The 288,358-nt window shown below is 37.6% G+C and overlaps 1 protein-coding gene and 1 non-coding gene across 5 annotated transcripts; one reads left to right on the top strand and one right to left on the bottom strand.

The window, feature by feature from the left end:
• Positions 1-56,390: 56,390 nt before the first annotated feature.
• CSRNP3 (cysteine and serine rich nuclear protein 3) lies at positions 56,391-275,544 on the top strand. Of its 4 annotated transcripts, XM_016195315.2 has the most exons (6): positions 56,391-56,418; positions 98,236-98,321; positions 174,283-174,453; positions 250,710-250,969; positions 259,874-260,170; positions 265,170-275,544. In XM_016195315.2, the coding sequence occupies exons 2-6, from the start codon at positions 98,276-98,278 to the stop codon at positions 266,220-266,222; spliced, it is 1,827 nt and encodes a 608-aa protein (XP_016050801.1). In that variant the 5' UTR covers positions 56,391-56,418; positions 98,236-98,275; the 3' UTR covers positions 266,223-275,544. The 4 variants fall into 4 exon arrangements, with proteins under 4 accessions (XP_016050801.1, XP_060033765.1, XP_007539388.1 ...); XM_060177782.1 differs by lacking the exons at positions 56,391-56,418; positions 98,236-98,321 and adding an exon at positions 143,877-143,945; XM_007539326.2 differs by lacking the exons at positions 56,391-56,418; positions 98,236-98,321 and adding an exon at positions 152,651-152,885.
• LOC132534503 (U6 spliceosomal RNA) lies at positions 143,006-143,110 on the bottom strand. Its single transcript, XR_009546211.1, has one exon. It is a non-coding gene; the product is annotated as a U6 spliceosomal RNA (small nuclear RNA).
• Positions 275,545-288,358: the final 12,814 nt, after the last annotated feature.

Below are 288,358 nucleotides of genomic sequence, written 5' to 3'. Positions count from 1 at the left end.
AGAGAAAGAGAGAGAGAGAGAGAGACCTTCAGCACAGCTTCACTGCTTGTGAAGCTTTCCCCCTGCAGATAATGAGCAAACTCAGTGCTCTTTCTTTCTCTCTTTTTAAAATTTATTTGTTATAGGATAGATACAGAAAGAAATTTAGACAGAGAGGGAGAAAGACAGAGACGTCTACAGACCTGCTTCATCGCTCATGAAGCTTTCCCTCTGAAGGTGGGGACCAGGGGCTTGAACCTATGCTCTTGCACACTGGAATGTGTGTGCTTAACCAAATGTACCACCACCTGACCCCCAGTGCCATTTCTTTATGCAAACACAAAGTCAGAAGTAGAATTAATAATTAATTAATAAGGACTTATTGATGTATTCTTTGGATTTACTATATGTACTATTATATCATCTGCAAATAATGACAGTTTTACTCCTTTTCTTCTAAAACTGTATCCCTTTATTTCCTTTCTCTTACCTAATTGCTATGGCTAGGACTTCCAACGCTATGTTAAATAGTAGTGACAATAGTGGGCAGCCCTGTTTTATACCTCATCAAAGTAGAAATGTTTTTAGTGTCTTACCATTGAGTATGGTGTTGGCTGTAGGTTTGCTGTGTTTAATTGCATTAGTAGAAGGAATATGGATGAGCTTATAATTATTGTTATCAAATTCTCTTCTTATGCTAGCATAAATTCTCTTGCAAAATGTGTATTTCAGGAAATCATATTCTGATATATCCTGGTTAGGTTTTAAAATTTGTGACCTTTCAAAAAGATGAACACTGGATTACTGTATGGTCTAGTGATTCCTTTTCTCTGTATGTAACAAAGAAAAATGAAAATGTGCACACAAAACTAGTACATAAATATTTTTTTATATTTTTATGATCTTTATTTATTTATTGGATAGAGCGAGCCAGAAATCAAGAGGGAAGGGGGTGGATAGAGAGGAGGAGAGACAGAGAAACACTTGCAGCACTGCTTCACCACTCGTGAAGCTTTCCCCTTGCAGGTGGGGACCAGGAACTTGAACCTCGGTCCTTGCATATTGTAACATGTGCGCTCAACCAGGTGTGCCACCACCCAGCCCCTACATAAATGTTTATATGGGGACTTTTCACAGAAGTAGAAATTTATTTTATTATGTTTTAAATATTTTATTTATTTATTAATGAGAAAGATAAGAGGAGAGAGAGAACCAGATATCACTCTGGTACATGCGTTGCTGGGGATTGAACTCAAGACCTTCTACTTGAGAGTCCAATGCTTTATCTACTGCACCACCTCCCGGACCACAGAAGCAGAAATTTAGAAATGATCCAAATGTCCATAGATGGAAAAAGAGACTTAAAAATGACTAACTACATACAATCAAATATTATTTAACAGTAAAATGTAATGAAACACAGATTTGGACCACTACAACTTAGATTAGCTTCAAAAACATTGTGCTAAATGAAAACACAAAAATTCATGATTCCCTATATAGTTAGTATGTACTCACAGTAAGCTGTTCATAGAGAAAGAATTAGAACTGCCAGGAAGTAAGGAAGTACAGGACAGGGAGTGACTGAACAGTGCTTTTGTCAAGTTTCTTATAAACTAATTAAAAAGTTACGAAACTAGAGAGCATTGAGGTGTATATAACACTGTGCTCTTTACCGTAATAGTTGTTTTAATTTTAGCTTAAGATACACAAAATAGTTCATTTTATTTCAACCCTTTCCACTAGGAGGAGCTACTTCCATTAGTATTATACAGGAGAGTTAGCCTTGCACATACATCTTTCTGCTTATTTTGCTTCCATTTAGATTTAGAAAATAAATAGAAATAAATGACCTTTTGGAAATATTCCTAAAAAGAAAACTTTATATTTGAATTAAATTCTTACAAAAAATTTCTATAGTACCCTTATTAAGATTTTTTTCCTTTGAGCATAGGAAACCTAATAGTTCATAAATTAAACAAATGTGAGTAAATTCTGAAGGTAAGAAATGGATGATATGAAGCATTTTTACAGTCTCTCATAAAGTGGAATGAGTAAAATACCCAAGCATTCATATCTATCGCATTACTACTATTAGAACAAGAAATTAAAAGATTTTTATCTGTGTTGACATGAGCACAGTAAAATTTGGCTGACGACCTTAGTTCATGCCTTACACTTTTTTCTTTGATTTATAAAATAATTTATCCTTTATTAATTGTAAAGCTACATTTGCTCAAATTGTATAAAGAATAAAATTGAGTAATAGTCCTGAACCACAATCAAGAATCTTAACAAACTTATATATATACAAAGTTTGTGGGATACTTAATTTTCAGTTTTAAAACCATGTAATAAGTTAGTCTGCTCATAAAGAAAATGTCTTCTAATTATAAAAAAAAACAGTAACAGAGAAATAATAATGGAAACATAGTTCCTTAAATAAAGTCTTTTGATTTTCTTATTTAAACAGTAAGAGAAGCAACTTACAGCATCCATGTGTAAATTTATAAAAATCATCAGTTAGATTGTGTTTTTTTTCTCCTCCCATGAAATACAAATAGAAAGCAACACTTTCCTAAGGAATCAGTTAACAAAGACCTTATTCTAAGCAAAATGAGAAAAATACTACTATGTAGCTATCTATGAAACAAGATGCAGGCTTTTTAGTGTAGAGAGTTTTGTGCAAGTCTCTCTCTGGAATCTGGGTAAAGAACTTAAAATCCAGAAACATGAGCTCACTTGAGCTTAATTATAGGCCTTTTCTCTCAGGTAAATGTGGAAATATACCAGAATGTACTGCCTAGACAATGTAAAAATAAATATAGTTTTTTTTTTCCAAGACATTTCAAGTCAGTCCTTCTAAAACCCAACAAACAAAACACCCTTTAGACATCTCTATAAAATGACTTTCAGATATTGGTTTGCATAATGCTTTCCACTTGCTAAGTGACACAAATGAAGTAGTAGGTCAAGCAAACATACTATCTCATAGTGTCTTTCTTCCTTCCTGCCTGCCTGCCTGCCTGCCTTTCTTATTGATTTACAAAATTTACATGTATTTTCTCTTTTCAAGTTCATGTGTTTCAATTCTCTGTATTCCACTTATGGGTGGAATTATCCCATAGTTATCCTTCACTTCCTTACTTAGTTCACTAAGCATAATCACTGCCAGTTCTATTTATTTTATTTATTGATTATTCCATTGAGTATATGTCCCTTGACTACTCTTTCTTTCTTTGTGTATTTATAAGATACAAATTAGTAATTTTTATTCCATTGTTAAAGGCCTTTTTGTCCCCCACCACTACCACCACCAATTTACCTATGTATTCTTCTTAGGGTTCCCACCCACCAACCTATATTTTAAACTTTGAATAAAGAAAATGAAAAGACCCTGGTTCGAGCCCCCAGCTCCCTACCTACAAGGGAGTTGCTTCACCAGCGGTGAAACAAGTCTGCAGGTGTCAATCTTTTTCTCCTCTTCTCTGTCTTCCCATCCTCTCTCCATTTCTCTCTGTCCTAATCCAATAGCGACGACATCAATAATAAAACAAGAGTAACAAAAGGGAATGAGTAAATAAATAAATAAATAAATATTTTTTAATTTTTATTTATTTATTTTTATATATTTCTTATTTTTTACTTAAGAAAGGATTAATTAACAAAACCATAGGGTAGGAGGGGTACAATTCCATACAATTCCCACCACCCAATCTCCATTTCCCATCCCCTCCCCTGATAGCTTTCCCATTCTCTATCCCTCTGGGAGCATGGACCCAGGGTCATTGTGGGTTGCAGAAGGTAGAAGGTCTGGCTTCTGTAATTGCTTCCCCGCTGAACATGGGCGTTGACTGGTCAGTCCATATTCCCAGTCTGCCTCTCTCTTTCCCTAGTAGGATGGGTCTCTGGGGAAGCGGAGCTCCAGGACACATTGGTGGGGTCTTCAGTATAGGGAAGCCTGGCCAGCATCCTGATGACATCTGAAACCTGGTGACTAAAAAGACAGTTAACATACGAAGCCAAACAAATTGTTGAGTAATCATGGACCCAAAGCTTGGAATAGTGGAGAGGAAATGTTAGGGGGGTACTCACTGCAAACTCTAGTGCACTTTTGCTTCCAGGTATATATTTTGCACTAGTTTATCGATACGTGTGAACATACGCTCTCTCGCACAGAACCTGGTCTATATCTAGGTTTTGGGACTTTGTTAGAAAGTGAACCACCTGGGATGGAATTAGAGAATACTATGAAAGGAAAGGTCTCACCCGAGTAATGAAGCTGAAGGGTTGTCATTCCACACCTTCTTCTTCTTCTAGCGATTGCCACACCTTCTTCTTCTTCTAGCGATTGCCCTTCCTCAGTAGCCAGTCAACAGGTCAGGTTGAAAGCTGTCAGGAGCTGCTTGTTGCTGGCTTTGAAAGTGACTGGGATCCATGTGGATTCAGTCGGCTAGGAAGGATCGTCAGTTTCCCCAATGAATGGGTACTCACGGGATGCACCACGAGAAGGTCGATCCAATGCATCCCATTCCACACCTGAAGTCTCTGGACACAGTCTGAGCTGAAGCATGTTGAGGTGGCAATCGTTGTGTTGGTTAGGTTGTGATGGGCAGATGCAATATTATTTGATATGGATTGGGAGAGGCATACTGGAAAGTGGGCCCTATCCAAGGGTTCCAGGACTGGGGGAAGTAGAGGCTCTATAGTGGAGATGTGAGGTTCCTGATGTCTTAGGGTTCAAAAAGACAATCGATAGTTAATGTTATCATCACATTGTTTGGTAATTGGGTTAACTTTGAAAAGTCCTTTTGTTAGGGTTTGCTGTACAGTACCCAGTATCTTGTATATAGCTGTGCTATTGGTTGCTTCTGATCTACTTGGTCTAGGCTTTTGAGAGAGTCTGCATATCAATTACACAGCCTATATATTGAAAAGATTCAGTTTGTGTTTTGAAAAACTTCGAGACATACAATTAATTTTCCCCCTCTCGTATTAATTAACTAGTGATTTTTATGACTACATTTTGCTAGGAGTGTACATAAACACCATTCCCACCACCAAAAGACTGTGACCCATCCCTCCCACCCACTCCCACCCCCCACTGGCCCAGGAAGCTGCATGTCTACCCCTCGACACAGGGTTTTTACTTTGGTGCCCTACTTACAATTTGGTCAGGTCCTGCTTTTAGTTTCCCTTTCAGATCTTCTTAGTCAACTTCTGTTGATGAGTGGGATCATCCCATACTCATCTTTATCTTTCTGACTTAGCTCACTTAACATAATTCCTTCTAGCTCTGTCCAAGATGGGTCAGCGAAGGTGGGTTCATTGTTCTTGATAGCTGCATAATATAAATAAATAAATATTTTTTTAAAAAAAGAAAATGAAAATGAAAAGACATGCATCAGAGAAGCATGTGGGCCATTTAGACAAAGATGGCTGGCATCATGTGGAAACTGACTCCCATTTTTATCTACTTCTAAGGCCCAGTCTTCACAGCCTTTCTATGCCACACCTATACCAATTACAACATGTGGGTGTCCTTTTTACTCTTTCTTCTCAGATAAGGGAGACAGGGCCTGGCTTCCTCAGGTGGTCTTCAAATTGTCTTCCATCTAGGCAAAGGGGAAAAAACAATGGCCCCTGGTTAGAAACATTCCAAGTCCTGGCAGGTCTGAGATTCAGAGCCCTTTGGACTAAAATTATTTTGGTGAGTGCAGATGGAGAGTTCCAGCTTTTGTAATTGATTCTTTGCTGAGCATGGACATTGGCCCTTCAACCCATGCCCTCAGCCTGTTTCTATCTTTTCTTAGAAGTTAAAATTATGGAGTGGTCTCTCCAGAGGACTACCCCAGTAGGGAAAGGTAGAGACAGGGTAGGGGTATGAATAGAACTGTCAACACACAGGCCTTGCAGAGTAGCAATTACTGGAGTCAGACCTACCTTCTGTGCCCTGTAGAGATCTTTGGTCTATATTCCCAGAAGGAATGGATAGGATGGGTTATGCCACTCTGGTGCTGGGAATTATATGGATTGAACCCCTTTTTTAATATTTATTTATTTCCTTTTTGTTGCTCTTGTTTTTATAGTTGTTGTAGTTATTATTGTTGTTATTGATGTCGTAGTTGTTGGATAAGACAGAGAAATGGAGAGAGAAGGGGAAGACAGATAAAGGAGAGAAAGACACCTGCAGACCTGCTTCACCACTTGTGAAGCGACTCTCCTGCAGGTGGGGAGCTGGGGGCTCCCTTACGTCTGTCCTTGTGCTTTGGGCCACTTGTGCTTAACCCGCAGTGCTACTGCCCAACTCCCGGATTGTACCCCTCTTAATCCACAATCTTGTAGATCATTATCAAATCACTAGTAATACTTAAAAAAAAATTTGAAAAATAAGAAAACCCAAAGCAGATCATGGACTGGGTTTGGTGTATTGCACCAAAGTAAAAGACTCCGGGGTGGGTGGAAGGTTTCAGATCCTGGAACATGATGGCAGAGAAGGACTTAGAGGGGCTTGAATTGTTATGTGGAAAACTGAAAAAATGTTGCATAGGTACAAACTACTATATTTTATTGTTGATTATAAACTATCAACCCCCCCCCCATAAAGGAAAAAAAAACTGGAGTGGTGAAGTCCAGGGACACACTGTCAAGATCATCTGCTCAGGTTGGTCAGGATAGGAACATGGTAGCTGAAAGGCAGTACAGTATAAAATAGGACAAAATGTAGAGACCAAAAAGTAGGATTAGAGCCAATAAGAATAGGACCTAGGGAGCCAGGGCAGTAGAGCAGCGGGTTAAGCACACGTGGTGCAAAATGCAACCACCAGCATAAGGATCCCAGTTTGAGCCCCTGGCTCCCCACCTGCGGGGGAGTTGCTTCACAAGCCTGAAGCAGGTCTGTGGGTGTCTTATCTTTCTCTCCCCCTCTCTGTCTGCCCCCTCCTCTCTCCATTTCTCTCTGTCCTATCCAACAATGATGACATCAATAATACAACAATAAAATAACAAGGGCAACAAAAGAGAATAAATAATTATTAAAAAAAAAAGAAAGAAAGAATTGGACCTCTAGGATAGAGAGAAGCTAGATGTCCATCTAGGTATGTTCCTAGGAACCCAGGGCCTTAGTAATCTTTCCTGGAGCTTAATAGCTAACATTAAAGTGGACTAGAAATATTATTTGAAAGAATGATGCCATAGTGGAGAATAATGAAAAGCAGTTTAATTGTTTAGTATTTTTTAGAATCTTCAAGGAAGGAGTACCTTTATAAAGTGAACAAACTACTTGCCAAACAAGCAACTTGTGGTTATTCCCAGAAGACAGAGAGGGGGAGAGAAAGATAGACACTTGCAGACCTGCTTCACCGCCTGTGAAGCGACTTCCCCTGCAGGTGGGGAGCCGGGGTTCGAACCGGGATTCTTATGCCGGTCCTTGCACTTTGCGCCACCTGCGCTTAACCCATTATGCTACAACCTGACTCCCACCCACAAGATTTCCATGCTCATTAATAATTGAAAAGGTGAACTTTTTAGAAGACACCTTCATCCATTTCTCTCAGTTTTAATGTCTTCGGAGCAGCTACCTTTATATGTCTGATCTCTGAGAACCTTGTGATTCTAAATTTATGTGGATGGGTAATAAAGGCAAACTCCCTTCTCCCCCCCCCCCACCCGCCCCACTCCACACACGTACACTCTACGAAGGAAGGAAACAAAATGAAGATAGGAAGTAAAGAAGGAAAAAGGAATTACAAAACAGCTGGGGGTGGGGAAAAGGCTGAGTGAGGCACACTGGATTACACATATCACCATGCTCAATGACCTGGTTTCAAGTGTTGGTCCTCAACTGCTAGTGAAGCAGTGCTGCAGGTGTCTCTCTTCCTCTCTCCCTCTCTATCTCCCCCTCCTTTCCAAATTTTCTTTGCCCCATCAAATGAAAAGAAAGAGCAGAAGGAAGGAAGGAAGGAAGGAAGGAAGGAAGGAAGGAAGGAAGGAAGGAAGGAAGGAAGGAAAGAAGGAAGAAGGAAGGAAAGACGGAAGGAAGGAAGGAAGGAAGGAAGGAATTTCTTTTAAAAAGCAATTGGGGGAAAATATTTCTAGAAAGTGTTAGACATTTGTTCTACAACCTCTATGGTCTATTGTATACTTAGGGGGAAATAGAACAAACTTCAATTTAATTTTTTAAAGGTGTAAATTTTTAAGAAAAAATACCTAGCCTACTTAGAATTCAGATTTTTCTGCTCATATTTAGCCTTTTTTTGGGGGGGAGTCAACATTAATTAAAACTAACATACTGACTCACTACTCATGAGAAAGTCATGTGAGTTCAAAAACCATTTTAATGTCTGATCTTCAAGGAATAGAGAGACAAACCACTGGTTCACTATAATGGGTTTGTTTCAGTTCACCTGTCTATGACTTAGCATTCAGAGTACTTTTTAAAAATGCATTTTTCTCTACAGATATTAAATTGCATACTTACAGTTCTTTCTCATTACATTTAACAGATATACAAATTTCAGTCAGAGTTTGGTACAAATGATCTAAGTATCAGATACTTACAATGGAATAATTTTTTTATATTAAAATTGTTTCATATTAAAGGGTTCCAGAATAATTCACTATGGCTCAGATTGTTTTGAGCTCATAGCATCTGAGTTTCCTGGAAGAAAGTGCTTATCTTCCTTAAAACAGAGCTTCCCAGAGGGTCAGGCTATAGTGCAGTGGGTTAAGCACAGGTGGTGCAAAATACAAGAACCAGTCTAAGGATCCCAGTTTGAGCCACTGGCTCCCCACCTGCAGAAGGGCTGCTTCCCAAGCCGTGAAGCAAGTCTGCAGGTGTCTTATCTTTCTCTCCTCTCTCTGTCTTCCCTTCCTCTCTTGATTTCTCTCAGTTCTATTCAACAACAACAATAATAACTACAACAGTAAAAAAAAAAAAAAAAGCACAAAAGGGAATATTTTTTAAAATCTTAATAAAAAAAAGTACTTCCCAAAAGACCTTTATAGTGACAAATCACCTCCCAAAGAGCAATTTTAATCTCTTCTTGGAAAACGGAAGTCAACATCACACCTAAGTGGACACTGAAATAAGCTATCATATCTCCCATCTGCTCTCTTAAAATCCTGCTTATCTTTCAAGGAAAAAACATTTGCTGTTTCATATGTGTGCTTTTCACCTTTCTTCTAAGAAGTCCTTTGTTCTTCCAAAAATGCCCCTCTGTCCATCTACTCATTAAAAAAATCAGGGGCGAGGGTGGGAAAAAAAATCAATTATATTTTTATTTCTATATTATTAGATAAAGACAGAGAGAACTTGAGAGGTGAGGGGGGAGGAAGAGAAACAAAGAGACAACTGCAGCTCTACTTCACCACTCATGAAGCTTTCCCCCTGCACATAGGGACCAGGGGCTTGAACCCAGGTCTTGCACACTGTAGTGTGTGCACTTACCCAGGTACACCACTGCCTGACCCAATTAGCAGTATTTAATGTTATCAAATTTGAGGTAATTGAAATGGGCACTACTGAAATTAAATAAGCAACATGAATGGCAAACGCTAGAAGAAGAAGCAACATGAATTATGTTATGGAGGATTGGTTAATTTTTTTAGTATGTGTCATTGTTTATAAAAACATTTTGACCTGTTATTTTATAATGTTTAAGTTCAGTTTACTTAAGTGCAGGGGTTTCTCTTAGTATCTTAGTAGACAGAAAAAGATGCAAGTCATTGTCTGTGTGGGGGCGCAGTAGATAAAGCATTGGACTCTCAAGCATGAGGTCTTGAGTTCAGCATATGTACCAGAGTGATGTCTGGTACATTCTCTCTCTCTTCCTATCTTTCTCATTAATAAATAAATAAAAGGTTTTTTTTTTTTTAAAGAGAGAAAGAAAAAAGAAAAAGATGCAAGTCCAAATAGGAAAAAATATGCCTGCTGTTTAGCTTTGCTCATTAAGTCATTCTATACATTCTACACTCTCTGATCTCCACCTTAAGAATTTTGTCAAAATTCAGGCAAGTTTTAGTCTTCCCTGATGTCCCTGATGTTGATACATTTTCTTATATTCTAATCAAGTGTTAATTATATTTTAAACAATGTTCCAAGACTTGCTGAAATCCTTTTGAAGATTTTAAGTCAAGGAAGAAAATGTATCTTCTAACTTTCTGCAGATTTTTTAACAAAAGTATGTAATTATAGAAATATGCTTTTGTAAATGCTCTTTGTATTTGTAATCCACATTTATTTCAAAAAATATTTTTCTTTTATTGATCAACATTTTGGGTTTGATGGCTCATTTCTCTTAATTAGGTTGGAAAAAAGCTTACACTAATAATTGGAAGTACATTATCTTGACCATTTTCAAGTGGTCAGTTGTAGTTACATTTTTTTCAGTTTCTGCAATTGCTGTTCTTTCTTACTAAGCCACTAGTCCATTTCTTAAGGCTTAGGTCAGTATAGGCTAGAACAAAAATCCACAGGTCTACCTAAATGAGTCCCAGTGGACTGAGATCTGTTGTAAGAAAACTTACATGGAAATATTGCCATTGCTGTCAGTTCCTTCTCCATGTTCCAGGCCTTCTATATCTCCCCCAGCAGGTGATTCATGAATTCCCTTGACTGTCAACTAATTTTGAGAGGAAAGTAAAGTTTAATATAAAAAAATTTAATAGGTAAAGTTTAATGTCTTTATTAGTTTTCAGACATTTACAAAATATTTTTATTGAGGAAATTTTGTATTACAGATCTGTTTTCTCCCAGTTACGGTTTCATATATCCCAGGATATGCACTAGTATACTTTCTCCAAGGCTGAGGAGATAGCATAATGGTTATGCAAAAAGACTTTTGTGCCTGAGACAGCAGACGTCCCAGGTTCAATTCCTAATACCAGCATAAGGCAGAGATGGACAATGCTATGGTAAAATAAATAAATAAATAAATGTTTAAAAAGAACACCTCTTCCACCACAAAGTGAACACTCTGCCCTTTATCTCCTACCTTTTCAGAGACCTCACATCTGCCAACAAAGACCAATGGTTGATATATGTTTCACCTGCCTATTCTTCCATGGCCTAAATTCCACATATGAATGAGACCATCTAGTATTTTCTCCTCTTCTCCCTTCTACCTGTTCATATCCATTTCCATCATATTGTAGCAAACAGCAAAATTTCCTCTTTTCTGAAAACCAAGTAGCATCCCACATAGGAAATATAACATAACTTCCTTATATACTCATATGTTGTTGGGCTCTTGGTTTGTTAACAGATTTTCCTATTGTATATGAGGCTGTACTGAACATATGGGCTGCATGTTATCTTTTGTGTTTCTTAGATATCCAGTAAAAGAAATACTAGACTTATGGCAAATCTATTTTTCTTTTTTTAAAAAAAATCTCTATACTATTTTTTCCATAAAGTTTGGATCCATTTACCTTCCAGGTACAACTTCCTCAGCATTTGCTGTCTCTGGTGTTTTTAATGTTGGCTGTTCTCACAGGAGAAAGAATTTCAGTATTGTATCAATTTGCTTTTCTCTGACGATTTAAAAGTGATCATGAGCATTTTTTCATGAGTCTTTTTTCATTTATCTGGTGGCCATCTTTAAATCTTCTTTGGTGAAATGGCTTTTCACCCTCTTCTCCCCAGTTTTTGATGGGGCCATTTGTTCTTGAATTTAATTTTGGTTAGTAAGGCTTTATCAAATGTCTGTTCTGTGGCTATTTTGTCTCACTCGGTAGGATGTCTTTTTGTTTCGATGATAGTTCTCTTTGCTGTACAGAAACATTTTAAATTAATGCAATATTATTTGTCTAGTTTTTGTATTTGTGTCCTTGCTGTAGGACTTGAATCTCTGAAGCCAGTATCATGGAATGTGTCTGCCTGTTTTTGTTCATTTGTTTGCTTTCTTGTGTTTGCTTTTCTTCTTCGATTTATTTTAAGGTTTTGAGTTTTACCTTCAATTCTTTGATTAATTTTGAGTTAACTTCTGTGTGTGATGTAAGATCAGTGGTGATCTAGTTTCATTCTTCCGCATGTGGCTGTCCAGTTTTTCTACTGTGGCATTATTTTTGCCATTTCGTTGCCTTAACTCATTTTTCATTGTTTAACTGTCCATATACATGAGGCTTTATGTCTGGGCTGTCAACTCTATTCCATTGATTTGTGCTTCTTTATTTATCCTAATACCATGTTGCCTTGATTCTTGGGGGAAGGGGTGTCCCTGTTATTTTCTTTCCCATCTTTAGTAGATTTCTTGAATAACTCACCTTGCAGAATGGCGTCTGTGGTCCTGTTTATGCTTAATAAATTTCAATTCTTGATTTCCATCCACGTCTACTGAATCTGAGTATCTGGGGGCTGGAAGGGGGTAATAATCAGTTTTTAAATGTACTTTGGGACAGGATGGTGGCACAGATTCCCATGCCTGAGGTACCAGGTTCAAGTCCTGGCTCCACACCTACAGGGGGGAACTTCATAAGCAGTAGAGCAGGGCTGTGGCTCCCCTTTTTTTCCCTTTCTATTTTATTTGATAGGAAGAGAGAAATTGATAGAAGAGGGAGAGATAGAAAGATAAACATCTGCAGGTCACAGACCTACTTCACCGGTCACTACTGACATGTCCCATTTGCGGATGGGGAGCCTCTGTGGGGAGCAAGGGCTCTAAACCAGGTCCTTGTAAATGGTAACCTATGCACTCAACCAGACACACCAACTGCCCAGACCCCTGCTGTTGCCTACCTTCTAGTCTCTCCCTCTCTATTTCTCTGTCTCTATCAGAAAATAGGTGGTCACTAGAAAGGATGATGTTAAAACTATACAGGCACAGAGACCCATCAATCTGGTTAATAAAAACAAACAAATAAACAGATAAAACAATCTTGCAGGAAGTGACAACTTGCCTTGAATTAGTGATTTCAGTAGAAAGGAATGTATTTGCATCAAAATAATCTTGGGGTGGTTGTTGCAAATAGATTAGGATACTATATTCCACTCAAAACAACTAACCCCAAATCTCATGGGGGTATAAACTAAACTTGGCTTTTTAAGTGATTTTTCATGCAGAGCCAAGTACAGAAATCACTGCAATTTATATCATTGAACTGAGTTTGTACCTTTCTTTTATCTCTCTCAAAATTCTGTTGCTGACAAGCTTTTCAAGTTCTCTGTGTTTCTTGATTTTGATCTGTTCTCAAATTGCAGATCTCTGGCCAGCCGCAAAGGAATCACCCAAGAAATACTGAAATACAAATTCTCAGATTAAGCAACATACTGACTCAGGACCTTTGGGGATAGAGCTGAAAAATTTGTGCTCTCACAAAGGCTGCCTGTAATTCTAATTCACATTTAGGTTTGAGACGGTTGGGTGAAGTCAAATAATGAAAATCACTTGTCCTGATCTTTTTATCTGGGGTGGGATGGAAGACTTTATAATACATGTTTTCATATTTTAAATCATGCTTAATCAATCAAAGGTTGTATCAATGACACTGAAGGCAAGCTCCCGCTTTCTTTTTTGTGTTTCCCACTAAGCTGTGTGCTGCAGATGTTGGCAAGCATGTCATCACTTAAAATATTTGCATTAGGGGAGTCTGAGATTAGAATTGAGGAAATCTTTTAAGGTTCAATTCTCACAAATACTTCCTCCCTTCCAAAGGCCTTGTGCCAGTCCATAATTTCCCAGCAGATGTTTTCCATTATACTGCTACTGGGTCATGACAGACTCTCCACGATTTTCAGTTGCCATGACAACCACATTTTTTGGTCTGCAGAGAATAGTATACAGCGCAGAGGTGCACATTTTCTGTTAGTAATGGAAATGTTGAGCCATCAAAGGAATTGAATAGGTAGACAACTGTACATTTGACACCTCAGCAGTAAATTCAAAGGATCATATTTACTATACATGTGTTGATCCAGTGGACATTGTATTGTTTCCATTAAATTTTCTAGACAGATAAAGATCCTCCAGTAAACATACAAGTTTTTTAAATTATAAAAGGCTGGGAGAAATGTTTTATTACTATTGCCCTATTTTTTCATTTAGGAGGAAACAGTTTCAGGAAAAAAGCAGGCATACATACTAGTTTTTTTCTATTCAATGGTTTAACATTCATATTAAGTGTACATTTCTCTTGGTCACTTACTACAAAAAAAATGAAAGCTGGTAGTAATTTGCAAAACATTGGCGATTTAAAAATGTAAATTGCAAACAATATATGTATCATCTAATCGTTCATGATTTCATCTAAGATCATATTATCTAGGGTGTTGTTAGTTTTCACATACACAAAAGTGTTATGGCAGAATGTTCTTAGACATGTTCTTTGGATAAATCAGCCAATTATGATTTTTATGTCATTAGAAAGCTTTACTTTCTTTTATTTACTAATACATGCCTAGACACGAAAGTGTTGTCTGAAGTATTATTAAAATGTATTGAAATCATGTTCTTTATAGTTGATTTATAAGCAATATGAAAATAAAGGAATGTCCAGCAATGGCATTTCACTAAGTTATGGTAACAGCTTTCAGTACTAGGTTCCAGGAAGTGTGAGTATGCATGTATCTAGTAAACTGTGAAATCGATTATAACACTATTAGGATTAAGCTCCACTTTTTTGCTCGTTTTCCAATACTTTCATAGTCTTTTTAAAATTATTTTTATTTATTTATTGAATAGAGACAGCCAGAAATCAAGAGTGATCAGGGTGCTAGAGAGGGAGAGAGACTGATAGACACCCGCAGCACTGCTTCACCACTCGCAAAACTTTCCCCCTATAGGTGGGGATGCGAGGCTTGAACCTGGGTCCTTGCACATTGTAATATGTGTGCTCAACCAGGTGGGCCACCCCTCAGCCCCTACTTTAGTAGTCTTTGAAATAATTTTACGTAAGTAATATCACCTATATGCATCACACTATGAACAAGATAGATAGCATAATTGTTATGCAAGAAGACTTTAATGTCAGGGGCCAGGTGGTGGCGCACCTGGTTGCGCCTACATGTCACAGTGCTCATGGACCGGGGGTTAAGCCCCCAGTCCCCACCTGCAAGTGGAAAGCTTTGCAAGTGGTGAATCAGGGCTGCAGGTGTCTATCTGTCTCTCTCCCTTCCTAGTACCCCCTTCCCTCTCAATTTCTGGCTGTCTTTATCCAGTAAATAAATAAAGATTAAAAAATAAAAATAATAAAAAAGAAGACTTTAATGTCTAAACCTCTCAGTTCACAGATTCAATCTCCAGTGCCAAATATAGTCAAAACTGAGCAGTGTCCTAGCTTAAAAAAAATAATATTAACAGTAATATGTTCCTTTAGTGGCCTTCTTTTCTCAATAACAGACTTCAAAAGTATTTTACTTGGTATTTTCCTTTTTCTTTTTTTTTCTTTTTTTGTGCCTCCAGGGTTATTGCTGGGGTTCAGTGTCTGCACTATGAATCCACTTCTCCTGGAGGCTATTTTTCCCCTTTTGTTGCCCTTGTTGTTTATCATTATTGTTATTATTATTACTGCTCTCGTTGTTGCTGGATAGGACAGAGAGAAATCGAGGAGGGGAAGACAGGGAGGGGGTGAGAAAGACGCCTGCAGACCTGCTTCATGGCTTGAGAAGCGACCCCCTCCCCCCCCCCCCCCCCCCGCAGGTAGGGAGCCAGGGGCTCGAACTGGATCTTTACGTCTGTTACTGGCACTTTGCGTAGGTTCTTGTACTTTCCACTATGTGCTGCTTAACCCTCTGCACTACCCCCCGGCTCCCCTTGGTATTTTAATTTCATTAGTATGTTCCTTTCATTAGTATTTTTCATCCATTAGTATACCTTGTATGAGAGATACATTTGTATTAATTTCTTCTTTTAGATTCTTTGCTTCCAAAAGTTCATTATTACTGCTTTGATTAGTCTTTGTGTTCTTCATAGAACCTAACATATGGGGGCAGGGTGGTGGCGCACCTGGTTGAGTGCACATATTACAGTGCCCAAGTACCCGGGTTCGAGCCCCGTCCCCACCTGCAGGGGGAAAGCTTTGGGAGTGGTGAAGCAGTGCTGCAGGGGTCTGTCTGTGTCTCTCTCTATATATATATCATCCCCTTCCCTCTTGATTTCTGGCTGTCTCTATCTAATAAATAAAGATATTTTTAAAAAGAACCTAACATATACATAGGTACTAAAAAAAAATATTTGCTGTAGGGAGTTGGGCAGTAGTGCAGCGGGCTAAGTACACGTGGCACAAAGTGCAGGGACCTGCGCAAGGACCCGTAAGGATCCGGGTTCAAGCCCCTGTCTCCCTGCAGAAGAGTCTCTTCAGAGGCAGTGAAGCAGGTCTGCAGGTGTCTTTCTCTCCCTCTCTCTGTCTTCCCCTCCTCTCTCCATTTCTCTCTGTCCTATCCAACAACGAGGACATCATCAACAACAACAATAATAACTACAACAACAATAAAAAGGGAGAAATAAATAAATAAATATAAAAAATATTTGCTATCATCAACTAATATGAAATAATGTTTTCCCTTGCTGATTTGAACTGATCACATGTCAAGGGAATATTACTTTACACATTTCTAAATTTTTCAAACAATTTAGATTTGGCATAGGTGACTCTTAGAATCTGAAATAAAGGTCATTTGTTTTAAAATAACAGCAAAAATGAAATTCAGCAACTACCTTTAGAAATGCTTTGTCTTTTCCCTCATATCATGTGGTAAATATGGTAATAGCACTGTAGAACCTCTCACTGTGTCTCTCCATGTCTATCTGAGTGAAAAAGCAATCTGAAATAGAGAAATTGGGCATGCGCAAGACACTCCTACAATTAAAAAAAAAATCCACCTTGGCCTCTGGGATTTCTTTCCTATTGCCAAGTACTTGTGCACTAATTATTTCTCTTTCTTCTTTTCTTTTGTTTCTTTCTTTCTTTGTTTCCTTCTTCTCTTTTTTCTTTCTATCATTCTCTCTTCCTAGGACACAGCTGTCCTTTATTAATTTAGACTTTCCACAGATTTTTAAATGTCTGTCTCCAAAACCAAGTCAACATCTCTCTTAAACTATCCTTATTTAGCTCAAACAGAGATTATAGAAGTTTAATTAAAAATTAAGGATGTGTATGTATTTGTATACACACACACACACACACACACACACCAAACTAGAGTAATGTATCTGAATACAGATCTGATCACATCAAACTTGTCTTAAAATCTTCTCACTTACTCCTCTTAGCATCATGACTAAACGTCTTTCAATGCCGTATAAATTTTGTGTGATTAAGCTTCCCACCTGTTCTAACTCCATTCTTCTCTTTTTTTAAATTAATGTTTAGTGCAAATCAACTGTCAGGCTCCATTCACCAATCTATATCTTAGCATTAAGTCACAGGTCCTACTAGTCCAGTATTATTTTTTTCCTTTAATTTTATTATCTTTATTTATTGGGTAGAGACAGGCAAAAATTGAGAAGGAAAGGGGAGAGAGCTACAGAGAGATACCTTATAGCCCTGCTTTACCACTTGTGAAACTTTCCCCCTGCAGATGGGGACCAATGTTAGTTTTAAATGATAGTTTTGATAGCTAACCTATCTTGTACTCAAGAACTTGAGTACTTTCTTGGTTTTGCACCTGTTGGAAAATTCCATGAGTTTCCTTCTTCTTCTAGCGTTTGCCCTTCTCCGTAGCCAGTCAACAGCGTCAGGTTGAGCCTGATGTAAAGTTTTGAGACCTCCTTTGAATCTGGAGAAGTGGCAGTCATTGACTATGTGGGTCATAGTCTGTCTGTAGCCGCAGGGGCAGTTCGGGTCGTCTCTGGCTCCCCAGCGATGGAATATAGCAGCGCACCGGCCATGGCCTGTTTGATAGTGATTGAGGAGGGCCCAATCATAACGTGCTAGGTCAAAGCCGGGTTGACGCTTGCAGGGGTCTGTGATGAGGTGTTTGTACTTTACCTCAGCTGACTGCCAACTCTGTTTCCAAGAGTCTGGAACAGAGAAGTTCAGTGTAGGCGTAGGGGACCAGATTGGGTGACGAGACGTCAAGCGTTGGACAGGGTGGGCGAAGATATCCGCGTATATTGGCAGGTCCGGTCGAGCGTAGACGTGGGAAATGAACTTAGATGATGCCGCATCCCGACGAATATCTGGCGGGGCGATGTTGCTAAGAACTGGCAGCCATGGAACCAGGTTGGAACGGATGGTTCCAGAAATTATCCTCATGGAGGAATATAATTTGGAATCGACCAAGTGGACATGGGGGCTACGGAACCATACTGGGGCACAGTATTCTGCAGTGGAATAGCATAATGCCAGAGAGGATGATCGTAGTGTGGAAGCGCTCGCTCCCCATGAGGAGCTGGCCAGTCTTGCAATGATGTTATTCCTTGCGCCCACCTTTGCTGCAGTTTTTATGAGATGATTGTGAAATGACAGAGTGCGATCAAGAGTAACGCCAAGATAGACTGGCTGGGCTTCATGCCGGATTCTCGTATTGCCAAGCTGCACATTAAACTCACACTTGGTGGTAGTGAGAAGCATTGGCCTATTGACTGACTTTATACTCTGATTTTTCAATTCATCTTAAGCCTTAGAAAATATGGAATCATCTTAAACTACTAAAACATGAAAACTTAGGTGAATCATAATAAAAAAAATCTGAAGGTCTGTCATTGTTCCCCAGAGAAAAGAGTATGTTATTTATATGGCAAAGTGAACAACTGTCTCTTCCCCAAGTACTTAGAATGAGAAATATCTTAATTGTTTGTGCATGACTTGCATATTACTTTCTGTATATTAGGAAAACATACATGCTTTAGATAAGAGCAGATACTGAGAATTGTATACTCAAAGAGGCAGGAGAGGGAGCTATAGAGAGGATAATTCAGCTGTCTTCTGTGGAAACAGTTCACTAGATGTCACCCCATACTTGAGTCAAGCTTAATGTTTTTCTGATGGAACACACTAGCAAGAAGATACTCTCCACCTTCCTCCATCCCCCCCACCCCCACAAATCTTAGTGGGTGGAATGTCTCTGTGTTAAAAGTGATTCCAAGTCATAATAGAACTTTTGGCCCTTAATTAAAAGGTTTTAGTTTTCCCCTATTTCTTGTGCTTTGTACTATGTGCACTTAACTTAGTGTGCCATGGCCCGGTCTCCTGTTTTTTTCCTATTTTAAGGCCTGTATTCATACTGAAAAGCAAGATCAAGCAAGCTTTTGCCCTATTGCACTATTCAATGCATTTTTAATATTCATGAAGTTTTGACTTTTAAGTAATGATGTACTATGTCAATCAATTATGTAACTTCATATAATGTACATTATAATAGAAATTTGAAATTTCTGGGAGTCGGGCTGTAGCACAGTGGGTTAAGCGCAGGTGGCGCAAAGCACAAGGACCGGCATAAGGATCCCGGTTCGAGCCCCGGCTCCCCACCTGCAGGGGAGTCGCTTCACAGGTGGTGAAGCAGGTCTGCAGGTGTCTATCTTTCTCTCCTCCTCTCTGTCTTCCCCTCCTCTCTCCATTTCTCTCTGTCCTATCCAACAACGACAACAACAATAATAACTACAACAATAAAACAACAAGGGCAACAAAAGGGGATAAATAAATAAAATAAATATAAAAAAAAGAAATTTGGAATTTCTAATAGTCAAAATAAGAGATAAAGTGACTTATCAGAATTCAGATGATAAACACTTGACATATTCTTTCATAATTGTTTCTGTGCATACACATTGAAAACTTGATTCAGTCTGGGAGCAGGGGATAAGGCACTGGACTCTCAAGCATAAGGTCCCGAATTCAGTTCCCAGCAGCACTGTACCAGACTGATTTCTGGTTCTTTCCTTCTCTCCTCCCTCATTAATCAATAAAATCTTCCAAAAAAAAGAAAAAAAAGAAAAAAGAAAATCTGATTCAAACTGCACATGCATATTTTAATCTGTGTATATATATATATATATTATGTGTCTGTGATGTGTATATATATATATATATATATGTGTGTGTGTGTGTGTGTCAGTACTATGTTGCAGTGAATTACAGTATGATTTAAGTAGCATAGTTGTATTTTATTTTTGACACACATGCACAATTTCACATACCTGAGACAACACTTTTATTCATATACAGATAGAGAGGCAGACACAGAGATGAGACATACTACAGAGATGAGAGATACTACAGCACTAAGCTTTCCCAAGTGCCCCCATACCACACCTCCTGTGGTACTAGGACTCAAACCTGAGCTACATACATGTCAAGATAGGCACCCTACCTGGTGAACTATTTCTATAACCTTCATTCTGTTGTTTCTCAATTACAAACAGTTATTAATACCATTTATTTGAGGTCTTAGTACTTTAAGTATGTAAACATTGAACCATTTTTTCTCATGTGCTTTATATGAGGAAGTATGACAGCAAAAATACTTAGATAATTTTAAGATATCTTTTGAAGTAATTGTTCAGACATAAAAAAAAAATATCTGGAAACTGTTCCCAGGTGAGTCTACAGAGTAGCAGCAGCTGTGTTTCTCTCCTCTCCTTTCCTGGGCCAACTAGGAATACCAAAGGAGGCTACCTAGGACCACAAAAAAGACTAGAACAATTTCAGGAACCCACCAAATCACCGATGAGTACAAACACCTCTGGCTCATGGACAGAGAATAGCCTAGGGAGAGAGTAAGTGGATGGTAACAGTCCAGCACTTTACCAGTGGAGACACCTCCACCAGTCTGTTTCACCAACAAAAAGACAGCTGAAGGGATGGGAGGACTCCCCTAGGACTCACGAAATGCAACTGTGAGTCTACATTGCTACTGCCTTCAGAATCTGGAGCAATGGCAGGGAGGACCTGTGCTAACACCAGGGGACAGAGAACTAACCAGGAAACTCAGGAGAAGATCTATAAGTCGGTGGCATAGAAGTGGGGCTGTATGAACAAGCTTAAACAGTATCAGAACAGGGTAACAATATATATAACTCCAGAAAACAGTAGAGGGGAGAGATAATAGTGTACATGAGGCTGAAGAAAGAATTATCAAGATCGAGGACGAATTAGAGACAACTAAAAAAGAAGAGATTTCAAAAAGATATTAAGAGATACTGAAAACAACAACAGAGACCTATGGGATGACATCAAAAGAAATAATATACGCATTATTGTCTTAACAGAGGAAGAAAGAGATGTAGGTAAAGAAAGCATTCTTCAGGACATAATAGCTAAGAACTTCTCTAGTCTAGACAACATAAAAGACATAAAGGTTCAAGAATCCCAGAGAGTCCCAAACAGAACTAACCCAGACTTAAAGACACCAAGACACATAATATCTAGAATGGAAAAGAATGAGGATAAAGAAAGGATCCCGAAGGCTGCAAGAGAAAAACAGAGTCACCTACAGAGGAATACCCATTAGACTAACATCAGACTTCTCCACACAAACACTACAGGCCAGATAATGGCAAGATATCTATCGAGTGCTCAATGAGAAAGGCTTTCAACCAAGGCTACTGTATCCTGCTAGACTGGCATTCAGACTAGATGGAGGCATAAAATCATCTCAGACAAGCAATAGTTGAAATAATCAACTATCACCAAGCCTGCCCTGAAAGAAGTTCTTAAAGGTCTCCTATAAACAGTCAGACCACCATAAATATGCCATCTATTAAAAACACTCTAAAAACCGACAAGAATGGCATTAAAATATCTTCAAAGTTAACCCAATTACCAAATAATGTGATGATAACATTAACTATCCATTATCTTTTTGAACCCTAAGACAGCAGGAACCTCACATCTCCACTATAGAGCCTATATTTCTCCCAGTCCTGGAACCTTAGGATAGGACCCACTAGTATACAGCCATACCACCCTGAACACGCCTGATCTCGTCTGATCTCAGAAGGATAGGACCCATTTTCCCACATGCCTCTCCCAATCCATATCAAATAATATTGCATCAGCCGATCGTAACCTAATCAATGCAACAATTGCCACCTCAACATGCTTCAGCTCAGACTGTGTCCAGAGACTTCACGTGTGGAATGACAACCCTTCAGCTTCATTATTCAGGTGAGACCTTTCCTTTCATAGCATTCTCCAATTCCATCACATGTTCACATGTATTCCAAATGTGAACATCACATGTATAACACATACAAAAGATCAATGAAAGTAAATGTTGATTCCTTGAAAGAGTGAACAAAATAGACAAACCTTTAGCCAGACTCACAAAACAAAAAAGGGAGACGACCCAAATAAATCGGATAGTAAATGAAAGAGGAGGTATCACAACAGATACCACAGAAATTCAACATATCATGCGAGGCTTCTATGAACAACTATATGCCACCAAGCTAGAAAACCTGGAAGAAATGGACGATTTCCTAGATACCTACAAACTTCCAAAATTAAGTAAAGAGGAACTAGATAACATGAACAGGCCCATTGCAGCTAATGAAATTGAAACAGTTATCAAAAATCTTCCCAAGAATAAAAGTCCTGGACCAGATGGTTTTACATATGAATTCTACAAAACCTTCAAAGCAGAACTAATACCTCTACTTTTTAAAAGTCTTCCAGAAGATTGAGAACACTGGAATACTCCCTTCCAGCTTCTATGAAGGGAACATCACTTTGATACCAAAAGCTGACAGGGACACAGCCAAGAAAGAAAACTACAGACCAATATCTCTGATGAACATGGATGCTAAAATATTGAACAAAATTCTAGCCAACCAGATACAGCAGTATATTAAAAAGATTGTTCTACATGACCAAGTGGGGTTTATCCCAGAGATGCAAGGTTGGTTTAACATATGTAAATCAATCAACATGATCTACCACATCGATAAAAGCAAGACCAAAAACTACATGGTTATATCAACAGATGCAGAGAAAGTCTTTGACAAAATATAATGTCCCTTTATGATCAAAAAACTACAAAAAATGGGAATAGATGGAAAATTCTTGAAGATAGTGGAGTCTATATATAGCAAACCTACAACCAACATCATACTCAATGGTAAAAAACTGGAAGCATTTCCCCTCAGATCAGGTACTAGACAGGGCTTCCCACTATCACATTTATCACATTATTATTCAACATAATGTTGGAAGTTTTTGCTATAGCAATCAGGCAGAAGCAGAAAATTAAAGGGATACAGATTGGAAGAGGAGAAGTCAAACTTTCCCTGTTTAAGATGACATGATAGTATACATAGAAAAACCTAAGGAATCCAGCAAGAAGCTTTTGGAAATCATCAGGCATACAGTAAGGTGTCAGGCTACGAAATTAACATTCAAAAGTCAGTAGCATTCCTCTATGCAAACACTAAGTTAGAAGAAGTTGAACTCCAGAAATCAATTCCTTTTACTATAGCAACAAAAACAATAAAATACCTAGGAATAATCCTAACCAAAGAAGTGAAAGACTTGTATACTGAAAATTATGAGTCACTACACAAGGAAATAGAAAAAGATGTCAGACTCTTTGGTGGGGAGGCCTCTTCCTGGGCAAAACCTTCAGGGTTTACTCACACTGTACCGTACCAGATGAGGGCGGCCCAGAAGGAATGTTCCAGAGCAGCAGGGGTGAGCTACTGGATCTTTCCCTATATAGCAAGAGGTGCCACCAGAGATCACCAGGGGAATGTATCCTGCACAAAAATCTGTTTATTGAACAGCAAAGCAGGGGGTTATGAGGGGTCACAGGAGGAAGTGATATGTGTATACCATATATGGTAAGGAGGCAAAGGGTCTGGGGAAGGGTCAGGACTTTTCCAGTAATTGTTGAGCAAGAGGTTTAATGTTTAATGGTTAAAGGAACAAGAAAGCAAGGTTATCAGTAACCAGCAGCCAGAATGGAATATGAGGGCAGAGAGAAGATAGATCAGATATGATCAAAGGAATGGAATGGGTGGGGAAGTAGGGAGGGGCCTTTCAGGCCAAACAGTGATTATGTAGATAATAAGGGAGTGGGCTATTGTGAGGCAGGGAGGCTGATAGGAGGGGCAGATCCTGGAGGTTGTGTCCTTCCTCGCTCAACCTCTTTGTAGAGAGAGACTGATAGGATTGGTCCTGCCCCTCAGGCCCTCACTTTTCAATGGGGGGCCCACCAAACTCTATCGTATCCTTACAATTCCCTACAAAAGACAGTGGAAAGATATCCTTACAATTCCCTACAAAGCAGTGGAAAGATATTCCATATTCATGGGTTGGAAGAATTAACATCATCAAAATGAATATACTACCCAGAGCCATCTACAAATTTAATGCTATCCCCATCAAGATCCCAAGCACATTTTTTAGGAGAATAGAACAAATGCTACAAATGTTTATCTGGAACCAGAAAAGACCTAGGATTGCCAAAACAATCTTGAGAAAAAAGAATACTTTTTTCACACTTCCAGATCTCAAATTGTATTATAGAGCCATTGTCATCAAAACTGCTTGGTACTGGAACATGAACAGACACACTGACCAGTGCAATAGAATTGAGAGCCCAGAAGTAAGCCCCCACATGTATGGACATCTAATCTTTGACAAAAGGTGCCCAGACTATTAAATGGGGAAAGCAGTCTCTTCAACAAATGGTGTTGGAAAAAAATGGGCTGAAACATACAGAAGAATGAAACTGAACCACAATATTTCACCAAACACAAAAGTAAATTCCAAGTGGATCAAGGACTTGGATGTTAGACCAGAAACTATCAGATACTTAGAGGAAAATATTGGCAGAACTTTTTTCTGCATGAATTTTAAAGACATCGTCAATGAAATGATTATGGATATATCATTTCAGTTTCTGTTCATACTTCCCATGTTAGGGATACAATGTTTGAAATTCGAAAGAAAAAACAAAAGGTGTATTATTCTCGTGTTGTAATTGATGTCAGCCATATGCTAATTACATCCACAATCCTATTCATGTGTGCAGTGCCACAATACCCTTGCATTTTCTTCTCTGTGTTATCTCCTAATAGTTTCAGTAACAATGATAGTCCTCTCCTAGTGACCAGGTTCTGTTCCCAAAACCTGGTTCATAAACAGATGTGGCAATGAATAAGGAGCTGTCTCTTACCAACACTTCAGGCATTCTGTAGTAGATAGACTATTAGTGGGTTTGCCAACCACCTTTAGAGAGCGTGATGTCAACTTTACATCATTTATAAAATTTTAGTATAAATGTCAACTCAGTGGCATACTTCATATTGCATTGTAATAAAAATTGAGTAAATTGTATTACAGGGTTCATAATAAAGAACAAATACATACACCAAATTAATTAATTAAATTGCTAGTATAGTCTAAACTGATGTGAGACTGAAACTGAGAGAGCTAATATGAGATAAGATTCTTAAATCTGAGTTCCAGCTCGGTTTTTCTTCAAGACCAAAGTTCTCATACATCAGCACAATACCATGATATTCTTTAAGCCATTGATAACAAGTAGATCATTAAGGAAAGACTAACTGCAAAGGAAAAAAATTTGCTTTTCTTTGGTGAGACTTTTATATAGTTTAGGTTGGTCAAGCCTCACCATTGTGTCTGTCCCTTCCCAGAAAACAGTGGAATAAAGTAAAAAAAGTAAAGTTACCAGAAGGAAAAAGGGAAAGAGAATGGATAGGTAACAAAAGGAACAACTATGCTGAGAAATCCAGAATTTTTTTTTTTTTTTTAGTGGTAAACATAATGTCATATATATGGATACTGATTTTCACTGATATACATCTTAAATCTATGTAATATTATATTGCCATTTTATTTCAATAGAATACATACATATAAACAAAATACACAAATACTAAATAAGTAAGTTAAACTTATATTCTAATTCCCAGCCCCCATCATCTCTCAACTGAGGAGGTGAGGAGGAAGGAATCATTTATAATAGGATGCTGAAAGAATGCTATAAATTATGCTGTACCCAGTGAAATGGGGCTCAGGGGTGGGGGAGGGCCAGGGATTTCCAAGAGGAAGGCTATATTGGTCCTTTGTCTCACCTTTATCAGAAATGGTTTTGGGGCTGGGTGATTGGGCACTCCATGAATGCTCACATTACTGTGCTCAAGGACTTGCATTCAAGTATATAGTCCCCACCAGCTGGGGTGGAAGCCTCATAAGAGACAGAGCAGTGCTTCAAATGTTTCTTCTTTATCTTCCTGTTTCTTGTTGTCTTGCCTTCTATCAAAAAAGAAAAATGAAGGAAAACAAAAGTTTCTAGTTCAGACATATTCCCATAAAGAAAGCACTACAGATATTTTCCTGGGCATAGAAAAAATGTGAATACTTGGCATATACATGATTTTTTGTGTCACCCATATACATGAGTTTATATCCACAAAATTAGAGTCCTTATATTACAAAAAATTCTTTGCTCTCTAAAAATGATTATTAAAAAAATCAGGTGTGAATTGTCTAATTTTTATTCTTTTAATACGAGGCATTTTTTCTTTCTTTCTTTCTTTCCTCCAGGTGGGTTCTTTTGAACAGTCCCAGGAAAAAAAGTTATTAGGTGGTGACTTTCATCTATACTTTCTGTGCTAAACATGTCTGCTTTTACCTTGGATACTGTGCAAATTGTGGTGTTCAAGCTGTTTTACTATTTAAGACTATATTTGCTCAAGATGTTTTACTGTTCACTACTGCTATAACAATGAGACCTAAACATTTGAAAACAAGGTCAAAATAAACACATTCTATTCCTTTCCTCAATGGGTATTTATTGTTTGCTTAACATGAACCAGCTATCACTTGTGTTGGTAAATGTTTGTTATTGTTATTAACTTCTTCCTGTTAGGTGTATTTTATTTTTCACTAATGGAAAAAAGAATATATTTACTCAGCTATGATATCGTGCTCAATAGAGACCTTCCATTCAGGTTTCTTCTCATTGTGTCTTCCAGCTAATTTCTAATTTGTTGTGAGTATTGATAGGAAATAATTAAGCTTTATCCCATCATTTGAATTTTAAGGAGAATCTATTATGAACTTATTAAAATAATCAAAACAATTGCCCCTTTCACTCACCCCTAGTCACTGAACAAATTATATATTTCCTACAAGCTGAAGAAAATCCATAGAAATAGCATTATGTATTTGGTCATGAACCCAAGTAAAAGATGATATAGAGTAGTACATTCAATTATATTGACATACATTTTTCACACATCTGGCATAATGTTAAACAATGAAGACTATATGATGAATACGAGTGCTCACTTTCATAGAGTTTCCAGGTTTAAAGGACAGGTTGTATGGATTTCTTCTATTCTGATGAGAGAATGATAGATTTCCATAAGCTTTCCCCTTTATCTTTATCTAGGGTTATCTTGCAAACTCAAAACCGAGTGACTAAGAAATCCTAGAATTAAGGGTTCATAAACTTAACTCAGCACATAGTCGCATGTTGGCACTTGGCTTCTGACACTTATCACACTTGGTAGTTAATAACTTTTCATAAGGAAAAATACTTTAGCACTCAGTGCTTGCTCTGTTCAAGAATCACACAATCCTTGTCTCCCATTTTGGGCTGACAACTGAGGCAGTGGGCACAGTATCTGAATAGCCAGGTGGAGCTGGGCAAGGTTCTGAGATATATGAGCTAGTGAAGGAGCACTTCTTGCTCATCTATATTCACTGTTTGCAAAACAATACCCAGAAAGTCACAGCCTCCCAAGGAGGTGGGCATCTCACTGGCAAGTCTGAGACACACAGCCTGATTCAGGTATCCACTAGCTCACTGAGGTAGCCAGCAAGACTAGAAATTGGTCCTACTCCTACCTATCAGAGCCATTTTTATGAAGAACATTTTGTATTAAGTGTAACTTAATATGTCTGGGGTTGTTTGTTTTTTGTTTTGTTTTTGTTTTTGTTTTTGTTTTACCAGAGCACTATTCAGCTTTGGCTTATAATGAACCTGGAACTTCAGAGCCTCAGGTATGAGCATCTATTTGCATAACCATTATGTTATCTACCTCCACCATATCTGAATTTTTTTAAAGATTTATTTATTTATTTATTTATTTATGAGACAGGAGGAGAGATCTTACCAACAAATCTATTCCTGCAATTCCAATTAACTCTATCCCCTATGAAGATTCCTACAGGTGCTTCTGCCAAGCCATCTTCAAAGCAGCTTCCCAAGCCATTCCTCGTGGGAGATGTGCTAACTATACGCCTTGTCTTGATGCTGAATGCGAGCAACTACTAAAGCAGTATGATGAGTCGGGCGACCCAGATGTGGCTGACCATCTCATTGCCTCCCTGGATGCAGCATGCCAAGCCCGCTGGCAACAACTCACGGAAAGTCTGAACTTCACCCACTCAAGTAGGAAGGCCTGGAAGCTTCTTCACAGACTGGGTGCCGGTAGCCAACCCCCTCCCGTCTCCCATCCTCCCGTATCTCCAAACTCAGTGGCCGGTCACCTAACTCAAGTTGGACGTGCTAAGATCGACCCAGTCTGGAAAAGAGAAATTTCCCATGAGTGGTCATCCCACTTCTGGTTATCTTGTCCATCTCCAAAACTCTCTCCCTTTACACTGTCTGAACTGGAAGACGCTTTGAAGAGGGTTAAACCAGGAACAGCTGCTGGCTATGATAACATCACCCCAGAACTCATTCTTAACCTGGGTCCCGCGGCAAAGAAATGGCTCGCTTCATTCCTGTCCCACATCTTGGAATCTGAGTCTATGCCCAAAGTTTGGCGTCGTGCGAAGATAATAGCGGTTTTGAAACCAAAGAAAGACCCAACACTGGCCGCCAGCTATAGACCAATTTCTCTCCTCTCCGTGTGTTACAAACTCCTTGAAAGGCTGCTTCTGTCACGTATTTCTCCTCTTACAGAGAAATTCCTATCACCCGCCCAAGCTGGTTTCCGCCCAGGAAGATCTACCTGCGAACAAGCCCTGGCCCTCTCAACTTACATTGAAAATGGATTCCAGAAGAATTTAAAGACGGGTGCTGTCTTTGTTGATCTCACAGCAGCCTATGACATGGTCTGGCACTGTGGTCTCCTAGTCAAGATCTCAAGATGCCTGCCTCCAAGGGTGGCCAACACTATATCGTTTCTTCTCCAAAACAGAAGATTCCGGGTGGATCTGGGTGACAAGTCTAGCAGATGGAGACTTGTCTCAAGTGGCCTCCCCCAGGGCTCTGTTCTGGCTCCTACGCTATTTAATATTTACATCAATGACCTCCCAGAAACTTCTTCAAGGAAGTTCATTTACGCTGATGACATCTGCTGTGCAACTCAGGCATCAAAGTTCGACATCCCTGAGGAATCATTCACGAAAGACATGTCTCTGATATATGATTACTGTAAAAAATGGCGACTAATCCCTAGCACTGCAAAAATGGTATCATCTGTTTTCCATCTACACCATGCCTCGGCCTCGCGTGAGCTTAATGTGAGGCTTGGCGATACGAGAATCCGGCATGAAGCCCAGCCAGTCTATCTTGGCGTTACTCTCGATCGCACTCTGTCATTTCACAATCATCTCATAAAAACTGCAGCAAAGGTGGGCGCGAGGAATAACATCATTGCAAGACTGGCCAGCTCCTCATGGGGCGCGAGCACTTCCACACTGCGATCATCATCTCTGGCATTATGCTATTCCACTGCAGAATACTGTGCCCCAGTATGGTTCCGTAGCCCCCATGTCCACTTGGTCGATTCCAAATTATATTCCTCCATGAGGATAATTTCTGGAACCATCCGTTCCACCCCGGTTCCATGGCTGCCAGTTCTTAGCAACATCGCCCCGCCAGATATTCGTCGGCATGCGGCATCATCTAAGTTCATTTCTCACGTCTACGCTCGACCGGACCTGCCAATATACGCGGATTATCTTCGCCCACCCTGTCCAACGCTTGACGTCTCGTCACCCAATCTGGTCCCCTACGCCTACACTGAACTTCTCTGTTCCAGACTCTTGGAAACAGAGTTGGCAGTCAGCTGAGGTAAAGAACAAACACCTCATCACAGACCCCTGCAGGCGTCAACCCAGCTTTGACCTAGCACGTTATGATTGGGCCCTCCTCAATCACTATCGAACAGGCCATGGCCGGTGCGCTGCTATATTCCATCGCTGGGGAGCCAGAGACGATCCGAACTGCCCCTGCGGCTACAGACAGACTATGACCCACATAGTCAATGACTGCCACTTCTCCAGATTCAAAGGAGGTCTCAAAACTTTACATCATGCTCAACCTGACGCTGTTGACTGGCTACGGAGAAGGGCAAAAGCTAGAAGAAGAAGGAGGAGAGAAAGAACCAGACATCACTCTGGTAAATATGCTGCCAGGGATTGAATTCAGGGCCTTATACTTGAGAGTACAATGTTTTATCTACTGCGCCATCTCCCAGACCACATATCTGAATTCTTCTTTTTTATTTTTATCTTATTTATTATCATTATTTTCTTTTTACCAGAGCACTGTTCAGCTTATGGTGATACAAGGGCTTGAATCCAGGACTTTGGAACCTCAGGCAGGAAAGTCTGTTTACATAACCATTATTTTATCTACCCTCTGAATTCCTTTTTTTTTTTTTTCAATTTTTTATTTATAAAAAGGAAACATTGACAAAACTGTAGGATAAGAGGGGTACAGCTCCGCATAATTCCTACCATCAGAACTCTGTATACCATCCGCTCCCCTGATAGTTTTCCTATTCTTTAACCCTTTAGCCCTCTGGGAGTATGGACCCAAGATCATTGTGGGATGCAGAAGGTGGAAGGTCTGGCTTCTGTAATTGCTTCCCAGCTGAACATGGGTGTTGACAGGTCTATCCATACTCCCAGCTTGTCTCTCTCTTTCCCTAATGGGGAAGAGCTCTGGTGGGGTTGTCTGTCCAGGGAAGTCTGGTCGGCATCATGCTAGCATCTGGAACCCAGTGGTTGATGAAAGAGTTAACATACAAAGCCAAACAAATTGTTGACCAACCCTCTGAATTCTTTATGTAAAGTTGCTATTAGATTTTAATTACTGTTAGCTCATCTATTTTGCCTACTTAGTTTGAGAGTTTTTGTTAAATCCCATCCATCTGGTATATGCAGTACTGGATCAATAGTTTCAGTCTGTAGTTTTTTATATATATAACAGCTAGCTAAATATAGTATATGTTAGGGGCTGGGCTGTGGTGCATTCAGTTGAGTGCATACCTTACCATGCACAAGGTCTCCTGTTTGAGTCCCCACTTCCTACCTGCAGAGAGGAAACTGCTCAAAGCATGAAGCAGGCCTATGTCTTTCTTTCGCTCTCTCTCTCTCTCTCTCTCTCTCTATCCCCATCCCCTCTCAATGCTTCAAAGTTTTACATAGTAAAGAGAAAAGAGAAGAGGAGAAAAGAAAAGAAGGGAAAAAAGAGAAAAGAAAAGAAAGGAAAGGGAAGAGAAAAGGGAAGAATGGCTGTTAGGAGTGGTGAACTCTTAGTTCTAGCACTGATCCCCAACAATAACCCTGATGGGAATTTAAAAATAATAATATACTTATGTAGCTATATAAATATTTCTTGGTTCATTCACAGCTGCTATAATAGAATACAGAATATAACAGAATGGGAAGATTATTAGCAAAAGAAATCTCTCAATCTTTTTTTTTTTAATTTTTTAAATCTTTTTACCAGAGGACTGCTCAGCTGTGGCTGATAGTGATATAGGGAATTGAACCTGAGACTTCAGAGCCTCAGGCATGAAAGTGTCTTTGCATAACTATTACGCTACTTACTCAATCTATCAATCTTTTTTTTTCTTTAATTTATAAAAAGCAAACATTGACAAAACCATAGGATAAGAGGGGTACAACTTCACACAATTCCCACTACCAGGACTCTGTATCACATCCCATCCCCTGATGGCTTTCCTATTCTGTAACCCTCTGGGAGTATGGACCCAAGGTCATTGTGGGATGCAGAAGGTGGAAGGTCTGGCTTCTGTAATTGCTTCCCCGCTGAACATGGGTGTTGACAGGTCGTTCCATACTCCCAGCTTGTCTCTCTCTTTCCCTAGTGGGGAAGGGCTCTGGGAAAGTGGAGCTCGAGGACACATTGGTGGGGTTGTCTGTCCAGGGAAGTCTGGTCGGCATCATGCTAGCATCTGGAACCTGGTGGTTGACAAGAGAGTTAACATATAAAGCCAAAACAAACTGTTGACCAATCATGAACCTAAGGGCTGGAACAGTGCAGATAAAAAGTTGGGGGGGGCCTCCATTTTGTAGATAGCTAGTAGGCATATTTTAGTTATATTCCAAAGGGCCTGTGGCAATACTAGTTTTTTTTTTTTTTTTTCCTTTTTCTTTTTGCTCCTGAGCCTGAAATCTAATATGCCAGTAGATCCAAGTTATTGTCTGGGGAGATGATGTCATGGCTGGAAAAAGGACCAGAAAACTGGATCAGGGAAGAAAGTAGCTCCCAAATATGGGAAAGGTGTATAAATATTGTTGACTGTAACCCCCATCAATTTGATGTGATCTGGGGCCCATATTCAGCTTAGGAGCCTGTGTGACCTATGCATCCCTCTAGATCTGAACTCGCATTCTGTATTCATGAGTAGAAACATCCCATGCTGCCCCAATATCAACCCATCTTCCTCAGGTGTAGCACAGAGTGTGATGTCCATCCTCCCTTTGGAGGATGGAACATTCTCTACCATTGTTGATCCAAGTTGAGGGCAAGGTCCTATGGGGGCCCACAAAGGGATCTATTTTGTTGTTCCTGATAAAAATGACCAGTAACAATGGAGAGAGGGATTTACTCAAGTTCTAGGCCAATCAAGTCTGTTTGGGAATCTCAGGACTCCTCGATTAGGGTCCTAGCTGATGGAATGGTCTGATAGTGACTAAAGAGTCATCATTAAAGTACACCAGTGTCTAGCCCTTATTCAGCTTTTGCAGTCCTTGCTTTGATAAGGTTAGCTTTGGAGTGAGTGAGGAAACTGTAATAGGAAGTAGGTGAGGAGGGTATCTAAGTCTAAGTAGACACTATTTCATTATGAACTTGATACTGACTTACTACAGACTATTGTGTATTTTTGCTTTCAGGTATATATTTTGCCCTAATTTATGGATACATGTGAACATATGCTCTATATTACGGGACCTGGTTCATTTATATCTAGGTTTTGGGACTTTGTTAGGAAGTGAACCTCCTGGAATGAAATTAGAGAATACCAGGAAAGGAAAGGTCTCACCTGAGTAATGAGGCTGAAGGGTTGGCATTTCCATGCATGATGTCTCTGGACACAGTCTGAAGTGAAGCATGCTGAGATGGTACTCGTTGCGTTAATTAGATTGGGATCAGCAAATGCAACAGCATTTGGTATGACTTGAAAGAAGCATGCAGGAAAGTGAGCCCTACTCCAGAGGTTCTAGGACTGGGGGAAATATAAGCTCTATAGAGGAAGCGGGAGGTTCCTGCTGTCTTAGGTTTCAAGAAGACAATAGCTAGTTATTGCTATAATCACATTGTTTGGCAATTGGGTTAACTTTGAAAATCCCTTTGTTAGGATTTGCTGTATCATACACACCATCACCATATTTTATGTCCTTTGACACTATTTGTATATAACTATGCCACCGGTTGCTTCTGTTCTCCCTGGACTAAGCTTTTAAGAGAGTCAACATATCAAAGACTCAGTCTATGTATTAAAAAGACTTAGTCTGTGCTTTAAAAAGTTTGAAACATTCAATCAGTTTTTCCCCTCTCATATTACTTAAATAGCGATGTATAAGACTACAAATTAATTGGAGTGTACATAAATACCATTCCCACCACCAAAAGACTGTGTCCCATCCCATCTCCCCTTCCTCTCCCCCAACCCCCTCCCCTCCCACCCCCCAGCCCCCCATGAAGCTGAACATCCACTCTCACCCTCAACCCAGGGTTTTTACTTCAGTGCCCTACTACAAATTTAGTCAGATCCTGCTTTGAGTTTCCCTTTCTAGTAGTTTTTTCTCAACTTCTGTTTTTTTTTTTTTTAAGATTTTATTTATTTATTTATTAATGAGAAACATAGGAGGAGAGAGAAAGAGCCAGACATCACTCTGGTACATGTGCTGCCGGGGACTGAACTGAGGACCTCATGCTTGAGAGTCCGATGCTTTATTCAGTGTACCTCCCAGACCACTCAACTTCTGTTTTCAGTCTTTTGACCCTCAGGTTAGTTCAGTGTCTGAGTAAAAAAAAAAAAAAAAAAAAGTCTGACTTTGTTAGGAAGTGCACCACCTGAAATGGAATTAAGGAGTCCTCTGAGCTAGGAAAGGTCTCAACAGAGTAATGGAGCTTAAGAGTTGACAATGAACACCTGGCGTCTCTGGGCACCATCTGAAGTGAAACATGTGGGGATGGTACTGGGTGCATTGATTTGGCTGAGATCAGCAGTTGCAGTATATTGGTATGGGCTGAGAGAAGCATGAAGGAAAATAAGCTCCACATCAGAGGTTCCAGGGCTGGGAGAAATATGGATTTTACAGAGAATGGGGAAGGTTCCTGCTGTCATAGAATTTAAGAAGGCAGTAGATAATTATTGTTATAACGAAGTTATTTGGGAATTTGGTTTACTTTGAAAACTGCACGGTAAGGATTTACTGTACCATACAAGACCTTACTATGATTCATGTCATTTAATGCTATTTATAAATAACTATCTTACATACTGACAAGACCAGTTGCTCCTGGTCTCCCTGGGCTAAGATTATAAGTGATTTAGTATTTCCCCCCCAAAAGTCATAATTATAAATGTATTAACAATGTAAACCCACAGTTAAAATTCAATCAAGTTACCAATTTGAAACCTTAAGTGATTGAAGGAATATATACTCAGAACTGGGGTCTATGCATCAAAAAGCTCCAGACAGTCAGTCTATTTTTCCCTTCTCATATTGATTAAATAGCAATTTATAAGACTATATGTTAATAGGAGTGTATATTAACACCATTCCTGCCACTAAAGGTCTGTAATCCTACACCCCCGCCCTATAGTGGAGTTAAAAATCTATTCCTCCCCCACCCCAGAGTTTTTTACTTTAGTGTACTACTTCAAACTCAGTCAAGTTATGCTTCACATTTCTCTTTCTGTTCTTCTTTCTCAACTTCTGCTTATGAGTGGAAACATCCATACTCGTCTTTCTCTTCTTGACTTATCTCATTTGACATAATTCCTTTTAGTTTCATAGAACAGAGCTCATAAAATAGAGCACATGTGCGCATATAGCCACAAGTTAGGGGAAAACACGTACATTAAAGCAAAAGTGCACAATAGCTTGCAGTGGCTCAATAAGTGCAGCAAACAAGTAGAAAGACTTAAAAAAAATAAAGTGGGAGTCGGGCGGCAGTGCAGCAGGTAAAGCGCAGGTGGCACAAAGCGCAAGGACCGGGAGTAAAGATCCCAGTTCGAGCCCCTTGTTCCCCACCTGCAGGGGAGTTGCTTCACAAGTGGTGAAGCAGGTCTGCAGGTGTCTATCTTTCTCTCCCCCTCTCTTTCTTCCCCTCCTCTTTCCATTTCTCTTTGTCCTACCCAACAACCATGATATCAATAACTACAACAATAAAACAACAAGGGCAACAAAAGGGAGTAAATAAATATTTAAAAAAATAAACCACTAAATCAAATAATTTCTACTTAGATGTAGATACTCTCCTCACCTACTTCCTATTTCACTACTCTTGATCACTCTAAGAGCAATTATGTCAGATAAAGTAAGGAGTATAAGAACTGGATAAAGGCAAGAGGCTGCATAATTTTTTAAAATTTTTACTTATAAACAGGAAACACTGACAAAAACCATAGGATGAGTGGGGGTCTGGGAGGTGGCGCAGTGGATAAGACTTTGGACTCTCAAACCTGAGGTCCTGAGTTCAATCCCCAGCAGCACATGTACCAGGATGAGTGGGGTACAACTCCACACAATCCAGTCACCAGAACTCCATATCCCATCCCTTCCCCTGATAGCATTCCTATTCTTTATACCTGTGGAAGTACGGACCCAGGGTCATTATGGGATGCAGAAGTTGGAAGGTCTGGCTTCTGTAATTGCTTCCCCGCTGAACATGGGCATTGGCAGGTCGATCCATACTCCTGGCCTGTCTCTTTCCCTAGTGGGGTGAGGTTCTGGGGAAGTGGTTCTTCAAGACACATTCATGGGGTTGTCTGCCCAGGGAAGTCCGGTTGGCAACATGTTAGTATCTGGAACCTGGTGGCTGAAAAAAGAGTTAACATATAAAGCCAAACAAATTGTTGACTAATCATGAACCTAAAGGCTGGAATGGTTCATATAAAGAGTTGGGGAGGGGAGTCCTCCATTTTGTAGATAGTTAGTAGGCCTCTTTTAGGTATATTCTAAAGAGCCCATGACTACAGTAGTTTTTGTTTGGTGTTTTTTTTTTGTTTTGTTTTGTTTTCCTAGGCTGAAATCTGATATGCAGGTGGATCCAAGTTATTGTCTGGAGAGATGATGTCATGGCTGGAAAAAGGACCAGAAAGCTGGATCACGGAAGAGAGTAGCTCCCAAATATGGGAAAGATGTATAAATATTGTTGACTGTAAACCCCATCTACCTGATCTGATCTGGGGCCCATATTCAGCTTAGGAGCCTATGTGACCTCTGCATCCCTGTAGATCTGCGCTCACATTCTGTGGTCATGAGTAGGAACATTCCTTGCTGCCCCAATTTTAAGACCCATCTTCCTCAGATGGAATATAGAGTATGTTGTCCAGCCTCCCTTCAGAGGATAGAACATTCTCTACCATTGTGATCCAAGTTGAGGGTAAGGTCCTGTGGGGGACCGCAAAGGGGTCTGTTGTGTTGTTCCTGATAGAGATGAACAGTAACAATAGAGAAAGTGATCTATTCGAGATCTAGGCCATCATGTTTGTTTGGGAATCTCAGGAGTCCCTGAGAGGGCCCCAGCTGATGGGGTGGCCTGATAGTGACTAAGGAGTCATTGTTAAAGTATGCCAGTCTCTTGCCCTTATTCAGCTTTTGCAGTTCTTACTTTGATAAGTTTAGCTTTGGAGTGAGTGAGGGAAGTAGGTGAGGAGGGTCTCTAAGTCTAAGTAGACACTATTTCATTGGGAGCTTTATGGTGTCTTTTTAGGTCTTTCTACTTGCTTGCTGCATATAATGACTCACTGCAGACTATTGTGCACTTCTGCTTTCAGGTATATATTTTGCCCTAGTTTATGGATATGTGTGAACATATGCTCTATCTCATAGGACCTGGTCTATATCTAGGTTTTGGGACTTTGTTAGGAAGTGAACCACCTGAAATGGAATTAGAGAATACTAGGAAAGGAAAGGTCTCACCTGAGTAATGAAGCTGAAGGGTTGGCATTCCATGCCTGACGTCTCTGGGCACAGTCTGAAGTGAAGCATGCTGAGATGGTACTCGTTTCACTGATTTGGTTGAGATCAGCAGATGCAAGATCATTTGGTATGAATTGAGAGAAGCATGCAGGAACGTGAGCCCCACCCTAAAGGTTCCAGGACTAGGGGAAATATAGGCTCTATAAAGGAGGCAGTAGTTTCCTGCTGTCTTAGGGTTTAAGAAGGCAATCGATAGTTATTGCTGTAATCAAATTATTTGGCAATTGGGTTAACTTTGAAAAATCCCTTTGTTAGGGTTTGCTGTATCATACACACCATCACCATAATTTATGTCCTTTGATATTATTTGTGTATAGCTGTGTCTTATAGAGTAATGCCACCGGTTGCTTCTGTTCTCCCTGAGACCGCATAATTTAATGATGGCTCTTTTGGTCACTACCAGGCCACACTTTCATCTGGTGCCCTAGTCAGGGAATCCTCAGATTCCCATTCAGATATGATGGTCTTAGACCTCTAACAGATCCCTCTTTCTACCATTGCTGGTAATCTCCATCAGGAACAGCACCATGGACCCTCTCGTGGGCCTCTCCAGGAGCTTGCCCTCAATATGCAACAAAAATGATAGAAGCTGCCTTACTCTTTGAAGGGAGGCTGGGTCAACAATTCTGCCACTTGAGGAAGATGGGTCCTGAAATGACTGCAGTCTAGAATGTTTCTAGCTATGACTATGGAATGTGAACTCGACCTACAGGGATACAAACAAAGGTTACACAGACTCCTGTGCTGAATTTGGGCCCCAGATCAAACCAATGGGGTTTATAGTTAATGGTATTTATATACTTTTCCCATATTTGGAAGCTACTCTCTTCCCTGATCCAGTTCTCTAGTCCTATTTCCAACTTGACACCATCTCCTCAGACAATACCTTTAGCCCACCTGCACATTAGCTGTTGGGCTCAATCAAGAATTAATAAAGTCATGAGTCTTTTAGACTTTACCTAAAATAGACTTCCTTCCCCATTCTCTATAAAACCCATATTCCTCCTAGTCCTGGAACCTCTGGGGCATGGTTCATTTTCCTTCATGTTTCTCTCAGTCCATACCATTTGATACTGCTCCTGCTGATCTTAACCAAATCAATGCAACCAGTACCATCCCAACATGGTTCACTTAGAATGGTGGCCAGAGGTACCAGGCAGGTTGAATGAACCTGCCAATGTCCATGTCCAACAGAGGAGAAGCAATTACAGAAACGAGATCTTCCACCTTCTGCACCCCATAGAGACCTTTGGTCCATACCCCCAGAGGCATAAATAATGGAAAAGTTTCCAATGGGAGGGGTGGGATATAGAACTCTGGTGGTGGAACTCTGGTGTCTTATCCTATGATCTTGTTGAATTTTATTAGATTAAAAAAAAAAGTCAGCTTGTTTCTTCATAGAAAGTTGTTTTCATGTCCCTGGAGATTTAGCACAGTGGAAAAAACAAAACACAAAACAAAAACACTGGATTTTTAAGCATGAGATCTAGTTCAAACATAAGCTTCAAGAGTTTGATTACTAGGATATATCTGAGTGATTGGTTCTCTCTCTTCTTCTCTCATAAGTAAAAAATTAAAATTAAAAATAAAAAAAGGTTTTTATCTCACTGTGTCCTCACTTGGTAGAAAGAACAGAGTTCCTTGGGGTCTTTTTATAGGGAAACCAATCTTTTTAATGAAGATTTGACCTAATCACTATCAAATCACGAAGTCACCTCCACACCCCAAGCTCTTCCCCAGCCTCTAATACTAATCATCTTGAAGTAAGGGTAGAGGTGAAAGAACACAGACTTTTAGTCCTCAATAAATGTAATGATGCCCATCTGTCTTTCTACAAAAAATGTATATATAATACCATTCATAGAATTTTCTTATAAGGAAGCACTGTGTGGTTATGATTTAGTACTTTCCTCCCTACATAGAAATACAAACATACATAAATTATATGTTTTGCCAAATATTTTATTGCGCAGTGAAACAAATTAAATATATATTTAGATATATATATTTAAATGTACATATACATTTAAATGTGTATATATATTTGAGATACATATGCTCACATTACCTGATTCAAGCATATAACAAATCTTGGTTGCACAGTAATACTATTTCTAAATAAACAGTGGCTCAAATGGGTGGGTGGAGGGAAAGATATCCACCATTATTGCTTTCTGGAAAAACAAAAACAGGAAAGGAAGTAAATTTGCAACTCCATTAGCAAGTTGAATTTCAGCAAACATTTTAATAGAGGAAGGCAAGGAAATAAAGTGTATGAATACCTAGAAATGACACTATTACATAACATAAAGTTATAATGACTATATAATTTGAGAAAACACAGACATGGGAGATGATAGCGCAGAATAGGCATCCAGCCTGTGATATATCCAAGTAGGAGTGTCTAGCTTGCCAATTTCTTAACAGAAATTGCTTTCACAGAGGTAGATAGTATGACCTATAACAACAGAGGAGCTATAACCAACAGAGAGACCAGAGTCTAAATGAAATGTTACACCATTTCTAGAGAATGATAAATTCTTTGACTTTCATCTGAGAGTTTGTGTAAAAGAGGATTATGATGAGTATAATTTAAAGGGGATATACATTTTTGAGACACCTCAGACTTGCTATGATCATGAAAATTAGCAGCTGGGGTGGGGGAAAGAATGGAGATAATCAATATGTATGTACAGAGATTTGGCTTCTGATAAACACCCATATGATAACATCAGGTCTACTCAGCACATTAATGAAATTTGGCAAGATTTATGAATTATTTTAGCAACCTCCCCAGGAAATGAAATTTAGCTGATGCAATCCCATCTCAGGAAAGGCCAGATCTGCATATCATTAACATTTGTTTTGGTGGATTCCCAAAAATGGGTGCAGTCTGACCCAAAATGAGTGCTATAAAAAAATAATAAATAAAATAAAATAAAACCTCAAGACGGAAATGTGAAACCATGTGACATTCTTTAAGGACAAGTGGCTTGTGCCAAACCTAGCCACAAAAGTGCTATGTTCAGCAGCTACACCTGTGTGGTCACTAGGAAGTTATCTGGCTGTGATTGTTTCACACATCAGACTTGAAAGGAAGAAGAAAAAGAATTTAAAGGAAGGATGGAATACACTGGCCCACATCTCACAAAAAGGGGGTGAGGGCTTTCTTTCTCCTTCCATTTCAGCCTTCCAACTGGAGTAAACAATGATACAAGGGTGTTTTATCTGTAGAAAAAGAAAAATGTAGTTTTTATGCTACAGATGACATTTAAGAGGGGATCTTGCCTATTTGACTACTGACCATTTCCACATTGTAGTTAATTTGAAATTTCCTTTTTAAGCAATCTTTCCTAGAGACCAAGTATTGGCTTGAGGCCAATTTATTCTGTGCCAGAAAGCTATTTCTCAGACCCAATTATCTAGAAAGCTCATGAAATGTGTTCCTTGGCAGGCTCAAGAAAAATGATTTTTTTTTTAAGTCGGGTCTTTTAGAGGAACTCTCAGAATTTTAAATCCAATATCTTGTTTTGGCTGAAAGCACATAGACAGAAAGAAACATTAGTGAATAAAAATGAGGGCTGGTTTTTTAAAATATTTATTTATTTATTTATTCCCTTTTTTGACTTTGTTGTTTTATTGTTGTAGTTGTTACTGATGTCGCCATTGTTGGATAAGACAGAGAGAAATGAAGAGAGGAGGGGAAGACCCAGAGGGGGAGAGAAAGACAGACACCTGCAGACTTGCTTCACTGCCTGTGAAGCGACTTCCCTGCAGGTGGGAATTCTTACCCAGTCCTTGTACTTTGAGCCACATGCGCTTAACCTGCTGCCTATCTCAAATCCTGGGCTGTTGTTTTTTGTATAGGCCCAGGAGATAAGTTGCATCAAGTGGGGAGAGAAGACAATTAAACAAAAAGGCATAAAGCCAATGATCTTCCAAGATTCCCATCTTCAACATAAATATTCATTCAGGTACAACTAAGGAAAGATCTGGACGTTGTGAATCTTTTTTTTTTCTTCAGCTTTTTGAGCCAGATGTTTTATCAAAAGCAAAGAAAACCATAAAGTTAAAACTCATATCTGTTTTAGGCTGGGCTCCAGTGAACTGACAATGACTTAGAAATTAACATATTTGTAATCTCAACTGCCCAGAGAGAAGCAGGAATGAAGAGGACAGTGGTAGTGCACCTGGTTGAGCGCACATGTTACAGTGCTGAAGGACCTAGGTTCAAGCCCCCAGTCCCCATCTTCAGAGGGAAAGCTTTCTGAGTTGTGAAGAGGATCTGCAGGTGTCTCTCTTTCTCTTTCCCTATCTTACCCTCTCGGTTTCCAGCTATCTCCATCCAACAAATAAAGATGATAAAAAATTTAGAAAAACAAACAAATAAAATAAAAACTTAAAAAAAAAAAAAGAAACAGGAGTACAAACCTGCTTGTGAAACCCTATCCACTAACCTCATTATAGAGAACTTTCAATTCATAGTTGTTTTCAAGTGTTCTGGTCTTAAATTAGAATTTGTGAAAATATTATGTAAAATTCACTGTTTGGAAGTTTGGGAGTATCTGTATGATAAACTTGTTAAAATTAACATGCAATATTATCTGAACATTGATATATAGCTAAGACTTTTTTACTACCCTCAGTCTTAAGATAGTATAAAAAGCTTAAAATGCTAGTTTCTTGAAAGTAAATGAAGAAAGACAAACATGAGTAACTATTATTCAATACTACTATTATATATGTTTCATTAGTGTGGGATAAAACATATGTCTTATTTATTAATATATATATTAATATATCAAATATGATCCAAGTTTCCAGTCCCAAATATGGTCAAATATTTTATTTTATTTGATTTACAGTTTTGTGGGTTTTTTTTTTAACCTTTTCTATTCTTTTTTTTTTAAACTTGATGGGATAGAGAAAAATTAAGAGGGAAGGGGAAATTAGAAGAGAGAGACACCTGCAATACTGCTCCATTGCTTATGAAGGTTCCCTCTGCAGAAATGGGAGTGAGAACCTGGGTCCTTGTGCATAGTAACGTGGGTGTGCCACCTCCCAGTCCCAGTATTTTCTTTTTTAAAAAGGGATTGTTTAGACTTACTTATTCAATGATTGTAAGCAAGAAAGACCAAAGCATGACTTTGCCATATGTACATACATGAAGATATTGGAGACTTATTAATGTCATTGGAACTTCCAGAACCAGTCTGAAGAGATCGAACAGCATTACTAATTAAAATTAAGTTGAACATAACAGCATTTTTCCCCCTCTAGGACATGTACTGAATTTTGAAACAAAGCAAATATTTGAGAAACAGGACAGGAGAAATTCATTAACTCTTTTTTTAAATATTGATTTATTCCCTTTTTTTGTCCTTGTTGTTTATTGTTGTAGTTATTATTGATGTTATTGTTGTTGGATAGTACAGAGAGAAATGGAGAGAGGAGGGGAAGACAGAGAGGAGGAGAGAAAGATAGACACCTGCAGACCTGCTTCATCACTTGTGAAGCGACTCCCCTGCAAGTGGGAAGTCAGGGGCTCAAATTGGGGGATCCTTACCCTGGTCCTTATGCTTTGCACCACGTGCGCTTAACCTGCTGTGCTACCGCCCGGCTCCCCATTAACTCTTTTTTTAAAAAAATAAGATTTTATTTATTAGTATTAATGAGAAAGATGGGAGAAGAAAAAGAAATCTCACTCTGGCACCTATGCTGCCAGGGACTGAACTCAGGAGCTCATGCTTTAGAGTCCAATCTATTATCTACTGTGCCACTTCCTGAACCACAAATCATAAACTCTTTTTTTTTCTTTCCAGAGTTATTGCTGCTATTTGGTCTGCATTATGAATCCACTGCTCCTGGAGGCCATTTTCTATTTGTTGTTGTTATTGGATAGGGCAGAGAGAAATTGAGAGGGGAGTGGATGGTAGACAGAGGGAGAGAGAGAGAGAGAGACACCTGCAGACCTTTTTCATTGTTTGTGAAGCTACCCCCTTGCAGATGGGGAGCCAGGCCTCAAACCGGGATCCTCGCACTGGTCCTTCTGCTTTGTACTATGTGACCTTATCCGGTGCACTACCGCCCAACCCCCTCACTAACTCTTAGTGTTTCCAGGTAAAAAAGATAAATTGAGGGGGTCAGGTGGTAGTGCCCCTGATTGAGCGCACATGTTACAATGCACAAGGAGCCAGGTTCAAGTCCCCGGTCCCCACCTGCTGGGGAACAGCTTCACAAGTGGTGAAGCAGGGCTGTAGGTGTCCCTCTGTCTCTCTCCCTCTCTATAACCCCCTTCCCTCTCAATTTCTGGCTGTGTCTATCCAATAAATAAATAAAGACTAAAAAAATTTTTTAAGTTTTCTTTTTTAAAAAAAGACTAATTTTGTCAGATAAATGAAATCTATAAAAGAAATGCAAATGGAAATTTGAGGATTGAAAAACGCTAAATTTACAGGGCCAGATGACAATTCATCTGGTATAGCACATGACCAGTTACTATGCATGAAGCCTTGGGTATGAACTCCAGCAAACATGCAAAAGTAATGGGTAGCAATATGGGAACTCAGTGGATGACAGAGCAGAGTTGTGTATCTCTCTCCTCTTCATTTCTCTTTCATTTTTTAAATATATGTATTTTATTAATTATTTAATAGATTATAAGATATAATTTCACACCACTCTCACCATCAAAGTTCTGTGTCCTCACACTCCTCCAACAGTAAACACCATAGTTCTCCCCAGGCCATAGATAGACGTTGAATATATATGTATATTTCAAGTTCATGTGTTTCAATGTTCTATATTCAACATATGAATGAAATCATCCCGTAGTTTTTCTTTAATTCCTTATATCACTAAGCATAATCACTGCCAGTTCCTTTCATCCAGTCCCAAGGGTCATATGAATATATGTCTAGTGACTACTCCTATTACCTTTCCCTCTTCTCCTCCTTCACCTTCTTTTTCCTCTTCTTGTTCAACTCCTTCTCCATCTCCTTCTTCTTTTCTTTGTATTGAAAAACTCAAATTAGTGATTTTTATTCCATTCTTAAAGGCCCCCCTACCCCCCATTTAAGTATCCAGCATAGTTTTTTTTTTTTTCTGACATTTTTTAATCAGGAAAATGAAAAGGCACACACCAGAGAAACACATGAGCCATTTGACAAATATAGCTGTCCCCATGTGGAAGTTGATACCCATTTTTATTTACATCTAAAGCCCTGCATTCACTTCCTTTTTAAGTCAGACCTACACCATTACAACATTCCTTTCAGATAAGGGAAACAGGGAGAGACGTCCTCAGGTGTTCTTCAGATTCTCTTCCCTCTCAGTCATGGGCAAAAATAAAATATTCCTGGTTACAAAAGTTCTGGGTCCCCATAGAACTGGAGTTTAGAGCCCTCTGGTCATCTTTTATAACATTTGTCCATACTCAGGAGTATGGACAAAATTCTTTGGGGGGGGGACAGAAAGAAGAAATTCTGGTTTCTGTAATTGTTACTTTGCTGGACATGGACGTGGACTGGTTGATCCATACTCCTGGCATGTCTCTATCTTTTCCTAAGAGGATAGGAGAAGCAAGGGTGATATTGGTAAGATCATCTTCCCAGGGAGGTCAGGGTGGGATTGTAGCTACATCTGTTAACTTGGCTACTGAAAGGCAGTAAGACATAAAGCAGTAAATGTTGGTTTTTCCAAAGAGTGAACAAAATTGACAAAATTTAGCCAGACTCACAAAACAAAGAAGGGAAATGCCCCAAATAAATTGGATAGTAAATGAAAGAGGAGATATCACAACAGACACCACAGAAATTCAACATTTCCTGAAAGACTTCTATAAACAACTATATGCTGCCATGCTAGAGAACCTGGAAGAAATGGATGATTTCCTAGATACCTATGAACTTCCAGAATTAAATAAAGGGGAACTAGATAACATGAACAGGCTCATCACAGCTAATGAAATTGAAACAGCTATCAAAAACCTTCCCAAAAATAAAAGTCCTAGACCAGATGGTTTTATATATGAATTCTACAAAAAGAAGTTCAAAGAAGAACTAATACCTCTACTTTTAAAATTCTTCCAGAAGATTGAAAACACTGGAATACTTCTTTCCAGCTTTTATGAAGCCAACATCACTTTGATACCAAAAGCTGACAGGGACACAACCAAAAAAGAAAACTATAGACCAATATCTCTGATCAACATAGATGCTAAAATATTGAACAAAATTCTAGCCAACCAGATACAGCAGCCTATTAAAAAGATTGTTCATCATGACCAAGTGAGGTTTATCTCAGAGATGCAAGGTTGGTTTAACATACGTAAATCAATCAACGTGATCCACCACGTCAATAAAAGCAAGACCAAAAACCACATGGTCATATCAATAGATGCAGAGAAAGCCTCTGACAAAATACAAGATCCCTTTATGATCAAGACACTATGAAAAATGGGAATAGATGGAAAATTCCTGAGGATAGTGGAGTCTATATATAGCAAACCTACAGCCAACATCATACTCAATGGTGAAAAACTGGAAGCATTTCCCCTCAGATCAGGTACTAGACAGGGCTGCCCACTATCACCATTATTATTCAATGTTGTGTGGGAAGTTTTTGCCATAGCAATCAGGCAGGAGCAAGGAATTAAAGGGATACAGATTGGAAGAGAAGAAGTCTAACTCTCCCTATCTGCAGATGGCATGATAGTATACATAGAAAAACCTAAGGAATCCAGCAAGAAGCTTTTGGAAATCATCAGGCAATACAGTAATGTGTCAGGCTACAAAATTAACATTCAAAAGTCAGTGGCATTCCTCTATGCAAACACTAAGTTAGAAGAAGTGAAACCCAGAAATAAATTCCTTTTACTATAGCAACAAAAACCATAAAATACCTAGGAATAATCCTAACCAAAGAAGTGAAAGACTTGTATACTGAAAATTATGAGTCACCACTCAAGGAAATAGAAAAAGACTCTGGGGTGGGTGGGTGGGTGGGGGGAGAATACAGGTCCAAAAAGGATGACAGAGGACCTAGTGGAGGTTGTGTTGTTATATGGAAAACCGGGAAATGTTATGCATGTAGAAACTATTGTATTTACTGTCAATATAAAACATTAATTCCCCGTAAAGAAATTAAAAAAAAAAAAAGAAAGAAACATACCTACGAGGGAGTCGGGCAGTAGCGCAAAGCGCAAGGCCCAGTGTAAGGATCCTGGTTCGACCCCTGGGCTCCCCACCTGCAGGGGAGTCGTTTCACAGGTGGTGAAGCAGGTCTGCAGGTGTCTTTCTCTCCCCCTCTCTGTCTTCTCCTCCTCTCTCCATTTCTGTCTGTCTTATCCAACAATGTTGACATCAACAACAACAATAAGTACAACAACAATAAAAAGTAATAAGGGCAACAAAAGGGAAAATAAATAAATAAATAAATATTAAAAATTAAATATAAAATAAAGAAATACACATATGAAACACAATATACATAGGAAATACAATGACTACCATTGCCTGGTAGTAATCAAGCCTCTAGAGAAACTGAGTAACACTGTAAGAGAGCAAAAAAAATCTGTCAAACTTTAAAAAATGCCTTTGCTGAAAGGTTTAATTTCAAAGGAGATTTCCTTGGGGCAGAATGAAGATTAACTTTGAAAGACTCTTTTTAGAAAATGTATGGTCTCTAGAGAAGGTAGAATTTGCATCCCCTTTAAAAGACCCTTTCTTTTCTTTCTTTTTTTCTTTTTCTCTCCCTTCAGCTAAGATAGCAGAAGAATTTATTTATTGTACACGAGTTACATTCAGCCACAGGAGAACAGAACTGGTCCAGAATGTCAAGTCCAAAGAAAAGGAGCAAAAGGGACTGTGTTTTGGTCTGAGCAATGAAGGTCATTCAAGATGGTTGCATAGTAGATGGCGATGTTGTTCTAGATCTGCTGATACAAGTTCTAGGCTGCAGCACACAAGTCCAGTTTGTACTGGTGCCTCTGGCCTCTAGCATTCCTTATTTCTGCTCCTGTGGCTTCCATGGGTGCACAGGTCTGCTTGGACCTCTGCCTCATCTTTCTTCTTTTGCGCTTCAGCCTGCTCATTCACTTCTTCTTTCACTTGGCTTTCATCTTGCAAAGCATTCTAGGAAAATGGCTGTAAGGCCCAGAGACTAAAAGACCCTTTCATCTCCCACCTCTATCTCAGAAAGTTTTTTTTTTTTAATATAGTATCTCAGACCACACAGCTATTACTCAGAATCCCTGGGTCTCATCCATTTGTACAGTAGGTTTATATGCTGTTAAAAAATTTGATTTACATTTTCTCATATTAATCTGATTCAGATTTTTTGGCCTTGAAAACAAAGGGGTACAGAATTATTTCTTGTCACCTCTGTATCGCCATGAGATACATTCAATAAAATGAGACATTCATCTTGATCATTCGTATCCTCATGGCAATATAATGCTTTTTGTAAATCCAATATGAAGTTTTTCTTACAATAGGGTATACTTGAAAACATTGCTTATTTTACAAAGGTTTTGATTGAAGTGTCATATCTGAGAGGTATATCCATAGATTTATATATGAGATAATAGTTTTTTAAAAATAATTTTTAAAATTATTTATTTATTAGGCCAGAAAGAAATTAAAAGGGGGAAGAGGAGAGAGAGAGAAGGAGAGAGAAAGAAACATATCTGCTGCATATTCCCTTGCAGGTGGGAACTGAGTACTTGAGCCTGGGTCCTTCTGCATGGTAACATATACGATTAACCAAATGTGCTGCAGTTTTAAGGAACTGATTGTTGAGCCAATAGATCTCTATCCTGAAAAATCATTCATTCTTGAGACCTGGCTAAGTGTACATATTAGCAAGTCCAGGTTCAAGCCCCCCTCCCCCTACACCTGCAAGGGGAGAGTTTCATGAGCAGTGAAACAAGTACTATGGTGTTTCTCTTTCCTCCTTCTCTCTCTATCGCTGTCTCTCTCTCTCTACCTCTCTCTCTCTCTCTTTCTCTTAATTTCTTTCTGTCCTATCAGATTGAAAAAAATAAAAATAGGTGAGAGGGTGAATGACGGGGCCTGGAGTGGCTGCCAGGAGTGGTGGGTTTGTCATGTAGAAACTTAGGCCCAGTGATAACCCTGGTGTGTTGTGTGGGAGTAGAGAGGTGGGGCGGTGGGAACCATTTGTTCTCTAACTATCTCCTGAAAATTCTTTTATTCTTCAAGTCTTCAAGGATACCCTCCACAATTTTAAAGATATGAATACCATAGAAGACTTTGGCCATACCTCACATTATTTCAAAGCCAAGCATGGATTTCCTTGTTCTTGTCATTTTGCAAATAGAACTTCTGTTTGCAATGTGCAAATATAGTTAACATTCATTCCTCCTTCTACAGGTACTTCAGCACGTTCGGCTAAATATTGCATTTGTGAAATATTATTAATTAAATTGCTACCGGTTTTCTTCTGCTTCCTGAAAATTCATATATAGGTAGCACTTTTAAGAAAGCCTTAGGAACAATGAGTGCGTTTACTCTTATTTTTGTCTTTAATATAAATAGCTCTGAATTGCCATGATTTCGTGCCATAAGCATCCTAGATTAATACTGAAGATCTATTTATTGATTTAAGAATAAAAGAGTGCCTACCCACAAATACTATCTGGGCAAAATGCCTCCTGGAGGTTTATGGCTAAGATCAACTTGGAGGTAATAAAATGACAAAGCATCTTTCACTGCTATCATTCTCTGTGAGGTTACTACAGAATAATAGGATGTACAGCCCTATAGTACCCATCATAAAGATTTACACAAATTGTTCCTTTCTTTCAGATTGCTGATACTTTCCTCAGTGTTACATACTGTCATTAAATTCTCCACCCTCACTATTACAGCTTCCATTACCACCCACATGGCACTATGGTTTTATCCATGGGTGGCAGATGTTATCACCATATGTCATCCGATCAATTTTCCATTCAAGGGTAATGTAATGTTTGGGGGGAAGCCAACTCACACTTTAGTAAAGGCTTTCTCTGTAGTCTCCACCAGCCATAAACGCAAGCATCCTTTTAACTTCTTGGCTCTGATACCTAACCAAAAAATCAGCAGGGTTCTCAGAGATGCTTTGCATGTTTTCCTGTTAGTTGGGCGCTCTCTCAGTATTACCTGCCAACATTTTTTCCTGCTTTAGAGTTCGACATTATTTTGTGCTCTTCTAAATAATCTGGACATTTCAAATTATTCTGGGCAGAGGGTTGTTAGGTAGTTGAATCCCCAGGGTTAATAGCAGTTTCAGGACTAGAGCTCATGATCTGCTTTCTTATTTTTAGGTTCTGAAGCTCACTTCCTTGCTTCAAAACTTGGCATTACTCACAGCCTATGATATTTGATTCAGAAGGGTACCCAAAGTTAGGACGAGCTTTCATTTAATTTACTTGTGCATCTCTGATTAGTACATGCACTCTTTCTCTTAAATTTTTTTTATTATTATTTTTACCTATTTACTGAATAGAGACAGAAATCAAGAGGCAAGGGGGTCTAGAGAGGGAGAGAGACAGAGAGATACCTTCAACACTGCTTCGCCACCCACAAAGCTTTCCCCCTGCAGGTGCGGAGGAGCTAATGGGGGGAGAGGGGGGCTTGACCCCCCCCACCCCAACATGTGCACTCAACCAGGTATACCACCACGAAGCCCTCTCTCTTTTGCACTCTATTTTGCTCAGTTCTCTTCAGTTTCTACTGTTTTCTCTTCACATTTTCCCCAAACTTCACTCACACTATAGATGCATATTTTTTCATAATTATTGAACTTCTTATTATTTGCAAGTAACTGTACTTTTCTTAGGAAATTTAAATATTAGCAATATACACTCTCCCAAGATTTATACATTTTAGAGATAAATCTTAAGTTATATTGAAATCAGTGCAATCGAATCGTTCCATTCCACATCTACATTGGGTTATTAAGATTTGGAATGTTTGGGAAAAAGACAAAGTGAAAGCAATTATTGGTTTTTATTAATCATAAAATTATTTTCCTGGCAAATACCCAATCTACCTGCAATTTGGTAAAGAAATTTCTGTTTACAATCAGCACATTCATTAGTATCTTAAGCACTTGGACTATGTCCTTTTTCCATTTGCTTGTAAGTGTCAAGTTATCCAAATCTTATGGTCAAACTCATTTAAAATTCCTTCATCAGTATGATTACATGATTTGCCTTTCTTCTGGTATTTTCTAGCTATTTTATTTCTTTCTCGATATGAAACAACCTATAATTACCGTGGCATTTCAGATATAGACAATCTGTACTTTCATATAAAATAAAGGTTCATTTAAAATTGTTCACATTCAGTATGCTCTCAAGTGTCAGGTCACCCTTTGGGGCACTTTCTGTCAATATGAAATGTCTTTCAAAACCAATCTAAAGTGATATCTAAAGTGATTATCTAAAGTGATAACCAATCTAAAGTGATATTTAACTGATGTTAAAACATCATCATACTTTAAAGGTTAAATTACTTGTTTTTTGTTTTGTTTTTTTGCCTCCAGGGTTATCGCTGGGGCTGGGTGCCTACACTACGAATCCACTGCTCCTGGAGGCCATTTTTTTCCCTTTTGTTGCCCTTGTTGTTTATTGTTGTTATTGTTATTGCTGTCATTGCTGGATAGGGCCGAGAGACATCGAGGAAGGAGGAGAAGACAGAGAAGGAAAGACAGACACCTACAGAACTGCTTGACAGCCTGTGAAGCGACCCTCGTGACACAACACCCCAACCCCGTAGCCCCTGCTGGTGAGGGCTGAGTGTTTTGAACTTGGGTCCTTGAGCACTGTAATGTGTGTTCAGCCATGTGTACTACTACCTAGCTCCCATAAAAGTTTTTGACAGTTTGGTCCCTTTAAGGGTGTGTTTTCTTTTGAATTCATCTGCACTGCCACTCCTGCCTTAAATCTGTCACTTTAGTGCTTCTTCAATTTCAAAAATACGAAGTTTATTTGTTTATTTATTAATTATTATTATTATTATTATTTATTATTATTTTAACCAGAGCACTGTTCAGCTCTGGCTTATAGTGGTGCGGGGGATTGAACCTGGGACTTTGGAGCTTCTGGCATGAGAGTATGTTTACATAACAATTATACTATCTACCCTCTGCCCTTGAAGTTTATTAAGACAGTCTTCTCTAGCTGGTTATGCATGGATACTTTTTTTTAAAAATCATTTGGTATGTTGTAATCTTCATCTATTTCTTTACTGGTTGATTGTGTAATCCCAAAATCTTACTGCTAGAATCCAACTGAAGGAATTCTCACCCAGTTAATACACAAAATATTGAAACTCCTTTCTACTAAAATTTACTCTCATTTTTATACTCTATTTTATTTTTATAGTATTTTTAAAAATATTTATTTATTTCCTTATTTCATTGTTGCCCCTGTTTCATTGTGGTAGTTATTATTGTTGTTGTTATTGATGTCATCGTCATTGGATAGGACAGAGAGAAATGGAGAGAGGAGGGGAAGACAGAGAGGGGGTGAGAAATATAGACACCTACAGACCTGCTTCACCACTTGTGAACTGACTCCCTTGCAGGTGGGGAGCTGGGGGCTTGAACCAGGATCCTTACACCCGTCCGTGTGCTCTGCTCCACATATGCTTAACCCACTGTGCTACCGCCCAGCCCCCCCCAGACTTAATTTTTTAAATATACTTTTATTTAGTTAGTTTTTACTGCTTCCAAGGTTATAGCAGGGGCACTACTCCTGGTGGTGGCTACTTTTTCCTCTATTTATTTATTTATTTATTATTTGAAGGTGCAGAGAGGGATGAGAAAGAGGTTTAAATTTGGTCTATTGTGATTGGCTGGACATGCAAGCTACTTAGTAAATTATTTATCTGACCCCCTGAATCATAATTTTAAAAATGTGTCCTAAATGTATTCATCCATTCTCATTACTTTACTGAACCTCAGATGATGATTTCCAGACTACACCTACATCCCAGACTAGCCCATGATTTCAAGTGGCTACTTGAAATTTCAAGTTGTGTTTTTTTCAAACTTAATTTTAAATTTATTTTTTGTTCTGTTGATATAATTAAGTTGATTTACCATTTAAGAAAAGATCAAACTGCTTCTCCAGAAATACATTTAAAAGTTGAAGGTGGGGGCCCGGCAGTAGCGCAGCGGGTTAAGCGCACGGCACGTGGAGCAAAGAGCAAGGACAGGTGTTAAGGATCCTGGTTGGAGCCCCCCCCCCCCCCCCAACTGCAGGGGATTCGCTTCACAAGTGGTGAAGCAGATCTGCAGATGTTTATCTTTCTCTTCCCCTCTCTGTCTTTCCGTTCTCTCTCAATTTTTCTGTCTTATCCAACAACGACGACATCAACAACAACAATAACAATAACAATAAACAGCGAGGGCAACAAAAGGGAAAAAATGGCCTCCAGGGGCAGTGGATTCTTTTTGCAGGCACCAAGCCCCAGCAATAACCCTGGAGGCAAAAAAAAAAAAAGTTGAAAGTGAGGCATATTCCTCCCCAGCGCTTGAAGATTATAGGAACATTCTTGTAAGAATGGACAAGCCTGGTTCCTTCATTTTCATGTCCTGATCAGATTTTAAAATAGGGTGGGGGTAGATAGAATAATTGACTCTCATGCCTGAGGCTCCAAGGCTCCAGATCAGCACTACCATAAACCAGAGCTGAGCAGTGCTCTGGCAAAGACAAAAAAAAAAAAAAAAGTAAAAATGCTGGTTGGGCAGTAGTGCACCCTGGTTGAGGATAAAAGTTATAATGTTTTTTTGTTTTTTTTTTTTTGCGTCCAGGGTTATTGCCCGCACTATGAATCCCTTGCTCCTGAAGCCATTTTTCCCCATTTGTTGCTGCCCTTATTGTTTATCGTTGTTATCATTATTGTTGTCATTGTTGTCGTTGTTGTTGAATAGGACAGAGAGAAATCGAGAGACGACGGGAAGACAGAAAGGGGGAGAGAAAGACCCCTGCAGACTTGGGGAGGCGGAGGCTGGAACTGGGATCCTTAATGCTGGTACTTGGGCTTTGTGCCATGTGCGCTTAACCTGCTGCGCTACCACCCAGCCCCCAAGGTTATAATGTTCTATGGCCTTGGTTCAAGTCCTTAGTCCCCAACTTCATGAATGGTGAAGGAAAGCTAAAGGTCTATCTATCTATCTATCTATCTATCTATCTATCTATCTATCTATCTATCTATCTACCTACCTACCTACCTACCTACTTATCTACCTATCTATCTGGCATCTCTTCCCCTCTCAATTTCTTTCTGTCTTAATAAATACTTAAAAATAAAATTAAAATGCTATCTATTCAGGTTTGGCAGGTTAAATCTACTTTTCTTGCACCAACCCTTTTAAAAAAATATTTATTTATTCCTTCTTTTTGCCCTTGTTGTTTTATTGTTGTCGTTGTTGGATAGGACAGAGAGAAATGGAGAGGGGAGGGGAAGACAGAGAGGGAGAGAGAAAGATAGACACCTGCAGACCTGCTTCACCGCTTGTGAAGCGACTCCCCTGCAGGTGGGGAGCCGGGGACAAACGGGATCCTTAGCTGGTCCTTGTGCTTTACGCCACCTGCCACCTGAGGTTCAACCTGCTGCGCTACCACTGACTCCCTCTTGCACCAACTCTTATATCTATTAGTTGGCCTTTTGAGTGGGGAGGAATTAGAAATCAAACAATTTGAATTTTTAATCCAGTAACACTTATATGCTTAGGCCCCTGGCTCATCCCAGATACTAAAGTGGAGAGGTGCTGCCGTGTTAGTTGTTTCTCTTTCTCTGTCATAATATAAATAGATGCATACATTTTAAAAGTCAAAACATCCTAGAGCAGTGGGTTAAGCGCAGGTGGCACAAAAGTCAAGGACAGGATGTAAGGATCTCAGTTCTAACCCCTGGCTCCCCACCTGCAGGGGAGTCTTCACAGGCTTCGAAGCAGGTCTGCAGGTGTCTGTCTTTCTCTCCCCCTCTGTCTTCCCCTCCTCTATTTCTCTCTGTCCTATGCAACAAAACAACGGCATCAATAACAACAACAATAATAACTACAACAATAAAACAATAAGGGCAACAAAAGGGAATAAATAAATATAAAAAAATGAAAGTCAAAACATCCAAACTACATTTTTTAATGTTTCCTTCCAGATCTTTTTAAATCTGTAATAATGGTGCTACAATTGATTCAGAAAAAATCTAGTTAAATTTTGTGTTTGAGGTATGCTCCCATTGTTACATAGTTGGCAACAAAAGGGAAAATAAATAATAATAATAATATAAATTTTAAATGACCTGAGATAGCTTGTTAAAAGTGCTGAGTCATAATTTCCTCACCCTCTAGGGGTACTAATACTACTTCCCATCCCCTCAAAATATTTACTAGCCCACTCAGCCCACCTCCATAGTGCCCTTTTTCTTTAGTTCAATGCACTGGTCTCTCTCCCCATCTGGGTTCTTTCCTCCTTTCTTTAGGAATCCCATCAAATCTGCATTTTTAACAAGCCTCCAGGCAATGATTGTGATGCAGATGACCCTCAAACTCCTCTTAAAAAAATGTTGTCCTAGGAATTCCTCCAGCGATTTCTAACAGTAAATTCTTGAACCTTTGAAAGCACTTCTACACTGGAGGCCTGGAAATGGGCATATGGTATGGTTGAGACTTCCCCCATCTCTAACAGAGTCTAAAAACTACCTAGACAATCTTGTATACCAAATAAAATTAGTACACTTCTATACTAAATTAGTTTAGGTGAAGTAGCCAGCTAATCACTTGTTAACGTGATTGACACCTCAAACCCCTTTTTTATAGTTCTTTCTGAACTACCAGCAGTTTGTCTTTTGCCAGTTACTCTTAGAATAATTTGACATTACCCCATCCTTTTGTTCATTTAGTCCTACTTATATAAGAACTAATGATTGATTTAAGAAATTGGATAAAAAGAAAGCTCATAAATATCTCAGGTAGACAAACCATACCTTCAAGGTGATGATCCATTGTTTAATTGATATCTCGCCAAGGACATTTAGTGGCGGCTCAACTAATAACACTATCAGAAAGAGTCATAGCCTATAGTATGTTTAAACTAATACAATCTGCATATAGTTTGAACTCTTTGTTAATCTCAGTCTAATCTCCTTTACCAAATGGATGGATTTGTTTGGTTGCCTTGAGGAATTAGATCTACCTTGATATTTTCTTCAGCTGTCCTGTAATTCATGTTAAGCCACTGAGTTCAACAATGAAATTATTTTTTTTCCAGGGTTATTAGAATAAAATTGGAATTAAATTGATTACCTTGAAACATGGCAAGTGACCAATTCCTTTTTTAATCCTTAACAAATTTCATTATTCAGACTGGTAGACTGATGTTGGCAGCTAAAAGACCAAGTATTGCAAACTACATAACTCTGAAATATTGACATATTTCTTCATAATGATTAAACTATGAAGCTGGTTTTAAAGGGAAACTGTTTCAAGCAGAGGTTGAAATGCAAACAACATGAAACATTGATGTAAAGCATCTAGATTAATTAGAAAATGAATATGCAGAATGTTATCTTGATGTTCAGTCTCAGCCTTCTCTACGCATTGAAATGTACAATGAGATAATTTTCTTTCATTACTCGACTGGGAAAAATCAGTGAGAGCAAAAAATAAAATAAAGGCAATTCAGCTAGGTTTTACCATGAATGCTTTGCTTTGACTTCAGGGGAAAGGGAGTGATACTAATTAATACAATTTTCATAAATACAAAGAAAAACACTGTACTTCATCTGAGTTCACTTGCAATCTCTGTAGTGTGGAGCTTTTCACGGAGGTATCTTTTATCTCTTTATTTCTTTCCTTTCCAATTCCTTTTCTCTACTCCCTTTCTCTCTCTTAGCAGCAAGGATTTGTCCTCTAAAATAGTGGGGGTGAGAGGAAGCAAAGGATGGAAGCAGATCAGGGAGCATGAGCCAGAGAATGCCAGGATCTGGCTTTTGTTATTGGTTGGCTGCTGCCTGATGGATAGATGAGGGAGGAGTGAATTCCCCAGTCTGTTCTGACGGAGCCGAAGTACAGAAACATCCATTTTTACAGGTAAGAGCAAAAATATACTTTTCTATTCAAAAGAGAATGCTTCTCAAGTCTTACTAAGACAATTTTTGGATATGGTATTATTCTGAAGACGTTTTTCAAAAATTTAGCCATGCATTTATTAGCTAAGGAACCTTGGCAATGAACTGTTCTTTTTCTCTGCAAAATCCTTAGCTGATAAAAAAAAAAAAAAAAACAGCAGAGGCATGTCAAATCATGGATAACTTTCTAAGCACGTACTAGTGAAGCAAAATTAAAAATGAGCCACTGTGTATTTTTTGTTTGTCTTTAATGTCAGTTCCTGTTATTGTGTTCAAAGCAAGGTGAGGAAAGCTCTGTAAATTCCACAGGTCTTGAAAAAAAAAATGGAGCTTCCTTTGACTATACATTATGGAATTTCTGGAGTGTTTTTAAATATTTACAGCATAATAAGTGGTTTAGGAAAATAATTTTTGCAGATTATAGATTCTTATAGTGCTAATTTAAAAAGAATGTTTTATATATAGTCCAGCCCTTTCATTATTCTGACAAATCTCATGAGATTGACTGGTTGTATTGTCTTATCTAGTACATTGTAAGCTTATATGATTAAACAGTTTTTTATCAACAAGGGCGACACATACTCATTTATTGCTCAAAAATTGGTTTTGAAGTACTAAATCATTTGCTGTAAGCATAGTATCTTAATAGCAAGGTTTAAGTGTAGTTTCACTTCTCAATCAAATATATCTAGGTGAAAATTCCACTGCAACATTTATATTATTGGTGCTTTCCTTGGGGTGATATTTTAACAGATCAAAACTTAAGATTTTACTCTATATCTTATGTCTTGCTTATATTTCTTAAGGTTGCCCTTTATTTTTCCCTTACAGGAAAATAGAGAAGTCGATATGTGTGGATTAACTGATAGTTACAGTAAAAATATGGAAAATAATTTTAAGTCATTTGATTTATATCTATTTTAGTTCACAAATGTAGCTCAATTAAAGGTGTGGTGACCTCACCTCCTTAAAACTGAATTTTAAAAAGTAGGATTATTATTTAAGTGTACTAAATCACAATTAACATTTGTTAATCATGACATTAACAGTTAATAATGTAAATAAGTTTTTCCATATATTTAAACATATTTCTTTACTGAAGCAATCTAGTAGAATGAATACATATAGTTTCCAGGTTTTGTTGTTGTTTTTATTGTTCTTGCTATTGCTGAAGAAACTGATTTTTGTCTGAGTAGTAGAAAAACATACCAATTCTTTTAAGATTTAACAAGGAGGGAGAGGTAAAACTGGAATATTGGGTACAGGTATAAGTGAAGTGGATGAAGGCATTATAAATTTTATAACTGTGTTAAATATAGTTAATAATACATTTACATACTTACATATTGACCCAAGCAAATATTCTTGCAAGGCTTATCGTTACCTGTTTCTAGATTTCAAAATCACTACATGATACTGAAATTATATCATATTTCTAATTTGATGGATTTTTCTGATCTTGATTTTTATTAAAAAAAAAATGGGTGAAAATTAATCCACCTTCTAGGCTGAAGTTTAGGGTCATATATAAGACCAGACATCCACCTCCTGAAATGTGTTAGAGAAATAAGTCAAGGCAATTATATATTTTTTGGCAATTATAAGTTCCTAGTAAAGATACCTCCAGGAATGAAGAGGACTTGATGAAAATTAGAGAGCAGAGATCCACATGGTTTTAAATTATTCTGTTTCCTTGGAAACCAGCTGCTGCAGATGCATTTTGCTTTCTTTGGCTAAAAATATCATCATTTTAATAATCGCTGAGGGAAAGGTTCTGAATAAAACCAGAGTATATTGTTGCAGTTTTTTTTTTTTTATAATTTCCTTAATGGTTCACATATTTTGGATGAAAAGTAGATAAGTCCTTTCTCAATCAGCATTTCCTGTCATCCCCTGGCAGATGTCTGCATGAACTCTCTCTGTGAGATAACTGTGGTCAGCTTTTACCGCAGAGACTACAGGGGAAAGTGTGTGTGTGTGTGTGTGTGTGTGTGTGTGTGTGTGTGTGTGTTTTGGGTTGAAAGCAAGGGAAATAAAAAAGCATGAAAGAAAACACTTCAGAGGTTCCTGTCCAAGAAAAGGATGAAATAAGGCAAATGAAAACCTTGTAAACCTCCTATCTGAAAGATAGCAAAGCATGTTTTACCATTGCTATAAACATTTTAAAGATTCAAATGTCGGTTATTAAGAGACTGCTATAAAAAGCCTTGTCTCCTTTTTCTCTTTATGCTTCTAGTAACTGGTAACATTCTGAATAAAACATAAGTGAAGAAAGAATATCAATTTCTCACTTATTTTAACCAAACAAAAACTTGAGTTGTGACATGTAGGTTGAAGCTATTAACTATATACAGAGGTTCAAGTTATTAATTATATACAGAAGATTAATTATATAATTTATCATACTAGATTAGAGGTTTTAAGAAAATTTCTTGTCCAGACAATATTTTATTTATGTCTTAATTAATTAATTAGATAAAAAGAGAGAGAAATTTAGAGGGGGAAAGATAGTGAGAGACAAAAAGACACCTGCAGCCCTGTTTTCCCCCTGCAGGTGGGGACCAGGAGCTTGAACCTGTGTCCTTGCACACTGTAATGTGTGCACATAACCCGGGCACTACCACCTGGCCCCTTAGCGTTAGATCATACTTTATTAATTTAATCCTTTCACTGTCTTTGTAATCCATCTAACATAAGAACGTATGCATCTGATAACCTAAAAGCTCCCTTAAAAATGTTAAGGTAGTATATTTAAAATCCAATGGATATTGTTTTGAATACACATAATAGTTTTTTGTTTTATCCGAAAGCTTTTATTTGGAAAAAAAAATCATGTTTTATGTTTTTTCTCCTTTAAAGAAGTAAAAATCACAGACATTCTATTTTAACATAGGCGATTACATTGCTAAAATATTTATTCATTGGGCAGGTGAAATAGCTCATTTGGAAAATGTGCTGCTTTGCCATATGTGAGATCCAGATTTGAGTCTGGTCCCCACCTCATTTAATCAAGCTTTGATGCTATGGTCTCTTTCACTCTCTCTCTCTGCCTCTAAAATTTATTTATTAGAAGAGAGGTTGGGACATCATACTTGAGGATGAGGATCCAACTCTTAATCCACTGCACCACTTCCTGGCCTGTCATCATGTTTATCTATTCTTTAAAAACTGTTGATTAAACATTTTTGCCCATTTTTTTTATAAATTGTTTGTTTGTTTTTGAGCTGTATGAGTTCTTTATAGATGCTTCATATAAATTACTTGTGAGATGTGTGATATGCAAATATTTTCTCCCATTTACTGGATTTCCTGTTTGTTTTTGTGTAGTTGGCATTCTGTGTGTAGAATTCCAAATAATTTCACTTGCCCATGTTGCTGAGTCTCCAAATACATCTTTGATATTGAAGTCCTGATGTGTTTCATTGGTATCTTCTGTGTGTTTTGTAGTTTCAGGATTAGTATCCAGGAGTTGATGATTTAACTTTGATTTAACTTTGGTGCATGGTGTGAAGTGGTGGTCTAAAATTTCATTTTTCTACCAGTTTCTGTCAGTCTTTTCAGCATCATTTGTTGAAGAGGCCTTCTTCCTCCATTGAACAACTTCGACCCCTTCATCATATATTAGGTGTCCTTTCTGTGTGGTTTTATTTTTGTGCTCTCTTTCTTATTCCACTGGCCCAAGAGTAGTACATCCTTTAGACTGAAATTAATTTGGTGTATCTGTACATTATTTTCCAGAGAGAATTAATATAATGGGAAGTGCTTAGTTTTTATCAGGTAACATGAGCAAAGCACTTTAGTACTCCCACAAGTGGCAGCCTTATCAATAAATATAAAGTTGACATTAAAGAGTAAATTACAACATATCAATCAGACTAATAAAATGGATTATGCAACATGTGCAAGTTACCCTTATTTCAGGCAAATAAAATATTTCAAGTAGAAAGTCGGGCGCTAGCGTAGTGGGTTAACCGCACGAAGCACAAGGACAGCATAAGGCCAAAGGATCCTGGTTCATGCCCCTGGCTCCCCACTGGCAGGGGTGTCACTTCACAAGCAATGAACTAGGTCTGCTGGTGTCTATCTTTCTCTCTCCCTCTCTGTCTTCCCCTCATCTCTCCATTTCTCTCTGTCCTAGCCAACGACGACATTAATAACAACAACAAAAAGAACTACAACAGTAGAACAATAAGGACCACAAAAGGGAATAAAGAAATTAAAAAAAATAGCTTAAAAATATTTCGAGTGTATCTCAAGTTCCTGATAACCATGCGTTTCCAAACAAAGGCTTACACTCAGCTATAGATAATTTTAAAATACAGTTTGTTACAGTGCCTACTTGTTGTTCCATTCTTCTTTATTGCTAGTTTGCCAGATTAATAGGTGAGTTTACATGACTCTCGTAAAGTCTCACACAATATATTCAGGAAAATTAAATATTAATGGCTTCTCCTGTAATGTCAACAATCTTATATTTATAATGAAAACATGCTAGTTTGGCAGATTATTTCACATTGCTAGAAGTGGAAGTCTGGAATTCATAAGAAATGGGAATAATGGGGGTAGGTAGTATAATGATTATGCAAAGAGACTCTCAAGCTTGAGGTTCCAAAGTCCCATGTTCAATCCCCTGAACTACCATAAACCAGAGTTGCTCAGCTCTCCGATAAAAAAAAAAAAAAAGAAGAAGAAAGAAAAGAAAAGAAATAATATCAGGGTATAAATGCTTGAATTATATTTTAAAATGTTCAAACAATGTTATATAATCCAAGCAAGTGAAAAATAGGATAGACATTTGTACAAGGTTGGGCTGTAACTCAAAATTTTATTGATTAGTGACCTGGACAAGGATCAGTGATTAAAGTGTTGAACTCTCAAGGGTAAAGTCCAGATTTTGATCACTGGCATTGCATGTACGAGAGTGATGCTATGATTTTCACTCCTTCCCCCTTTTATATTCTATTTAATTGATTTTTTAAAGAGAAATTGAGAGGGGAGGGGAGACAGGTAGATAGCTAGCTAGCTAGATGGATAGAGAAAGACTAACAGCTCTGCTTCATCATTAGTGAAGCTTCCCCCAACCCTGCCATGCAGATTGAGGCCAGGGGCTTGAACCCAGATCTTTGCATACTGTAATGTGTGCTCTACCAGATGCACTACTGGTCACCCCCTTACATGTTAATAAATAATTAAATCTTTAAGAATATTATTGATCTTAAGTCATTTCTTAAGTTTTTGTACCCAAATTAGTGTATTTATTTATTCCCAAGAATTAATTTTTAAAAAATATTTATTCCTTTTTATTGCCCTTGTTTTATTGTTGTAGTTCTTTTTGTTGTTGTTATTGATGTCATCGTTGTTGGATAGGACAGAGAGAAATGGAGAGAGGAGGGGAAAACAGAGAGGGGGAGAGAAAGATAGACACCTGCAGACCTGCTTCACCGCTTATGAAGTGACTCCCCGGCAGGTGGGGAGCAGGGGGCTCGAACTGGGATCCATATGTTGGTCCTTATGCTTCGCACCACGTGCGCTAAACTGCTATGCTACCGCCCGACTCCCATATTTATTTATTAATGAGAAAGAGAAAGAAAGAGAGAGAGAGCCAGACAGCTACTCTGGAGTATATGGTGTTTGGGATTGAACCTGGAATCTTAGCCATGTAAATTGTGTTCTCCATCATTAGTGGTAGAATTAGTGGCGAAATAGTCTCCAACTTCCCTGGTGACTATTTTTTATTTTTTTATTTATTTGATAATGATTGACAAGACTGTAGGATAAGAGGGGTACAATTCCACACAGTTCCCACCACCAGAGTTCCATATCCCATCCCCTCCATTGGAAGCTTTCCTATTATTTATCCCTCTGGGAGCATGGACCCAGGATCACTATGGGGTGCAGAAGGTTGAAGGCCTGGCTTCTGTAATTGCTTCTCCACTAAACATGGGCACTGGCAGGTGTATCCATACTCCCAGCCTGTTTCTATGTTTGCCTAGTGGGGCAGGGCCTGGAATCCCACCTCTCCTGGTAACTATTTTTGACTCGTGCTGCAGGTGTCTCTCTGTTTCTCTTCCTCTCTAATATTTCCCTTCTCTTGAATCCTTTATCTATCCAAAAATAAATAAAATACAAAGTATTCTAATTTTCCAAAATTAAACCAATTGTTAATAGGCCATCACAAATAGTTCTCATGAAGGTCACTATCTTTAATTTAAAAAAAATAGACTAAACTTTATTTTTTGTACAGAACTTCCTTTTGATATAATTCTTTTTTAAAATTATGTTTATTTATTGGATAGAGTCAGAATTTGAGAAGGAAGGGGGAGATAGGGAGAGAGAAAGAGAGATACCTGCAGTTGTGCTTCACCACTCACAAAGCTTTCCCTCTGCAGGTAGGTAATGGGGGCTCGAATCTTGGGTCTTTGTGCATTGTAACATGTGTGATCAACCAGGTATGCCACCACCCAATCCCCTTGATCTAAGTCTTTATGTAAGGAACTGCAGTAAGAAAAATAAACATATCTGTCAAATTAAAAAAAAAATCTATTTCAGGTTATGATGACTGATAAATGTCAATTTATTATTTAAAAATTTATTTATAAAATAAAACATATTGACACAGTCATAGGATAAGAGGAGTACAGTGTGCCAAAATAGCTCAGTTGGAAGAGCGTTAGACTGAAGAGGGGTACAATTCCATGTAATTCCCACTACCAGTGTTCCATATCCCACCCCCTCCCTTGAAAGCTTTCCTATTCTTTATCCCTCTGGGTGCATGGGTCCAGGGTCAGTATGGAGTGCAGAAGGTGGAAGGTCTGGCTTTTGTAACTGCTTCCTCGCTGGACATGATAGGTCAATCCATACTCCCAGCCTGTCCCTGTCTTTCCCTTGTGGGGAAAAGCTCTGGAGTGGTGGGGTTCCAGGATACATTGGTGAGGTCGTCTGCCCAAGGAAGGCAGTCTGGCATCATAGTAACGTATACAATTTTGTGGCTGAAAGCGGTAAGATATAAAGCAGAACAAACTGATAATCAGGAAGCTAAAGGCAGCAATATAACAGCTGAGATTTGGGGTCTCCATTTTGGAAACACTTAGTAGGTCTATTTTAGGTATACTTAAAGGGGCCCATAATTTTACTAATTTTTGCTTGAGCCTGACAGCTAACATGCCCGATAATAACATGTATTATCTGGGGAGATGGTGTCAGAGTTGGAAATAGGACTAGAAAACTGGATCAGGGAAGAGAGTAACATCCAAATATGAGGAAAGTATATAAATACCATTAACTGAAAACCCCATCATTTTCGTCTGGGGTCCATATTCAGCACAGGAGCCTATGTAACCTCTGCATCCCTGTAGGTCTGAGCTTGCATCCTGTGGTCATAGCTAGGAACATTCTAGGCTGCACTAATTTCTCTTCCTCAAGTGGTAGAGTATTTTGGCCTAGACTTCCTTCAGAGAAGGGGTGGTAGTCCCTACCATTGTTGATCCACATTGAGGGCAAGGTCCTATAGGGGCCCACAAAGGGGTCTATTATGTTGTTCCTGATGGAGATGACTAGTATCAATGTTAATTCTAAGGACCATAATTTAGCAAGAAGCCACTTGACATGAGATCAGTTTTTAAATTTGATTTTTATTTTTATATCCATTTATTTATTTATTTATTTATTTATTTTTTACTAGAGCTCTGCTCAGCTCTGGCTTTATGGTGGTAGTAAGGATTAAGCCTGGAATCTTGGAGCTTCAAGTAGGAAAATCATTAGCATAACCATTATGATATCTGCCCAGGCAGAATTTGAAAAACAAGATCAGAAGAGAAAACACAAGTAGAACCTGAACTGGAATTGGCCTATAGCACTAAAGTAAAAGACTCTGGGGTGGGGGAGGGAGTTCAGGTCCTGGAAAAGGATGACAGAGGACCTAGTGGGGGTTGTATTATTCTGTGGAAAACTGAGAAATGTTATGCATGTACAAATTATTGTATTTACTGTTGACTGTAAAACATTAATCCCCCAATAAAGAAATGAAAAAAAAAAAAAAGAAAAGAAAGAAAGCATGCTCTCTACCTACTGAGTGACCAATTTAGCCCCCATCTTGAAATACTAAAATACTCTAAGCCCTTTGGCATATATTGATTAATGTTCATGTATTTCTGTTGAACATGAGTCTTTCATTACATGAATAGCATAGGACTGGCCTGTAGAAATAATTCCTTCCTGAGTTTTTCATTTTATCTATCAAGACGGTAGGCCATAGAGAAGAATTCTCAGTATTAATTTTTAAGTAAGAAACAGAGCATTTGCTTGTGTAGAATAACATACAGGAGCTATGATTTTGCGTTAAGTATTAGATATAGTCAATGAAATTCCAGATGAAAGAAGAGCAGAGCTTAAGGAGACATTAGAAGAAAGTGAAAAAAGCAAGGAAATAAGTGAGTTGTTCAGGACTCTCCACTCTAGATCTGTCCTTGATTGTCCATGAGCTTGGCTTTGTTTTACTATCATGGTCTCCTTGAATTTCTGTGAGTTTTCTGTCAGGGTCAAAAGTGTATTTTAGTGGTTGAGGGTGATGCACCTGGTAAAACACATACATCATTATGTGTTTGAACCTGGGTTCAAGTTACTGGTTCACACCTACAGGGTGGAGTAGTGCATAGGTGTCTCTGTCTCTCTGTCTCTTTTCTCTGTCTCTCTACCTCAAAAACAGAAAGAACAAGCCAAGCCCCAGCAATGACCCTAATGACAAAAACAAAGAGAACCCACAAAAATGCATTTTAGCTTATTTGCTAGTAAGCGTTGATGCAATTAGTTGCTGTCATATTGTAGCTATATTACAATATACTCAATAAAGAAAACTAACAGTTTCCTAAACAGGATTGGTGACTGTATTGACAAAGGTTTTCATTTTCCTTTTCAATCCCAGGTTAAACTAGCCAAAGGAAATCAATATTTGTCATCAGTCACTACTTAGGCCATACTAGTTGTTATTCTGTGAGCATATATGGCAGAAAGATTCTAGAAAGGTTTACAAAAGTCATAGAAATAGTTGCTTTATTTTTCAGATTCCTTTCTTATAGATCACAAGATTTATACTTAACCATTAAATTGTGCACACTGGGAGATGGCACAATGAAGAAAGTGTTAGACCCCCAAAATGTGAGGTTCCAAGTTTGATCCTGGGCAATACATATGCCTGCGTGATGCTTTGTCTCTGTCTTTCTCTTGTGAGTTAGTGAGTGAGTGAATCGTTGAAAAAACTGGTTTGCCCAATATGAGATCTGAATCAGGAAGAGCCCTAAGTGAACTCTCCCATGCTGCCCAGTGAAGTCCCCCAAGACTAAGTGAAATGGGAGACCCTAGGTTTTCCATTATAAATTTCTGTATTCAGAAACCTTTACACAGTTTATGGAGAGAAACAAGTAGAGCACCAGTCCTCAGGCCTCATCTATGCTCCCTGTCATGGCTTCTGGTGTGAGCATTGTGATCACTTTTATCTCTTTATAATTTATTAATTTTTTTTACTATCTTTATTTATTTATTGGATAGAGATAGCCAGATATTGAGAGGAAGTGGGGCATAGAGAGAAAAAGAGACAGAAACCCGCAGCCCTGCTTCACTGTTCATGAAGCTCCCCCCCTGCAGGTGGGCACAGGGGGCTTGAACCTGAGTCCTTAAGCACTGTAACATGTGTGCTCAACCAGGTGCATCACCACCTGGCCCCTCTATAATCTATTGCTTAATATGATAACTGTAAGCCTTTTTTTTTTTTTTTGGTTATAGACAAGAGAGAGAGAAGGAGAGAAAGACCATTCACTGAAGCTTGATAATTGTAGTTCTTAATGACTCGTGGTTTTCTCTCTGTATCAACAACAGTTGGCATAGTGCTTGATACTTATTTGATCCTTGAATTTTTTTTTCACTGACTGGATAAGTAAATAAATAATTTTTTAAAAAGTTTTTATTATCTTTATTTACTTATTGGGCAGATAGCCAAAAACTGAAAGGGAAGGGCTAGAGAGGAAGAGAGACAGAGAGACACTTGCAGACCTGCTTCACCACTTGTAAACCGACTCCGCTGCAGGTGGGAAGCCTGGGGCTCAAACCGGGATCCTTAAGCATGTTCTTGCGCTTTGTGCCATGTGCACTTAACCCGCTGCGTTACCGCATAACTCCCAAGAATTTTTATCTGTACACATTCTTCATGTTTTGACTCCCTGTGTTGCTTTACTTTACTGTTATTCTGTTTTTGACCTGCACACATTGATCCATTAGTTAACTTTAAATTATATATGTACTTAGTTCATATTTATATTAATATATAATATAAATGTTAAAGAATGTGTAATAAAATGCTGTAGTCTCAGAGGTGAGCAGTACTCATGCCTCTCAAACTCTCCCATGAAAACAAATAAGAAAGTAAAATATTTAAAACAAGAAAATACAGCAATATACCTTTCATCAATCGTACCAATGCTATATACATAAAGCATATTCAATGAGTCTTCATCCTCCTGATAATGTTTTTCAGGAGCAACTGATTAAAAATAAACATTAAAGTTTGAGAACTGCTGTTGTATTTGTAAATATTTATTAATCTACTCATTTATGAGAGAGAATCAGATCATCTCTCTGGGGGATTAGGCTCAGTCTTGCTGTGGAACACAAACATAGTGACTTAAAAAAAAATGCCTGTTTTGGAACCCAGATGAGATGAAATTGATGGGTTTTACAGTCAACAATATTTATACACCTCTCCCATATTTGAAAGCTACCCTCTTCCCTGATGCAGCTTTCTTGCCCTTTTTTCAGCCATGACATCATCTCCCCAGACAATAACTTGATATATACTTGTTACTGGAGTGTGAGGTGACTCTCTGGCAAAGTATTGCCACTTGACAAGGGTGAGAAGATGCTCTGATAAGACTTGTATACTACTGTTCACACAACCAGACTTCTAGAGACTTCCTAGAGAGCCCCAACATACTTTCTGGAATTTGAGTTGAACTTTGACAAATCAAGGTCATATGACAATGGAGAGAGCATATCCTAGTACTGCCTGTTTTGTGGTGCCAATCATCAAAATAAGGGCATCCTCAAAAGACAGAATTTGTGTCATGCCCCTAGTTTTCTGTACTACTGCTAATTCATTCAATGCCTTAAAATGTTATAAAATGCTTTGGTCCCTGGCTGCTAGTATATAGCAAATTTGTTTAATTACACTCTCAGTTACGATTTAGAATATGCTTTTTGTTTTGCTTTGGCTATAATGCACTTAATACATACTAACTGAAGAGGGAGGATGTGGAAACTAACAGTTATTAAGAAAGCGCCTTAAGTGTCCATGCTAACAGACTGTTGGTCTTCTACAGTGAGAAAACTTTGGTTTAGAATAATTAGGGAATTCAGTGAAGACATATTTGCAAAATGGTAAAACCATATTTTCAAGTAACTGACTTCATTGTATCAATGATTCTTAGCGAATCCTGGAGTTCTACTTAAAATTTAAATAATATCTCCAGGGATTCTTAATCATTAGCTTAAATAAACCAGTCCTGCTGTAGTATCTGGAAGCCAGTTTCAGTGGTAATAGTGCAGATTGTTATTTTTCTCCTAAATTGTTTCTAAGTTCTCAGATCTTAAAATTCATATTAATAGATGTGTTTTTATTTGGGTGACCTAGATTTTACAAATTCTAGTGAGAGTAATTCTACCTCCTTCACAATCCAAACAGCAATGTATTGAACTCCATAATCTTTGGAATAAATGTTTCATCATCTATTCTACAACATAAGCTACTTTCTTCTTCTTCTCCTCCTCCCCCTCCTCCTCCCCCTTCTCCTCCTCCCCCTTCTCCTCCCCCTCCTCCTCCCCCTCCTCCCCCTTCTCCTCCTCCCCCTCCTCCTCCCCCTCTTCCCCCTTCTCCTCCTCCCCCTCCTCCTCCCCCCCTCCTCCCCCTCCTCCTCCTCCTCCTCCTTCTTCTTTTTGCCTCCATAGTTATAGCTGGGGCTTGGTGCCTGCACTACAAATCCACTGCTCCTGGCAGCCATTTTTTTTTTCTTTCCATTTTTGTTGCTGGATAGGACAGAGAGAAATTAAACGGTGATGGGCGGGGAGATATAGAGGAGGAGAGAAAAATAGATACCTGAAAACCTGCTTCACAGCTTGTGAAGTGACCCCTTGCAGGTGGGGAGCCAGAGGATCAAACCGGGATCCTTGCTCAGGTTGCTTTGTACCATGTGCGCTTAACCCGTGCACTACCGCCTGACCCTTTAGACTACTTTCTTTAACTGCAAGACCTTCTGTGACTACATTCTTGATAAAAATCAATGTCCAGATCTCTCAAGTCACAAATTGTCCTTCTTTGGGTATTTTCTTTGATTCTTTGTTCCCATGTCTTACTTTCCTTTCATGAGCCTAAGAGCATTTCATCTATTGTCACTTTTAGTTTCATCTATCTCTAACTTCAACAGTCGGTCTCTACTATTACCTCAGTAATCAGACTTCATTATTACTCTAGGTTTTTGTCAGCTAATATCTTGTAATAAGTCTAAGCCCATAATTACATTTCAGCTTCACAGGATGTGTCCTTGCAGTAAGGAAGCAGGGGGGAAGGAAAATAAACGTACATGTGGATGGTTGTTATTTAGTTCACTGGTACTGTGGTGTCCGTGATTCTGTGGGAGGTTACAACGTAGTGTGTTTGGACACTAGTGTCAAAGTAATAGTATCATAGAGTCAATCACTGAATATTTTATTTAGCAAAATTTGTTTAATAATAACAAATGTTTAAGTTCTTGATAGAGTCATATAAATTCAAAACTCTTACTTTTAAAAAGATGATTTCCATTTACAGAAAGTACCCAATGTTCTTAGTAGTTTAGACTTTAAAATAGTAAATTATATTTTCACCTTTACATTCTTTATGTCATTTACCAACTTACATCACAAGTCAACATAAAAATGCCCATGTTCAGCAGGGAAGCAATGACAGAAGCCAGACCTTCCACTTTCTGCATCCCACAGTGACCCTGGGTGCATACTCCCAGAGGGTTAAAGAAAAGGAAAGCTATCAGGGGAGGAGATGGGATACGGAGTTCTGGTGTTGGGAACTGTGTGGAGTTGTATGTCTCTTGTCCTATGGTTTTTGTCAGTGTTCCCTTTTTAAAAATAAAAAAAATAAAAATTTGTACTTAATTTTATTTTCTCAGGGCCAGGAAGTGGCATACCTCCTTAAGTGCACACATTAGAGTGAGCAAGGGCCTGGGTTCAAGCTCCTGGTCCCCACCTACAGGGGAAAAGCTTCAGAAATGGTGAAGCAGGGCTGCAGATGTCTCTCTGTCTCTTTCCCTCTCTACCTCTCCCTTCCTTCTCAATTTCTCTCTGTCTCTGTCCAATAAGATTTTTTTTTCTCTTATATTTAAAGATGAAGTCTTTTTTGTCTTTGGAGTCACTAGGTTTAAATGAAAGTATTAAATTGTCATTTTGAGTAATTTAATTCAAAATTTCTCTTGTCTTTGACAGACATGTTGGTTGTAACTATTTTCAAATTAAGGAGAATATTAAGAAAATGATACTGTTTTATAAGCTTGTCAGAAGGAATTACTGTACATAGACCAAGTAATAGTATACTTTTCCTTTTTTTTTTTTTTGTGACTAAAAAAACATACCTTTCTTATGGACCATGAGGTAGAATTCTAAAATTTCTAATAAATATGCAACACACATAGTAATCTCTTATGTAAATGAAATTATATAAAATTCTCACTGCTAGCAGTGTTGTCTAGCCATGTGCTCTCAAAGAAGCATTGCTTTCACTTGGACTAGCTGGGTAGGACAAATTTAATCATGAACATTCTTAATAGCTGTTTTTTTTCCTCAGTCATTTTCCCCTCCTACCTATCATTGCAGACGTCTGAATGGGAGTAGCTTCTTAATCTGTCTCACAATTTAGTTTCTCCTGCATGATCCTATTGTCTGTTGCCATGGAAGTAATTGTAACATCAAAATTTTAGTACTATACCCAGAATACACTACTGTGAAATTAGACTGGTGATGAATCTTTTTCTTTTCTCTTTTTTTCTTTCAATTTCTTATCTCTATCTCTTTGGAAAGTGTTTATTGTGCTTTGGCACGTACTTCCCACCCTTTCTCTGTGTCTATACAGCTATCTGTCCAATCAGACAATTTAATCTGTTTTAGGTGACTTTGTGCAAGATTCTTAAAGTGAACAAATCTACACAACATTTTGCCTTAACTTCCTATTAGTTAAGGAAATATTTCCAGTGGTTTCCTATAAGTAATAAACATATGGCAGATAATATTTTTTAATTATCATTATTTATTCATTGGATAGAGACAGCCAGAAATAGAGGGTGAAGAGGGTTGTAGAGAGAAATAGAAACAGAAAGATACCTGTAACACTGCTTCATCACTTGTAAAGCTTTCCCCCTGAAGGTGGGGGACTGGGGGCTTGAACCCAGGTCCTTGCACATTGTATATATGTACTCAACCAGGTGTGCCACCATCTGGTCCCCATGGCATATAATAATTGAAAAAAAATTATTAATGGCTCTCTGCTTTAGAAGCTTATCTGCAATTCTTTTACGATCTACAGAAGTCCCTTGAAGATTAGAGTGTATTCAACAAGCTAATAGATAGACTAGGCAACCCAGTGGTGTTATAGGCTAGAGACTGCCTAGCTTTCAAAGGTAACCCTGCAAACAAATCATGACTTTGTATTTTGTCAGTAACTTTAGGGAGCATGGTGAATTAAGTAGTTAGTAATCCACTATCTCCCCACTTCCCACCAATAAGTAAATTCTTGATAATGGTTATTCATACATATACTCTTTTGTCAAACTAAAATGAATATCCTTTAGAGCAGAGATGGAAAACTTACTTTTTTTTGTTGTTGTTAAATGTATTTGCTAAAGCAACACCACAAGGGGCATAAGTGTATCTGGATGACTCCTAGCTGCAACCTTGCAGGCCTTCACCATCAGCAAATGATTGGTATATCTGGAGACAGAAGAGGTTTTTACATAAAATTGACTAACCACATAGCTCTGGAAGTGACTTTTTTAAAAAAACATATTTATTTATTTATTTATTTATTCCCTTTTGTTGCCCTTGTTGTAGTTGTAGTTGTCGTTGGATAGGACAGAGAGAACTGGAGAGAGGAATGGAGATAGAAAGATAGACACCTGCAGACCTGCTTCACCGCCTGTGAAGTGACTCCTCTGCAGGTGGGGAGCTGGGGGCACGAACCGGGATCCTTAGGCTGGTCCTTGGGCTTGCACCACCTGCGTTTAACTCGCTGCGCTACAGCCCAACTCCCAGAAGTCACTTTTCCCCCCCTTTTGTTGCCTTTGTTGTTTTATTGTTGTAGTTATTATTGTTGTTGTTGTTGGATAGGACAGAGAGAAGTGGAGAGAGGATGGGAAGACAGAAAGGGGGAGAGAAGATAGACACCTGCAGACCTGCTTCACTGCCTGTGAAGCAACTCCCCTGCAGGTGGGGAGCCAGGGGCTCAAATCGGGATCCTTAGGCAGGTCCTTGAGCTTCGTGCCACGTGGCCAAGTGGCTGACTCTCTGGAATTGACTTTAACCCTCCTTTCCCTTCTGTTCAATAGATTCTCTAAATTCCTTCTCCTCTAAATAAATATTTTTTTTAGCCCTGTGACTATACAGGTTTTTGTTTTGTTTTGTTTTTAACCACAGTACTGCTCTGGCTTATGGCGATGCCGGGGATTGAACCTGGAATTTAGGAGCCTCAGGCATGAGAGTCACTATGTATAACCATTATGCTATCTACCCCTGCCCACTATACACATTTTCTAACTTCAGCTACTCATCTGAGCCACTACTTCTTCTCAATATTTTCTGTACTTAATGTAAGATTTCTCTTATCTCCCATCAAATATTTTCTCTTCTACCTTATTTTTTAAAAATACTTAGCTTGTTTTATTTTAAAGAGAGAAAGAAACACAGTGAGAAAGATGCAGAAAGAGAGTAGAGCACTGCTCAACTCTGGTTTATGGTGGTTCCGGGGACTGAATCTGGGACTTTGTATTCTCAAGCATGAAACTCGTTTTGCATAACAAGTATGCTGTTTCCTTATGTTTCTTTATGGAAAAATCAGCTGAGAGATTCTGTTGAAATTTAAATCTTTCATGCTACTACATAGAACCTGAAGAGACCATCTTGTCATGGACAGCAATAGCCTAATTCTTCTGAAAGTTCTACATAATCTATTATGCAGAATCCTGATCCTAACCCCTGATATTTACCTAACCTTCTCGTGTACTGCAACCCACCCAAGACCATGACACACATCATTTCTTTTGAACTGCCTTACTCTTTCTCCAGATGTCAAAAACCACTTGCTTTCACACTCCCCTCCTTATCTCTATGCCATTTTCTTAATGTGGCATTAACTTAGCACTCAGTTAAAAAGGTTATGTCTCTATCCATCAGCCTAGCCTTGTGGACACTATGCCATGTAACTGCTCACTTTTCTCTATAACATTTATCACCATATAGGGTATATTTAATCTACTTCTCTGTTTACTTTTTGCCACCTTCCCCTATTCCAACATCCAGTAAAGGAGTACCATAGATGGATTGTGTTTCTGTGTAGTGACTTTCTCATTCCCCAGCATCTAATATAGTTACTAATATATACTAGTTTAATAGATGCTTACTGAATAAATAACAAATGCACCCTAAGCAAGAGAAAGACAAATATTTTTTTTCATACAATGGTATAAATTACTGATAAAAAAATCCTATGGTTTTATCAATGTTTCCCTTTTATAAATAATTTTTTTTTTTAAAATAGCAATCGGTTTTCAGGGTCAAGGCTTTAATGACACAGTATGGTAGGGATAGGTATGCCAAAATTATATGCCAGTTGAAGATACTGGAAAGCAAAAAATTTCAAAAACAAAGGAAGCTAATTATCAGGAGACCTGGAATAATTCTGCCATAAACATAAATACCAAAATTTAGAGAGACCATGAGGTCAGTCAGAGGCACCAAGATAGTGACTAGTCCCAAGGACTTACTGTACCCTGAGAGGTGATGCAGAGAGTACAGTGACTTGAGAAGATGCAGTCCAGAGTTTAATCCCTGGCATTGCTTGTGTCTTAGTCGTGCTCTCACTGTCTGTCTCTCTTTCTCCTTTCTTCTGTTCATTAATAAATAGATAAATAAATGAGTTATTTCTGAGAAAGAAAAAAAGATTATAAAATTATTGCTTTTTTTTTTTTTTAAACAAAGCCACTCTAGTGAAATTTGTTTTTCACTGCCTTCCGGGAAGGCATGATCTGCTATGCTGAGGTTTGATAGCTTTAAATGTCACCTTTTTCCTGCTTGCACATATTGAACCTTTATCTTATAAAAAATGCTTGTTTCCTCCAACTGATAAATCTCTAGCCAAGGTATTTTCAAGTATTATGTGTGCCTAGGTGGGAAAATGCATTATTTCCCTACTCTACTAACCTCTGTAATTCACAGATCTGAACAATTCTTTGTTCAGTCCCATGTGGATTTTAACTTGCAGTGTATTCTACAGATTGCTATTTAACTTCAGAAATGAAGTTCGTAAAGAAAGGATAGGCTGGGAAGTATGAAACATACATGAAAAGGATCACTTCTGATTGGAAATATTTTAAAGTAGATTATATTGGAAAGGGACGGTGGTCAAATAATCTGAGCCTGAGTTGTAGCTTCCCACTTTGGCTTGAACGTGCATCTTTCTTGATACCATTGTTTCTGTAACAGTAGACAAAATAGAATCAGGCAAATAACAGTAATAAAAACGAAGAGAAAGACAACCACATGATTTTATTGTGTGTGATTCTCCTTACTTGCTGAGGTGAACTGCCACTGTAGGAATTTAAGTTTGCAACTGCTGGTCATTGAACAGTTTCTCTTTAGCTGTTAATAGATTTTTATTCTCAGAGCTCAATTACTTATTTAAATTAGCATTAGTAAAATTAAAAAAACAAAACAAAACAACATCAGGCTACCCCTGATCTGTTTTCACTATCTACAATGATGTAGAGAATGAAGAAAATCAAATCAATATTCTCACCAGTACAAGATTTAGAGATTGTGGTTTACCATGTATAAAGATCTATTCAGCTAGCCTCCTTGTCACAAGACTCAAGTATTCCCTGTAGCTCTGTTGAATTGGCTGGAAACATGATAAGGCATCTAAATTCTGCAGGTATAGCCATTCCTAGCAACCAATTTCATTTTTGATGGACAAAGAGCCCTAGGAAAGTAGAAGCCTTTGTACCTGAGAATAAAGAAATCCCAAGCAAGATAGACATGCCCTAATCAGTATGCTCTGGGTATGACAGCATGCAAGTGAGTGATCTATTTTGTTCTGAACTCTGGCTCTGTCAATGACAGTACAAGACTTACTAGAACAAATCAAATAAATGTATTTGACTTCTGTTTCAGTGTTTCAGAAACACTGCTCTGTGTTTCCTTATGAAGTATTCTCACTCTCTGTTCTTAATTCTAATTCCAATTTTATTTTATTTTATTTTTCTACCAGGATTATTGCTGGGATCGAGTAGCCAGCACAGTGACTTCACCATTTCTGGTGACTGTTTTTTGTTTTATTTTTCCCTCAACTCCCACTTTTCTTCTTCTTTTTTAATGATTAAAAACAGGCAGAAGTAGAGAGGAACACAGAGAGAGACACCCACAGCACTGTTCCACTCCTCTTGCATGTGGGGACATGGGCTAGAACCCAGTACTTTGCTTATGATAATGTGTGTTCTCTACTGAGTATGTCACCACCCAAGCCCTTTTTTTTTTAAAAGTTTTTTTTATTATCTTTACTTATTGGATGGAAGTAGCAAGAAATCAAGAAGGGAGGGGTGATAGAGAGGGAAAGTGACAGACGCCTGCAACCCTGCTTCACCACTCACAAAGCTTTCTCCCTGCAGGTGGGGACCAGGGGCTCGAACCTGGGTTCTCGCTCATGTGCTCTCAACCAGAGTGCCACCACCCGGCCCCTTGATACTTTCTTATAAGGTCATATTATCAGAATAATCATACTGAACCAGTGTAGAATTATTTTCAGTGTTTTCCAACACTGGAAAGAATAATTTCTGTGTGGGCATGATTAATGTTGTAGAAAAAGTTGCAACATGCTACAAATGATTTGGAGACCTTGACTATGCAGTCTCTGGTCAAATGTTTTAATGCCTTATTATCCTCCTTCCTGGTATAGGTCCATTTGACAGTGTGCAGCTATGAGTGGAATTTTAAAGGGGAACTTTAAAGAAATTGATAGCTCCTCACCCTATTCCTCTGTGCAGGAATCAGATGATGAAATTTTTAGCTGTGACAGTGCTGACAGTGTTGATAGTGTCAATTCATGCACTTCTAATCACTTCACTGGTGAGTATCTGAAGCTCTCTTTCAAACTGTACTCTAATTGTGTTGCATGGTTGATTTTTGCTATTTATTCCTATCTTTCCTACTGGCTCATATATGCTGCCAAGGTTTTCATCTTACTAGGCTTAATTGAAAAGCATGATGTCATTTGGGTTCATTAATTCTCAGTCATCAACTCCTCTGTTCACTCTTTTTACTGTTGCTAGAACTTCACTGTTCCCGGATGACTTCCTCAGATATATAGAGAGGTAGAGAGATTGAGAGACAATGAAAGAGACCACAGCATCAGAAGCTTCCTTCAGGCGGTGGGGGCTGAGCTCAAACCTGGGTCACACACATGGCAGAGCAGCTCACTAACCAACTGAGCTATTTTCTCAGCCTTCCTGTTCATTTGATGGAATAAGTGTGAGAGTCAGATATGAGTTCAGTCAAAAATAAGTAGATAGCAATTGAAAATTGTTTCACACAAAGCAGAACTTGGTGTGGGTTTGGTGTATTGCACCAAAGTAAAGGACTCTGGGGCGTGGGGAAGGGAGCTTTTCGGTCTTTGGTGCATGATGGTCCCTGAGGAGGACCTAGACTGGGGTGAGGGTGTTTCTATAAAACTGAGAAATTTTACACATGTACCAACAACTGTATTTATTATAAACTGTTAGTCCCCCTAATAAAAATTTTTAAAAAATTAAAAAAGAAAAGAAAAATATTTCCGGCTAGCTCTTATTGTGTGTGTGATCCAGGTTCAAGCCCTGCCCCAACCACATTGGAGAAAGCTTTAGTGTTTTTTTTTTTTTCCACTCTCTATGCCTTTGTCTCTCTGTCTGAAAAGATATCTCAGAGAGCAGTGAAGCCTTGGATATGCCACACACAGAAAATAAAATTCATAAAAGCAATCTTTTAAAAATAACCTTGAAAGGCTAGAGCAGTAGTGGCTTACTGGGTAGGACACATGCTTTACTATTTGAACAGTCCATGTTTGAGTTCTAGGACCACACAGGAATTTCTGTGGCACAGAAGGAAGTTCCACCGTTCTTCTTTCTTTCACCTATCTTCCTATATGAATGCAAAAAGGAATACACGGTGGTGAAATCATGTATACACAAGGCCCTGGTTCTGCTAAAATTAAAAAAAAATTGATAAAATAAAATTCATGGCAAACTTCATATGCAGTGGCTCTGTATCTCGGTAAAAAAAAAGAAAAGAAACACTTAAGGAAAGGAAGGAAATACCAGCTGTTTTGAAAAGAAGATCCTCTGGTTACACATAAAGGTTATGGACAGCCATTGTATTTGGGAAGCATAGTCTGGTGTGAGATATTTTCATTAGAATTCCTTACTTGAGTGAATGGCTTGATTTTAAACAACTCTTTTTTATACATCTTTTGATAAAGAAAGTTGTATATGTTTAACATATACAACATGACAGATATCACTGCTAATATATATAATACATAGCATTACATGTAGTGAAATATCTTTAAGTTATACCTCATGATTTATGTGTAATCTCAAATTAATATCGCCTCATGTTCACCTTACTTTTTGTTAGGGAGGGTTCTGGTGAGAACACTTGAGATCTATTGTCTTGGAAAATTTTGAGTAATAGCATTTCTTTCCCCTCTTCCTCCCTTCCATCTTTCCCAGTGCCCTGTTCAGCTCTGGCTTAGGGTGGTGCTGAGAACTGAACCTGGGACTTCAGAGTTTTAGGCATAGATGTTGTTTGCATAATGACCATTATGCTATCTCCTCAGCCCTACATTCTTTTCTGAATCTCAGACAATTCTTGAAAACTGGAAATAATGAGTCTACTGGATCTCCCTGTCCTTAGAAAATCAAGAATACACACTCAAACTCAAGATCCTTCACTAATCACCTTTACTATTATCCCTGGAGGGCTATTTTCCAATCCCTGGGTCAAAGAAGGGGTTCTCTAGTGATTTTCAACATTTCTCCTTTAACCATTGCAAAAAAATCATTAATTTCAACTTTCTTTGAAATATCAATTCATGTATCGCATGATAGTATCTTTTACACCTCTGTATTTTTGAGTAAGGCCAGGGTACCGCTCTATCATATGCATTGCCAAGAATCAAACCCAGCCACCTAAACCAAACCTCCAGTGTATTTGCAACCTTCCTGGTGTCTACCAAAGTTACAAATTGATTCTTTGCTGGAAAAATCAATTTAGGACTTATCTAGCCAAGACACTTATTGATTTCTATAACTTGTGACTTCACAAAGTATTCATTTAGAGATCATCATGTCTTAGAATTGTGGCACACATTCTTTTCAGATGAAAGTAACATACTGGTGGTCTAGAGAGTTTGTGAAATTATAGATCAGACAGTTACTATTTTTATGAAAAAAGTGATTTTATTTTGTTTGTATCTTAAAAACGACCAGAGCAAGTCTCCAATGATGCTGCTTTATTTCACTGTTGACTTTTATTTGGTGCCTCTGATCAAACCATACATGCTCATCCATGCCAGCCATGTGCTGCTCTACTATTGAGTTACCTCACTAGCTCAAGGTAGCGGTTTTAGTTCGATAAAATGATTTACTTGGGTGGGGGTGGTTAGCATAATGGCTATGCAAAGAGACTCTCATCCCTGAGGCTCTGAAGTCCTAGGTTCAATCCCCCCCAACACCACAATAAGCCAGAGTTGTGCAATGCTCTGGTGTTTCTCTTTGTCTTTCTTCCTCTGCATCTCCCTCAAAAATAAAATAAATAGGGGGCTGGGTGGTGTCGCACCTGGTTAGTGCACATGTTATATGCTTAAGGACCCAGGTTCGAGTCCCTGGTCCCCACCTGTAGGGGGAAAGCTTCAGGAGTGATAAAGCAGGGCTGCAGGTGTCTCTCTGTCTCTGTTCTTCTCTATCCCTCTTCCCTCTCAATTTCTAGCTGTCTCTATCTAATAAATAAAGTAATAAATATTTAAAATAAACTTAAATAAATAAATAAATGATTTACTTGACAACTGCCTGACTATAACTTCTCTTTCCTGAGAGAGTGTGTAGAGAAGATTGTTACTGTGGCCAGAGATGCCAGAGTCTGGTAAAGAGAACACTGGCTCAGTCTTTTTTAAAATAGTACTACTATTCATATACTATTATTTATGTTTTTTATTGTTTTTATTGGTAATTTAGTAATGATTAACAAGACTGTAGGATAAGAGAGGTACAATTTCATATAATTCCCACCACCATTGTTCCATATGCCATCCTCTCCACTGGAAGCTTCCCTATTCTTTATCCCTCTGGGAGCATGGACCAAAATTCTTTTTTTAAAAACTTTTTAATATATTATATTATATTATATTATATTATATTATATTATATTATATTATATTATATTATATTATATTATATTATATTATATTATATTATATTTTCATTGGATAGAAACAGCCAGAAGCCAAGAGAGAATGGGGAGAGAGAGAGAGAAACACCTGCAACATCACCACTCACAAAGCTTTCTCCCTGCAGGTGGGTACCAGGGGTTCGAACCCAAGCCCTTGCACATTGTAATGTGTGCAAGGGCTTGGCCCCTGGACCAAAATTCTTTATGGGGTGCAGAAGGTGGAAGGTCTGGCTTCTGTAATTGCTTCTATGCTGAACATGGGTGTTGACTGGTGAATCCATACCCCTGTTTCCATCTTTTTCTAGTGGGATTCTGGGGAGGTGAGTTTCCAGCACACATTGGTGAGGGAGATCAGGATAGTGTCATGGTAGCGTCTGCAACTCTGTGACGGAACAACACAGTAAGATATAAAAAAGGACAAACTATTTAATAATCAGGAACCAAAAGGTAAGAGTAGAACAGATTGAACTAAGGGTCTTCATGTGGAAAGAAGCTAGGAAGTCTATTTTAGGTATATTGCAAGGGGCCCATGACTACTAATTTTTGCCTGAGCCTGATAACTAACATGCAGGTGGTCTAAATGTATTATCTGGGAAGATAGTGTCAGAGTTGGGAATAGGAAAAGAAAGCTAGATGAGGAAAAATATATCAATACTAAATATGAGGAAATTATATATATAAATACCATTACCTGTAAACCCATTGATCTGGCCTAGGGCTCATTTCTACTCATATTTAACACAGAAACCTCTGCATCCCTGTCAGTCTGAGTTCACAGTCCATGGCCACAGCTAGAAACATTGTAGGCTGCACTTAATTCAGACCACTTTTCCGTAAGACTTCCTAAGGAAACATATATTGATTCTCCTTTGTAGGAAAATGATGGTCTGAATCATCGAACAACTTACAGTTAAATGTGTGACCAGAAACATGATGTAAGATAGACAGTGACGAGGAGGTGTAATGAACAAAAGTAGAAAACGTAATAGGTTTCCTGTCACTATTTGTTAGCCTGATAACAAATTTAAAATATGATTCATATTTTATAAAATGGGACACATTTAGACAGAAAACCCATTAAGTTAAAAAAAAAAAACCACCACCAATGTTCTCTATGTCTCAGTAAGACAAAAACGATTGTATAGAGTCAACCCTCATATTGAATTCAAAGACTGTCAGAACTTTTAGGGCCTCTGAGAATATCTAGGCTGACTCTGTTATTTCACAGATGTGAAGACCAGGATCCAGGGAGAGTTAACTTGACAAGAATCAAAATGTGAGCTAGTGACAGAAGTCTTTAAAGTAGATCTCTAGAGTCTACCATCTACTGTGCTTCTCTCTGATGGGTCAACTACATCTCTGACTACTAAGTAGAGGGACCCAAGCCACCAAATGAAAAACGTGACTGTGTCTTTTTGATATAGTTCCTTTTAGAAATTGAATCTCACCTCCTGTTACTTTTTTTTCTTTGTTTGTTTCAGCTCTTTTCTGTGAAAAAAAAAATGGTACTATCTCCTCACTATAATATAAACCAGTGACAAGTTTATAAATAAATTCAATAAAATAAAAAAAGATAGTAAGCAAGGAATTTGATTTGAGTACGAATGTTCAATTTCTTTTCCCCGTTCTATAAATAAGTGACAGGGCAGGCTATTGAGACTTGCATTTTGTATGTTTCTGACATTGATGGAAATATCTTACAGCAAACATGTTGTTTTACATTTAGATGTAGGAAATTGGTTTGTTTTGGTAACATAATGCTACTTGTGAAAATGTGAAAGTGTTAAAATGAAAAGTGGGTGATATGAATGAAGTGTTCAGTGGGCATCTTTCCTGGTAGCTAACAAATAGGAGGTTCTTTTACTTTAAAAGTAAAACCTTTGTACATTCCATTTTTGCCAGAGGGGTGAATAAGTATTTTGCACTTCCTGAAAAAAGGGATAATGATATCTTTCCATTCCTTGAACTTCAGGACACAGTATTATTTGTTCAATAATTCAAGGCTTCTGCAACCCACTTACTTTGCATTTTGATTAGACTCTCTTAGTCAAGGCTCCTGACTGAATGGGGTAATTATATATAATTTTGCTGGGTAGGTACAGTGTTGGCTTTCATATTTTCTTGTTTGTCTTAAGCCCTAACATCTTACTTTAAATTTAGCTCTAAATAACAAAAGTACAATTTCAAATAAAATTTTATGTGTATAGTGAATTTAGAAAAGGAATACTATTGTTTGTGATTTTAATTTACAGCTACTATGAAAATCCACATAGATAGGTAGTTTTGGATATATTAATGACAGTTTTTCACTTTGTTCATTGGGATAGTTTTTATTATTATGAAATCCAATAAACATGAAAATATTCCATCTTCTATATTATTTACTCAGAATGCCTACAGTAGGATTGATATTAGAGGTATAATTCACGCAGAGAACAAAAATTAAAGTTGGTATTAAATATTAAAGATACTACCTCACACATGGGATCAGCATATTTTCACCTGCCAATATAATTTCTTTACAAATATTTCTAAGAATGTTTGCATTTAAAAATATTTTATTAGTTTTATTTTTAATGAGAGAGGTACAGAGAGAAATTCTTTAGCTCTGGCTTATGGTGGTGCTAGGGACTGAAACAGAGACCTTGGAGCCTAAGGCATGAAAATCTTTTGCATAATCATTATGCTATCTTCCCAATCCAAAATGTTTGCATTTTCGAAGCTTGTTAACAGTTATTACAACTTTATTTGGGAGGGACACCTGAGAATAGCCATGGCAGTAAATAAATGTAACCATTTATTTAGCCAATAAGTATATGCAATTATTTATTCAAGTACAAAATACTGTAACTGACAAAATAGGCCCAAATGAATTTACTGGTTAAACTTCTATTAATCATCTCCAAAATATTTTAATCTTTAAAGTTTGGCAGAAACACTGGAGCTCTATTTATTCTTGTTGTTCATGATGGTAAAGATAAAATCATAGTGCCTGAAGCAAATATTTCATGTTTCTCAAAAGATTTTATAATTTATCATGCAAATAAAGCAGTCTGATGCTTTCTGTCAGTGTGAGGGAAGTAATCAGTGAATGCAGAAAATAACTGAACCTGCTTCTGCTTCAAAAACAAAAATCAGTTGGTCCTAATATTTCTAAATTAGCTGCAATATTTAATCAATTCACTCTGGAAATTATATGCTTGTCCCCTGAAAATTTTATTTATTGTCTGAGGGATTTGGGAATAAACCAGGAATGTTTTAGGATCAGAGAACTCTACCATATGTTTTATTGTGTTTAGTTGCATGATCTAACATGAATTAGAATGGTTAAGTGAATCTGTTGAATTCCACTGAGAGTTGGATTAAGTTTAACTTTAAATGTAATGAAGAAAAAGTAATCATAATACATATAACAAACAGTAAATGTTTGCTTTTATCTTTTTAAATATTTCATTTATTAGTAATAGAATGGGAAGAGAGAGAGTCAGATCTTCAGTGAGATCCCAGCACTTGTGTTGCTGGGGTTCAAACTGTGAACCTCATGCTTATAAATCTAGCATTTTATCCACTGTGCCTCCTCCTGAGTATTTGCTTTTCTACCAAAGGTCAGCACATACAGTCCAGAGGGCATTTTCTTTTAGTGATAGTTAATTTCAGGTAGGAAAGTATTTGCATTATGTTAAAATAGATATGAATGCTCATTTGTTTACTCTGCTTTTAGCTTACAAATATAGAATGGAGTAGCTATAAAGACTGAGTTACTTAATAATTCTAGGAAAGTGAATGAACTCCTATAAAATAGTATTTTATAAGAATTCCTAAAGCTTTAATTTATATCTGCAGTTTTTTTAATTAGCATGGCTGCCCCCACCAAAAAGAACCCGTAAATGATACCCCCTTATGCTCAACTGTATTAATTTCCAGAGCACTCTTAAAGTTGGAGAAGATTGTTACACAGAGTGCTAAAAACACTAGATCTTTCTGACCAAAATTTAATCACATGTCCCATTAATGGGAGGACCTGAAGTGCTTTTTAAAAATATTTATTTATTTATTTATTCCCTCTTGTTGGCCTTGTTGTTTTATTGTTGTAGTTATTGGATAGGACAGAGAGAAATGGAGAAAGGAGGGGAAGACAGAGATGGGGAGAGAAAGACACCTGCAGACCTGCTTCACTGCCTGTGAAGCGACTGCCCTGCAGGTGGGGAGCGAGGGTCTGGAACCGGGATCCTTATACTGGTCCTTCTGCTTAGCCCACCTGCGCTTAACTGCTACTCCCCTGAAATGCTTTTTATGACATGATTGCATGATAATGTTAGTGGAGCTATTGTAAGACGGAAAAGGTTCATATTTTGGCTTTAAGCCACATTATTTTAAACATTCACAAAGAGTGCTTACCCAGGGGCTGGGTGGTGGAGCACCTGGTTGAGCGCACATATTACAGTGCGCAAGGACCCAGGTTCGAGCCCCTGGTCCCCACCTGCAGGGAGAAAGCTTCACAAGTGGTGAAGCAGGGCTGCAGGTATCTCTCTGTCTCTTTCCCTCTCTATCTCCCCCTTCCCTCTCAATTTCTGACTGTCTATCCAACAAATAAATAAAGATTAAAAAAATTTTTTAAAGAGTGCTTACCATATTTCATCTTAAAATTTTCTCTAACATGTATAACTACCAGATTTAAAAAAGTGAATATTTCAAATCTTAACAATGTGAGAGTTTGAGGTATTTAATTCTATCTTTTAGCAACTAATTTGAGAGAAAGATCAGTTAGCAATCTTTTCTAAAAAAAATAATAATAATTCATTGGAGTCGGGTGGTAGCGCAGTGGGTTAAGTGCAGATGGCGCAAAGCGCAAGGACCGGTGTAAGTTTCCTGGTTTGAGCCCCCGAAGCGGGTCTGCAGGTGTCTGTCTTTCTCTCCCCCTCTCTGTCTTCCCCTCCTCTCTCCATTTCTCTCTGTCCTATCCAACAACGATGACATCAATAACAACAACAATGAAAAACAACAAGGGCAACAAAAGGGATAATGAATAAATATGAAAAATTATTCATTAATGATAGAGAGTAGAGAAAGAAAGGACCCTCACCCTTTTGCATGCAATGCTTGGAGTAGAATCTGAAATCCCATGTTTGAGAGTTCAGCTTTCCAGCAATTGCACCATCACCCAGGCCATTGATTATTGATCTTAAACTTAAGAGGACTGTCAAGTTAGCTTGCTTTGTTATACTCATGACCCAGGTTCAAGTCCAGCCCCCACCACACTTAGGAGGCATCAATGCTGTTGTACCTTCCCCTTTCTTCCTCTAACTCTTTATGATCTGTCCTTTTCTTTGACCCAAAAAATTTGATTTGGTGCAATGAAGTCCCAGAGATGAGACAAATAAACAAACGAAAGTAGTTTTTCCTTTTATATTTCATGAGTTCCCCTAAATGTTGTCCATTATTTTCCTGCTATGTCATACCTAACTTTTTACCAATTGCTGCTTTTTTAAAAAGACATTTTATTTAGAACACAGTGATTTTTTTTTTCTTTTTTATTTAAGAAAGGATTAATTAACAAAACCATAGGGTAGGAGGGGTACAACCCCACACAATTCCCACCGCCCAATCTCCATATCCCACCCCCTCCCCCGATAGCTTTCCCATTCTCTATCCCTCTGGGAGCATGGACCCAGGGTCATTGTGGGTTGCAGAAGGTAGAAGGTCTGGCTTCTGTAATTGCTTCCCCGCTGAACATGGGCGTTGACTGGTCGGTCCATACTCCCAGTCTGCCTCTCTCTTTCCCTAGTAGGGTGGGTCTCTGGGGAAGCTGAGCTCCAGGACACATTGGTGGGGTCTTCAATCCAGGGAAGTCTGGCCGGCATCCTGATGACACCTGGAACCTGGTGATGCAAACTGTAGTGTACTTCTGCTTTCTTACTTTGGTGCCATACTCCAAACTCAGTCAATTTCTGCTTTGCGTTTCTACTTCTTTTTTTTTTTTTTTTACATGCATAACATTCCCCAGATTCCCATTTAACAATACAACCCCCACTATTTCATTCATCATTTTTCATGGACCTGTATTCTCCCCACCCACCCACCCACCCCAGAGTCTTTTACTTTGGTGTAATACTCCAATTCCATTTCAGGTTCGACTTGTGTTTTCTTTTCTAATCTTGTTTTTCAACTTCGGCCTGAGAGTGAGATCATCCCGTATTCATCCTTCTGTTTCTGACTTATTTCACTCAACATGATTTTTTCAAAGTCCATCCAAGATCGGCTGAAAACGGTGAAGTCACCATTTTTTACAGCTGAGTAGTAATCCATTGTGTATATATACCACAACTTGCTCAGCCACTCATCTGTTGTTGGACACCTGGGTTGCTTCCAGGTTTTGGCTATTACAAATTGTGCTGCCAAGAACATATGTGTACACAGATCTTTTTGGATGGCTGTTTTGGGTTCCTTAGGATATATCCCCAGGAGGGGAATTGCAGGGTCATAGGGTAGGTCCATTTCTAGCCTTCTGAGAGTTCTCCAAACTGTTCTCCACAGAGGTTGGACCAATTGACATTCCCACTAGCAGTGCAGGAGGGTTCCTTTGACCCCACACCCTCTCCAGCATTTGCTGCTGTTACCTTTTCTGATGTGTGACATTCTCACAGGAGTGAAGTGATATCTCATTGTTGTCTTGATTTGCATTTCTCTGACAATCAGAGACTTGGAGCATTTTTTCATGTGTTTCTCGGCCTTTTGGATCTCTTCTGTGGTGAATATTCTGTCCAAGTCCTCCCCCCATTTTTGGATGGGGTTATTTGTTGTCTTGTTGTTGAGTCTGGCAAGCTCTTTATATATGTTGGTTATTAAACTCTTATCTGATGTATGGCATGTAAGATCTTCTCCCATTCTGTGAGGGGTTTCTTGATTTGGGTAGTGGTTTCTTTTGCTGTGAAGCTTTTTAATTTGATGTAGTCCCATAGGTTTATACTTGCCTTAGTCTTCCTTGTAATTGGATTCGTTTCATTGAAAATGTCTTTAAAATTTATGCGGAAAAAAGTTCTGCCAATATTTTCCTCTAAGTATCTGATAGTTTCTGGTCTAACATCCAAGTCCTTGATCCACTTGGAATTTACTTTTGTATTTGGTGAAATACAGTGATTCAGTTTCATTCTTCTGCATGTTTCAACCCACTGTTTCCAACACCATTTGTTGAAGAGACTCTGCTTCCCCCATATAATAGTCTGGGCCCCTTTGTCAAAGATTAGATGTCCATACGTGTGGGGCCTCATTTCTGGGCTCTCAATTCTATTCCACTGGTCAGTGTGTCTGTTCATGTTCCAGTACCAAGCAGTTTTGATGACAATGGCCCTATAATACAGTTTGAGATCTGGCAGTGTGATGCCTCCGGTTCTGTTCTTTTTTTCTCAAGATCGTTTTGGCAATTCTAGGTCTTTTCTGGTTCCAGATAAACATTTGTAGCATTTGTTCTATTCTCCTAAAAAATGTGCTTGGGATCTTGATGGGGATAGCATTAAATTTGTAGATGGCTCTGGGTAATATATTCATTTTGATGATGTTAATTCTTCCAACCCATGAACATGGAATATCTTTCCACTTCTTTGTATCTTTTTCAATTTCTTTGAGTAGTGACTCATAATTTTCAGTATACAAGTCTTTCACTTCTTTGGTTAGGTTTATTCCTAGATATTTTATAGTTTTTGTTGCTATAGAAAAAGGAACTGATTTCTGGATTTCAATTTCTTCTAACTTAGTGTTTGCATAGAGGAATGCCACTGACTTTTGAATGTTAATTTTATAGCCTGACACATTACTGTATTGCCTGATGATTTCCAAAAGCTTCTTGCTGGATTCCTTAGGTTTTTCCATGTATACTATCATGTCATCTGCAAATAAGGAGAGTTTGACTTCTTCTCTTCCAATCTGTATGCCTTTAATTCCTTGCTCCTGCCTGATTGCTATGGCAAGAACTTCCAACACTATGTTGAATAGTAATGGTGATAGTGGGCAGCCCTGTCTAGTACCTGATCTGAGGGGAAATGCTTCCAGTTTTTCACCATTGAGTATGATGTTGGCTGTAGGTTTGCTATATATAGACTCCACTATCTTCAGGAATTTTCCATCTGTTCCTATTTTTTGTAGTGTTTTGATCATAAAGGGATGTTGTATTTTGTCAAAGGCTTTCTCTGCATCTATTGATATGACCATGTGGTTTTTGGTCTTGCTTTTGTTGATGTGGTGGATCACATTGATTGACTTACGTATATTAAACCAACCTTGCATGCCTGGGATAAACCCCACTTGGTCATGATGAACAATTTTTTTGATATACTGCTGTATCCGGTTGGCTAGAATTTTGTTCAATTTTTTCGCATCTATGTTCATCAGAGATATTGGTCTGTAGTTTTCTTTTCTGGTTGTGTCCCTGTCTGCTTTTGGTATCAGGGTGATGTTGGCTTCATAGAAGCTGGCAGGGAGTATTCCAGTGTCTTCAATCTTCTGGAAGACTTTTAAAAGTAGAGGTATTAGTTCTTCTTTGAAAGTTTTGTAGAATTCATTTGTAAAACCATCTGGTCCAGGACTTTTATTTTTGGGAAGATTTTTGATAACTGTTTCAATTTCATTAGCTGTGATGGGCCTGTTCATGTTATCCACTTCCTCTTTACTTAGTTGTGGAAGTTGGTAGGTATCTAGGAAATCATTCATTTCTTCCAGGTTCTCTAGCTTGGTGGCATATAGTTGTTCATAGAAGCCTCGCATGATATGTTGAATTTCTGCAGTGTCTGTTGTGATTTCTCCTCTTTCATTTACTATCCGATTTATTTGGGTCTTCTCCCTTTTTTGTTTTGTGAGTCTGGCTAAAGGTTTGTCGATTTTGTTTACTCTTTCGAAGAACCAATATTTACTTTCATTGATCTTTTGTATGGTTTTCCTATTCTCAATGTTATTTATTTCTGCCCTAACTTTAGTAATTTCTGTCCTTCTGGTTGCTTTAGGATTCCTTTGTTGTTCTTCTTCTAGGTCTTTGAGATGTGCAATCAGGCTGTTTATTTGTGCCTTTTCTTGTTTCCTAATGTGTGCTTGTATAGCTATGAACTTCCCTCTTAGGACTGCTTTAGCTGAGAACACAGTGATTTTTAAATCATGTTTTTATATTCTCGGGAAACATTACTTTACAGTTTTCTTTATAGATAGAGACAGAGGCAAAGAAGAGAGAAGGGGGTATATGGAGACACTACTGTGGCATCAATGCTTCCAACAGTATGGCGAGAGCCAGGCAGGGGGCCTGGGTCACTCACATGGCAAGCAACACATTAATCTAAGTGAATTATTTCACCTGGCTCTCTACTTGCTGTTTCTAAGACAATCAAACCTTTGGTTGGGAGCCCAATGGATAGGATATGTATATAAGATGTGTGTAAGTATATAAAATATACATATATATTTTTATATACTTACACACATCTTAAAAACTTTTTAACTTAGTAATGTAATTGATTAATCAATTAATTATTAATATAAATGATTAAGGTGCTCATTAACCAATTCTAAAATTAAATGTTATACTAAGCTAAAGGTTACATGAGACGTATCATACAATTGGCTTAGATTTTTTAAAATATGCAAAAAAAACCCAGAAGATGCAAGAGAAATATCAAGAAGCAAACTTGACTAAGTAGTTTATAGATTTTAATAAAGTAATATACATTTAAAATTTTCTTTGATATGTGATAGATGTTTTGATGAACAAATAATGAATGGAATAAAAATGGATAAACAGTCTAAGCAGTATCTTATGCAATTTAGCTTTTGCTTTTTAATATTCAGTTTTGCAACTAGAATTTGCAAATGATTAAAATTTATAGTTTACTCATTTTATGTTACCTGATGGCAAAAACTGTAACCTATATTTCTCTTTAATGCTTAATGGTAATCACAGTAGCAAGCTTTACAAACTTTTTTTTATCATTGGTTACAATGTTTAGTGTTATAAAAAATCTATTTAATTCTCTTAATAAGTTTACATTTAATTAGCATGCTAATTATTTTTTAATTGATTAGTAGATCAAATGATTATTGTCACTTAAAACATGACATGTGACTTTAAATAGACTAATAGGTTTTTTTTTTTTTTTTTTTTTTTTTTTTAAAGATTTTATTTATTTATGAGAAAGATAGGAGAGAGAGAAAGAACCAGACATCACTCTGGCACATGTGCTGCCGGGGATTGAACTTGGGACCTCACGCTTGAGAGTCCAGTGCTTCACCTCTGCGCCACCTCCCGGACCACTAAATAGACTAATAGGTTTTAAGATGTTAATTTTATTGGATACAATCAGGGTCTCTCTTAATTGGTACAGATCCATAGGGAAAAATAATTTTGTATTAGAGAGTTATGAAATGTACAGCTTAGTCCTATAATTTTGTCAGCATAAGTAAAATTACTTTTTTATTTTTTATTTTTCTCCATCAGAGTTATTGCTGAGGTTTGGTGCTGGCACTGAATCCATCACTCCCGGTGCCTTTTTTTTTTTTCAAACTGAGAATGGGGGAGATGGAGAGAGAGATAGAGAGAGACAGAGAGATCTGCTGGACGGTTTCACAGTCCATAAAACCCCTCTCTCCACCATTGCAGGTAGGCAGCGAGTGCCTGAGCCTGGGTCCCCTGTGCATGATAATGAGTGTGATCATGGGGCCTGGGAAAATCACTCTTAAAACTCGGTACATAGTTTAATGACTTTTGAATCTATTAGTAACTCAGAATTCAATATATATAATTAAAAATTACGATATTTAGAACAAATGGCAGGTTTTCATGTGGTTTTTTTTGGTTATAAGTTTATTATATATATAATTTTTGGTTATAAGTTTAATATGTATAATTGGCATGTAAGATCTAACCCACAAGTTCTAGATAGGCAAAGCAAACAAAAAGCACTAGCCAACATACAGATGCCAAGAATTCCTCATTTATAAAGCAAAACCCACAGCTTCCCTACGCTCCCATTTGGTTTGATAAGTTGTAAAAAAAAAAAAAAGAAAAAGAAAAGAAAAAAGAAGGAAAGAAAGAAAAAAGAAAGTAAAAGAAAAAGCAAGTGACAGATTGTACTTGAAAAAAAAAGTGGGGCTGAATGGTAGGTGATGGGGCATGGGGTTAAATGCATAGTACCAAACAGAAGGACCTGCTCAAGGATCCCAGTTCAAGCTCCTGGCTCCCTACTTGCAGGGAGTCACTTCACAAGCAGTGAAGCTGGTCTGCAGGTATTTCTCTGTCTCTTTCCCTCTCCACCTCCCCCTGCCTCAATTTCTCTCTGTCCTATCCAATAAAGAATTTACATCAGGAGCAGAGGATTCAAAATGCAGGCACCAAGTCCCCGTGATAACCCTGGAGGAAAAAAAAAAAGTAATGTTCAGTACAAATAAATAGAATCAGGTTATGTTTATGTACAACTCCATCCCAAATGTCACCCGTCACTGCTAAGCCCACTCCTAAGACTGGGATCTTCTTAAGCAGTATTAAAACAGACTACAGTCTGGGCTGGGAGTATTCAAATTAGGGCTTGATTATCTCATATCAGTTTAATTACAAATGGGGGCCCAGGAGATAGCAGTATGTTAATTACAAATAATTTTTACAATCTCTACTCAAGCAACATATTATAGAGAGCTATTCGTATATTTGCTTATTGGCATTTAGTTATTTACCAGAGCACTACTCAGCTCTGGCTTATGGAAGTGTGGGGAATTGAACCTGAAACTTGGAAGTCTCAGGCATCAGTCTCTTTGCATCACCATCATGTTATTTCCCTATTGCTTGGCTTACACTGAGGATATATTTATATACCGTTAGGGGAGAAGACAGAAAGTCATACTTTGCAATACTTCTCAAAATGAGTGCTACACGTTCTTTCTTCAGTGATCTTTATGTAATGTTTTCTTTTTTTTTTATTTTATTTTTTTTTATTTATTTATTTTTTATTTAAGAAAGGATTAATTAACAAAACCATAGGGTAGGAGGGGTACAACTCCACACAATTCCCACCACCCAATCTCCATATCCCACCCCCTCCCCCGATAGCTTTCCCATTCTCTATCCCTCTGGGAGCATGGACCCAGGGTCATTGAGGGTTGCAGAAGGTAGAAGGTCTGGCTTCTGTAATTGCTTCCTCGCTGAACATGGGCGTTGACTGGTCGGTCCATACTCCCAGTCTGCCTCTCTCTTTCCCTAGTAGGATGGGTCTCTGGGGAAGCTGAGCTCCAGGACACATTGGTGGTGTCTTCAATCCAGGGAAGTCTGGCCGGCATCCTGATGACACCTGGAACCTGGTGACTAAAAAGAGAGTTAACATACAAAGCCAAACAAATTGTTGAGCAATCATGGACCCAAAGCTTGGAAAAGTGTAGAGGAAGTATTAGGGAGGTACTCACTGCAAACTCTAGTATATTTCTGCTTTCTTACTTTGGTGCCATACTCCAAACTCAGTCAATTTCTGCTTTGCGTTTCTACTTCTTTTTTTTTTACATGCATAACATTCCCCAGATTCCCATTTAGCAATACAACCCCCACTATTTCATTCATCATTTTTCATGGACCTGTATTCTCCCCACCCACCCACCCACCCCAGAGTCTTTTACTTTGGTGTAATACTCCAATTCCATTTCAGGTTCGACTTGTGTTTTCTTTTCTAATCTTGTTTTTCAACTTCGGCCTGAGAGTGAGATCATCCCATATTCATCCTTCTGTTTCTGACTTATTTCACTCAACATGATTTTTTCAAGGTCCATCCAAGATCGGCTGAAAACGGTGAAGTCACCATTTTTTACAGCTGAGTAGTATTCCATTGTGTATATATACCACAGCTTGCTCAGCCACTCATCTGTTGTTGGACACCTGGGTTGCTTCCAGGTTTTGGCTATTACAAATTGTGCTGCCAAGAACATATATGTACACAGATCTTTTTGGATGGATGTGTTGGGTTCCTTAGGATATATCCCCAGGAGGGGAATTGCAGGGTCATAGGGTAGGTCCATTTCTAGCCTTCTGAGAGTTCTCCAGACTGTTCTCCACAGAGGTTGGACCAATTGACATTCCCACCAGCAGTGCAGGAGGGTTCCTTTGACCCCACACCCTCTCCAGCATTTGCTGCTGTTACCTTTTCTGATGTGTGACATTCTCACAGGAGTGAAGTGATATCTCATTGTTGTCTTGATTTGCATTTCTCTGACAATCAGAGACTTGGAGCATTTTTTCATGTGTTTCTCGGCCTTTTGGATCTCTTCTGTGGTGAATATTCTGTCCAAGTCCTCCCCCCATTTTTGGATAGGGTTATTTGTTGTCTTGTTGTTGAGTATGTAATGTTTTCAACACAATTTTAAGAAATATAAAAACTTCACTTAAAGGAGAATTGTTTAATATAAGATTTCAAGTGTTTTCAAGTGGATTTATTCAGACCCATATAGATTCAATTCTAGCACAACTTGATATTAATGTGCTACTTCGGTGAGTATCTTTGATAATTGAGTTTGATATAACTCCATATCCCAGGATATACTGAAAGCTTACAGGGAGACAGAGCTCCTGGGTACGCAATCTTTTTGACACAACTTTTTTTTTTTTTAAGTTATTTTTATGTTTAAGCTTGTTGAATAACATCACTGTAAGTTGCTTGGTCATATTATTTCTTCATTCATACAATTCATCTGTACTATTTCTACACTGCCAGTATGTGTGTATATATGTATGTATGTATGTATGTATGTATGTATTTGCTAGTTGAGTTATCACTAGGACTCACACACTGCCTGCAGGATAAATCCACCACTCCTAGCATTGTTAACTTTTGTCTTTCCTTCCTTCCTTCCTTCTTTTTTATTTCTTTTTTCTTTCTTCTTTTCCTTCTTTTTTCTTTTCTTTTTCTTCTTCTCTTCCCTTTTTTTATAGGACAGAGAGAAATTAAGAGGGAAAGGGAAAGACTGAAAAACACCCATGGCACTGCATTACTGCTTGTGAAGCTTGTCCCTTGCAGATGGAGCCCAGGGGCTTGAACCTCAGTTACTAAACATAATAATGTATGTCTTGAGTTGGGTGTGCCACTGCTCAGCCCCTAAATTACCTATTACTATTGGCTATGATCAATAATAATTAATGTCTGCTATTGTGAAAACAATCAAAATGAATCATGCTTCACTAGTTTCTTTTTAAAAAAATTTTTACAATTTATTATTTTATTTATTCTTTAAATTTTTATTTATAAAAAGGAAACACTGACAAAAGCCATAGGATAAGAGGGGTACAACTTTACACAATTCCCACCACCAGAACTCCGAATCCCATCCCCTCCCCTGATAGCTTCCCTATTCTTTATCCCTCTGGGAATATGGACCCAGGGTCATTATAGGATGCAGAAGGTGGAAGGTCTGGCTTCTGTAATTGCTTCCCCACTGACTATGGGCGTTGGCAGGTCAATTCATGCTCCCAGGCTCTCTCTCTTTCCCTAGTGGGGCTGGGTTCTGGGGAAGCGGGACTCCAGGGAAGAGGGGCTCCAGTACACATTGGTGGAGTCATCTGCCTAGGGAATTCCAGTTGGCATCACGGTAGTATCTGGAACCTGGTAGCTAAAAAAAGAGTTAACATATAAAGCCAAATACATTATTGACTAATCATGAGCCTAAAGGCTGGAATATTGCAGATGAAGATTTGGGGGGTCTCTGTTTTGTAGATAGCTAGTAGGCCTATTTTAGTTGTATTCCAAAGGGCCCATGACTATACTAGTTTGTTTTTTTTTTCCTGAGCCTGACATCTGATAAGCAGGTTATTGTCATGGCTAGAAAAGGGGCTATAGAGCTGGATCAGGAAAGAGAGTAGCTCCCAAATATGGGAAAGGTATATACATATTGTTGACTGTATACCCCAGTAGAATTTGCTATTTTATTTATTTATTTTTAATATTTTAATTTTATTTATTATTGAACAGAGACAGAAATTGAGAGGGGAGTGAGAGATAGAGAGGGAGAGAGACAGAGAGACACCTGCAGACCTGCTTCAGCATTTCTCAAGCTTTCCCTTTGCAGGTGGGGACCAGGGGCTTGAACCTATGTCCTTGCACACTGTAATGTGTGTGCTTAACCAGGTGCTCCCCTACCTGGCCCCACTTTACAAATTTCTCTACCTCATATTTAGGGAAAAATTGTAATTTTACATGGACATAATAATTTAATTTTAGATAGGAAGTTCTTTGAAAAAAGTGATTGTATACGTTTTAGTTTTGGAAAATAAGATCCATTCCGTTACAATATCACAGCTATTTAAATGATTGTACTAATCGTTTTGAACTATGTCATTGTAGCTTAAATTTTTTATTATTTTTCTGGAATTGGTGAATTGCACCAAAGTAAAAGACTCTGGGGTGGGGGGAATACAAGAAGGATGACAGAAGACCTAGTGGGGGTTGTACTGTTATATTGAAAACTGAGAAATGTTATGCATGTACAAACTATTGTATTCACTGTCGAATGTAAAACATTAATTCCCCAATAAAGATATTTAAAAAAAGAACAGAATGAAGAACACAAAAACAATAGGGAAAGATACAGACATAGAAAAGGGGAAGTATGAGGACCTAGTGGGGGTTGTATTGTTATATGGAAAACTGGGAAATGTTATGCATGTACAAACTATTGTATTTACTGTTGAATGTAAAACATTAATTCCCAAAAAAATAAATTAAAAAAAATTTTAAATTATTTTTGTTTTGTTTAAATTGTTTTTCTTTATGACTATGTTATCTTAGAGGCTGAATATATAAATTGTTGAGTTAACTTCTGAAATGTTTCCTTTATAAAAAAGAACAAAAATCATTGTAATAATCATAACTATATTATTGCAACATTTTGTTTAATTTTTCTGGGAGTTGTGTCTTTTGAATATGAATACCTTTAAAAGTTGTTTAAATTTTGCATAATGCTGATTGATAAAATGCTTTGTAGTAATATTTATTGATTAATATAAGTAAGCTAGTGAATGCAAAAGTACGACTGATTAGAAATTTGAATGAATTCTACAAAACCTTCAAAGAAGAACTAATACCTCTACTTTTAAAAGTCTTCCAGAAGATTGAAGACACTGGAATATTTCTTTCCAGCTTTTATGAAGCCAATATCACTTTGATACCAAAAGCAGACAGGGACACAACCAAAAAAGGAAACTATAGATCAATATCTCTGATCAATATAGATGCTAAAATATTGAACAAAATTCTAACCAACCAAATACAGCAGCTTATTAAAAAGATTGTTCATCATGACCAAGTGAGGTTTATCCCAGAGATGCAAGGTTGGTTTAACATACGTAAATCAATCAACGTGATCCACCACGTCAATAAAAGCAAGACCAAAAACCACATGGTCATATCAATAGATGCAGAGAAAGCCTCTGACAAAATACAAGATCCCTTTATGATCAAGACACTATGAAAAATGGGAATAGATGGAAAATTCCCGAGGATAGTGGAGTCTATATATAGCAAACCTATAGCCAACATCATACTCAATGGTGAAAAACTGGAAGCATTTCCCCTCAGATCAGGTACTAGACAGGGCTGCCCACTATCACCATTATTATTTAACGTTGTGTGGGAAGTTTTTGCCATAGCAATCAGGCAGGAGCAAGGAATTAAAGGGATACAGATTGGAAGAGAAGAAGTCTAACTCTCCCTATTTGCAGATGACATGATAGTATACACAGAAAAACGTAAGGAATCCAGCAAGAAGCTTTTGGAAATCATCAGGCAATACAGTAATGTGTCAGGCTACAAAATTAACATTCAAAAGTCAGTGGCAGTCCTCTATGCAAACACTAAGCTACAAGAAATTGAAATCCAGAAATCAATTCCTTTACTATAGCAACAAAAACAATAAAATATCTAGGAATAAACCTAACCAAAGAAGTGAAAGACTTGTATACTGAAAATTATGAGTCACTACTCAAAGAAATTGAAAAAGACACAAAGAAGTGGAAAGATATTCCATGTTCATGGGTAGGTAGAATTAACATCATCAAAATGAATATACTACCCAGAGCCATCTACAAATTTAATGCTATCCCATCAAGATCCCAAGCACATTTTTTAGGAAAATAGAACAAATGCTACAAATGTTTACCTGGAACCAGAAAAGACCTAGAATTGCCAAAACAATCTTGAGAAAAAAGAACAGAACTGGAGGCATCACACTCCCAGATCTCAAATTGCATTATAGGGCCATTTTCATCAAAACTGCTTGGTACTGGAACATGAACAGACACACTGACCAGTGGAATAGCATTGAGATCCCAGAAGTGAGCCCCCACACGTATGGACATCTAATCTTTGACAAAGGGGCCCAGACTATTAAATGGGGAAAGCAGAGTCTCTTCAACAAATGGTGTTGGAAACAGTGGGTTGAAACATGCAGAAGAATGAAACTGAACCACTGTATTTCACCAAATACAAAAGTAAATTCCAAGTGGATTAAGGACTTGGATGTTAGACCAGAAACTATCAGATACTTAGAGGAAAATATTGGCAGAAGTCTTTGCAGCATAAATTTCAAAGACATCTTCAATGAAAAGAATCCAGTTGCAAAGAAGACTAAGGCAAGTATAAACCTATGGGACTACATCAAATTAAAAAGCTTCTTCACAGCAAAAGAAACCACTACCCAAATCAAGAGACCCCTCACAGAATGGGAGAAGATCTTTACATACCATACATCAGACAAGAGTTTAATAACCAACATATATAAAGAGCTAGCCAAACTCAACAACAAGACAACAAATAACCCCATCCAAAAATGGGGGGAGGACTTGGACAGAATATTCACCACAGAAGAGATCCAAAAGGCCAAGAAACACATGAAAAAATGCTCCAAGTCTTTGATTGTCAGAGAAATGCAAATAAAGACAACAATGAGATACCACTTCACTTCTGTGAGAATGTCATACATCAGAAAAGGTAACAGCAGCAAATGCTGGAGAGGTTGTGGGGTCAAAGGAACCCTCCTACACTGCTGGTGGGAATGTCAATTGGTCCAACCTCTGTGGAGAACAGTCTGGAGAACTCTCAGAAGGCTAGAAATGGAACTACTCTGTGATCCTGCAATTCCTCTCCTGGCGATATATCCTAAGAAACCCAACACATCCATCCAAAATGATCTGTGTACACATATGTTCTTGGCAGCACAATTTGTAATAGCCAAAACCTGGAAGCAACCCGGGTGTCCAACAACAGATGAGTGGCTGAGCAAGTTGTGGTCTATATACACAATGGAATACTACTCAGCTGTAAAAAATGGTGACTTCACTGTTTCAGCCGATCTTGGATGGACCTTGAAAAATTCATGTTAAGTGAAATAAGTCAGAAACAGAAGGATGAATATGGGATGATCTCACTCTCAGGCAGAAGTTGAAAAACAAGATTAGAAAAGAAAACACAAGTAGAACCTGAACTGGAATTGGCATACAGGTCCAAGAAGGATTCAGAGGACCTAGTGGGGGTTGTATTGTTATATGGGAAACTGGGAAATGTTATGCATGTACAAACTATTGTACTTATTGTTGAATGTAAAACATTAATTCCCCAATAAAAAAAATCAGAAAACAAAAACAAAAACAGAAAAAAGAAATTTATTATATGTTTCTAGGTAGTTTTTTTTTTTTTTCTTTTTCTTTTTTTTTACTATAGCACTGCTCAGCTGTGGCTTATGATGGTACAGAGGGTTGAATTTAGGACCTCTGAGCCTCAGGCATGAAGTGTTTTTGCATAACCTTTATGTTCCTTTATGTCTTCTCCACCTTATTCTTTCTGCAGTAACTTAAATACAGTACAGAGATTGTATATTTATTTAATACTATACTTGTATTCCAATATTTCTACTGACTTGCCTTTGTATCATATTTTATTTACATCTTATACCCACTTTGCTTTGAGAATGTAACTTTCTGTAACATATTAAAACAATTTTTGTTTTTAAGGGAAAAAAGAGATATCAACAAACTGAAAAGATGTTTTCAGATGCTTAGAGTCTTCTGGAAGACACTGGACTTCATGAGATCTCCAGGTTAGCAGTTCATTATTGTTTCTATTTCTTTGCAGCATTGAATTAAAAGTAAAACTCACCCGAGTTTTTATAACACATAATTAGGTGACCAGAAAAAAAGTTTTACTTATAATTATTTTAACAAGAAGTCCTCATGATTTTAAAAAATATTTATACCATAAATCTATTATATTGGTTAATTATGAACCATAATATTGTTACTATATTAGATGTTTGTATATAATTTGTTAAGGCATATCTTCCCATGTAGCAAAATTTTTATTTATTTTAAATCTCTAAATTTTACACATGTATATATAGTTTAGAAGGAAATCCCATCAGCAATCTGAAAGTTTTTTATGCTTCATTTTCTTTAGATTAATAACGATAGCCTTTTCTTGGAAAATATGACTTTGACAAAATGATATAATAATAAAATTATTATAAAAGATCAAAAGGATATTTGGTGATCTTTCTAAGAATTCTTTCTAGAGTCATGTCTGGAAAAGAAAAGTAAAAAATCCTACTTATTATTTAACTCACAGTAACAATAAGCAAATGTAACTTTCAGCTAGGTGCTTGAATTACAATATAAAGTATCATAGCAAATAATATAAAATAAATTGCAATCTTGACAAACTACCTTTGAAAATATATTTTTGGCTTCTTTATATTGTAGGCCATTATCTATATTCCTTATTTGTAATTTTCTGTTTTTTAATTTGTTATCAATTGTATGTTACAAGATTGAAAGATCGCAATGTATAATTCCACACCACACCCACCACCAAAGCAAAAATATTGATTAGATTTTATTTTGATTTTGATTGCCAGTTCAGAGTTATCTTCAATTTCTTTTTTTACTCAATGATTAATTTATTCAAAATGTATTATAGTACACAAAAGAATGGACTAAGTGCTTTGGTTGTTTTAAGAAACATATTTTCCAGCCTCAATAATTAGCCAATCAGTAAGTTACTCAGATTAGTTTTATGTATTAATTTGAACAGAACATAATTTAGAAGACTGTGTATAGAGGCATGTAATGAAAGTTAAAGCACAATGTGAATTATTTGAAGATTTTTTTAATTTAATTTATTTATTTAAAAAAGGAGACATTACCAAAACCATAGGACAAGAGACATACAACTCCACACAATTCCCACCACCCGATCTTGTATCCCACCCCCTCCCCTGATAGCTTTCCCATTCTCTATCCCTCTGGGAGTATGGACCCAGGGTCATTGTGGGATGCAGAAGGTGAAAAGGTCTGGCTTCTGTTAATTGCTTCCCTGCTGAACATGGGTGATGACTGGTCGATCCATACTCCCAGTCTGCCTCTCTCTTTCCCTAGAAGGATGGGTCTTTGGGGAAGTGGAGCTCTAGGACACATTGGTTGAAGATTTCTTTTAAATTTTCAGAAAACGACTTGAATTAGCCTAGATTACTGACAGTTTATACTACAGGGAATGTTGTCCCATTACAATTCATACCCAGTTGACTTTTATTAACATTTCTTCAAGTACTACACAAGTAAGGATCTCGATTAGAGTCCCCAGCTTCCCATCTCCAGGGGGGTTACTTCGCAAGCGGTCTGCAGATGTCTTTCTCTCCCCCTCACTGTCTTCCCCTCCTCTCTTAATTTCTCTCTTAAAAAATAAATAATAAATTTAAAAAATATTTGAAACTGGAAAACATTTAAGTATTTATATTTAGTAAATACAAAAAGAAGTTAGTGAGAAAACTTTAGTGGTTGTGCTGTTAGACAGCGGCTGATTTAATTTATATAGTGAAACCATCCAAGAAATATTTATCAAGTGCCTACTTCATGTATAGGGATACAAAGTGGAACAAAATATGTCAATATTCTTGCTTTAGCAGAAATGGCATTCTAGTAAATGCAAATATATAAGAAATGAAAAAGAAAATTACTTATGTGTTGGTAGTTGATGGTATGGAAGAAACTATGATAAGAAATGTGGAATGTGGGAATTGGGCTGTAGTGAAGCAGGTTAAGTGCATGTGGAGCAAAGCACAAGGACCAGCATAATGATCTAGGTTCAAGCCCCGGCTCCCCACCTGCAGGGGAGTCACTTCACGAGCAGTGAAGCAGGTCTGCAGGTGTCTTTCTCTCCTCCTGTCTTCCCCTCCTCTCTCCATTTCTCTCTGTTCTATCCAACAATGACGACATCAATAACAACAATGATAACTACAACAATAAAACAACAAGGGCAACAAAAGGGAAAATAAATAAAGTTTTTAAAAAAGAAATGTGGAATATAAGGACAGGAGAAATTTTTGAATGAACTTGATGCCTAATACAGAATAATTTATATAAAGTAGTAGCTATCACTTTTGCACATAAACTGCCAACTAAAAATATAAATATAAGATTCTCTGCTAGCAATCTGGGTGAGTGGGGTGGCCTGAGAGTGCTAGATTTAAGAGCATTAGGTCCCAACAATCTTTATGATTGCTTGAGCTAGAGTGATTTCCTAATTCTGTCTCTGCTCAGTAAGTAAATAAATATTTGTAAAAAAGATGATTAAAAAAGAGCTGCTGGTAAATTCTCTAGATCATCATTTGTTAAAAAAAAAAAAGCTAAAGTATGTAAGATCCCTAATATAATTTCTTCATCAATTTCACCAGAAATAAAAATGTTCTGAAAATTCATTTTCTACTTGTACATGAAATATTGTCCCAAAAGTTACAATAAAGAAATATATACTTGAATGTGGGTTGGTTCATTCACTTACTAGAGGGATAAAGTTTACATACTATTCCTGTTAGAGAGGAAAGTCGGTCTATTTTTGATTGAATAATTATCTCTATGACACACCTTGTGTAGATGAAACAGTGATAGAAAGCTCAGTTTAGTTTTCTTTTTCCATGTTTTATCATCACCTTTATTGTCATTTTAGGAAAGCATTAAGTATTGACATTAAACACAGCAGGGAATTATTTAATTAACACCTCATTTTTATGGTAATGCAGACAGTAAATTAACACCTCATCCATATAGTGCACTGATTTTTTTAATGACATTTCTTTTGTGCATTTTTGCTTAATTTGAAAATATATGGAGCCTGGGGTTAGGTGGTGGTGCACCTGGTTAAGTGCACATGTTAGAATGCACAAAGAAACAGGTTCAAGTCCCTGGTCCCCACTTGGGGGGGGGGAGGAGAGTTTTGCGAGTGGTGTTTTTAAGTGGTGAAGCAGTGCTATAGGTGTCTTTCTCTCTCCTACCTCCCTCTTCCTTTTTTATTTCTGGCTATCTCTATCCAATAAATAAATAAAGATTAAAAAAAAGAAAGAAAGAAAACACATGGGGATTTGGAAATTGAAGTATTTCAGTATATTTGTTATTATTAACTTACTAGTCATTAGGTGTTTTAGTTTGGGGGATAATAGTTTGGGGGAAGAATTTTTCTTTTTTCTTTTCCTTGAGGGTTATTGCTAAGGCTCGGTGCCTGCACTATGAATCCACTACTTCTGAAGGCTATTTTTTTCCTTTTGTTGCCCTTGTTGTTTGTTGTCGTTGTTGTTATTATTATTGTAGTTATTGCTGTCATTGTTGTTGGATAGGACAGAGAGAAGTCTAGAGAGGAAAGCAACACAGAGGGGGAGAGAAAGACACCTGCAGATCTGCTTCACCGCTTGTGAAGTGACCCCCTTCCAGGTGGGGAGCCGGAGCTAGAACAGGGATCCTTATTGGGGGTCCTTGCGCTTGGTGCCATGTGCACTTAACCTGCTGTATTACAGCCGACCCTCTGGGGGAGTTTTTCTATCAAGTTATTAGGTACTGAGCACAGGAATGTAGAAGTGGGGAGCTGGTGGTGGAGCAGCCGGTTAAGTACACATGGCGCAAAGCACACTGACCAGCATTAAGATCTGGTTCCAGCTCCAGGCTCCCCACCTGCAGGGGGTTTGCTTTGATTCACAGGCGATGAAACAAGTCTGCAGGTGTCTGTCTTTCTCTCCTACTCTCTGTCTTCCCCTCCTCTCTCGATTTCTCTTTGTCCTATCCAACAATGACAGCAATAACAACAATAATAACAACAAGAACAACAACGATGAACAACAAGGGCAACAAAAGGGAAAAAATTAAAAATAATTTTTAAAAAAGAGTGTAGAAGTGTTTACAGTCCAAATAGCCCTGCCTATTTTGGAAAGAATATATTATAACTTCACACACACACCCTTAGAATTTCTTCAGTCCTGATTTTTAAAAGTTTCATAACATTGAAATTGAGAGATACACCAATCAAAAGCAATCTCTTGGATACTTATTGCAGGACTGAACACTACTAAAAGTGGTAGAGGCTGCTGAAGCAAACAAGTTGTAGGGGGTCCAACGGACTATAGTGGAGAAATTTGGAAACGGTGATTGGCGTAACTTGGTGACAAGTGTTTGAAGAATATGAACCTGTAGCTTTAAAACATACACAGGGTAGTAAATGAACATTACATAAATAAATTAATAAATAAGAAAATAGATTTAGTTCAGTTATCACTTCTTTTTCATGGTTATTGTATCAATGTGGCGGAAACTACTCAATCATATAAATCATCAAATTTGACTTGGGGCCAGGTGTCTCAAAACCTATTAAATTTTGCAGCTCCTTCAAAATCCCCAATGCCAGGTATTGTAGACACTGTTATCTAAAGGAAATTGCCCAGTATGGAGATATAGTACAGGTGATGATTATTTGGAGGTTCTAAATTAAATAAGAGCAGAGATAATCTACTACGTGTTGTAATGTAGAAATAGATGGTGAGTTCTCTTGATTATCGGTTACAAGGTGACACTGAATGGGCTGGATGGTGGCCACGCACCTGGTTGAGTCCACACATTACAGTGGACGGAGTTTTGGATTCAAGCCCCCACCCCCAACTCGCAGGAAGGAAACTTCATAAACAGTGATGCTGGTGTCTCTCTATCTCTCTATCTCTCTCCCTCTCTATCTCTCCCTTCTACCTCAATTTCTCTTTGTTCCTCTAATAAAAAAAAAATTAACACCGACTGTTTTTTGGCACACCTGAAAGAAAAACAAAATCAAGATGCAGAGGACTGGTGAAAGGCAGATGAGGAAAATAAAAACTCCTGTATCATAGAAGTCCCTCAAATACAACTTTGACCTTTCTTCCATTTGCAAGGAAACTCTGTAAAGGACGAGTAACTTTTGTTTAAAAGCAAGTAGCAAACAGAACATGCTTCCCTTTGAATTTCCTTGCCTTTACCCCCTTATATTTGCATTACAATAGTTAACCCTAGGAATCATTTGTAAGTCTGTATCATAAATCCAGTTCCTTTTTGAACTAGGGGCAATAAGTTGTTTGAGTCCAAATAAGGTCTCTTTCATCTTCTCACAAACCACCGTGCACAAACATATGTCTCACACTGCAGACATGCCTTTGCTTTGGATGTGTCCTTCTCTCCGTGGTTCTCCAAATGTCTCTTACCATTTTTACTTTTCCATCATTCATATGAATAATCTAATCCTGGTTTCTCAACTTCTATAAGTTAGTTTGTTCCATAAATATCTTGTATATTATAGGAGTTCTAGCAACTTCCCAGGTACAAATACTAGTTGAACTTCTCATTGCACCCCCAGTTATGAAACTGATCATTTAAGCATTGTTCAGTGACCCCTTTTGTTCAGTGACAAAACTGCTCAGAATGAGAACCAATGATCAAACTCAAACCTGGGTCCTTGTACACTGAAACATGTGCACTCAACCAGGTGAACTACCACCCGACCCCCAGATTCTTATTTTACAAGTCACTAATCACAAATTGAAATACTGACTGGTGGCCATATGTAACATTAATGGCTAAAATAAACTAATTTCAACTCATTGAAAACATTAAAGCAATGGCCAAATAACATACCGAAACATTTTCTCATTATTTTTCTCCTTGTTCAGATGAAAATGCTCCCTGGAAATCCATTTTCAGCTTATGACTCATCTATTCCCCCCTGTTCTCCCTCACTAGGAGAAACTGCTCTTATAACTTTATTAATGACTCCAATCTTTTTTAACTAAACCACCAGATTATTATTATTTTTGCCACAGAATTATGTAGTACATACATATGTATATGAGATATCAGTGTTTAGCAGTGACCCACATGAAAACAGATCATCAGAGCATTAGAATAAATTTAAAAATTCCCATACCAGGGGCCAGGTAGTGGTGCACATGGTTGAGTGCACATGTTACAGTGCACAAGGACCTGGGTTTGAGCTCCTGGCCCCCACCTGCAGAGGGAAAGCTTCACAAGTGGTGAAGCAGGGCTGCAGGTGTCTCTCTGTCTCTCTCCTTCTCTCCCTCTCTATCACTCCCTCTGCTCTAGATTTCTGGCTGTCTCTATCCAAATAAATAGATAAAGATAATTTTTAAAAATTCCCATACCAAAAATTATATGCAGGAAGTTATAATATACATTGATTTATATAACTATATGTCAATGAGAAGAGCCTCCAAAAAAAAAAAAAAGGCTATTAGGAAACTCAAGTGCATATAACTAATTAGTGTCTCTTTCTCCCTCTTCTTTTAAAAAATGTTTTATTTATTTATTAGTGAGGAAGATAGGAGGAGAGACAGAAAGAACCAGACATCACTCTGGTATATGTTCTGTGGGGGATTGAATTAGTACATATAAATATTAATGCATTTTATTTATTAAAATGAAAGCACAATTTAAATTCCTGCTTTCTTGGGATATAACATTCAATGTGTCCAATCACTGATGTGTGAGTGGATAAGCGCACGTGGCGCAAAGCGCAAGGACCTGGGTAAGGATCCCGGTTGGAGCCCCCGGCTCCCCACCTTCAGAGGAGTCGCTTCACAGGCGGTGAAGCCGGTCTGCAGGTGTCTTTTTCTCCCCCTCTCTGTCTTCCCCTCCTCTCTCCATTTCTCTCTGTCCTATCCAACAACGAACGACAACATCAACAGAACAGTAATAACCACAACAGGGCTACAACAAGGGCAACAAAAGGGGGAAGAATGGCCTCCAGGAGCAGTGGATTCATGGTGCAGGCACTGAGCCCAGCAATAACCCTGGAGGCAAAAAAAAAAAAAAAAAAGTAGCCCTTATGACTGGGAAAAATGCAAAATAATGCCTTCCATAGAATATATTGGCAAGACCCAATACAGCGTGTAATGAGTCCTAGATAAAGTGTAAGATAAAGTAGATCCTCATAACTGTAAAAATTGTTAAAGCTGAGGGAGTAGGGCGGTAGTGCAGTGGATTAAGCGCACATAGCGCAAGGGCCGGTGTAAGGATCCTGGTTCAAGTCCCAGGCTCCCCACCTATAGGGGAGTCACTTCACAGGTGGTGAAATAGCTCTACAGGTGTCTATCTTTCTCTCCCCTCTCTGTCTTCCCCTCCTTTCTCCATTTCTTTCTGTCCTATCCAACAACGACGACATCAGTAACAACAACAATAATAACTACAACAAAAGGGAATAAATAAAATTGTTAAAGTTAAAGAGCCAATTAAAGTTAATTAAGATGTGTGTAGAACTTTTAAAACATGTATTATAGGGAGGACAGATAAATGTGCATAGAGTAATCGCATTACCATGTACACTGTCCATGGTCAAGTTCTGGTACCTTATGGGAGGTGCCAAGGCGAGGGAGAAGTGCTGGTGCTGCGAAGTCTTCCCTTCTCTTTTTCCGTCTCTGAATGAAAAAGGTGGGAGTAGTGAACTGCTCATACTTGAGGCCCCATCCCTACAGAGTAAATGAATTAAAAAAAAATAGATACAACAGAAACCAAACCTCCCACCTCAAAGATTGTTTTAGTCTCTAGTAAAGAGAATTCTACTCTTTAAATTAAACAATCAAAATTAGGTATGTTCCATCAAGACATGGACAGAGAACTTCCAATCTGCAAAGTGAATGCACGTTTTGTTTGAACTATGAATGTTTTTTGACTAAATGTCATGATATGTAATAATAGTATATATTGCATAATTTCTATTTTCCTACTCTGTTCTTTCACATACTTTGTTAACTTTCTGGCTCTGAAGTCATTTGAGTTTATAATTCTGGCTTAAAAAATGAATTTGGAGACTCAACCCCATAGACAAATGAAGCCCAAACAATACATCATATTAAAATGCTTCTGCATATCAAAATAAAATTATAGAAGCACAAAATAGGCAACCCAATAACTAGAGGCTATTTGCATAACATAATTCACAAATGATATAATATTTATGCATATTTATAATATGTATCATGGTATATGTTATATATATTTATATATATAGTAGTATTTCCCCTCTCTGTCTCTCTGTATTTCTTTCTTTCTCTCTCTCTCTCTCTCTCTATATATATATATATATATATATATATTAGACATTATAGATGGGATGAGATTTACTTGTAATGTAGGTGTATATTCCTATATATTCTCTCTCTATATATCCTATATATATATATATTCCTGTCCTAGGTGTATATGAGGTTTACTTGTAGTCTAGGTGTATATTCCTATAATATTTAAATTATTAGAACAAGTATATAAAATACATACTATAATTAGACAATTTGCAAGTAAAATTGAGCAATTTCAAAAATCTGAAATTTTCTATTAAAAATGACCAGATAATCAGAAACATTATTATCTAGTTTTGTCTTGAGGTGTGATTTGGTTAGTGATTTAGTAAGAAGAATGGCATTTGATTTTCTTTGATTCTTATTTTAAAGGTAGTTTCTTTTCTATTCTTATTATCTTTATTTATTTACCAGATAGAGACAGCCAGAAATCAAGAGGGCACTGGGTGATAGACAGGGTGAGAGACAGAGAAACAACTGCAATCTATATAATATAGATATAGCCTGATTATATTTACCAGCATCTACTTCTTAGATTTCATGCATAGATACAATGCATTTTTAGAAATAGAATGTTTTAAAATCTAGTTCATTTTCTGGAAAAAGAAAATAAATAAACATTTAGCTGTATATTTTTTATATACATAAAATGTGTGCTTGGCATTTCATGAAAATTTGTATGTTGGCAATTGAGTTTTTTCTAAATTTGTTAAATATCTCTTCTTTGGATTGAAATTTAAAAGTTCTATTTGGAAAGGAAGGAATATATATTTCTCTTTCTGTTGAAAAAAAAGTTTTTATCCTTCCATAATTACAGACTAAGGAATGTTTGAAAAATACTTGGCAAAAATTTAGATGACTGGTCCTTGTGGACCACTTAGTTTACAGATAGACAAATGACAGACAAGATGACCTTCCTTTCAGTGTCATCAAAGATAGAATAAAAAATGAGCTTAGCTTGCATGCAGGGTAGGGAATTTGTGTACCAGCCTTGAAAGTTTTATGTCTGACCTGGTTGCAATGACAGGCTTATTTCTGATAAAAGAGAATTAAAACCTTGCTCCTCTAAAGGAAAACTTGAAAATAAAAAGGGAATCAAAGTCTGGCAAATGAGACCATGGATTGGACTCTATCATCACTGTCAACAGAATATATACATTGAGAATTCACTGAAAAAAAAAAAAAAAAGGATGGAACTAAATATAGTGAGACTGACATTGAGTACAGTTCATTTATTGGTAAATTTAGACATTTTAGGCATATCCAAAAGAGGTAATATTTGAAACTTTCTGTTCCCTATGAAACTATGACACCTCCTCTGAAGATAAAAAATAAAGAATGTAAATTCAGATGTCCATTCATCAGTAATAAATTGTTTTACATTAAAATGATTTTCTTCAGTTAACATTAAAGACAGAAAAGATATTTTGGCTTGCTTTTTTTTTTGGCTTCCCCACCAGAGTTACCACTGGAACTCAGTGTCTACAAAACAACTCCATTGCTCTTGTTGTCCATTTTTTTCTTTCTTATTCTTACAAAGACATAGAGAAATAGGGCAAGAGAGAGACAGAGAGAAGCACCTATAACACTGATTCACCACTCATAAAACTTCTGCCTTGTAGCTGGAGATTTTCAAACTGGGTTCTTGTGCATGTTAACATGTGTGCTCAACTGTGTGTACCACTAATTGGCACCCAACAAGCTGATATTTAACTTCAGGAGATAATGCGTATCTGTATATCCATACTGTGCTTCCAAATTTTACCTTAATTATGTATTCACTGTATTTGTCTTTCCCTGTCTGACTTATTTCAGTTAGCATAATGCTCTCAAAGTTCATTTATGCTATCACAAATGTCAAAATTTCCTTCCTTGTTGTGGAAGAATCCTATTCAGCTTTATATGCTGAACACATTATCTTATACACTCATCTCTCAGTGGATATTTAGACTGCCTTTATACCCAGGCTTGTATAAATAAAGTGACAATAAATCTGGGGATGTATGTATTCTCCCCACACCCCCGATTTTTTTCTATCTGTTGCTTTTGTTTCCTTCAGATAAGTATTCAGAAATGGAATTGTTAAGACAAGGGTAGGTCTATTTTGAACTTTCAGGGGAAACTCCATGCTGCTTTTTGCAATAACTTCTCTAGTTTACATTCCCACCAGCAATGTGAAAGAGTCCCATTTTCTTGTCAACAGTGAACAAAATGTTCTCTTTTGATAAAAGCCACTCCCACAGGTGTGGGGGAATCTTATTATATGACTTTGATTTACACATTATATCCCATATGTTTCACATGCCTGATGACCACCTGTATATTCTTTTTTGGAAGAAAACATAATCTATTCAAACACTTAGCTTGTTTTATAGAAGAAGTAACTGTTTCTGGTGTAAAATATAAAAACACACTAGCCAAACTTATGACAAAGATTTTACAGCTTATGTTTGTTTTCTTCTAAGAGTTTGATGGTTTTAGGTGATACATGCATGTCTTCAGTGTATTTTTATTTAATATTTGTGTATGGTGTCAGGCAGCTGCTCAATTTAATTCATTTAGATGTAGCTCTTAATTTTTTCCAAAACTATTTACTAAAGTGTCTGTCTCTTCCCCATTGTATTTTCTTGCCCACATCATAAGTTAATTGATTTTTATATGCATGTGTTTGTTTATTTCTGTGTTCTTGATTCTATCCTATCGCTTGCTATGTCTGTTTTCATCCCGTACTATACTCTTTTCTTAACATCATTTTGTAATATAGTTTGAAATTAGGGAACACACCTCCAGTTTTATTCTTGCTACTTGTTGTGGGAAATCTCATAGTGTAAAGATACATATTTATTTAATCTAAAAATAGTTTTATTTCTATATTATTTATCATACTTTGTGAGTTTTTTCAAGTGCTTTCAGATATGCTTTCCTATTTCTTCATTTAGTCAACTGACTACAGTTTTCACAAATTTCAGTTGAATGTGGTTTTCACATAGTCCACCTGTCAGATAATATGCACTATCTAACAACTACTTGAAAACCATAATTGCCTTTTAACATATTGGTTCTGTCAGTTGACAAGGAGATTGTTTTTGTTTTGTGTGTGTGTGTGTGTTTTCTGGTGTGTTTATAAACTTCACCTTTGTGTAATTGTCCTTAACTCTTTTTTATTTTTAATATTTATTTATTTATTTATTTATTCCTTTTTGTTGCCCTTGTTTTATTGTTGTAGTTATTATTGTTGTTGTTACTGATGTCATCGTTGTTGGATAGGATAGAGAGAAATGAAGAAACGAGGGGAAGACAGAGAGGGAGAGAGAAAGATAGAAACCTGCAGACCTGGTTCACGGCTTGTGAAGCGATTCCCCTGCAGGTGGGGAGCCTGGGGCTGAAACTGGGATCCTTATTCAGGTCCTTGTGCTTTGTGCCACGTACGCTTAACCCGCTGTGCTGCCGCCTGGCTCCCTATCCTCAACTCTTATAGATGCTGTAATATTAAACAGATTTTGAGTCAGAAATGCCTATGCAATAATTTGAGTTCTGCATCTGCCACAGAGACAGTGGCACAGACACAGATTCTATATAATAATGTTTAGTCATAACCTGTTATATATAATTACTTCATACACATCAGTGATTGGACACATTGAATGTTATATCCCAAAAGAGCAGGAATTTAAATTGTACTTTCATTTGAATAAATAAAATGCACTAATATTTATATGTACGAATTCAGATCTGGTCTATGACCATACGTCACAGTGAGTTATACCATTATTCCCATACTGGATCAGATGTGGTAGTCAGTCTCCAGAGGGAAATATAAACCAGAATATATAAGAAATAATCAAATGGAGAACTCATCCTTCCCCTCATCCTTTGCTCTGTTTCAATGGACTTTGCAAAAGATCTGCAAAAATCTAGATCTCTAATTTTCATATTACTCTGTTGTTGCTGTTGCCTGATATTGAAGATAAGTAAATTAACATCTTTAGATGGCAGGAAGAAGAGTGATGGGTAATAAAACTGATTTTTACTGACACATTCAATTTCATGCTGCTGTTTTGTGTGTGTTTGTGGCAAAGGAATCAGAGCTTAAAAGAAAACAAAAAAAGCAACTTACTGAGTGACATTGAACTTACAGGTCTGGACACTATGACATTGAGTTTTAGGGATTTGTTTGCCATGTGGTAAAGATATGCAGGAGCTGAGTAACATGGGACCTGAAGAACTTTAATACCAACAGCCCCACCTTGAGTTTTCCAAATGAAGCTATTCTGTATCATAGATGTATAATTAATGACACCTATCAACTCTGTTGTATCAGTATCATTTTATGAATAGCTGAGTTTTTATGATTACCCATTATGATCTTGTCAGTATCTTAAGTATAAATGGGAGGAAATATTAACTCTTAACTCATTTGTTATGAATTAATTAGCAGGTATTCGGACCACAACAATGCCTCTTGAGTAGCTCACAAGTCTGATTTATTCATCTATACTACCTTAAATATCACTTCATTACTCAGAACTTTCTTTTATATGTGTACTCTTAATATTTCCTCACCTTTCCGTTCCTCTTCATTTTCCTTTTCTCTAGCCTCCTCTCTCTATTTTGTCCTCTTTTATTGATCTTACCAGTTTCCTTATCTCACCCTAATTAAATTTATGACCTAGCATTGCTGCATGCCTTTCATTTTTCATTCTTATTTGTTCTTAGCTTCCAGTGTGAGGCACTGAGAAGCCTAAGTAAAGAAGAAATAGCTTCTGTCTGAGTGATCTATTATTGTCTTTCTTTTTTTCTTTTACTCTCTCTCTCTTTTTTTTTTTAACTCCTGAAGAGATTTAAGAAAAATAGAAATATAATGTCTGTAAGGACGAAGCACAGCAGCTACCTTTTTCTCTTCAGAGGAGTCACTGTTCCATCAGTTCACCCCAATAGTTCAGTAGCTGCTGTCACTCCTTATGAAGGTAAAATCTTCCATTCTTTTGTATAGAAATGTCTACAAATGCAAATACCCCTGGTAAACATCTAGATAATTAAGCTTTTATTCTTTGAAATTGTCATGGTACCTTGTTCAATTTTTCTTGCTTCCTTTCTCTTTTTCTTTCTTTCTTTCCTTTCCTCCAGGGTTATTGCTGGGGCTCGGTGCCTGCACTATGGATCCACTGCTCCTGGAAGCTATTTTTTTCCCTTTTGTTGCTCTTGTTGTTAATTGTTGTTGTTATTATTATTTTTGTTGTTATTGATGTCATTGTTGTTGGATAAGACAGCGAGAAATCGAGAGAGGAGAGCAAGACAGAGGGGGGAGAGAAAGACATGCATCTGCAGACCTGCTTCACCCCCTTGCAAGTAGGGAGCCGGGGGCTGAAACTGGGATCCTTAAGCTGGTCCATGCGCTGGTCCTTGCACTTAACCCGCTATGCTACTGCCCGGCCCACAGTTCAATTATTTTTTAGTTAATATTGTCATTAAAGTAAGAAAAGTGGAACAGATTATGTTGAGGCTCTGGGATTCTGATTTTCATTGAAACATTTATTCCTCTTACTGTCATTCTTGCTTCCTTAAAGATTATGTTGGCTAACTCAACTTTTCCATATTCTTCAGATCATAGTTAATTCTGTATTTTATACTACTCACACTCTGCCTCAACTTTTATTCTCTCTGTAGCTTCTGAGAAACAAGTAACATGTTTGGTCTTTCATTATTTCAATGTGGTATCAGAGAGTCATTCTGTGGAACTGTTTTTGAAAAAGAAATCATTGACATTTCAATGACATCCTCCTGGGTAACTTTCCTGGTCACTTCTCCCATTTAAAAAATAGTAATATCTAGTAGCAGAAATAGTCTATTCCATTACTTCAATTGAAATGTCCTCTCCCCTTAGTTAGGTGTTTTTTGTCTGCATAGAAACCTTTTTTTTTTTAATATGGCAATACAATTATGAATACTATTTAGGGACACACCCCTAATTTATGGAGGATTTAACATCTGTCAGGATTGTTAAGTACAGACCTGTGATGATTCTCAAATGGAAAACACTGCTATTATCTATATCTATCTATCTATCTATCTATCTATCATATTTTACTTCTAAATCATCCCTGAATACATTTAGATTTTCCTCCATTATTGACACAAAATATTCATCATGCTATTCTTAATGATGGCTAGACTGTAGAAAACATGAACAACTGGGGATTGCAGTTAATCAAACATAATACTAAGTATAAGAACAGGTGCAAGGATCTGGTCTGAAGTCCCAGCTCTCCGCCTACATGAAGGATGCTTCATAGGTGGTGAAGCAGGTCTGCAGGTGCCTCTCTTTATCTCTTCCCCTGTATTTCCCTTACCCCTCTCAGCTTCTGTCCTATCCAATAAAATGAAAAAAAAAAAAAAAAAGGCTGCCAGGAGCAGTGGATTCGTAGTGCTGGCAACGAGACCCAACAATAACCCCAGAGGCAAAAGAAGCAAACAAAAACCATGAACAACTCTCTCATATCTATGGACATCTAATTTTTGACAAGGGGGCTAAAATTATTACATGAAGAGTATCTCTTCAACAAATAGTGTTGGGACATTCTAGTTGAAAATTACAGAATGAAACTGAATCACTACATTTCACCACACACAAAAGTAAACTCCATACAGATCAAGGACTTGGATGTTAGACCAGAAACTATCAAATACTTAGAGGAAAATATTGGCAGAACTATTTTCCATCTAAATTTTATAGGCATCTTAAAAGATATTTGCAAAGAAGGCACGAACGAAAATAAACCATTGGGACTACATCAAATTGGAAAGCTTCTACACACACACACACACACACACACACACACACACACACACACACACACAAAACCACCATGCAAACAAAGAGACTCCGTACAGAATAGGATATCTATTTACATGCCATATATCAGATGAATGGCTAATAATCAAAATATAAAAAAGCTCACCAAACTCAGTAACAAAAACCCCAAATGGCTCCATCCAAAAGTGGGGAGTTAATATGAACAGAATATTCATCAAAGAAGAGAACCAAAAAATCAACAGACATATGAAAAAATTCTCCAAATCATTGATTTGTTAGAGAAATGCAAATTAAGACAACAGTGAGATACCACTTCACTCCTGTGAGATTGTCATACATCAGAAAGGATAGTAACAACAAGTGTTGGAGAGATTGTGGGGGAAAAGGGCACCCATTCACACTGCTAGTGGGAATATAAATTGGTCCAACCCCATGTGTAGAGCTCTCAGAAGAACTGGAAATGGACCTGCCCTATGACTATGCAATAACTCTCCTGGGAATATATCATAAAGAACAAATAAACCCATCCAAAAAGATCTGTGTATACCTATATTCAGTAGCTAAAAACTGGTATCAATCTAGGTGTCCAACAACAAAATAGTAGCTGAGAAACTTGTGGTATATGTACATAATGGGATACTACTCTGCTGTTGAGTGATGAATTCACCTTCTTCATATCTTTGTGGATGGAGAATAAAGGAATCATGTTAAGTGAGATAAGCCAGAAAGAGAAAGATAAATATGGGAAAATCTCACTCATGCACAGAAGTTGAGAATAAGAACAGAAAAGAGAAACAAAAAGAACAAATTGAACTGGGTTTGGTGTATTGCACTTAAGTAAAAGAATTGGTGTGTGTGTGTGTGTGTGTGTGTGTGTGTGTGTGTGTGTGTGTGTTGGGGGCCACTTTCAGGTTCTGGTGTGTGATAGAAGACCGAGGCTGGGAGTAAGAGTGTTTTGTAAAAAAACTGAGAAATTTTATATATGTAACAACTACTGTATTTACTGTAAACCATTAGTCCCTAATATAAATATTTAAAAAATGAACTATTATGGGTTATTGAGTTCACAAGGTGGGGGTTATTTAAATAATCAAGTCACTTCTGTGCATGAATGAGATGTGTGTACAAATTTGATTACCTTAAACGATGATGATGATTTAAAAATAACAAAATATTTACAATAGTTTAATGACTGGACTTTTTTATGTGAGACTATTTTTTATGAGAGATTATTTTTTTATGTGGACTATTTTTTATGAGAGATTATTTCTCTCTTTTTTTTGGTTATTTAATAACAATTGATAAGATTGGGATAAGAGGGGTACAATTGCATATATTTCCCACCACCAGAGTTCCATATCCCCTTCCTTCCATTGAAAACTCTGGGAGTTTTGACCAAAGATCTTTATAGGGAGCAGAAGGTGGAAGATCTGGCTTCTGTAATTTCTTCTCTGCTGGACATGGGCATTAACAGGTTGATCCATACCCCCCAGTCTGTCTCTATCTTTCTCTGGTGGGGTAGGGTTACAGGAAGAATTGATGAAGTCATCTGCCCAGGGAAGTCAGGTTGGCATCATGGTAGCATCTGCAATTTGGTGACTGAAAAACAGATATAAAGATATAAAGAAGAGGGAGTATGGTGGTAGCGCAGCATGTTAAGCGCACATAATGCAAAGCGCAAGGACCAGTGTAAGGATTCCGGTTGGAGCCCAGCTCCCCACCTGCAGGGAGCCACTTCACAGGCGGTAAAGCAGATCTGCAGGTGTCTATCTTTCTCTCCCCATCTCTACCTAGCCCTTCTCTCTCCACTTCTCTCTGTCCTATCCAACGACAACATCAACAATAATAACTACAACAGTAAAAACAAGGGCAACAAAAAGGAAATAATTATTTTAAAAAAGATATAAAGAAGAATAAAGTGTTAATAATCAAGAACCTACAGGTAAGAGTATAGCAGATGAAGTGTGGGGTCATCTTGTTGGAAGAAGCTAGGAATTCTATTTTAGGTATATTCCAAAAGGTCCATGACTTTACTGATTTTTGCATGAGCCTGACAGCTAACATGCAGATGAGCTAAGAGTATTGTCTGGGAAGATGGTGTCAGAGTTGAGGTTAGGACTAGAAAGTTGGATCAGGGCAGAGAGAAGCTCCCCAAAATGGGAAAAGTATATAAATACCATCAACTATATACTCCATCAATCTGACCTAAGGCCCATGTCTATTTATACTTAGTACAGGAACCTGTGAAACCTCTGTATCCCTGTCAGTTTAACATCTCATTCCATGGTCACAGCTAGGAACATTCTAAGCTGCACTCATTTCAAGATCCTTCTTCCTTGAGTGGAAGAGTATATTGACCCAGCCTCCTTTTGATTGTTCATGATGGAAATGACCAGTGATGGTGAAGTGAAGGATCTGTTAAAGATCTAGGTCAATTTTTTGTATGTGGGAGACTGATTATTTCTGAAGGATGTTTTCATCTGCAGAGGAGAATCTTCATGAGTGGTGAAGCAATGCTACAAGTCTGTCTCCCTCCCGCTTTAACTTTCCCTTCCTTCTCTTTTTTAAAAAATATTTTTATTATCTTTATTTTTTTTTTGGGTAGGGACAGCCAGATATCGAGAGAGAAAGGGGTGATAGAGAGGGAGAGAGACAGAGAGACACCTGCAACACTGCTTCACCACTCTTAAAGTTTTTCCCCTGCAGGTGGAGACTGGGGGATTGAACCTGGGTCCTTGCACCTTGTAAAGTGTGCTCAGCCAGGTAGGCCACCACTTGGCCACTCCTCAGTTTCTTTCTTCTTTCTTTCTTTCTTTCTTTCTTTCTTTCTTTCTTTCTTTCTCTCTCTCTCTCTCTCTTTCTTTCTTTTTATTATTTTTTTCCCTCCAGGGCTATCACTGGGGTTAGATGCCTGCACTGCAAATTCACCTCTCCCAATGACAATTTTTCCCCCTTCCTTCCTTCCTTCCTTCCTTCCTTCCTTCCTTCCTTCCTTCCTTCCTTTCTCTCCCCTTTCTTTCTTTCTTTCTTTCTTTCTTTCTTTCTTTCTTTCTTTCTTTCTTTCTTTCTTTCTCGTTAGAACAGAGAAATTAAGAGAGGAGTGCCAGATAGGGAGAAAGAGAGATACCTGCATATCTGCTTCATCGCTCCTGAGGCACCCCTGCTGCAGATGAGGAAGGGTGGCTGGAACCTGGATCCTTGTGCTTGGCACTGTGTTCTCTTAACTAGGTGTGCTGCTGCCAGGCCTCTTTCTCAATTTCTCTGTCTTTAGTAGATAAATGCATACATAAATAAAAAATATTTTAATATAGGCATTTTTAGTGACTATTTTGGATCAAATTGCATGAAACTTTCTTCTCTTTAACCTCCTCCTCTTCTTCCTCTTCTTTTTTTGACAGAGAAGGAAAGAAACTTTACCACTGAAGTTTTATTTAATGCTGTCACAACCAGGCTAGAGTCTGAGTCTGACACATTAAAAGCAGTGCTGTATCCAACTCGATTCTTTGGCCAACCTACATAAAACTTTTTGGATTTATTATTGAAGGTTTTAGAAATTAGAAGTAATCCACAAGTGAAGTCTAATTTTTTTTAGGCATCTTTAAAGTTGCTGGAAACATGCCAATAAATGCAGAGTATGAAATGCCAGGAGTAATTGACCTGCAGTCTGTCCCCAGTAAAACAACATAAAGTCACAATACACTGTAGCCCAAACCTCTAACCTATTACTATTCCTGGAGAACAGAAAAGAGAGAGTGAATTGTCTCAATGAGGCAAGGTGTTGGCAGGCAACCAGTTCTCTCTCTCTCTCTCTCTCCTCTAAAATGCATTGAATAGACTGTTGAACTTGTTTATATTTGCTTCAGTGACTTGCCTTGGCAAATTACTCCCTGTCTTTATTGTGGAATTCAGTATACTTGTAGTGTTTTAATTTTAGTTTGTAGCCCAGTGTTTAACTTGCCCACTAGTGTAAACAATAATGGATAAATTGATATTCTCTGAGTTAGAACCTTATAAAGTTTATTTTGTCCTTTCTTTGGAGGAATGTTCTTTTTTTTTTTTTTTTTTTTTTTTAACAAGAGCACTTCTTAACTCTGGTTTATGGTGGTGTGAGGGATTGAACCTGGGACTTTGGAGCCTCAGGCATGATAGTCTCTTTGCATAAACATTATGCTCTCTACCCCTCCCTGAGTGTTCTTTTTTTGTAACTCAATATCAGGTTTTTATTTTGCATTCACATTTTCTTAATTTTATGGATAAATATCATTAAATTATATGATCCCCCCCGCCTTTCTCTACTGCTGGGTAAGTTCTCTCCTTTAAATACTTAAATGTTATCAGTTTCTCTACATCAGTCTCTGCTCACTAAGCCCTGGAGACTCATGTATATTTTCTCCCCCTATTCTGAAATGCACCTCGTTGATTTTTCCAGCTGCACTGCACTAGTTCTTTGTTTTCTGCAGGACTCCCTGCTGGCTTTTCCCTACAGGAATTCTGGCTACATTCTAAATTATGTTCTTGATCTGAACCTCTAATGATGAAGCTCTGGGTTCTTGTAATTTAGAAGGAGAGCTGTGGTCCAGGAAGTGGCACAGTGGCTAAGGAACTAGACTGTTAAGCATGAAGTCCTGAGTTCAATCCCTGGAAGCACATGTACCAGAGAGATGTCTGGTTCTTTCTCTCCTCCTATCTCTCTCATTAATAAATAAATACAATCTTAAAAAAAAGATTTTACTCTATCCATTTTTGTTGGGTGATTAACTAAACTCACTCTCACTTGAGTGTGAAGTCATTGCTTTGCTACACAAGCACAAAATCAGTTGTGTTGTATTGCCACTTTGTTGTTTTTGTTTCTTTTCAACCCGGTAAGCTTGCACTAGGGCTATCTGCATATTGATAAATACTCTATATGATATATTTTTGTGGTATGAGGTCTCTACAAATCTACCTGGATTATTTTATTTATGTGCTTTCTTTACTGAGATCAAACCTCAGAAGGACTGAGTTTGAACTCTTCAGTGACCTTGGGGAAAGGGATAAGCAGAAACTGAGAAATTGGGTAAAACCTACCCACAGAAATTGGTATGTGAATCTGAGAAACATAACAAGCAAACAAGCCTTCAGGGGGCTACATGATGGCACACCTAGTAGAGTGCAGACACTCCCATTCTCAACGACTAGGTTTGAAACCCAGATTTCCAGTCTTGCAGGTCTCTGTCTTTGTCTCTGTCTCTCTATCTCTCTGTGTCTCCTCCTTTCCTCTCAATTTCTATCTCAACAAAAAAACAAAATACACACAGGAAACACACACACACACACACACACACACACACACACACACACAAAGAAGGCCGCCAGAGGATTCATCATGCAGCTCCACTGATAACTCTGGTTAGAAGAAAAAGAAAGTTAGCCACCAAAACTCACATCCAATCCCTTTCCTTTCCTAGTGGCAGTCTTAGGGACTAGATAGGTTGCTATGGAGGGAAGGAGGAAAGAGGGAACACTGGGTCCAGATTTCAATCACTCTAGAGTGTAGGCGGGAAAAAAAAAAAAGACAGCCACAATTAAAAAAATAAATAAATAAAGAGAGCTGAGTAAACTGGGCCAGGTTAAGGACCCAACCTTGTTCTATGATAGGTAGCTTGCTCTTTCTTATAAGGCAATATATATTTGAAAAATATATATATAGTAATAAAAACAAATTTGTGTAGGTAGAGGGTCAAATTGCCTTTCTGTACATGAAGAAACAAACTTTGTGCGCATCAAGTGATTTGATAAAGTTTAGCCAAGTCTCAGACTTTACCACTGCTGTGTCCTTGGTCCAGATACGACTACCATAAACCTAGGTACTAATTTTTCAAAGTTTACCAAATCCTTTCCAGAACTTTTGATATTTCATTTTAACATTCTCAACATTCTATGTGTTTCTCTGAAAACTAGTTTGCCTAGCAGAGAATAACCTGAAAAGTTTTTCTGTGCAAGTAAATGCCATGACGAAAGTTAAAAAGTGTTGGCATGCTATGACCTTTGAGAATTAGATTAAGCTCTGAAAAAAAAAAAAGTCCCCTGATACATTTTTTTCCCTTGGATTTAGGATTTTTCACTCTTGGTGTTAAAGCTTATAAGTAATTGCATTTCTAATTAGACAATAAAGAACAAATAAGAGATACATACTGTGAGCAACATTTAGTGAAATAAGGTATGTACATATTAAGTTTAAGTACGTATATAACATAATATATAATCAGGAGGTTCAAACAATTCAGAATGTAGCATTAACCCTCTTTTTTAAAGCTTTTTATTTGTTTGTTTTGTTTTTGCCTCCAAGGTTATCTCTGGGGCTCAGTTCCTGCACTATGTATCCACTGCATCTGGAAGCCATTTTCCCGTACTTTTTTGTTCCCCTTGTTGTTATTTGTTATTATTGCTACTGCTGTTATTGTTGTTGGATAGGACAGAGAAAAATCAAGAGAAGAGGGGAAGATAGAGAAAGAGAGAGAAGGAGAGACACCTGTAGACCTGCTTCACTGGACCCCCATGCAGGTGGGGAACGGGGGGGCTAGAACTGGGATCCTTAAGCCAGTCCTTGCACTTTGCCCCATGTATGCTTAACCTGCTGAACTACCACCTGGCCCCTGCTTTAACTTTGCTTAAATTTATTTTTATTCTTTTGCATTAACCCTTTTTAATTGCCAATATATTATTAACTCTTACCAGCGGATATTAAATGATCTCATAATGTTAATTGTTTTATAACTTTCAACTATGTGTATATATCATATACCGTGAGTCCCATACAACTAAACAGAGAAGTTAATTTCTTTCACTAATAATAGTTATACTTGTAGTTAAATTTTACACATGTGTTTTTCTTTATATATAGACTCATAGAAATAAATTTTAAATCTTTCATCAGAAATATCAGATTAGTAGACATTTATCCTGAAAATTGTATTGCAAGTACTTGTAAAATTCTTTCTTATACATGAGAATATATATGGTTCATTAGAGATATTTGCATTTTTCAAGGTATTTGATGGCAAGTCTATACGGTTTATATAAGAGTAAATCCAAATGATTTTTGTTTATTTTTGAATTTACCAAAGCTGTGATTTAGTAAGTAACAGTGGGCTCTAAAAACTATCTTGAAACAGATCAAGCAAACTAGTTGGCTCTTATTAACAGTTAAAATATGTCATGTGGCTCAGTTCTTTTCTGAATAGGCTGAGGGTGTCAGCTATTTGGCTTCATGGGATTTCTGGAACATCAATTGACACATTTAATTTGAGACCCTGGGAATTTCTTTTGCTTTTTACTAGACTGTGCTGTCTCATCCATCTTTTTTAACAATGCCAGATACCTACCTGGACTGCAGAATTATAGCTGCCCTAGTCTCTAAGGTTTGGTTGGATTTCTATGTTTGTTATCGTTGTTATTATTGTATTGAAAAAAATCTAACTGGTCTGCTTCTCTTTTACTAATGAAAGAGAATGTTTGTAGCAAAGGGAATACAAGCTTAAAGTACATTTAGCTAGTAGAGATAGAAATACAAATTAATTGAAATGATTTAAGATCTTGGGGGCATTTAAATATATTTTATTGAGAACTTGAAATGTAAAATGTGATTGTTACTACATTTTCTAATATCCTTTAGTGATATTCTGGGAGTGTGGGAGGAAGATAGACTTCTGAGTTATGAAACTCAGGTAATGTCTTCTTATTCAAGATTATGTTGATGTCTCTTGATAAAAATAGAAGTTGGTTAGAATATTAGGATATATTTTATTTTAAACTTTCAATTACTGAGTAAAATAACCATCTTGAGTAATTAATTTAATAAATATTAATAGAGCCCCCCACTATGTACAAGGGGCTATTCTAGGACCTTATATATAGGACATGAATAAACAAAAGGGGTAGACATGCCTTCTAAGAGCTTACTTTTCAGGAAGGAGGGTAGCTCTTTAACAATTAATACATTGCATTATGTTTATACATTATACATGTTTTATAGAATTATATATTTTGGCATATACAAATGGCACAAATATACAATATATAGAAATATGGCATAGGATAAAATAGGACTGAGAAATGTTAGCTAAAATATAGAAGATGAGGGACAGGGACTTTAGTATAAAGTTTAAATAGTTCAAATTTTATTGAGAAGTAGAAAGAATTGCAAGAGATGGTAAAAGTAGCTTAGGATTTCACTGGGTGAATAGCATTTCAATCTGAGGGTATGACCAGAACATATAATATAATTAAAAGAGAGAGAGAGAGGATGAGAGAGAGAGAAAAAAATGGCTGCTAGAACAGTGGATTCCTAGTGCAGATGTGGCGCCCCAGTGATAACCCAGGTGACAGGAAAGAGAAAGAGAGAGAGAGAGAGGAAGAAGAAAGAAAGGAAGAAAGGAAAGAAAGAAAAAAAGAGAAAGAAAGAAAGAAAGAAAGAAAGAAAGAAAGAAAGAAAGAAAGAAAGAAAGAGAGTCGGACGGTGGCGCAGTCAGTTAAGCACACGTGGCACAAAGCACAAGGACAGGCGGAAGGATCCCGGTTAGAGCCCCCAGCTCTCCACCTGCAGGGGAGTCGCTTCACAAGCGGTGAAGCAGGTCTGCAGGTGCCTCCCCCCCTCCCCTCCTCTCTCCATTTCTCATTGTCCTATCCAACAACAAGGACATCAATAACCACAACAATGTTAAACAACAAGGGCAACAAAAGGGAAAATAATAAATATATAAAAAACTAAATAAAAAGAAAGAAAGAAAGAAAGAAAGAAAGAAAGAAAGAAAAAAGGAAGAATAGGAAAGCTATCAGGGGAGGGGATGGGATACGGAGATCTGGTGGTGGGAATTGTGTGGTGTTGTACCCTTCTTATCCTATGGTTTTCTTAATGTCTCCTTTTTAAAATAAATAAAAAAAGAAAAAGAAGGAAGAGAGAGAAAGGGAGAAAGGAGAGACAATCCCTATATGCATAGCCTAGAGAGATAAGAATTGGAAGCCTCATTCTGGGCATATTTAAATTATTGTAATTTATTGAAAGGTCATGAGATACTGGGAAAAAAAACACATGTACAATGAAGCAACTAGGGTAAAAATAGAAAAAGAGAAAGATTAAGTAGAAAACCCAAAGTTGAGAGAAGATAGCAAATTCAAAATTTCCACAATACATTCAGGTAGAGGTATTTAGGATACAGTTAGATATTTGGCCATGGAGTTCCAGTGAGCAGACTGGAAAGGATATATACGTTTATAAGTCTTCATCATGTGAACTATCTGTAAAGCTATTGAGGGAATATGAGATCACAAAGTCAGTAAATGTAGATAAAGAGTCAGTTATTCACACCTGGCATTACCCAGTTAAATTAAGAAAGAAGGGTTAGGGTTAGGGTTAGGGTTAGGGTTAGGGTTAGGGTTAGGGTTAGGGTTAGGGTTAGGGTTAGGGTTGTGTGTGTGTGGGGGGCATCAGTGAAATAGGAAGAAATACCAAAACCGTGATACTGGGTCACATGTGATGGATGTCCATCAATGAATAAGTGATTTGTTGTGGCCACTGAATATTACAGATCAACTAAAAGACAGATTAAGAACTGCATTTGACATTATGCAGACTATTGGTAGTCTTGATACGAGGTGTCTTACTGACCTGGTAAAATTATAGTCTGTCTGGATTCATTTCAGTGGAAAAGAACCTGGGCCAATGGTGAGAATGTTTTGCAGATTCCTGTCACTAGGAGATGAGAAATTGTATCCATGTATCAACTGTACTGTAAACAACCCCTCAGTAAAATGATTTTTCAAAAGTGACTGAAATGAAGTTAAGCAGCTTTAATGCAAGTACAGATAATCGCTTCAATGAATTTTTACCAAAAATTGGGAAAAAAAAAAAAAATGAAGGGGATAGGAACTGGAGAATCAGTGTTGTAAGTCTGTTTATTTATTTATTTATTTTTGCCTCCAGGGTTATCACTGGGGCCTGGTGTCTGCACCAAGAATCCACTGTTCCTGGAGGCCATTTTTTCCCCATTTGGTTCCTTTGTTGTTGTCGTTATTGTTATTGTTGCCATTGATGCTGCTGAGAAAGAGAGACAAGAGACATACAGACCGGAGCACCACTCTCATATATGCAGGGGGCAAGGGGATCCAACCCAGAACCTCTCACACACAAATCCTACACTTTATCTGAGGAGCCATTCCTTGATTATAAGAGTATGTACTTAATAAGTATTTTCTAATTGACTGATTAAATAGGATATTTCTCTTTTTTATTTGCATTCTCTCTTTCTCACTGCCACTATTATCTCTAGGGTTCAATGCCTACATAATTGCCCCATTCACTGTTACTATACCCCACTTCCATGCTCCCTCCCAGCTTCTCTCCCTTTCTCCCTCTCTTTGCCTTTCCTCCCTCCCTTCCTCCCTTCCTTCCTTCCTTCCTTCTTTCCTCCTTTCCTCCCTCCCTCCCTCCCTTCCTTCCTTTTTCCCATATTCTAATACAGACAATGCAATAAGAAGGGTGAGTGAATGAGAAAAACCTGCAGCACTGCTACAGCACTTCTGAAAATTGTCCCCTGCAAATGGGGACCAGGGATTTGAGTCAGGGCCCTTAAGCAGATAATGTGTGTGATCTAACAGATGAGCCACTGACTGGCCCTACATTTATTGTTTTAAAACTTAGAGACTGGGGACCACATGGTGACACAGCTGACTGAGTGTACATGTTTATAATGTGCAAAGACCCAGGGCTCAAGCCCCCAGTCCCCACCTACAGGGGCAAAGCTTCAAGAGTAGTTAAGCAAGGGTGCAGGTGTCTCTTTGTTTCTCTCCCTATCTACTCATCCCACTCAATTTCTGGCTGTCTCTAACCAATAAATTTAAAACATATATATATATATTTAAAATTAATGAACATTATTAATCATAGACAGTTGGAACTAGGAATCTATAATTTGTGATTTCAAGTGAAATTAAGTTATTTGAAAAATAGTCTTTTTGGATCATTGTTTACTGTATTATTCCAAGTCAAAATAACAACATATGTATTGATGCTAATAATGTGGCCATACTTTACACTTTTATTTATATTATAATTAGTTCCATTTTATAAATGAAGAAACTCGGGCTCAGAGATGTTCATTATCTTCCCTACAAGGTGAAGTGTAAGACCTGGACTTAACTGGTTTTGTCTGGCTGTGTGTTGTTTCCATACAGTTTGATACTTCATAAATCACTGAGGCTTTTGCTATTGTCCGAACATCAATAGTAACCTCAAACCAGGTGGATTGTTTTCTTTGAATCAGATTTATTATAAAACAGTTGTATTACCACATGAATTCTGAACTATTTTCTATGACTTTTTTCTTTACTTAAGGAATATATATATATATATATTTTTTTTTTTTAAATAAAATTGCCTTTTAGAAACACAGGAGCACATTTGAATGAGTTCAGAGAACTTTCCTTAAAAACAGTAATATGGTGGGTCATGCAGTAGCTCAGAGGAATAAGAGCACATGGCATGAAGTGCAAGGACCAGTAACGATACTGGTTCAAGCCCCTGGATCCCCATCTGAGTTGGGGAGGGAGGTCACCTCACAAGCAGTGAAGCAGGTCTGCAGGTGTCTATCTTCTCTCCCCTCTCTGTCTTCCCCTCCTCTCTTGATTTCTCTCGGTCCTATGCAATGATAAGGACATAAATAAACAATAATAACAATCATAACAATAATAAAACAACAAGGGCAACTTGCGAAGTCGGGGGCTCGAACCGGGATCCTTATGCTGGTCCTTGCACTTAACCCGCTGCGCTACCGCCTGACCCCCTGCCTGTGTTTCTTAATTTGAGTGAAAAAAAAGTGGTCCAGAATGGTGAAATGATGCATGCCCAGGGCCCCAGTTCTGCAATAAATAAACCATTTGCCTTAGTGCTTTTCTTTTTTTAGTTTAAATTATATATATTTAACTACATTCCTGCAGAACATTTTTTATTAAGAATGTGTCTTTGATCATTTAAGTACTTCTACATGGAAGGGCATTCAGAACTCATATGTTCACTATTATAAACAATGACACCAAGTACCTATGTGTTTACAGTGATTTAATGCTCTGGGAGCATTTTTTGTTGTTTGTTTTGTTTTGTTTTTTGTTTTATTGAAATGTTGCAGAAGATACAAAGACTACCTAGGAAATAACAAGTCTTTGTTTTCAAAACGGACAATAACTCTTCTTATAAGTCCTTTTTCTTGACTATAAAAGTGAATAATAATACAGTAAGATATAAAGATCCTACTGTGAAGAAAACCATTTTAAAAAATACTACTAAGGAAGTTGTTAGTACTGGTGAAATACCTCACACCGAGAGTGTGCTGCTTTTTCCATGTGTGGAACCTACCTTTAAGCCTCGCCACTGCTTTCAAGGTAGCTTTGGTGCTATGGACTCTCATTCCTCTCCCCCTCCCCTCCCCTCCCTTCCCTTCCCCTTCTCCTCCCTCTCTTTCTACGTTTCTACCTTTAAAAGAATCATTGAGGATCGGGGCGCAGTGGGTTAAGAGCATATGGAGCAAAGCGCAAGGACCAGCCTAAGAATCCCATGGAAGCCCCTGGCTTCCCACCTGCAGGGGTGTCGCTTCACAAGTGGTGAAGCAGGTCTGTAGGTGTCTGTCTTTCTCTCCTCATCTCTGTCTTCCCATCTTCCCTCGATTTCTCTCTGTCCTATCCAACAACAATGATAGCAATAACACCAACAATAATAACAACAAGGATAAACAACAAGGACAACAAAAAGTGGACAAAATAGCCTCCAGAAGCAATGAATTCGCCTTGCAGGTACTGAGCCCCAGCAATAACCATGGAGGCCAAAAAAAAAAAAAAAAGAAAGAAAAGAAATCATAAAACATATATTAACAACCAGTGTTACCCATTCATTATTAATATTTTGGTACATATGTGCTTTGGGTGATTTTGTGATATATCATTTTTCAGAAGTGATAAAGTATACTCTTAGATATTGAGATTGCCTGAAAATGTGAAGATTTTTGTGCTGATGTTTCATAATGTAAATTTACTTCTATTAATAACTTGTGTTAATAGACTCTGTATTGTTAAGTATCCTGCATCTCAGAGCCCTATTGATCTGGTAAGGGAGAGTCATTGGTGGTCGTATTTTCAGTATGAAAATATAATAGCTTATTCAAGATTCAGAACTAAAACACACTCATTTAAATGGGAGAGTTAAAGGTAAGCATACTAGATACAAATTTAAACTTAAGAGACAAGTTGGAAAGTTTACACCTGTGGTTAGACCAAATTAATAGTATTTGTCTGCTTATCAAGCTGGGTTGATAAAGAATTTGACTTCTCAAGCATAGAGAGTAATGGATTCCAGTTAACATTTCCATAGGCTTAATAAACATATCTTATTTATTAACTTTAGGTGTATATGTGATGGCTCTCAAATGCATATAACATTATCCTCAGTGAGCTGTTGCATTTTTCTTTTCTAACTTCATTCACTTCTTCACAGAATTACTTAAAAAAAATATCTCCACTAGCACTCATATTGAGAAACTTGAAGGAGTGGGAAATATAACACAATGCAACATGACAGGAATATAGGGACCATATTTTTTCTGTCCATTAAACCCTTTACAAGGCTATACAGACTCTAGACCACAGTGAAGATTCATTGTTATAGCAGCCTAAAGGAACTTTCAGACTTCTTGTAGTCCATATGGTACAAATGATGTGTCCTTTCACATTTTTAGTGATGTCTAGAAGTAATCATCAAAATGACCTTGGAAATGTGTAGCAGAAATAAAAATGATCTCTCCAGCCTGTAGTTTTTTCTACAGTCTGTCACTCCTTATTGAAGAATTATAGCATTTTAGTGTGGCCAGCAAATTATCAAGTCTCTAGAATTTAAGTAGCCATTATATGTGCAGGACCTTGAATATTCCGGGACCTGATTAAATAGCCCCTTCCCTGTCAAGGAATTCAAGATGTTGTAAACTGATAATCATTCTTTCTCGACTACTCTGATCATTATTAATGATTCAAGGACCAAGCCAAAAATATTCATAGAATCCCTAAAGTGTTAAAAAAATTAGAAACCTTATACATTTTCAAATATCTAAAATAGTGTGTGAACAACAACAAAGAAAAGGACAGTGAAAGGAATTATCTACCAAGTGAAATGATGTAAAATGTTATTTTGGTACTATAAAATATTATTGTAAATACTACATTATCTCAAAAAGTAGTTGATTCTATCAATGAGCCCTTGGATTGATTATGATGTGTGTGGATATGGTTGGGGGAAATCAAGGCCAACAGAGTGGACAATTTATTTTTAATAAAATAGAAAAAGGTATTAACAGCTTAATGAAATGCTATATGTTTAGAACTATCCAAAAGTCATTGTCTTCCTGTGACAAATAAGTTCTAGCTGTTATAACTTGCTATATGTTTCACATCACTGTGAACTTAAAAATGCTTACAATGTTTCCTGTTAAGGACATAACAAGCCAGAAAGACTTCTTCTGCTAATTAGATATGAAGAATCATCACCCTTATTTTTTAAAACGTTATCAAGACACAAGTTCTTTTAATTTTTTAAAAATTTTTCCTTTTGTTGCCCTTGTTTTTTTATTGTTATTGTAGTTACTGTTGTTATTGATGTAGTCCTTGTTAGATAGGACAGACAGAAATGGAGAGAGGAGGGAAAGACAGAGAGGGGGAGAGAAAGACACCTGCAGACCTGCTTCACCGCCTGTGAAGCGACTTTCCTGGGAAGCCAGGGGCTTGAACCAGGATCCTTATGTTGGTTCTTACGCTTTGTGCCACGTGCACTTAACCTGCTATGCTACTGCCCTACTCCCGACACAAGTTCTTTTTTTTTTAATGTTTTTTTCTTTTTTAATATTTATTTATCTATTCCCTTTTGTTGCCCTTGTTTTATTGTTGTAGTTATTGTTGTTGGGCAGGACAGAGAGAAATGGAGAGAGGAGGGGAAAACAGAGAGGGGGAGAGAAAGATAGACACCTGCAGACCTGCTTCACTGCTTGTGAATCGATCCCCTACAGGTGGGGAGCCAGGGGTTCTAACTGGGGTCTTTCTGCTGGTCCTTGTGCTTTGAGCCATGTGCACTTAACCCACTGTGCTACCGCCCGACTCTGACACAAGTTCTTTTAAAGGTTCATATTTAAACAAATACAGTTTGAGTTTTTCACTGGACAAATTTAGCCCAACTTATGCAGAATTTTCTCCAGTCCTTGCTGTCCTGCTTTAGCCCTGTCTCTAGCACATGTTCACTATCTGTGTCTTAGAAGGTTACCCTCACTTTGTAGGTAAATGGTCATTTGTCATCAGTTGTTTTGTAGTGAGTTCAAGGTTCTGACAGAAACAACTATTTGTTAAAAAGATGGTGGTCGGCTTTGCTTCAAATACACTTTATCTGCAATATTATATCACACAATCTTACTTCCTTTGTTCCTGAAGAAGACTTACTTTCACTTCTGAAGTTACTCTCTCTTTCAGACCTGTCTTATCATTATTGTATCTTTTAATTCCAGAGCAGGACAGCTTTTTATGATCTTTTTATATGTTATTACCCTTTGGTTGCTACTCATCCTGAGACTTAAATGTAATCCAGTATCATTCCTACATGGAGTATTGAAGCTTCTGTTTTACACTTGACTAGATCAAGCTAAACCCTGGGTCATTTCATCTCTTCTGAGAGCCCAAGTACAAACATACTGTATGTGCTCTCACTACCTCAATGTAAAGATGTTGAAATATTTTAAAAGTTCCCACTAATAGAAGATGATATATATATATATATATATATATATATATATATATATATATATAATTTTTTTTCCCTCCAGGGTTGTTGTTGGGGCTCAATGCCTGCACCATGAATCCACTGCTCCTGGAGGTTATTTTTTTCCCCTTTTGTTGCTGTGTTTGTTCCATCGTTGTTGTGTTTATTATCATTGTTTTTATTGCTGTCGTTGTTGTTGGATAGGACAGAGACAAATGGAGAGGGGAGAGGAAGACAGAGAGGGGGAGAGAAAGACAGACACTTACAGACCTGCTTCACCGCCTGTGAAGCGACTCCCCTGCAGATAGGAAGCCTGGGCTCGAACCAGAATCCTTATGCCGGTTCTTGCGCTTTGCGCTAAGTGCGCTTAACCCGCTGCGTTACCACCGGACTCCCCCAAGATGAAATATTATTTACACCTTACTTCCACAGTACCTTTTCTAGTTCCCTGACAATCTTTTTGACTCTATCAATATTCAAGTAAATAATAGGGACTCCCGCTATTTATCTACCTGACATTCATTTTTCTTTTTCTTGTCCCCGAGTGCTAAGTCACAGGGGGAGATGGAGAAATGCAAATTAAAAACTCTTATGTGTAACCAGTAGTAGCAGAAGTCAGTTTCAAAAGTCTCTGCAGATCTTGATAATAACTATTCTTTTCTAATCTTGCTGTTCATCTCTAAAATAGGAAGCTGGGAGAAGAATACAGTGCTTTTCCTATAGGAATGTAACTAACACCTCTTAACAGAATAAGAATTATGTTCACGCAAGTATTGATTTAAAAATTCTATGGCGGGAATTGGGTGGTAGCGCCACGGGTTAAGCACACGTGGCGCAAATCAGCCGAAGGATCCGGGTTAGAGCCCCGGGCTCCCCATCTGCAGGGGAGTTGCTTCTCAGGCGGTGAAGCAAGTCTGCTGCAGGTATCTTTCTCTCCTCCTCTCTGTCTACCCCTCCTCTCTCCATTTCTCTCTGTCCTACCCAACAACAACGACATCAATAACAACAATAATAACTGCAACAATAAAACAACAAGGGCAACAAAAGGGAATAAATTAATATTTTAAAAAATTTAAGAAAAAAGAAAGACACCTGCAGACCTCCTTCATCACTTGTGAAACTACTCCCCTGTAGGTGGGGAGACGGGAACTCTAACCTGGATCCTTCCGCGGGTACTTGCGCTTTGCACAGTGTGTGCTTAACTGCTGCACACCGCCAGGCCCCAAATTAATTAAATTTAATATATATGTATATATAATAAAAATTCTATGACTAGAACATAAAATATTGTGTGATCACTCTGCATATAGGAGAAAAATTGAACTATGTAGATTAGTCCATAAAGAACTGCTCAGAACTCCATGCAAGTTTTAGTTTTAATGTAAACTTGTTCTTAAATGAAATAAGTACATTGGAAGAACTCTTCAGAAAGCATTTTAAAAGTTCCTAGAGGTGTCACAGGAATTTAATACATATAAAATTTTGAGAAGTCAAGTGCAAAGTCTATGAATATCAGCTGTTAAATTGTCATGACATAATAAATCAATAAGAGTACACATCTTTGATTTATAAAGATTTTTTTAATTTTTTAAAAATATTTATTTTATTTATTTAGTCCCTTATGTTGCCCTTGTTGTTTTATTGTTGTTGTTATTATTGTTGTTGTCGTTCTTGGATAGGACAGAGAGAAATGGAGAGAGGAGGGGAAGACAGAGAGGAGGAGAGAAAGATAGACACCTGCAGACCTGCTTCACCGCTTGTGAAGCGACTCCCCTGCAGGTGGGGAGCCCGGGTTCGAACCGGGATCCTTATGCCGGTCCTTGCGCTTTGCGCCACCTGCACTTAACCCGCTGCGCTACAGCCCGACTCCCGATTTATAAAGATTTTATGAGGGATTTTTCTCCTCTCAAATATGGAAAACTTAACTTACTGGGAAGAATAGAATTCTGTCGTAGCATCTCTGACCAATTCTCTTTTCTTTGCTTATAAGCATATCAAAAAAGGTAGCTTAAGTGGAAATTTAACTATAGCAGGAAAAAAATCCTGTTTTTCTGCAAAAATATAAATAAGTGTTTATACAATTTCTGATTTATGTTTGTGTGCTCTATACTAAAAATCTCTTCACATGAAGTTCATTTCCTGGCCTTCTTAAATGAGCCATGTCAAACCTCACCAGCCACTTCAGTCATCTGGATCAAAAACCTATCTTACTTTCTAAGCATGAAGTTCATCCTTTGTCAGTTGGCATCAAATTTGAGTCATACTTTGTTGTTGACAACATTGTTGTCAGCAGTGGATTTGGTAGGAGAATAACTGATAATGTTTGTTGAGTTCACCATGATCTAGCACTTTGGTGATCATTTTATATCATCAAAATATATCTTTTATATCTCTTCTAGTCCTCAGCAACCTGAAAAGACATACTATCATTATGTCTCTTATTAATTTGTCACATATAGGCCCGGTATCACCCCTCCTTCTCTGAAGATTATAGCTCTTGTTATTTTTCCCAATACTGCACCTTCATAATTTTAAGTTATATCATTGCTCATGCCATTGTCATACATTTATTCAATAGTTTTAACTTTCATTTTTCTTTTGTATATGTATCACTTATTTTTAATTAATTAATTGTTAATATTTGGGGGTAGTAACATTTTACAGTTATTGGTATATGTGTAAAATTTCTCAGTTTTCTTTTTTTTTAAGTTTTTTTTGTTTTTTATTTATTTATTCCCTTTTGTTGCCCTTGTTGTTTTATTGTTGTAGTTATTATTGATGTCATTGTTATTGGATAGGACAGAGAGAAATGGAGAGAGGAGGGGAAGACAGAGAGGGGGAGAGAAAGACAGACACCTGCAGACCTGCTTCACCGCCTGTGAAGGGACCTGCCTGCAGGTGGGGAGCCAGGGGCTCGAACCGGGATTCTGACGCCGGTCCTTGAGCTTAGCTAAGCCACCTGCGCTACAGCCCGACTCCCAATTTCTCAGTTTTCTACAAAGCATTTTCACTTAGTTCCTCCTCCATTATCATGCACCAGAGCCTGAAAATCTCCCTAGTCCTTTGCTTTGGTGCATTACACCAAACCTAGGCCAAGTTCTACTTTATGTTTCCTGTTTTTGTTCTTATTTCTCAGCTTCCGTCCATGAGGGAGCCTATCCCATATTCATCCTTCTCTTTCTGGCTTATCTCACTTCACATAATTCCTTCAAGCTCCATCCAAGAAGAGGTAAAGAAGGTGAATTCATCATTCTTAATAGCTGAGTAGTTTTTTATTGTGTATATAGACCACAACTTTCTTAGCCATTGATCTGTTGTTGGACACCTGGGTTACTTCCAGGTTTTGGCTATTACAAATTGTGTTGATCTGAACATAGGTATACACAGATCTTTTTGGATGGGTGTGTATTGTTCCTTAGGATATGTACCCAGGAGAGGAATTGCTAGGTCATAGAGTCGGTTCATTTCTATCCTTCTGAGAGTTCTCCAGACTGCTATCAATAGGGCTGGTCCAATTTATATTCCCACTAACAGTGCAGAAGGGCTGGTTCTCTTACCCCTCCAACCTCTCCAGCGTTTGTTCTTACTATCCTTTCTAAGACCAGATGAGGTCAGGCTTGTCCAGGGTGGTGTGGCCATAGGTGTTACCATCCTTTCTTTTTTCTTTTTTTTTAAATTATTTTATTTTTATTTACTGGATAGTGACAGAGAGAAATTGAGAGCAGAGGGGTGAAAGAGAGACACCTGCAGCCCTTCTTCACCCATTGTGAAGCCTTTCCCCCTGCAGGTGGGGACCTGGGGCTTGAACCCAGCTCCTTGCTCACTGTAATGTGTGCGCTTAAGCAGGTGCACCACCGTCAGGCCCTATTACTATCCTTTCTGATGCATAATATTCTCACAGTAGTGAAGTAGTATCTTATTGTTACATTTCTTTTTAAGACAGGCAGAGAGAGAGAGGTATCATATCACCAAAGCTTTCTTCAGCGTGGTGGATACTGGACTCTAATTTGGGCTGCACACATGGCAAAGCAGCCCACTATCCGAGTGAATCATTTTGATAGAGCAATGGATTTACATTTTTAAGTTATTAAAATCTTATAGTGTCGCATATCAATAAAATTTGATTAATATACAGTGCATGAAAAGGAAAAAAAATAAAAAGGTTTCATTCAAAAAGCCCAAGACTTACAGTAGAAACTTCTGGGCTCCTGATTTATAGTACAGTTTCTGAGGGTAAAACAAAAGAGAGATTGGGAGCACTTGTGGGGGGGTACTGACCTTGACTACAGAAACTGATATTTTATCTTGTGAAACTTGGACACAAGGTGAGAGGAACATGTTTGTAGGTTCTAGAGGAGAAAGAAGGAAGAGCTTCCACCACTCCCATATATACTATTGAATCCTATCTATCATGACATTCTAGAGGACAAAAACTGTCATATTCACCTCTCTCACACAGCTTTGAGCACTATGCCATTCTTTCAGAGGCACTTACTAAATATTTAATGGAGTACCAGGTGAAACTCTATTATAAGCACATTCTGCCCTTAGGGCCTTGCATTTAATTCTTCTCCTATCTGTGCCCACATATATTAGAGTTTGATATTATGCTTAGAGATAAGAAGAAAATGGAATTCGGCCTCTTAGTTAATTTCCATGCCACTAAATTAAGTCAATAAAATAAAAAAAGTTAATTTTCCTGTTACAATTGGCCTAGTTTTCCCTTTTTTCAGTGAATAATTCTATAAATCACTAAGAGTGGTTGAGAGTAAATACTATACAAATATAAGTTGCTAACAAAAAAATCTCTGACTACTGGCAATAAAAAAAGGAAATAGACTCAAGAGTTGAAAAGTTAATGGTGAGGGTAAAGCTAAGACAAAGTAGAAGATATGAAAAGCCTGGGTTACTTAATTTAGATAGTATGATTGGTTTTAAGAGTTGGGATTTTAATGTACTTAGAGATATTGCATTCATTTTTTATAAATTATAGTTTTTCATACATTGATATTTGTACTGCAAAATAATTACATGAGACAGAATTCCTATTGTCTTGTAATTGTTCGTATGAACATTGCTAACCTGACACGAAAAATATTTAAATTCGTAATTTATGATCAAGAACTATTTGAAAGCCCAAATTTGATGCCCCAATTTGAGAATAACTTTTAGTTTGGCTTAAATACACACACACACACACACAGACACACACACACACACACACACACACACACACACACGCACAACCCCCCACATTTATATCAATATACATATATTCACCCCAATCACTCAAATCACCAGATAGCTCTTATTTACTAAAAAAAAAAAGTATAATACCATGAATCATAATAATAATACTTTTGGAAATTAAAAAATGTGTCATACTAACCCACTACTTATAAACTTACACAACATTGTAAACTTATATAAGCAGCAAATTTAATTAAAATTAAATTTGAACTAAAGTTAAAAATGTAGAAGTATGCATAAATCATGTTCATGAGTTTTTACCTGTTAATCTACTGTGAATACAAAATTTAATTTTGCATGCACTCAGTAAGCAGTGCTTTTAGTTTGTCCAATAAATCTTTACATCCCTCAAGGAGATATACGCGGTGGCCTACAATGATATTCATCCTGGTATGATCACCCTTGACATTAATCTCTAGTAAGGATTGCATACTCTAAAAACTTCTCTAACATGACAGAAGATACTATTAGTAAGCTCAGTGATAGAAAATATGCTAGCAACTTGGTTATAAAAGGCTCATCTCTACTTCTGTGCCTCGGCATTTACTCTACAAATATTTCTACTATAATTTGCTGTTGGAGATGGGGGGAATATGCACAGAACTGGTAAAAATAAAGATATTTTGTCTGTTAGATGATCTGGGAATTGAAATTATGGGAAAGTTAGTTTTTTCTTTGGTTTTACTAGTTTCAATGTACTTTGACTCCGCCGCTTTCTTCAATGAATCACTATGCTATCAGGGAAAAAAAAAACTTTTTGAAGGAAAGAGAAACAATGATAAAAATATAATCAGTTCATCTGAACTTATGAAAGTGTATCTTCAAAATCATTTGTTCGAAAGATATTAAACTCCTCATAGATAAATGCTAGAGTAAATAGGGTTTGCTAAAAGTGATCTTTTACTAAGTATCTTTATTTTATGGAGCATTTAGGGAAAGACAGGATAACACCAAAACTTCCCCCAGTGTGGTAGTGGCTCAAATTTGAACCTGGGTTGCATGAATGGCAAAGCAGACATACATTCCAGGTAAGTTATTTTGCTGACCTTGAACATTATTTCAATATATTAGAACAAGATAAGCATTTGAAAGCAGTTTTTTTTTTTTCCTCCAATGAGCAAAACAGTATTAGCAGACTCACCTTTGGAAAGAGACCCAGAGTCACGAAAAGGGATTTAATAAAACCAATAATTGTTCTAATGAGAAAAATCAGATTCAATTGTTACCACTTAGATGTCATACATTCGAATTGAAGGGAATTGTAATATAGACAAGATATGTATAACTGCAAATAGTAAGACTTCAAATTTGCATTTTAATTCATCTTCCTAGTCTCCTACCACTCTATATATACATAATGTATATGTACTATATTTTAAATATTTATTACTTTTTATTTTTTATGTATTTTAATTATTAATGTTTTATTTATTTATTACTATATAGAGATAGAGAAATTGAGAGGGGAAGATAAAGAGGGAAAGAGGTAAAGAGACATCTGTAGCCCTGATTCAACACTCATGAAGCTTTCCCCCTGCAGGTGGGGACAAGGGGCTTGAATCTGGATCCTTGTGCACTGTAATGTGCCTGCTTAACCAAGTGCGCCACCACCTGGCTCCTACTTATTACTTTTTAAATTTTGGATAGAGGCAGAGAGAAATTGAGAGAGAAAGGGAGACAGAGAGACACGAGCAGCAATGCTTCACTGCTTATAATATTTCCTCCTTCAAGTAGGAACCAGGGGCTTTGAACCCAGGTCCTTGCACACTGTAGTATGTGTGCTCAACATGATGCCCCTGTAATATACTTATTAATGAATTGGGGAATTTTTATTCAATATTAATCCAAGGATACACTGATGTTCTATTCCTTTTTTTCAGGGGGTTCACAGACTCCTTTATTGTTTTACTTAAAATTTTTCTCCATTGTTATGAATTTCTTTCCTATACTTTAAAAAATTTAAAGATTTCTATTTAAAATGCCAATTTAGATACTGTCCCTAAAAGCAGAACTAAACTCTCATTCTGTAAAACCATTTTAAAAAATGGCTCATGGTGCTTGCCCATGTAGTTAAGAGAATCAGATAGCTACCATCCTTTATTAATACTCCTTTACATAGCCTTGTTTGAACAATCCTTAGCTGTGGATATGTGTTTTTTTTTCCAGTTAAGTTATTTTAATTTTAAAATATGTGATACTTTCAAAAATTTTGTGTTGTGGTAAATTGGCTTCCAAGATCATACTTGTTTTAAAAGTACAAATTCTTATCTCTTGGAAATGTGTTGCTATACTTCAGACCTCCTCTCACCAAAACACCAATATCTCTCAACCAAAGTCTACAGGAACCTTTCCACCCTACAGGATCTAGTCAAAGCTAAACTTAACTCTTTTCCTGCTTCTACTATCAACTCCTCCCCATACTTGACCCAACGCTTTATGCTATCCTTTCTACCCTGAAGACACCTTGTTCTCACTAAGTGATTACCTGTGAAGAGAACAACACAATAATTAGGGGCCAAAGGGCTATTAAACAACAAAGCTCTTTATTATATATTTTACTTCCCTACACAACTAGTTGTGAAATGCACATTTGTACGTAAGCCAGACTTTTTGTGTTTGACTCTTTCTTTTTACATACTTGGCTTAGAGATCTTTAGTCGTGACCAATCTGTAATCTCTTTAAACTGCTTCGGTAGTGTTTTTGATATACTTTGGCACACTAACATTTAAACATTTTAGGGTCAAAAATTTTATGTTTATTTATTAGTGCTAACTAACTTCCACCAGAGCTTTTTGAACCTGTATAGCTTCACTGATCCTGGCAGACTTCTTTTCTTTTCTTTCCTTTTACTTCCTTTTCTTTTCTTTTCTTTTCTCGTATATATTCTCTTACTTAATTTTATTTATTTATTTGCCTCCAGGGTTATCACTGAGACTAGGTGCCTGCAATGTGAATCCTCTGCTCCTGGAAGCTATTTTTTTTTTCCTTTTGTTGCCCAGGTTGTTTATCGTTGTTGTTGTAGGATAGGACAGAGAGAAATCGAGAGAGGAGGGGAAGACAGAAAAGGGGAGAAAAAAAGGTAGACACCTGCAAACCAGCTTCACTGCTTGTGAAGCAACCCCCGCCCCCTGCAGGTGGGGAGCCGGGGCTTGAACCGGGATCCTTGTTCAAGTCCTTGTGATTTGCGCCACCTGGGCTTAACCCGCTGCACCACTGCCCAGCCCCCTTTTCTTTCTTTTCTTCTTTTTTTAAAACTTTCAATATGAAATATTGATAGATATAGATAGATAGACAGACAGACAGACAGATATGATAAATAGGGATAAAATTAAGAGAAGGAAATCTACCACAGCACCACTCTAGCACCTGTGAGCATTTTCTTTCTGTGGTGGTTGGGGACTTGAACCAAGAATACATGGTAAAGTATGCAATCTACCAGGTATACCATCTTCCAGCTCCTACAATTTTTATGTACTTATAGCTGCCCACATTCGCATAGTACATTTATGTACTAACATAACATAACGAAACATCCCTTTAAGTACTACCCATTCATCTAGCATATAGAAGGAAATACTTTAACTTCTCATATTAGTTAATAAGGACTATCGCTTCTCAAATACAGTTCTGCATTTAAATAAAAAGCTAGAGTACTTGAGTGAAAAGAACATTACTCTATGCTAAGAAAGTGGCCACTTGAAATAGGCATGCCTTATTTTTCCATAAGCGAAACTGGATAAAACTTTAAGTGGTCCTTCTACCTTTCATGACTACTTAAAGATGAAAAGGAGATGATTAAAACATCTCTGGAGCAAATTTAAATCCATCAGAGGTTGAACTACCTCAGGGTAGTTCAAAATCCCTAAAAGGTCATATAAAGGAGAACTCATGCAGGAGAATTGCTAAAATCTTTAGTCTTTCTCCCCAACAGTAACAGTAATGTCTTACTTTTCTAATTCAGTAACAGTTCTTCTGTTTGTTCTATGCTCTTGAGATTCTACAAAAAAAAAAAAAAAAGTTATTTTAATTTTGGCAATGTATGTACTGAATCCAAAAATGGACTTATCATTTGGATTTTATTCAATCTTGCAAATCCTACAGAATTACATTTTCCCCCTTCTACTAGGAACCTAATGTAATGTTTATGAAATTTGTTGTGACTCCTGACACACTGTAATCTCTTCAGGCCTAAAAAATTCTCTACAATAAAACCAAACTGTTACCATTTTCCATAACACAGTATGTCTTTTTGCCTCAAGAGGAAAGAATAATTTCGATAGACAAACATTTAGGAAGGAGTTTCTACTTTTTATATTTTTAACATGATTTATTTTATTTATTGCATATGAGAGAGTTTCACATGAAGCAATGGTAGGAGAGGGAGAGATAGAAAAAGAGTACCTGAGTCCTGCTCTATAGAGTTCATGTAGGGATTGAACTGAGAACCTCAGGTGTGAAAGTTGGATGCTCTACCAGTTGAGACATTTCCCAATGGTGGGAGGTGGCAGGGTGGGGTGGGTTAGGTGGTGGTGCAGCTGGTTAAGCACACCTAGTAGTTGAGATATTTCCCAAACTACTCTAAATGCTTTTCTTTTTCTGATTGACTGTTATAGGTTTGATAATAGGAAAGAATGTGAAGGGAAAGTATTGTCTTTATCAATCAATGTTTTAATTAGTACTTCTTATGTTAATGACAGTTTAAGTCCAGTGACTTCAATGTTGGGTAAATGTGAATAAAGAACCCTTTTATATGTAATATGAATACAAGGACATTATAGTCTATCTAAATTAGTTTTGTTTAACACATTGCCATGAACTGACAGAAACCTGTTGACAGAAATAGTATTCTTAAAGGGGCTTGTACTTTCAGCATTGTTATTCAAAATGCAAAAATATCTGTGAAGAACCATTAGCAAAGCCTGACCACACATTGTAGTGTGTGGTACTCCAAAAGAAATTTACCTTTAGATGTCCATAGGTGTGTGGATTTATTTCTGGGCTTTCAATTCTGTTCCACTGGTCTGTGTGCCTATTTTTGTTGAGTACCATGCTGTCTTGATGATGATGACTTTATAATATAGTTTAAGGTCTGGGAGTGTGATGCCTCTATTTCTGTTTCTTTTCCTCAAGATGGTTTGGCAATTCTAGGTGTTTTCAGGTTCCAGATAAATGACTGTAGTGTTTGTTCTACTCTCTTAAAGAAGCTTGGTGGAACTTTGATGGGTATTGCATTAAATCTGTATATGGCTCTGCGGAGAATATTCATTTTGATGATATTTATTCTTCCAATCCATGAGCATGGGATATCTTTCCATTTCTTGGTATCAGTTTCTATTTCCTTGAGTAGCGACTCATAGTTTTCAGCATACAAGTCTTTCACTTCTTTGGTCAACTTTATTCCTAGGTATTTTATTGATTTTGCTAAAACAGTAAATGGGAGTGATTTCTGGATGTCTTCTTCTTCAGATTTAGTGTTTGCATAAAGAAATGCCACTGACTTTTGTACATTGATTTTGTAGCCTGATACCTTGCTATATTGCCTAATAACTTCCAGTAGTTTTCTGCTGGATTCTTTAGGTTTTCTATGTATACTAACATATCATCTGCAAATAGTGAGAGCTTGACTTCTTCCCTTCCAATCTGTATTCCTTTGATTTCTTTCTCTTGCCTGATTGCTATGGCAAGAACTTCCAATACTATGTTGAAGAGTAATGGTGACAGTGGACAGCCCTGTCTAGTCCCTGATCTGAGGGGGAATGCTTTCAGCTTCTGTCCATTGAGTATGATGTTGGCTGTAGGTTTGCTATATACAGACTCCACTATCTTGAGGAATTTCCCATCTATTCCCATTTTTTGTAGAGTTTTGAGCATGAATGGGTGTTGGATTTTGTCAAAGGCTTTCTCTACATCTATTGACATAATCATGTGGTTTTTGGCTTTCCTTTAATTGATGTGGTGAATGACATTGATTGACTTATGGATGTTGAATCAGCTTTTAGCCCCAGTGATAGCCCTAGAGGAGAAAAAGAAAATAAATAAATAAATCAGATGCCCATCTTACTGTCAATATTGTTCAATGGACTAAAAATGAGCTTTGAGCCTAAACCCTAAACTCTTCTGTCTACAATCAGAGATGGACTAGTAAATACAAATTAAAAGTTGTTTCTCAAATTGCTGCTTGGAAAAATTATGCTATGATAGGTCATTTTAAAATATAAGTACCATAACAACATGACAGAAACCATTGAATGTGTGTTTAGGTTCCCAAATCTTAAGCATTACATCTCTCTGTGATAGAAAAAAGGCAAGAGTCTTAATAGATTTGTACACTGTTCAAACATAAGAAAGAATTAATATAAAAACACTAATACTTCCTGAGTTACATTCTTTCACCTCTTATTCTTCTACTTTTTTCTGCTGATGAATTTTATCTGGAGCTATATAATTCCCAGTAGTAAAAATATATATTTTCTGGTTTTCCACCACAGATTATAGGGAGTCTAGCAGATAATATGTCATAAAACATCAATCCCATCCTATGTGTAAAGAGTGCAGGAGTCAGTCAGTTCTCTTAATATCTAAATGACTAATGCTATAATAATTAGAATTATTTAAATACTATTATTATTTAATAAAGATTTTATTTCATTATTCATAAATTTCAGTGTATAATTCTTTTTTAATTTCTTTATTGGGAAATTAATGTTTTACATTCTATAGTAAATACAATAGTTTGTGCATGCATAACATTTCCCTGTTTTCCATATAACAATACAACCCTCACTAGGTCTTCTGTCATCATTTTTGGACCTGTATTCTGCCCCACCCACCCACAATATGACAATTCCAGTTCAGGTTCTACTTGTGTTTTCTCTTCTGATCTTGTTTTTCAACTTCTGCCTGAGTGTGAGATGATCCCAAATTCATCCTTCTGTTTCTGACTAATTTCACTTAACATGATTTTTTTCAAGTTCCATCCAAGATGGGATGAAAATGGTTAAGTCACCATTTTTAATAGCTGAATAGTATTCCATAGTGTATATATACCATAACATGTTCAGCTACTCTTCTGTTGTTGGACACCTCGGTTGCTTCCAGGTTTTGGCTATTACAAATTGTGCTGCCAAGAACATATGTGTACACAGATCCTTTTGGATGAGTGTGTTGGATTCCTTAGGATATATCCTCTTAGGAGAGGAATTGCAAGATCATAGGGTAGATCAATTTCTAGCCTTCTGAGAGTTCTTCAGACTGCTCTCCACAGAGGTTGGACCAATTGACATTCCCACCAGCAGTACAGGAGGGTTCCTTTGACCCCACACCCTCTCCAGCATTTGCTGCTGTTACCTTTTCTGATGTATGACATTCTCACAGAAGTGAAGTGGTATCTCATTGTTGTCTTTATTTGCATTTCTCTGACAATCAAAGACTTGGAGCATTTTTCATGTGTTTCTCAGCCTTTTGGATCCCTTCTGTGGTGAATATCCTGTCTATGTCCTTTCCCCATTTTTGGATGGAGTTACTTGTTTTCTTGTGGTTGAGTTTGGCAAGCTTTTCATATATTTTAGTTATTAGCCTCTTGTCTGATATATGGCATGTAAAGATCTTCTCCCATTCTGTGAGGGGTATCTTGGTTTGGGTAGTGGTTGTTTCTTTTGCTGTGCAGAAGCTTTTTAATTTGATGCAGTCCCATAGGTTTATGCTTGCCTTAGTCTTCTTTGTAATTGGATTCATTTCATTGAAGATGTCTTTAAAATTTATGCAGAAAAAAGTTCAGCCAATTTTTCCTCTAAGTATATGATAGTTTCTGGTCTAACATCCAAGTCCTTGATCCACTTGGAATTTACTTTTGTATTTGGCAATATATAGTGGTTCAGTTTCACTCTTCTGCATGTTTCAACCCATTTTATCCCAACACCATTTGTTGAAGAGACTCTGCTTTCCCCATTTAATAGTCTGGGCACCTTTGTCAAAGATTAGATGTCCATACGTGTGGGGGCTTACTTCTGGGGTCTCAATTCTATTCCACTGGTCAGTGTGCCTATTCATGTTCTGGTACCAAGTAGTTTTGATGACACTGGCCCTATAATACAATTTGAAATCTGGGAGTGTGATGCCTCCAGTTCTGATCTTTTTTCTCAATATAGTTTTGGTAATTCTAGGTCTTTTCTGGTTCCAGATAAACATTTGTAGCATTTGTTCTATTCTCCTAAAAAATGTAGTTGGGATCTTGATGGGGATAGCATTAAATTTGTAGATGGCTCTGGGTAGTATATTCATTTTGATGATGTTAATTCTTCCAACCCATGAACATGCAATATCTTTCCACTTCTTTGTGTCTTTTTCAATTTCTTTGAGTAGTGACTCAATTTTCAGTATATAAGTCTTTCACTTCTTGGTTAGGTTTACTCCTAGGTATTTAATTGTTTTTGTTGCTATAGTAAAAGGAATTGATTTCTGGATTTCACCTTGTAAAAAATATGGGACGCTTCACAAATTTGCATGTCATACTTACAAAGGGGCCATGCTAATCTCTGTATCGTTCCAATTTTTAGTATATGTGCTGCTGAAGCAAGCACTCAGTGTTATAATTCTAACTATCAAATTTAACATTGTATTAGTAATATATATTAGCAACTTTCGTTACCTCCACGTGGCCCAACCTGCCTCTCTAGCACCCAACTCTGAGGTGCCAGCGCAAATAAAGATTTGTGTTTCCTCTTCGCTCCGGACCCCTCCTCTCTCTCTTCTCCGTGGCCCACGCACAACAACATCTGGCGCCCAACGTGGTTTTATAGTTTTATTTTTTCACAAATAATTTATGCCAATGTATGTTTAAAATTTTGAGTCACTGTGTATACATTGCTTGAAACACACAATCTGCAAATTCCTCTTCAATCTTCCTTCATACATACAGTTGTAATCATATTAGTTTATATTCTGTATAAATATTTACAGAAATACTGTATAACTATAATGTAGCAAACATATGTAGACAATTTGAAATTTAGCTTCATTGTGAAATCATTGGGCAAGAGCAAAATTATAATACTAAGTATTGTCTCGAACATTCAAATTGTATCTTCCACAGATGACTATTAATAGTTAAAGAGCCAAAGATCCAAAACAGGGTATGACTATCAAAGTGTAGCAATGCTGTATACCCACACTTGTCAACTCAGTTAACAGGGTCATGGTATTCAGATAAACAGGATATACAAACAAACTTAATCCTACACTTAATTTGCTACTAAATAATTAATTTCTATAATACTTAGTTTCTTGATACTATAATTAAAAAGGAAGTCCGTATCAAACTTTCTAATATACTAGTTTATTTTCCAATCTAGTTGCGTTTCTTCAATGGTATCATGTGAAAAGGACATTGTCAATTTGCCTGACTACCAAAATAAGGTAACTTCATCTTCAAAAATGAAGATACACACACACACACACACACACACACACACACACACACACACTGTGATAATATGTGTACGTAGAAATCATACACTGGTATAATAAGTTTGTGTAATTTCCTGCCTTTCATAAATAAAAATTAAAGCCAAGCATATTTGAATCATGGTTTTATGTAATAGTATCCTTTGATAAAAATAGACATGAATAATGAATATAAAATGGGTAGCTGACTATCTAAACCAGAAAGAAAAATGCATGCCTCATATCAAAGAAGCCAGCCACTAACATTAAGAGCAAGCTACAGGATTATGCTCATTAAAATATTTGCCTAAAGGAGAAATCTAATTTGCTTCTTATAGTTCTCCATGCTGCATGATTAATATAAAGAATGGAGGAGGATTTTGTTATCAGGACTGTGATTTTAATTTACACAGAACACTTTCATATACTTTTTCCTACATGACCACCAAAATTAAATTGAGTTGGTAGTATTTCAGATTTGGTGTTTGTTTCAAAAGGTCACCACCTTGTCTTTGTTTTAACCTTTCAGTTCATTGAGAGAATTACTATACTGTTAAAGTAAAATGTGGGGGTTGGGAGGTGGCACACCCAGTTCAATGCACACATTTTCATATGCAAGACCTGACTTGAGCCCTGAAGGAGGGAGGGTTCAGGAGCAGTCAAGCAGACCTGTCTTCAGGTATCTACCTTTCTTTCTCCTTCTCTATCTCTCCTTCCTTCTTAATTTCTCTTTGTCCTATCTAGTAGAATAGAAAGAAAAAAAAAAGAGGAAAAAATGCCCCTGAATTCAGGAGATCTGTAATCCAGTTCTGAGCCCTAATGATCACCCTGGTGGATGTATATATCTGTGATGAAAGCAGGCCTGTATCTGGGTCAAAAAAAAAAAAATTTGCCTCCAGGGTTATTGGTGGGGCTTGGTGCCTGCACCTCGAATCTCTTGGAGGCTATTTCCCCCTTTTGTTGCCCTTTTGTTTCATAGCTGTTGTGGTTATTATTATTGTTATTAATGTCATTATTGTTTGTTGGACAGGACAAAGAGAAATCGAGAGAGAGAAGGGGAAGACAGAGAGGGAGAGAAAATGATAGACACCTGCAGACCTGTTTCACCAGTTGCAAGGAGACCCCCCCCCCTGCAGGTGGGGAGCCAGGGGCTGGAACCAAGATCCTTATGCTGGTCCTTGTACTTTGCTCCATGTGTGCTTAACCCGCTGCGCTATCACCTGGCCCCCTGGGCAATAGACTTTTGTCTGTTAGCTTCTTTAACAGTCATTTAGAGATCAAGATGGCACCTTATTATTATTTTTTTCCTTTGTTGGGAGATTAATGTTTTACAGTTGACAATAAATAATAGTCTGTACATGTATAACATTTCCCAGTTTTCCACATAACAATACAAACCTCACCAGGTCCTCTGCCATCATGTTCCAGGACCTGAACCCTCCCCTACACCCACCCCAAGAGTCTTTTACTTTGGTGCAATACACCAACTCCAGTCCAAGTTCTGCTTAGTGTTTTCTTTTCTGATCTGATTTGGTTTTCAGTTGCCTATGAGTGAGATCATCTCTTTCTGAATGATTTCACTTAACATGATTCAAGTTCCATCTAAGACGGGCTGAAAATGGTAAAATCACCATTTTAAATAGTTGAGTAGTATTCCATTGTGTGTGTATATATATATATACCACAATTTGTTCAACCACTCATTTGTTGTTGGACACCTGGGTTGTTTCCAGGTTCTGGGTTGCTTCCAGGTTTTGGCTATTACAAATAGGTGCTTCTCTGAACATGGCTGGTGCCTGGTGGGCCTTCAGTGTTTACTCTTAACGGAATTCATATCTAAACATTCTCTGGCATTTCTAACTTATCAGCCATATTTTCTCCCAACATTAACAAATGTGTATTTAGGATTTCATTCTCTTACCTTCTGCCTACATATATATTGATTTATTTCCTTATTGATTTCTTCTTCATCCTTTGGGTTGTCACTGTCTTTATCTAGAGCTTTTTAACTACTTTTCCTAGAATATCTCACTGTTCTCATTTGTTTTCTCTTCTTTCAGGCCCCATCTCTAATTTGTTCTCCATAATTATGTAATAAAACACTGCTACAATCATGCCACTTAAATACACTCTATTGGTATAAACTAACCAGAATTCTAAATGAACAACCCATCAACATCAACTAGGCAGATTATTTTATAGAGAAAGTTTTAGTACCCTTCATACATAACATTGGTCATATTTTAGAATCTGTATATACTCTATCACTTCTTTCCAAAATTATTCTCATTTTAGAAGATGAATTACTGTACTCAGATGTACTGCCTATGCCATGTGAACATCACCATGACTACATTAGGTGTCATGCTCCCAGTGTTGCTAATACATTAAAGCTGTAGTTTCAGATACTATCGCTTATCAAATTGTCAAGACACTTAATTGTTTTATGCTCAGTTATCTCATATATAAAATAAAGAGTGGAAAAGTACTTGCCTCTTAGGCTTGTAGCAATAGTTCTGTGAGTTAATTTGCATGTAAACCACCCTGTCTTAGTGCCTATTAACAACTGGCTATTTTTGAACAATGTTATTTAGTATTGGCTTTATGCTCACATATATTTTCCAAGTATATAGTTTATTTCATTGTGCTGTAGCTATTCTTTTATATACTTCTAACTCTAGATGTTGATCCACTTGGCTTATAGAAAGTGACACATTCATTTCATTCAACTGTTAGAGCACCAACACAATTTCTGAGCAAATACTACTCAGGGAATGTAAAATGAAATGTATAAACATGGATGAGTGACGTCAGGTGAATATATCAGAATGATTTCTTTATATTACTGTTCATAATTCAAAGTAGATTAAATTTATTAACCAAGTATTTTTGGATTTTAGTTGGTGAAATAAAATATAGAAAGTCCTCATGTCTTATGACTTGATCTCAAAAAGCAGTGACATAGACCTTCCATTGACATGGAAAGGTATAACTTTCCCACAGACATGCAAAAAAACCCCACAGGTTTTATGGAAGTATTCATGGTGTGGTGTTTTTCAACTAACTTCATTTATGTTTGACTTTAGTTTATGTTGTTTACTCCATATGTCACTTTGTCCCAGATTAGACTTCTAATTCAATATATGAAGAAATCATTATGATCAACTTTTGTCAATAAGAAACAAAGGTATCCATGCCAGTAAGATTTGCCATGTTAGTGACCTAGAATTGAGCCCAAGGTCTACTTCATTAAAGGGAGTGTAGAGAAAAAAACTATATTTTTAAAACTTATTATAGAAACAAGTAGAGAGAGAGAGGGAAAGAGAGAGAGAGAGTAGAGAGAGAGAGAGAGAGGAGAGAGAGAGAGAGAGGAGAGAGAGAGAGAAATTGAACACAACACTGAAGTTTCCCTCAATACAATAGAGGCTGGGCTCCAACCAGGTTGCCACTTCTTTTCTTTTTTTCCCCTTGTGTTGATAAACAGAGATAAATTGAGATGGGAGGGAGACATACAGGGAGAAAGAGACCTGCCACACTGCTTCACTGCTTGCAGGTGGGACTAGGCTTTTGAACCTTGATCCTTGGACAAAGTAACATATACATTCAACCAGCTGCACCACTGCCCAGCCCCTCTTTTTTTTTCCTCATTTTTTTTTCTGAAAATAGAGGATGAAAAACAGGGAGAGACATGATAGTGATGCTTCACATCTCGTGAAACTTCTCTTTTGCTTGATGTTCCCATGTGTGGTCCAGGGGGCCTGATCCCATTCCCTTGGCATGGCAAAATGTTCACTCTATTGGGTGAGCGATGTCCTGAATCCTTTTAGTTTATATTTTTAAATTAAATAAATAATTTTTTTTTTGCCTTCGGAGTTATTACTGGGGCTCGTGTCTGTACTACGAATCCACTGCTCCTGGAGGCCATTTTTTCCCATTTTGTTGCCCTTGTTGTTGTTGCCCTAGTTGTTGTTATTGTTGTCATTGATGTTGTTGCTCTTGGATAGGACAGAGAGAAATCAGGAGAGGAGAGGAGAGAGAGCCGGGAGCTTAAACTGGGATCCTTAGGCGGTGCTTGTGTTTCTTGCCATGTGAGCTTATCCCGATGCTCTACTGCCTATGTTTCCAGGATCCTTATGCTGGTCCTTGCGCTTTGCGGCATGTGTGCTTAACCTGCTGCGCTACCGCCAGACTCCCTGTTAGTTAAATTCTTGCCTATGTTTCTGGAATTTCACACATTGGAATTCACATTTCACACCTTGGAATTCCCTTTACTTTCACCTGCTTGCTCATTAGTTCCAGATCCCCATTCCTGCAACATATTTGCCTCATATAACTTAGTCCTCTCTTGAAGTAGAAATCTCCCAAATTTTTCAGTTTATCTTTTCTAACCCTCCAACATCAATAGTGCATCCATTTTATTGAACAAAAAAGCTAAAAATTTCTTTGATGATGTATATCAAACTGTCCTTCATTTACTTTTAGGTTTACTATCAGAGTATCACAATTAATGTGTTCACATTAAAATTTGCTGAGTAATTGCTTTAGTACTTAGTGGTTTAAAAGAACAATCATTTTTACTATATCTTATGAGTGCTATAGGAATTTCTTAAGAATCTAAGAATAACTTAGCTTGGTGATTTTTTTTTTCTACAGTGACAACTAGGATCACTTCTTGGTGCCCAGCTGGTGGATGGGTACATTTGGAGTGATTACAGATTTCAGTTAGCAATTATGGATAAAATGCTGAGTGAGTTCATTTGGAACTATTAAAAAATGACTATATGTATGTATTTTTGTTTTTACGATGATAATCTCAAAAAAGTCAGTTTTCTGATATGGCAGCTCAAGACAAGACTCCAGGGGAAAGTTTTATCAGAGACTCAATTAAAAGATGCAAGATTTCTTTTAATGTATCTTTGGCATTTTCTTACTATCGCTTCTCCAGCTTCTATTGATTAAACAAATTACTAATACCAGACAAAGAAGAGGAAATACGTTTTATTGCTCTTGATGAAAATAATGGTAGAATTTTTGGCCATCTTATATTTTTAAAATTTGATAAATGGTTTCATATTACAGTAATGACTTTAGGAAGCAATAATGAACTATTTATTGTTTATAAAATGCATCTTAAGGTTACAAACTACTCAGCTTTTCAAAAATATTGTCCTACTTTCTTTACCACTTTCCTTTAATATACTCAGAATTTAATTCTTCTTTTATCTATAAAGAAGACTATTCTTCAAGGAAACTGTGTGTTTCATTTTTATATTGTCAGCAACTATCTCAGAAGTTGGTACATGATAACCTCTCAAATAAATGTTATTGAATTGAATTGAATTAGTCTTGGATTTTGTGGTTGACATAGCCAACTTATTGACTTCTTTGTATATGTTGTGAAGGAAGATTAAATGTAGCAAGAAAATCCAGCCGGATCATGGGTAGATAAATCCCACAGGAGACGCTGGTATATATAGCAATTGCAGTAATACGGTTCCAGGAAACACAAGTGGTAATATCAGTAAATCTTGCCCATCTTCCTTCATGCAGTAGAGTTTCTGCAGCCCCTTGAGTATGTTTATGCCCAAACTCCTGCATGTGCTTAATAACAAACATTTGCGATTACTAATGACAAACTTTAGTCATTTTGAAGCTACATGGAAGCAGAGGTTTTTATTTTAATTTTTTTCTTTGCCTCCAGGGTTATTGCTGGGGCTCAGTGTTTGCACTACGAATCCACTGCTCCTGGAGGCTATTTTTTCCCTTTTGCTGCCCTTGTTTATTTTGTTGTTGTTGTTATTATTGTTGTTATTATTGGATAGGACAGAGAGAAATAGAGAGAGGACGGAAGACAAGAGGGGGAGAGAAAGACACCTGCAAACCTGCTTCACCGCTTTTGAGGTGACCCTCCTGCAGATGAGAATCCAGGAGCTCGAACCGGGATCTTTATATCAGTCCTTGCACTTGGCGCCATGTGCGCTTAACCTGCTGTGCTAGCGCTGGACCCCCCAGAGTTACTTTATATGCTTTTTTTTTTGTCATTAGTGAAAGATCAAGTTAACAAGAGTTCATAATAAGCATATATATATTTCCAATAACCACTCTAAATATAACATGGTAAATTAAAATGGTATTTCTATCTTACTGTATGTCTTATTAAGATAATTATTTAAAAATTCCTTTAAACAATTGCACCTAGTTCTCTTTTCATTTTTTTTAAAACATCAGTTCACAATAACTGGCAGTAGCCAATTTAGAGAATCTAGAGAATATAAAAATCATATATTTCCATATTGTTGTTGTTGTTATTGTTGTTGTTGGTTAAGACAGAGAAGGCGAAGACAGAGAGAAGGACAGAAAGACACCTGCAGACCTGCTTCACCGCCTGTGAGGCTACCCTCATGGGGAACCAGGGGCTAGAACCGGATCCTTCCGCTGATCCTAGCGCTTGGTGCCATGTGCACTTAACCTGTTGTGCTACTGCCCGACCCCCTTACAAAAGCTTTTCTATTGCAGTTTGATAGACTTGACAACTAATGCATATAATGCTAGAATTACTCACCAAAGTCATTGTAAAGCTAGTAGGATTATTATTATTGATACTGTTTTCTATTTCTGTCATACTTCCCATACTATTTTTTTTTAAAGATTAGCTACTCTAATGGGCACTATGCATGTTTAATATGTTAAATTTATAGGTTATAATATTGTCATCAGAGACTTACTGCTATACTGGTGATTTATTTTTTAAATGGAAGTTATTTCTGTATCTTTGCATTTTATATTTATTTTCTATTTTAAATTATTCTTTCCATCTATTCACACAAGCTTCAAATATGGATTTTTTTTTAAATTTTCAATTCTCTCAAATATTTGGAAGTAGTTTACTTTTCCATTGATTCTTTTCTTCCATTAGGCAACCATTTTATTTCACTGTTTTTGAAGTGATGCAGTAAGAGAAAAATGGCTGCCTTTTGTTTATTTCCTTGTGCATTAGCATGATGACATCATAAAAGATGCTAACTAGAATGTACATATCTTACAGAATCCACAGGCATATTAAAAATCAGGAATACTCTGCTTTCTTTTTTCTCTTAATGCCTCAAGGTTTTGAAGCATTAGCGTAGCTCTTGTGTGCAGAGGAGAAAATGAACAAGAGCCTTTTGGAACAAATGCATTGAAATGGTGATATTTAAAATGTATCTGAAATTTTTTCAATGTTAGAAGAAAACCATGAAGACATTTGTTTATTTCATGAAACACTGTAAATCAGTGACAACTCTGCAAAAATTGTATAGGGAATTATGTTAATTAACTGTGTTTAAAGATTGAGTATTTAGTCACAGTTGCCTAGTCTGCCTCAAAATTTATTTTTTAAATTTTCAAAGGACACATAGAAATTATTTCCAGAAAATAATTACCTGTAAATATAAGCCTTAAGCAGTATGTATTCAATCTTTTTAAGGGTACTGTGTTATTTAAAAAATATTATTAAAGTATACTGCATACCTAGTTATACAAAAAATTATTTTCATATTTTAATTAATGGTGTTTCTGACTTTTCCTTCTGTGCTTCGTTGCACTTGCAAACATTTGCTTTAAGATTTGTACTGAGGTTAACAAGCAACATTTTTTTCAATTACCAGGTCAATTCAGTCCTATTATTAAAGTGATAAAAAATAGATTTTTTTTTTCACCAAATTCTACCTACTAAATAACTTTTTCATTTGGAAATCCAAAATCTATTTTCAAATTGTGAGAAATTATTGTACATACTCTAAGAGCTATGTTAGAAATATAAGCTAATTATATTTACACACATATTGTTTAAATATCTGTAGAGTCGAATTTTTCTGTAAATGCTGAACAGGAACAGTCGTCTTCTAAAGTACTTGTTAACACTGAAATCAGATAAGGTAAACCATATGCTTTATTGAGGTAACCATCTAAAATAAATTACTGCAATTTCAAGAATTAATATGAACCATATGCCCTTTAGATCTGTAAATTGAAATCTTCATTGTTCTTTTAAGTCAGTTCTTCTAAGAATCTCGTCTTTTGAGAAGATAAATTAATCATCTACTCCTTTATGTACATCAGTCATTAAAAACTCACCCTTTCATATGCTTTATCAAAAGTAACTAGAATATCTTTGTTTTCATTCCTATTCTTATGTAGTATATATTAGAATTTGAGATTGTCATTGGGGAGATTTTGAGGGAAATAGTCACTTCTTTCAGAGTATTACATTTAAAAAAAAAAAGAGGAACTCCAGCAACCTAAAGGTTAAAATATACTGTCAAATCATTTGATTGAACAAGGCTTTTTAATAACATTTGTATAAAAGTACTTTCAGAAAGCCGAGGGTAGGAAATGGCTTTTTCTTAGTTCCCCTCCCTTAAATTATTATTCAGCCTCTTATTAAAATAAAAACCTAGTTAGCTTTCTTTGAATGCCTGCTCAATCATTTTCTGTAATAACAAAATATCTTGTGAGGGGATTTCCATAAGTGTGTTGCACTAATGACTTAGAGCAGCTTTATAATCTGTTATTCCTTCCTCCTAGTAGACCTCAGCTGATAAAAATATCCATAGACACAGTGAAGTCAGTGGCATGCCTGGCTTTCTCAGACAAAACTCCCATGTGATCACATATAGGAAGCCTCAGTGAGGCTGAGGCCGTGCAGCAAGCAGTAGGTAATGAGTCTTTGTGCAGAGTGAAGCTCTTGCCGTTGAACAATAAAGCATACCGTACAGCAATAAAACACAGGGCTGGCAAATTTAAGAAGATTCCGCTGAACCAGGAAGAACAGTGCCTTTAGTGATGCCGACATATTATAGGATGATAATCAATTTACTTTGGATTCTAATGAATGCAGAGTGCAAGATCTAAGACTACAGCTATTTTGAACAGGTCAGTGTTTTTATAAATTGCTCCAACACTTCCTTGATCTTTTATTGAATTTTAATTATGATGTGCTGATATGTGCTTTGCCTTAAACAAAAACTTTGCAAGATATGTGCTTATAACATGAAGGATGCACTTGAATTGACCCAATGTGAATATATTGCTGATGGAGCCAGATGTGACAGGGCAATGTTTATGTGGTTATAGTAAACTGAAAAGTTATTTATCCTATTTAAAAATTCATAGGTAAGAAAGTCCATCCAATGATTTTTTATCTTGTCTGTGCACAAAAAGAACATGAATTGGGGGGAATACTTCTAGAAAATAGCTCAAATAAAAAGCTTCAAATTTATCTTGCCAGCATTCAAAAAATTCTGTGTTGCAATAGTTTACATCTTATAAATTGAATGGGACATATTGTTTTTGAATTTGTTGGTATCTTTTGGATTTATGCAAGATAAAGATTTGAACCATTTAAATAAAAAACTAAAAATAAGGAAATTTTGAAATGTTAATTCTGTATTAGAACAATATATTTTATATTTACCTATAGTGATTTATATGCATATTAATCTTCCTGTACCTTTTACTTTCCATGTTACATTTGCTTCAATGGGTGGGAAAAATACATAAAACCTATTATTTAACAAATTTCACTCAAACACACAGAAAATAAGTAGCATCATTTGAAATAGAAGAATGCTTTATGTGATCATGCATATTTCCACTGGCTCACTATCTAGAAAAGATTATGTGCAATCCTGGTATTTATAAAGATACACACACACACACACACACACACACACGACCTTGAATATCAAGAAAATAATCACTTCTTAGATTTATGAGCAATAGAGAATTTATGTTTTAAACAGAAAAATTGTTGTGTATAGGAAGGCAAGGAGAGAACTAACTCTAGCAAATAATAGCATAGCAGTGCACATCTTTGCCAGACAAACCATTACTGCCAGCTACATAAGTCTTTAGCTGTAAATACATAGTTAAACTTTGCTTTACATTCTCCCTGCTCTATTGTTTAAAGACATCCAGAGGCTAAAATTCTTGAAAAATAATGTCCTGTACACCGTTTAGGTTGATGCTCTCTAAAGCACCAAGGCACATTGAACATTTTATAGAATTACTATAGTGACTTCCTGTATTTGCATAGTGACTAACATTAATTTGTGCCTTTAAGATGCTGTTTAAACCACAACAAAAAGAAATACCCTATATCCTTGATTATACGTGCAACGTGTATTCCAACAAAAAGATAAAAACAAATAGCTATGTTTCAAAAAAAAAAAGATGTTAATGAAAAATTTTAAATTGGCTTTCCACATGTATTTAAATGAAGTGTATGGCTATTTAGGTTTCCTTGGTTACCAAAGTAGCTGATGACTGCTTCCTTTTGGTGAGGTGGGAAGAAAGCTGGCCTCTAAAACAAAGAGTTAAAAACATTTATCCCTTAATAGACATGCGGAGTGTGCTGCTGACAGCCCCGTGAGCTCTTTGCCCACTCCCCATAGCCTATTCCCGCTCTCCGGTGATTCAGGTATTCTGGCAGAACTGCAGTTCCACAATTCCTTACCCAGCATTCCATTTCAGCTGCTGGAGGGCTGCCTGAGCTTTATGCAAATGAGACTAGCTTGGAGGCTTTGACTGCAGGGGGTGCGGGCAGAAGGAAGTTCAAAGGTCACAGGGCTGGTGGAAAGCTGGATCAGTAGCCTGGAAAAAAAAAATGCTCTAGGCACCTCTGCAGCAGTGTTTTGCAGCAGTGAAATGAAGTCTGCTTTATTTATCCGAGCGAAGAGTTTACAGCGTGTGTGCCATAGTCGCTTAAAGTGCACTCAGGTACGGTGACAATTTTCATGATGCGCCTGATTTTATTTCTGATGGGGACTGGCTATTTTAAGTCATTGTGAAAATTAACATGGTGTTCTAGTCAGTGTATTCTAAGCTAGTTCATTAAGTCTTAATGTTTTCTTAGTTTGAACATAGGTGTTTTTGTTCCCATGGAATCATTTCTTGTGGGGGAAAAAAAAAAACTGGATTCGAGCTATTAAATCCATTTTTCCAAAGTTTTTGATTGCAGAGTGATATTTTGGGGAAAATCACTAGGAAAAAAAATGAGGACTCACAACTTTTAAAGGATTTTCACATTTTTAAGAAAAGCATTGTACATAAGGATTGTGCTGCTGCCTAAAAAATTTGTGAGGTATTTGAAATTTAATAAAGGAGTTCTTTTGTTCATACCCCACAACACATTATAAAGACAGTCTTGATAAATTACATTTTATTTCAAGAGAGGGCTTCAGTTTTGAGAGTTTTCATTCAGCATCTTGTTACTAAACATCTTATCAGAGAAACAGTTTATTTGGGATTATATTCATTAATGGGTTTTTGTCGTTATTGTTGTTCCCTAATTGCTATTAACTTCTTTTTTCTTTCTTTATTTCTTTTTTTTTTCTTTTTTTGTAGACTAAGAGGCTTTTTTAGACAATGCTGTGTTGAAGTCAACATGTTAAACTTCCAATGACTTTTCCTTTTACTTAACTCTGGATTTTAATGTGATCCACATAAATGTCACAAGCAGGACAGATGTCTTATTTACCTAGGCATGAAATCTCACACTTTTGTTAAAATTTGTGATTACATCATGTTACAATCTGACCTGTACAAAACAAATATGTAGTCATGTTATTGATCATAATGCTTTCTTTTAAAAAAAATCTAAAACATTTTAAAGAGAATTAAAACAACATGATCTGACTACTTTTGTCCACATCAGCAAAAATTTTGAATATATCAGATCGGTAGTTGTAATATTGATGGGAGAGGGTGTAGTGTTATTTTAATTTGCTTCAAGTAAGCATCTGTCTGTATTACAGGTTGGTTTGTCTGTGTGTGAAAGTACCTTGGAAAGATGAAATATGTGAACTAACATGTAGTGATGAAATCACTTTTGTGCTTCTAGATTGGCATAAGTTATTGTAAATGGACTTTATGAAGCTTTAATATAAAGAACAAGGACATATTTACATAGGCTTATCTACCCCCTTTTGCACTGAAAAAAGAGTGTTAATTTTATTGCGATGGTTAAGACATGGTAGCTTGGCAACAATAGCATTTATTTTTAAATGGGGCAAGGGGTGATTAGAGGGTGGGCCAAAAGAGGAGGATAATCACTTAAAAAATAAGGGAATTAATGATGAAATTCAACTTGTGGTAATCATCCAGGACCAGATTCTCACTCCTTATCACTCTATTGTATAATTATGGCATTTATCAAAAATCACAAGATTGATTAAGAAAAGTGTTCACTGTAGGAAATACTGAAAAAATGCAAAGAATCATTTACTCTTCAACTCTCTTTGTAAGCTTTCATTAAAAACTGCAGCTAAAGGTGATTAATTAATTAAATCATTTCTTTCTAACGTTGAATGGAATATGCTATCCACTGTTCAATTAAGGTACTTGAAGATGTTGAGTTTGTGCATATATAATTTAATATGATAAATGTATACGTACACTGTGCATATATAATGTAATATATGCATGTGCAATGTAGTGTGCATATGTACATGCATGTATTTCAAGTAAACAGATCATTTGTGTTTCTGATTATCCACACTTAATATAACAATGTTGAAAAAGTATTTTTTAAAAATTTTATCTTTGGCTCAAGCATGATCATAGTTTATATGTCCTAGCCTCTGTATGTGTTCTAGACAGAGCACAAGGAGGAGGAAGGAATACAGTTTAAAATGCAATTAGACAGTTCAGTACTGTTAACTTTGTAAATGCAACCACTACTGGTTAGCACATTCTGAATACAGAAAAAAAAAAAGAGCAAAGGAGTGTCCAGGATGATTGTTGAAGGAAATGTGATAATAAACAAATGTGAGATAAAGAGGATTGTTGTGCTTCCTGAGCCATGAGAGAGCTATAGATATGTCTTGCAGCAAATTTATTGCTTTGAATATCCTGGATAATTTATGTCTCTATGCAAATTCACTCAAAACTTTGAAGTCTTTTTTGCATTGGTGTGAGCTCTACTATTTCCATGCAAATCTCAGCTGGCATATACATTAAGTTCTTGGTTTGGCCATTTCAGTGTATATAGAAAAACACATTTGTGTAAATGCAATTCAAATCAAGTTTAAAAAGAAAGAAAGTAAACTGGGAAATGCTATTATGAAAGCAATTCATTGAAAGATTAGTCAGTGTATTTGAAGAACAGTGTTATAGAAGACGTTAAAGGATTTTTCAAAAGTGAATCTCTTATTTTCTAATTTACTAGCCGATTTTTGTCACCACTTTAAAGAGCATATTGTAAGCTTGGAAAGGCTTTAATGCTAACATGTTCTACTTAGTCTTGCAGCAGTGTGGAACATACTTTAAAATCTACAAATAACTGTTGTCATCTCAAGATCACATGTATTGGTCTTAAAGCTTATTATCACTATATAAATCCTTCACCTGAATTTCTGGTGCCTATAAAATTGAAAGAATAATAAGTAGAGATGTTTGCTTTATTTCATGTTAATAGAGAGCTAGTATGCTATAGTAATATATAGTTTAGAACAGTTGGAAATTGACATGTAGTAAATAAATCCATTTTCTAAATGGTTAGAGTTTATAACTTTTAAGATCAGTTTTTAAAAAATGTCAGTTGCTTTCGTGGAAGCAAAATATAACATACTATTGTGTCTTATTAGCCAAGGTAGACATCAGCTTAGGCTTTCTTCATGGTATAGATTGATTATTCCTACCTTTACAGTGACTAAATGCAAAAGATAAAATTGTTCACCAGCAATTCCACAATATCAAGCAGCCCTTTGTTATTCTGTTTATCGTAATTAATGGTGTATGCTTTCTACAAGTTTACTGTCTTTTCATATTATTTTAAATAGTTAATTATCTGAAAACAATTAAAAGGAATTACATATTACTTAGCACTAAATTGTGAATTATTAAGACATTGATGGTAAAAGGGAGAGAGATGACTACCTTTCTGTGTTTCGTCTGTGTGCTGGACCTATTACAAATGCATACGTGTATTGTGTTGAACATAAAAGCAGAGAACATAACCAAATGCTATATTTTTCTTATGTTCAGGATAATGAAGATCATGTTTGAAATTCAAATAGATAAAAGCTTATTCTTACTGCTACAGTGAGAATCTGTCTTATTAAGCAATCGACAGGAATTTGAAATTACTTTGTCTAATAGATAAATGAGAAATCTCTAACAGGTACACCAAAGAAAATACAGACCAATTGTGTGTGTGACATTTCATTAATTGGTGGTATCATATACTTAATTTTTGCCAATTTTAGGAATTGTGATTGTTTTCATTCTCAAATCCTGAGTTTTTAAGATTATTACCTTCTATCATTATACTAGCTAGTTTGATTACTTGGGTAATCAAGCTTGTGAATTCATGATTCATTTAGAATGACACTTGGTCATGTATCCATTCATATATGAACACATTTTTACTTATCTCTAAGTACAGACCAGGAAAGTAATATGAATTTGAGTCATCAGTCCCCATTTTTTTGAAAATTCACAAATACAGTACACACACACACACACACACACACACACACACACACACACACACTAGTGAGCTTATAAGAAATTGTGGAATCTTTTCTTTTACTACAATTTGGAACTTGAATGAAGCATGTTGAAAGCTAGGGGTATGGATCAACCTGCCAATGTCCATGTTCAGTGGAGATGGAATTATAGAGCCAGAAGTCCCACCTTTTGCACTCCAAAAAGAATTTTGGTCCATACTCCCAGTGGGTAATGATAGAAGATTACCAGACTCCAACTCCATCAGGACCCAGAGATAGAGGAGGAAAAAAAGGAAAGAAATTCAGAAGAAGTAATAAGTGTAGGAATGACTTAGAAAGGAAGAAAAGGCAGGACCATAGGAAAAAATGAGCAAATATATACAAATAGTTATAGAAATAATAGTCAGCATATATCTGCAACCTTGGGAGAACTATTTTAGCTTCCAGTGGAGGCAATGGGGATATAGAACTCTGGTGTGGAGTTATACTCTTATGATTTTGTAAATCAATAAAAAATGTTACTAATAAAATAAAAATAAAAACTCAAAAAAAAAAAAAAAACCAGAAGCAAGAGGTGGTCCAGAAAGAGAAGGAAAATATAGGTTGATAACACTTATAGGTAGAACATAAATAAGGGGGAAAATTCACTTTAATTAGCAATGATTTGTTGCAGTAGATCCAGTGGAGGAGGTAGCAGAATAGTGGGAGGAGGGTCTGGAACTTAGTGTGTTCTGTGGTGGGTGATAATGACGAATTTGTGGAGGGTCAGGTGTGCTGACCTTCATCTTGAGGAGATAAGAAAGTGTACGTCTGTGATGACAACAGTTTTGTAAATATTTATTTCCCCAAATAAAGTGATTTAACTAAAAAGGAGACAAAATTGTTAATACATTGTATTTGTTATGATTCATAGATCAGACAATAGTTGTTGTCTCATACACCTAGAAGATTTTTGAAGATCTTCTGAAATAATGTTGGTTCCATGAACTTAGTGTCAAAATGTGAATTTGTCTATAAAGTATCTATAAGATACTTTGTAGTATATAATTTGTCTATAAGATGAATTTGTCTATAAAGTAGCGAGGAAAAACTACAAATTCTTTTCTCCATTAATATTTTAAAAGCTCTAAAAACTACTGTTTTTCTGATTTATTTGCTAAAATAAAACCTTATAAACTTAGGGCAATACATAAATAAGTAAAGGAATCTGTTAAATGTGTGGTGTTTCCTTGATACCCATGTGATGTTCATGTAATTTATTTGGTATGTGAGCTCATGTCAAATCATTGTCTGTGAAGTGGCTGGCTAGTGTAGTAGGTAAGCCCTTAACTTCATATTCCAACCCAGGCACTAATCTTAAGACTTGTTCTTGTTTGGCCATTTTTATTTTTTATTCCAGTCACCTGCGATGTGGTACTTGAAATCCCTGGACCTCTTCATTTTATTTGCAAAGGGGTCTAGTAGTCTCTATACAAACATTGTTATGAAAGGAAATCATAGTGTGTATACCTGGACCATCCAGGATTGTAAATGATAGCTAATATTAGTATTTTTCAATCAATAAGAATTGACTCCCTATTGTTGATGAGACAACTTCTACTGAAGCCTGGAATTACAGAGAATCTTGATGGAATAGTGTAAATTGTAATGGATGAGAGAGATGTGCCTTTCAAATTTAAAGATCCATGAGAAGATTATTGGAGGTCATAACTAGAGACTAAAGAACAACTGATCTCTTCTACTCAGATGTCAAGTGAGGAAGGTGGTCACCATTGTCATTAAAGTTTGAACTATATGTGGCTTTGTACGTAACTTAAATTTTTTCCAGGGGGAATCAGTCTCACCAAATCTTTATTGATTAACAACCTTAATTTACTGGGCTTTCTTTTTGTATCCATGTTGCTTTTAAAATGTTTATTACGGTATCTTTTTTTCTACTATCTCACCATCTTTATTTTGTATAATTAATATATTTCCTATTCATATCTTCTCTGTCTTCAGTTTTGTCTCATTCACTATTTATGAATTTTTAGTGACAGAAGGAGACTGGTACATAAAAGTGCCCATGATACCTTTCCTAAGCCAGTGTTTATGTGGGATGTACAGAGTATGACCCCACTGAGAAGTACCAGTTGTCTGAACAAAACAACAAGAGAATATGTGTCATGGATTTATTAGTATTTTAAAATTCCTATGTAATACACAAATGTTTAGGAGTGTTACATCAGTTTGGAATTTTTCCCAAAGAAATTATATCTTCACTTTTTTCATTTTAATTTTTTGTTAACTCTGCAGCTTCAGTGAATGCTATGCTCTGAGGTGACTTTTTCAGAAAGAATGAGACAGAGGCAGAGAGAGAGTACAACCACAGCATCTAAGCTTCCTTCAGTGCTGTAGGGGCTGGAATCAAACCAGGGTTACGAACATGGCAGAGTAGTGCTATTTTGTCTGGTCATCTTGTAGCATTTGACTAATTAATGGTGTCATATACTTATTCTTGCCAGTTTTAGGAGTTGTGACCATTTTCAATCTGAAATCCTGATTTTTTATATTTATTTTATTTATTCCATTTTATTGTCCTTGTTGTTTTATTGTTGTAGTTATTATTGTTGTCATTGTTGTTGGATAGGACAGAGAGAAATGGAGAGAGGAGGGGAAGATAGAGAGGGGAAGAGAAAGATAGACACCTGCAGACCTGCTTCACTGCTTGTGAAGTGACTCCCCTGCAGGTGGGGAGCCAGGGGCTCAAACCAGGATCCTTATGCTGGTCCTTGTGCTTTGTGCCACCTGCGCTTAACCCGCTGCGCTACAGCCTGACTCCCTGAAATCCTGATTTTTAAGAACATTTAAAAAAAAATTTTATTATCTTTATTTATTTATTGGATAGAGACAGTAAGAAATTGAGAGGGAAGGGAGGGATAGAGAGAGTGAGAGACAGAGAGACACCTGCAGCACTGCTTCACCACTTGTGAAACTTTCCCCCTGCAAGTAGGGACTGGGGGCTTGAACCTGGGTCACTGAGCATTGTAACATGTGTGCTCAACCAGGTGCACCACCACCCAGCCCTGAACATTATTTTAATAGTAGCATACTATCTAGTCTTTTGATGAATACATATCAGGAACAAATATGAGATAAATTGATGAGGAAAAAATATATGCTTTAATAAAACTTGCTGAGGAACAATATATACTTTTATAAACTTGTTTATTTGGTGCAACTCAACTTTTCAGTGATTATATGTGAGTTTGGTGTGACTTGTTTGCCAAGTGAACTAGTTTTAATTTGTACCAGTAGAACATTCTTTGAAATTGGAAAGTACAGGTATTTCATCTTACACTTTGTTATTTTACTAATTGCTGCTTAGTGCAATGTCAGCTGGAGGTTGAATAAATATTGTTCCCTGCCTTAGGTAATAATAATAAAAAAAAAATCTATGGCTTGCCATATGGTGGTGATTTGTTTTAAAGACTGTCCAAAGTATGTTTTTCTCCTTATTGTAATTTTAAAACTCTCCTTTATTTTCTGCTGTTTCTTTGGCAGGGTTCCAGTGGTTGGATTGGTATTATCCTAATGCTTGGCCATATTTTATTCTGCTGTTCATATTAGATAGCTCTATAAGGGAAATGTTTTAAAAAATTCCTTTCCATTGAAAGTGTTCTGATACTTCTTCTTAAGGAAAAGGATACCATGTAAATATCCTTTTTCTATACTGTATATTTTGTTCTTTAATGAGAAACTTTCTAGGAGGTAAAGAGAAAGAAAAGCTGTTATTTTCCAGTGCTATAATAGGAATTTCAAGTCTTCCACATCTGCCTGGTCTTGTTTCTCCTAATGTAATAAGTCCTGCCAGTTGTCCAAGGAATTAGGACAAATAAAGTATTCTTCTTTAGTCTTCAACAGCAAGTATTTAAATGGTTTTTCTTTGTTGTTAAAGTAGGGAAAATTGGCTTGTCACAGCTACTTGGTGAATTTACAGGTTTGAAAGTTTGTTATTAGTTGACTTTTCTCTGTTCTTAAAGAGCTTCCTAAAAGGTAACTTTAGGAAAGTACTTTTGACATCCATCTCATATGTATTCTTTCAACAATATTGCCAAGTGGCTATACATGTTAAGGGCTAAGATACATTAAAAAAAGAGAGAAGGATGAGGCTAGTGAAATAGCTCAGTTGGATAGTGTGCTGCTTTCCTATGGGTGCAACCCAGGTTTGATCCCAGCCCCCTCCACACTGAAGGAAACATGCTTTAGTGTTGTGGTCTCTTTGATGCTTTGCTGTGGATGAGGTAAGTTCTGCTTAAGCCTGTAGTTACAGAGACTCTTGATGAAATATCTTAAATGTTAATAGGTGAGAGTAAAACTTGGACTGGATTTGATGTGTTCCACCAAAACAGAGGACTGTGGGGGAGGAGGGTAAATAAGTGATAGGGAAATAGGGGACGGGTGGAGTGGGGTAGTCTTTGAGGTCCTGCTGTATGATGGTGAAAAAGTACCTAAATTGTGGGGTGAGAGTATTTTGTAGATACCTATCACAGGGAGATGACACATGTGCCCATATGTCAACAGCTCTACTAAAAACCATTAATCCATCCTCCCCCCATCCGCACCGTAGATAAAATAGAATAAAATGGGGAAAAAATGATCTGGTCATGGATTTTTTTTTTTTCTTCCAGAGCATTGATCAGATCAGCTCTAGCTCAGGCATGGAAGTCTTTTCCAAGACCATTGTGCTATTTCTTTGTCCATGGATATTAATCTTAATAATTACCAACATGGAGAGTTCCTTGTCTCCCCACTCCTCTATATTTATAAAGAACCCCTTAACCATTAGTAAGTAGAATGCCCATTTAGTTCTTTCCCAATAGAACTAAAAGGCATAAATAAGTTTAGCCATTGCAATTTACAGAGAGTATGGACCAAACAGAGCACAATGCTATGATAGAGAACCATGACTTTTATCATTTCCTCCCAGCTACTGGACACTGCACTGAATGGGAGCCTGTTCTTATTAGATATGCCCTGTCTTTATTTAATATAGTGGGAGACCCAGGGAAGTAATCCCTTTTTGTAAAAGTAGGCCACTTGTTAGTAGTTGATCCTGGATTAGACTCCATATTAATTCTCATTCATTCACTGAACAGACCCTAGAAGACATTCAGCCTACAAGAACATTACAGTCAAGTATGAGAAAAATAGCAGGAATACTAGCAATGTGCTGATGAAAGCATTGAGTGTATGCTGTGAATGAGAGGCCTCTTACCCTTGTGTGGTGCTGGTCACGGATCAGTTTTCCAGAACAGTGAGAAAGTTTACATCAGATATTTTGGGGAAATGATCCAAACTTCTGAAACCTCAGTTTCTTTTGCTAGAACCATACTGCAAAGTGCAGATGACAGAGAATTGCTACAAAGAGCCTGAACCATAAGAGGTGCTCATTGGATGCTGACTTATATTATAAATGGAATAAAGAATTCTAACTACCTTCTAAGAAAGACAGACACTAAAAAGCATACTGCAACCAACAACTATCTTAGTTAGGTACTCCACAAGGTACACATTTATAGACCACTTTGGCTGGTTGTTTGCCAATAGTAAGTGGCAGTCAAGAGAATACTAAAGAAAGGAACCCTTAAAATCAGCACTTTCAAAGAATTAAGAGTGTTCTTAGTAGAGTCTGGGGCACAGCCAGAAGAAACTGGCTGCCTTAGAAGGGTGGTGACCCTTATGATATAAAGAGAAAGAAGTGAAAGAGTCTGAAACTACTTTGAATTACTGTGCTTACAGTGAAATATTTTTCCAGGTTCTGGATACATACCAAAGCTTGGGATATGGTGTCTATGCCCAGGCAGATTGTCTTAACTGGGGAATTCTTGGATAGATGGTATCCATTTGTGTTTACATGCATTTCCTTTCCTGTGTAAAGCATTCAATTCATTCAATTCATTAAATTCTCAAACTACAAAGCATGGAGCTACAAAAACCGTTGAAACCCAAAGTAGTTAAAATCACTCAGACCTTGAACTCAAGCCAACAGTGGTGCAAGAAACTTAAACATAATCGGGGAACCCCAGAATTATTTCTCCAATAAACCTGCTCCTAGGGTTTTTGGCATAAAGAAATACCTGGACAAGAGAGGTGTATTTGGCTGATTTCTACTCTTCATTTTGGCAAGCCACCAACAGCATTTTTCACATCAGTGGTGTCCCACCGAAAACACCTTGCAGGATTTTACCTTGTGAAGTCATTGCCAAATCCGTAGCCCTGTGGTGGCAGATACAATAATTTCCTGCCAAATAATGTAAGACAGAAATGGCCCTGGTATTGCAGAATAAGATGGTACTCTGTCTTAAAGACATTTGTAAACATTCGGAAAAATTGCGATTTGTTAGTCATTAAAATGTGATGCTGGCGTCTTGAAGTTGTGGATATCTTATTTTGCAGAGACTTTTGCCAGTGATTAGTGCGTGAAAAACATAATAGTGCTTGGGATGAGTAGTGCTAGTATTAAAACAAAGTATCACATATTACATAAAACCATGATTTAGAATATTGAGAATGAAAAGGATTTGTTATAAACTAGTTTTGTTAAATTTGTAGCCACATAACTAATAATACCACACTGAGAAAAACAGACAACACAATCTGGTGACTTTTTAGTTAAGATACCCCATCTCAGTATTGGAGTAAAACCTACACAACCACCAGTTGAGGAACTATTATCTTTATTCTCTATGTAAACCAGTGGACAATCTTGATGAAGTGTAACCTTTCTGATAACCTTGCATTTGCCAGGTAAGCTTTCCCCATCTGCTATCACAGATGAAAAATATTTCTCGAGGAGTCGGGCGGTAGAGCTGCAGGTTAAAAACAGGTGGCGCAAAGCAGTAGGATCGGCGGAAGGATCCCGGTTCGAGCTCCAGCTCCCTACTTGCAAGGGCATTGCTTCACAAGCTGTGAAGTAGGTCTGGAGGTGTCTTTCTCTCCACTCTCTGTCTTCCCCTCCTCTCTACATTTCTCTCTGTCCTATCCAACAATGACGACATCAATAATAACTACAACAATAAAACAACAAGGGCAACATAAGGGAATAAATAAATATTAAAATTTTTTTAATTAAAAAAAAAGAAAAATACTTCCCTCAGTCTGTTTGAAATACCTATTCACTTCATCATTTAAGTTTAGTGAAGAAGTCAGAAGGATCAAAATTGCATTCTGTTCTCATTGACAGCAAAGAATAAAGTTCTTGTTTGCTTTGGGCAGCTCAATCCCGACAATAGTATTTCTGGTTCTTGGACCAATCCTGGAAAACAGTCTAACCTTATCAAAGTAATTTTAATACTACTTTATCATAGTAGGTTAACATTTTGTGTCTGCTGGAAGAATTTGATGAGAATGAGAAATGAACAGTTTTTTCTTTGCCAAATGATTTAAAAACAAAGCCATTCCTGTCATATTATGATGCCCCCATTCTTTGACATTCCAAAAATCCAGAGGAAACTAGGTAAAAGCTAGCAGAAGGAGTCTAAATGCCTCATTACATTCCTGAGCAAGTATACAGCCTAAGGTTCCTGCTATAAGAATCTCCCATGGAATAAAGATCTACTAACTAGGTCATGACACGAAGTGCAAGGACCTGAGTAAGGATCCCAGTTCAAACCCCGGTTCCCCACTTGGAGGGGGGGTTGTTTCACAGGTGGTGAAGCAGGTCTGCAGGTGTCTATCTTTCTCTCCCCTCTCTGTCTTCCCCTCCTCTCTAGAGTTCTCTCTGTCCTATCCAACAACCTATGACAACAATAATAATAACCATGAGCAACAAAATGGGAAAAATATCCTCCAGGAGCAGTGGATTCGTAGTGCAGACACAGAGCCCCATCAATAACCCTGGAGGCAAAAAAAAAAAAAAAAAATCTACCAGGTCAAAAGAGTTCTATCAGGCTAGGGAAGAGACAGCATTCTACTGAAATGACTCCACAACCCCACTGTAGCACTAAGGAATTTTTTGCAATACCAGAGCTACTTTTTTTTAAGTTCATTTCTTCCTAAATTGGTGGTAATACCAGGCCTCCTCTTCTACCACTGATTCCCTCACCTTTCAACTGTTTGACAAGTTCATGATTCATCCTAATGAATGGTTTACTTAATATTTTTCAACTGATAAAGGACAGAAATATTTGGGTATGTTCTCACTGGTAGATGACTTTTGTTGATTTCATAAATTATTCTTTTTAACCAAAAGCCACATCCACCAGTTAGATTTGTATGACATATTGTAGGATATTCCACTAAATTTGAGTGTCAGATCAAAAAAATAGTAAGTAAAAGTATCTCATAAATGTTAATTATATATTTTTAAGTATGTTTCTCACTCTAAAAGGTTATTTTCATGAGAGAGTGAGAGACTAGAACACACACACACACACACACACACACACACACACACACCAGGAGTTGAACCTGGGGGCCTTTAGAAACTCAGTTATGCAAGCCTGCTATGCTACTGTTTGTTGTAATTTTAAAATTAAAACTTAATTGAGTATTTTATGTTTTTATTTTCTAAATCTGGCAAACATATAGTGGTTTTTCTACAAATCACATAATCTTGTTCTTCAGGTTTTGTGAACTGATATTTGAAACCATGCTTTCTTTGGTGTTTCTGTACAAAGGTAGCAAAACATTAGAAAGTCGAAACAGTGTTGTCCCCACCTCCAGGGGAAAAGCTTTGCAAATGGTGAAACAGTACTGTAGGTGTCTTTCATCTCTCTCTATCTCCCCTTTCCCTCTCAACCTGTCTGTATCCTTACCCAATAAACAAGCAAATAATAATAATAAGAGATAGCATATTAGAAAAAGGATTAGAACTACATAACTGGGGGAGTTGGACAATAGCACAGCGGGTTAAGCGCAGGTGGCCCAAAAACAAATGACTTGTGTAAGGATCCCGGTTCCAGCCCCCGGCTACCTACCTGCAGGGGAGTCACTTCACAAGCGGTGAAGCAGGTCTGCAGGTGTCTTTCTCTCCTCCTGTCTTCCCCTCCTCTCTGCATTTCTCTCTGTCCTATCCAACAATGATGACAACAAAAATAACTACAACAATAAAACAACAAGAGCAACAAAAGTGAATAAATAAATAAATTTTTAAAAAATAATTACATAATAGGATAGTAATAATTCATAAAATTACCTGTGGAAACTATGAAACATTTGTCATAGAGAGAGTGACACAAAACATAATTCCAGTAAATACCAATGTTTAGCATCAACTGTTCTTCCGAAACCACTAAGATGTTTATTTTTATTGGTTTTCTTGCTTTGCAATCTTAATCAAATTAACCCACTTATTTTCACTCACTGCCTTCTGACTTTAACTATTTTCTCCTTTAAGTTAATCATTCTTTTTGCTTTTTCAATAGGCTAGAAAAACACTAAGCAAAATATTTGTGTTTATAATCATGGAAATGCTGGTGTAGTTTTTGTTATATTTTTGAGAAGAGATAGAAAAATACTAGCTCACCTGGAGGTATAGATTGACCTGCCAATGCCCATGTCCAGTGGAGAAGCAGTTACACAAGCCAGGATTCCCACTTTCTGCACCTCAAAAAGAATCTTGGTCCATATTTCCAGCAGAACAGAAATGATAGGGGGAAGATGACCAGAGGGATCTGAACTCCAATTCCATCAGGACCTGGAGAGAGAAAAGGAAAAAAGGAAGGACATTTAGAAGTAGTAATAGATATAGGTGTGACTTTGAATGGAAGAGAGGATGGGTCCGTGGGAAAAATTAGTAAATATATACAAATATAGACAGTTATAGAAATAATGGTTAACCCATGTCTGCAATCTTGGGAGAACTGATGTGGATTCCAGTGGAGAGTGGGGATACAGAAATTATATGGAAATTATACCCTTGTTATCTTATAATTTTGTAAATTATTATTGTCACTAATAAAATTAATATAAGAAAAATACTAGCCTGCTAGATTTTCATTAAACGTACGCAGAGGACGCTGAATAACAGCTAGATCTAATACAAGGAGTACATGTTAATCAAGAACAACAGATAGCAAGGTCACAAGGTGTTTTAAAGTAAAGTAGTTATTTGTTGAATTGGGCAGTGAAGAAGAGATATAGAAGAAAAAAGAGGTTGCTGGGTGGTAACTCAGTGGGTTAAGCACAGGTGGTGCAAAGTGCAAGGACAGGTGTAAGGGTCCCGGTTCAAGCCCCCAGCTCCCTACCTGCAGGGGAGTTGCTTCACAAGCTGTGAAGCAGGTCTGCAGGTGTCTGTCTTTCTCTCCTCCCTGTCTTCCCCTCCTCTCTTGATTTCTCTCTGTCCTATCCAACAAGGACAGCTATAACAACCACAACAAAGGCAACAACAAGGGCAATAAAAATGGGGAAAAATAGCCTTCAGGAGCAGTGGATTAGTAGTGCTGTCACCGAGCCCTAGTGATAACCCTGGAGACAAAAAAATAAAAGGAAATATCAAGCTGAGAAACCGACCAAGTAACTTCATGGACTACTGATAACAGATGAAATAGACTGGTTTTACATGTGAAAAGAGTATTACCTTTAAAATGCAACCGATTTTAGTGACGACTCTGAGTGTTATCCTCTGGAATGCTACTTAGATGGGAGGTTCCATGTATATTAGTTATATAATGAAATACTGAAAGATGTGTAGAAATTTGGTGGGCGGATTATTAATGACCTAAAATGGGCTAACATGCTCCTCACCCTTTGGAACATTCATTTGAACTATATGCTAGAGAGAGAAATTGCTTCCCTTACATCTGGACATTGTGTAGTTCTAGAGAAAATCTCAAGAAGCATCAGTTGTACAGCTACAATTTGAAAACTGCCCTTATTTATGCGTTTCCTCTGTTTTGGATTTCAGGTCTTATTTTAGATTGTATGAACTACTATGTTTTTCCAGCAGATGTCTTATGCTTAAGTTAGCTAGAATTGGCTTTGTGGTTGCTTACAGTGAAAAATGTATATGACATTTTGAGGTCAATTTCATCTCTCATATTTATTCTCATTCAATCAAATATGCCAGGCATTTTATTTGTTAGGAAAGAGTGGTGAATGAGATGAATATGATTACTACTGTGTGAAACTTTTAACTTAGAAGAAAAGCACACTAATAAGTAGATCAGAAGCAATAGTACATTCAAAAAAACTAAAGGTCAGAGAGAAACTATTATTAAAGCTGAAACAATGATATGGCTAGTGACTCAAGGTGAAGATAAAGAGTTTAGACAAACTAGATGGTTAAGAACTCCATAAGCCCTTTTAAGGATTTTGAACTTTATCCGAAGGCAATTCAAATCCACTTAAGAGTTTTAAGCTATAAACTGACATGATCAGATTTGCATTTTAAATTTATCTTTCTGCCTGCAACCTGGACAAAACATTGAAAGCAAACAGTAGTAGATGGAAGAGAATAATTAGGAGGTTTTTCTCTTAAGTCCTAGTGAGATTCGACAATTGCCTTGACTAGCATGTGTTTCATGAATTGTAAATGGTTGCTACAGAGGCATAGATTTTCATGTCCTCATGCTTAGAATAAATTAATGCATTTAATCTACTATTTCTCAGCTCTATCTTTTTTGTTGGACTTTGATATAAATAGTGTATCTTGTTGACCTTCATTAAAAGGGTTTTCTCTCTAAATTCTGCCCTGCTGTTTTCCTTTGCTGAGATTGTGCAGCTCATCCAGAAGAAAGCTGCAATTCTCATTTTAAGGCGGCATGGTTAATGTGGAATAAAGGGTTACTTCTAAGCAATAGAATATTTGACACTCATAACTTGTTATGAGATTTTGTTCTATGTGTGTGTTTTTTAAGGCAGTCCAACTAGACGAGTTTTATGCTTGGTGACTGCTCAAGAAATTTAGCACTTTGCTGTTTTTTTTTTTTTTTTTTTTTTTTTGGTGTTTGTTATGGGGTTACTCACCACTCTTAACCCTTATAAATTGTTTGAGTTTTAAATTGGATATTAATCTCATGAAAAACAACCAATTTCTCTCTTTCTTTTGACATGGACATATCTCAACCTTCTAAGATCTACACAAAGTATACTCAACCTTTGACTCCATTGTTTTAAGTCTTATTAGTTTCAGGACTAACAGAGAAAAAGAGAATTTTCGTCTCCCTATCACTCTCCATCATCCCTCCTCCCCCACTTCTTGAGGAAATGAGAAAGGATGAGAATATCAAATCCCACATTTCACCATTTTGAAAGGCTTGAGAAACCTGCCTTTCTTATGGAAGCTGGAGGAGGTGAAGTGAGAAGTAAAACTTAAGGACAGGATTTTTAATTGTTCCCATTGCAATGTCTTATTACAAAAATGTACTTTTTATACATAGGTTTCCATCTTGTATTACTTTGTGTCTTGGAGTCTCTCCCTCATGAATTGCTTTGCATCTTGCTTGAAGTGAACCATTTTAAATTTATATTCTATCCTACTTTTATTTTAGAAACTTGAAGTATCTTTTTTTTTCTCTTTGCCCTACTCAGATATGCATGAACATTTTATGCATTTCACAGTCTAGAAGATAAAGAGAAAATATGATAATCTAAACGGTGGTAAAATCATAGTCAGAATAAAGTTTTGTTTTTCTCCTCTGATGAGTGGACCATGCAATATTTTCATATTACTATTAGTCTTCTCCATTCCCATTGTTGCTATAAATCACATAGAAAGCATGCACTAATAAAACAAGAGCAGGAGTTTGAAAGTATTCTTAGTTTGATGAAGTCAAGCATAGTTGGATGCTTGTTTCTTAGTGTCAGGAAATTAAATTTGGTCCCTCTTATATCCCCTCTTCCACCAGCGCATATACATAGCAGTTACTCAGTATGCCTTTAGATGAATAAATAATATTGAAGCCAAGACTACATACTTGATATCTAAAATTCCTCTTGATTTTCATGGAAATCATACCCAGGATGACTAAGAAAAGATTGATAATTAGGAATTGAATTCAAGGTTTTATAATTCTCTGGGGATGGTGTGTAGGCCCAATGAAAGAAGAAAAAGTCTGGAAGCTACTAGAGAACATACTAAAATCAGAAATTGTACATGTGACCCTCCAATTTGAGTACACATCAGTATCACCTATAGTTGACACTTAAAACATAGTGTTAAGGGCCTGCCCCATGAGAATGTCTGTTTCTGTAGGTCTTGGTGGCTCCTGAGAATTAGCATTTCTAGCATTTTTCCCTCTCAGGTGATGCTAATGGTGGTGATTCAAGTAGCTCATTTTGGAAACTACTAAGTATATCTTGGAGAGTTGGCTTATCTAAGGGAGTCAGCATGGAAGGCTTGCTTTGTGTTCTGCACAGAGAAATGGTAATTTTAGAGATTTCTGAGAGCAGTGTATATAGATCATGTATCCAAGTAGATATTGCCATAATTTAAAGGAACTTGTTTCTTCTTGATCAACAGGATTGATAATTAGACAAAGGAATAAAGCTAAATTCATTTTCAGAGCTCAAAAGGGAATTTAAAAGGGGTCAGGCTGTAGTTCACCTGGTTAAGCACTCTTATTACATTGTGAAAGGACTCAGATTCAAGCCTCTAGTCCTCACCTGCAGGGGGAAAGCTTCAGGAATGGTGATTTTAAAAAGAGAGAGAGAGAGAGTTTTAGATGTTCAGTTTTACTGTGTGTGGGGGGCACAGTCCTTTGGTGGTGGGATTGGTGTTGATAACTTGTAATCTCATAAATCACTAATTAATATGAGAAGGAAAATTTGATTGAATGTCTCAAACTTCTTAATGCATAGACCATAGCTCTGAGTATATGTTCCTTTAATCTAAGCACTTAAGACTTTAAATTGGTAATCAGACTGAATTTTAACAGTGGGCTCAAATTGTAGTTGTATCTAATAAAGTAACGGTGGCGTTACTTTATTAGATACAACTATATATACGGTGGCGTTACTTTATTAGATACAACTATATATAAATAGCAACAAAGGACATACATATGGTAAGGTCTTGTATGATACAGCAAATCCTAACAATAGGATTTTCAAAGTTAACCCAATTGCCAAATAATTTGATTATAGCAAATCTATTACTTTCTTTAACCCTACCCTCTTCCTCTATAAAAACACTCATTTGGGGCGGTAGTGCAGTGGGTTAAACGCACAGTGCAAAGACTGGCCTAAGGATCCTGGTTGTAGCTCCCCCTCCCCCCTACAGGGGAGTCACTTCACAAGCAGTGAAGCAGGTCTGCAGGTGTCTATCTTTCTCTCCTCCTCTCTGTCTTCCTCTCCTCTCTCCATTTCTCTCTGTCCTATCTAACAATGATGACATCAATAACAACAATAATAACTACAACAACAATAAAAAACAAAGTCAACAAAAGGGAAAATAAATCAATTAAATTTTTTTTAAAAAGCCTCATTTATTCTAGAGGAAGATTTTAGAAAAAATAAGTCCACCCACCCCTAACTGAGACCCCCAGTACTATCACTGTCAGACTTTCCACCCAATTTGTGCTGTCTCCAAGGGAAATCACATTAGGTAGTGTGGCATTTCTTTTTTTATTATTCCCTTTTGTTTTCCTTGTTGTTTTATTGTTATAGTTATTATTATGGTCGTTGTTGGATAGGAGAGAGAGAAATGGAGAGAGGAGGGGAAAACAGAGAGGGAGAAAGAAAGATAGACACCTGCAGACCTGCTTCACCACCTGTGAAGCAACTCCCCTACAGGTGGGGAGCCGGGGGCTCGAACCGGGATCCTTATGCTGGTCCTTGAGCTTTACACCACCTGCGCTTAACCTGCTTCGCTACTGCCCGACTCCCTATCACATTAGGTACTTTTTTTTTTTTTTTCCTCCTCCAGGGTTATGGCTGGGCTCGGTGCCTGCACCATGAATCCACCGCTCCTGAAGGCCATTTATTTCCCCCCTTTTGTTGCCCTTGTTGTAGCTTCGTTGTGGTTATTATTATTGCCCTTGTTGACGCAAATTGTAACAACTTCAGTAACCAGATATCTTGGATGCACATCTCACCTTAGAACAACACTGAAATGGAAACTACCAAGAATTTGGAATTGATTTCATATGCTTTATTGTTCACAACTAATTAGTTTTCTTGCATTTTAAAGTTTGTTAATACAGTTCTTATTTAGGTGTGGCTCTTATAGATGAATGTTACATAAGGCAGAAATGATTTAGGACTTTGGGAGTGACATTAATGTTCGTTTTTCTTTCTTTTTTTTTATTTGCCTCCGGGGTTATCACTAGGGCTCGGCATCATGAATCCACTGCTCCTGGAGGCTATTTTCTCCTTTTGTTGCCCTTGTTGCTTACCGTTGCTGTTATCATTGCTGTTGTTAGTAGTAGTGTTGTTATTGTTGCTGAATTGAACAGTGAGAAATAGAGAGAGGAGGGGAGGGGAAGACAAAGAGGGGGAGAGAAAGACACCTGCGGACCTGCTTCACCGCCTGTGAAGTGACCCCCACCTGCAGGTGAGGAGCAGGGGGCTGGAACAGGGATCCTTAGGCCAGACCTTGTGCTTCAGGCCGTGTGTGCTTCACCTGCTGCGCCACCTCCAGGCACCCAATGTTTGTTTTTCTTAATGAATAGCTATTGCATCAGAATGAACTGTGTCTAAAATAACATATTTTTAAGTCACCAAATATTCATACTTAATGTAATTTTGTTCATCTGAAAAGAATACTGCAGTGATGCTTTCAAAGAAAACTCAGCTCATGTACAAGAAAATAAAAACACATAAAAAGAAATGGAGACCTTGACAACACATTCATAGGTCAAGTATTTCAATGGTTCTTTGCTTCTGTTCCTGTCATGCAGGTACATGTGACAGTGCTGCAGCTATGAGTGGAATTTTAAAGAGGAAGTTTGAAGAAGTTGACGGCTCTTCACCCTGCTCCTCTGTGAGAGAATCGGATGATGAAGTTTCCAGCAGTGAAAGTGCTGACAGTGGGGACAGTGTCAATCCATCCACTTCAAATCATTTTCCCCGTGAGTACAAAAGCCAGATAGGAAGCTGGATATCTGGGTCTACTATGAAAAAATAGTGATATTGTTCTGGAATTCTCTTCAATCTTTATTACTAGTTGTGTATGAGGTTTTTATTTATTTTCAGAATTGCTCTAAAAGCAAAACATGATTAAGGAATTAAAGCAAAATATTGTTAAGGTAATTAAGAGAATTCCTTAACATAGATTGCTTAGACTAATTAATCCTTGGATCTTTTTAGCTAACTGATTCAATGGAGGGAATAAGGGTTTACTACTACTTTTCTAAAGACACATACGATTCCGGCAGTAGGTTGGGTAGGGAGAGATAAAAACTAAATTCAGGCTAAAACCAAGTTTCTATTTTCATTACTAAAATAGTATCTTGGGGGGTGTTGGGCAGTAGAGCAGTGAGTTAAGCGCAGGTGTCTCAAAGCTCAAGGACCAGCGAAAGAATCCCAGTTGGATCCCCCGACTCTCCACCTGCAGACAAGTTGCTTCACAAGTGGTGAAGCAGGTCTGCAGATGTCTATCTTTCTGTCCCTCTCTCTGTCTTCCCCTCCTCTCTCCATTTCACTGTCCTATCCAACAATGACCACGTCAACAATGACAATCAACAATAATAACTACAATAATAAAACAACAAGGGCAACAAGAGGGAATAAATAAATATTTTTTAAAATCTTTTTTTTCTTTTTTATTTAAGAAAGGATTAATTAACAAAACCATAGGGTAGGAGGGGTACAACTCCACACAATTCCCACCACCCAATCTCCATATCCCACCCCCTCCCATGATACCTTTCCCATTCTCTATCCCTCTGGGAGCATGGACTCAGGGTCACTGTGGGTTGCAGAAGGTAGAAGGTCTGGCTTCTGTAATTGCTTCCCTGCTGAACATGGGCATTGACTGGTCGGTCCATACTCCCAGTCTGCCTCTCTCTTTCCCTAGGGTGGGTATCTGGGGAAGCAGAGCTCCTGGACACATTGGTGGAGTCTTCAATCCAGGGAAGCCTGACCAGCATCCTGATGGCATCTGGAACCTGGTGATTAAAAAGAGAGTTAACATACGAAGCCAAACAAATTGTTGAGCAGTCATGCACCCAAAACTTGGAATAGTGGAGAGGAAGTGTTAGGGGGGTACTCACTGCAAACTCTAGTGTACTTCTGCTTTCAAGTATATATTTTGCAGTAGCTTATGGATACGTGTGAACATAAGCTCTCTCTCACAGAAACTGGTGTATATCTAGGTTTTGGGACTTTGTTAGAAAGTGAACCACCTGGGATGGAATTAGAGTATACTATGAAAGGAAAGGTCTCACCCGAGTAATGAAGCTGAAGGGTTGTCATTCCACACATGAAGTCTCTGGACACAGTCTGAAGTGAAGCATGTTGAGGTGGCCATCGCTGTGTTGGTTAGGTTGTGATCGACAGATGCAATATTATTTGATATGGATTGGGAGAGGCATACGGGAAAGTGGGCCCTATCCAAGGGTTCCAGGACTGGGGGAAGTAGAGGCTCTATAGTGGAGATGTGAGGTTCCTGCTGTCTTAGGGTTCAAAAAGACAATCGATAGTTAATGTTATCATCACATTATTTGGTAATTGGGTTAACTTTGAAAAGTCCTTTTGTTAGGGTTTGCTGTACAGTACCCAGTATCTTGTATATAGCTGTGCTATTGGTTGCTTCTGATCTACTTGGTCTAGGCTTTTGAGAGAGTCCACATATCAATTACAAAGCCTATATATTTAAAAGATTCAGTTTGTGGTTTGAAAAACTTTGAGACATACAATTAATTTTCCCCCTCTCATATTAATTAACTAGTGATTTATATGACTACATTTTACTAGGAGTGTACATAAACATCATTCCCACCACCAAAAGACTGTGACCCATCCCTCCCACCCACTCCCACCCCCCACTGCCCCAGGAAGCTGCATGTCAACCCCTCACCACAGGGTTTTTACTTTGGTGCCCTACTTACAATTTGGTCAGGTCCTGCTTTTAGTTTCCCTTTCAGATCTTCTTAGTCAACTTCTGTTGATGAGTGGGATCATCCCATACTCATCTTTATCTTTCTGACTAAGCTCACTTAACATAGTTCCTTCTAGCTCTGTCCAAAATGGGTCAGAGAAGGTGGGTTCATTGTTCTTGATAGCTGCATAGTATTCCATTGTGTATATATACCACAGCTTTCTCAGCCACTCATCTGTTGTTGGGCACCTGGGTTGCTTCCAGGTTTTAGCTATTATGAATTGTGCTGCTATGAACATAGGAGTACACACCTCTTTTTGGTTGGGTGTTATGGAGTCCTTGGGGTATAACCGCAGGAGAGGAATTACTGGATCATATGGAAGGTTCATGTCTAGCCTTCTGAGAGTTTTCCAGACTGCTCTCCACAGAGGCTGTACCAATTTACATTCCCACCAGCAATGCATAAGGGTTCCTCTGTCCCCACAACCTCTCCAGCATTTGTTGCTGCTGTCCTTTTTGATGTAGGCCATTCTTACAGGAGTGAGGTATAGGTATCTTAGTGTTGTCTTAATTTGCATTTCTCTGACAATCAGTGACCTGGAACAGTTTTTCATATGTTTGTTAGCCTTTTGAATCTCCTCTGAAGTGAATGTCTTGTTCATATCCTCTGCCCATTTTTGGATGGGGTCATTTGCTTTTTTGGTGCTAAGTTTGCTGAGTTCTCTGTATATTTTGGTGATTAGTCTCTTGTCTGATGTTTTGCATGTGAAGATCTTCTCCCATTCTGTGAGGGGTCTCTTTGTTTGTTTAATAGTTTCTTTGGCTGTGCAGAAGCTTTTCAATTTGATGTAGTCCCATTGGTTTGTTTCTGCTTTAGTGTTCCTTGCAATTGGGTTTGATTCATCAAAGATGTTCTTGAGGTGTAGGTGGGAAAGTGTTTTACCAATGTTTTCCTCTAAGTATTTGATTGTTTCTGGTCTGACATGTAGGTCTTTGATCCCTTTGGAGTTGATTTTTGTTTCTGGTGAGATAAAGTGGTTCAGTTTCATTCTTCTGCATGTTACAAACCAGTTTTCCCAGCACCATTTATTGAAGAGAGCCTCCTTTTTCCATTTAATCCTTTGGGCCCCCTTATCAAAGATTAGATGTCCATAGGTGTGGGGATTTATTTCTGGGCTTTCAATTCTGTTCCACTTCTCTGTGTGCCTATTTTTGTTCCAGTACCATGCTGTTTTGATGATGATGGCTTTATAATATAGTTTAAGGTCTGGGAGTGTGATGCCTCCATTTCTGTTTCTTTTCCTCAAGATGGTTTTGGCAATTCTAGGTGTTTTCAGGTTCCAGATAAATGATTGTAGTGTTTAAAAAAAATAGTATTCTGGGAAGAAAATATGGATGGATATAGGGATATAAAGTCTAGATTATGGTGAAAACTCGAGCCAACCCTGTGTTAAATGGTGAAAGGCAGCAAAATTCTACAATGGGTAAAGGTTTTCAATTTATACTTTTTTTCCCCTGCTCAGTCATTTAATTTTTTAATACTTAAGGGAAAAAATTAAGCCTACAAAGTGAAAAAATTATGCCCCCCCTTGATTCCCTTTTTAAGTTCTTCCTGTCAGGCCAAGTGTAATGTGGCTTGAAGGACTAATGCTAAAAGTCTCTTAATGCAGTATTATGATCTGATGCTAGAGAACATTTGAGTAGTAAAATCTAAATAATCTTCAGCTGATGTTTGCAGTGGACTATTTTTTTATATTGTAGTATCATCATGGAAACCTACTTTTGGTTTTCTTTTGTCCATTTTTCAATTTAGTAGCTGATTTTATTAAATATATGATTTTATAACATTGAATTCATATTGTAAATATGACAGTTCCAAAAACAAGAATTTACTATATTTTAAGAGATAACAAGAAAAGCAATAAAACTACTGAACATAGAACAGTTGTGTTAAACTCAACAGCATCCCTTTAACCAAGCAAAGCTAATAGTGCATTTCATGAAAAGTCAATACATATCTCAGTACGGAAAAGAAATATTCAGGGTAAAGTGTACTATGTGATACAGATGACTTACAAATCTCCTTATATTAAATGTATTATGGTTATGTGAAAATAGCTCCAGCCTTTATTTCAAAAGTAGATATATATTTACCTATTTGGTCTTTTTAAAGTAGCATTTTATTGATTTTTATCCTTGAATGATTATAGTGCATAAATTTAAGGGAATATGTCAAGTATGGGGCTGGGTGGTGGCACACCTGGTTAAGCACACATGTTAAAATGAGCAAGGGCCCGTGTTTAAGCCCCTAGGCCCCACCTGCAGGGGGAAAGCATTGCAAGTGGTGAAGCAGTACTCCAGGTGTCTCCTTCTCTGTCTCCTCCAATATTGGGTTCTTGGAAAAGTCAAGACACATTGCCGCATAGAAAAATGTCATGACTTTTATGACAATCCAATAATTTCATATACAATATAGAAATATGGATAGATAGGTCTCACTCTACAATATACCCCCTTTCCATTATTTCATTCTGCCCCTCAAATACATCCAATATAATATTATTTATTGTGAGTTTTAAATGGAAACAAATTAGAGAAGTAGCAGGTTTTGTTTCTGAATATATAGAAAAAACTATGAAATCTTACTAAATATAGTACCTTCAAGAGTACAGTCTCAATAAAATCCTCTACAGTTTTATTTAAATATTTATTTAAACCTTTTGTTGTCCTTGTTGTTTTACTGTTGTAGTTATTGTTGCTATTGTTATTGATGTCATCATAGTTGGATAGGACAGAGAGAAATGGAGAGAGGAGAGAAAGATAGAGAGAGGGAGAGAAAGACACCTGCAGAACTGCTTCACCGCTTGTGAAGTGACTCCCCTGCAGTTGGGGAGCCAAGGGCTCGAACCTCGATCCTTATGCTGGACCTTCTGCTTTGCACTACGTGCGCTTAACCCGCCAACTCCCCAGAGTTTTCTTAGAAGATGATAGAAGGATATAAAAATCGGTTAGGTGCAAAGCTAGCGTGGATAAAGGCGTATTAAAAAAAAAAAAAAGCCTATAGGGAGTTGGGCAGAAGCACAGTGGGTTAAGTGCAGGTGGCACAAAGTGCAAGCACCAGAGTAAGGATCCCAGTTCGAGCCCCCGGCTCCCCACCTGCAGGGGAGTCACTTCACAAGCGGTGAAGCAGATCTGCAGGTGTCTATCTTTCTCTCCTCTTCTCTGTCTTCCTCTCCTCCCTTCATTTCTCTCTGTTCTATCCAACAACGATGACACCAATAACAACAACAATAACTATAACAATAAAACAAGGGTAACAAAAGGGAATAAATAAATATGTAAAAAAAAAGCTATACATGTTGAAAAGCTGTTTCAGATATATATACAGTAGGAAATAATTTATTTGGCTCTGTGCTAGGTCTAAGTGGAAAAAGTATATGTTATATAAGAATGTGTTACATGCAAAAATAGAGCACTAATAGGCCAATGGTTGTGGAATTAGGTACACTTTCCAGAGTATGGCATCAGAGGAGTTTCTTCATTAAATTCGTGTTCCTCTTTACCACAAAAATACTAATAGCTAAGTGTTATTAAAAGTCATAGTATAAGTCAAAAGCAACAGGAAAGATGCACACATAAACAGAATGGTGATTAATAGTAGTACCAATAATTTAGGGTCTGTGGAGAGTGATGATAGTGGAAGGTATCAAAAGTATGTTTAAGCGTGAAGAAATAATTTGTTTTAGAAGAATTATGAAGAGTTTATGGCAATTTATAAAATTCTTATGGGGTAATTTAAGAAAAAGCAGAACACAGAGTTTCCCCATACTGGGCCTAGGTGGTAGCACACCAGATTAAGTGCATGTGCTACCATGCACAAGGTATCTGGGTTCAAGTCCTCAGCCCCCACCTGCAAGGGGGAAGCTTCACAAGTGGTGAAGCAGTTATGCAGGTATCCCTCTCTCTCTCTCCCTCCCTCCCTTCTCAATTACTCTCTTTCTTATCAAAATAAAGTAAATAAATAGTTAAAAAATAGTTTTCTATATTATCATGGAAAGTCCTTGTATGGAAAAGAGCAAAATGGGAGTAGGGCTGTAGTGCAGCGGGTTAAGTGCAGGTGGTGCAAAGCACAAGGACCAGTGTAAGGATCCTGGTTCAAGCCTTGGCTCCCCACCTGCAGGGGGTTGCTTCACAGGCAGTGAAGCAGGTCTGCAGGTGTCTATCTTTCTCTCTCCCCCTCTGTCTTCCCCTCCTCTCTCAATTTCTCTCTGTCCTGTCCAACAACAACAACATCAATGGTAACAATAACAATAAAGACAACAAGAAGGGCAAAAAAATGAGAAAAAATGGCCTCCAGAAGCAGTGGATTCATACTTCAGGCACCGAGCCCCAGTAATAACCCTGGAGGCAAAAAAAAAAAAAAAAAGAAAAAGATTAAAACATGATAAGGTAGTATAAGTAATGAGTCAACTTGACTGATTTTTTAAGTATTAAAAGGGTGGAGATTGTATAGAGATGTTAACGGGATTTGTTGTGGTGTTGAAAGGATGAATAAAACCTTATATTTATTAACATTATAAGCATCCTGTAAAATAATTTTTGCATTTAAGCTAAAATGGAAACTAAAGTTCACATTGCTTTTGTGTATACTAACAAAAGATTGAAATTGTGTGATTAAATAAGTCATGCAATACTCTGGCTGATAAGTGAAGACTTTTTTTTGAGTTATGTACAACAGAAATTATTTTTTTCCTATTGAAGAAAAGACTTCACCTCTCTTGGCCAACTTTTACAGAAGAAAGAGACAGCAACAGAGAAACAAAAGCAAAGAGGGACAGACACCATGACACTAAGGTTTCTTTTTTCTTTTTCTTTTTTAATTTCTTTATTGGGGAATTAATGTTTTACATTCGACAGTAAATACAATAGTTTGTACATGCATAACATTTCCCACTTTTCCATATAACAATACAACCCCCACTGAGGTTTTTTTAGTGCAGTGAAGGCCAGACTTGAACATGGGTCACACACAGACGCACTCCCACATTATCTATTTTGCTGGCCCAAAAAGACACATTTTATTTTCTATTATCTTATTTTATTTGCTTATAAAATAAAAAATAGAAATATTGGCAAAACCATAGGAGAAGAGGGGTAAAATTCTACACATTTCCCACCACCAGAGTTCCATATCCTAGCCCCTCCACTGGAAGCTTTCCTATTCTTTATCCTTCTGGGAGTATGGATCCAGGATCATTATGGGTGCAGAAGGTGGAAGGTCTGGCTTCTGTAATTGCTTCTCCACTGAACATGGGCATTGGCAGGTCAATGATCCATATTCCCAGGCTGTTTCTTTTCTTTTCTTTTAGAGAACAGTTATTTTTAATTTTTAAAAAAATTATCTTTATTTATTTATTGAATAGAAACAGCCAGAAATTGAGAGGGAAGGGGGTGATAGAGAAAGAGACAGAGAGACACCTGCAACCCTGCCTCACCACTTGTGAAGGTTTCCCTGCAGGTGGGGACTGGGGGCTTGAACCTGGGTCCTTAAGCACTGTAATATGTGCACTAAACCAGATATGCCACTACCCGACCCCAACCCAGACTGTTTCTATCCTAATGTGTCAGGGCTCTGGAGAGATGCGTTTCCAAGGCGCATTGATTGGTGAGGTCGTCTGCCCAGGGAAAGGACACACTTTATGATGTCAAAAAATTATTGAAATCTCTCAACTCATCATTTAATAATAGTGGTACCTGTCCATGCTTAATCTATTAAATTGCTGTTTCAATTTGTATTAAGTAAAACTTAGCTGAAAATTTCCATATCTTTTGAGGATAATCAAGTGAGTGCTTTAACAAGGAACAAACTTATTATATTATTATATTATATATTTCATATTATATATTATATATGTTTATATTTAATAAGGAACAAATTTATTATATTATTATATTATCATTAAATAGTCAGTTTAGCTCACCATATTCACATACAGAGAGGGAGAAAAAAACTGAAAGAAATAATTGAAAGATAATACTACCTAAAATATTTGCTTCCTAAGCTATCAAGTATATTCACTGATGTAATAGGAGTGGGTGAAAAGGTTTCTGCTTCTCAAAATTTTGTCATATAGTGTTAGTTTAGAGTTAACATACAAATGTTTAAGTTTTTTTTATATTTCACCTAGATTCTGATATTTGTTTATCTGTAATGCCTATATATATATGTATATATATATATATGAATCTGGTCAAAAACTTTTATAAATTTTATTCTTTATAAATCTTCTTTAGTGTATGATATACTTTGAAAAACGATGGTTATTACCACTATTAAAGGAGGATATTTAATTACTATCAATTCTGTGGAGCACTTGAAAGCCAAATTTAGATATACATTGAGATTTTTTAATGTGCTTATTTAAATCTCATTCATTGTGATCTCATTTTAAATTTAAAATATTCCATGTGCTCAGTACTTTAGAATTACTAATGTACGGGAGTCGGGCTGTAGCGAAGCGGGTTAAGCGCATGTGATGCAAAGCGCAGGGACTAGCGTCAGGATCGCGGTTCGAGCTCTGGCTCCCCACCTGTAGGGGAGTTGCTTCACAGGCGGTGAAGCAGGTCTGCAGGTGTCTGTCTGTCTTTCTCTCCCCCTCTTTGTCTTCCCCTCCTCTCTCCATTTCTCTCTGTCCTATTCAACAACGACGACATGAATAACAATAACAATAATAACTACAAGGGCAACAAAAGGGAATAAATAAATATTAAAAAAAAACATTTGGTTACATTTCAAGTATAGGAGATAGGGTTGTGTGGCCCATGTCAGCAGCTACCATAATAGAAAACACTATACTATTCTGAGCATTCCCTTAAAAACATTCCATTTGTAGCACATCACACTGTGATGAGAAAAGCTTCAAAATGATAGCAGTAATGGCATTATGTCATTTTCTTCGGACTTCTGAACAGTCAACCAAGGTCATATATATTTTACTTATGATAGTAGCAGCTGGATTATTCTGCATTGTTGTGGAATGCTTTGTTTTATCAAATCACTTTAGTTCTAAAACTCATCAATCTGTACCTGGGCATAACCAAAAGGAAAGATACAGAGAACCTAGAGAGGAATTAATTATTTTCCCTCTTTCAAGGTTCTTGACATTTCAAATGAGTAATGAGAATAGGCATGATGATATATCCTTCCAAAAGGAAAGCATAATTTTTCTTGTGCCAAAGTGTTTCTGCAAATAAATATCCAGTATTTCAGTGAAAATATCAAGAGGTATAAAGTAAGGTATTCTAAATTACACATGAAATCAACTAATGGGTATGTTACATTGAGATAAGATTTTCTGATTTCCAAAACAATTTTATGCTCCTGAATTTGAGTCGTTATCCAAAAATTCTTATATTACTAGGAATCATTTTTGTACTCCTCTGGTAAAAGTTGGACTTCAGAAATACAGTCATAGTCTCCCAATAGCTACTCCTCTCCCTTTGCTCTCTGAATATTCAGGACATAACTGCACTGTGTGCATCCAAGTCAGAATCTTACCCTAATGCCATTTCCTTCCACTCAGTGCATATTTTTAAATGAGATTGGAGATTAACATCATTAGAAAACAGATTCTACTATGACGCTAACCTGACTTCCCTGGGCAGATGACCTCACCAATGTGTCCTAGAACCCCACATCCCCAGAGCCCTACCCCACTAGGGAAAGATAGAAACAGGTATGGGGGTATGAATTGACCTGTCAATGCCCATGTTCATCAAAGAAGCAATTTCAGAAGCCAGAGCTCCCACCTTCTGTACCCCATAAAAATCCTAATCCCAAGGGATTAAAAACAGTGAAGCTCCTATTGGGGGTGTGTGGGGTGGGGGTGGGTGGGTTACAGAACTCTGGTGTTGGGAATTGTGTGGAATTGTACTCCTCTTATCCCATAATCTTATCAATTATTATTAAATTATAAAGAAAACAGATTTAAACATGAATTTTGTACTTGAATATGGTTAAAACATACTTAATATCTTTGCTAACCAATTAAAATGTATCAAAATTTATATTTAGTTTCAGTAACTATAGTTTATTTTATGGTACTGTGCTTTAGGACACAGCCAAATGGCAGAGTACCTCTGCTAAATAACACGGTAATATAATGGCAGATCATGTCTAGCCAGCACTGTGGTATTAATTTGAGAACTTACTGTAGCAGTACCATTCTATCACTAACTATGACTTTTTAAACAATGGAGAAGTGTTTGGGCAAAAACTAAACATAGAGGGGGCCTGGCAGGAGTGTGTCTGGTTAAGCACAAGTATTGTTTTGTACAATAACCCAGGTGCCAGCCCCCTCTCCCCACCTGCAGTGAATCAGGTCTTAGGTGTGTATCTTTCTCTCTCTCTATGTCCCCTCCCTTCTCAATTTCTCTCTATCCTATCAAGTATAATAGAAAGGAAAAGGGAAAAAAATGGAAAAAATGGCCACCAGGAGCAGTGTATTGGTAGTTCTATCACCAAGCCCCAGTAGTAACACTGGTAGCAATAAAAAATTAATTTCAAATTTAACAAAAAAAAAGAAATTGCACATGAAATTTTTTGGGGGGCGGGGACAAGTTTTGATTCAACAGGAGTTAGATTCATATCACCTTCAAAACCTCCTTTGTACTGTTTCCATTTCTGGGATACTATGAAATAGCTAGCAGTCTGGGAGGGGGTGTAGAGACAAGGTGCAAGGTTTGTAAGTGTAAGTACTTCAGTTCTGTCTCTGTCATTATACTTGCCAAAGATGTTCTCTCATTTAATTTCTATATCTTATTTTATTTTTTTAAATAAGTAGCATCTTAAATGTGAACAAAACCATGAATATAGCATGGGTCAAGATACTTCTAAGATTTTCCCTCTGATGAGCTTATACTCATTTCTTCAATACTAATTTTGAGAGCCCTTTTTAAAGGTATAAGGTTAGCACGTTTGAATCAAGGCAAGTATGAGTGCAGGGTTCATGACAATCAGAAGGGCTATTTCATAAGAGGAAAGGTGGAGTGAAAATTACTATTTTTAATTTTTTTATTTATTTCTATATATTTATTGGATAGAGACAGCCAGAAATTGAGGGGGAAGGGGGTAATAGAGAGGAGAGAGGCAGAGAGACACTTGCAGCCCTGCTTTACCACTCTCAAAGCTTTCCTCCTGCAGGTGGGAACTGGAGACTCGATCCCGGGTCCTTGTGCATTGTAACAAGTGTGCTCAACAAAGTGCGCCACCACCCGGTCAGAAAGCTACTATTAAATTAATTAAATTAAGACTTCATCGGACTTTCTGTTTCCCTTTATGCTGGAGTTCACATGGGTTAGCTCTCAGCCAGGAAGGTAAACGACCTGTTCTCCCTCGCTCGTTCAAGAGACAATGTGATATAAGCAAGAGACACCGGGGAGAATTGGGACATTCTCATTTAATGGCAGATGGACATATGTTTAAATAGAGAACCAAACAAAGAACATTTTTCAAATATGTCAGAAATTACAGGTTTCTTAACGGTCAGCTTGCCCCTATGGTAGGGGGCTGGTATGACAGGAATTGATGAGATACATAAAGGTCAAGACAATTATTCTTCATGATGCAAGCAACTTAATTATCCAAAGGTATTTGAGAGAAACATAGGGGTTAAACCAGCAGGGTGAAATAGAGAGAAGATAAACAGAGCATGATAGTTAGCAAAGCTATAAGTAAATAAAGTTTGGAGTCTTACTGACTGATGTCAGGGAGGTGTTTGATGGAGTATGCTCTCTCTAGTGATCAAAAGTGAGGTGATTGTGTAAACTCTGGGTGACTATGTGAACTTTGAATGAACCTTAAGGCTGGCAACCATGTGGCCTGCAGTCAGTGGGGAGAGGCAGTGGGCTTGAGAGTCTGAAAAGGGAGAACTGAGTCTGAGAGACTGTTTTTCCCCCTTTGCTCATCTCGGTGAGAGAGGCTAACAAGGGGGTGTCTTTCCCAGACCTCCATCCAAGGATAGGAGGAGTTTTCCCTAAGCTCTATCAAGCTTACACATAGTCCCATACCTTTATAGTGGAAATGGACCAGTGATCTTGTGGGATAAGACCTAGAACCAGTTACATATTTAATATATTAAGTCATGTTTGTGTATACGAAATGAGTCATTTAAAGTTTAGTTGATTGGAGAAAAGGGAATTAAATGATTACAATAATTATGAGCAGAGTAAGATTGATAAGAGTCAGTGGTTATTTCCGAAAAGTACCTACTTAAATTAAGTGTGATAAAAAATTCACTAATTGATACAGTGAAACAGTTTTCAGATCATTTTATCAGAGTTCCAGTAATAAGAAGCCACAATTAGGGGAGTCCGGCAGTACCGCAGTGGGTTATGCACACGTCGCACAAAGAGCAAGGACAGGCTAAGAATCTGGTTCCAGCCTCCAGCTCCCCACCTGCAGGGGAGTCCTCACAAGAGGTGAAGCAGGTGTGCAGGTGTCTATCTTTCTCTAAACCTTCTCTCTGCCTTTCCTTCTCTCTCGATTTCTCTCTGTCCTATGCAACAACAACATCAATAACGACAACAGTAATAACTACAAGAATATAAGAAGGGCAACAAAAGGGAATAAATAAATATTTTAAAAAAGAAGTCACAATTACTTAGCTGCTGCTCCTCTGATCTTACACCATCCATCTTTTAAGTTAAAATGTCTCCTCAATATCCCAATCTCTCTCATTACTGGAGTCCTATACCTGTTACAAAGTAAATCAAACATTTCTTTCACCATGAAAACTTGACAAAAACTCTCTACTTATCTTCTTTGTTGTCTTCCCTGAATTTCTTGATACCTAACCACCATTCAAAAATTGTAGCAATGGCTTTCTATATTCTTCCCATCCCAGTATTTTCCACTCATCATGCTGGGGGGAAAAAAAATAGCCTGATTTCTTTGACTGACTTCATCTGGCCGTTTTCACTTCTAATTCATCCGTGTCTTTTTACTGCCATTCCATTTATCTGCTGTGTACACATCTGCAGCCAGAATGATTTTACAAACTGAAACAGCTCTAGCTTCAAAGTATCTAATTTTAGTATTCCAAACTCAGAACACTATCTTGTTTTCTTTCTGTCCCTCTTTTTACTTTTTGCCTCATTCTACTCTGTCCTCCCATATGTTCTCACTTCTCACTGTTTTGTCTGCTTGTTTTGATGTTAAGATACTTAAACATTTTCACCTAATATCATTTTTAGGTTAACAGAAAATTTTCAAGAATTTTTGCAGACAACAATTGCCCATAGTCCATTTTTTCTGCCATGTCAAAGGTCTGAGCATTATTCACATTCTTTAAGTCACTCTACCTTACCTACCTTGTGTGTGATAGCCCTTCTCATCACTGTGAACCCTGCCCACATACTTGCCTTGATTCAAATGTCTTGATCTTCTACGTTTAATAAAGGCTCTCAAAATTAGTATTGAAGGAATGAGTATAAGCCCATCAGAGGGAGAAACTGTCTCCATATGTCTAGCTTCTAGTATATTCTAATAAGTTCTTAGTAAATTATTTGTACAAACGAATGAATGAATGAACATGCATTAAGCATTTATTATTTACCATACGGAAGAAGGGCAAACGCTAGAAGAAGATTTACCATTCACTGAGTTTCTTCTTCTAGCGTTTGCCCTTCTTCCGTAGCCAGTCAACAGTGTCAGGTTGAGCCTGCTGTAAAGTTTCAAGACCTCCTTTGAATCTGGAGAGGTGGCAGTCGTTGACTATGTGGGTCATAGTCTGTCTGTAGCCGCAGGGGCAGTTCGGGTCGTCTCTGGCTCCCCAGCGATGGAACATAGCGGCGCACCGGCCATGGCCTGTTCGATAGCGATTGAGGAGGGCCCAATCATAACGTGCTAGGTCAAAGCCGGGTTGACGCTTGCAGGGGTCTGTGATGAGGTGTTTGTTCTTGACCTCAGCTGACTGCCAACTCTGTTTCCAAGAATCTGGAACAGAGAAGTTCAGTGTAGGCGTAGGGGACCAGATTGGGTGACGAGACGTCAAGCGTTGGACAGGGTGGGTGAAGATATCCGCGTATATTGGCAGGTCCGGTCGAGCGTAGACGTGGGAAATGAACTTAGATGATGCCGCATCCCAACGAATATCTGGCGGGGCGATGTTGCTAAGAACTGGCAGCCATGGAACCGGGGTGGAACGGATGGTTCCAGAAATTATCCTCATGGAGGAATATAATTTGGAATCGACCAAGTGGACATGGGGGCTACGGAACCATACTGGGGCACAGTATTCTGCAGTGGAATAGCATAATGCCAGAGAGGATGATTGTAGTGTGGAAGCGCTCACGCCCCATGAGGAGCTGGCCAGTCTTGCAATGATGTGATTCCTCGCGCCCACCTTTGCTGCAGTTTTTATGAGATGTTTGTGAAATGACAGAGTGCGATCGAGAGTAACGCCAAGATAGACTGGCTGGGCTTCATGCCGGATTCTCGTATCGCCAAGCTGCACATTAAGCTCACTCGAGGCCGAGGCATGGTGTAGATGGAAAACAGATGATACCGTTTTTGCAGTGCTAGGGATTAGTTGCCATTTTTTACAGTAATCATATATCAGAGACATGTCTTTCGTGAATGATTCCTCAGGGATGTCGAACTTGGATGCCTGAGTTGCACAGCAGATGTCATCGGCGTAGATGAACTTCCTTGAAGAAGTTTCTGGGAGGTCATTGATGTAAATATTAGATAGCGTAGGAGCCAGAACAGAGCCCTGGGGGAGGCCACTTGAGACAAGTCTCCATCTGCTAGACTTGTCACCCAGATGCACCCGGAATCTTCTGTTTTGGAGAAGAAACGATATAGTGTTGGCCACCCATGGAGGCAGGCATCTTGAGATCTTGACTAGATCTTGACTACGCCGATGACATCTGCTGTGCAACTCAGGCATCAAAGTTCGACATCCTTGAGGAATCACTCACGAAAGACATGTCTCTGATATCTGATTCCTGTAAAAAATGGCGACTAATCCCTAGCACTGCAAAAATGGTATCATCTGTGTAAGACACGGTGCCAGACCGTGTCATAGGCTGCTGTGAGATCAACAAAGACAGCACCCATCTTTAAATTCTTCTGGAATCCATTTTCAATGTAAGTTGAGAGGGTCAGGGCTTGTTCGCAGGTAGATCTTCCTGGGCGGAAACCAGCTTGGGCGGGTGATAGGAATTTCTCTGTAAGAGGAGAAATTCGTGACAGAAGCAGCCTCTCAAGGAGTTTGTAACACACGGAGAGGAGAGAAATTGGTCTATAGCTGGCGGCCAGTGTTGGGTCTTTCTTTGGTTTCAAAATTGCTATTATCTTCGCACGACGCCAAATTTTGGGCATAGATTCGGATTCCAAGATGTGGGACAGGAATGTAGTGAGCCACTTTTTTGCCGCGGGGCCCAAGTTAAGAATGAGTTCTGGGGTGATGTTATCATAGCCAGCAGCTGTTCCCGGTTTAACCCTCTTCAAAGTGTCTTCCAGTTCAGACAGTGTAAAGGGAGAGAGTTTTGGAGATGGACAAGATAACCGGAAGTGGGATGACCACTCATGGGAAATTTCTCTTTTCCAGACTGGGTCGATCTTAGCACGTCCAACTTGAGTTAGGTGACTGGCCACTGAGTTTGGAGATACGGGAGGATGGGAGACGGGAGAGGGTTGGCTACCGGCACCCAGACTGTGAAGAAGCTTCCAGGCCTTCCTACTTGAGTGGGTGAAGTTCAGACTTTCCGTGAGTTGTTGCCAGCGGGCTTGGCGTGCTGCATCCAGGGAGGCAATGAGATGGTCGGCCATATCTGGGTCGCCCGACTCATCATACTGCTGGAAATTTGAGTCAACCAGACAATCTATTTTATGGTAAAAGCCACAGTATATAGCATTTTAGCATGGCTCTAACACCTTCAATATTCTGCTTTATACTGGAGGTGTTTGTGCCACACCTTACCTTTCTAGAGATTTTTAGAGTTTATACATGTATCAGTACTTAGACCAGTTTTGTTTCTTTTCTTTTAAATACACTTTGCTTTGTAAAAGCTTTGTAAAAGTTATCTCGTACTCCCCACCCTCTCCTGCTTTTTGGTACAATAAAACATATAAAGTAAAAGGAATGATCCGTTCATTGTAGGGCTACATAGTAAAATGGATGTTAGTGGAAATAAATATCAATTAGCAAGCTAACTCTATAATCTATGACTTTAATGGGTGTCATTGTGATATATTAGGACACTTATTTATCAGTCATTATATCTGGAGCTATATAATGATTAACTGTTTAAAATGGGTTTCTTATGTAATTATGTTTTCTTTTTATTAATGATTTAATAATGATTAACAAGACTGCAGACTAAGAGGAGGACAATTGCATATAATTCCCACCACCAGAGTTCTATATCCCTTCCCTTTCATTGGAAGGTTCACTATTTTTTATCCCTCTCAGAGTATGGACCAAAGATCTTTATGGGATGCAGAAGCTGGATGTTCTGGCTTCTGCAGTTGCTTGTAAACTGGACATGGACATTGACAGGTGGATCTATAACCCCATCCTGTTTCTATCTTTGCCTGGTGGGGTAGGGGTCTGGGGAGGTGGGGTTCAAGGACACACTGGTGAGATCATCTGCGCAGGGAAGTCAGGGTGGTGTTATGATAGCATCTGCAACTTGGTGGATGAAAAGCATCAAGATTTAAAGCAGAACAAAATGTTTAGTATTCAGGAACCTACAGATAAGAGTACAGATGATATTTGGGGTCTTCATGTTGAAAGAAGCTAGGAAGTCTATTTTAGGTATATTCCAAGGGGCTTTACTAATTTTTGTATTAGCCGATAGTTTATATGAACGTGGGGTTAGGAGTATTGTCTGGGGGAGATGGTGTCAGAGTTGAGAATAGGACTCTAAATCTGACCAGGGAAGAGAGTATCTCCCAAATATGGGGAAAGTATTTATATATCACTTATTGTAAACCCCATGGATCAGACCTTGGGCCCAAGTCTATTCATATTTAGCATAAGAGCCTACTTAACCTCTGCATCCCTGTCAATCTGAGCTCACATTCCATGCTCACAGCTAGGGACATTCTAAGCTGCACTCATTTCAGGACTAGTCTTCCTCAAGTGGCAGAGCATGTTGATCCAGCCTTCCTTCAGAGAATGGGGCAGTTTCTTTCACTGTTGTTCTATATTGAGGGCAAGGTCCTGTAGAGGCCCACAAGAGGGATGTTGCTCCTGATGGAAATTACCAGTGATATTTGAGAGAGGGATTTGTTAGAGGTCTAGGCCCATCACGTCTATGTGGGCATCCCAGGATTCTCCAATTAGGACCCCAGTGATGATGAGTAGATTGATAGTGACCAAAAGGGCCATTATTAAAGTGTGTCAGTCTCTTGTTGTTTGTAATGATGTTTTCTTAACATGTACCTTTCTGGATTCATTTGTTTACTTAAAAGCATTCTCAGGCAGAAACATTATTGCTTAATTGGATGTTGAATAGCTATTTATATAACAAGTACATTCACTATCACCATCCTTTACCTCAACAACACACACAAACACACACCAGATCACAAACATTCATATTACTCATTTAGTTGTTATTTGGCTTGGAAGGATAAGTATCTTGTATTTAGATTTAATAAGATGGTACCTTATTGTTCAATAGTTCCTTCCTTACTTTGAGATTGAGAGACATAGAGGGAGAAAGAAAGGGAGGGGGAGAGAGAGAGAGAGAGAGAAGAAGCACTCGACCTTCCTTCAATATGGTGGAGGCTGGGCTTGAACCTGGGTCTTACATATGACAAAGCAATATATTATCCAGGTGTGCTATTCGTTGCCCTAGTTCTTTATTCCAGTCTGCTGACATTTGTTCATGTGTTCTTTATTTATTTTTCTCCTACAGGCATTTTATATAAATATATTTCAGCTCCATGAGCTTACCTTCATTTGTGTTGTCCCATGTAAGTACAGATGATATATCTCTCCCTCTCCTGGACTGCAGAACCTTTCAGCTCCTCTCCCTGCTTTCTTTTCCTTCTAAGTGTCAACCTATTCTTTGAGTTATTACAATGGTTAACATCACTTTCTCACTTACTCCCCTACCATGCTGTTAATTATACTCATTGATGTGAGCTGCAGAACCTGTACAGACCCTTGTGGCTGAATTTATGCTCTTCTCTCTAACCTCTTCTTCTGTCTTTCCAGTGCCTTCAACCTCTAGCTACACTGAGCTTTTCTCAATCCTTTGAAAACAACAAACTTTTATTGCCCTGAAATCAGGCCTGGAAGAGTCTTCCCATGACTGACTCTTTATATCAGTTCAATAGTGTAGCAGTCACTAATTGCACCACTAAAAGTACCCAAAATCCTAATCTCTTAGAGATATATGTGGAAGATTTTATAGGAAAACTAATATTCGACTTGTCGAAAAGGTCACGATGTTTTTTTTCTTTTTTCTATCCAAAACATGTGATGACTTTTCTGACAACCCAATAAATAGCTGGAAGTTGTAGAGAGATGAAATGAGGCTGCAAAAATATTGAATATGAGGATTACTATACTTCTTTTTACAGTTTAATGTAATTAGAAGTTTCCGTAATAAATTGAACATACATATGCAGGTCAAAATTATCTTAAAATTTATGTGAGAGAGCCACAAGCCAAAAATTAAAAAATGATGAAATACAGGTTTGCACAGTGAGAGCATGTGCTGACTTTAATAGCTCTCAATACATCAGGTAAATGCTATAATCGTTGAAATACATGGAACTAGTCCAAAAGAGATTGATGTGCAACAGTGAGATTATAGACAGATCAGCATTTAAATAGCACCTTGATTTATGCCAGTGGAGACACTAAATGAGTTGGAAGAGGACCAACTGTTCCAATAAGTTTCCTCTTAACAATTAACCAGCCACATCAGAAAGAACACAATTAGACTCCTTTCCTAGTAGGGAATAGAGGGGCCTTGGGGCCCTTGTGCTGGTTAGTGGAAAAGGACGTATGGTGAAGTTGAGTGTTTTGTGGACGCATCACAAGGAGGTGAGAAATTGTAATCATTTATCAGCAACTGTACATTAGACCACTAATCCCACCCGTATAAAGTAATCTGGAAAAAAAGGGGGGGGGGAATTCTTCCCTTATAGCATTCATAAAAAACCCCAGTGAATAGTTACTTAAAAGTAAGACTTATGAAAAAATATAAGGAAATATTTATGTCACGGTATGATGCAAAATTTCAAACTATAGGGCAATATATTATTGAGTACATTAACCTGAACTTGCTTATGCAACCAAATATGCCATCAAGACAGTGAAAGGATGGGCTAAGAAGTGGAAGGGAATATTCAGTTCATTAATTAACAAGTGATATGTATTATAATGTAAAAGAAAAAGCTACCAACATAGGGAAGAATACATGCCATCGAAAAAAGCCATAGAATCTGAACTGACAATGCACAGACTACAAGTGGTTAATACAGTTATGAACAGATATACAAAACTGTGAGGCGTTAGGAAAATCAAAATTGAAGAAAAATAATATTACACACATTATGCTATTTGGCAAAATTTAAAGGTTTGTCAATACCATATCTTGACAAACATGAGCTGAAGCAGAAACTCCTATAATGTTGATAAGACACTGAACTATGAGATGATTGAATCACCAGGAAGACCAGTGCTAAGGGAAAGGATGGGATAAACAATAGCTTGTTTACATAATAATAAGTTGGATAACAGATTAAATTATAAGTCAAATATATATATAATCTATGTGTGTCTGTCTATCTATTTATCTGCCAAAGCAAGTAACCTAAATGAGCTATCTTGCTGACCCCTCATCCACACTTACTGTGTGAGTCATAAAAGCATAAGAAATCATATCTTCCCCAGTGTTGGGTTCCAAGTTCCACAACAGGGACATTTATAAAAAAAAATAGCTCTTGGAAATTGATTTATTCATGTATATATTCAGTAGTGTTAAATAGAATAGTTTCTTTTAAAAAATACATTTATTTATTTATGCATGTATTTTGAAATTGAGAAATTGAGAGAGAAGGAGGAAGGAAATAGAGAGGGAGAGAGAAAGAGAAAGAGACACAGAGACACCTTAGAGTATTGTCTCACCACTTGTGAAGCTTCCCCCTTGCGGTGGGGACTGGGGATTTAAACCTGGGTCTTTGTGCACGATAGTAATATGCACTCAGCCAAGGACTGCCTGACTCTAGAATAATGTTTTCATAGTTGTCAATATCTTCTTGTGTTTGGAAATAAAATGAAAAGAAAATGTTTAGGTTTACTATGATTTTATTTTCCTTAATGTATCAGTTGAATTTATAAGGATGGGTTTCTATTATAAATGTTCAGTTTGTTAAAATTAAAAAAAAACAAAACACACAACCAAGAAAGTGCAAGAATACCATAGTAGATTTAATTCTGTGACACCTAATCTTGTCAGTAATAGAATCAGCCTATTTTTTCACTTTTAACATAGGAAACTAGTTGATTTTTAAAGTTTGTGTTTGCAGAGAGTTTAGATAATTATTCTTTCCACCAGCTATAACATGTCTCTCATTGTCCTTTTTTAAAAGTTCTTTATAATAATATATTTGAGGATGTTTCCATGGTTTATATTTGTGTACCATTTACATAACTCTGCGTAGACCCAATAAGCTTACATATAGGTCTATAAAAGTAAACTATATATATATACACACACATATATATATATATTTGTGTGTGTGTGTGACTAGTATCTAATTTGGTGCTTTCAACTAATAAACTTTGTATCAAAAAAGGAAAGTTATGAGAATGATTGTAATAGTTTTAATTTGCGATGTCGTGACTAAATAGATAATGCAACTAAACTATATGGTGTTAGAACTGTAAAGAAAAAAAAACAGTAATATAGGGATGTACAAAAATAAGTTATGGTAATTGGAGTAAGAAGTAATAAATGGTGGCCCATTAACAATGAAATATTGGAAAAGTAAATAGAATATTTGTATGCTTATTGACTTTTTTAAACATTGTCTGTAATGCTACCTTAGATGAAATGTACAAGTATTCACTGTGGAAGATCTCATTACCAGGGGCCAGGTGATGGTGTAACTGGTTGAATGCACATGTTATAATGCACAAGGACCTGGGTTCAAGCCCCAGGTCCCACCTGCAGGGAGAAAGCTTCACAAGTGATGAAGCAATACTGCAGGTGTCTGTCTCTCTCCGTCTTTATCTCCCCCTCTTCTCAATTTCTGGCTGGCTGTATCCAATAAATAAATAAATAAAGATAATTAAAAAAAAATTTTAAAAAAACTCGTAACCACAAAGGAATATTATAAGTGAAAATAGCTAAAGAAAGTCATAATATAGGAGTTGCGAGGTGTCGCAAAGCGCAAGGACCGGAGTATGGATCCCGGTTCAAGCCCGGGCTCCCCACCTGCAGAGGAGTTGCTTCACAGTCGGTGAATCAGGTCTGCAGGTATCTATCTTTCTCTTCTCCTCTCTGTCTTCCCCTCCTCTCTCCATTTCTCTGACCTATCCAACAACAACGACATCAATAACCACAACAAAATTAAAAAAAAAGAAATTCACAATATCATAAAAAAAATAATAGGAATGATTTATCTGGAGGAACATTTAAAAATTCAGCCACTTAATATCTCTGTTTTTTTAAATCTACATTTGTCTCATTTATATGCTAAGTTTGTCAGTATTGGTGACTTCAGAGTCAGCAGAATCTTCAGGTCGTTGTTTGAATGATATACTTTAAAAATCCTGATGTCCGCAAGTCGAGCTGTAGCGCAGCAGGTTAAGCACAGGTGGCACAAAGTGCAAGGACCAGCGTAAGGATCCCGGTTTGAGCCCCTGGCTCCCCCCCTGCAGGGGAATCGCTTCACAGGCGGTGAAGCAGGTCTGCAGGTGTCTATCTTTCTCTTCCCCTCTCTGTCTTCCCTTCCTCTCTCCAGTTCTCTCTGTCCTCTCCAACAACAACTACAACAATAAAACAACAAGGACAACAAAAGGGAATAAATAAATATTAAAAAATTTAAAATCCTGATGTCCTAAAATGTCCTAAAAATCTACTACATAAGTGAAAATTCCATCATGAATATAATTTCACTGGTTTTCTGCTTTGGGTGACTACTGAAATACACATTAGTTAAAAATGTAATGTGTGGGCTCAAATCGCTGAGATTCTTGTTTCATTGTCTACTCTGAGGCAAGTAATGTAATATTATAATATTATTGAAATTTGGTTTCCTCAGCTATAGATACTGATTAGAAAAAAAAAGGGAGGCTGTGTGCTGAAGAAATAGAACTGATGATGCTGGAGCACAGAACTTGCATGCATGTTGGACCAGGTCAGTCCTTGGCAGGGCTCTGGTCTCTCTTTCTTATAAAATGTAAATGAAGGGGGCCAAGTGGTAGTGTAGCGGGTTAAGCGCACATAACGCAAGGACCTGCTTAAGAATCCCAGTTTGAGCCCCTGGCTCCCCATCCACAGGGGCTTCCCTGTGAAGCAGGTCTGCAAGTGTCTGTCTCTCCCCTGCTCTGTCTTTCCCTCCTCTCTCGATTTCTTTCTGTCCTATTCAACAAAAACTATAACAAAATTAAGAAATATAAATAAATGAAGATAATTAAAAAGTAAATGAATAAACTTTAAAAGTAAAACTGCATAAGAGAGAAAACTTAATGAGAGTAGTACTTGCATTATACATTTGATGATAGGATAAGTAAGCTATATGGACAAAATGCTCTACATTGTAGTTTATATGTGCTAAGTAGCCAAAGTTACTAGTTTTCATTATGATGATATATACAACTAGGGACAAAACCCTTTTTATTAAGAGTTTTTTTGTAAAAATATTTATATAGAAAATACATCTACAAACTACAACAATAAAACAAGGGCAACAAAAGGGAATAAATAAATATTACAGAAGAAAAAGATATACAGTAGTTATTTTTTATGTAAAGTTGGAGAAAAGGTTAAAAAACATCTATATTAGGGATGTATGTCTACATTCAGACCCAAGCAAGCCATACAAATGTAGGAAAGCAATTATGTTTATGACAAAAGAGCTTCTTGAATCTAGAATATACCTTCCCCAAAGGTCATATATTTAATAGTGTAACAGCAGCAATGACAATAAACCCTTCTATTAAATAAAATTATCTTGAAGTACTATTCAGATTATCAGCTGTCTCTTTCCTATTCTTGGTTTTGGAAATAGAACATTATTTGGAGGACATCCTAAGACTCATTCACAGCAGCAATGGGAATAAGAATTCTCAGAGAGTGCTTTTTCTATTAATGTTGGCATTCATCCTAAAAAAATCATAAGGGTTCAGAATAATAATTATAGCACTAATAACTCTCACTTATTGAATGCTCATTAAACTTTCAGTGCTATGGGTTGCACTTACATTCTATGTGTACTATTTTACCTAATTAGAACAATTGATGAAGCATTGGATGTGTATTTCTTTTTAAATCTCAGGGCATCTGATACTGGATCCTCTATTTTCATATCACTATTGTAGATTGTTTTTTTTTTTTGTAATTCCATATAAAACTGTTATCAGTTTTTCTCATTCGACCATCACTTTTCAGACTTCTGAAATCATTTGTTAACACTATGCACTCAAAGATTTACTAGGTTGTTTACTATTTGAATAGGTTGTCTTTGCGTACCATTCTTTCAGGAACTTACCTTTTTGTACTGGTATCATAAACCTTTGTATTCAGATACCATGACTGGTAGTCAGAAGGGTGTCTTCTTGGAATTTTTCTAAAATTGAAAACTGTTATCTTTTTTTCTGAGTGGCATTTTCATTTTCTCAGAGTAAAAGCAACAGGGGAGAGGAGTTGTTGCCATTGTTATGATGGAGTAATACTGGGCATTGTGGCATCTCTCTGCTGAGCCCACGGGAAGTGCTTCAGAGCTGCGGAGAAGAGAGCCTTGGCAGCCGCCTCAGCTTTGATTGCCCAAGTCAAGCTTTAAAAGTCTGTACGGGCTTATTAGCAGTGGCCATTTGCGGAGCACTGTTGTAGACCATCTTAATGGAAACGCAGGAGTGCTTTTATGAGTGCACTCCACGATGCAGTTTATGGGAAATAATCATACAAGTGTTCGAGGTCTTTTGGAATCAATCTCTTGGACTGCAGGTACAGAGAAAACATCAATAAATATGTGAGGCTTTTATATGAATACCAGAACAGAGAAATAAATATTGACATAAGTATTTTTAGAAAGTTTTCTGTACTACGTACCAAGGAAAATTTATGAGAAGAAATAGATGGTAACATGAAGTTTAAATATTCAGTAGAGGGATATGGAAGTTCATGCATTTGTCTGAAAAGAAAATGAATACTTTCATCTTCTAAATATGCAATAAGGAAAGGAAAAGGGACAGCAGACAGAAAAGCTTTGCAGGACAGAGGCCTGTGCATGGCTCTGACGCACAGCAAGCTCCTAGGTGAGCGTGTGTGTGTGTGTGTGTGTGTGTGTGTGTGTGTGTGTGTGTGTGTTGCCACCCCCAAAGATCTGGACTCTAGATATCTGCCATATGGAAGTACCTGTAGGAGCAGAAACTTCACTAGTGGTGGAACAATACTTCTCCCTTTCCCTCTCTCACTCCCCTCTCCTTCCTCCTCCTCTTCCTCCTCCTCCTCCTCCTCGTTCTCCTTCTTCTCCCTTTTTTCTATCTCTCTTTCAACCCACCTTCCTCTCCCTTCATCTAAAAAAGAAAAAAAACAAAGGCCACTAGGAACAGTGGAGTTGCTAGCCATTTGACAGCAGCAAGTTCCAGTGATCAACTTGGTGACAATAATGAAAATAAAGAAAAAAATATACATCACAAAACCACTTGCTGCTTTTTTTTTGAGATAGTTTTTTTTTTGTTTGTGTGTGTGTGTGTGGTTTTTCAGATTCCAGTTAGGAGATGAATCAAACAAATAAAGAAGATTGATAAAGAAATATGAATTTTTAAAAATGATATTTACTTTACATGAATTAAACTACCACATTCCTAGAAAATAGGTATTAGCATAATCTTCACTAAGCATAATCTTTTCCAATTCCATCCACTTTATCCCAAAGGACACAAAATCATCCCTTTTTACTGCTGTATAATAAATATTCTTTTGACTATATGTCCCAATTTTTTTTTAAAAGCAGTCATCTGTCAAAGGGCATTTTGGTTGTTTCCAGGTTTTTGCTATTGTGAATAAAGCCATTACAGATATAGGGATGCATGTATCCCTTTGAATCCATGCTATTACATATTTTGGGTATATCCCTAGTAGTGGGATTACTGGGCCATATGGCATCTCCAATTGAATTTATTTAAGGATTGTCCATACTGCTCTCTGTAGTGGTTGTACCAGCTGGCATTCCTATCAGCAGTGGGAATACTTAGTGATCATGCTTAGTGAAGCAAGTAAGGAGACGAAGGACAACTACAAAATGGTTTCAGTAATATGTGGAACATAAACAATTGAACATACAAATATAAAAAAAGAAAAAAAAGAATGTCAACCAATTTTTAAGACTGTGGGAGAAATACAGTGGTTATCTATAGGGATAGTGATGGGGACACAGATATTTGGTGATGGGGATGGTGAAATAAAGAAATAAAATAAATAAATAAATAAGGATAAATATATGTGACGGTAAAAAAAATCAATAAATTCATTGTCCACTTAAAAAATTGCTATTACTTTTAATCCCAGTATTGTAGATGATGAATCTAGCATTCAGAGAAGTTTAGTGACTTTCCCAGGGGCTTTCTGTTAGTAAATTGAAGACTGGTTCAAAGCAGCCTCACTCCAATCTTTGAATTCTTTTTTTTTTTTTTAATTTATAAAATAGAAGCACTGACAAGACCATAGGATATGAAGGGTACAATTCCCAGCACCAGAACTCCTTATCCCATCCCCTCCCCTGATAGCTTTCTTATTCTTTAATCCTTTGGGAGTACAGACCCAGCCCGGGTCACCATGGGGTGCAGAAGGTGCAAGGTCTGACTCCTGTAATTGCTTCCCCGCTGAGCGTGGGCATTGGCAGGTCAATCCATACGCCCAGCCTGTCTCTCTCTTTGCTTTGTGGGGCAGAGCTCTGGGGAAGCAGGGCTCCAGGACACATTGGTGGGGTCGTCTGCCCACAGAAGTCCAGTTGGTATTATGGTAGCATCTGGAACCAGGTAACTGAAATAAGAGTTAACATATAAAGCCATACAAATTGTTGACTAATCATGAACCTAAAGGCTGAAATATTACAGATGAAGATTTGGGGTCTCTGTTTTGGAAATAGCTAGTAAGTCTATTTTAGGTATATTCCAAAGGGCCCATAACTTTATTAGTTTTTACCTGAGCCTGATATCTGATATACAGTTGGACACAAGTTATTATCTGGGGAGATGATGTCATGGCTGGAAAAGGGGCTAGAAAGCTTGATCAGGGAAGAGAGTAGCTCCCAAATATGGGAAAAATATATAAAGATTGATGACTATAAACCCCATTGATTTGATCTGGGGCCCATATTCAGCATAGGAGCCTATGTAATCTCTGCATCCCTGTAGGTCCAAACTTGCATTCTGTAGTCATGAGTAGGAACCTTCCAAGTTGCACCAATTTCAGGACCCATCTTCCTCAGGTGGTAGATAGAGTATGTTATCCAACCCCTTTAGGAGGATGGAACATTCTCTACCATTGTTGATCTACATTGACGGCAAAGTCCTATAGTTCCCCCAAAGGGGTCAATTATGCTGCTCCTCATGGAGATGAACAGTGACAATGAAAATAGGGATCTATTCAAAGTCTAGGCTCATCGTGTCTGTGTGGGAATCCCAGAACTCCCCTGACTAGGGCCTCAGCTGATGGTGTAGCCTGATAGTGACTAAAGAGCAATCTTTGAATTCTCAACCATGTGGATTTTTATGAAGGTTTGATGAATCATCAGTTTGTTATCATAAACCATTTCATTAGTATTGAGGTCAAGGAGCAGAGTTTCCTAATATGTTAGATTGTTAGGGATCATGTATGATTTAACCTTTGTGCTATATTATTATTATTTTATTTATAAAATGGAAATATTGACAAGACTATAGGATAAGAGGGGTACAATTCCACACAGTTCCTACCACCAGAGCTCTGTATCCCATCCTCTTCCTTGAAAGCTTTCCTATTCTTTATCCCTCTGGGAGTGCCGCGGACCACTCAGTGGACGAGCAGCAGGAGGGTCAGGGGTCTTGAAGGCAATCTCCCAGGTGGGTCAGGAGTCGGCGAGGGAGAACAGATAGACACCACACTCTATTGGAGGGCGAATCTGGACTCGTTTTAATAGTGAAACTGCATTAGCTTTTATACTTTTTTCAGGTTACATTCAGGTTGTCTAAGCAACCAGCTCATAAAGAAGTAACAATAGTCTTGTGACTTTGGCAGGCTACATGTTATTCCCCCATAACTGTAAAGAATGGGTACAATACTTTGTATCGTTCTGTTCCCAGGGGAGGTCATACCCAGAATTGTTTTAGACTTTTGCTGAGGGCTATCTCTACCATTAATCTTCTATGGGGGCATACAGATCTTTGACTAGTCGTGGACCACTGCTCATCTAGGTCTGGTACAGTTTAACTATTAATCTTTCTTTGTTTCAATATGTCAACTTGTACCTGGGAGGCCTCAATCTCTGTATTGTTTCTATGAGGGGCAAGTCATAACATGACTTGTTTTGTCCGTCTATGCTGACCCACCTTCTCCACTTTCATAATGTAACTTTCAAATATGCTCCTGTGTAAGGGAGAGGGGGTGCTTCTGACTCTCCATTTCCACCAGGCACTGCCAAAGCATTATTAATCAATTGTGACAGTATAATTGTTTGTAGCAATAACGGGGGGAGAATGCGTCGACCCATTCCCGTCCTTCTGCCCAGCTTCTTTGAAGTCTGAATGCAGGTCCAGAGGAGATGACTTTGTCAGTCTCTCTGGTGGTCGTGACGGGGCGGCGCATGGGACTATGGACCCAGGATCATTGTGAGGTGCAGAAGGTGGAAGGTCTGGCTTCTATAATTGCTTCCTGACTGAACATGGACATTGGCAGGTCAATCCATACTCTCAGCCTGTCTCTCTCTCTCTTTCCCTAGTGGGGCAGGAATCAGGGGATGCAGGGATCCAGGACACATTGGTGGGATCCTCTGACCAGGGAAGTCATCATGGTAGCACTTGGAACCTGGTGGCTGGAAAAGAATTAAGATATAAAGCAGACCAAATTGCTGACTAATCGTGAACCTAAAAGCAAGAATATTGCAGATGAGATTTGGGGTCTCCATTTTGGAAAAAGCTAGTAGGTCTATTTTAGGTGCTGTATTTTTTTTTTTTTTTGCTGTCATATTTAAAAAGTGTCAGAAGCCTCATGCATGAACATACTTTAAAAGAGCTAAACAATAAGAATAAATACAAATAATACTTGTAAATATTTATAAATTATAAGTATACATACAATGAGAGGGACATCATTGAAAGGAAAATAATTGGAGGCTTAGAGTTCTTGGCTGGCATCTTTGATTTTATTCACTATCAGATACCCTTATACAGTTAATTTTGTCCTGGGGTATTTTCCTACTACTTCAGTGTGATAAATTGCTTATACAATTCCCTAAATTAGAAGGATTCTTTACCTTTGGGATTTCTAAACTTAACAATTCCAGGATAGAGAATTTGTGGAGTTATTTCAACTACCAATCAAGATAAACTTGCTACTTTGTTTATTTGAGTAGACTCTTAATAAGAGAAAGGCACACAAAAATTAAGAAATATTTTAATAATTGATTAGTGATTTATAAGACTATAGAAAGTGGGGGTATAGTTCCAGACCACTCTCATTGCAAATTCTGTGCCCTTATTTGACCCCAATGATAATCATATAGTTCTTCAAGGTCTTAGATACATGTAGAATACTTTTAAAATGAAATCTTAAATGAAGAACATATATATGAAGTAAACACCTAAAGTAAATGTAACCTTCTTTCTTATTTCTAGGTATTTTAGATAACACAAAAGGAAAATATTTACATGTAGAATTAATGACACTACAATTAATAATTGTTTATTCTGTGCCTCTTGTAAATTTTACAGAATAAAACATATATTCACTTTAAATTTTTACAGTTTTTCATTTTGATTGATTTGATACAGCTGGAGCACATGCCTTTGTAAGCTTCTATAAATTATCTAAGTTATTGGATCATCTATTGCTTAAAAATAATCAAATATTGCCTGTAGAGTGAATAATAATTTTAGATTTCTATTTTTCGAAATCTATGTAGGTAGTGTTAAAATTATATAAAATATGCTGACATATAATAATTACAAGTCCACTCTGGCTATTCCCCAATGTCCTTCCATTCTAAGAATAATTTGGAGGGTTGGTGATTTTTCTACTAAAAGAGACTCTCCATATTGAAAAATTAAAAAAACTATTTGTATTTCTGGGTGCTAAATAAGAGTATCCAACAAGGTCGATATGGTAAACCATAAATGAAGCTGCTGATAATCATGTTTATTATTTATAATATTACTCCTCATTCAGCAGTTGGTTATATATTTTCACAGGAGTTTATCAGCACTACTATGAAACTTTCATTATAATTGCTTTTTCATTATAATTTGCAAAAATATCAATTTTGCCTATGGAGTATATCATCTCAAGCCTCTGTTTATCCCCAATTATTATCTTCTCTGATATATCTTCCTGTAGATAAATGCATGCAACTATACGTGTGTAGTGTCTGTAACACACACACATACATATACACATATAGCCAATTCTTGTAAAGGAGCCCTAAACTATCTGTTTATGCTCTGTTTCAACTTTCCCAACTGCTATTCTTCTAATACACACGTTAGAAAAGAAATGTACATAAGTGACCTCATTTCTCTGACTGTACTTTTACTACTTTCCCCATTGAAAAGGACCATATGGCTGTGCATAAGTGCATGGTCACATCATTAATACATTTGAAACTGAAAATCAGAAACCAAACTAAACAAACAAAGTCTTCGTAAGCTCTTCTGGATCATTGTAGTCCTGGGCATTAATGCTGAGTCTTATGCGATCACAGCTGTTCTTGGCAGCTTCTACTGCAGGCATCCTACCAAAATATTAGTATTTGTGTTCTATTCACCACCCTCAGTCCTTTATTAGAAATATCATTGATGCCAACTCTGGCATTCTCTTCTGGCTTTTCATCTTACTTTTCACCCAGCAGGCACAGTTTTCTTCAAATTATTATTTTATTTGGTATACGAAGAATGGATGCTTCCAAGAAATAAAACATGACCTGGCCCTCAAGGAACTCCTAGTTTTACTAACAGGAGAAGAAGGTACAAAATTTCTTTCAGCAGAGCATAAAATGAATCAGTTGAAATAGTGAAAAAGCATGTGAAGTGGCACTTCTTCCTCTTCTAGCGTTTGCCCTTCTTCCGTAGCCAGTCAACAGCGTCAGATTGAGCCTGATGTCAAGTTTCGAGACCTCCTTTGAATCTGGAGAGGTGGCAGTCGTTGACTATGTGGGTCATAGTCTGTCTGTAGCCGCAGGGGCAGTTCGGGTCGTCTCTGGCTCCCCAGCGATGGAACATAGCGGCGCACCGGCCATGGCCTGTTCGATAGCGATTGAGGAGGGCCCAATCATAACGTGCTAGGTCAAAGCCGGGTTGAAGCTTGCAGGGGTCTGTGATGAGGTGTTTGTTCTTGACCTCAGCTGACTGCCAACTCTGTTTCCAAGAGTCTGGAACAGAGAAGTTCAGTGTAGGCGTAGGGGACCAGATTGGGTGACGAGACGTCAAGCGTTGAACAGGGTGGGCGAAGATATCTGCGTATATTGGCAGGTTCGGTCGAGCATAGAAGTGGCACTGAGCTAGAATATCACTATTAAAAAGGGGATATAGGGGAGTCGGGCTGTAGCGCAGCGGGTTAAGCGCAGGTGGTGCAAAGCACAAGGACCAGCATAAGGATCCCGGTTCGAACCCCGGCTCCCCACCTGCAGGGGAGTTGCTTCACAGGTGGTGAAGCAGGTCTGCAGGTTTCTATCTTTCTCTCCTCCTCTCTGTCTTCCCCTCCTCTCTCCATTTCTCTCTGTCCTATCCAACAACAACAATAATAACTACAACAATAAAACAACAAGGGCAACAAAAGGGAATAAATAAATAAAATAAATATAAAAAAATTTTAAAAAAAGAATATTAAAAAAAGGGGATATAGACCAAGAAGTTCTTATAAATGAGGGATTGTTTAAGCTATTATGTTTGTCTAATAACAAACAATATCTTTATTAAAGATGATTTTGTACAAGTTCTTATTCCCAATCTTTTTTGTTGCTGTTGTTCAGAATATCTTCTTGATATACTTTGTACCTTTGAAAACAATCTTTTTTAAATACTTTCACCATATTTTAATCTTCACACTTGTGTGTTTTTTTGCGCACACATGTGCTCATACCTGCACGTACCTTTTACAAAGATGCTTTGTCTTGCTTGTCTGTTGTCTTGGCTTCATCCACTCCTGGCTTCATTATTTTAATTTCTCTCTTGATATTTCTGCCTCTGTGTATTTTTAAGTGTTTTTAAAGAAGAGAATGTTTGTTTTGCTCTTCAGAGTCTCCAGCTTACCAGTTAGAGATTTTTTTCAGATCATTTAACACGTTTTTCTACTAAAATGAAAAAAATGAAAAGGAAGACAAACATTCTCTTTTTGTGCTAGTCTTTCTAGTCTGTCTTAAAATGTTTTCTTTCTAGTGAGCATCTAACTCTATATCTGTCAAATTTCTGACATTCAAAATTAATTTCTGGGGGAGCCAGGCGGTAACACAGCGGGTTAAGCGCACATAGTGCAAAACACACTGGCCGACATAAGGATCCCAGTTCAAGCCCCCGGCTCCCCACCTGCAAGAAGGTTGCTTCACAGGTGGTGAAGCAGGTCTGCAGGTGTCTATCTTTCTCTCTCCCTCTCTGTCTTCCCCTCCTCTCTCCATTTCTCTCTTTCCTATCCAACTACCACTACGCCAATAACAACAATAGCAGTAACAACAATGATAAAAAAGGGCAAAAAAAGGGAAACAAATGGCCTCCAGGAGCAGTGGATTCATAATGCAGGCACTGAGCCCCAGCAATAACCCTGGAGTCAAAAGAAAAAAAAAAGATTCCTGAAGTTATTGTGGCAGTGAAAAGAGAGTGTGAGTCCTTTAGAAATTCAAAAGTTCTGCTTCCTTTAATTATTGTTGTCCTGGAGGCCTATTTCCCTTCATACATGTATTTCCCACTGTATTACTATCCAGGTAAGCTGCTGTGGTACTCATCTCATTTTATGGGCCTCAGTGCTAGTTTTTTCTAATTCAGCCTATGAGTTCTTCTAAACATCAAAATAAGTACTTTGGGGTGAGGGGACAGCTCAGTGGTAGAGCACAGAACTTGCATGCCTGATGTCCCAGGTGTCATCATCAGCACTACATATGCCAGGGTATCTCCCTCTTCTCTCTCTCCCTGTCTCTTTCTCAGCCTCTCATAAAATCAATAAACAAATAAATCTTTTACAAATTTGTGTTAAAAAAAATCATATACGAAGAAACATGTAGTTCACTAGCCCTTTTATCTATGTATTACTTTAGCTGCTGTAACATTATAGAATATGATACAACGTTACAAAATGTAACTTTCTCTTTCTTTAACTTTTTTAATCAGCACACCACTCAACTCTGCCATATGACGAGGATACAAAATATTACTTACTTTTTATTATACAACTTAAATAAAAATAGTTTGTTCCCTTCTGAATGTGAATGTATAATCATAAGTAGCCCCAGGGTTTGGCAGTTCCCATTTAAGGAATTCACAATATTTTTTTAAAGATATTTTATTTATTTATTTAGGCTAGAGACAGAGAAATTGAGAGGTTAGGAGAGAGAGAGAGAGAGAGGAGAGACCTAGATACCTGTGGCACTACTTGACTTCTTTTGAAACTTCCCTGCCCTCGTCTCTGTAGGTGGGGACTGGAGGCTTGAATCCTGGTCCTTGCATACTGTTATATGTGCACTCTATTGGGTGCACCACTGCCGGCCCTCCCCCCCAGGCTACTTTTATCTTGATTTACTATATTTAACACACTGTTTCCACTTTGTGTTTAAGTTTGGCTAGTTGGACTCCTATCACCACATTTACTTTCCTCACACAGGGTAGGGGGTGTGAAAGAAACAAAGAAAACGAAAATTTCTTAAAAAATAAGACTCAGGGATTGCACACCTTTATTATACTTATACTCAGTGGTCCCAAATCTACTTCTGACCGCACTTAACTGTCAGAGATACTGAAATACTTACTAACAAAATGACTAAAACCAGAAAATTATTTACAAAAACAAGTATCTCCTTGTTGGTCATTCTTTCACTTCTCTTGTTAACACCACAGAACTTCCACCAACTTTTTTTTTTTTTTTTTTTACTCCATCCTACCCTGGAGCTTCTTACCATACCCAAACCTCTAGACAAGATAGCAGAAGAGTTCCAGCTACCTGCACCATTGGTTCAGCTCAGTTATCTTATTTTTCTTTTATCCTGACCTCCAAAAACAAATATATAAATAAAAAGATTCAGGTAAATATTTCTGAAAACTGGCAGCAGGCTGGGGGTGGGACACATAAAATAAGGCCTTTTCATATAACTTTGAACTTTTAAATAAAGAAATATACAAAACTATTTTATTTAGTTTAGAATTTTCCATATACAGAAATTCAAGGGTAAAATAACCTTTATTGAAATATAGACTCAATAAAAAATATTTGAATGTATGTATCCTACTTGTTCCATAGCCACTTCAGCTATGTTGGCTCTCCTACCACAAAGGGCTTCTATCTGATCATCCCATCCCTTCCTTCCTTCCTTCCTTCCTTCCTTCCTTCCTTCCTTCCTTCCTTCCTTTCTTTCTTTCTTTCTTTCTCTCTTTCTCTCTCTTTCTTTCTTTCTCTTTCTTCTTTTATCTCCCCCCCACACACACAAATAAAAACATCTCCAAAGTCATTCATTTGTTTTTCTCTCTTATTTGTAAACTCACAATTTCCTTACTTTTAGGGATTTAAATAGCTAAAGTTGTTCTGCTGAATTCATCCATTTTTAGCCTCTGTGTATTTTTCTCCATTGAGATGTGTCACATAAAGTCAAATCAGCCTTTTTAATGTCTACAATTTAGTAGAACATATTTTTAAAATGTAACCTTGATACTCTCTTCATTTTACCATTAGAGTCAAGATATGTTACACATTGTGCCCTCCCTCCCTATCCCTATATTATTCATCATGTGTATATACCACAAGTTTTTTAACCACTCATCTGATATTGGACATCTGGGTTGCTGCGGGTTCTCGTAATTGCAAACTGTACTGCTATGAACATAGGTATACATAGATCTCTTTTGATAGGTGTTTCTATCTTCTTTGGGTAAATCCCCAGGAGAGGACTTGCTGGCTTGTAGGGCAGGTCCATTCCTAGTGTTCCAGTAAGTCTTCAAATTGCTTTTCACAGTGGTTGGACTAATTTGCACACCAACCAGCAGTGAAAAAGTGTCCTTTTTTCTCCATATCCTCTCCAACATTTGTCACTTCTATATTGCACCAAAGCAAAGGACTTTGGGGAGGGAGAACACAAAGTGAAACATGGACTGAACATTGGTGGACTGCATCAAAGCAAAGGACTCTGGAAATGGTGGAAAGGAAGAAAACTCTGAGGGCCTATTATATAAAGAAATTGTATGCATATGTCAATGATTACACTGTAAATCATCAATCCCCTCAATAAAAAGAGTCAAGATATATGTTTCCTGTTCAGTTTTTATTTTTTAATAACATGCAAATGTTTAAGGCATACTGTGTGAACTTTTGATGTACGTGTATAAAGTGTAATGATTGCTACGGTCAAATTAACATATGATTTATTTTCATATTTTTCATTTATGCAGTGTTTGTGCACATATGTACTTTGACAACAACCAGGTATTATTTTTAGTAAATTTCTAGTCTACAGTAAAATACAATGTAATATTCTAAAATAGATTTGTAAATTAACTCTTGATTTATTCATTCAACATAATTGCAACTTTGTAATAGTTCATCTATTTTAGAGATCTGTAATGTGTTCCTGTAAGAGTCCCTTCCTACCCAACTGCTCTCATTCATTGTTGAATTAGTGCTCATAAATTATCCTCTCAAGGTCCTCCCCCACCCTTCACAAATGCTGCCTTTATTTTTTCTCTAAACTAAGAAACCTTTTTTATCCTACAGTCATCAGGAAACCCAATCCACTGAGGTTCTCACCTTCTTTTGCCTGCCTCTCTTTATTTTCTTCTCATTCCTAACACCTCATTCCTTTATTCTGTTCCCTCTAAAACTCTCACCTACCATTTGCTATGATTTGGTTCAGTGCCAGATGTTATACTTGTTAATCTCGACAACCCAATGAGGTAGGTGCTCTCATCTTACAAAGGGGAAACAAGGTTAGAGAGGTTATGAAGCCTAAAGGAGGTGGAAAAGTAAATAGTGGTTGAGCCAGGACTGACATTCTGAACCACTACTATGTCACACGGCCCTTTTTCATATTTCTTACCTTACATTTTTAGAGAAGTCGTGAGAAATAATTCAACCACATGACAATCAGAGGAGACCGTATCAGATCCTGATTCCATCATTTTCTTATGTCCTTTGTAACTCAGTAGACTTCTGAGCTTATTCTCTCACCTGTAATGCATTCTTTTATTCAGTATTTACTGAGCTTCTTCTATGATCTGGCAACAGAGTTAGATGTTAAAGGAATGGCAGTGAAAAGACGGACATTATCCTGTGCCAAAAGAGCTAACATTGTAGTGAGACAGCAGGTATACATATTTTTGTAAGTATGCTGAAAAAGAAAAAAATAAAAGCAAGAGGATAAGAAAAAACTTAAACAGCAAAATAGTTCACCTGCGAGGATGTCTACCTTCCCATGCAGTTGACCCAACTTTTAATACCTACCCCCACAGCTTGGAGGAAACTTTAGTGCGTGTTCTCTCTCTATCTCTCTCTCTCTCTCTCTCTCTCATTTCTGTCTCACTTCTCTTTCTCATCTCATTTCTGTCTCTCATTTCTCTCATATCTCTCTCTCATTACTGTCTCTGTTTGAAAAGAAGTCAGGCCAGTGAAACCCTGGGATGGTCAGAAGAAAAAAAAAAGATTCTCTAAAATGAATCACAGGTACACTCCCTTTGAATTATGGGAAGGATCCAACAGATAATCAAGATAAGAATATTTCAGGAAAGTAAAAGAAACTTCAGGGAAAAATAAAAGTCTGAAGGCCCAACCACTAGGTTTCATTTTAACTAAATCAAAAGCTTGTGATGATTAAATTAATGCTTAAAACCATGGAGGTGATCCTCAGTTTATCAGGGTTTTATATATGATTTTTCATCCTTAACATGGTATGACACTGATACAAGTTCAGTTGAAATCTTACCTCACATTTTGAGTTAAAACATTCTGCTTTTCATTTTTTGTACATATGCAATAAATTACATGAAATATTCAAAGTTACTATGAAATGTGTGTGTGTGTGTTATATGAGTTTTCCCAATTGTATATAACTTTAAATATTCTGAGGAAGTTTAGGATAGTCTAGGCTGAGCTATGACGTTCAGTAGGCTAGGCATATTAGATGCATTTTTCTTTTTTCTTTATTATTTATTGAATAGAAATAGATATCGAGAAGGAAAGGTGGAGAGGGAGATGAGGTGAAAGAAAATGAAAAAGAAAGAGAAAGACATCTGTAGCCCTGTTTTACTGCTCCTGAAGCTTTCTTCTTTTCAGGTAAGGACCCAGGGCTTGGACCTGGATCCTTGTACATTGTAACATGTGTACTCAACCAGGTATGCCACCACCTAGCCCTTTGGATGCATTTTCATAATGATATTTTTAACTTACAAGAGTTTTGTTGAGATATGTCGTACGTAAATCAAGGAAGATTTGTATATCACTTAGTAAATTTCAGGCATATAAATATTTTCTTTCCCCTTGTATTGTTTTTTATATATTAACAGTCTCTCTCTGTCTAGAGCAAATCTGAGAACTGAACACGTTTCATACTTACTGCTTTTCCTTATTTCTGTGACATTCATAGAGATTAGTACTGGGTGACTGCTGCTATCACGTTCACAACCTGTCATGCCTTTCTATTCGATGTAAAATGACTCTCCCCAGTGTGGACCAGTCTTTCCTATAGATGAAAGCTGTAATTCTTCTATGATTTCTATGATAGGGATGAGATACTTGCATCTCTAAAGCAGAGATAATTCCTGCCCCTGCTTTTCCTTCCTCACACTCTCAATGACATCCCATTTCACCCAGGAACACAAGGAACAGTTGTTTTCTCTTTCTCTGATGGCTGTGTAACAGATTTGCATTACTATTCAGTTCTAGGGAGTATGCTCCAGGTATTTATATACATCTACTGTTTTTTAAATATCTAATTTATTATTGAAACATCATTTGGGGGGCCAGTGGTGTCGCACCTGGTTGAGTGTATATGTTACAGTGCTCAAGGGCCCGAGTTCCAGCCCCTTCTTCTTCTTCTTCTAGCGTTTGCCCTTCTTCCGTAGCCAGTCAACAGCGTCAGGTTGAAAGCTGTCAGGAGCTGCTTGTTGCTGGTTTTGAAAGTGACTGGGATCCATGTGGATTCAGTCGGCTAGGAAGGATCGTCAGTTTCCGCAATGAATGGGTACTCACGGGATGCAGCACGAGAAGGTCGATCCAATGCATCCCTTCGAGCCCCTGATTCCCACCTGCAGGAGAAAAGCTTTGCAAGTGGTGAAGCAGAGCTACAGGTATAATTTTCTCTCTCCCTCTCAGTCTCCCCTGCCCTCTCAATATCTGGCTGTCTCTACCCAACAAATAAAATAATAATAATAGTAACTTAAGTAAAAAAAATTTTTTAAAGAAATATTTTATACTCTTTCCTTTCTTTCCTACTCCTTGTATCCTTTTTGCTTATCAATATACCACTGCTTCCCAGTTTCCTTTCATATGCACCATCTTCTAAGTTTTTCTTGTAGACCAATGGTTCGCAAAGTGTGGTGCTTGAAATAGAAACAAAAGAATCACATAGGAAATATAAAAGTCAAAAACACTGGGGGTGAGGCCCAGCAATCTGTGATTTCACAGTCTTTCCAGGTGGTAGCATATTAGAGCCAGCTGGTGCCTTAGCAGCTCTTCTTCAAATCCATGTGTAGTATTGCTATGCTGACAATTTGCAATTGGCCATTTTGGGGATATTTATGCTATAGAAATTGGTAGACACTAAAAAAAAAAAAACAGAGCTTTTTGTCTTTATCATAATTTATTAAGAACTTCTGGGAGTTGGGCTGTAGCGCAGCAGGTTAAGCGCAGGTGGTGCAAAGCACAAGGACCGGCAAAAGGATCCCGGTTCGAACCCCGGCTCCCCACCTGCAGGGGAGTCGCTTCACAGTCGCTTCCTCCTCTGTCTTCCCCTCCTCTCTCCATTTCTCTCTGTCCTATCCAAGAACGACAACAACAATAATAACTACAACAATAAAACAACAAGGGCAACAAAAGGGAATAAATAAATAAAATAAATATTAAAAAAAATAGGATAAAGAAAAAAGAACTTCTGAACTCACTTCCACCTATAGGTGCTTCTGATACACACTAAAGTTGAAGAACAACTCCGTAGCTTATAACTGACTCTCACCCTGACAAGGCCATATTGTTTGCGTTGCATGTCTTCATTCTCTCCTCAGTTTGTTCTAACATTCCACCTTCTTTCATTCACCAAGTTGTAGAGACAGATACCTGGCTATGGGTGTGGTTTCTCTTTGCCACGTCACTAAATGGTATGCAACAACAGCCAGTTCTATAGTTCTGACATTCTCCTACCTCCATTTCACTGGTAGTACTTATGCTTTTGTTTCTTGGTTTGTATATCTCGCTCACACAAGTTCCCACATTTTTTCTTCAAAGTCCTTGAATTCAGGAATGCACAAAGATCCTGAAGTTGCTGCAGAAATGCATACATGTGACTTATCCAAAATCACTTGGCTATTTGTTAAGTCAGGAGAGAAGCCAAAAGTAGAGGTGTATTATCATTTCCTTCCATGATCACTCATGAACTATTCTACCAGATAAGAGATGCAGAATATCTGGACATGTTTGATTTAGAGATCAACTTAGTAAATAAACATGAGGATCAAAAATTACCATGTTTATGAAAAACTGAAGCAGTGTCTTTGCATTAATCCTATCTGATCACCTTCTTTTTTTCACTAAGTTTTCATTTTCATTTTGCACTCCACCTTTCCTTGACTCCTTTTGTTGCCTATGCCTGGCTTGCAGCATTCAGCTACCCATTCCTTTTCTCAGATCTAGAAGACCCCAAGCTGATTTCCTCTAGTTCCCAGTCATTTAAAAGGAAAGTTTCAGTTCTTTCTTTTGCCGTCAAGTGTATTTGATGACTTAAAGCAAGCTTTCTTTCAAAGAATCTTAACATAATCATCGTATCAGTACATAGACTAAAATAAGACCTGAGTTACACCACACAACAGTTCCTGTTCTTTGATTTTTGAAGAAATAAAAAAAGCTCCTTTTCATCTCCTTTTCTCCCTAAAAAAAAAAAAATGAAATGCTGGTAGTCTTAATGAACAATGTATCCTGAAATCATGTATATGTGTTTTGAATTGATTTTTTTCCTGCCACCAGTGTAGCAGTTAGAATTATTATTTTCATTTCTTCTGAAACTCAAGCATTTATTTCAAACTTTTTCAAGCATTTATTTCTTCTTTCCCCACCCAAGCCCCCTACAGCCACTGTGTGATCTGTAACCCATTTGTAATGTCTTCTCCTTAAAAACCTTGAGCTTCACCATATGTTTTTCATTTGTCAGCCATCCACCCCTCTATGTCAGTAACGGAAGTGAGTGGTAGACACATTGCAAGTGCCCAAGAAAATCTGTCATGGAGCTTTGGTCCTTCAGCGACACCTCTTCAACTTGGTTCTCCAGGATCATCTTCAACACTTTCTCTGCCTTCCCAGATATCAGGGAAGTTGACATTTTATTTTATTTGCACATAGTTCACCACTCATGGAGGACTTCAACAAGATTTTAGGAAACCCTGAGCTTGTGTACATCTATCCTCTAATGAGGATATTATCAGAAATTAGTTTTATTTCTCATATCACAAAATGACTATAATTCATCATGTCCAAATTCAAGTCTCTGATTCTTTAAAAATGGTGGGATAAAAAAGTATGTTAGCCTCATTCATTCACCAGGCATTTATTAAAAGCCTTACCCAGGGACTCATAGGGACATGAGATTGCCCTAGAGAGACTGATTATTTGTTCAACACTGTCTCATTAAGAGCAGAGTTTTCAGTGATTTGTATACCTTTTTCATTAGGTTCAAAACAAAAGATTTATTACCAGCCCTGAACGTTATATAATATTGTGACTTACTCATAATTGCCTCACTATTGCAATTTTCAGAACCAGATAACTTCTAAGGAGGCATATGAGAGGGTTTTAAATTTAAATGATAAAATGAATCACATGTTCTTGGTAAACTGCAGTTATGCCATATATTTTCAGCACCCAGAGACTCTGATTTCACACAGCTAAGGACTGGGAACGGTGTGTACGTGCATGTGGCTCTGTCTTCCTCTGCAGGGAGTGTGTGCAAACCATACATATCTTCAGCAGAGACAAATGGTGCCAAGGAAGACTTTTTATATATTTTTCTCTTGGGAACTGTTTACTTTGGTGACAACAAGTCCACTTCATAAGTTGCCAACCTTGTATAGAAACTCAGTTTTTACTGGCATCCAGCTCTTACTTATTCCAGGGAAATTCAGTTTTTTATGGATGTCCTTGTAGAACCCTGTGGTAACCATTCTAGTGCTCTACCCCTTTGTCTTAGGGATATTACAAAAAACTAAGTCACACTTCATTCCCAAGAAGACCTGAGTTTTTTTAGAAGAGGCAGAAATAGAAACAGATAAATTGCTCAACTCAGTAATCAAACAGTCAGTATGTTGAAATGATATTTTTGTAGATTTTGAAAATCAGTTCAATAAGCTATAGCAATTTTAGTCACTGATTTTTTTTTAAATAAAGCTTAGTTGGTATATAGTCACCTATTCATTTGCATATTGTGTGTTGCATTTAACTGGTTTTGCTCTAAAATGTCAGAGTTGAATAGGTATAAGAGATCCATGAAGGGGGGCAGCACTTGCATGGCTATGGAGTAACAACAGACTCACTTAGCTCTTCCCACTTAACCAGAAAAAGGAACAGAAATCACCTGAAAACTCAACAAAATATGACCAGGGTTTCTTCAGAAACTCACCAAGCCACAGAATATAAAATAATAATAATATTATAATAATAAATTAATAATAATAGATCCTATGAAAATACCCTTTATAGAAAGTTTGTTGACTTTTTTATTGTTGGCTATGTGCAGTATATATATATATATATATATATATATATATATATATATATATATTTTTTTTTTTTTTTTATTTATAAAATGGAAACACCAACAAGACCATAGGATAAGAGGGGTAACAATTCCACACAATTCCCACCACCAGAACTTCGTATCCCATTCACTCCCCTGATAGCTTTCCTATTCTTTATCCCTCTGGGAATATGAACCCAGAGTCATTATGGGATGGAGAAGGGGAAAAGCCTGGCTTCTATCATTGCTTCCCAGCTGAACATGGACATTGGCACGTAGATCATACTCTCAGCCTGACTCTCTCTTTCCCTAGTGGGGCAGGGCTCTGGGGAAGCAGGGCTTCAGGACACATTGGTGGGGTCATCTGCCCAGGGAAGTCCAGCTGGCATCATGTTAGCATCTGGAACCTGGTGGCTGAAAGAAGAGTTAACATACAAAGCCATACAAATTGTTGATTAATCATGAACCTAAAGGCTGAAATATTACAGATGAAGATTTGGGGTCTCTGTTTTGAAGATAGCTAGTAGGCCTATTTTAGGTATATTCCAAAGGGACCATGACTATACTAGTTTATAAATATATATATATATAATTTTTATTTATAAAAAGGAAACACTGACAAGAACCATAGGATAAGAGGGGTACAACTTCACACAATTCCCACCACCAGAAAACTCCGTATCCCATCATCTCCCCTGATAGCTTTCCTATTCTTTATCCCTCTGGGAGTAAGGGCTCAGGGTCATTATGGGGTGCAGAAGGTGGAAGGTCTGACTTCTGTAACTGCTTCTCCACAGAAGATGGGCGTTGACAGGTCAATCCATACTCCGAGCCTCTCTCTCTTTCCATAGTGGGGCAGACCTCTGGGGAAGTGGGGCTCCAAGACATATTTGGGAGCTACTCATGTATGGGTTTCTGAATTTGAGTGTATGTATTGCTTATGCCAGAGTGATGCTCTGCTTTTCTCTCTCCTCTTGTTATAGATAACTGTTTTTCATAAAAGGGGAACTATGAAATAAGAAAACCATTTTCCATTGGGACTTTAGAATCTGACATTTACATTTTTACTTATTTTTACTTATCAATTTACTTATTTTTGCCAGCAAGGCTATCACTCGTGCTCAGTGCCTGCCTGACTGCACTGCTTCTGATGCTGCTGGCCACATTTTTTTCCCCTTTCCTCTAGGGAGGGAAGGAGGGAGGGAGAGAGAGAGAGAGAGAGAGAGGAAGAAGAAGAGAGAGAGAGAGAAAAAAGGGACTCACCACAACACCTCTCCATTGCTGGTGAGCCTTTTCTCCTGAAAACACTCCCATATGGTGACCCGAGGCTCAAACCCATGTCACATGGTATGCACTTTACCAAGTGAGGACTGATGGCCTCCTGACATTTTACATTTTTAGACCTAAATGTAGAAATCAACAAGCCCAGAACCATTTTGATTTTAACAATTTCACCACCAAAATACTTCTTCTTTTAAAGTATTTTCATCAAAAGGAAAAAAAAATGTGTTAAGTGAAGATTTACTTGTTGGCTATGTATACCCAATGTAGCTATAATTAAGATTTACCCATCTCTTTACTATGGTTTTATTGGAAATTTGAGCTTTCAAGCTTTATTAAAACAACAAGGACTAGATGAATAAAATACTTTTTCATGTCATGCTTGATGAGAATGTTCTTATGACTTTAACTTAGCAAAGGGACCAACTGAGTGAGTCTGATACTATGGCTAAGCTTGGTGAATGTCTCATAAAACATTCACCCCAGCTGTTATCTGTTGATAACCATTTCAAGAGATTTAAACGTACAATGCCTTACTTCAAAGGAGCAACAAGGTAATAATATTAATTCTGTGACAACAACAATCCTCTAAGTCTATAGTAATATTGTTAAAAGGCAATCAGTAAAGCCTTTAATTACTTCTATCATTTTAATTATCCATAAATATTTTGATTATGGATCATTAACCTGTTAGAGTCAGCAGGCTTTAAATCTCTGTCTTTAGAAAACACTGCAATAGCTTCTCATGGGGCCTCAGATTCTAGCAACAGTACCATTTAGACATTGCTATTTTTCTAGATTTTCTTATGAACCTGCAAGGAAAATCACTACCTCTTAATTACCAAAAAAATAATAATCTCTACTGAGCATTTCAACTTTTTTAAAGCTTTATTTTTTAGCTTTATTTAATTTGATAGGATAGGGAGAAGTTGAGAGGGAAGGAGAATAGAGAAGGAGAAGGTGACAGAGACAGAAAGACACTTGCAGCACCATTTGTAAAGCTTTCCCCCTGCAGTTAGTGACTGGGGGCTTGAATCTGGGTCTTTGAGTATGGTAACATGTGTTCTAAACCAAGTGTGCCACCACCCGGACCTAGCGTTCCAACTTCATTAGTCTTGCTTTATTCAACATTGGAAAGCCTTTCTTTATTTTCCTCATAGTGGTTTCAACTTCCCAATTCACAAACTATCTGAATCCCTACTGAGTATACAATAAAATCCAGTCTGCTGAGCATAAGATTTAAGCTTAAAAAATCAAACTGACCTATTCACCTATTTCCTGTTGAATAGTAGAGGTTTTTTTTTTTTAATCATTAGTTCATTTCCTTAGTGCCTTGACCAGTAACTATGTGTAGTAGGTGTTCAATAAATATTTATACTTTATTTATTTAGTTATTTATTTTATTTTTTATTTAAGAAAGGATTAATTAACAAAACCATAGGGTAGGAGGGGTACAATTCCACACAATTCCCACCACCCAATCTCCATATCCCACGCCCTCCCCTGATAGCTTTCTCATTCTCTATCCCTCTGGAAGCATGGACCCAGGGTCATTGTGGGTTGCAGAAGGTAGAAGGTCTGGCTTCTGTAATTGCTTCCCCACTGAACATGGGCGTTGACTGGTCGGTCCATACTCCCAGTCTGCCTCTCTCTTTCCCTAGTAAGGTGGGTCTGTGGGGAAGCGGAGCTCCTGGACACATTGGTGGGGTCTTCAGTCTAGGGAAGCCTGGCCGGCATCCTGATGACATCTGGAACCTGGTGACTGAAAAGAGAGTTAACATACGAAGCCAAACAAATTGTTGAGCAATCATGGACCCAAAGCTTGGAATAGTGGAGAGGAAGTGTTAGGGGGATACTCACTGCAAACTCTAGTGTACTTCTGCTTTCAGGTATATATTTTGCAGTAGTTTACAGATACGTGTGAACATATGCTCTCTCTCACAGAAATTGGTGTATATCTAGGTTTTGGGACTTTGTTAGAAAGTGAACCACCTGAGATGGAATTAGAGTATACTATGAAAGTAAAGGTCTCACCCAAGTAATGAAGCTGAAGGGTTGTCATTCCACACGTGAAGTCTCTGGACACAGTCTGAAGTGAAGCATGTTGAGGTAGCAATCGTTGTGTTATACTTTAATAACTGAAGTTGAAATAAAACCTTGTCTACTGCTACCCATTATTTATGACTACCTGAATGTGTTCTGCCTCTTGAAACCTTGGGATACTTTACTGAATTCATGAAATTCTACCCATGTTTTCAAGGATCTGTTCTGTGAAACCTTTCCTGTTTTCTCAGTAGCCAAAGTTAGTTCCTCAACTGAGTTTGTGTAGTGCCCCCAATACCTGTTACATTATTTAAGTCAATCCATTTATTCTGCCAATATTTATTTAAGGTGAAGTATATGTAAACCATACTGATTGTCTATTCTACAGTTTACCATGCATTGAGGAAACAATGGTGAACTGACAAAGCTCCCATACTACTGAATTTCTGATGGTTAAGATAAGCAACAAAGAAACAGACAATTATACAGTGTCAGGTAGTGATATGGACTCTGACTAAAAGAAAAAAAAAAAAAAGGAAGTAGCAGGCATGCAGAGTGCTGTACAAGTGATTCTTTAGGCAAGGAAATTAGAAAGGACCTTGGACAAGAAAAAAAGTATGAGTGGTAATCTGAATTACACCAGAAAGTGTACTAGACCCTGTGCTAAACTCAGAAATACAAACATCAGTAAAGTATACTCCTTGCTCACCACATTGGGAGGAAGTCCACCTTTTAAGTGACAATAATTTCACTCTAGTGTCTAGGAAAGTACACTAATGCAAGGATGGAGCAAGGCCATTCTAACACTTAAGTGTTAGGTATGCTTGTCTTGCTATTTTATGTGCTTCTGTGCTCTTTACTATATTGCAGTCTGCCCAGGAAGGAATCAAGTGTCACCTTCCTCAGTAACACCCAGAGTGTTTATAGTCCCTGTGAGTTTTAGGACCAGCAGGGTGCTGGATTCAGTCAGGGCAGTCTTGAGTAGAACCATCTTGGCACTTGGAGCTGGGAAGCAGTAGCTGCTTGAAACTCTTGTCTTGATGTGCACAGTAGATAGAACAATTGCACTCTCCTGTGAATTAGGAACATGGAGAGAAGCAGCATATCTGATGAGTGGGCGTGTTACCAAGACTGTTGGGCCTGAGCCAGTAGGCTTCCTGTGAGGTTGTCCTCTTCTATTTAAAATACTTACTGGAATCACAGTAGCAATGAGTGGGTGGAACTTGGAGACTCGCTTTTTCATTTCTCTCTTTAACTGTCAAAAATGTACCCACCCCCAACACAGTCCCCCAACATTCTCATTCTCTCATTCTCTCATTCTCTCTCTCTCTCTCAGAAATTTGATTCATCTTGGTTGATAAAAGCCTGCTTTTTTTTTTTCCTTCTAGGAAACAGTGTAGATTTCTAAAGTTTTCATAAAATCTTACCTTCATTTTCAGAGAAACATCTTTGACTATACTCTGAAAAAAATCGACTACTTTAATAAGGAAGTTGGTGTTTGGTGAGACAGATAGGAATAAAAAAGAAACAGAATTTTTTAGGCTTACATAGGAACTTGGTATCACATAATATTTGTACTCATGGGACAGATACCTATTATTCTGAATCCCTAATATAATTCATAATTATATTATGTACATGTGAGGCAATATTGTGTTATTTAGAGTAGTTCCTTACATTAAGATATACTTAATGCCTAGATATGAGCTTGTCACTCATCAGTTGATAGGAACAATTTAGTTGTGGACAAGGTTCTATTTAAACTTCAGTTATTAAAGTATAAATATTCATTGAACATCTACGACATGCCAGTTACTAGTCTAGGCATTAGTAAATGAGCAAATGATTAAAACACAAGCCCTATCTTTAATGATACAAATCCAGTTGCAAAGATGACTAAGACAAAAAAATAAGCCAATGGGACTACATCAACTTGAAAAGAGGTTCTGCACAGCAAAAGAAACCTCCACTAAGAGACTCCTTATAGAATAGGAGATCCTTACATGGCATACATCAGACAAGAGAATAATAACCAAAATATATAAAGAACTCACCAAACTCGGCAACAATAAAACCAAAAACACCATCCAAAAATGGGGAAAGTTTATGAACAAATTATTCACCAAAAAGGATGCCCAAAAGGCCAACAAACATGAAAAAAAATGTTCCAAGCTATTGATAATCAGAGATGTGCAAATAAAGACAACAGTGATATATCACTTCACTCTTGTGAGAATGTCATACATCAGAAAGGTTAGCAACAATAAGTGTTGGAGAAGTTGGGTCAAAGGAACCCTGCTGCACTGCTGGTGGGAATGTAAATTGGACCAACCCTGTAGAGAGCAGTCTGGAGAACTCTCAGAAGGCTAGAAATAAACCTACCCTATGACCCAGCAATTCCTCTCCTGGGGATATATCCTAAAAAATAAAACACTCCCATCCAAAAAAAAAATTATGTGTGCTTATGTTCATAGCAGGACAGTTTGTAATAGCCAAAACCTGGAAATAACCCAGTTGTCCAGCAACAGCTGAGTGGCTAAGAAAGTTGTGGTCTATATACACAATGGAATACTACTCAGCTATTAAAAATGGTGAATTCACCTTCCTCACTTCATCTTACATGGAGCTTGAAGGAGTCATGTTAAGTGAGATAAGCCAGAAAGAGAAGAATTAATATAGGATGATCTCAATCATAGACAGAAGTTGAGAAATATGAAGAGAAAGGGAAACAAAACAAAACTCAACTCGGACTGTGTTTGGTTTATATTACACCAAAGTGTAGGACTATAGTGGGAGGGGCTTCAGGTCCTGGAACATGATGGTGGAGGAGGACCTGGGCAGAGAGTTTGACTGTTAAACAGAAAACTGAGACTTGTTTTTTAGAAAACTGAGAAATTTTACGCATGTACACACTACTGTATTTACTGTCTACTGTAAACCATCAATCCCTCCAAAAAATTAAATAAAAATAAAACAGAAGCCCTAGTATTCAGTGAAAAGTAGGACCAGTGGACATGTTAGATAACAGTTGGCATGTAGGCCATGACTATAGTTCAGAGTCACACATCAGAATTCATAGTAGAATTTCATGCTTCTATAGAATTGACTTCTATTTCAGAGTTTAAAAATGGTCACTGCATACCAAATTAGAAAACCTCCCTCTATCTCACTGACTCCTTTTTTTTTTTCTCACTCCATACTCATTCTCTCCTTTCCTCCTGAATTGCTCCTCTGAGAGCTATAAATCACATCATTCCATTCTGCAAGAAGCCCTTTAGCTTCATCCAGTGTCGTCCCCCCCCCAAAAAAAAATGCATACCCAGACATAGCACTGGGTGGAGTAACGGTCTCAAAGGTAAAGAAATCTAGTAACTTGCAAAGATGTGAGACTGTATTTCCGTGACAACAGTTCTATAAATCAAAATGTCTTTGATAAAGTAACATTGAAGTTAAAAAAGGAAAAGCAAGGAGAAGAAACCTAGGAACCACTGTAACACTTTCTTGGATATGTATAAAGTAATAGCAGACTTTAGTAGTAATACATTAAAGGGATAAATATTCTCTCTTTTTTACTATTTTTATTTATTTATTGAATAGAGACAGACAGAAATTGAGAGGAAGGGGGAGATAGAAAGGAAGAAAGACAGAGACACCTGCAGCACTGCTTCACCATTTTTGAAGCTTTCCCTCTGCAGGTGGAGAGCTGGGTCTCAAACCTGGGTTCTTGAATATTGTAACATCTGCATACAATCCAGTGTGCCACCACCCAGCACCCATATATTCTCCATTCTATCAAATAAGATTCATTGTTCTTATCAGCTGGTGAGTGACAGGCTCACTCACATGTAAGCAAAATGGCACTTCATGTAGAAACCAGTGAGAAATGCTCTAGATTATAGGTGCTTAATATACATTTATTCAATGCACAGGCAGATATAGATGTGTGCCTGTATAATTGGGTGCATGTAGGAATGAATAAAAGGAATATTATAGGTGCAGAATACATTTTGGTTTTGTTTTTTATTTTATGAGAAGGGGGCCAGAAAAAAATCTCTGACATATTCTGTGCTGGGGACTGAAACTAGGTTCTTCATTTGTTTTTGAAGTGTATTTAGTTATTGCTGAGAAAGGAGAGAGAATCAGAGAATTGCTATGTCATATGTCATGACAGAGATCAAACTCAGGACCTCATGCTTGAGGGTTCAACTGCTTGTCCACCTGACTACCTACTAGGCTTCAGAATTCAGGTTCTTAAGCATATAAATCCTGCCTTCAACTAGCTAAACCTCCTCGCTGACTCCAGGTGATGAAGCCTTTGAAGTATGAATAACTTAGGAAACTGATCTATATGTTCTCAAAGATCTGTGTCTCTGGATCACTGTTCTAATTCTAGTGATAAGATAGATCTCTTGAAAGGTTTTCCAGACATTTCCAAAATTTTGAGGTATTTCTGTTATTGGAGTTTATCTTTCCTATGAGTGTCATAATCAACAGCAATAGATGCATAAGGCAGAATTTGACCGTGAAGATGGTTGTGATGAGACAGGCTAGAAATGGCACATTTATAACTGCTATGAAGTGGGTTATGCTTTTAAAAACACTTATAAAATCACGTGAGTAAATGCTTGTACTTTGTTTACTGGAATTTTGCAAATGTGAAACATATGGTTATAAATGACAGGCTATAAAATGAATCATTTTTAGTAGTGCCACTTCACAAAAAGTCTTTTAAAATACATTAAACAAATGTTAATAAAATCATTTTATTTTCAGAAAACTATAGAAGTGCTTCTTAATATTCAAATGAAGAACTTACAGTCTTTCTACCTTGTTTATTCTTTGTATTTTGTGTTGTTCATTGTATAAAACTTGAAAAGTTCAAAGCTGAGTAAAGACTCATTTTTTACTACTATGCTTCTGTCACCCAGAGACAACAAGTATTAGTATTGTGGTATTATTGCCCAATATATCTCTTGTGGATATAATTCCTGTGTATTTTTCCGATTCCTTTCCTAGCCTGCTCTTTTCCTCCCAGTGAACATTATCAATCATTTTTCTAGTATTATTAAAATATATGTTGGATCTTGTTAACTTTATTGACTGCAAACTTTTATAGAGTTGAAGTTTTATCAATTATGTTTACATTGTTGAACATCTAGGTATTTAAAAAAATTATTAACCTTCCTTTCCTTTTCTTTCTTTCTTTCTTTCTTTCTTTCTTTTTTTTTGCCTCCAGGGTTATCGCTGGGGTTCGGTGCCTGTACTATGAACCCACTGCTCCTGGATGCTATTTTTTCCCATTTTTGTTGCTCTTGTTCTTATTATTGTTATTGTTCTTATTGCTGGTATTGTTGTTGGGTAGGACAGAGAGAAATTGAGAGAGGAGGGCAAGACAGAGAGGGGGAGAGAAAGATAGACACCTGCAGACCTGCTTCACCACTTGAAGTAGGTGGGGAGCCAGGGGATCGAATCAGGATCCCACAAGCTCTTGTGCTTTGCGCTGTTTGAGCTTAACTCTCTTTGCTACCACCTGCCCCCCTTTATTATACTTAACTTTATGATTAGCATGTTTGGACAAATATATTTTCCAGTAACTTATTATTTCCTCAAGGTTGATTCCAATATTTATACATTCTTTTCCAAAGAAGATGAAGATTTTCTAAGATTCTTGGTGTACATTAAACAACTGCTTCTTGGATGAAAAGAATGGTCACCTGAGAAGGTGGCTGCAGCCAAATGTATGACCGTGGCTTGAATCTGGGCCCCACCACACTAGGCAAAGCTCCAGTACTGTGGTGGTTTCCCCCTTCCATCTCCTCTTCTTTATTTTTGTCTCTGAAAAAGTTCTCTTAGAGAAATAAAAACCCTAGCCATCACAGAAGGAAGAAGAAAAAGAAAAAACTACGGGGTGTAAGGGAGGGGAAGTTGCAGGCTGGGTTAATTCAGTGGATAAAATACATTTTTTATTTTAATTTTTTATTTATAAAAATGAAACATTGACAAAACCATAGGATAAGAGGGATACAGCTTTGCACAGTTCCCACCACCAGAACTCTGTATCCCTTCCCCTCCCCTGTTAGCTTTTCTATTCTTTAACCCTCTGGTAGTATGGACTCAGGTTCATTGTGGGATGCAGAAGGTTGAAGGTCTGGCTTCTGTAATTGCTTCCCCGCTGAACATGGGCGTTGACAGGTCGATCCATACTCCCAGCCTGTCTCTCTCTAATGGGGAAGGGTTCTGGGGAAGCATGGCTCCAGGACACATTGGTGGGGTTGTCTGTCCAGGGTAGTCTGGTCGGCATCATGCTAGCATCTGGAACCTGGTGGTTGACAAGAGAGTTAACATACAAAGCTAAACAAATTGTTGACCAATTATGGACCTAAAGGCTGGAATAGTGCAGATGAAGAGTTGGGGAGGCCTCCATTTTGTAGCCAGCTAGTAGGCATATTTTAGTTATATTTGAAAGGGCCTGTGGCTAGTTTGTTTTGTTGTTGTTTTGTTTTTTGTTGTTGTTGTTGTTTTTTCCTTTTTCTTTTTGCCCCTGAGCCTGAAATCTGATATGCCAGTGGATCCAAGTTATTGTCTGGGGAGATGATGTCTTTATATGTATGACACATGGCTTCAATCCCTGGCACCACATAAGATAGAGTAGTACTCTGCCCCCTCACTCCCAACACAAATTAGTAAAAACGTCAAGATTATCACTGCAGCTTGATGCCTGCATGATGAATCCACTGCTCCTGGCAGATGTTATGTTATGTTATGTTATGTTATGTTATGTTATGTTATGTTATGTTATGTTATGTTATGTTGTGTTGTGTTGTGTTGTGTTGTGTTGTGTTGTGTTGTGATGTTTTCTGATAAGACAGAAAATTTGAGAGAGGAGACATTAGAGAGAAAGAGAAACATGAAGCTTTCCTTTGCAGGTGAGAAATGGGAATTTAAACCTGGATCCTTAGGCATGGTGACATGGTAATGTGTGCTGAGTAAGGTGTGTATCTGCACTGTACCAGAAACAAATCTTCAAGTTAAATAAAACTGATAATTTAAGAATAATTGCTCTCTCAGACTTTGTAATAATTTTCATACTGATCAGTTTTGTATAAATGCTCTATTCTTTTGCACCATGCTGCCACTTCAAATTATTACGACTTTCTATTATTTGCTAGTTAAATCTGAGAAAACCGTAATTTGTTACTGATTTTATTTAGTTGCTTATTAGTGAGGCTAAATACTTTGTATATATTATCAACTGAACTGTATATATTATGGACTGAACTAATAAGCACACTCTTGGTATTCAACCACAGAATGGCAGAAATATCAGGTTGAATCATTGCAGTAAAGGATCAAGTACAAGCAATTAACAAAAAAGGGATTGAAGTAGATGATACAGTAGAAGAAGTTTATGAGGCACTATCTAGAGGAATAGTGCTTACATTATATAGAGATTCCAGACGAAGAGAAAGGAGCACAACTTTTTTCTTTATTTATTTTCCCCTTTCATTGCCTCCAGGTCTTTACTGGACTATGCTTATTTACTCTTTTCTTTTCAGATAGAGGGCAAAAGACAAAAGAGAGATACCACACCAGTGCTTCACTTAAAACTTCCCCTTCATACTGTGTTCTTCTGTAGTGGCTGGGCACACTGGACCTAAGTCCTTGTGCATGGTAACTGCTGAGTGAGACAGCTCCCAGCTTTTATTTGAAGTTGGAGCATAACTTTTATTTGAAGAAATAACACATGAGAACTTTTTCAGACTTGGAAAGGAGAATGAGACTTAGATCCAGAGAGCTCAGTCAATTCCAAACAAAATAAACTCAGGCAGACACACTGCAAGACACATTATTGTTAAACTGGCAAAAGTCACATCTAAAGAATTCTGAAAGCAGTCATAGAAAAGCAGATAGTCCCATAAGACTATTAACAAGTTTTTTCTTTATATCATATACATCACACCTACTCTCTCAGTTGATAGTTTTGTCATGTACTTTTTCACTTAGAAAGTCAGAGTTTTTCTTATATAGTAACTCTTTCATATTGCTCTCTCTTGATAGAGACACTGAAAGAAACCACAGGACTAAAGCTTCTTCCGGTATGGGCTCTATTGTGGGTTGCACACATGGCAAGTTATTACACTATCCAAAAAGAGTATTTTCATGGTACTCTTAAAATATACTCCCTTTAAAATATGCTATATTGGAGAGTGGAACACCTGGAATGGAATTAGAGAATACTATGAAAGGAAAGGTCTCACCCAACCAGAGGGATAGAGAATGGGAAAGCTATCAGGGGAGGGGATGGGATGTAGAGACCAGGTGGTGGGAATTGTGTGGAGTTGTATCTCTCCTATCCTACGGTTTTGTTAATGTCTCCTTTCTTAAATAAATAAATAAATAAATAAATAAATAATCGAACAACCCCAAAATATATATATAGTAGATATATATATTTTTCACTTTGCCTCCAGGTCTTCACTGGGCTATGCTTATTTACTCATTTCTTTTCAGATAGATGGCAAAAGACTATATATATTTGTTACCCATAGCATAATATAAATGCTTTGATCCTGGAGTAATCTTGACTATGTTCAAATCCCAGTTAGCCAGGTATTACATACAGAAATAGAGGCTAAGTAGCTGACTTAAAGGGACACTAAACTTAATTGGTCTGACTATAAATCCTGTGTCATCAGGATTTGTCACTCACAGTCTCTGGTAGTCTGGTAATAAAACGGCAAGGGCTTAGAAGGGCTTATTACTTAAACTGCTTCTAAGACAGAAATAGGCAGCTTTGTTTTTCTTCTTCTTTTCTTAATAATGCAGCTGTGTCACCATTGCCATAATCCTAGATTTTGATTGGCTTGTGGGAGTTACTGTTCATAGAATATGAGAAGGAAAGAATACTAGCCCACCCAGAACTAAGAAAGAAAGGATAATATTCAGCTTTGGTTTGACACTGTATGCAAATGAGGCTGTTATGCATCAAACTATGAATTGGGTATATTATTTCACTTCTCTTTTTTTAAATATTTATTTCTTTATTCCCGTTTGTTGCCCTTGTTGTACTGTTGTAGTAATCGTCATTGTTGGATTGGACAGAGAGAAATGGAGAGAGGAGGGGAAGACAGAGAGGGGGAGAGAAAGACAGACACCTGCAGACCTCCTTCACCGCCTGTGAAGAGACTCCTCTGCAGGTGGGGAGCCGGGGGCTCCAACTGGGATCGTCACACCAGTACTTGCGCTTTGTGCCATGTGCACTTAACCTGCTGAGCTACCGCCCGACTCCCTATTACTTCACTTCTATGACATTCAGTTTCATTTACAAAACTAATATGATTTTATCAATTGAAACTATGATGGCACTACTGAGAGGAAAATGGTAATGGATGCCTGTGAGGCACTAAGAAAAGTTCATGGCACACAGCAAATAAAAACCTCACCAATAAAAGCGGCATTTTAAAATTAGGAAAATTTGTTTTTTACAATTTTATCTTTTGTATACTGGTATATTTCCAAAGTCTGGTGATCATATATCGATTACTAAAGTTGGCATACAAGCTAATACCCTAAATGTATGTATGTATTATGAAAATGTACTGCTATAATTATAGTTTGCATTAAATTTAGCAAGGCTACAAATCCTAGTTTATCTTTTGTCAGTACCCTGTAAATGCCCTGAGGAAACCATAGTCAGTTACTCTCTTCCCCCCACCCCCCCACCTAAAGAGTTTTTTCTTCAAAGTTGCCTACAGTCTCCTCCAATTTTTTTAAGAAAAAATTTTTAATATTTATTTATTCATTTCCCTTTTGTTGCCCTTGTTGTTTTATTGTTGTGGTTATTATTGTTGTTGATGATGTCTTCGTTGTTGGCTAGGACAGAGAGAAATGGAGAGAGGAGGGTGAGAGAAAGAGAGAGAGAGAGACAGAGGGAGAGGGAGAGAGAGAAACAGGAATAGTTAATGCAGACTGCTGAGAACTGGGGCCAAGTTATGGTGCACCTAGTTAAGTGCACACATTACTGTGTGTGAAGACCCAGGTTCAAACCCCTGGTCCCCACCTTCAGGGGGAAAATTTCATAAGTGGTGAATCAGGGCTACAGATGTCTCTTTCCCTTTCTGTCCCTCCCTCCCATCTAAATTTCTTTGTGTTTCTATCCAATAATAAGTAAATAAAGAGAATGCTGAGAACCAAAGCTAGAAAGGTGAGTTTACTCCAGATGATAAATGTAAAAATCACTGAGAAGTGAAGCTCTTTAGAGACATAAAAACTTGAGTCTTGCTTTTATAATTTTATACTTCTTTTCTCTTCCAAATAAGATATAAACTCCTAAAATGAATAAAGAAACCTTTCAGTACCTTGCCTTGAATTATTTCATGCAAAACATAACCTATATGTCATAAAAGTGGGATATAAAAGGAAAAAGCAAACTTTTTGGGATTGTCTTTTTGCTTCCAGAAGCTACACAAGAACACACACACACACACACACACACACACACACACACATTAGTCTACTGCATGCCCATAGATGTGGTAGCAGAGTTGTAACTAATAAAATCAATGATCGAATTCTCTCCTTAAATTAGATATTTGCAAAGGGACATATTTGTGAACTATGATGAAACCTCAAGGAAAATATTCTATTTCACAACTCTAAGAATACTTCATTAGGCATTCTTTAGATAACATTGTAGTATGCAGATTCTTTGCAGGAAAATATTATGTCATTATGTTTATTGAATAGTGCTTTAAAAGGAAGTGCTAGATATGATACCAATATATAGACATTTGTGAAATAATCATTATATATAAGAATTAGAATTTGAGAGTAAAAACCTATTGTTAAGTTCATCAAGCAACTATAATGTAGTGAATATTTATTATAGCCAGATACAGTTCTAGATACATTGGGTATATGAAGGAACAAAAATAAGTAAACATTCTGATACCCTTATGGGTTCCTTACTCCCCCTCCCCTTTCAGGATGCCAGTAATGTCCTATCTTTACTCGTCTTCACTGGCACCATTTCTTAATGTTGTGCTTGGAGAACATAGTCTTACAAGATGAGTTACAGCTCTTTGTAGGACAAAATAAAGGTCTTGCTGACAAATAGTAGGTTCTCAAGTTCATTATCTTTTTTGTATTATAAAAACCCACTATGTCTGTAGCACATGCTTATTAACCCCTTCATTTTACCTGAGTAGGACTTGAGAGGTAGGGAGTGTCAGCAGAAATGTTGACACTCATACTGCTGGATGTATTGTGAATATTCAGTCTGTTTGTTTCTGACTCATGAGTTGCATGGGGTTTTTTGTTTGTTTGTTTTGTTTTGTTTTATCTCCACTTAGAAAATATAAGTCGAATAAAATTCTGCTTGAAGAAAAAATGTTAGGAAAAATCCCTGTCCTCATTGAGCCTATATCTTAAACCATACTGTTTGTGATATAGTTTACCATTATATTTCATATAAATTTAATACCATCCTTACTTCTGCCCTTGTCTCAGGCTCTCACCAATTCTGGCCTTTTGTCTTGTCATTGCCATCATCAAAAAGAGAAATGACATCTGTCTTTGAATCTGCCTGTGTATTACCATGCATCATTGGGAATGAATAAATCCTGAGGTTTATGATTTTTATTGGCGCAGGACTGTCACTGCTCTAAGGCAAAAATGACAGTTTAAATACTAAGGAAGAATTATTTTGTAGATCTATCGTTAGTTGACTGCCAGAGGCAAGAACGTCAGTTGTGAACCAGTTGCTGGAGGTTAGTGCCAATTAGTGGTATTTTATCAGCATGGTTTCTCTTTCAAAGTTATTTAAAATATTCAAGCAACTCTTCTCCTACTAACTACATACTTTGTGGAGATGCATTTGTAACATCATTGGTAATGGACTCTTAGAAGTTTATTATGGGAGGTCAGCTATGGCGCATCTAGCCGAGTGGAAGAACCTGGGTTCAAGCCCTGTTTCCCACCTGTTAAGGGAAGCTTGACAAGTGAGGAGGCAGCACAGCAAGTATCTCTTTCTTTGTCCCTATTTCCCTTACCTCTCTCAATGTCTCTCAATCTTATCAAAATGACAAATGATAAACTCATAAAGTAAATTAAAAATAAGCTTATTGTGGTGTCATTTTAGGTTAGGCCTTCTGACCTGTGGAAAATAGCACATTTTCAGTGGGTCTTGAATACAAAAGCATGTGTACCCTGACACCATAAGGGTAATGTGTCCTCGTCCTAACAGATAAGTCATTTTATTTAAAGGTACTCCAGGAAATTAAAGTGACTAGAAACTTTTGACCAATAAATGCATGTTGACCATGCATTTTCAGCAGAAAAGTGTTCAACATCATTTAAAACTGAGGTGAATGCATTAAGGAAAAGTAAATGCTTATCAACTCATAATTCAGTTATTCATTCATCTAAGTTAGTTAAACAGATACGTTTAAAATGAGTCCTTGAGAAATCACAGTGTGTTGTTTGGATGTTGAGGTCTCTAGAATGTAAGACTGGACATTTGCCTCCTAAGTCCTAACTGAGAAGTAAGAGATACACACGTATATTATTGCTATCAAAGAAGCAGAGATACTCTGCAAATGTGTAGAATGATCACCTCACTCTAGGGATTCTACAAAAGTCTTCCCAGAGTCAGTGTTTATACATAATTTAATTTCAGCTTTACTTTTCTAGTAGATATTGGGTTTGATAATTCTATGACATTGTGCTTAAGTGGTTTCTTTATTCACATTTTTAAAATGCTGAAACAATGAGATTATGAAATTTTGAAGCATATGCCCAATCAAAACAATGTGTAATTATGGAAAAATAATGTGGGGGGCCGGGTAGTGGTGCACCTGGTTGAGCACACATGTTATAATGCTCAAGGAGCCCAGTTCAAGTCTCTGGTCCCCACCTGCAGGGGGCAAGCTTTGCAAGTGGTGAGGCAGTGCTGTAGGTGTCACTTGCCATCTGTCTCCCCCTTCCTCTCAATTTCTAGCTGTCTCTATCCAATACATAAATAAAGATTTTAAAAAGATAGATATTTTTAAATGGAAGAGAGAAAGAAAGGAAGAAAGAAAGAAAGAAAGAAAGAAAGACAGACAGACAGAAAGAAAGAAAGAAAGAAAGAAAAATAATGCAGTGCACCTGGTGTGTGTACATGTTACAATGTGCAAGGACCCTGGTTTAAGCTCTCTGGTCCCCACCTGTAGGAGGAAAGGTTTTTGAATGGTGAAGCAGTGCTGCAGATGTTTCTCTCTCCCTCCCCCCTCACCTCTGTTTCTCTCTCATCCGCCTCCTCTCAATTTTGCGCTGTCTCTATCCAGTAAATAAATAAAAGACAATGGAAAAATAATAGTTAAATCTTTTTCTTTTTAAAATATTTATTGATTGATTATTGGATAGAGACTGATAAACTGAGAGGAGTGGGGGAGATAAAGAGGGAAAGAGACAGAGAGGCACATGCAGTTCTACTTCACCACTCATGAGACTTCCCCCTGCAGGTGGGGGCCAGGGGATTGAACCTGGGTCCCTATGCACTGTAGTGTGTGGACTTAACCAAGTGCACCATACCCTGGAAAAGGGTGTGAGGACTGTCTGCCTTGCTGTGGAAGAATGGAAAAAATTGTTGGAGAATGTGGTGTGTTAACATCTATTATGAGGAGACGCAAAGTTGTATATTTGCAGCAACAGATTTGTAAATAAACATTTCTCCAGTAAAAATATTAAAAAAGGAAAGTCACTGAGCAGGTGGCACATTTGATTTAAACCTTCTCACTGGAGAGGACTGATAGGGTATTGAGAAAATGTAAAAAGCAGAAAAACTGGAGATGGGGTTATGGGAACTGTGTGGAATTGTACCCCTCTTATTCTATGGTTTTGTTAATGTCTCCTTTCTTAAATAAAAAAAAAGCAGAAAAACTGAAGTGTAGCAAAATTTTCCTGTCATTGGGTGAGAATTTCAGTTCCATGCTTCATGCGGTTTTATTTTGCATTGAGATATTCCGAGTCCCCAAAATATTTCACCGGTGGTGGTAATGAACTGCATTGCCCTCTCAGTTGTAAGAGTACAAGCGTTCTGCTGTGGAGCCATATGGTTCCCATTTATTTTAATGTGTCTTTGACATCAAGAGAATTGCTGAGACAGCAGAGGAAAATGTTTACACCTTGGACTGCAGCCAAAACTGATGATTTATGTGCAGTAAAGACTACCTTTTTCCTATTAATAGGAAATAGTAGGGTTTTAAGACGGTATCCATGTTGAGGTTTTAATAAAATGAGAGCATATAAGTTTATATGTTTTAGAAATAACTGCTAGTTTAGTAGCAGTGACATTTGTATCACAAGCATGAAGTTTTAGTGTTTAATTATAGGTGTGAGAGAGTGAGTAAACTGGATAGGTAGTACCTATTTTTTATTCACTGTTGATAGAGAAGCATGCTTTTCATTTGGTTTAACATTATCCCCAAGAAAGTACTCTACCTTTATGTTTTATCTGATATTTGCTTTGCAGTAGAGAGTCATCATTTGGAAAACATTAATGGAGAAACTGAAAAATGAAGTTTTTTTTAAGTTTTTTGTATTTATCTTTTTATTATTATTGTTTTTAAATTCCCTTTCATATTAATTAAATAGTTATTTGTGAGATTATAAGTTGATAGGAGTGTATATTAACACCATTCCCACCACCAAAGGACTGTTTGGGTCCCCCGGCACACACACCCATGAAGCTAAACATCTACCCTCACCCTTCACCCAAAGATTTTTACTTTGGTACTCTATTCCAAACTCTGTCAGGTTCTGCTTTTATTCTCCCTTTCTGTTCTTCTTTCTCAGTTCTGTTTGTGAGTGAAATCATTCCATAATCATCTTTGTCTTTCTGACTTAGATCACTTAACATAATTCCTACTAGCTCCATCCAAGTTGGGTCAGAGAAGGTGGGTTAATTGTTCTTAATAGCTGCCTAGTATTCCATTGTGTATATATACCATAGCTTTCTCAGCCATTCCTCTGTTGTTGGGCACCTGGTTTGCTTCCTGGTTTTCTTTTCTTTTCTTTTTTTTTATTTATAAAAAGGAAACATTGACAAAGCCATAAGATAAGAGGGGTACAACTCCACACAATTCCTACTACCAGAACTCCATATCCCATCCGATCCCCTGATAGCTTTCCTCTGGGAGTATGGACCCAAGGTCTCTGTGAGATTCAGAAGGTTGAAGGTCTAGTTTCTGTAATTGCTTCTCAGCTGAACATGGGCATTGACAGGTCGATCCATACTCCCAGCCTGCCTCTCTCTTTCCCCAGTAGAGTGGGGCTCTGGGGAAGCGGAGCTCCAGGACACATTGGTGGGGTCCAGGGAAGTCTGGTCAGCATCATGCTAGCGTCTGGAACCTGGTGGCTGAAGAGAGTTAACATACAAAGCCAAACAAATTGTTGAACAATCAAGAGCCTAAAGGCTGGAATAGTGCTGATGAAGAGTTGGGGGTACTCCATTTTGTAGATAGCTAGTAGGCATATTTTAGTTATATTCCAAAGCTATACTAGTTTTTGTGTTGTTTTTTTTTTCCCTGAGCCTGATATCTGATATGCAGCTGGATTCAAGTTATTGTCTGGGAAGATGATGTCATGGCTGGAAAAGGACCAGAAAGCTGGATCAGGGAAGAGAGTAGCTCCATAATATGGGAAAGGGGTATAAGTATTGTTGACTGTAAACCCTATCGATTTGATTTGGTCAGAAAGCAAAAGTATACAATAGTCTGCAGTGAGTCAGTATAATATGAAATAATATCTAGTTAGACTTAGATACCCTCCTAACCTACTTTCTGTTACAGTTCTCTCACTCCAAAGCTAACCTTAACAAAACAAAGACTGCAAAAGCTGAATAAGGGCAAAAGACTGGCATACTTTAATGATGACTCTTTAGTCACTATCAGGCCACCCCATCAGCTGGGGCCGTAATAGGGGATTCCTGAGATTCCCAAACAGACATGATGGGCCCAGACCTCAAATAAATCCCTATTTCCATTGTTACCAGTCATCTCTATCAGGAACAACAAAATAGACCCCTTTGTGGGCCCATAGGACCTTGCTCTCAATTTGGATCAACAATGGCAGAGAATGTTCCATCCTCTGAAGGGAGGATGGACAACATACTCTATGCTACACCTGAGGAAGATAGGTCAATATTGTGGCAGCTTGGAATGTTCCTACTCATGACCACAGAATGTGTGCTCAGACCTACAGGATGCAGAGGTCACATATGCTCCTATGTTTCCAGGTTTTAGCTATTACAAATCGTGCTGCTATGAACATATCTTTTTGGTTGGGTGTTATGGAGTCCTTAGGATATCCCTAGGAGAGAAATTACTGGGTAATATGGGAGGTCTATTGGTTGCCTTGTGAGAGTTCTCCAGACTGCTCTCCACAGACCACTTTACATTCCCACCAGCAGTGTAGGAGGGATCCTTTGTCCCCACAGCCTCTCCAGCATTTGTTACTGCTGTCCTTTCTGATGTATGCCATTTTCACAAGGGTGAAGTGGTATCTCAATGTTGTCTTTATTTGCATTTCTCTGATAATCAGTAACATGGAGCAATTTTTCATGTTTGTTAGCCTTTTGGATCTCTTCTATAATGAATATTCCGTTCATATCCTCTACCCATTTTTGCATGGGATCATTTGCTTTTTTGTTGCTAAGTTTAATGAAGAGTCTTATTAATGTAATCTGTAAAATGGCTAACATCATGTACTGGAGTTCAATATTTAATTGATTCCATTCTTTTATTAACAACTGTTGAGTTCCAGGTTACAGGAGAGTGTAGCATTTTGGCTAATTCTCTACTAATACTATATAACTGCAATAAAAAAGAATTCCTTAAAATTGAGAAGATAGATGAATACCAATAATAACATATGCTCCATCTGTAAAATTTAACATAAACTCAGTAAATAGTAAATTCCCTGGAAATTCTTAATGTTATCTAAAGAAATATATATGTACAATGAGAAGGGAAAAAAGAGCTGATAATATGATTAAAATATGATAAAATAGAACAGTAATTTTGTCAGATAGCTAGCTTAGTGCATAAAGCAGGAAGAGAGATCTGGGCAGTGCTGCACCCAGTGAGGCACACATATTACCATGTGCAAGTACCTGAGTTCAAGCCTCAGCTCCTCACTTGCAGAGGGACTCTTCAAAAGCAGTGAAAACAGGTCTGCAGGTGTCTACTTTTCTCTCCCACATCTCTCTCAGTTTCTCTCTGTCCTAACAAACAAAATTGAAAAAGAATAAATAAATAAATAAAAAGAAAGAAAAGAAAAGAAATGTCCCCAGGAAAGGTGTATTCTTAATTTTGAGCCCCAGAGCCAACCCTGCTAGCAATTAAAAAACAACAAACAAACAACAGCAACAAAAAAACCAGAAAGAATCCCAACTTGCAGTCTGCATTAGGCAAAATTGAGCAGACTTCTGAAAGTACTTTGCTATTGTGTGTCAAAGATTTTGTGTATTTTGATGTAGCACTTTTATTGAAGTGATATATCAAGTAAAGAAAACAATGAACAACAAGGAAGACTGCATATACTGCATAGAATCAAAATACTAAAACTCATGAAGCTAGTAATATAAATTTGATTAATGTTTTGCTGATAATTAGGTCACACCCCTAGCAGTACGATTTTAATCTGCAGTATAATATAGTATTTTTTTAAAGTTTTTATTTATTTATTTATTTTCCCTTTTGTTGCCCTTGTTTTTTATTGTTGTTGTTGTTATTTATGACGTTGTTGGATAGGACAGAGAGAAATGGAGAGAGAAGGGGAAGACAGAGAGGGGAAGAGAAAGATAGATACCTGCAGACTGCTTCACTGCCTGTGAAGCAACCCCCCTGCAGTTGGGAAGCCAGGGGCTCAAACTGGGATCCTTAAGCCAATCCTTGCGCTTTGCGCCACATGCGCTTAACCCGCTGCGCTACCACCGGACTCCCAATATAGTATTATATTATAAAGTATAATACAGCTTTGACAATTCACCATCCCAGTATTAATTGTATTTGTTGATGGCTGGGATATTCTCCAGGCACATCACACTTTCAGTGGAACTCAATTTAATATCGGGGGAAAGATCAGTTGTAAATCAATTATATGTTCATATGCAAAACAATGTTATTTCTCTTAATTTTTAACATTTCAAATTTATAACTTCAAAATGTGATATTTATTTCTTCAAAGAAGTATGAGAGCCAAATGACACTTTTCTTTCTTTTCTATTTATCTTTAACTAGTCACAAGAATTAGAAAACAGCAGGAGATGTCTTTAATAAATATAATTATATGGATGAAAAATAGCTAATTCTGGAAACTGGTCAATCCTTGTGAGCTATTTTGATTATTTTTGACATCAGAGCTGGAAGATCAGGGTTTACATAATTTTTACATGCAGTTTTCTGAATTTACATTATGAATCTTATCTTTTTTTCTAAGCTGAGACTTGCAAATACATCATTACATTATTATTATTATATTATTATTATTATTTGCCTCCAGGGTTGACGCTGGGGCTCTGTGTCTGCACTATGAATCCATTGCTCCTGGAGGCTATTTTTTTCCTTTTGTTGCCCTTGTTGTTCTATTGTTGTGGTGGTTATTATTGTTGTTACTGATGTCGTTGTTACTGGATAGGACAGAGAGAAATCGAGAGAGGAGGGGAAGACAGAAAGGGGAGAGAAAGATAGATACTTGCAGACCTGCTTCGCCGCCTGTGAAGTGACCCCCCTGCAGGTGGGGAACTGGGATCTTTAAGCCGGTCCTTGTGCGTGGTGCCATGTGCGCCTAACCTGCTCCTCTGCTGCCGGACCCCCATGATTACATTGTTAAGCCAACTTCAGCTTGCATTGTGCTGAGCAGCCCATTCTATAGCTGTCAGGAGAGACTCAGGAGAGAGTGGTCCCCTCCATGCAGATCTCTCACTTGTTTATGTGGATGTAGCTGACAGACTGAATTGTTGAAAACAACGTGATGTGAATTTTCCTGATCCAGAACAAAGCTTTAGTTATCCAGCCTCGGGGGCTATGTTTTTTTTTTTTTTTGTATGTGTATTATTTTTATTCTTGCGGATTTTTGTTTAAGTACATGCAGTTTTTACACAAAATTTTATGGAATTGCACATAGTCTTGTGTGAATGGGATTTTTTGTTTTGTTTTTGTAAACCAGTGATATAAAAGGATTTCAACTTGAAATCCTTTCAACTTCAACTCAGTACCTATGTGTGATACATACAAGTCATTATTAGGGGCTGTTTGGGATGCATCTGGTTGAGCTCACACACACTTTACTGTACACAGGGAACCTGGTTCACGCTCCTGGTCCTCACCTGCAAGGGTAGTGCTTCACAAGCAGTGAAGCAGTGCTGCAGGTCTCTCTCTTCCTCTCTCCCTTTCTCTTCCCCTTCTCTTCTCAAGTTCTCTTTGTTCTATTAGATAAAAAGAAATTAGAAGGAAGTCGGGTGGTAGCGCAGCGGGTTAAGCGCAGGTGGCACAAAGTGCAAGGACCTGCATAAGGATCCTGGTTCGAGTCCCCGGCTCCCCACCTGCAGGGGAGTCGCTTCACAGGTGGTGAAGCAGGTCTGCAGGTGTCTGTCATTCTCTCCCCCTCTCTGTCTTCCCCTCCTCTCTCCATTTCTCTCTGTCTTATCCAACAACGATAGCATCAATAATAACTAGAACAATAAAACAACAAGGGCAACTAAAGGGAATAAATAAATAAATATTTTTTAAAAATTAGAAAAGAAAAAAAGGGCCACCAGGTACAGTGGATACTTTGTGCAAGCACCAAACCTCGGGTATAATTCTGATAGCAATTAAAAAAAAAAGACATTATTAGTCTGGAGGGAAAACCACTGTTAATATTGTGAACTTAACATTAGGTGGAGGAAGGCTAAAGTGTATCTGGCTAAGCGCGCATAATATCATGCACAAGGACCCTAATTTGAGTGAGCCTCAGCTCCCACCTGCATGGAGGAGGCTTCATGAGTGGTTAAACATGTCTGCAGATGTCTTTTCCTCTCCATCTCTATCTCCCCTCCCCTCTCAATTTCATTCTTTCTTTTCATTAATTTTTTATTTATAAAAAAAGAAACATTGACTAAACCATTGGGTAAGAGGGGTACAACTCCACACAGTTCCCACCACCATATCTCTGTATCACATTCCCTCCCCTGATAGCTTTCTTATTCTTTAACCCTCTGGGAGTATGGACCCTGGGTCATTATGGGATGCAGAAGGTTGAAGGTCTGGCTTCTGTAATTGCTTCCCCTCTGAACATGGGCGTTGACAGGTTGATCCGTACTCCTGACTTGCCTCTCTCTTTCCCTAGTGGGGAAGGGGTCTGGAGAAGTGGGGCTCCAGGACACATTGGTGGGATTCTCTGTCCAGGAAAGTCTGGTCAGCATCATGCTAGCATCTGGAACCTGGAGGTTGAAAAGAGAGTTAACATACAAAGCCAAACAAATTGTTGATCAATCATGGGCCTAGAGGCTGGAATAGTGCAGATGAAGAGTTAGGGGGTCCTCCATTTTGTAGCTAGCTAGTAGGCATATTTTAGTGATATTTGAAAGGGCCTGTGGCTATACTAGTTTTTTTCTTTTTCTTTTTTTCCCCTGAGCCTGAACTCTGATATACAGGTGGATCCAACTTATTGTCTGGAGAGATGATGTCATAGCTGGAAAAGGACCAGAAAGCTGGATCAGGGAAGACTCCCTAATATGGAAAAGGGGTATAAATACTGTTGACTATAAACCCCATCAAAAACAACAGCAGAGACATATGGGATAATCTCAATTTCTTTCTGTCCTATCAAGTATATCAGAAAGTAAAAGAAAAAACAAGAAGAAAAAAAAAGACCTCCGGGAGTGATGGCTTTATTGTCCAGGCAAAACAAAAAAGAACAAAGGAACGAAAGAAAAATATTACATTGGAAAATTCTCATAGCTAGATGGGTAAACTAGGTCATCTTGTTTATAAGTTAGAACCCTTTTTCTTCATCGATAGCAGTATTGGTATCAGGATGATGATTAATTCTAGCCTGAGTTTATCATAATTTATATGGTCAAATGTATTATTTATTTCTAGTATAAAAATTGCTTAATTGGTCACAGATGAGGATGGGTTGCATTTAGAGGCTAGAGAGAAATGAGCTATGTGTTTAAAGCATTCACAGCTGTATTGATGCTACAGGGAACTAGAAGCAAAGTTGAACTTAACATTACCAGCATCATAGTGAGCGGGAGATACTTTGATTTTTATGTTGGAATATTACTTTCATAGTAGTAAAGATAGTCATAAGAGAAAGAATGGCCTTGGGTAAAGTGTGCCTTCTTCACATTCACTGTTCTAGTTATCTTCTTGGAAATGCAAAACATTCCAGTTCCACATTGTAGAGCATAAAGCATTGCCTATAACATGTCCTGAGTTTGGAAAATTTCCCTCTTTTGTTTCAAATTTATTTCCTTTTTATTTATTTACTTTAATGAGAGAAAGAGAGTAAAAGGTACAGAGATGGGGAGTGAGAGAGACTCCAGGGCACTGCTCAGCTCTGGTTAATGGTGGTGCTGGATATTGAACCTGGGACCCTTGGTGCTTCGGGCTTGAAAGTTTTTTTGCATAACCATTATGCTGTCTTCCCTGACCATTTGTTTGTTTCTTCATGATTAATTGTATTTTACAGTACTTTAAGTCATCTGAAGTATATTCATTGTTGGAAAGAAAATATCTCCAATTAGTATTTGATTTCATTTTTCCCTTTCTTCTTTTACCTCTGTTTCTACTTACTTTTATTTTGCTTCTCAGTCACCTATATGCAAAAATGTTTTCTTAACAGTTTTTGGAAGTTCCACCCTCTTGAACTACCATCCTAACTACATTTAATAAAATAATGAAATACTGGGGTAGGTATGTTCTGGAAAATTGAGAACGTAGATTTAAAAAAAAAAAATGAAAGGGGACAAAATAAGGAAGGGAGGGGGCCTGGCGGTGTAAGCACACATAGTACTGGTTGGAATTCAAGGCCCCGGCTCCCCACTTGCAGAGGGGTCACTTCACAACCTGCGAAGCAGGTCTGCAGGTGTTTATCCTTCTTTCTCCCTTCCTCCCCCTTTTCTCTCAATTTCTGTGTCCTATCCAATCAAATGGGAAAAAATGGCCTTCAGGAGCAGTGGATTCCTAGTGCAGGAACAGAGTGCCAGCGATAATACTGGAGGAAAAAAAAATGCAAGGGCTGCTTTATTTTTATTTATTTATTTTTTTATTGCCACCAGGGTTATCACTGGTACTTGATGCCTGCATGATGAATCCTGGTAGTCCTTTTTCCCCCCCTTTTGTTTCCTCATTGTTGTTTTTTTTTAAATTGTTGTTGTGGTTATTATTGTTGTTATTGATGTTGGATAGGACAGAGAAATGGAGAGAGCAGGGAAAGGCAAAGAGGGAGAGAGAAAGACACCTGCAGACCTGCTTCATTGCTTGTGAAGTGACCTCCTTGCAGGTAGGGAGCTGGGGGCTCCAACTGGGATTTTTTTTTTTTATTGTTGTAGTTATTGTTGTTATTGATGTCATTATTGTTGTTGTTGTTGTTGGATAGGACAGAAAGAAATGGAGAGAAGAGGGAAAGTCAGTGAGGGGGAGAGAAAGACAGACACCTGCAGACCTCCTTCACCGCTTGTGAAGTGACTCCCCTGTAGGTGGGGAGCCAGGGGCTCGAACCACGATCCTTACGGCAGTCCTTGGGTTTTTCGCCACCAGCATTTAACCCACTGCACTACGGCCCTACTTCCTTGAACCGGGAATTTTTTTTTTTTTTTTTTTTTTTTGCCTTCATGGTTATTGCTGGGGCTCAGTGCCTGCACCATGAATCCTCTGCTTCTGAAGGCCATTTTTCCCCCTTTTTTGTTGCCCTTGTTGTTGTAGCCTTGTTGTGCTTATTATTGTTGTTGATGATGTTGTTCGTTGTTGGATAGAACAGAGAAATGGAGAGAGGAGGGAAAAACAGAGAAGGGGTGAGAAAGATAGACACCTGCAGACCCACTTCACCGCCTGTGAAGCTACTCCCTGGGGTCTTTATACCGGTCCTTGCACTTTGCACCATGTGCGCTTAACCCGCTGCACTACTGCTGTCCCCATCTGCTTCAGTTTCAAAGTAATTTCTGTATTATTGGTTGCTAGATTCATTTTTCACTCCATGTGGTTAAGATCTGAGACCAAGTGGATGACCCTGATCAAGATGGCTCAACCTTGACATTCATATCAGGGTAACATAGGTGAAAGAAAGAATAATCCCAGGAAATTTGCTGGAATCACTTGTAAAAGATTAATAAAGACATATTTTTGACCTTGGCAACTGAGTATTGAATTATATCTAAACTGTTATGATACTTTTTTATAAAAGGATCTTATGATGGCATTGGATTCCCTATAATACAAACTTTATACCTAATTATACCTAACTGTTCTTTAAATAGTAATAAATGACATACATACACACATTCAGCATGCCTGTGGTCTGAAAACATGAGTTCTTGTTGTCTAAGATTTACCAAGAAAATTAAAATAATTGCAGCTTCTACTAAATGTCCCTCAAATAAAGGAAAAATGAATTTAAAATCTAGCCTTAAAAATTATCTGATATTTTCTTTATGTGTATAGTAGTGTACAAGATATATTGTGTGCTATTTAACTAGTGCCCAAAACACATAGAATCAATAAAATATTTAACAAACCTCTCAATGTTCACTTTTTTGTTACTTTTCTTTTTGCTAATAAATTTACCTATCCATTCTTTCTCTTTATTATTATTTCTTCTTCTTCTTCTTCTTCTTCTTCTTCTTCTTCTTCTTCTTCTTCTTCTTCTTCTTCTTCTTCTTCTTCTTCTTTCTTCTTCTTCTCTTCTTCTTCTTCCTTTTGTATTGCCACCAAGGTTACTGCTGGGGTTTAGTGCCAGCACTACAAATTCACTCCCTAAGAACTTTTTTTTTTTTGCCCCCAGAGTTATCGCTGGGGCTCCTTGCCTTCACCATGAATACACTGTTCCTGGAGGCCATCTTTTCCATTGTTATTATTGTTGTCATCATTGTTGTTGGATAGTACAGAGAGAAATTGAGAGAGGAAAAGAAGGCAGAGAGGGGAAGAGAAAACCCTACTTCACCAGTTGCAAAGCGACCCCTCTACAGGTGGAGAGCCGGGGCTTGAACTGGGACCCTTGCACTTCATACTATGTGGGCTTAACCCGGTGCTGTATTGCCTGGCCACCCATTTAATATTTTTTTTATTTGATAGAAAAGAGAGAAATTAAGGGAGAAGAGGAAGACAGAGAGGGAGAGAAAGAAGAGACATCTGCAGACAGTCCTGCTTCACTATTAGTGAAGCTTCTTCCCTGTAGAGGAGTGGGGGCTAGAACCCTGGTCCTTGTGCATGCTAATGTATGCTCAATTGAGTGTGCCTCCACCCAGCCACCACTTCTCTTTTCACTGAAGTAACTTGACATAATATTATTCTATTTGGTTTAGATATACAAAAGAATTCAGCATTTGCACATACAATCAAGTCATCCCTTGTTTATCATGGTTAATCGGTTGCAGACTCAACCACAATAAATGAATTTCCCTGAAGTAGGGTTCTTTATTTATAAATTGAATATTTTCTTAGAGTATAGAAAACCTATTTGCAACCTTCTAAATATGGTTTTTAACGTTATCAGAGCCCTCTAGACACGAAATACCACCACTTTAGCTTTGCTTCCTTATTGAAAGAGACAGTAGCAGTTGTATGGATGTTCTTTTCATCTTTATGGATAGATGGAAGACTCATTCAAGTCGCAATGGCGGCAGCCTCCATAATTTCCTTGCCATCTTTGATCATATTCAAGATTTCACCTTCTCCTGGATGATAAGCATCTTCCTCAGGTACTTAGTTTCTTTTTTTTCTCTGATCATTTTTATTAGTGATTTACATGGTTATAAAATAATAGACATATACTTCCACACCACTTCTACCACCAGAATTCCATATTCTCATCTCCCACTGTGGTGCTTAGTTTCATCATCAGAAGGCTTAGAAGAAGCCACACATTTAAGGAGCCATCTTGGGGCATATATTTCTTCATTCTTTTCTTTTCTTTTCTTTTCTTTTCTTTTCTTTTCTTTTCTTTTCTTTTCTTTTCTCTTCTTTTCTCTACTTTATTTCTCTCTTTCTCCTTTTATCTCTCTCTCTCTCTCTTTTGGCTTTATATTTAAATGAAATCCGATAGTATTTGTTTCTCTGTGTCTGGCTTCTTTCACTTAGTATGATCTCCTCAAGTTCTGTCTATACATGTTGTCATAGTTTTCCCTCTTGTTTAATATCCGACTGGACCATGAACAAATGACCTTTCTTTGTCAATTTAGTGGTAAATACATACCGTTCTGTTTACTGTTTTCTATCTTTGCAGCTTATTAGGATATTGTTGAAAGTTGTGGATAGTAAAAAAGGACAAGCATCATTTCAGATGGTGACAAACTGCTGGTCAAGTATTAGCTCCAAAGTGACTTCAGTATGGTGGAAACAGTTGTGTAGAATCTGGTGTTCAGTTTTTTATTAGCCCAAGAGACATGATGGTCTTTGAATGACACAAACCAACCCACATTCACCAATATCTGAAGAACAAAACTGAAACAAAAAATTCTTCCAATATGAATTGATTTGTTGACCAGATAGTCCCTTGGCATGGAGGTGTATTTTAATCTGTACCAACAAACCAACAAGTTAGTTTACAAATCTGAAAATGGAACAAAGTCTGATGAATTTATTTAGATTCTAATATGACACAACTCTGATATTTTTGTCTCCTCAATGTTCTTCAAGGTGTGCTTGTCTCTTCAGAGTTCTCACTCCCCTGGATCATAATGGAAACACATTGTCACATTGTCCAGATCACAGTTTCAATTTCATCCTTAATTCACTCTGTTCATGAGGTCTATATAATTTGTGATACAGATTACTTTTATGTATTTATTTTTACATAGATTTTTTGGATTAGTGACTCACAATTATCTTCCATCTTTATTTTTTTAACACAATTTTTAGGACAAGTGGCTTCTACAGATATCCAATATCATTCACTCTGTGATGTTTATTCCTTTAATTTACAAAGATGAATACTATATGCACAATATTGTGACTGACACTGTTTGATTTACAATAACATCAGTGTGCTGTGGTGTGCTAACCTAATTGTGTTTCCCATGTCATACCCTGGGCAGTACATATTATAATATTACTGCTGTTGATGCTTTTGCTTCAGAGTGGTGACTATGGATGGATAATAAGGAAAGGAAGACAAAAAACACTGAAAAAATGGTGGTGGTGGTGGTGGTGGTGGTGGTGGTGGTGGTGGTGGTGGTGGTGTGTGTGTGTGTGTGTGTGAAAACAGACAGCTTATTTTTCAAGGCAATATGGAAAATTGCCTTCACTTCCCTCTTTTTTCTTACTGTTGACCTACTTTCCTACTAGTAAAGTGAATGTTGAGCTTAGTAGGAACATGAAACAGAGTTCAGTCATTCTGCAAAGGGCACCAATTACTAGGCAGGTGTATCAGGGAGATCTCAAATCCCTTAAGGCAGTTATGCTAAGTGAATTTAGTCTGTTTTTCTCAGACTGGGAGAACACAGACTCTTTTTGGATGACTTCATTTTGTGATGTTAGTCAAACTGAATACTGGAAATGAGATAACCCAAAAAAAAAAAAACAGTTCCCTGCTCCAATTCAATCATCAGAGGGAGACATAGGAAGCTTCTAAATTCAAGAAAGAAAACTTAAAATATCCCATTATGAGGCCTATCATACGGCATTTCAGAGCCATCCTTTTAGATATATTATGCAGTCAATTTTCTTTTTTAAAAAAATTTTAATTTATGAAAAGGGAACATTGACAAAACCATTGGATAAGAGGGGTACAACTCCACACAATTCCTACCGCCAGAACTCCGTATCCCATCCCCTCGCTTGATAGCTGTCCTATTCTTTAACCCTCTGGGAGTCTGGTTGGCATCATGCTAGCATCTGGAACCTGGTGGCTGAAAAGAGAGTTAACATATAAAGCCAAACAAGTTGTTGACTAATCATGAACCTAAAGGCTGGAGTAGTGCAGATAAAGAGTGGGGGGGGGGAGGGGGCTCCATTCTGTAGATAGCTAGTAGACATATTTTAGTCATATTCCAAAGGGCCTGTGGCTATACTAGTTTTTTCTTTTCTTTTCTTTTCTTTTCTTTTCTTTTTTTTTCCCTGAGCCTGAAATCTGAGAGACTGTGGGGACAAAGGAAACCTTCTGCACTGCTGGTGGGAATGTCAATTGGCCCAACCTCTGTGGAGAGTAGTCTGGAGAACTCTCACAAGAATAGACATAGACCTTCCATGTGACCCAGTAATTCCTCTCCTAGGGATATACTCCCAGGACTCCATAACATGCAACCAAAAAGATATGTGTACATCTATGTTCATAGCAGCACAATTCGTAATAGCTAAAACCTGGAAGCAACCCAGGTGCAAAACAACAAATGAGTGGCTGAGAAAGTTGTGGTATATATACACAATGGAATACTATGAGCTATTAAGAACAATGAACGCACTTTCTCCAACCCATCTTGGATGGAGCTAGAAAGAATTATGTTAAGTGAGCTAAGTCAGAAAGACAAAGGGCACCAAAGTAAAAACCCTGGGTTAAGGGTGAAGGTGTGTGTTCGGCTTCATGGGGCGGGGGCAGGGTGGGGGGATGTGAGGGTGGGATGGGACACAGACTTTTGGTGGTAGGAATGGTGTTTATGTACACTCCTATTAATCTGCAGTCATATAAATCACTATTTAATTAATAAGAGAGGGGAAAATTTATTGAATGTCTCAAACTTTTTAATGCACAGACCATAGGCTGAGTGTTTGCTGTGTCGATTTTCTTTTTAGCAATGTTTTTTCAGTGCTAGTTATAATATAAAAATGCTAAAACAAATACAAGCACATGTTTGGATTATAAAAGACTGCAAGCCATAATAGTATGGTGAAATACTAATCTTAGTATCCTTTGACAGTGTTAGTAAAGCCAAAAGCTCAGGTAAAAGACCTCTGGTCTTTGACATTATTATCTTCAAAGCTTTAGACAATCATCACTTAGCCATATAATCTGGCTCTTTGGGAAAGGGTAGTGCAATTAATTTATCCAGGGGTTGATGACTTCTTGTGAACTAGAATATCAGTACAATAACTTAATAGTTTGTTAGAAAAGAAATTTGTACAGAGAAGCAGGGATGATCTAAAGATAATATATAAAACCATCCAAAAATGTTCATTTTATTAATATATAAGTATATCAAATTCATTTTTAACTATAAATTGATGGTCTTTAAGGATGATGTCATAAGGGTATCACTTTTATAACAGGTAAGAGTGAAAAATGTTAAAGGTCATCATCCCCAAACCAAGCCCTGGTTTATTTATAATATAGGTGTTGATGGAAGAGCCTATCAGATAGGGCAGCAGATTATTGGGCAGATTGTTGCATTTTGCTTTCTGTGGTGGTCTTTTACATTTTGACAGATTCTTCTGTTTTGAGATAATTTAAACATACGGTTATGAAGCAGATTAGAGCTTTCAAATCAAAGTTGAATGCCGCCTCTGCTGCCAGGAATACAAGTATGTTGCAGTGAACGTATATATAAATAAATGGAGAAACTATGTACATGCCTGAAAGCATTTGCTTTTGGCAGTCTCTTCTAGAGAAGTAAAACAGTAGTGAGGAAACGCTGGGAAAGCTAAATTCTTGCCCAAATGTCATACTTTTGTTAGTCTATAATCTTCTGAGTATGTTGATTCTGAGTTTCTCATCAGTGAAAATGGGAGTCTAGGAGGGTTTTTTTTTTTTTTTCCACCAATGTATCCAATCGTATATAAAGTGTCTGGCACATACTAGATCTTTGGTTTATATTTATCAAGTAAATAAATCCATGAAATGAGATTAATCATAGCTGCCTCACTGTATTCAGCTTGGGTATTTTAGGGGAGAAGAATAAGACAAATTGACTTGCTCTCATTTTCAAAGAGTCTTTAATAAATCCAAAGTGATATTGCTTATACAACCTTTCAGATGAAAGTCATTTTTATAGCCAGCAGCAGTTAACATCTACCAGAAGCATGACACCCAAGTCTCAGCCTGTTCAACTCCCTCAAAATGACCTGAACTTTTAGCTGCGAATTGAAAACCTAGACTCAGGAATAATGGCTCTCCATTTAACTTTTAGCTGCGAATTGAAAACCTAGACTCAGGAATAATGGCTCTCCATTTCACCACTCTGGTTGTGTTCTTTAACATTTAGTTTAAAGACTTTGATGTATTTAAAATGAAGACATGACTAATACTTACCTAAGAAGCTGCAAGGATTAAGTGAGATAATTCATGCAAAGTTGTTTGCATAGTACAGAATTTGAAAGAAAATCCAAAAATATTACCTTATATTAGTTTTTTTCCATCCAATAATTTCTTTTCAGTTCATTTTGTGTATCTCTTCCTGTTTGGTGTGTTTCCTTGTTGTACTTGAGCCTGTTATCAGTCTCTTAAGAATGATGTAGCAAAGTAACCAACTCAACATTTTAGAATCACAGAAACTTCTTGTCTCACAGTTCTGGAGAATGGAAGACTGAAATCAAGGATTTGGCACAGTAGGAAAGGAGCTTTACATTTTCTGCTTCCAGTAACCTCAGCCTTTCCTTGAGTTTTGCCAGTAACCTCGTCACTGTATACATCTCCGCACGGGCATTTCTGGATTTTTCTTCATTTATTTCTTCTATGCCTATTTTTGTCCATATCCCACCCCCTTTTACATTAATATTTGTCATATTGGATTAGAAACCATCCTAATAACTTCCTTTTGGTAACTTCTGTGAAGATTTCACTCCCTAATCAATTTTTTCCTAGAGTATTTCCTGTTACATTTTCAACATATTTGGGAATAAAGAGGGCATAATTCAGTCCATTACAAAGTATTAGCGTTTATTTTATCTTCCACTCAATGTAGATGTCCTTCCCCAGTAGAGAAGAATAGTATATATAGTGCAGGTTGGCAGCAGTTAGGTTTAAGTTAGCTTTGCCGTTAACTGTCTGCAATAAAAGAAATCACTCTTTCTGCAAGTCTGTATTTTACTATAAAATAAAAGGGTAGGACTAGATAATGTCGAGCATGCTTTCCAACTCCAAGTCATGATTACAAAGTGTGTTTTTCTCTCGGCAACACTGTATCTCAGCCCTCTATGATGTTCTGTATATCTTGACATTCTTGTAACTAATAAAAGATTCTGATGTATCTTTCATATGGCATTTTTAATCATCTCAATGCATACTTGGAATAGAATCCCACTATTTGTAATGCTATTCCATGTACGTATCAAATGAAGATAGAAATTGAAAAATAAGAATAGAAGGGAAAACACAAAACAGAACTTCAATACACAAAACTAGTGCTTGTGTATTGAACAAAAGTAAAGAACTTTGGGGTTGGGGGAAGTGTTCAGGTCCTCAAACACGATGGCAAAGGAGGACCTAGGTGGAGGGTTAGATAGTTATGTGGAAAATTGAGAAATGTTACACTTGTACCAACTACTGTATTTTACTATTGACTGTAAACCATTAATACCCCTAATAAAGGAAAATCTATGTATACCTATGCTGTATACTTACGTATACCTATACAAACATCTATGTATACCTATGTTTAGAGCAGCACAGTTTGTAATAGCCCAAACCTAGAAGCAACCTAGGTGTCCAACACCAGAGGAGTGTCTAAGTTGTAATACACATACACACACACACACACACACACACACACACACACACACACACTGCAATACTACTCAGCTATTACAAACGACAAATTCTCCTTCACCTCATCTTGGATGGAGGTTGAAGGAGTCATGTCAAGTGAGATAGGCTAGAAAGAGAAGGATGAATATAGGATGATTTCACTCACAGTCAAAAGGTGATAAATAAGAATTGAAAGAAAAACATCAGGACATGGACTGAGTTTGGTGCATTGTTCCAAAGTAAAGGACTAAGGAGAGGAGACGGAGGGGGTTCATGTCCTGGAGCATGATGGTAGAGGAGGTTGGAAGTGAGAATGTTTTGCAGAAAAATTAAGAAATTTTACAGATGTACCAATAACTGTATTTACTGTAAACTATTTATCCCCTCAACTGAAAAAAAAAAAAAGACAGTCTTATTGTTTCCTAATCAGAAAACATTGACAAGTAGATTCAAGGTTATAGAGTACCAATAACCTCATTGGAAAACTGCTGCTCTAGGTGCTCACTGACTTTTGTTACTTTCTCTTTCAGCTTCCTCCATCCTCAAAAGGGAGAAGCGACTGAGGACAAAGAATGTGCATTTTAGTTGTGTCACAGTGTACTACTTCACCCGGAGGCAAGGCTTCACAAGTGTGCCCAGTCAAGGGGGCAGCACTCTGGGCATGTCCAGCCGACATAACAGTGTGCGCCAGTACACTCTGGGGGAATTTGCAAGAGAGCAGGAGCGGCTCCACCGAGAAATGTTGAGAGAACACCTCAGAGAGGAAAAGCTAAACTCTTTAAAACTAAAGGTAAAAAAAAAAAAAAAGACATCTGAAATTATTGTTTTTTAAAACCTCATAGCCTTACCTCAGTTTAGACTGAGTTCACCATTCTTCTATTTATATTCACAGACTATAAACTTCACATTGTATACAACAGATTGTCAATGGACAATTTTTTTTCTTCTTTTTAAGTAAAAAGTGTAATCTTATCAGTATAAGCAACATGGGAAAATTTAGCTGACTTAACTTATTTATAAGTATCATTAGCATATAGATCCTGTGTATAGATTGAGACTAACTGGTATCCAAGTTAGATAAAAGGTACCTTCTCTCCTGGCACTTACATATTAATAGGAAATATATTAATCATATGTCCAAACCAAATAAAACTCCAGCTTCAGGAATTGAACTGAGACCTGAGCAGATAAACAGTTGTGGTGGGATGAACCATAGTAACTACATAAACGCTAGTTTCCCTAAAGCTGAGACGAGGGCAGAGCAGCATGAAAGAGATAGGCAGGGATTTATAGACTTGAAGGCATTTTCCTTCTCTTTATCTAAAGGCCATCAGAAGTCATCCAAAAGTTTTAAGCACAGAGTTAAGGTGGTGAGATAATATGATCTTGTTCCTGATGAAAAATTTGGAGTTGGGCAAACAGCCATGATTGGAGGCATATGGTATCTGAACAGCCCACAGGAGATATCTGATAGTAAGTAGATAAAAATGATGATGGTGAAGATTGAAAGAAAATAACAGTCCTTGATGACAAATTTGAAAAAGAGGGAAACTGTCAAGAATGACTCATGGGCAGGAGAAATAACTCACTAGGAAGGGAGTTTTCAAATACTGGCACCATTTGGATGTACCTTGGTCCTAGAGGAAACTCCTTCCTATACTTCAATGTCTCTCCCCATCTTACTGTAGCTACGTCTTTGTCTCTTTATCTGAACAAAAACAAGTTGGCTGGAGAGTAGTGCTGTATGTGCAAGGTTCTGGACACACACACACACACACACGGGGAGAGAGAGAGAGAGAGAGAGAGAGGAAATGACTCCTAAATTTCTGACTTGCAAAATGGAGCAAGTTATTGGTGATTGTACTAAAGAAATCCAGGAACAGATTGTCAGTGGGGGCAGGATTAAATAAACACTGTTTTTTGAGAAGTTGCTCAATTAAATTGGATACAACCTAACCTAGAACATGTTTCATATTTCCTTTTGTGGTTGTTGGAACAGATTTTATTGACAATCTCTTAAAATATTTTGGTAGCAATGTACTACCGTTTTTATTTATTTAATTTAATTTTTTTTTAGCTTAACTAGTCTCAGTTTTGTTCTGACATCATCCTTTCTGCCTTTCTGATTCACTAAAAAACTGACTTCACACCCTACCATAAAGTCTGAAATCGGGGGCCAGGTGGTGACACACCTGGTTAAGTGCACACATTATAGTGCGCAAGGACCCGGGTTCAAGCCCCTGGTCTCCACCTGCAGAGGGAAAGCTTCATAAGTGGTGAAGCAGGCCTGCAGGTGTCTCTCTGTCTCTCCCTTTCTCAACCTCCCCCTCCCTTCTTAATTTCTCTCTGTCTCTATTCAATAATAAATAAATAAATAACAATGTTTTTTTTTAAAAAGACTGAAATCATCCTCCAAACTCAAATATTTATAGAACAGTAAAAATAGCTTCCATGAACTTAGTGACATTACTTTGCCAGGCACTTTATAAATATTATCTAATTTAACACAGAAATCCATCAGGATACATAAATTATGAGACCATGTATACAAATAAAGAAGCACAAAGGTATTAAATAACTAGTCCATTCATTAGAAAACTAATTACATTATCTTGTTACTTCCTAAGTTTAAATTGATTATCCCCTAAAGCATTAGCAAAGACTCTTCATACCTATAGGAAGTCATTTTATTTTGAGGTTTGGTACTGTTTATAGAGATTTTTTAGCAGCTGATAGATAACAGTAGTTATCCAAAAGTCTTATTCTAACTTCACTCTTAATATTAGTATTTGTTTTGTAATAACAGTTGTTCTGAGGTAAGTAACAAAATTGATGTAGTTAAAGTGAATATATTATTTCAAGTGGAACAGCACAGAGAGAGGTGCAAACTGGAAAGCAAGCACTGTCAAATACAAACTTTTACTACTTAAATTCTCTTTTAAAATGTGTTCTCTGAGTAGCAGTAAAATGCCTCCCAATGGCATTCTAGTGGTGGGGATTGTGTGGAATTGTACCTTGCTTACCCCCACAATCTTGCCAATCATTATTAAATCATGAATAATAATAATGAAAAAGAAGAAGTTGAAAATAAGAAAACACAAAGCAGAATTTAGACTGGGTTTGGTGTATTGCACCAAAGTAGAAGATGCTGGGGTGAGTGTTGCGGGTGAGGGTCCTAGAACATGATGGCAGAGGAGGACCTAGTGGGAGTTGAATTGTTGTATGGAAAACTGAGAAATGTTACACATATACAAACTACTGTATTTTACTGTCGACTGTAAACCAATAACCACCCCTCCCCCCAACAGAGGGAAAAAAGTGCCTCTCAAATAATAAATAAAGCATCTGGCAAGATAAAGATTTTCCAGGTGGGGGTATAGCACCAGTGGCAGTAGACTTTAATATCTGAGGTACCAGAGGTACCAAATTTGATTCCTGTCACTAAGCAAGAGCTGAGCACTGCTCTGGTTCCTCTTAAAAATAAAAGCCCACACTATGAAGATCAAATAAAACATAAGAAACTCACTGGAATTGAAATGGAATAGTTTCTCTTCTACCTATTAGATAATCAACAGCCCCAGAACAGTAATAAGAAATTTCTCTTTCGGGTGTTGGGCGGTAGGTAGCACAAAGGCTTAAGCTCATGTGGCGCAAAGAGCAATGACCGGCATAAGGATCCCTGTTCCAGCCCCCAGCTCCCCACCTGCAGAGGTGGGGGGGGGGTGCTTCACAAGCAGTGAAGCAAGTCTGCAGGTGTCTATCTTTCTCTCCTGCTCTCTGTCTTCCCCTCCTCTCTCCATTTCTCTCTGTCCGATCCAACAACAAGGACATGAATAACAGCAACAATAATAACTACAACAACATTAAACAACAAGGGCAATAAAAGGGGGGCATTTTTTCCATTATGCATGCCTTTGAGTTCAAAGGAGAGGACACTTTCGTACAATGACATTTCATCTAATGAATTCTTTTTTTTAAGTTTTATGTATTAATAGAGACACAGAGAAATTGAAAGGGAGAAATGACACCTGCAGCACTTCTTCACTGCTTATGAAGCTTTCCCTCGGCAAACGGCTTCTGAGGGCTTGAATGGGTCCCTGTCCTTGCACATGGTAGCAAGTATGCTGTACCAAGTGCTTCATTGCCCAAAGAATTCTTAATGCTGAGAATTTGGTACAAGTTACTCATGGACATTTCTTGCTCTGCCTTTATAGTAAATATTTTAGGAACTAATATGATAAAAAATTAGCTTTTCATTGTCAAGTTTCTTCTTATGTGGTAAATAACTCAAATTCTGAGTTAGATTGAGAAATATATACAATTAGACTGTAGAACCAACCCAATTCTTTCTTGAGAATTCAAGTGTGCCTTTCAGGTTCTCAGTGTTAATACTGTAGGCACTGTCAAAAAAAAAAAAAAGTTAATAGAGAAACTTGATTGAATAAAACGCATGTTCCTAGAAAAATAACTAGTTTTAGTTTGCTAAATTACAGAGAAGAATCATTTTCCCCCCATCAAGCCCATTCAAACATGTCATACTCTACACAGTAATCAATGTAGTCACCCCACTACTATACTCTTTTCCAAATTAAGTGTTTTGATTTCATCATTGGCATCACATTGTTGAACAATTAACTTAGCTGTTATTCTCGTTTCACATGTATCTGTGAAATGTGTTAAGCAGCTATTTGCATGTTCCTCAGAGTTGACATTCCAGTTTCGTCTGGGTTCTATCTTACTGAATTCTGTTCATTTATTCTAGGATAATTAATTTAGCTTTCATAATTTTCAAGTGGTCTCTCTCAGTTTTTGTTTTGTTTTTTTCATTCTTGCTTTTTCTTTCTCTCCTTTCTGAGAGTAAAGATATCTCTAGAACCATTTCCAGTGACGTCTCAGGGTTTTCCCACTTTCCATGGTTTCTCTGGTCAAGTGTTCCTTAAGAAGTGGTTTATTGTTTGCTCTCTTTCCTCATTAAAAAAAAAAAAATCTAGGGGTCAGGTGGTGGTGCACCTGGTTGAGTGCACATGTTACAGTGTGTAAGGACCCAGGTTCAAGCCCCTAGTCCCCACCTTCAGGGAAAGCTTCACAAGTGGTGAAGGGCTGCAGGTGTGTGTCTCTGTCTTTCTCTATCACCCCCTTACCTCTCAATTTCTAGCCGTTTCTATACAATACATAAATAAAGATAATTTAAAAAAATTTTAAAAACTGTTCTTTAAAAATATATATCTAGAGCTGTCAGAGTACTGCACTGAATGTAGTATTTATAGATGCTGATTTATAATGATGTGCCTGAAATTTATATAACATGATGTTGCAATATTCTTTCAATAAAAATTATTTTTAAAAATGTGATAGTTCTTACTTTAAGGATAAACCTGTAAAAAAAATCTCTATCTTTAGTATTCTTCATCTCAAATATTAGTTCTGTGATAGCATGTTATTCATTTAGTGCCTTATCCTTAGAACTGTCCCTTCAACTCTCCTTCCCTATCCTGCCCATTGTATCCTTTCAATGGTCTTTTGAGTTAACTAAACTCCATGCAGTTATGATAGTCCTACCTTCCAGGCATTTATCCTATATATTATTTTTAACCATTGTTTAACAGATCAGGACCAAATTCAGGATACTTTTAAAGTAGTGCTCCTCAGTAGGATAAGGGAAAGTTACCCAATTCACGGTACTTCATCCTGAGCGACATTGAAATCCATTGCTGAGTTGGCCCATGGCTGCTGCTAAGTGCTATACTCGTCCTTCCCCACTTCATTAGTGTGCAAAAGAGCTGAGTGTTCCATTTTCAAAGAAATGGGGTGGGGGGGGGGAGATAGTTCATCCTGTTAGAACACCAGCTTGTACACCTGAAGCTTCACACGGGCCACAGGTTCAATTCTTGGCACCACCATATGCAAAAGCTGAGCAGGTTTCTGGTTGTCCCCCTATGTGTCTCTCACTCTCCTCATTCCATAATTCACAACTTTAAGATACTTTATTTATTTTAGTGAAAGACAGATACACAGAAAAAGATGCACAGAGAGAAAGATCAAAGCACTGCTCAGCTCAGGCTTATGATGACGCGGGAGTCAAAGTAAATTTTGGTTAGGTAATGTCAGAAAATGCTTTACGTTGTATGTTTATGTATACGTATACCTGTATGTATGTTTCTACCTCATGGACTTAAAAATAAAATAGAGTAACGGGCTAGAGAAGTGATTCAGCTGTAGAGCACATGCATAAGTCTTCAGAGCATCACCTTAAAATACATGCTTATAGACATAGAATATTTATTATTATGACTACAATTAATGCTGTGCTGGGAATACAGTGACAACTAAGAGAGTTTTTCTTTATTTTCTATCTATTCGTATTTTGAAGGGAGAAAGGATACATGAAACCAACACCAAAAATATTGTTCCTAAATTAGGTGACTTACTATGATGATTAAATGCAGGCAAGGGCAAATGACCTAAAAGTCAAATGAGAGAGTGAAGAATAGCACATTAGACCAACAATATTAACTACTACATGCACCAGTTCCTGCTTGCATTTCCAATTGAAAGACCACCTCCACATGTCCACAAGATAGGTACACAAAGGAAGTGCTAACTGACTAGGCTGTCACACCTCTTTCAGCTCACTTATTCTTTTCTGAGCTTGTTGTCTGTGTCTGGATCACACTTTCCATTAAATCTGAGGGATTTAACTTTCTTTTTTTTTTTTTATTATATTTCTTTTTTTTTTTTTTTCCTCCAGGGTTATTGCTGGGCTCGGTGCCTGCACCATGAATCCACTGCTCCTGTAGGCCATTTTTCCCCCTTTTGTTGCCTTTGTTGTTGTAGCCTCGTTGTGGTTATTATTATTGCCATTGTTGATGTTGTTCTTTGTTGGATAGGACAGAGAGAAATGGAGAGAGGAGGGGAAGACAGAGAGGGGGAGAGAAAGATAGACACCTGCAGACCTGCTTCACCGCCTGTGAAGCAACTCCCCTGCAGGTGGGGAGCCGGGGGCTCGAGCCGGGGGCTCGAACCGGGATCCTTATGCCGGTCTTTGCGCTTTGCGCCACATGCGCTTAACCCACTGCGCCACCGCCCGACCCCGGGATTTAACTTTTTTGTAGCTTTTCTTTTGCCTCTTGCTCTACAGCCGTGAAATTAGTTCTTGGAGTGTGGATGCAATCCTATCTTTTGTCTTCTTTGTCTTCTCTGTAGTTTTCTATTATTAGTCTAATAATTTTTATTCTAAATTTATCCTGTAAATCTGACTCTAGTATTGGAGTCAAATATGGATTCTCAGTGTGATCACTGAGCAAAATGTCTTCTAAAGGATCCAGTTTTCTTAACCATTAAAAAACAAACAATAAAAACCCCCTCCGTGGCTAGGGCAACAGTGCCATTGATAGCTCAGTAGATTTCAGTGCTCAAAGCACCAGAAGTTACAATTACCATCTTAACCAGAGCTTTCATATTTCATAAGACTGTTTTATTTAAAAAGAGAAAAATATACGCCAAGTGCAAGGACCAGCATAAGGATCCCGGTTCAAGCCCTCAGCTCCCCACCTGCAGGAGAGTCACTTCACAAGCAGTGAAGTAGGTCTGCAGGTGTCTTTCCCCCTCTCTGTCTTCCCCTCCTCTTTCCATTTCTCTCTGTCCTATCTAACAGCAAAGGCATCAATAATAACTACAACAATAGAACAACAAGGGCAACAAAAGAGAAAATAAATAAATATGTAAAAAAAAAGAAAAAACTATATATGTATATCCTAGTCTTGAATATATGGCAACTTGAGTCATCCCTGACATAATCACCATGTTCAGAATAGATATTGAGGGCTCTTAATTGTAATGAATTGTTTTTACACATTCTTATTTCCTCTACCATTATTTTCTCATGTGTTCGTAACTTTGTAATAATTAGAAGATCTTAATACTAAAAATACTTTTAGATTGCTGAAAGTTTTTGTGATATTTCACTCTGGTTTTTAGCATTTTTGTTAAGCTTAGGTTTTAAGTATTATATCTCATTATCATTTGCATTGAGTTATTTTTTCCGGACATTGAATACACCAAAAAAGTTTATTGCACTGAAATTTATTCACTACATAGAAAGCAAAAAGAAGGGGGAAAAAAGAGTGAATGTTGGCTTTCATTTGAATTATCCCTTTCACTTGATTCAAAGCAGTCTAAAAATAACTCCAAAAATTCTGACATTAATATATCCATTCATCAAATGCAATTAGAGAGGCAAATGTTTTACTTTACTGGGCTTTGTACACTGTCTACTCAAACTTATCAGTGTGAGCCAGGGATCTAGTCCAGGACTTCATGGATGCAAAGACTACTTATTGGGCTACTTTCCCTGTAAAATCTCTGAAATATTTAAATATATATAATTTGAAAATCTTTGCAAGTTCATATCAGAAACACTTTGAAATTCGTTTTAATATATATTTATTACTGTAATGTTCCTATTTTTGTCTAAAGATGAATCTTCTGATTATTTTTCAGTAGATTCAGAGTTGTCTGGCTAAGAAATTTGGTCAATAGTAAATATTTTTTTATCTATATCATGGACTTTTCCATATGAAGATGAGAAAATGTATTATAATGTCACCAAAGTGCTTTCAATGTGTAATAACTAAACTGTTAGGATTAAAAGTATGTCAGTAGTTATAATTAATCATGTTTATAAAGTTACCAGTTAAAAAAAATTAAAGGAGAAAATAATTATTCTATTTGGAACATTCTTGAATAATTGCTGGTAGAGTTTAATTTATTCCAGTACTACTCAGAATACATTTCTTACTCATATTAAGAGAAAAGATTTTTTTAATTAATGAAGAAGCATAATATATGGAGGTATAATAATTAAGAGATGGAATGATAATTCAGGGTTTACTGATAGATGAAATGATTTAGAAAAGAAATGGAAATAGAAACAAAATAGAAATATATGAGATGAAGTCATTCACATGAGCTATCGTGAGGAAAGTATTGCTTTGGGTGTGGGTTCATGTCAGCTCCTTTGGGGCCTACTTTTATTGTTTCAGTTGCCTGTAGGCAAGGATCTGCCCACCACTGGCCTCAGTTCCTTGTCTCACTGAGGTCACACTGACCTGACCGATTACTTCATATCAAGTCCTTACTTTTAGAATGTTCTGTAGGGCAACTATGTTTTTAATCCTTGTGGCACAGTGCAGCAAAACTTGATTTCCTACTATGTGGTTTTGTTTTAGCCCGAAAGACAGTGTTTCTATTTCAAGGACAATGTGTTTGCTGATTTAGGTGGCAATGTTTCCCACTAATATGCTATTACTGCTGAAAAAGGACATAGGACACGTTTATTCCAACATCACAGCTACCCATCACAAACAGAGTCTAAAGATAGCTTTCACTGACAGTCATCTATAACCTTTGGTCTTTTCCACATCACACAGGCTGGAAGCTCTAGCTACAGTTCCTAGCATTAGGAGGTTAAGAGTTTCAATTAATAGTTTTCTGTTGCCAGTACATTAAAAAGCCTTCATTTTCCTCTCTGTGACTTCTTACAGAGAGAAAGAAAAGGAAATTATTTGACTTACAAGCACTTATTGATTATGGGGAACATGCTGTTTTCTAATGATTTCTGTCTTGCCGTGTGTAAAAGTAGAAATGGTGAACCCAGCCCATTGTAAGTCTCTTCATTTGTTGCTTTGTATTTCAGATGACTAAAAATGGCACAGTGGAATCTGAAGAAGCTAGCACTCTTACTGTGGATGACATTTCTGATGATGACATTGATTTAGACAACACAGAGGTGGATGAATACTTCTTTCTACAGCCCCTGCCAACAAAAAAACGGAGAGCACTGCTGCGGGCTTCTGGAGTAAAAAAGATTGACGTGGAAGAGAAGCATGAGCTCCGAGCCATCCGCCTGTCAAGAGAAGACTGTGGCTGTGACTGCCGTGTGTTCTGTGATCCAGAGACATGTACCTGCAGCCTGGCAGGCATTAAGTGTCAGGTAAGGATCTGGGTTTCAGGGAATCCAAAGACATTCTATACCACCTACTAAAGAGGCAGTTGTGTTACTTCTAATGACATGTCTCCCCCCGTGTAGAGGTCAACTTGGAGACAAGGCAAAACTGAATTCAAGAAATTCAAGAAAAGACAAATGATGATTCATGGACATTCTGGCTATAAGTAATATTTATTTACATCTAAAAACGTGAAAACAACCCAAACTGCAATTGAGTTTATCAGAACAGTTTCCTGTTAGATTAGTGTATTATGTTAGCTGCTTGTTATAAGTCTTTTGCAAATTATGACATCCCTAACATATAAATATATATTTTCTAATCTATCTGTGAGATATAAAATACTGAGTAGAGGTAGTATGAAAAGTGGGAAAATTACAATTCTGGGACATAAGAAAATAGAGTTCTACTTCTAGCTCTCCTCTTTATCAACTAAGTGAAGTTAGCAAGGTAAATTTTTTTTCACTTTTTTTTTTTAATTTCTTTACTGGGGAATTAATGTTTTACATTCAACAGTAAATAAAATAGTTTGTACATACATAACATTTCCCAGTTTTCCATATAATAATACAACCCCCACTAGGCCCTCTGTCATCCTTTTTGGACCTGTATTCTCCACCCACCCACCCCAGGGTCTTCTACTTTGGTGCAACACACCAATTCCAGTTCAGGTAATTTTCTAACTCAATTTCCCTATCTCTAAAATAACCCACTGATTCCACTTGCCTGGAGTAATTTGTGACTAAATAAGGTACCTAAGAGTTCACAGTTTGGAGTTTAACAGTTGTTTCAATGTTATCTCAATCCCTGAGGTGAAGCACAGTGCCTGAACTTTCTTATGTTATGTAATTTATCTTCTCTGTAGGCTATGGGAGTCTGAGGGGTTTTTTTAACAGATAAGTAGATTTTTTTTTTTGTAGCTTAATCACTCATTCAAGAGATAAACAGGGTGGAGGATAGATAGCATAATGGTTATGCAAAGAAACTCCCCCACCCCCAACCCAGGATACAAAGTCCAGGGCCTAATCCTGAGTCCCACCACCAGTCAGAGCTGAGCCTGGCAGTGCTCTTTGGCCCTGTGAGCTTCTGAATTAGTCCTATTTGTATTTGGTGGGTTCTGAGGAAAATACTCACTGTGTTTCCTAAGTTATCAGAAGAGCACTGTGGAAAGGCTCCCACTATATAGCCACACCTCCAGACCACTGAGAGTGTGGATCTTCTGAGTCACCCAGCCAGTTCTCCATCCCCCTGATGTCCATATCCGGTATTCCTGCTGTAGTTCCTGCCTCTGAGGGGCAGTAGCAGTGGAGAGTCACAGTTGTAAATTGGCGAGTTTTAAGTGATTCTCTTCTCCCTTAGGCAGTCTTTCTGATGATAAAACTTAAACTGGAAGTGGTGCAGGTATGGGTGGCAAACTACTGGATCAGCACTAGCTGCTCCAGACAGTACACAGGGGTTTTAGCCCAAGAAATCTCCTTAAGCCCCTCTCTGTCCATGAGTTACACTTGTTTCAACTCACACTTGGTGAATACCCAAAGTAACCCTAGTCTTATCTTGTTGTAATTCTCCTTCCTATCTCTAAAATAAAGGAGCCGGACTGAATGAAAGGTTGACAAACTGTCATAAAAAGCTGAAGCCAACCTGTGTCTATTTTTATAAGTAAAGTTTTATTGAAGTAAAGTTATGACATGTTTGTTTCTTTTCACATTGCCTATAACTGTTTTCATGCTTACTTCAACAGCAGAGTTGAGTAGTTCCCACACAGACTGTCTTACCCACAAAAGTCTAAAATATTCTCTGACCCTTTGCAAAAAAAGAGAAAAGGAAAAGAAAAAAAGTTTAACTAGATGATTCTCAAGTTTCATCTGCTAAAATCTCACTGATTCTCTGCAGTTAGTTAGGAATTACTTTGTGAGGAAACCTGCCTTTTTCTATAAAAACAACCTACTGGGCAAGGAAAAAGGAAAGGATAATTTTTGTAATGAAACAGTTGTCTGAAATGGATTTACAGGAAAGAATTAATGAATAAGGAAACAACTACAGGTTCTGTTCTTATGACAATATTTTTTTTCTTTCCCTTTTTCTCTTTTTCTTTAATTAGAGCACTGCTCAGCTCTGTCTATTGGTCATGCTAGGGATTGAACCTGTGACTTTGGAGCCTCAAGCCTGAAAGTCTTTTTGCATAACCATTATGCTATGCCCCTCCTCAGCTCTGCTTTTAGGAATACTACTACTTTTTACTTTTTTACCTTTTTTTTTTTCCTCCAGTGTTATTGCTGGGCTCGGCGCCTGCATCATGAATCCACCGCTTCTGGAGGCCATTTTTCCCCCCCTTTTGTTGCCCTTGTTGTTGTAGCCTCGTTGTGGTTATTATTATTGCCATTCTTGACGCTGTTCGTTGTTGGATAGGACAGAGAGAAATGGAGACAGGAGGGGAAGACAGAGAGGGGGAGAGAAAGATAGATACCTGCAGACCTGCTTCACAGCCTGTGAAGCGACTCCCCTGCAGGTGGGGAGCCGGGGGCTCGAACCGGGATCCTTACGCCGGTCCTTGCGCTTTGCGCCACGTGCGCTTAACCCACTGCGCCACCGCCCGACCCCCATTTTTTTTTTACTTTTTGTTGAAATTAGGATGATTATGCTAGACCTGCTTTGTCCACGGCATAGAAAATTCCTTGCATTTGGATAAGGTGACAGAGAGGGCTAATTCTTCCTTTTTCTTTCTTTCTTCTCCTCTTCCTCTTTTTTTTTAATATTTATTTTTCCCTTTTGTTGCCCTTTTTTTTGTTGTTGTTGTTGTTATTGATGTCATTGTTGTTGGATAGGACAGAGAGAAATGGAGAGAGGAGGGGAAGACAGAGAGGGGGAGAGAAAGATAGACACCTGCAGACCTGCTTCACGTCTTGTGAAGCTACTCCCCTGCAGGTGGGAAGCCCGGGCCTCCAAACCGCGATCCTTATGCTGGTCCCTGTACTTTGCGCCACATGCATGCACTTAACCGGCTGTGCTACCGCCTGGCTCCCCTTTTTTTTTTTTTCTACCAACGTTATCAGTGGAGCTAGGTCTCTGCACAGCTTCACTATTCTCAGCAGACATATATGTATATACATATATGTAGATATAGATATATAATGAAATGAAATATATATTTCATTTTTCTTTATTTCTAATAAAGGGTAAAAAGCACAAAAGACAGGCAGAGAGACAAACAGAGGGAGAGAGAGAAAGAGAGAGAGAGAGAGAAAGAACTTTAGCACTGCTCTACTGCTCCTGAAGCTTCTCCCCTGAATTTAGGAACTGGGAGCTTGACCCTATGTCCTTGTACATGGTGATGTCTACACTGCTAGGTGAGCTGCTACACCCACCCCCGTTCTTTCTAGTTGCCTTTGCTCTCGTCAGCATGCATGTTAATTGTAGGAGATGAAAACAATTAGACAATCAGAAAGTATCTCCACAGTCATAATAAATAAAGTGACTCTCAGACTGTGGAAACTGTGGTGTTTATCAGAGAGCACAGTGGGAGGAGGAGTGGTGAAGGATGTCACTTGATGAGATGGTACAGGACCCACAGTGTTGTGTGCAGTGAGTTGTATATACAGATATCTATAGGTGTGAAACTATACACTTACAGTTTTCGAACACTGTAAAAGAGTCTTAAACTAATTTTACAAAGATGAGTCCTTAGATGAATCTACCAGCTCTAGAACTGGAATGACACATCAGTGTTGTTTTGAACTCCACCAGGAAAGCCTTTAGGCATTTGCATGCCACTTTATTGAGTTATTAGGGCTAATCAGAGTCCAAATTATCCACACTAACTAGGAGGAAATTTATCTTAAGAGTGCCTATGGCTGAGGAGAAGAATTTCAGAAATAGTAATAGACTTATGTATGAGAGGTCATAGATTAGATCTCTGGCGCCCTCAGTAGCTGAAGCTGATCAGTGTTTTAGTCAAATAAATAAAGAAAGAATACCTACGGACTGCTAGGAATTCTACTTCCCACCTGGGTTGTAACAACAAGGCTTGCTATACCTAATCACTCCATCTACAGAACCCAATTACTCCAATAAATATGTGATATTGGTTGAATGGACCTTTTCTTCCTTGGAATAGCTTGTAGTTTAATAGAATGCAGAAGGGAGGGGGGAAATGGCACTCGCCCACATGGATCTAGCAGTTATCTTTGGGTGTGCATTCCCATTGCTGCCCTGACATACACACGTGCACCAGGTATTAGGTGTCCAAAAGAATGAGAAGGTAAGTGAGTAGACTGCCGGTCTGATGTCATAGTAAGAAAAGCAAAGAAGGCCATGACTGACATGGAAAGTGGCATGTACTGTAGATTAAAAATAGCTGGTGGGGAGGAGCCGGGTAGTGGCGCACCTGGTTGAGCACATGTATTACAATTCTTAAGGACCTGGGTTCAAGCCCCCCGTCCCCACCTGCAGGGGGAAAGCTTCATGAGTGGTGAAGTAGGGCTGCAGGTGTCTCTCTGTCTCTCTCCCTATCACCCCCTTCCCTCTTGATTTCTGGCTGTCTCTATCCAATAAATAAAGATAATAAAAAAATTTAAAATAGCTGGTGGATATGCAAGCAGAAACTTTGTTTAAATCAGGCATGTTAACTAGCATGCGGTAAAAGTGGAAGGAGCTTGGACAAAGGATAGAAACACTGCAAAAATAGGAACAAGATTAGGAGAAGTAGGGAAGGGAGGAAAAAAGAATACAGAAATGACAGTCAGTGTTATCGAATTAAAAATATACCCATCAACACTAGTGTATTTTTATTTTGAGAGCAGGCTAAAAACCTAGGTTAGCTAGTTTTAAGCCTTCACTTCCTTTTTCCCCCTTTCTATTGGCAGTTGATTGTTATTTGTTCTCGCATAAGAAGAACTTAGTCACCTCAGAATCGAAGAGATTGACCTAAGGGGCAGGCTATTTACTTGTAAGTGTTCCATGGGGCTAATCTGTTTTCTTCCTTCCAAGGTGGATCGAATGTCTTTCCCATGTGGCTGCACTAAAGAAGGATGTAGTAACACAGCAGGTAGAATTGAATTTAATCCTATTCGTGTCCGGACTCACTTTTTGCACACAATAATGAAACTTGAACTCGAAAAAAACCGAGAGCAGCAAATCCCCGCTCTGAATGGCTGCCACGGTGAGATAAGTGCTCACAGTAGTTCCACGGGCCCTGTCGCTCACTCTGTAGAATATTCGATCACTGACAATTTTGAGATTGAAACTGAACCCCAGGCTGCAGTGCTGCACCTGCAGTCAGCTGAGGAATTAGATTGTCAAGGAGAGGAAGAGGACGACGAGGAGGAAGAGGATGGGAGCAGTTTCTGCAGCGGAGTCACTGATTCTAGCACACAAAGCTTGGCACCTAGTGAGTCTGACGAGGAGGAGGAAGAGGAAGAGGAGGAAGAGGAGGATGACGATGATGAGAAAGGGGACAGTTTGGTGGAAGGATTGGGTACCCATGCTGAAGTTGTCCCTCTCCCTTCTGTCCTTTGTTATTCTGATGGCACTGCCATTCATGAAAGCCACGTGAAAAATGCTTCTTTTTATGCCAACTCTTCAACTCTGTATTACCAAATAGATAGCCACATTCCAGGAACTCCTAATCAAATCTCTGAGAACTATTCTGAAAGAGATACTGTCAAAAACGGTACCCTTTCGCTGGTGCCTTACACCATGACCCCAGAACAATTTGTGGATTATGCCCGACAAGCAGAAGAGGCCTATGGTACCTCCCACTACCCAGCTGCCAACCCTTCTGTCATTGTTTGTTGCTCCTCTTCAGAAAATGACAGCGGTGTGCCCTGTAACAGTTTATATCCTGAACACAGGCCTAGTCATCCTCAAGTGGAATTTCACTCATACTTGAAAGGCCCCTCCCAAGAAGGGTTTGTCTCCACATTGAATGGTGATAGTCACATTTCAGAGCATCCTGCTGAAAATCCTTTGAGCCTGGCAGAAAAGAGCAGATTGCACGAGGAGTGCATCAAATCGCCTGTAGTTGAAACGGTCCCTGTTTAGTAGCTTAAGTTATTCTAGGATCAACTCTTATCCTATTTAAAGCATTGTATTTAATTGGATTTCCTGGGCTCCTTGTTTAAAGACCAAAAAAAAAAAAATGGTTGCAGTGAATCTTCTAGACTATATTTCATTTTCTTTCTCCTTTCTAGCTACATGACTGTGGCATTGCACAAATGCAGTCTCTGTGAGGATTTTAAAAGATTTCAGACTGTTTTTGATAGAAAATGCTAATTAAGAAAAGCATATCTCACAGTTTTGCCTACCTGTCAAGCTGTGTGAAACCTGCCAACCTGTGTAGATCAGAACTCCAAGTTTTGGATTATCGGGCCTGTGCAAAATTATTGACTAAGAATGGAAAATGATATGAGTTAGAGTACTAATTTTCGATATAGCGAAGATGATGGTGACTTTTTAATGTAAACGTAATTACTGTAAGAAAAAGATTTAATTGTCCTATGTGTATTTTATTTACGGTAGCTAGAAGTCATGTTTTGATGAAAATGAACAACAGCATGTTCTTTTAAGGTAAAGATACATAGTTAGTAACACCAAGCATGCCCACATTGATTGCATCTGGGATCCATTTACATTTTTATGATCATGACTGATCAAATTTGCAAATACTTTCTTAAGGGTGAAATAGGCCTATTTTTGCTATTTTGAACAAATAAATGAGTCTCTATGTGCAGGTCCTTACACAGTTTTCTCTAAAGTTAAGAGTTAGGACAATCCTCTGGTGAGGGTCTAGTTCATTGCTCTCTCTCAGCTGACTCCAGAGATGGAGGTAGAAGGAATTGCCTTTCTTTTTTAAAACAGCATCATCTTGGTTCTTAGCCTGGACAGCACCTTTACACTCAACTCCCCTACACCAAAATGCACTTTAGTGCCCCTTCATGGTACCTTGTGAGGGGTGGGGACTGAGAACTCTTTGAGATGAAAACTTTAGGGTATTTTTTTTTAAATCTATATTGTAAGGTTCATATAAGTAGTAAAGAGGAATCATCCAGTGATAACTTTTTGAAGGAAAAGTGACCCATTTTCTTTCGCCATTCTGAAGACCTAACTTGGTAACAGCAGAGGAGGCTGAGGAAACATGGAAGAGATAAATCCTCACTAGCCAGCTTTTTCTACGGAGTGATCAATTCATCTCTACAAAATGCGTGATTATGACGTTTCTATTTTAGCTGGTTGAAGCGGGAGGGGGCTTCTGCCCAAAAACTCAATTAGGCCTTACTTCACTGAAGCATTTTGATTTCACTTGCCTGGACAATTATCAGAACAGTCCAGAATATTCCTGATTACCTCATGTCCTCTTATTAAAGGGGACAGATAGAAAGACACTTCCCACCTGTGCGTTTATCTGCACTTGGTTCATCAGAGGACTTCAAAACTCCCATTTTTCTGTAAATTAATTTAGTTAACTAAGCAGAGTGCTCTGCCTTTTTTCTTCAATGCACTATGACTATGCTAAATATGTTTTTCATTTTTTTCACCTTCTATTGTTAAATCATTTCACATTTTATGCCTCTTCAAAATATGAACATGCCTTGCTATTCAGTAACTGCATTGCTACTTTTTTTTTTTATGTCTTTTAGACTTGGCTGTTTAGCATTATGGATATAAATACATTGTAGATTTCAGTTCCTTACAAAAATACTATCTTATCTGGTTGAATGTAAAAATGTTTGGTCTAGAGAAAGTCCTCCAATGGAAAAGTTTCTACTAAAACTTGATTTGGGGAAAACAGGTTTACTCGGTACCTTATTCATTGTATAGTTGGTTCCTGCCTGTTCTCTTGACTAAAAATTGCCCCACCAACAGACCAATTTATAACCAGTATTATTGACATTAAGGAACTTTGGATTTGTCCGTATGGAGGTTATAATTATGAAGTCAGGGCTCATCCCTTTAAATTAATCCTTTGGGATAACCAGATTGAGGTTTTGCTCAGATCTTAGAAGTAGGCCCCATGTTGTCAACAAAGTCCCAGTTTTGAAAGCTTGATCTCCAAACATTTTCCCTACTGATACAATCTAAAGAGCACAGACCCAAAGAGAAATTGACTAAAAGTTGTTCTTTCATTCAAGCACGTGAAAGAATAACATGTGTCCTGTTTGCTGATCCACTGAAGTACCTAAGTGTGAGGAACTTGGAGTTTATGTCTTGGAATATGGAGTATGATAGTGTGAGATGCTTGTCTCTGGCTGGCACAGAGTTGAAAGTATAGATATTTAAATTAATCTGACTTTATTTTCATAAGGAATTTTGGCATGCATTTATTTATGTTCAATTTGGTCACCGTTTTACAACTTCATTTCCAAAAGAACGCTTTACTGAGAAACAAGCAAATGAAAAACCAGAGTTTGTTCCTCCATCGCATCTAGACTGTAAGTTACTGCCATGGAAGTATTAATTTTTGAATGATGACAGCTTCTTCATCCTAATTCTTAAGCATCTCCTCATACACTATATACATAGGTTCTGCTCGCTATGAGTCCACTGCTCCTGTGGCTATTTTTTTTTTTTTTTCGATTTTTTGAATAGGACAGAGAGAAATTGAGTGAGGAAGGGAAGATAGAAAGGGAGACAGACGCCTGCAGATCTGCTTCACCACTTGTGAAGCGACACCCTCAGCCCCCTCTGCAAGTGGGGAGCCTGCTGCTCAAACTGGGATCCTTGAGCTATGAGATTAACCCAGTACGCCACCGCCCAGCCCAAATATACAAAAATTCTTATCCCTCCTCCCATATGCCACATGTATATACAAGTAGGTATGTGCACAATACTGGGGAGTGGCAGATTTCACACAATGGGTGGTAGTAAATTTCTCCTACACAAGAGTCTTATTTGAGTTTGTAATACACAAATATTACTAGAAAAGAGGCCAATTATTAAAACCGGTGCTTGAAAATACTGGGCCAGTTACAAATAATATTAATGATGGATGGAATCATTTCGTTATTACTTCCTTTCCCAGAAAAGCTGGAACAGCACAGTGTTCCTTCTGAAATCTGCCCTATTAATAGTCATCACGAAAGGCTTTTTACACATCAGGAAAACGCTGTATTTTTTTTTTCTAAGCCTTTAAAAATGGGAATGAAGTACGACTACTTATATCCGGACAGAATAACCTGACCAACAGCTGTTGTATTTCCTCTAACACATCTGACTGACTGACTTTTCACTGTAAATGGCAAAGTTTCTTGTTCTAGTCTCTGTTGTTTTAGCACCAGCCCTGTGCTAGTTATAATCCTGGCCAAATCTATTTGTAAGTCAAGAGGCTGGGAGCAGCTCGCATCTCCTTTGCATTCTAGGTTTCCTTTGGGAGAAAGAAATCAATGAAAGAGAATTAATTAAGTTGTTTTTCTCCATCTTTTGATCATTGATTATTAACATAAGTACAATCCAATTGTCTCCTGTCTTTTGATTAATTGAATAATGTAGTTATTATTTAAACAGCCAACTTTTTTCTTTTTGTAGAAACTATCCTGTTCCCAGTGTGCCAGAGACATATGAAGTGTGAATGCCATATCTATTAGACCAATACAATCTTCATAATTATATACAGTCCCAGAGTATCCCCAAATTACAAAAACACAGACCATAAAGTAATCAAGAAGTGAGAGAGATTATATTATGTGATCAAGTACCAATTCTCTCAACAGCTATTTGTCCTAAGTGGTGGAATGGGAGGGGAAGGTACCAGAAATTCTTTTTTTTTTTTTTTTGCCTCCAGGGTTATCTCTGGGGCTCGGTGCCAGCACTATGGATATACTGCTCCTGGAGGCTATTTTTCTCATTTTGTTGCCCTTGTTGAGGTTAGAAATTCTAAGAAATGGTGATGATGGAGAATGGCATGAAAAATTCAATCAAGCCTCATAATATGATTTTAGAAAAATGATACCAATTCTTGTCCACTTAAATAAAAACTACAAATGAAAGAGTACCTCTTTGCTCTAAATAAATGGAGTTCACTGAATTCTCCTTTTCTCTCCTCCATCTGAAATTTACTAATTAAGTCTGCACTTGGGTAGAACTGATTGAATGAAAAAGAGACTTTCAGCTAGTTGCATCTTTAATATTAGATGTATTAAATGAAGTGAGGCTTTTGTCAGCAGACTTCTACCAAATAGTTTCTAAACCAGATTGAACTCAAACTTGACCCAGAAAACCTTTGAAACAACTCTGTGGGACAGTCTCTCTTACTTTTCTTTATAAACAATTTATCAAGAAAATCCTAGTTCTAAATTACAAAGGCCTGACCTCGTTTCAGATAGAAGACAGAATCTATTCAGTGACCTCACTTTTATCTGGGGTTACAAATTATGAAATTTGCAGGTGGATGCATGGCATCCTCAGAAGCCAACCAAGAGACTGTCTTTAACAAAAATAATCACACAAATTTTCTATTTTTTTCAAATAAGACTAAATCTCTTTAAAATGGAAATTATTCCTTATTCTCTCACACAGAGCAATCAGGGTTATTGTTACAAGTATAAAAAATACCAACCTTAAATTGGAAGCACCTTCATACATTCACAGGCAAGACTTGACTGGTGTGCATCTGGATGTACTTGTTCTATCTTTACTAGGACCAACACCAAAAGTTTAAAGCCTTAATCACTCGTAGGTGTAACATAAATGTACCACTTCTGATTACATTATGCTTTCTTTGATCTGTTAAATTATGTGCAAGGTAGCTAAAAGGCCTAAGCCAAAACTACAGATTTACACAAAAACAGTATCGCTCATCATGTTTCCTATAACATTAAAGTATTTAATTGACTTCATTTAACTGAATATCAGAAATTCAGAAAGTTAGAACTGTGGAAGGGCCAGTGAGAGGAGAATGGAATATAAGCTTAAGTGGTGGTGTTCCTTACAATCCATAATGTTGTAGCAGAATTGGACAACTAGAATTGTATTAGGCTACAAAAACTAGATTCGCAGATGGCAGTCTGAAGCCTAGACAGGGAAGCTGCAAAGTGAGTATTCTCTAGGCCATACATTTTAATATCTAAAAGCTAATTTGATGCTTCAGAATTTAAACGAAAATGCATAGCTGCAACCTATAAGATTCAAACACAATTTTCATTAAAAATGACTTGCCAAAAGTAATGAATGTGGAAATAGAAGAGTTCTTTTCAAATATTTTATTTGCCAAATCTCTATCATGAATATGATTCTTTCAAAGAGTCACCAAAAGTTTTACTTCAACTCATAACTTTCAAGTTAGACCACAAAACTCCTTCCTAACCAATGCAGATGTTTTGCTTCTGCCTTATCAGAAATTCAAGCTCAAATGCTTGGTATGACCTGGATTTTACTGGGCAACTAGTCTTGCACCCCATTACATGCTTTCCATGAAGTAAATAACATGCCTCAGTTTCATTTCCTGAATGAAAGGAAGCAGTAAGGTGCATACAAGTGAATTCAATGCCTGAACCAATTCATTTTTATATACAATTTTAGTCTCATTAGCATATCCTCTGCAATTGTAGTGAAAACAGACACTTGCTACCTTTGTGGGAAATGAAGTAATTTCAACAATTTAAGTCACACTGTTGACTTACAGGTGGTGAATATTTCACATTTCAGGATAATTGATTTTTTTTATTTATAAAAAGGAAACATTGACTAAACCATAGGATGATAATTGATTTTTTTATTCAACACTTAACACTTGTTTTTAACTCAATAAAAGTCATCTCTTGTGTGTCATTTAATTTTGCCATATAAAAGTCTTAGCAGAACTAATGTTTTGAAGGAATATGATAGGATTTGTTTTGGACAGTATTAATATTCAATCTCCTGGTGATGTTTTTCCTTTCTCTGTAGTACTCATCACCACAGTGATAGTCAGGTAAGTCCACTGGCTCATTGTAGTGACATGAGAAGTTATTGAAATATTACAATAATGTGTATTGATTAGAGGGATTTAGAAGAAGGTACATTTATGGTAGAGATTGGCATTGCTTTTTTCTACATTATTTTATGTGACCTGATGAAATTATTTTAGTTGTAGTTTTGGAATAGCTTCATTGTTAAGCATCCCTTTATTCTGTTTTTAACTTCTTTCCAATATTTCTTCTGGCTCGGGAATATCTTAATATTTAATAATCAGTGCTTGAGAGGAACCTGATTTAAAAATATTTCATTGAAAATTGTAAGATTTTTCTATCACCAGATAATCTGTATCTACTTCTGCTCCTGTACTCAGTGAGAGCAGAAATAATCCTACCTATAGGGTGGCCTCAAATTGGGTTTGGGTTTCTACTGCTATTTCTGCATAGGAAACAAATAAAAAGTGATGGTGAAATTTCAACTTTATAGCATACGTTATCCAATTTTGTTTTCTTCATTTTTATTTTGACCACCAAACTTTTCTCCCTAACCATAAACAAAAATGTCCATCGCTGCAACAACTTCAAATATCTTTATGCTCTTTTGAAGCTGTACTTAAATGAGAGGGAAGAAATAGTGTAAACTACCTGATTTTTTTTTTTCTAATTACTATGATTGCTAGATGGTCTAGCGCTTCAGCAATGATACTAAAACTTGATACACTTAAAAATTTGGTAACTGGAAAAGTCACTTTCTTTGTATCACAATCAAAGGAGCCACTGTCAAAGGTTATTGTCTGAATCTTGATTTATTAGGCACTAGTCATGCCAAATGGTTATCTCTGAAAGGTTTTATCTTTTCAGAGATACTAACAATGGCCTACTGTGAAGGAATAATGGGAAGTTTGAAACTCTTCTGTATTCTTCAACATTTTTGGTCTTGAGACTAGACGAGATCTCCAAAGGTCATCTGACTCATCCATCTACCTCCAGGGTGGACTGTCATTCAGGCATGCCCAACAGGATAGATACCCATCTATTCTTAACATCACTGGGGAAGACCATTTCCCTGGCAACGCAATCCAGTTCTCTTTGGGCGTCTCAGAGTAAGAAAATATCTTGGCCAGTCTTTGTGGACTAGGCACCTGGCAACAGTTGTGGTCATTTAGGCCATTATACTGAGAATCTCAAAGGGAGTTGAGTTTTCCTTATCTTTGGGGATTATTAAACTTGATGATTCCTTAAGTCTCCTAGGAAGTCTCATTTTAAAAATGTGGATATTGAGACAATGTTCAGTAATGTGACTTGGTTTTGATAAGCATAGCACTAGTTGTTTTTTAATTTATTTTTGTTAATTTTATGATTACCATGGTCTCAGGAGGTAATGACAAGAAAAGTGATTGTTTCAGAGCCCTGGTGACAAACATTAAAACCAGGATCCAGTGACTATTCAATTTTCTGAGAAGTTACATGGTGTGTGGGGGGTAGTGGGGGGGGGGGGTTGAACATTTTCTACCTTGTTGCTTTTATTAATCTTTTATTAAATTCTCACTTTTATTAATCTCCCTTAAAGCCTAAAGTGACAGCATTTGAATCTCAACTTTTTCTACTCCTTATGGAAAACATGTGGTGGTGGGTTGTGGAAAGTCAGAAGTGAAATCAGATGCCTCCGGAGAATTATTCAACCGCTATTTTATCCCACTCTTTCTCCCCATGTTACTTAGGCAATGGCTGCTTGCCTTCTCAGGGATCAGCAAAATGTTTTAAATTTTGTCATCTTGACAAGACCTGAAAACAAAGGGAGGGGTGGGGAAAGATAGTTTTGTTTTTGTTTGTTTGTTTTTTCCTGACTATATCGCTTGACCCAAACACCCACTACAATTTACAGAGCAATTCCTGGTTGCTTAGAGTCACTTCCAACTCAGAATCAGAATTAACTGGAAGATAAGAAGACTCCCCAAATTCTATGTTTCCATTCTCCATGGGGGATTGCTTTTCAATTTATATACGGCCTCTTATCTCACCAATTTGGATGCTTTTGTGAAATGACAACCCCGCAGTGTGATTGCTCCCCACAGATAACTCTAGGGGAATAACTTTTAATTATATATATATATAAAAAAAGAAACCATAGAGTGCTTATGTCAAGGATGTGCATAATTTGGCCCATTTTAATTGACTCTAGCCACTTCTATGAAAGTAAGTCTGAGGTATAGTTTGTGAAACATGTTTCAAAAGTGTTTGATGTATAATAAATGCTAGAAATTTACAGTACAGACATAGTTGAAAAAATTAAAAACCTGTAGATTACAGCTCTTTCTAACAACCTCAGCATTTGTGTCTTAGTACAGTTATCTGCTTTCATTTTAGTTTATTGCATTTCTGGTATAATAGCCTTTTAAGATAGAACTATTTATACATATGTACTGGTTAATGCCTGTTAATGCAGAAATGGCAGTTTTTCATTTCAATGTGTTTCCCTCAGTGTCACAGGGTATGCCAGTTTGATAAGAAAAAAATTATTAAACATAGCTCAGAAATTCATTTTCCTCATAAAAAAATATACAATTTGGTTATATGAGCAGATGTTACCTTTTGCAGTATCTTCCTCTGGATCATAGTCTTATACATCAACTGTGTCTTCACTTTCCAGCTGCCATAGAAATTTGGTGTATTTGCAAATTCGGGTAAAAACTAGTGAACTGAATGTAATGATAAATGAAAGGGTCCAAGGGATCCAGAGGACTTGGGTGTTATCCTTTAGTATATATTGAACCATTTAGACATTGGGAATGGTATTTACACAAGGGAAGTTTTGTTGTTTTTTTTTTAGAGTAATTGTTTATCTGTTGTTTTTTTTTTTCTTTCTTACTTGCACAAAAGGTCATTAAAAAAAAAACCTGAGATAATTTCACCGTAAAGTTTTTTGACGTTGTGATTAGTTTTCTCCTTCAGTTGATTTTTGTTATTTTACTCATTTTTAACGGTATTTCAATGGTACTCTATTATTGTTAGAGTCTAGCTAGTCACTTAGAAATGTCGAAAAGGAAGAAATAGAACTATGTATGTAATTCATACATACATTCACTTTCCACTGAGACATCACTGTTGTATGTCACACAGTTTCTAGATTGATTTCTCTTGTGTATAAGTTATAACATTGAAAATGCCAAAGGGTATAAGAATAAGCTACAATAATATTCAACAGAACTTAACCTGGACCTTATGTTGTAATAATTTATTCATATTAGTTGTAGTCTTCTGTATTTATATTTTCAGTATTTATTATGGATGACATGGAAATTTGTGTATTTATTGTGGCTTTCTATTGCAGCTTGTACATATATATATATCACAAGCATTTTTAAGTCTTTAAGTTTATTTTACTAGTGGCACTGTATTATGCTGTACTTTTTATTATATATTGTACAATATCTTGTCCATTTGTTTGCAGCAGAGTAAAACTGGTTTCTAAGTTGTATGTGCTCTTGCATTTTTGTAAATCCTTTTTATATCCTGAGCTGTCCAGACATACACAAGATCTGCCTCCCTTTGTGTAACACATACAGTCTTAGAAAGTTGTGTGTGAAGCCAGTACCTCTGAAAGAGCTCATTACACTTTCATCTCAAAGATGTATTAACTTCATTACTATTACTCTGTAAGTAGAAATGCTTATATTTTCTTCCTCAACTATTCAATTCTTTCATCAAATAATAATGTATAAACAAATATGAGAACCAGAGAGGAACTTCCTATTCAAATTATATTTGGATGGATATTCTTAAAAAGACAAACCCTGTATCTTAAATAGTATCCTATAATTCACCTGCTTACTGGTATTTTTGTTTCACTTCATTTAATCAGACTCTATGACTCATTGAGGGACTATGTCTACATATAGGAACTTACAAACAATGCTGACTCACTTTTACCAAACATGTTTATTGTCCATAGAGTTAAAAGAAAATGTATACATGCTAATACTTTATTTTATGCAAGTCACTATTCCCAAATATCTTGTTTTCTTTCATATGTACATCATATCTAAACCTTTTCAAACTCTATAGTGATATGTAATTGTGATCATCCTTAAATTCAAATCTGATCATATTTCTCAGTTACTTGGGAAATTTCTGTGGTGTTCCTTTTTCATTGTGGATAGGATAAAAACCAAGCATTTTGGAAGTCTTTGCAAGATCTCCTACAGTATAAGTACAAAAACTCTGAGTTTTTGTTCCTCAAACGTTTATCTTTCCTCTTATGCCCTCCTGTGCCCACAAGACTGACTGCCAGTAGCAGGGGGGATATGGAGAAGGATTTAAAAGGACATAAAACATTAAATATCACCCCCTGGGAGTCGGGCGGAAGTGCAGCGGGTTGCGTGCACGTGGCCCACGCAAAGCACAAGGACCGGAGGAAGGGTCCCGGTTTGAGCCCCTGGCTCCCCACCTGCAGGGGAGTCGCTTCACAGGCGGTGAAGCAGGTCTCCAGGTGTCTGTCTTTTTCTCCCCCTCTCTGTCTTCCCCTCCTGTCTCCATTTCTCTCTGTCCTATCCAACAACGATGACATCAATAATAACTACAACAATAAAACAACAAGGACAACAAAAGAGAATAAATAAATAAATATAAAAATATATATATCACCTCCAAATTTGTACTAAGTTAGTACTTCACCTGTATACGTTCAGTATACTGTCAACATTTTTTTTTTTTTAACCCAGTGAATTCTGAGTCCGTAACAAACCAACAGATCTCATGGTCCTGAGGTCTCAACTCATCCTTTCTTAAAAGTTTATGTACCTATTCTGATGCTATGTTAGGTAAGACTCAACATGTTTGGATTCAATCACATAAGCCTTGAAGATAAGAAAGGCAATGTCATATCTGGAATATATTTGTGTGTGCCTGTGTGTGTTTGATTTTTCAAAAAAGCCTCTGTAACTCCTAGGATGGAAGAAGTCCATTGTAATCTATTAACAAGTGTCTGGTTAGACTCCAAAAAAATCATGCTACCCAGAGGATTCTGCATCTGCCTCCATTACTCCAGTCTGTATATTTGACAACTATGGTAGCTTCATCAACCATACTAAAGGGGGCAGGGGTCATGATGAAAGGTCCAGGCACAGCCTTCATGTCTCCTATACCCATCTAATACATATTCCCACTATAGAAATGTTGAGCTGAGAATGCTGACAATTTGGCTGCTATCAACTGGTTACGTCACACTGCCTCAACTAATATATATAGTACAAGTCCAGTCCTTGTACATGGTAATGTGTGTACCATACTGGGTATACCACCTCCTGGCTTCTCCTCTATTAATACTATTTAAAGCAAAAAATACTGTCAGTCACAAGAGTAAGTGACATATGCAATATATACTAAGATATTCTTAATAGAAAAAATTTATTTAAGGGGCTGGCTGGGTGGTGGCAAACGTGGTTGAGCACACATGATACAATGCAGAAGGACCCTGATTCAACCCCTTGGTCCTCACATGCAAGGGGAAATCTTTGTGAGTAGTGAAGCAATGCTACAGATGTCTCTCTGTCTCTCTCCCTATCACCCCCTTCCCTCTCTATTACTCTCTATCTAATAAATAAAGATAATAGAAAATAAATTTGAAAAAGAAAAAACTGATTTACTAACACTTTCCATTGAGTCTACTATAAAATGTATTATCATTTTAGCATTGAATCAACATAAAAAGTAATGTTGGGGGTCGGGCGGTAGCGCAGCAGGTTAAGCGCACGTGGCGCAAAGTGCAAGGACTGGCTTAAGGAGCCCAATTCGACCCCCTGGCTCCCCACCTGCAGGGCAGTCACTTCACAGGCGGTGAAGCAGGTCAGCAGGTGTTTTTCTCTCCCCCTCTCTGTCTTCCCTCCTCTCTCCACTTCTCTCTGTCCTATCCAACAACAACAACATCAGTAATAACTACAACAATAAAAACAAGGGCAACAAAAAGGGAATAAATACATAAATATTTTTAATCCTTAAAAAAGTGGTTACTATTTAATTTTTAATTTTTTAATTTAATATTTTTATTTATTAGAGACAGAAAGAAATTGAGAGTGGAGGGAGAGACAGAGACAGAGAGACACCTGCAGCCTTGCTTCACCACTTATGAAGCTTTCCCCCTGCAGATGGGGTCTTGAATCCAGGTCCTTGCACACTGTAATGTAAGCACTCAACCTGGTGCACAACCACCTGGCCCCACAGTGTTAATATGTTACATTCTCTTTTTTTTTGTAATACTATGTCCTTGAAGTCCAGTGTGGATTTTGTATTCAGAGTACATTTCATTTGGCCTAGTCACATGTGTTAGCATTTCTTCTGTTTGCACTTCTCTCTGGTAAGTTTAACTTGTGATTTTCACAGTGTGTTCACTCCCACATGTTTATACACATAGTCATACTTAGACAACCTTTCTTGCAATTTTGTAATCTCTTTCCATCCAAATCCCTGACGAGTCAGCTAGGCCATTCAGCACTGCACAGGAGTCCACATATATCCTACCAGTCACTTCTCACTGTACACACACACACATACACACACACACACACACACACACACACACACACACACACACACACACAATGATCAGGTGTACCATTTACACTTTGTCTATTTGAAAGGTTTTCTCTGCCACTATCTTTTTGAAAGTATGCTCTCCGGAAGCTGCAGACCAGCTTTCATCCATTTTTTGGTTGGCAATACATCCACTTACTAAGCAGAATTTGAGTTCTGTTTTTTTTTTTCTTCTACTTTTCATATAGAGACAGAGACTAAGCTAGTGAAAGAAGCCATAGCAATGAAGCTTCCTTCAATATGCCAGAAGCCAGGCTTGAGCCTGGATCATTCATGTGGCAAAGCAGTTATCCAAGTGGGCTATTTCATCCACCTGAGCTTTTTCTTTCTCTATAATCTGGAATTAAAAAAAAAAACCTCCATCCACCTTCTGCATCCCACAATGACCTTGGGTCCATACTCCCAGAGGGTTAAAGATTAGGAAAGCTATCAAGGGAGAGGATGGGATATGGAGTTCTGGTGGTGGGAACTGTGTGGAGTTGTACCCCTCTTATCCTATGGTTTTGTCAGTGTTTCCTTTTTATAAATAAGGGGGGGAAATCCTCCATTCAGAGTAGAGAATGAGTAGGGAAGTTCTCAAAGGATAGCCGTAGATGATACGGAAAACAGAATTGTCTGCTGCTGCAACTTCTGTGTGCCCAATTTCCGTTTTTCTACTTACAATGCACAAGGGATTGCAGTTGTCCTACTTTATCCTTTGAACATGTGCTTCAATATAGTTGATTCTCAGCAATATAGTTGATTCTCAAAAGACATTTATTTAAATCACTCCTACAAATGTCAATGTCTTGATCCCAGGGCCTATGTTGTGACTTAATAGGGGACATAACCTCCACTTCACATCTTTTGTCACCACTGGTACATCTGACATTATAAAGTCTGTCAGATCATAGGGTTCAGGTAGCACGCAGGGCTTTGTGAATTGTAGCTGGAAACAGCAATGCAAACCAAGTCCTATGCTAGCTGTCTGACACTGTACAGGCTGCAGTTAGTATTTTTGGATGTGGGATGTGCTGTGTGAAGAACCTGAAACCAGAGACTTACTAAGAATTTCCTTCTTCATAGTGAGAAGTACAACATTCAATAATTTTTTTTCTTTGTTTATCCATTTCACTGAGGGTTAAAGTTTACAGGATGGTCGTTGTCACAAAGGTACTGTCTCTCATCTCTGTGGTAGTTGTTCCCACCCCCAACTTAGGATCACTTCTATTATCATATATCCAATACCCCACGATCTTCTTCATCCCCTCTCAATTCCTCCTTTCCCAGTGTCTTTTCTTTTGGTGCAATTTGCAAAGTTTTCCCTCTGCAGGTAGGGACCAGAGCTCGAACCCGGGTCCTTGTACATTGTAATACGTGCACTCAACCAGGTGTCCACTACCCAGCCCCGAGATACAACTTTTTTTCTGTGAAAATATCATATATTAGAAAGGTGTTGGTGAGCATGAAAGGAAAAATTAACTCTTCTCCACTGTTTAGGTGATTTAACTCCTTTGGGAGATGGACTGGAGATTCCCTAGAACAACAGAAGTGGACATCCTAATTTTTTATGATGGTATAAACTGAGAGTTAATTTTGTTCTTGCCCACTGACTTTTGTTTCTAGATTAGCCAGGCTCTATTAAACATCTAAAAAAACTTTCCGTGAGTCATCATCCTGAAGCTACCACTATGTTGCTGCTCACTATGTCTGTTACATCATCCAGACTTTTAGCAATTTTGTAGTTAAATGTAGCACCACTTTTCTGCTATCATTTTAATTCAAGTTTTAGTATTCCTATTTGACCTCTACTTTGAACCAAGAAATGTCAGTAAGCTCCACATAGCATCAGGGGTGGGGATCATTCTACTTTTCAAATGGCAAATGTAGCTTCTAGATTTCATTGTATCAATTTTTTTTTTCTCATCCATTCCTGCTACCAAATTTCAGATTTGGTTGTTAGAAGTAGACTAAAATAGGTTGACATGTGCGGAAGCAAGAAGGAGGAAGCAAGGGATAAGCTAAACTGTGAAATAGGTCTGGCACAAGCTCAGTTTAAAACCACAGGAGCTCCAGAGTCAATGTAGCCCATTGAAGTTGCTCTATTAAGCAAAAAATATCAGGTCTGTATAGCCTTTTCATTCTGTCTCTCTCTCTCTTTCTCCTTCACCCCTGAGATTATTCTTAATAACAAGGCAACCCTAAATTGAATCTTAATGGTATATATTCATGTCTATTGCATCAAAAGAAAGAGAATTACTGAATTGTCTCAGTCATATGTGCAGTCTAAAGAACTGAAACACATGAACTTGATAAAGAAAAAGGAAAAAAAAACAGAAGTAAACAAACAGTCTTTAAGACTTTGTCAGAATTATGGTGGTTATATTGAGAGGGTGGGGACCCAGAATTTTGGTGGTGGGTGCAATGTGGAATTGCACCTTCAAGTCTTAAAAACCTTTAAACCTCTGTAAATCACAAATAAAAGTGACTTGCAAAAAAAAAAAGTGAAGATAAGTAAAAATTAAGAGACAAATCTAAGTCTTGTGCTTAGATTAAAGAACTGAACATATTTTTACTAATACAGTATAAACTTTGTCCTGTCTGGTAGACTTCACATTGATTATGAAGTTCAATTCCAGCTACTGAAATAGAAGAGGAACGTGTTTTAAAAGGAGTGATTATAACTGTAAAGGTACTAAAAATTACCTCAAAACACTAGTTTTAAAAATCTATATTTACACTAGATAGACATCTTCTTTATATAATTAAAAGTTTGAGGGGGCTGGGAAGTAGCACTGTGGGTTAAGCGCACATGGCACAAAGCACAAGGACCTGCGTTAGGGATAGGAGTTCAGCCCCTCACCTCCCCACTTGCAGGGGGATCACAAGCAGTTCTGCAGGTGTCTGTCTTGCTCTCCCCCTCTCTGTCTTCCACTCCTCTCTTGATTTTTCTCTATCCTATCCAACAACAACAGCAATAACAACAAGGGCAACAAAAATGGGAGAAAATGTCCTCCAGGAGCAGTGGATTTGTAGTGCAGGCACCAAGCACCAGCAAGAACCCTGGAGGCAAAAAAAAAAAAGGTTGAAATTATTTTCTAAAAAATTAATGAAAATAGTGAAGGAAGACAGAAGTTGTCATAACATAAAGAAAATAACTTTGATAACTAAAGCTAGGTAAAAAAAAAAAAAAAAAAGTAGTGCACGTACAAGTTAGCCAGATAAAAAGATGAATGACAATTTCTATCCCAAGAAGCTTTCCTGGGTAGCCAGCCACGTAAACTCAGAGTACTGAAATATAAAATCACAAAAGAGTGGCAAAAGTAAGAGTGAACATAAAATGAATGTTAAACCATCGAGGTCCTTGCATGCCATTTAGGACACGAACTATTAAGCAGTGTTGACCTATCCGCCAGTATGACTCATTTTTTTTTTTTTCCATCAGGGTTATCACCAAGGCTCAATGCCTGCAAAACAAATCCAGGATTCCTGGTGGCAATTTTTTTCTTTTCCCTCATTCTTTCATTTATTTGACAGGATAGAGAGAAATTAAGAGGGGTGGGGAAGATAGAAATGGAGAAAGGAAAAAAAAAAAGAAAGAAAGAAAGAAAGTAAAGAAAAGGCACTTGTAGATTGCTTTACCACTTGTGAAGCTTCTCCACACATATGGAGACCAAGGGATTGAACTAGGCTCCTTATGCAAGGTGATATGTGTGTTAACCCAGGTGCACCACTGCCCGACCCTCTAGTATGGCCTTTTTAATATGGATCAGGGGAGGTGTAATCCCTAGCACTGCAAAAACGATATCATCTGTTTTCCATCTACACCATGCCTCAGCCTCGCGTGAGCTTAATGTGCAGCTTGGCGATACGAGAATCCGGCATGAAGCCCAGCCAGTCTATCTTGGCGTTACTCTCGATCGCACTCTGTCATTTCATGAACATCTCATAAAAACTGCAGCAAAGGTGGGTGCAAGGAATAACATCATTGCAAGACTGGCCAGCTCCTCATGGGGCGCGAGCACTTCCACACTACGATCATCATCTCTGGCATTATGCTATTCCACTGCAGAATACTGTGCCCCAGTATGGTTCCGTAGGCCCCATGTCCACTTGGTCGATTCCAAATTATATTCCTCCATGAGGATAATTTCTGGAACCATCCGTTCCACCCCGGTTCCATGGCTGCCAGTTCTTAGCAACGTCGCCCCGCCAGATATTCGTCGGGATGCGGCATCATCTAAGTTCATTTCCCATGTCTACACTCATCTCGAAACTTTACATCAGGCTCAACCTGACGCTGTTGACTGGCTACGGAAGAAGGGCAAACGCTAGAAGTAGAAGAAGAAGGGGAGGTGTACAAAACAGGAAACAGAGAAATCAATTAAGAGCAGCCATGACATAGGGAACTAGGTTTATCATACGCGTTACTGTATTTACACTACCTAGCATGCTTTCTGTACAATATATACAGCTATCAAGTGAGAGAATGTTCAAGCAAAGTAACATGGGCCATCTGGATTAAAACAATAAATATGGGAAGGGGAAAATAAATGCAAAAGACGCATAAGGGCTGAATGAAAGTAAAGGGAGAGGAGTCAGAGGTAATAGATTTCTTGATTTGTACTTAGACACTTGCTCTAGACTGGAAGCAGTGAAGGAGATATAATGGGTGAATAGATAAAGGAAAGAAAAACTACAATCTAATGGCCACCTAGTAATCTATGATTAGGAGTTATCTATGTTGAACTTTCTCAACAAAATCTTTGCCAATGTGCTTTCTCATACTTGTTTTCTAGGCTCAGGTTCCCTATGATTACCACCACCCTGTCAGTGTGGAACAGCCTCTGCTTCTTTGTCAAGCTTTCTCTGATAAAGCAAAGCAGCGAGCCAATTACTGAGATCATTCAGATGAAAATTTTACTTTTGCCTGAATTAACTAGAGAATTGAAGCATAAATGGACCTTTTCACTTGACTGACTGAGATAATTGCCTCACTTTTCTAGGGGAGACCTATAGCTGGGAGGCTGTGTTTGGTCACCAAAACATGTTTGCCATATGCATTATTGACTTTTCTAGAATCAAGTATGCTTGGCCAGCTGCCACACACAAATGCTTTCCCTCATAGCTGGAGATACCTGAAACAATGCAAGGGGACACCAGACCTGAGACAAACCAAGGCATGAATTCTTTCATTTGGGGTCAGCTTGAAAATACATCCGTTCAGGTCTTTAGAAGAGGCAAAATGGCATCTCAGGGAGTCTGGGAGGAGGTGGCAGGACACAAGGCTGGTTCAATGGATAAGATGCAGGAAGTGTGAATTCACTCCAGGTGCATGGGAACAAATGGCTTTTTCTGAAAGGGGTGGGTAGGTGAATTCAAAAGAAACATGTAATTTGCATTTATTATTGGAGAAGTGAGAGGAGTTAATAAAGAGGGCTGAGTAGAGGCAGACATTAAAGCAGCAGCAGGACTCACATCAGAGCCTTTGGCCTGGATCGTATGTAATAGAAACTTCTGCTAACAGCATGGCACATGGAGAAAGAATTCCAGAGAAACAGCACAGCGTCTAAGCTTTTTCACAGCACTTATTAGCTGCTGGCCTGCTATGAGAGCCCAGAAGTGTACAGACAAAAGCATAGTCAGCAATGACCTAGAAAACTGAAGATCAAGACATACATTAACACACACACACACACACATACACACACACACACATGCCCAGGCGCGTGCGCGCGCTGAAATTCTGTGCAGGAAATTTGTCATGCACAATTATTTTATGATGGCTCCCCTTACTGGCCAAGTGGCAGAACGTCTCAGATCCTAAAGTGTTAAGGACATACAGCTGAGGCATCCCATCTAACATCTAAATCTCTTGCATTACATTTTTTTTAAGTTACAAAAAAATAGATTTTATAATCTGTGTATGGGGGTTGAAGATGAGAAATCGGATATTTACAAAATCCACTGGACCCAATTTTTAATTGTAAGTTATTTTATCTTACTGAGGAAATGCTATTTTACAGAAAGACTGTTGTCTCTGGGGAACAATTTCACATCTCTTCCAGATATGCATAAACACACCTCACTCTCCAACAAAGTTACTTCTTATTTTTTAACCATTATTATTTTTTTAATTTTATTTTTGAGAGAGATGTAGCCAGAGAGAGAGAGAGAGAGAGAGAGATGGAGAGAGAGAGAGAGAGAGAAACACCAGAGCACTGCTCAGCTCTGGCTTATGGTAGTACAGGGGGATTGAACCTGGGGGCCGAGGAGCCTCAGGCATGGGAGTCTGTTTGCATAACCATTATGCTGTCTCCCTCGCTCACTTTTTTACTTCTATGTTTATTTCTTCATAGTGGATATTGAGAGTCCAATGTTGGAATTTGTGATGATAAAAGAACGTTACTGCTTTAAAATTTCCAGACTTCCCATCTGATTTCTACAACTTTGATATGATGAAATACACATATATGTGGAAGTTGGTAGGTCTAAAGGTGCCACACTTCAGTGGAGACTCTCTAGCCACTCAACAGGGGGCTGTCTTTGCTTAAAGTGACTATTAATTTAATTTTTATTTATTATTTATAATATACCTTTAATTGTAAGAAATAACAATTGTTTAAAAATTTGTAAGTTGAGAGTCGGGCAGTAGCGCAGCAGGTTAAGCTTACATGGCACAAAGTGCAAGGGCCAGAGTAAGGATCCCGGTTTGAGCCGGGCTCCCTGCCTGCAGGGAAGTCGCTCCACAGGCGGTGAAGCAGGTCTGCAGGTGTCTATCTTTCTCTCCCTCTATCTCTTCCCCTATTCTCTCCATTTCTCTCTGTTCTATCCAACAATGACAGCATCATTAGTAACGATAATAACTACAACTATTTAAAAAAAAGGGCAACAAAAAAGAATAAATAAATATAAAATTTGTAAGTTAAAAAAATCCATGGGTATTTGGTTGAACAGCCAATACAGTGCACATATTATCATGCACATAAATGGGGTTCAAGCACAGTCTTCATCTGCAGAGGGGAAGTTTCACAAATGCTGAGGTAGCACTTCAGGTGCCAATCTTTCTATCTCCCTATCTCAGCCTTCTCTCTCAATATCCAAAATAATAATAATAATAAAATAAAACTAGGCCAGGTGTTGGTGCACCTGATTAAGCGCACGTACATAGTATGCAAGGACCTGTGTTGAAGCCCCCGGGGCCCCACCCACAGAGGGGTAGCTTCATGAGGAGTGAAGCAGAGCTGCAGGTGTGTCTCTGTCTCTCTCTCCCTCTCTATCTCCTCCTTCCCCTCTCTACATCTGTCTCTATCCAATAATAAATAAATGAAATTTAAAAAGGAAAAAAGATCCCTCTTATCCTGTGGTTTTGTTGATATTTTTTATTTTATAAATAGATTTAAAAAAAAGAGAAGCAAAAAAGAAATAAAACAAAATTACCTGTATGGAAGAAACCCACAAATGATTTGTAATCAATTATGTTGAAATATGAACTAGTAAAGTCAAACCATTTTACCTATTGGGTTGTAAAGTTTTTTTTTATTCTTTTTATGCAAAAATGAATCATGACTTAATAATACCCATAAGTATATATATGGCTTTCTAATTGTTCCCAAAATTTCAAAAAAGTGGTGTTAAAAAATGTCAGATAATATATTAATGTATATCCACATTCTTATAGTTATTCACTAGGTATATATAAGGTGATATAAATATAAGAATAGTGATGCTTTATTTAAAATTAGTAATGCCATTAAATATGTTAAGGACATTTTGTCATAAAGTTGTTTGAGAAACTAATTCATTGGCTAGTACAAGGTTAATTATTATTACTAGGAGCTCAGTACCTGCACAGTGAACCCACAGCTCTTGGTGACCAATTTCTCTCTCTCTCACTCTCTCTCCCTCCCTCCCTCTCTCTCCCTCTCTCTCCTTGCTTCTTCCCTTCCTTCCTTCTCTCTGTCTTATTACATAGACCAGACAAAAATTAAGAGGGGAGGAGGAAAATAGAGGGAGAGAGAGAGAGAGAGAGAGAGAGAGAGAGAGAGAGAGAAATACCTGCAGCACTGCCTAAACACTCATGAAGCTCCTTCCTGCGGGAAGGAAGCAGAAGCTCAAGGTTATATTTTTACATTAATATAAATCAAGATTAATAAATCTAACTTGCAAAGCAAATTATATCAGCTAAAAAATCACACTATAAAAAACAAGCTTCTTTTACTTAAGTGAATTCTACAATAAAGAAAACACCCTTGAAATTAACCACTTACATTGAAGTAATTCTCATATCAAAATTTTTATTTTCCTTTTTTTCTCATCATATCCACTGTATTTGGCTATGATTGGTAGCAAGCATGTCTCTAAATTTAAACTTTCAAAGATTAACTAATGAATGAGAGAGAGAGAGAATCAGAGCATCACTCTAGCACATGTGATGCTGAGCATCAAACCCAGGACTTCATGCTTGAGATCCAATACTTTAGCCACTGCACCACTTCCACAGAACTCAATGGCTTACAGTATGGTTTCACTACACCTCCATCTTAAAGTGATGAGACACTGTTCCAAATTGTCCTCATTTTCCACCATCTGAAACATTGGAAGCATGAAGAGGGGAAGCAGAGAATCAGGTCTGCTTCCTAATAGTTTGATAGTAGTAGCTGTCATCCACTGCCATTTCTTTGATGAAAATAAGTCACATGAACAGAAACAAAATTGCATTTCACTTCCTACCTACTGTCTTGAGTGTTTCCTAAAAATGAGACTTCAGTCATTCTTTTTTTTTTTTAAATATTTATTTTATTTATTTATTCCCTTTTGTTGCCCTTGTTGTTTTATTGTTGTAGTTATTATTGTTGTTGTCATTGTTGGATAGGACAGAGAGAAATGGAGAGAGGAGGGGAAGACAGAGAGGAGGAGAGAAAGATAGACACCTACAGACCTGCTTCACCGCCTGTGAAGCGACTCCCCTGCAGGTGGGGAGCCGGGGGCTCGAACCGGGATCCTTATGCCGGTCCTTGTGCTTTGCGCCACCTGCGCTTAACCCGCTACGCTACAGCCTGGCTCCCCTCAGTCATTCTTTAAAAGGTATAGGTAGGCGTGTGTGTGTGTGTGTGTGTGTGTGTGTGTGTGTGTGAGAGAGAGAGAGAGAGAGAGAGAGACCATTTTTCTTTGTCCTTGTAAGAAGAGACCTTCCACCTTCTGCATCCCATAATTTCCCTTGGTCCATGCTCCCAGAGGGATAAAGAATAGGAAATCTATCAGGAAAGTGGATGGGATATGGAGTTCTGGTGGTGAGAATTGTGTGGAGTTGTAACCCTCTTATCCTATGGTTTTTGCCAGTGTTTCCTTTTCATAAATAATAATAATAATAATAATAATAATAATCAGCAGTATGCAAAATAATCCTAATAGTCTTTAAAATACTCATCAAGGTATTTCATACTGCTCTGAGTCTTTTGACAGGTGAATTTAGGCCATTCACTTTCAGGGAAATTACTTCTTCTTCTTCTAGCGTTTGCCAGGGAAATTACTGATACATATGATTTACTTACATCCATTCTGCTTTTGTTTTAAAGTTGGTTATTCTTTTCCTATTTGCTTCTATTTGTCATTTTGTGTGGATGGGTTTCTATGGTGATTTTCTCACTAATTTTACTTGTACTTTCTGTTTCTTGTTTGGTATTATGGTTGCCATAAGTGTGATAACTAACTTACTGTATT

Source organism: Erinaceus europaeus, chromosome 18 (assembly GCF_950295315.1).
Source record: "Erinaceus europaeus chromosome 18, mEriEur2.1, whole genome shotgun sequence".
NCBI classification, from domain to species: domain Eukaryota; kingdom Metazoa; phylum Chordata; class Mammalia; order Eulipotyphla; family Erinaceidae; genus Erinaceus; species Erinaceus europaeus.
The sequence above is the reverse complement of the archived record's forward strand: the minus strand, read 5'-3'. Positions and strand labels throughout refer to the sequence as shown.

What these genes read in the sequence shown, in the direction of transcription:
- CSRNP3 (XM_016195315.2), top strand. Translation starts at nt 98,276, where the DNA reads ATGCTTAGAGTCTTCTGGAAGACACTGGACTTCATGAGATCTCCAG. An exon ending in TAAACTCTTTAAAACTAAAG is followed by an intron (nt 250,970 to 259,873) that starts GTAAAAAAAAAA and finishes TTTGTATTTCAG; the next exon opens with ATGACTAAAAATGGCACAGT. An exon ending in TGGCAGGCATTAAGTGTCAG is followed by an intron (nt 260,171 to 265,169) that starts GTAAGGATCTGG and finishes CTTCCTTCCAAG; the next exon opens with GTGGATCGAATGTCTTTCCC.